Consider the following 288358-nt stretch of genomic DNA (forward strand, 5'->3'; position numbering starts at 1 on the left):
ATTATTTCACTTATGTGAAGAATGATAGGAACTAAAATGGTACACAATGATTTCACGTCCAGTGCAGACTAGAGCCATCAGCCTGTTTCTTCATAACTCTTCAGACCAGTTGATCATGCTGGGTCCAGACATCGGAATGCCCTGCAGTTATTGAAAGAAGGGCAGAAAATATCCGTAACAAAGGAAATTGCTACTGAAGGCAAAATGGCAGGAGACAAAAGCGGAAACAAAGCACCAAAGCACGTCACATTATGTAAGCAAAGCTACGCTGTCTTTGAATGATTCAGTGCATGGGATGGCCCTGAGCTGACAGGTAAGCATTTCCCAAAGTGCTGAAGCAAGGTAGACAGAAACAGCAAGAAACAACCAATGAGGAGATCAAAGACGCAGGAGTTCTCCGTTGTCTTTTAACAGAAAGTAGCTTGGGGTGGTGTGGAGCCCACTGAATCTCTCCCATCAGCTCTAAATCTCCTTCTGATCAATTGCAAAGCAGGAGCAGGTTCCTGGTTCTCTGACTCCTGCAAATAGTGTGAGATCCCAAACTGTGATGGCATGACAGGGAAGAGAGCCAAAGCATGACAGCCTCTATAAAACTGCACACTGAACTTCATTCTGTCTGCCATGCATGTGTGGCCATGCTATCCATTAGGAAATGAGATTTATGATTTATTTCAATAGTTCTCGCTTTGTTCCGTTCCTTACAACGGGGACTCAACATTTGCTGCAAGAGCCTCAGCAGCGCTTGCCTAACCATTACCTTTCATGAAGACCCTGCAGAAATGGGAGTGCTGGTAAGTGGCAAGCTGGAGACACGTAGAAGTGCTGTGTTATTTGCCACTGCCTCCCCCCAAGCTGGCCACAGTCTGCTGTACTCACTATCATGAGATCTTGGCCACGCTGCATGGAAACAGTGCTATCAAACTCCTGACGGAGGAGAGGCCAAGGGGCGATGCAGGCCGAGCTCTTGCTGCACGAAGCCTGTTGAACTAATGTGCAGCTGGAAAAGAATCCCTTGTGCTGGCCCACCACCCATTCCTGCGAGGCATGGCAATTAGCAGGCAGGGCAGGTTCCTGGTCACGGCAGGTCCAGCACAAGCCCCAGATCCTTGATTGTGTGGCATAGTGACAGATGGCAAGCGCTCAAGAACCAAGCTGAGTTACCAGAGGGATTAAAAAAGTAGAAAAAATCTCTTAGAACTTGTGGTTCCATTTATTGTCTATCATGTGATTCTTAGGGTAATCAGTTGCAGCAATGGTAACCATTCATAAAGCTTTATGTTCCAAACCTGCCAAACTTGTCAGAAGAGCAAGAAACACATTCAAGATGAGCTGTGAAAAGCCACGGGGAACACTGGCAAAGCTAAAGAGGGGAAGGAAGGAAGGGGAGTGGCGGGGGGGGGGGGGGGGTGTGTGAAGAATTCTTGAGGCCGATGTCAAATCTTTTAGCGTGGAACAAACGTGATGATTTTTGCTTTGCCATCGGCGCACGATTCCTGAGCAGGCAGCCAAGGAGAGCGGGCAGCCCGCGAGAAGAGCCGCCCTGTATCGCACTGCCATCTAGTGTTCTCTTCGCACACCTCCTCCAAAATTCACTCGAGCGATGGTATTCGCACGTTCAGGCTGACTGAGCACATCCCTCTTACATCTTCTACCCTTTAGTTGTGAATGGAATTCTGTCACATAGAGCTAGCAGCTCGATACAGAACTTTCAGAAGCGATTTTAAGTGCTTATCGCAGGAACATGCCCTTAATCTGGAATTAAAGAGTTAACGAGAATGAAACGACCCTTTATAAGACTGTGGAGAACCAAAGAGAAGAAAAGAAATGCTGCAGGACATCCAGTCCTTTCCCAGCAAGCTGCAGCAAACTTACTCCAGGTTTTCCTTTTGAAACACTGCGATGTCCTGCAGCCAAGAGCTCAAAAGCAGCCACTGGCACTACATTTAAGCACTGGCACTTGGACTTTATGCTTTTTTTGTTGTTGCTGCTTTTTCTCTATCTGACTATGTGGAAGAGAATTCTTGGAAAGATGGGAAGATTTATCTTCCATACTCAGTCCCTCTGCCCCTCCTCTTAGACCACAGTCCGTGGTATTTCACAGAGCTGAGATTACAGAGTCATTCCAGGCATTTAAAGCGATTCTTTCATTAACGGAGCACAAGGGGCTGGACTGGAAATGTGGCACTTATAGCACCAATGCCACGTAGAAGAAAAACAGATCAAACCTTCATTGGTGGCCAGACTGGGTAGAGAACATGATTTAATAGGCACCTTCATACTGGCCACGTCTTCCACCCATTCTGCACGAACTGGTCCGCCAGTACTAATTCTAAGCCATCTGTCCAAATGTATACCTTGATGTGCAGGGCACTGAGAATAAAACAATAAAACCACAGTCAGCAGCGGGCAAGGAGCCAGCACTGCTGCCCGGCCTGGCAAGCAGGTGTCCTGAGCAGGGACTCGTGCTCCTTCCCGCTAGTCTTGAAGCTAACTTCTGCTCCTCACTTCAACCAGTTTTAGACTGGTTCAGACTGTTCCAGTATAAACTAGTGCACATCAGAATAGTTGTGTCTTGGGTCAGGTAGGCAGGAGAGGTCTTCAAGCAAACTTAGTTCTCTTAATACAACACTGTAGGAACAAATGAAGTTTAAACCACATTTGAAAGGAGCCTAACCTGGGGCTAGTCAAATTTGTCTGCTTAAACTTGATACTCACATTCAGATAAGCATACCTATATTTAAAATGATTCGGATATTAATTAGAACCTTGATATGCTTTGACAGAAAATCTATGAACTTCAGTTAAAGACGACTGCTGCATCCTAGGAAGCTTGCACGAAATATCATGAAGTTACGCACATGACATGACTGCACCAAAGAATATATTCCTTTCCTGCACCTTCTCATCTTACACCGCTCCTTCTTTCTGTAATCTCACGTGCCTTTTCCTATCCCAATGGCTCATAAGCGCGTGAGCCGATCCCTTTAAGACAGAGAAGCACACACTATGCATTCTGTACTACCGGACTGCACTAATTTGCCAGCTGCTTTTTTGGAATTGAGCTGTTCCTAGGCTTTATGCCAAAAAATCCCTGCCCACAGCAGCTCCAGCTGCTCCAAGTTGCTCAAACAGTCCAACCTAATCCATCGCTGCCATTTTTTTTCCTAGCTGCCTCCATATTCTTGCATACCTCCCTCTCCTTCTCCTCACCCCCACAAATACACTTCAGCTCGCCCACAAAGAGGTATCTGGGACAGGACCAGTGGCTGCTTTTGCTGGTGTTCTTATGCCACTGTGAAAGCAACATCTCCTGTGCAACAGCACAGGTGGAAGCTGCCTGCAGAGGAGTGGGGGGGGCTCCTACAAATGATGCAGGGATGTAGGAAGAAATATTCATTGCTCCTTTGCTAGGCGATGCTCTGTCAGGTCTTCCCAGAAGAGTTCTGATCCACACAGACGCGATGAAGCAGCAAGAGCGACAAGTCACGCCACTCCTTAGGAAACAGGCTTTTAGATTACAACAAAGGGCTGAACTCACCTCAGAAAAGGAATCAGAAGAGATCGTGACAACAATGACTTTAAAGGCGATAAAATAAAGAAACAAAGAGAAGAAAAATGCTCATGTTCTTATCATTTCCACTACTCAAACAGCTCCTGAGACTGGATTAGAAAGACAGAACATGAACATCATCTTTAGCGCTCAGCCATCCTCTAGGCTCTAATCCCAGTTCTGCAGCGTGCTGCTGATAATGATGGGGTTGTAAACATCACCAAGATCTCAATTGATGTGCTGCTTCACCTCCTGCTCACCTGGGCAGCTGCCTCCTCCTCCCGCACCACAAAACTGACAGAACTGCACACCATTAGGAACCTGCCCAGTTCCCCGGACTGGTTTTGCAGATTAAAGCATTTGGAGACAGGAAAGAAAGAGCAACTCCCAACTTTTTGCCAGCAGGTCTGAAGCATGGCAAACCTCCGGCACGCGGGGCCGTGCCAGCAGTGCTAAGCTAACCAGCAGCAGCTGAGGCCACGCAGGTGACCCTCAGTGCCACCAGGCTCCTTGGCTCTGGCTGTTTCAGTCACACTTGAGCTCTCTGCTGTTTGATTCAAGTATTTGCACTAATCAAGAAGTTTCCCTAAGCATGAAAAGCATGCACAGGCTGGAGATAGCTGATAGCTAGGAATTCTGTCTCTATGGAGAGAGACAAAACCACAAGGAATTTGCCTTTACAAAACCTGATTTTTGAGAGCCATTTCTAAATACACTACACAAACACTAGCTAAAATAAATGAATTCTTTCCCCATCCTAATACGGCACAAGTTCAGGCTATTCTTCAGATATTTAAAACCACCTCCAGAAGCAACAGGTTCATGAGATTCTCCCTGAGAGAGACGCCTGTCTTCTGAAGGGAGAGACATTGCTACCCAGAGTCTGAGTTGGAACTGGATGGGCTTGAAGGCCCCTTCCAACCCCAGCCATTCTGTGGTTCTACGAATAAAGACTCATTGTTCATCTGGATACAACAGGAAGCTGATGTTCTGCTTCTGGATCAAATACTCTACTCTTTATCCCTTGGTAAAGCCTTGAGCTGCACTAATTGGAATTCTATGGTAGAAGCCATACAGGGAAAAGACCGATAACATGTGAGATTAGTAGAAGCTGCCTGCTTACTCAAGGTAATTCAGAAAAGGAAACAAACTGTCTTAGTCAGGAACAGTCTCCCCACTAGAGATTATTATAATGCATACATTTAACATAAGTATATATAGAACTCCCATTAAATACATATATAAGGTGTTAAGTACTCTTTACATTTTCAGGTTTTCTCCAGCATAATCAGAATTACAGTGCCCCAGCTTAGTGTTGCCTTTACATCAGAAGTAGTCTATTTTAATATCTATAACCAGATCCAGAACCTCTTCCTTAATTTTTTTTAAATCGTATTTATAATGGCTAAGTGTTGACATCTCACAGCCGCTTCACTTGACAGTTGTCAAATCCAGTGACTTACAAGAAGCGTGTCCCAACATCACTGGGCTGGATACGGTACAGCAAGGTGATGCAGATTCTGTGCACGAAGTCAGGTCTCAGATTACCTTGGAGATCCCACGTGTAGCACCTAAGGGAGAATAAGCCCACTCTGCAGCTGCGGGAATTCCTTTTGTGGGAATCTGCCTTTGCACTGAGAAGCAGCAATCCGTGTCCTCTACTGAAAGGACTGCAACCCTCTTGGAAAACTGAAAGGAATAAGGTGAAATCATCTTTTGGGTAGTTTGTACATGAGTGTTTTTCCCAACAACTACTAATGGACGTTTACTTGCTCAATACAGAACTCAGATTTACCAGATTTACTAGCTGCTCACAGAACAGACCTTCACAGGTTTCTGTTGTTTTCAATAGGTCCTTGGGCTGCAGAAGTACCTTTATCTGGGGCTGTACATCAATCTATATCATCAGCCTTTACAAACACAGGAATGTAAATATATATTTTTAAATGTAACTATTGTAAACGTTTGCAACCGAATTTTGTCATTTATCCAAGGGATCTCCAAAAGCACATACCTCAATTCGCCTTGCCCTTATCCCACAAAACGACGAACATGGCAACTTGCAGGCTTGCTTCTCTTTATCTTTCAGGAACCTAAGTACTTCTGAAAACCTGCCCTGCTCCTCCTCTGACACGTTGGTAGCTTTTTTCAAGCCTAGAAACAAGGGATCCTACAGAGTTACTGAATCCATGGCAAGCAAGGGTGTTACAATAGAGCTGGTAGATTCCTTTCCCCCAGACTAAATACAGCAGCACCTGTACTCTGGGATTTCCCTGGTGATCCAGCCTCCCAGCTCAGCGTAAGCAACATCCCCCTGCAGGCACTGAACTTCTTCTGCACAGAAAACAGTCAAAGAAATGGATGCTTTAATTTATAGCCATTCACCAAATGAGCTTTTAAGCTGAATATTCTACTTGCATTGTTTTATTCTCCTACGAAAGCGTTTTTCATTACACTGCCTTAGTACTTCAGCTGGTCTGTTCTTGTTCTTCTGTCACTTGCACGCGTATCTACTTATGTTTCTCCCTCAGATCAAACTGCAGATACAGCTCCCACTATAGCAAAAGCAAATCTACACAGCGAGGCCACACGTCCCAGCAAACACGCTCTGCTAGCGGAACGCACACAACTCAACGAGCTTTGTCCAGGCTTCGTTAGAAATTATGCCACTCTCGAGTAATACACCATGATGATCAGCTGGTGTAATAAACCTGATTGCTACCAGGTGCACAAATGGTGAGTAGAATAGTTGTAAGAATCCCACCTGGGGAAGTGAGAGTTAAATAGTATGATGTATGATTGGTATTCCTACCAGTCAGTATCAATTAATCGCTCCGGGTATATCCTTCTACAGACACAGCAAACCTCAGCCACTTCAAATATACTGCTTCCCAGTTTTTTTGTGGGTTTGTTTGGTAATTCTACTGGGTAAACATTTTCTGACTGTGTTTTGAAGAGCACACGAGCAATGAATGTGTCATCTCAGGACCAGGTGCCACCACAAGCATCGGCCTGACCATTCCCATGCAGGTGACGAGCCGCGTGCGAGCCCTTTCCTCTGCTGCTGCCCGTGTCTGCCCGCTGGCAGAGGAATGCATGAAACCCATCTCCCCCAGAACCAATCCAGGGAACACTCGTGGAGCTGCGCTGAGGACGATGCTCGCCAGGTGCGAGCACAAAGAATTCCTGTTCTGGTCTTGCAGCAAACGTAGCTGTAAGTTCTCTGTTTCTCTCAGATAAATGTATTCACTTAGTCCCACGGTGAAATAGCTTAGGAAAGCTGACAAATGAGCACGGTGCCTTCTTCAAAATACAAGAAAGCAAAAAGCACAAGCGGAAAACGTGATTCCTTTTCTCTTTTATTGATACTGCCAATGTGACTACCTTTACGCAGGCAGATTGCTTTCCTACATTAACACTTTTTGTATTAATTTGGAAGTAACATTTTGCCCTCTATGCCTCCTAAGGTTATCCAATTAACACACAATTATACTTTTAAGAATCAGTTCCCACGTTTGTCTCTTTAACAACCACTTTTTTCAGATCTGGGTAAAGGTTACTTGGCAAGAACACATGCATAGGACATTAAATGGAGACCAATCCACCACTAAAAGGTAATGCACATAGAACATAATACAGTACTTCGACATCATTTCAAATAAATACCCACATACAAATGTAGTAATTTTAAATGCAACGATATTTCTTATGAATCAATACTGTAACAGAAGATGGAAATATAAGTCCCCACATCTAGGAATAATAATGCTTTTTTTTTTTTTTTTTTTTTTTTTTACTTTTTCCAGCAAACAGAAATCTTTTCCCCACTGTCAACGTTATTTCAATTTGTACTTTTATTTTTTTTGAGGAGTGGGGGGGTTCCCCCCAGCAGGCACCAATTGAATCGTTTGCGTCAGCCTCAACAAACAGTACCAGAGAGGCAGGTACAGCTTGGTGATGCGCTTCTCTGTTTCTGTTTCCTGAAATTACAATGATTAGATATAACATGCAAGAGAAGATATTAATGTTCCGTCGTTCACATTTGCAAACAATACTATGGTTAACTGCATCCACCACCATACGAAGCTAACATAACGCCAATATTCCCGATACGTTCTCTGTACTGTTACCACAAATGTGTGAATACATCTTGCTCGTTTGTTCAGTAGGAGTCCGTTTGGTTCCCAAAGCGTATTCGGGTTTGTTTCAGTTTTGTTTCTTTTTTTTTTTTTCCTCTTCCCTCTATTCCCCTGAATTTGTAAGGATTTGCACGATGAAATATCATTGACTAACAGAATTTTTTACAATTCCTTGAATATATAATCTCTAGTATAGTAAGACTACCCATTAAAAATGTGCGAAAGGGGAGTTCACTTTGCACTTATTGCTCCACGTCTTCGCTGAATTCCAAAACAGCCATTCCATTTCTTCTTGTATAGACGAAGCTATTCTAAGATTCTCCCTTAAAATGATTAAAGGCACTACTGGCAATAATTAATGACAGAAAGGCGCTGATAGATAACACCCTATCATTGACAACTTTAGGATTTTTCTTTCTAAATGTACCATAATTTGGCACAATAAAAATGAAAAAGTAACAAAACAATTCCAATTTGGAATTTAACTGGTACAGTTGTATAAAATTCTGTTAATCAATAATACTTCAACTTCCTAAAACCCAGGAATTCTGGAATTTATAGGTAATACTACTTATTTTATATTTTTCAAGTGCCTATTACTGTTTTAACCAGAGCAAAGTCAAGTTTTCTTCTTGTTACATTGAACTATTCCTAAGAATAATAATACAATATGAAAAAAACCCCAGAATTTGAATACCCTGGATTTCTTAATGAACATGGCAGTTAAAAAAAAAAATCAGTAATTTAAACATATAAAGCTTAACATTTCATAATAATAAAAAGCTGCTGAAGCACAGCACACATATAGTTTAGCAGAGCTCCTGTTTTGTGTTGAAACTCTTTTCTAAACACATCTAGAGCCAAAAAAAAAAATCTCTGCCACATGCTGATGTAGAAATCAACCATCAGAAGTCGAAGTTGGAGAGGAACTATGAGCACAAACCACCGCATTTATATAAACTCTTCTACATAAGGAATTAAAGAAGCAAAAGAAAAATATCAAAATATCAAAAGTGCACAGGTTTAACGATCAGATGAAACATGAGCGACTGCAATGAAATAAGAAATTCCCCCATCCAAACATTTCTAGTAGATCATAAACTAATGTGGTGATCATACATTTGAAGTAGGTTTCTTCAGCACTTGTAAGTTTTCTTACTGCAGCAGCACTTACAGGTAAAGCTTGTTTGTTTTATAGCTTGAGACATAAAAGGAAAGTTTCAGGTAGTACACAGGGAAAGGTGTTTTCAAAGTTAGGGTCGGGGCAGTGGTTTGCATTCTTTGTGCAATGGGCTACCACTTTTAACCATAAGGAAAGAGGCTAAGAAATGCTGTTGCACTGTTGGAAAGGCCTTCTCCATGGACTATTCTACAGCTGAAAAATGGAAAAAAAATAAAATAGCATTAGAAAAAAAAAAATCAGTGTTTATTTCTCGAAGAACTGACAAGTTAATACAATGTGCTGCAAAGGATCCAGAGCAGGTTAGTTGTTGAGGGGTCTGTTAGCTTGCTGGGGTTGAAGCAGCAAATTTAGCTCAAAGATGCTTTCCAAGCTGATGAAACAGAGCTGAACGAGTTTAGCCTGGAAGCAATAGCTTTGCAGAAAGAAAGTTTCTTACAAGTACTGAATAAAGCTTTGCTGTTCAAGCACAAGTTAACAGCAATGAATGTGCAAGAAACATTTTCAGTGAAGCTTTAGGCTTTCCAGAAACATGCAGGTCAGTGTGTCATGCAGGCCAATGCAGAGAGCATCATTCAGAAGAGCCTGCTTGCAGAGGTAGGTGACGGCTTAAGAAATTTTTCATGCTTTAGCCCAACCCATTGGAAGTGATATGAAAGACTTACAGCAAACACACATTTTAAGAAATGGCTAATCAGGAATTACAAGCCTCAATCTTAAATATAATCATTATCTAAAAATACAAACAGCAGGATCAAGTCACCTTTACCACCATGGCTCATTTCTTTTTTTTTTTTTTTAATTATAATAGATGCCAGAAGACATTTAACCATGACTTTAACAAGCTCAAGTAGCAGTGAGGTTTGTCTTTTAATTTATAGATCCACAGAAATGAAAGAACGTAGGAATGATTACTAGGACTATTGCGCTGATAGCAAAATTGTTCATACTTGGAACTGCAAAGTGTGAGCCGAGACCAGTAGTAATAGTCACCATCTGACAGCATTGAAATCTTTCTAGGAAGTTGCAGTTAATTTGAAAAAGCCTAGCAATTAATTCGATTAGCTTCTCAAATTTACTTCTTTTGCCATCAGTATTTTGTGAAAATACTGCAATCAGAGACATGGACGCAGTGAGCAACGCGTTAAAGCTCCCTGCCACAGTGGGAGCAAACTTCTAACTGTTTCTATTGGAGTAGAGAAAGTTAGCACGCTAATGCCTGCTTGACCAAGTATTTTTAAATTACACTTAATGCAGGAATGAGAAGAATAAAGGCCTTTTGGAAGATTGTGCAGCAAAGAAGAGAAAAGCAGGATTGAAAATTGTTAAAAGATGCCTTGCTTCTAAAATATCAAACCTGCTACTTAGCACTATTAAAGCTCAAATTCAGGAGAATTCAGTGTTTTCCGAAAAAAAGTAACATCAGATGCACAGGGCCTATTTTCTAAGGCCAGAATTGCTATCTGTGTCAACTTCTCAAGCAGTGCTGTTTGAGCAACACATTAGAATTAACAACCTGGGTTTTTCCCACTTCTCAATTCTGGCAAATGCAATTCTGGCATTTGACTGAGGCACCCTTGCGTTTCTCAGCTTTATAGCAAGGCTTCCACAATTCCACTTGTTTGAAGTCTCATTGTATGAGTCTCAAGGTCTTTTAGTTTTTTTCCTTCTGATATCTGGGAAGCCAAAATCCCAAGTGGTTTGCCCTCGCTGGGAAAACAAGCTGTGCTCCTTATTACCTTATATTAGTACTGTGATATCTCCTGACTACTTATAGGCAGAGCGGCAATGCAGAGGAAGCAAGCTGCTGATCATCTATAAGAAATGGCAGTGAGATGAGGCAGTACCACACCGGGAATATCAGAATGGCTTTATCAAACAGGACTAGCGAGCAGACAACTGTGCAGTCTCGCGTTGCTTTTAAGTACTACTATAGGCATACAAAAGTATTTGAAAGAGTACAAAATGAACAGGGCTTTACATTAAAATGAAGTTTGAGGCTAGGCACTTGAAGACTGTTTTGAAGGGAAAAAAAGAAAGTGTGCCTTATTGTGCTCCACAGATTTTTCCACAATTTTAGAAACAACTTTTTCTTGATCTCCCATATAGGCACCAATTCTGAAGTACACTTTTGTATTTTCAAACATTTTTAAATTAAGTGGCTAAAAAGGCCTCTTAGAAGTTCAACAGCAGACAAAGGTTTGTTTGTTTTTAAAGATTAATATGTATACTAAGCTACTTCATAAATATTTATTAGAGGGTGATCTGCTTCAATTTCCTGTGCCTATAATGTAGAGCCCTGCGGAACATGTTCTTGCATAAGGAATGCAACATCTTTTGTGTATTTAAAAAATGATCAGAGCTCTGAAGCATTATCCTGTTTGGATTAATACTGAAAGCTGAGAAAAACAATACTAGACCATAGTCACATTAATTCTACACGGATACGTTGTGTGGCTACAGTAATATATAAAACAGATTCCTTCCCGAGTGTTATGCTGCAAGGAGCAACAGGACACTACGAAGATCCTTTCAGGACGTGGTACTTTTCCAGAGCATAACTTCCTCAAGTGGAACTGGCTACCAGGTAGGATCCCGATTCTCAAACTTTTAGTTTTTATACCAGATGGAGGTAAATATTGCATATTTTTAATATAAGTGTGCAAGTTTCTTCTGGTTAACCCTCTGAAGTGAGGGAAGCAGAGTGTAAATAACGTCTCCTACCATGTTATTCCTAGCTTTTATGGCCTATAAAAGCTTTCGGACATTGGTAAGTGGTGATAGAATTGCAAATTCTTAATATCTGCCGTAACAGGCAAATTAATTAATTTTGGTTCCTGTTTCAAAACGTTCTCTGTTTTCAAGACATAACTCTAATCTTAACACTTGCTTTTCACCACTTCTAGCCACAGCAGCAAGGGAGGTTTTCTGTTCATTTCTGTCTGTGAAAGCATGTACTGAAGTACGCTGCAACCCTGGAGAAAGGATCACACTTGTGCTATACAAACTACAGTTAGTAACACCAGACAGCATATATCAGGTGTACTCTTAACACTTACCATAAACAGCAAAACCCACACACGTTAATTGTGGAAAAAGCTACTTCCTTTCCACTATTAACTTGTTAATACCATCCCCATACTTATGAATTAGTTACAGTTAAGACCACCATAATACAATTTGTATTACCTGGTTTAACAACTTACTAGTACAAGTCAACTCACCGCGACATTAGATAGTGGGGATTTACGCTGACAATTACAGCATAAAATAAGGATGCATAATATGTTTTTTTTCTACACACCTCTCCTAGTCACAATAGATTTTATATTTTTCGCTACAAAACACCTGGTTATTAAGGACAGATCCTTCAGGCCTGTCTCCACAAGAGCGAATATGACTTACAGTAGGGTTACTGCTCTTGGCTTTGGAAGCAGATTTTGTGCGCACCCTTTTGGACTGCTCATGGTCTAGCTCCAGGTGCTCCAGGCGCTGGGTCAGTGCCAGTTTCTGCTGGATTGCCATCCGAAGCAACGAGTTCAGAGTCTTCTTCTCATCTTCAGCTGCTGCAAGCTGCCGCTGCATTTCATCCAGCTGTGTGACATACTCGTCACATCTGCAATGAAATATATCAATCTTTAGCAACCCCATTTCCATCTATAAAATATGAATCCCTCGTGCCCAGCAGGTATCAGCACAGTCTGATAATTTTCTGGTCGCCTGCACAGTTTTAAATAGGAACTTCAGTCAACGTGCAGAAATCACAACTACTTTCAGTGAGGTTCTTCCAGTCCCGTGCTCAGCACTTACATTCGTGCCTCTCAGTGTAGTATAACTAAGGACATCCCTGGGTAACTGAAGTATGGAGCCTGGTGTAAAAGTACTCCTATACAAGAAGAGTAGGGTGTTCAACAGCCGACCTGCCCAACACAGTGCGCAGACATTATGCAGTCAAATTACTTTTGTCTCCACTTACACAGAGACCACATCCATTCTAACTTTCAGGCTGCAAAGGGAGTCAGAGGGGAGCAGTAGGGGTGCTGTAATACGGCCATTACCAGAGTGGCTATTAATGGCGTTCATGGAGCTCCTGAACCGCATAGGCTGTTAAGTTACCCAGACAGTACACTAACCAATTTCCAGTGGAGACTGAACAGCGTGGTTATAAAGATGCATCTTCAATAATTTTAGTTTAATCTAGTCTGTCTCCTGATATTAAAAAAAAAAAGAAAAATCTATAATGACTGTTTTATTACCACTTTTTCAACAGCAAGTTGCTTTTATACGATAGTTTTCACCATCAAAATTAATTTTGACCCGATTAAACAATGAAACTGGGCGCTACTAGGAACCCCTCGGGGAGGCCATATGAATGCCTGCTTGGAAGCTACTTAGCTTGCATGGTGCACCACAAACAATTTCAAAAATGTCTATCTTTACATGTACATAAATGCGTATTTACTGAGCACAGAAGAGTTACAAATACGGGTAGAAAGATAATATTCATAGGTACCAGCTGGAATTTACAATGGCCACATCTGTAAAACACAACTACTTTATAAAAGCAAAAATATCTGCTCAGAAGATCCTTTTAATGTCAAATTAGAAATCCCCCGAGGTTATGGGACATTTACCATCACTAAGTAATATAAAGACTGGGAAAAAAAAACACGCATACTGAACAAAACCACATTCACATGCAGATTTGTCAGCTGTGCTTATACAATGAGGTCCCCCATTCTGTTCTCCTCGGCTTCAAGCAGCAGGATTAGGCCTTATCCTTAACTATTTTTGCTTGAGGAGAGAACAAGGGAAAGGAAAAAAACAGAATTTTATTGTGGAATACATATGGAGATTATACAGTAACCCAGAAACGTGTACATAAGATCTGTGTACTGCAATGTAGCTTAGCACAGCAGAAGGATTTGAGTTTAGGGCCACTGCGTGCAGGAACCTCCACACAAATCCCTGCATCCTGCTGAACCACAGTGGAAACCCTGCGCGAGGGTGTGAGTTCACCGCGAGTTCAGCAAAAAGAAAACAACAACAAAGCAGCAACAAAAAAACAGGAACCCTAAATGTAATACAATCCTATTGCTTGCTATTTTCTCTTCATTCTTAGAGGGACATCACAAGGCAAAACAAGTCCATGCACCTCTGTGAGTGGAAGCAGAGAGGAAGACGGGTGGGAATTGCCCTAGGAAGTCTGAGAAGAGGAAAATAAATCTTGCAGCCATAACAGTCCTGCCTGCTCTCTTACGGAAGGTGGCACCGGGCACCAGCTTCAAACGAGGACAGAGCTGCAGGAACACGTGGCTCATAGCATCGCTGCTCGCCCTGTGCCCTATTGCTCTAGATTGTTAGAAATGCATTTTCTTCATCTGCAGGTTGGAACAAAGTGCAGACTAAAGACGGGAGGCCGAGGGTTATTGGATTTCCCTCCAGTTTTTACATGCTCTTGTGACACTCAAGGTGAAAAGCGCCAAGCCTGGTCACTTGTGCCAAACCTGAAAGCTGAATGCTTGTCAGAGTCCAGAAGCCATAAAGTAGTTGGCGTGCGAGCTGAGCTATAATTAAAGCCACAAATTTGACTCCAGAAGGTTACTGTAGCAAGTCACTACCTCAACACACTTTCTGTAGAACAAAGGTGTAAAATATCCAATGATTGTTTTGAAAAATGAGGAATTCAGTACATTGAATGCCTCGGTTAACTTTTTCCATACAACTCTGTGAAGGCAGTTTTTCCTTTCTGTGCAACAAAAGGAAGTGTTATCAATAGCATACAAGCAGCTGCCATTTTTACTGTACCTGATCTTTTGTGTGCGAGAGGACATGGAAGAGGCAGGAACGCTAACTACCACAGCTGCACACCTCTGTGCATCCTGAATCTGTTTTCTTGGTCTTTAAGTGAAATGAAACGATACAGCCTCAAAAGCAAACCCTATCCTGCTGCAAGCGTGGTTGCCCTTGGTCAGGGGAACAACGCAGCAACAGCTCCTCTGAACCAAACAGGAGAGGACTGAAAAGCGGATGGAAGAGCTAGATGGGTGCAGACGCCGTTTGTGCAGGTGGACCAGGACCTGCCCTGCTCCTCCCCGTCCGGCTGCTCACCCACTTCCCACTTCATTCTCTCACACAAGACGCTAGCTGCCCCAGGCACTGCAGCACACCACAGCTCCAGCGCCGCTTTGCTCAGCACAGAGCTACGAGCCGCAGCAGCAGCCACAACAGCGGATCGCTGCGGTACGTGTAGCTGTATTTCTGCCGCTTTGCAGGTATAACAGTGAAATATCCTTCCTTTTCACGGTCCCACTTGCCTTACTTCCCAGCTGTGTACTCAATGCAAAATCATTAGAAGATCAGAACACGAAATACCTTTGTTTTAAAAACACTTCTGGAAATATAATTGAGCTCTCAACGCTTTAAAGGATATGAAATTAGCATCAGGCCATTGTGCATTCACACATCCACGTTTTTAAGTGGATATTGAACACAATCCTTTGATGCTGCCTATTTTCTTAGGACTGGTAATTAACAACAACAGAACAAAGAGCTTAAGGAAATCCCCACTAGATTCTAAAAAACACCACCAACAAAAACAAATATCTACACAGAAGAAATTAGAGTTTTGAACATTAAATATTATGATGGGAAAAAGCAAAATCTTTTTAATGTCAAATTTTTGCCAAATGTAATGAGTACTCTCTTTCTCAAAAGCTGCAAATCACTACTTCTGACAAGTGCCAGTTTTTCCTTATTTCTACATGTTATTTAAACTTCAGCATGGACCATACTTGGTACCATCTATAGCTAAACTCGCTACTGACTCAAGGTCTTTCTGCAAATAAGTGATGTGACCACAGGTACCTGGGTATAACTATACTTCTTCTCCCTCCTCTGCAATCAGTATGAGGCCCATAATGCAATTTCCAAGAAAGGAAGACAGAGGTGTGACTGAAGGAGGCTCCCTGAGCATCGGCTGCTCTCACTTCCACCTGGAGAGATTAAGCTGTCAGCCTACGTAAGGAATTAGGGCGTGGAGGATTTAAACTCACTATTTTTCATCCTCATTAAAAACTTGGTAATGTGTTAGTAGGGCAGCAGTTAAAATGAAATGGAAACAAACACTGAGTTCAGATGTAACAGATATTAGCCACCCGCTTCCAACTTGATTCTTTGTATTAGAAATTAATATTAAAGACAGAATTTTAACACCTTCTTCCCTTCACCTTCCCCCTCAAAAGCAGCCTTCTGCTCCATGTTGGTGGCAGATGCAGATGAGCCCCATGGATACTGCAAGGACCAGAAGGCACCACAGGGCATGCTTCTCAGCACGCAGGACAAGGCTTATGGTTTATACTATTCAGATTGTTACCTGGCAGGCCAAGGTTTAAACAAAGACTTGTCATGAGCTCGCCACAAAAAGACAGAAAACTGAGGGTTGCCATTACATCCTGACAGCAGAAACAGCCACACCTTAGCATCACAGAATCATTAAGGCTGGAAAAGACCACCTTGCATTAAAAACTCATCTGAGTTGTGCATTTGAAAAAAATAAATGCTATAGCCTTTATATGTGTACATCATTGACATTTGCACTATAAATGCAGTATAATTTATAACCAGCCATAGTTTTCTAAAATGTTTATAATCAGTCGTGTAGTCAATGTCCATTAGTAAAAGCTATGAAGGAAAGTAATCAGACCATAAATCTCTGATAATTTGAAACATGTGGGAAGGATTGTGTCCTGCACAGAGGGGGAACAGTCAGCCCCACACAGCTGGGTACTGCAGCTGCTCTGAACTTCCACTGATAAAAACTCCCAAGGACAGATCATTAACTTTTATGGCAAATTCCCTCTTCTAGAATTCAAAAGAAAACTTTTTTTTTAAAATGTATTTTAGGGGACAAAACTAATGATCCTATGCCACTAGGTTAGAAGCAATTTCTAAGCTATCACCCTGGCAGGGCATTTTTCCCAGGTCCTCACTGAAGGGGGTAGCAAGGGATGAAGACCTAATCCTGAACTCTCCATTCCTTTCAACACTATGCAAAAAAAAAAAAAAAAACCAAAAGATTGCATGGCCACCTAAAAGATTACAGATACAAATAACTGCTGCCGTGGTATTCTCCATATAAGGTATTTTCAAGTAACCCACTTTATAATTTGATTAAAAACAAAAGGGCACACAAGCTACTTGCCAAGAGCTGGCATCGTCTTTACTCTGAATATCTAAAGCACAGGGAGATCTCCTGTGTTCTACTCTCCTCAACATCTGGCATTACTGGACTTCAAACAGAGCACCAAGGCACCCAGGAACTAGTGGGGTGAACACAGTTACTTTGAAAGATATCTGAGAGAAGACTGTGAACTTATTGCTGCAACCCAGGTCCAGGGTCTATCTACAAGGAACACCTTCACCAAGGCTGAGTGCCAATATATCCAGTATTACTTGCATTAGGCATTTTAATTGTCATTCTATGCAGAGTCTAGAGTAGGCCCATTAGTGTTAAAATACAACTATTTAGAATAGTTCTGCTGGAAAGGACCTACAAGGATCATCCAGTCCAACCGCCTGACCACTTCAGAGCTAACCCAGGAGTTAAGTCACTCTATGAAAGGCATTATCCAAATGCCTTTGAAGACTGACAGGCAACCACTACAAGCAAGATATTACTCGTGTCTTCTTATGTAGGTAACACAGCTGAATGCTTCAGTCCTGCCCTGATGTCACAGCCCAGACTTTCCAGCCATCCTTCGTCACCTCTAGGTCTAGCAGCAGGAACAGGACACAAACTCTTACTCCTGCCTGGGAATCCCATTCTGGAAATTTTCAAAGTCACACTTTCTGTGTCTGGTTCCTCTGAGAATTTATCCTACAGGATATTTTTAGACAAGCTGAATGATTCTACTGTGTAGAGTCCAGCATGAAGCCCCTTAGCTATAACTCTCAATCCTGTGAGGACTGCACTGTTCTCTGCATGAAGTTAAACTCCTTTATATTCTGCAGGCCCTCGATGATCAAGAACACAAGAATACTTTCCCAAATACTTTGAATACTTGGAAAAAACAATCTGACATAGTTTATTCGTTTGAAAAACTCTCTCTCCAGTAATGAAGAGCAGCTAGTTTCTAGTAGCCATGGCTTTGCTTCTTCACCAAAGAAATTGTAAAATGTAATTTTCATCTCAGATTACATCCTGTCACTCTTTCCAGTAATTTCTAACATTTGCCACTTGTTCCTCATTGCTGACTTGTTGCCAAGCTTGTTTCTCCCTTTATTTGCTGTTTATGAAACAGTGGGGGGCATGGGGATAGCCATTAGTTACGTCTGGGCACATTTGTTCTCTGTTTGTAAAAGCCTTGGGCTTCTGCTGGATTTCTTAGTGTTTTATCTTTATTTTAGAGGAATGAGAAATGCCAGTTCTCTTATTGTCCTTGCTTGTTCTCAGGCTCTGGAAAAGAAACAGAAAACATGAACAGCAAACTGCAGAACCCTGTCTTTTTGTGAAGGGGTGAAGATCACAGGATCACAGGGGTTGGCAAAGACCTCTGGAGATCATCAAGTCCAACCTCCCTGCTGCAGCGGCTTCCCTGAGTAGGTTCAGTCAGAGTTCTCCCTTACTATCAAGGAATAGATCTAGGAACTTCAACAAAGACTCAGCCAATGCCCTCAGATGTTTATCCTACATTTTGATTAATGGTTCCTGACAAGCAGCACTCTCTGTCTGTTGACTTCATAGGGAACCTTGACCACTCACTTTGGTACAACGTAGTTTTTATATGATTAATAGTATTGAGATGAATCTCACCCTGAGAGGGATCAGAAAGATAGCCAGAAACCACAGCAGTTTATTTTGTATGATGAGTTTTAAGAAACATCACTTTGGGAAATATTCTTTCAAACAGCTGCTTCAGATAATGGGTAAAGTGCAGGAACCAGGTGGCATCCATGAAAGAGAAAGAAGTACCTATTCATATCTTGTAATGGAGCTGAAGGCCACATCCTAATGAACCCTTGCACCCTAACAAACATGCATCAGGCCTTGCTGCTCATTTACATTTTGCACCACCCAAGACGCCTGTAAGGAAGTGCAAACCTATTCGAGAAAGTAAAGCAAAAAAAGATGTTCAACATCTCTTTGAGAAGTGGTTGCATTTTTTTTTTTTCTCCTGGAGAATGTAATAACATAACACCAAAATATTTGATTGCAATACAGTGACTGCAATAGATGTTACAGTCTAATTAAGCAGGTAAACTCAATTTCCAGCTCTACTGGGCAGATTTTAACCCAGCCCTCAGTGCTTTCAGCCCATTTGTACATACAACAGGGAGAGGTGTGTTGATGAAGAAAATCTGGACTTCAACAGCACAGCTACCGAATGCACTTCCATAGTACATTACGCATATCTTGATTTATTCCTTTGTGTGACAGCTTAATTTTAGGCTTCCGGTGTTGTCTAGAATGCCCCAGCAGTCTCTCAATAGCTCCTTTAATGCTGGAAGCTATTCATCTGTGTTTTGCAACCTTCCTTTGTCTCCAGTCTCAGGTCTTACTGCATTTTCATTTCCTATTAAAAAATAGCTGGCACTATTGTCACATTAGTAGGATTACTCTAGTTTAAAAAGGAAATTAGGTCAGTTATTCTATTCATGCCCAACCTTCAACTCACATGTATTGTTACAATTCTCTTGCATCCCACAAAACGGTCGGTTTCCTGTGGAAAATACAGTAAGCAGCTGCCTGCTTCATCCGACAGTCAAACATAACACTGAAACGAGTATGGTGGGGTAAGGGACCCACCACTTGTTACACATCTCTGCTGATAGGAACCTCTTGACCAGAGCAGGATTGAGACTTATAGTGCTTAATAGATGCTCCATTAGCTGTTTGTAGTGGTGGGGAAATAAATTGTGCTGTAAATACTTCGATATTTAAAGAACGCCTAAAATCTAACTTCAAAAACTGTTCTGAAGTCATCTTTGCCCAAGCACCTAGGAATATCCCCCCTCCCTATCTTACCTGAGATGAAGACTTACATGAAGCAGCCGCTGCAGAGAAATGCATACTAACCCTCCCTGACCAGAGGTTGAGGAGGAAAGGGGTGACAGTGCCCTGTGTGCAGCAGTAAGTCTTGAGAGCTATTGTGGCATCTGAAACACTGTCACACAGCAAGCAAGATGCAGTTCTTCATGCTCTCTGCAACAGGGTAGAGGCAAAATACAAAGGCCCAGCTGCTTACCTGCCATGCAATGACTAGCAACACAAGTGCTCACAAGATGAACGGCTCAGTGGAAGAGGTCTCCACTCATTCCATCCTCAACTTTTCGAGTCCTCCTTTGCTCTTGGCCCTTTATTGTTTTCACTACAGTTACTAGGTAGAACAGAAGTTCAGAAATGCTAACTGTTCATTTAGGCAGGGGAGTCTGCTGTGCATTCCCAGACAGTGCCCGTTCCTGCCTTCAGTCGCACACAGCTCCCAGCAAGAACTGCAGGACAGAGCTCTTAAGTCTCTTGCTTTAACAAGAACTTCTATCCTGCTTTTCTCATGCCAAGGAATCCTTTCCAGTAAAAGGACAAAATCAACCTCTAGACGACAGCACACTGAAACAAGGCAGGGAAAGAACGATTCCTCTGGTATTTCTCTGACAATTCTTTCTCTCCAAACCACATTCACACTAACCCCCTGAAGCAGCAGAATTAACATGTAGGAAAACATATGGAGTTGCATGTAATTTAGACAGCTACCTGCATCTAGGAAAAATAACTGAAAGCCAATAGTGTATTTTCTCCTTTGCTCTCAGCTTCAAGCTATCTACAGCTAACAAAGAGATTGCAGTTTCTGCATATTAGATCACACTCCAGAAAAGGAGAGCAGGACAAATGCAGGCTGTGTGGGGCTCTGATTTCTCCAGCATAATGAGGTGCCACAACTCCATCTTCAGCTTCCTTAGTTTACATTTCTCCTTTCCATGCTTACTCATACCACAAAGATATTGCTGAGAAAGACTGAATCACCAGGAAGCCTGTGGTCACTCAAGGGACATTCATACTCTGCTGCAGAACCACCTCCACAGAGAAAGATACAGAAAAGCCTCAGGAATCGTTACAAACATCCTTGTGATTCCTTACCATGGTACGTCTTAGCAGATGACAGAAAGAAAACCTTCTATGTTTAAAAATGTATATATGCACACACACTAAGAGAATGCAGAGAAGCACACAGCATACAGCACATTTAGGCTGTCCCACTCCTCTGGGTTAGCTTAAAAGCAAGCACCTAGGTTCATAAACCAGCAGCCCTTACAGTCTCTCTTTTCTCCATCTCCTTCAGGCAGTGTTGTTATATACAGGCACAGGATCATTGTTAGGGATGTCCCCTGAATGTCGCCAAGCTGGGACAGGCAACTTTTAGATAAAGCTTTTTCTTTATTCCTCGTTGTTTGTTGTTGTTTTTGTTTGTTTGCTTTGGTTTGGTTCCCAGGATTATCCTCACACAGGAGGCAGCTGCACATTCCTTAGCTGTGAAGCAGAACTGGACTCTGTAATAAGAGTTTGCTACTTCAACACTTCTCAAAGAGAAATATGTCATTTTTTAAAGAAATCAATGGCAGCAGCAGTAAGCAACATGCAGATCAAAATGCATTTCTCACTTGTACAGCACATGATATGTCAGCAAGTACGTTTTGTCTGCTAACACCACAAAGCACAACCAAGGAGCAGAAGCAAGTTCTGACGACCCTGTAGAGTTCACAGCGGTAAATGACACGAGAGACGCCACCCGCAGAACAGACAACCTAAGAATGTACATTTGTGTTTGCCAGCATCTTTGGTTTTTTTTTTCTTGATTGCTACAGGCCAAGCAGAGTGACATCTTCATTGAATAAGAAGCACTTATTTGGCATTGATAAACGCCAGTCCTCAGGGTTAAGGACTTCAAGAACCAGGAATAATGGTCAATAGGGACAATAACCCAAATTACCTAAATAACCCCACGTCAAATTCCTGTTTTGTAGCAGCATACTATAATCCTAGCATTTCTCTTGTCGATAAGAACACATTGCAGACAAACACTGTAAGCAATGAACGTGGAAAAGGGCACCCCACCTGGCCACTTACTGCACGGGCAGCCTTGCTGCTTGTGGGCACGATGCTCAGCTGTTCCCCCACACAAGCAAGGACTGACATACTTTGTAGAGTTCAGATATCCTTTACCTTGTAGCAAACATTGCTCTCAGGGAAGAAAAGGTAGCAGCATCTTCTTTCAAAGCCTTCAGCTCATTTCGCAGCTTCATCATTGTCTCCGTAACCATAGCTTTCTCATTTTCATACTTGCTTTTTAAGTTGGCAAGGGCAACCTCCGCAGTCTATCGTTTACCAAGAAGAACAGAAACACAGCAGTTAATGGAACACTTCAAGTGGCTAGCTAAGAGACTTCTAATTGCTATTCACATAATTAAACATTTACTTAGTACTGGGATGTTAAACTTCTGGTCAACTTCTCTTGAACAGATTAAATAAAATTTCATCTTTGAGCACTGGAAACAGATGGGACATACGGGGCTCCTACTCCCACTAACATGCAGCAGCATCTAGGAAGTTATGGAGTACACATTTAGCAATGCCTATCTCTAGCTACTGAAAAAGAAAGTAGGCATTACATACTTCAACACAAAGAACAAAAATGTCTAGTTTGTCTGTATTTACACACATTCATCCATAACTTGCACTTAGAGCATTTTGCTTATCTTACGGTATGGGACAGGTTTATGTTAAAATACAGTGAAAAAGAAAGCTGAAAGTACACGTATATATTCTTAAACAATGCTATACCTGTATTACTTTAGAGAAGACAATGAAGCATGTCACAGAATCTTAGTGGTAGTTATTTTCACTGCTGTTGTGCTAACGTGCATGGCACAGTCCAACCACCAAAGACCGATTTTACCTTTCAACCTTGTTATTTTTACCATGTTCTCACATCACATGCTCATCTTGGAAAACTTAATTTAACTTTGCAATTTGAGAAAGGACATAAGCTTAAGAACTCTAGAATTCTTTCAAATAGAAAATAAGTTCTTTCTTCCTTTTAGGTTTCTTACATTAAACATAATCTGATGCGATTCAGATTAGGTAGCTTCAATCTATACCTAAATAAAAAACTCTCATGAGTATGTGACAGCCAAAAGCCAGTTACAGCTCCAGTGCTCAGCTTCACAGTAGTGTAGCTGTGCACCTCTCCTGAAACAGCCTGCCTCTTCTCAGCCTGGTTCCCTACAGATACCAGGAAGAAAATTTAAGAAATGGCAGTATGTCCTCAAAGATAAATTCTCCTGTGTTTATGACTTGACATTATAACCATCACGTCTGTAAGACCCACTGACCTGTTTGTTGGCCTTGAGCACAGTTCTCAGAGTTGCTATCTGCTCTCTCTTGGTGCTCAGCAAGGACTTCAACTTCAGGATTTCTTCCATGAGAGCTTCCTTGTCTTTGTCCACCACTGGCCCAAGTTCTTGAGTGGCAACACGCTGCCTGGACAACTCGGTGGTTCTGTCCACAGCAGCCTGTAGGTGTTTGATCTGATCACGGATTATAGCAATCAAGTTGTAAATGTTCATCGGTTCCTTCCGAGGATCTGACACAGGAGATGGCAGAGAAGACACTGGAGATGGGCTGCTGTCACCGCTTCCGTTCTCTGCCTTTCCTAGATCAATAGTTAACAGCCCTTTAGAGAGAAGAATAGGAGATCTCCTTCCCTTGGCCTCTGGACTACTGCGTCCTCCTTTGCCTTCCTTATAGTAATCCAGCATCACTCTGTTTGGAGTTTCATTGTTGCACATACAGACGTGGTGGTATAAATTGGCCAGCTCCTCACTGAAGGTGACCAGCTCATCTTGGGCCACACTGAGGCTGCCCTGTGTTTCTCCAGCAACGTCGCTGACTTTCTTCAGCTCCTTTTCCAGTCTGGCCACCTGCTCTCTATCATGCCTACTGGATTTTTCCAATGAGGCGATCTTTTCCGTGAGAGCTTGGCTCTCAGTCTCATATCTGCTCTTCTCTTCCTCATACTTAGACTCACATTCTTTGTACTTGGCCTTAAGATTTTTAAGTTCTTCTTTTAGGTCAGTAATCTCCGCCACAGCCACTTTGTATTTGCACTCCAGGATCTCTGGACCATTGATGTCAACTTCGTAATAATCTCCATCCTCATGGCTGTCTCGGTCCTTCTCATTGTCCAGAGCAGACTGACGCTCCTTGCTGACCTGGAGCTTCTTCATTGCGTTCAGATTTTCAGTAAGTCTGCCAACTTTCTCATGCTGCTCTGAGAGGGCCCCCCGTGTGTTTTCCAGCTGTTTCTGAGATTCCTGTAGCGTTGTTAACAAATTCATCTTTTCTCTTTCCATCTGAAACACATGAACAGAGACAACTACGTAAAGGAAACTATTTAACTTAAGTGGCTTTATTATAAGAGACAGCAACTTCGCCGAGGTCCATATGGTTACAGAAACCTGATCACTTGCACATTATTGAAAAGGCTGTTTCACGTACTTAAAAAAAAAAAAAAAAGAAAAAGAAAACAACAACAAAGAACTATGCCAAGCTGTGTTCCTCCCCAAACGTCTCATTTCCACTCTAAAATGGGCATTTTCTTTGTAAAAATATCCTCTCAGCTGAAGATAAGCTAAAATTTACTGTTATAATACAAATCATCATGTAAATATAACAAGCAGTTAGCCAAGAGTGGAAGCTCGGAGTTTCATTAAAATATTTTCTGAATTGGACTAAGTGAAAGTTATCACAAACACAGGACATTACAGAATGCAAAGCCTCAGAAAGACTGAAAGTTTTGAAGATTCTCCTCAGAAAGCTCTCATTCTGAAAGAAATCCATTTTTTTTTCCCCCCACAACAGCTTTTTCTTTTAGGGCTCTTTAAAAAAAAATTACAAAATGACCTTAAAACTTTTCTAGGCAACATAAATATGTACTTTGTTTCAAGCTCTGCAACCTCCCAAAAGGACATACAGAACACACAAAAGCTTGACACCAATTAAAAATCTGTAATTTTAGAGATAATTACAGAAAACAGTCATGGTTGCACAAAACTCCTTTTGATGAAGGTGACTGGAATAACTACCCATTTGTTAACAAAATACTTAAGCTATTAAGTTTCTTGCTACAAGTGACATAGAGGACACAGCATACATTGCATTCTAACATTCCTCCAAACAAAACATGACCAAATTTAGCTTTTTTCAATAATCATTAAAAAATACCAGCACATAGATTTTATGCTGCCAAACATTTAACATCCTGAAATTCTAAAGCATGTGTCCACGCAGCTATTTTTATGTTTTTGTTTCCCTCTTCTATGTTTTAATAAAAAAAAAAATTTAAAAAGAGGTTTTGTAACTTATATACATTAACTGTATTACGTATTTTACATGTAGCCCAAAACAATTCCCCTTCACCCAGAGTGGCCCAGGCAAGCCACAAGCTCAGTCACCCCGTTCTAAAGCAACCAGAGCTTTCAGAAATACAGTTCATTCTGTAAGGTCCCCCTGAAATGTTGAGAAGACTGAAATTCCAATCCGAATAAACTCTCACATTTCTTTGCAAGTACACAGTTGCTTAGAGAACACGTTTACCTGCACAAGCTGTTGTTTCAGCTTCTGGATTTCAGAAATGTTTAATTCACTGAGAAGATCTGAAACCAGACTTGGGGCTGGGGGGAAGCCTTCATTTTTCTTGGGGGTCGATGTATTGTTCTTGCCATTGCTGTGTTTGCTAAGGCAATTTTGTTCAAATCCATTCATGATTTCATCATTATTGGGCTCCGTGGCTTCATCGCTGAACTTCAGACCATCCAAAGAGATGTTCAGGTGACTGTTGTACATGGAGTCATTGATGTTCATGTAGTGAGACAGCTCCTTCCGAAGATTGTTCTTCTGCTCTCGCTCTGTCTTCAGAGTCTCCAAGGCCTCTTCGAGCTGACGTTCAGAGATCTCCTTCAGCCGTATGGCATCTTCCAGCTGGCTGTTGAGAAATTCTGTTTCCTCCTCAAGTCTTTTGATTTCATGTTTCAGACCCTCAAACTCCACCTGAAAATACACAAATGGGGGAAAAAGCTACCAATGAAAACGTCTGCCTGAAAAGCACCAAGTACTTCTACTTCTGAATATTTGATTTCACTGCATGTGGTGAGAAGGGAATAATTCTTTCCCTGAAGTCTTGTTGCTGCACTGTAACTGTAACCACCGCCTGCTTGCCTTCACAGACACCACAGAATAACATTTCTAAGCAAACTGTCAGCTGAGTTGATCAACTCCAACTTAATTAAGATAGCTGGAAGATGCAATGTGTGATACAGAGGCATCACAAAACAGGCTTTCCTAGCACATTATGCAAACTTTTCTCATGTTTCATTAACAGATTCCCTGATCAACCTTCCCACAAATTCTGTCTCAACATTTCTGAAACAGAGCCTCCCAAAGCTATGCTTCTGCTTCTCTGCTACATTGCTGTTAGTATAAGGCAATGGGCTTAAAACCGGTGGGATGGACCTAGCAATCAAACTCTGCTTTTATACGTTCAAATTACAACATTCTACTATTTCTGTTATCATTGTTTCAGCACATCGAGAGGGCTACAATTCAGACAGTTAAATGACATCTTATGGGATGCTGTAAGTTTTTACCTGTTAGACTGCATTTTTTTAAACCTCTCTTGCACTGAAATTATGAACACAAACATAAGTGTAAGCTCTTGAATCCCTCTTGAAAAAAAGATTAAAGAATATCCCTCCTTACCTTGTAAAAAGAAAACGTTAAATTATATGACTACTTTTTGCTAGCTATAAAAGGAACTTCAGAAGAAACATACACAAGTGCTGACACACAATTTAAAAAACAGGATCCAATCATACTAATTCAGTTTGGCAACTTAAGCCTGGGAAAACTTCACGGATTCTTCTAGTTATGTCAGTGGAATAATTAAGTTTAATAAAATTCATCAGGTAGGATAATGACAAGGTATAAAATAAATAATCCACTGCCACGTAAGAAAAATAGCTCTTGGTTCTAAATATGCCCAGTGAGCTCATATATCTAAGATTGCAGAATATTTTCAAAGGTTCCAGAATACCAAAAAGTAGTCAGTAATTACTAGCAACTGACAAGATAGCATCTGAGGTTAAATTTGGCTCAACCCAGAACGACAGCATTCTTGAATATCATTATTTTAGAATGAGAACACATTGCTGGGAACTTTCACCTTTCTCCTAAAGGGATGAATGAGACAAAAATAGTAAAAATAAAAAGTAGCCAGATGTATAGACCAGAATTTACCAGATCATTATCTCTTGCAGTCTGCATGCAGAGCATAACAGCTCCTTCATCTCTACCACAAGATGTGAAGGCACCCAGTCAGCTTAATTAGACCAAATATATGTAGGTGAGAACAGGCACAACCTGGAACCTTCTTCTGGGCACACTGAGGTCAAAGGGGTAAACACTGACAAAGGTTCACGTGGAAATGCATGAAGTACATTCAGCCTCACCTGGTAGAGCAGCTTTCAATCAGAACACAGGAGGAGAATTAATTAAAAAAAAAAAAAAAGCAAACCTAACAAGCTTTTACTAAATACTTACAGATTGTATTAAAACTACAGCTGTCCTCAAAATCTTTTCATTTCAGGAATATTATACCATTTTCTCAACTGAACATTGAATTTTGCTTATACAGTGAGATGAACAGGGACTTGAAGTATAAAAACAGAAAGACCTTGGGTGATAGCAGATGAACTGGGCCAAAGACCATGTTTAATTTAATTAGCTCCACAAACGATAACTCAGGGAAATTCCTGAGTTGTTCCAAAAATGCAGTTTTCTTTTTCAAGATCACGAAGATAGCCCAACTGCACAATTAAAGGCAGCTTTTCAGATGAAGTCTGATAGTACAGAGTAACTATATCTGTAATTCATATTTAGTGAAAGTAGCCAGAAGAGAGGAAGAAGGACAGAACTGGTCAGGCAACGCAAGCACTAAGCAGCAATTTAAATTTACGTTCAGAAATACATCCAGTTACGGACATGGCAGAGGAGAACGGGTAGTCAGTATTGAAAGAAAAGTGTAGAAAAAAGATTGAACCACGTAACAAAGCACAGTGGTATAAGCTCCACTTCCAACAAAGGGAAAGAAGGCCATGGAAGAACTTGGACCTCAAAATAGAAACAACACGCCCTCAAACTGCAGAAACAAAGTCAGAAAGGGCTTCAACATTGTTGGAACAACTATTTGTACTGAAATTTTGGAGTTTATAGTCTCAAAAGTAATATACATATGGAAAGAAAATGTCTGTTCCAACAAGGGGATGGAACTGGGCTGTGACGCAGGAATTAACTAGTGCTATGAGAGCAATGCTCACTATTTTGAAACACTTGCCTGATTTTGCTTCAGGACAGACACTTGTTTCTGGAGGCAGATGTTTTCTTCTTCAAGCTCAGTGTAGTCTTGCAGCAAACGGGCTTCTCGGAACTTATATTCCTTAATATCGTCTCGCAGGCGGGCCCTTTGGATCTCCACATTCTGATTGGCCTGGAAAAACAAACCCCAAAGTGAGGGTGTTTTGGTCTGCTACAATAACATTTCAAAATTCCACTCTTCCTTATGTGCACTAATCAATTAGATTCTATTCAAACAGAAACTCTTCCACCAGTAAATGAAATCATAGAAAATTCAGTCATATATACAACAGCTGGATTTTGTTTTCTTACCTCTCTTACACATTCTCACTCCACCTTTGACTTGAAAGTTAGTAAGCAAGCAGGTAAATCAGCATTCATACCTATGTTGTCTCACTGACTGTAAGCAACAGAAGAAAGTTTGCCAGATTGGAAGTCAATGCCTGCCTCCATCAACACTTAAATGAGAAGGGGTTTTTCACAGGAGAAGGAGATTCAGATGACTCCAGACAATTCGATTATTTAGGTTACAGTCCACATAAATTCAGATTCCCTTAGTGTTCTCTACATTGTTAGAAACAAGAAAGTCAGCAATAGTACCTACAAATGGATAAATTAAGGTCCAAGTCCCGCTGTGAATATGCAGCGGAACGCACAGAAATGAAAGAGTAGAGGTATCAGCTGGCACTTACAGAGAACTACGAGATAAAGGAAACGTTTGTGGTGGGAGCATATGCCAAGACTTGAATCTGGCACGTTCTGAACACAACCTCACTTACCTGCAGCTGTAAGACAAATTAATTTACAGTCGCCTCTCATGTCAGGTAGACATTAGACTGTATAAACTTGTCGGCTTATTTTTAGCAACCAAGAAAAGAGCGCTAATTCCCAGCACACTGAGAAGCAAAAATAAACATTAATCACTGAAAGGAGAACACTACGGTACAATAATGCAAGAGAAACGCTGCCAAGCGTGCATCACGTTTCTCTACTGATTCTCAACCACAGCAGTACCTAATCCAGACAGTTCCCCCTGCACAGATGTTTTTTGCATTGAGGTTAGAGAATGTGACTGCAAAACCAAGCCTAGGCTAAGACTCACCTTGTGACTCCACCCAGAAGCTTCCTGGCAGATTCACTCAGCTTCTAGCAAAAAAAAAAAAAGCTGGAGTCTAATAAAACCTTTACTGCATAGTCTAGGTTCAGAACCAAAGCTGCATAATTATTTACCCGGTTAAATGTTCCTGAAGTTTCCAAGTTTCTGTGAGCTGGTATTGGCTCTACCTTGGCACAAACTCAGAGCTACAGAGAACCACATCGTGGCAGCTGAAGGCTACAGACTGACGTGAATTCATGCCCTAAATTCCTCTTTGAGAGCTGAGACCTCTCACCTTTGGCAGAAAGAGCCTCCAGCCAGATAATCCCAACTGTTTAACAGCTAAGACTGCAAAAGGCCCTTGCATCAGTCCGAGTTTCACACAAATTAGGAGCTCTTCTCTGTAATTCTCCCCATTCCTGAGCAAGGGAAATGCAGTAGCAGACCTCCCACAGAGCTTCTCTCCCCAGCCACCATTCAGGTTGCTTTGCTTCTGTTTGTCCATGGATGACCTAATCTTTGTAGAGGTCAATGCCTGGAAAAATTATTGGAGCCATTCTTGTTTGGATAAAGAAGGGTTTCTGTCCAACCCTGTCTGTTTAATTCAGAGCAGCACTAAGAGCTCATTATTTAATGTGAAAGTATTGTCATGCTCTGTCTAGCACATGAAAAAAAAAATCACTCTGTTTCAGTGCATACAGGAAGGGCAGATTTAAAAATAGCTCCCTTGTTTCCTGAGCAGAGAAGGAAGATATAACCAAGATTTATTGTCTGTTTAGCTGACTGTACCTTCACTCTGCTCTTAGCGTTTTCTTGTCAGATAAATGTGCCTGCTTGCAAGCTGCAAGGTTAAATTGGTGCGACGCTATTTCACATAACTGACCAAATATCAGGATTTCTTTTCTGTGGAGAAGAAAAAGCTACCGCCTACTTCTTTAAACAGATTTTTAAGTCATCCATACGCCAAACAGTATTCACGTATCTAAAGACAGACAGGCATCCATTGCGCGTGTTCTCACAAAGCGTTGGTTTACATTCCTCAAGCACACAGAAAAGGTGAAATGACCTAGAGATGAGTTTAAACCAGAACCTTTCTGTGATTACAGTGTTTCCTGTTGCTTCAGTGCCTTGGTGGATCCATTCTTCCTCCAGTGCCCCAAACAACACAGGTTAGGAGAGAAGAGGGAGCTGGAAGACATAGGCTCTTGGCTATATAAGAAGTCACATCTCCACCCTAAGCAATTAATACAGCATTACAAAGCACCATTATCACTATGTGGGTGCTGATGGCCATACAACTCTGCTGAGTGTTTGCCCACCTGACGAAGCCCATTAACTAGTTAACCCAGAGAATATTCCCCATACACAAAAGCCTCCATCAACCTGCCCAGGAAAGCGTGGATCGCACAAACTAGATCCTGAAGTGACGACACCTAAGACCATACAGCACCCTGATCCTGCTAGAAAGTTTGGTTTTGGCATTTTCTTCTTCTCAGCTTTGACTCAGAGGAGTCCTCAATGGGGCCCTTTTAGCAGCACTGGTGCCAGAAATAGCAGGCCCTTGCCACAAATGAAGGACAGGTTTGATTAGGCCTTGCTTGTGTATCAAGCACACAACCACTCCCCTTCACCACTGCCAAAAGCATGCTCCTTGGCACCTAGTTTTCCAGTACACCCCAAAATATAAAGATACGCATAATCCAGGTATAAGAATTTAAGTAACTGAGAAAAACCTCACATAGATGGCTCTTCCCTTCATTACAGGCATTGCAAAGCTTTGGGCATTTGGGCTTTGGGGCTGATCTCGCAGGCAATGCTCTGGCACCAGCCCAGCTTCTCTCACACAATCCCACGAGCTCATAGCATCATGGATCAGCTCTAGTTCCCTGCTGCAGTAAACATGCTCACACCTAATTTGACATGCCATTGTTATCACAAGTCAAAACTTAGTTTACCAATAGCTAACGGTGGTGACTACATTGCAAAATGGTGTTTTGTGTGAGAATTTGCCCTTTCAAACAGTGTTACTGTGCTCTTCATATCTGTTGTAGTTTCCATAGAAATAAATAGGAGGCATTACTTTCAGAGTGACCTATGTATATTCTGTTATTGTGAGGAGAATAAATGAGTAATACACCATTTCTTAGCAATTTTATTACATTGCATCATAAAAATTGAGAATACTAATCCTCAGAAAGCTCTGGGATGTGAAATACTCCTGTAAGAGTCAAACTCAGTTTGCCCAATAAACCAAAAATCTTTTTCCCCTTGCTTTTGAATTGCGGGCTTTTAAATAACTTCCTTATATTATATACATAAAACCAAACGTTACTATTTGGGAGAAAAAAAAAATATGATGAGAAATTCCATCAGGTCCAAGTGTTTACAATGCATGAACAAAAGGGCTGGAAGCTGGGTACTCATTACAGCAAAGACTCCTTTATGACACGGCTGCTCACAGGCCGGGCACAGGGCCATCCCAGGCCTCCTCTCCCTGCTTTCTCACACGCTGGAGCTACAAGTGCATCTCCTTTTTAAAGTTTTGCCCGTTCTGTTCTCTAAAGCAGAATTATTAACTATGACTTGCAAGTACTCAAGTATTTATTTCCATTTTCTGAACAGCCTCACAATCACACCAGGCATCTCCTTGGACAAGGTGACACATCCAGCTTTGTACTGCATTTGTTCTGATGGCCACGTGACTCCCATGGCTGGCAGAAGCCAAAATGTTCTCAGGGCTGCTTAAATCTGGCAGGGCAAACTGCAGCCAGACCCAGTTCCTCCTCTCAGAGGCAGAGAAATGCCAAGGCTGCCTTGTCTGGCTTCGTGTTCTCTGCTGCCAACCACACATGCGACTCTGTTACCATATACTGCATGGATTCTGTAGCCAGAACTTGTGTCCTCTTCTTCAAACACCACCAGGAAAACTAAGATGTTCTCAGAAGTGTTTTACAACACAGACATGATTAAAAGAAGTATTGCGAAGAGACAGACCACGACCAGTACAGAAAGTCACTGTTCACATTAGTAGGACTGTATGTTTCCAAGAATCTACAGAAAATGTTTTTGCTGTCTCGTTTACAGAAGCCCACTGGAAAAAAAAACAGGTATTAGGCTAAACTTGCAGTTGAGACTCCTGTGCTCTTTTGATACAGTTCATAAGGTGACACAGTCTATCTGCTAAAAAGCTGCTAAACTTTGTAGGCCTTGGTGTGACCGCTGACAGAGGCTGATGCAAACAGGGAAAGGAAAGAGGAAGGCAGAGCACTGCAGTCCCTCAGAAGCAGAACGGTGTTTTGTGTGTTTTCGATAGTGAAGCCAAGCTTTAATCCCATTTCATAAAGAAAAAATTACTAAGCCAAGAAAAGCCCCAAGAGAGATGACTCATATCCCACTCAGAACCTCACTTCCCAGGTGCCTCTCTGAAATATCATTTCACTTTGGGAAGAGGAATAAAAAAATCCTGCAGTGGTAACTGCAGACAAGAGTACCCACGAAGCTCAAAGCCCATCAGGGCACCACTTGTCCCCAGTGCTCCCACAGGAATTTGAACTATGAACAGAGGCTGCTGAGGCAGCTCTGCCTGGCCACAGATCTCAGAAGCGTGACACAAGCCTCCTAAATACAGACTGCGAACACGTGTGTTGGCTTTTTGGGTTGGTCTGCAACTCATGGTAAGAGAGCTTACAACAGATGGATAAGTAGATAGATCTTCCCTCTTTTGAGGTTTACCTACACTTGGGCCAATTGTGCCCATCTTATGCATTAGCAGCCACTCCAGTGAGTGAAACTGATCTGGTTCCCCCCTCCAAGCAAAAGTTGCTGGCTTTTGTTTTATTTGGACTAGGAGACAAGCTCTGAAGAGCTCTAATTCACATGAGACACGCCCAGTCTTTTGAAGCACAGACAATCTCAACTGTGTGAAAGATATCCTGCAGGGAACAAAAATCATGAGTGGTAAGGAAGAATAGATGGAATAGGTGTAACTCACAACACATTTATCCTCCTATGGAAAGCAGAGAAATAAAGGACAGCAGCTGTCTAGCATATTTCCTTCTGAAGCGTTAATAGAAGACACACAGCTATACTGAAACTCTGGTGGCAAAAATGCACAAGTACCAAATTTGTCCTCTCATAACATCCCCACAATGAAGCATCTCAGTATGGGCACGTCTGAGACTTTCTTTAGCTGTGATTAGGAGGGTGGTGCCCCAGCACTAATGCACTCAGCTCAAGATTCATTCTTTTTTTTTTTTTTTTGCAAACCATTAAACAAAGTTTTGTAAAGTTGTGCCGTTAAGGATGGGTCTATTGCAACGCCAAGGAAATGCACTGCCATGGAACTTCTTTTCTGTACAATAACAGAGAAACCTGAGTTTAGTCTCCATTATCACAGCATATCCTGGAGCAGTCTGACTCTCCTAAGAGAGAGCTACTCAGTCAGCACCCAGCCTTGCTGCAGCATGCATGTCCTGTTAGCACGCAGTTTGCTACCAACATGTTCAAAGCACTGCACACGCTCCAAGCCCTGCCTGGCTAGGGAACAGGAGGGTTAATGTCTGCAGCCCAGGGCACCTCAGCTCTGGGCCCCAGCTCAGCATGGGAACCTGGCTGGAAAACACTGGCCCAAAGTTAATGATAGCATTATGAATGGCACTGTGTAACATTATTATTACAGTCTCCCCCTTCCTGCACTGGACTGCTTGCTAAGAGCAGTTAAACTCCAGCTGCTTTTCAAATCTCAAATCTAAATGTTTGGCAGCTTTCCATGTCCTTCACTGCCACAGAGAACACGTTTAACCCTTCAGAGGCCAGCAAACAGACTGGGGAGCTGTCACCTCTGCCCTGCAGAAGGGCTAGCAAGGCTTAGCTCTGAGGAAGAGCTGGAAAGCACAGACACCCAGAGCAGCCCACTGCTTGACACGGGCAGGACTGCCAGCATTCTGCTGTCCAGTGCAAAGCACAGAGGTCAGCTGGAGCCGGGCGTCATGGCGGCGCGAGGAGCCTGTGAGGAAGCCACTGGGACACTGACACCGGCCCAGAGCCCCTCACTGGGCCCTGAGGAATCTCTTGTTCCTCACCCAGTTCAAACACAGCTAGCAGCTTAGCATTTTCATAATCCACTTCAATCAAGTTGTTTCTGCTTTCAGATTTCAGCCTGCTGTTAATTATGATAATCGTGGGCCAACACTCCCGCTTCAGTGGCACCGGAGGGCTGCTCCACGCTATGCTCCGTGCCGCTCACAACTACAGCTCTACTCTGCTGCTGTGCCCCACTGCGCACCAGTGCTAAGCTGGCCTCGTCAGAAATGTCCACAAACCACATATTTTCAATAATCCAAAGCACAAGTTTCTCCTGCTAATTAAAGCCTTCCCTCCTCTGTTACAAGGTCTGTAGGAGGCTTGTTTATGTTCTTACTCATGACTCTTACTCTAGTATTAAAGGCCTGCCTTAGAGTTTCCATTAACTATTCCCCACAGTGACACTCTATCGGGCAGATTCCATACCAGCACCCTGTAGCATCATGCCAGAAGTCCATGCGGCTTAAGCACTGGATTCCACATATCTGTCAGACTTGAAACAATTCACAATTAAAATAAAATTAACAAAATGTTGAAGTTAATTCAGCTACAAAAGACTAGAGGATCCCTACTGTCTTAATTTGGCCATAGTTAATGTGTATGTAAAGTATGAGATAAAAGCTTTGGCTAAATTTACACTCCCGGTATTAGTGGCCTACTTTCACAAGGTACCACACCTCCTGGATGTGGAAAGTGCTTACTTCATGCTACCTAATCCCACTGAGGTACAATCACCTCAAAACCACCAGCTCAGAGCTCCATCCCTCCTTCAAACAGTTTTAATGAATTAAATCCCAAAGGAGTTATTTCTCTAAATTAATGATACCACTTTATAAGCAGCAAAGGTAACGCAAAGGATTTTACTCACTTGTGGATTATGGAAGTGGTACTTCTTTACACAAAACACAACAAAATAAAGGAAAATGTAGCAATATTATAAAATACCTATAGAGGCCTTAAGGACACTGGGTAAAATATACGGCTTATCACTTGCTCTTGAAAGCAGTAGGCTTCCTCCTGCTCTCTGGAGCATCAGAAACACTCAAGCATTCAGCAGCTTTAGGGAGACATTCCACTGATGGATACAGTAAGCTTTATACTGCAATTCTGGATGAAAGCATTTTCTTAACCCCTTTTTTTTTTCCTGTGCAGCATGTGCTAATGGCACAGTCCCACCAGGCTTCGGTCATGGTCTCCACCTGGCCGCATAATCATTCAGCATTTCCAGATTGAAGCGCTCAGGCACAAGGACTACATGAGTATCTCTAGTGCATTTTTTTTATTTCTTTTTTAAACCACAGGCAGAACTTCTGGCAAGAGAAGGACCAAATGAAGGCAGATGAAAAGCAAGGATGACACTGAGGGACATCAGCATACACATAACCTTCACTGCTGCTGCATCGCAGCCTGCGTGTTTGATTTCCAAGTGATGAGCTGTGAGTTAACAACAGCAGCAGAAGGACACAGGCAGCTCAGATATTCTTTCAGCGGTCTTGTTTACCACTTAGCAGGGCAGACTTTAATAGCATTCAGATGACTTAATACAATTACTTCACATGACTAAATTATGAAGTCTCCTTCCCTTTTCCCAGTTGAACTTCAAACAGTGTGTCACAGCTAGCTTGTATTTTACAGAAATAAACAGATGTGGGGACACAGCAATTGGATCTTCATCAAACAATGACTAAATGCTGCTTCCAGAGAGTTCCTTCGTCCCTCTCGGCTGCTATCTTACATCTAGCTATAGGAGGCACCAAAAAGCCCCAAACACTTCCAGGTCAATTGTTCTGAATGTATGTAAACCACAGCAGCCTCTTCCTTGCAGGGCACACTTTGGATGGATCAGCAGAATACAATATGCTGAAGTGATATCCCTGTAATTAGCAAGATACCGTTTGGCCTATAACCAACTCACAAACTGTGCGCTCTGTGAGTGTTATATGGTCATTGGCCTATAATCAATTTTTGACCACATAAGAGTGATACACTACCCTCTTTCTATAAAAAGGATTATTTTCTTAAGAAGTGTTTTGATAAATCACACTAAAACTATACTGCATAAAAATCTACACGTATGCAAACCATAAGAGTCCCTTTGCCATGAAGAAAGCTCTGCTCATTGACCCCATGCTGGTTTATTTTCCCACGAGAGCCTTTGTCCAAGAAGTAGAGGAACTCAAATGGCTGAGATCAAACAGCTCTATTAGAATAACCACCAAAAACATACTGTCGTAAGACACAAAAGGGGCACGTTTCCATTCTTCTTTTCTAGATTCTCTACCTAAAGGCTAAATACCATGACAGCAGAAGTGGGGGCACCCCATTCTTAGAAGCAGATGCCCGTGCTGACACTGCCACTGATATTGCTAGTAACTCGTAAACCGTCCCAACAAATCTTGCACCTGGAGCTACTGTCTGTTTTCACATTGGCCACATAACTGCAATGTTATGATCTTCCTTGCTATTCTCAAAAACTTGATCCAAACCACTTATTTAACATGTTGAAATTGGTCATTTTTTCAGTTCCTGCCGCTGGGATAACAGAAAACCAAGGATACCTCCCCTGCTTCCAGACCTAAGCTACCCACACACAGAAGCAGCTTGGATTTCAATGCTTGAGACTACTCAGTAGCTGGTAGTTCAGTTCAGTATTTTCCCTTCAGACATGGCTACATCAGAAACAGCTCAGATCAATAGAGTCTGACACACAGAGGGCAGGCAGCTTTGAGTCAGGGCCAATGCTAACTGCCCTGCGTTTCTCTCACTTGCACTTTCAGAACAGCAGAAGACAGCTCCCTGCAGGCACAAATGCTAACAAGAAGCAGGGGTTAATGAGGTAGCTACACCTACTAATGAAATGGAAGAAGAGAAAACTAGTCCATGCTGCTTAAAAATCTGTTCGTCCCCCCTTCATCTGCAAATGACCTAGTGGGCATTGATGAGGAGCTGGGAGGTATGTGTGATGTATCACCATCCTAAACGTATTTCACCTCAAAGAAAGGTCAAAAAGGAATACCAGTAAAGCCCATCCACACTAAACTTGAAAACCAAAACACAGGGTAAAAAAGGAACAGACACATTTGTCAGGGCAGCGGGAGTGCAGCAATGCTATTTATAATACTACAGGCACATTCCCTGGTCGGCGCTTTGTGCTTCTGCCTGAACCACGTTCTGTCACAAGCCATGTTCTTAAAACCAACTGTATGCAACTTGAAAATAAATCCTAACTCAATTCATCAGCTGCAAAACTACCAGATTAAACCAAGGATTTTTTTTACTCCAAGCATGCTGCAGTACTGCTTTGAGGTACAGTGTAATAAGAGCTCTTTCCTTTTTATTAAAAAAAGCCAATCTGACCCAAACAAATCTTGCTTGGAAATATTGCCAAGGGCCACCTACTTTAATGGAAGCAGTGCCAAGCACAGGCAAAACAAAGCAACCTCCCTGTTTCTGCATCCTAAAATTATGCTACCATCAAACCCCAGCGGAAATTTTCACTCTCCATGGAAAAAAGAACAAGCTTCTTTAATTAACGTTTTGTAAAGCAACTTCAAGCCATTGTTTCACTGATTAGAGCACTTCCAGCTACTCCTTTAATTGTGCTTATTGATTTTTGATCTGTTAGAAGATTACAGCTGTGTACACCAGACTTTTTCCCTCCACTGCTGCTGGCCTGAAGCCTGGGGCAGACCCAAGGTCGTAACGAAGGTCACCAGGAGCCACGACAACAGAGAAGGGCTCAGCCTGCTATTACTGCAGTGCTGATGGGCACACAGCAATTTAATTATAACACAACAATGAAGAGATCCCCGGCAAGCCTGCTACCAGGTTAATTCCCAAACAATAGACTATACTGGAATCTTAACTTCCAAATGAAACTGAAAGGCATATCTACACGGTATATAGTGTCAGAAGAACAAGAACCTATGAAAGGGTTTCTTTAAAATCTGAAGTCTGAAGATATACAGTGCTCAAATGGAGTCTTCCAACTCCCTGATTTTCAGCATCAATTCATTTCCGAGTCTCTAGGCAGCAGCCATTACAGCAAGAGAAACGCTGTTGTTAACATCCTTGCGCTGAATATATCAGTGGGCAACAACAATAGCGGAATCACGAGCAGATGCCTCCTTGAATACGTGCAAAGCACATCAACTGGATTTCCACGATTCCTCCTCTTTAGAATGGATTTTTATTCTGTTTCAAATGGATATAAAATGACACGCCTGACTACTTTTTTGTAAAAGATACTCAATTCTCATAATTATTTTTTAATAAAAGAGGAAGCTGTCAGTAAAAAAATCAACTTCAATGAAAATTAAAAGGTGGGCAGAGAACAGTGCTGTCTGAAGCCACACACAATGTGCTGGGCCAACGCGCAGCAGCGTGCCACTATCACGCTGCGAGCGCCGTGCTGAACCTTCTGCATGGGACAAAAGACAGGCAATGGCTGTGCCCACTTGCCCAGACACCCCTGCCTGGGCTTCAGCCACAGAAGAAAAAGGGTGGATGAAAACACAAGCCAAACAAATCACACTGTGACCCTCTGAATTCTTTCAGTACATTAGAGGACAAGAAATCCAGTATTGCCCACTACATTTCATACATTCATGTTCCTCCAAGGAAGCATCATCACTTCACTTCTAGAAATAGAGCTTCACCTATTTGCAAACAGCTACTTTTACAGTTGGTGCACGATCAGCTGATTTCCAGCCACACGTCTTGCTTCAGAGGTAACACTGTAGGTATGTTTTAGCATTATTTAAATGTGCATCTGTAGTCACAGCTCTAAAAAACAGCATCAAATGAAGGAATGTCATCTATATATATATACATATATATATATGTATACTTCTCTCTCTCTCTCTCTCTCTCTCTATATATATATTATTTAGAGCATTATATCTGGGCTCAGAAGGGACAAAAAACTCACAAGTGAGAAGTCAGCTCTGCAAGAGGGAGACAGCCCCATGTGCATAGCAGGGCCAGAGAACTGCATTGTCTAGATTATCCTTCAGTTTGACACACATTTTCTTGTCTTCAGCGTCAATTTCAGAAAAATTCTTTGTTTTATATCCTTGAAGGAATAAAATTCTACATACGCTGCTGAGAACTTGTATTTTTTTTAAGATGCTATTTAGCACATTGACATTACTTGTCACATCAGCTATCTTTCTTAACTAATGCAGAAAAATGCACACACAAAAAATGCATTTCCTTCTCCAGTTTACATAATCACAACACCTTTTGCTTCTATGGGAATAATTGCTCATTTATTTTTCATCTTCTGCATACTTGGGCATGGCTGCCTCACGATTTAACAACCAAATCAGTCAGCTATGAAATCTTTTTGGTGCCACTAAAATACAGGAGGCATGAAAGATCAAGAAAGCATGGCAATTAGCAATTGCTCAGAAGCAATTACTCCTTCCAGTGACTCTGCCAGGCCACAGGAGCTGCTGAGCTAGCTAATAACAGCAGCAGAACTCATCATCTGTAACCACCCTGCTGACCTGCCTCAACAGATCATTCATCAGAAAGTGTCAAAACCACTTGTGTCTGCTCCAGCAATTCCAGGTGTACCACACATCACTCCAAAACCAACTCGCTTTTTTGTGAGTGTCCTGAGAAGATGTGAAAGGAATGACAGTATCCCAAACGTACTTGCAACTGATCCAAGGTGACATCTGCTTTCATACCACACCACCACTACTGATGGAAGCAACTCAAGAGGAGCTGCTGCCTCGTTCATTTAACTATCTCCCTGTGAAAGACTAAAGAGATTTTTCCCCCAAAAGCTCCAACGACAATGAAATTCTATATATCCTGTCAGGTAGCTACATAAGAGCAGATAAAAACTTTTCTAACCTGCCTTTACTAGCAAGTATCTGTTAGAACTATAACTAAGATTCAGCACCATTAGTTTCCTGCCTTTTCTGCCCTCCCCTAGGTTTTTTTTTGAAAACAAACACACAAAAAAAACCAACAAAACACCTCTTCCTGCAGCCAGAAGACACATTATCAAGCATATTCCACATTCCTTGTCTGGATTAAATCCAGAACAGTTGCAATAGAAGTAAAGTTTCCTGTTCCCCCCAACATCTTGCAAGTCGGGTCTCTTGATAGGCAGTAATACAGGACTTCCAAAACACACATTATAAAGGACAGACCCAGCTATAAACAATCTCTACAAGATGGAGAAGAGCCACAGTTTTTCTTTCCTGAGTAGTCAGAAAAACTGAAGGAAGGAATTTCCACTACATCTCTGTGGTATAAAACAGTAGATCATATTCCCCTTTCAGCCCAACACTTTCTTGCTGTTGGACTACAAAAGCATTCTTCACAGCAGAAGATGCACAGAATTTCTTTGGACTAATGTCAACATGAAACTTAGCCAGAGATAAGCATGGCTACAGGGACTAGGGAAAACCAGAGTGTTCACCTTGCTCACTAGCTTAGAAGAGTCACGATGTTCTCCTCAATTTTTCCCACAGAATATTTCCACATTAGTTTGCTATTGCACTATAAATCATCACGAAAGGCTTGTGCATATCCTCAACAATACCAGTGGAACACAACTATTTGGACTTCTGTCACTTTTTGATGCACTGTACTGAAGAACAGCCACGTCCCTCAGGATTGTCATGCTGACTCAGCTTTCTTGCAGTACAAGAGAACCCTGGCACCTCTGTTCACACACCCTGTCTCATTGTTTAATACAAGTAATTAGAAGAAAACTCAAACCAACATGCAATGTACAAATAGGCGTCTTAAAAGGAAGAATCCCACAACACACACGGCCAGATGGCTCAGATGTTTTCATTTTCACACAAAAGTTTTCATGTTCTTTCTTTGGTCCTTCCCCCCTTTTCAACTCCACCACAATTTATTATCAACAGAATAAACAGCTAGGATTTAAAAAAGAGAAGGCAATATGAAAAAACATATTGAGGTGTCACTGGCTGTCAATGTTACCTGCAGAGAAACCCATAATTGCAAGGGTTATTTATCATATTAGGTTTTGATTATATATATTTTTTAATTTAAACCTTTTTTTTTAAACTGAGTCCAGTTTCAAACTTTAGAATCAGTCACAATGTTGATAGTCATCACCAATTTACATTCAAGTAACTAAATGCATCTTTCCCATTTCAGCAGAAGAGAGCCTAAAAAGTGTGTAATGTGTGAGTGCACAAGGCTGAGCGAGTGAGGTGGAACACAAAGCACAAGAAGGAACACTAAAACCAGCTCATCCAAGGGTTGCGTAAAGGAAAACGCAGTTCCAAGCAGATATGTCTGAGCAGCTGAAATATGACAGTACCCAGAAGGAAAATCAGCTTCAACTGCAGTGACTCACCGAGCTGGGTCGAGATCTGCCGATCAGCATGCTTGGAGCAGCACTCGGTATCCATTACGGACATAATGCCACCTCTGGGGTGGGGAGCTTTTAAGCTCTTCACGAAAGTTAGGAAAGAAAGACACGAGCTGTGTGTGCCTGCAGCAACTGGTTGCCTGCCTAAGCAGAGCACGTGGATTGATTCCAGTTCCATTATCCCACAGCCAGGACCCACAAAATTAAAGTAGAGCTAGACTAGCTTGTTTGAAGACCTATGATGCTCCCCCTCCAATTCTCCAACCCCCAGTCTACTTCTCTGTTGCATTCCAAAGTGAGGTACAACTGAACCCCACAAAAGAAACCTACACTTTCCAAAAGGACTCAGCATAAGACTTAATTTCCTCGTGAATTTCACCACCAAATATTATCCACGTATTTGTTACTATCCTCTGAAGAAGTAAAATCACTTTTAATTTTCAATTTCACCATGTGAAATACATCAAGATTAAGATATGGGCTCTTAGATAACTTTCTCTTCTGGCAGAAAAACCTATAGCTAATTGTCCCAGGGCCAGGAGAGACTAGCATGAAGCGCTTCAAAGGAAGGTACAAAGAAATCTGATGAGTAAGAACTGTGGATTGTTTACCACATCCATTTGTGGTTTGCAGTCTATGTAACACTCACTCATTCTACGTTTAAGCAATGATTTGAGCTCTTAAAACAATCTTTTCCTCTGTCAGTACCACTGACAGTCCTGTTGAGCTATAGATTTCATGAGCAATGTTGTTCAGTCAACATCTCAGTGATTATATCCCATCAGAAACAGGCTTCTACTCCTAAAGCAATAAAAAGTGAAAGATACCTTGAGAAAATAAGTTAATCAGCCTGTGAAAAAGTGAGAAACATCACTTTCGTGAGACAAAAAGTAATATAAAACTTTACCATTACTCCTACGGAGTTCAGCATTATGTTATGCTTCCACATCCTTCTAAGTTAGGTAGAAAAGCAATGGACAGGAAAAACTATGCTCCAAATGTTTTACTGCAAAAAATTCCATATGGAGATCTGGGCAGAAAAAGTACATGCCAAGTTTGTCTACGTTTGGCCTACACAGCTTCCTCTGCTTTCTAAGGCAGTAGCTCTCTGACTGAGGGTACCAGTGAGCAGGATGCAAAGTAATAAGGTGGCTGGGACACACAGCCACATTGCTGTCAAATGAACACAATCCAGAGCTTCTTGCAGAACTAGGAGTTATCTGAAGGAGGCAAAGGGAATTTGTACCGACTCAGAACCGCTGTGGCTGTGATGGGCTGGTTCAGAGGACAGCACCAGAAATCTGGATTTACCAGACTGCTGAATTAACAGCTTTGGCTGAAATCGGTGCCTTGCTGAGATCTCAGCGGAGACAATCCATTTTGTCAGTGTGAAGCAGGTACTGATCAACTCAACAATCCCCCTCATTTTGGTTACACAGCACAAGAAAACATAACCACAATACCAACTGTGGCGCACATCTTTCACCTTCACTTACCTCTTTCAGTTCCTGTGCAACAGAATTAAGGCGTTCATTTTCAGACTGGGTGTTGGCAAGGACGTTTCTGAGCTGCTTCAATTCTGTCTGCAGCTCCATAACCTTCTTCATGTAGTACTCTTCCTTGGTAGCCGATTCCTGAATCAAGGTCTCCTCTCTGCTCTCTCCATCTGCTGCTACCTTCTTGTGATTGGTATGGGCCTGCCCAAAAGCCTAGAATAGTAAGAAAAGTCTTCTGTTAGTAAACCTAGAACTTTGCATATATAGCTTCCATTTAAAATAGTTGTAATTATTTACCCCATGTTTCTCTGATATAAAACAACTTTTTCCCTCTGTTCTCCTCTTCTAGGATTAGACACTTCAATGCTATCAAGTGGCTAACACAGAGCTCTTGAAAGTAAAATGCAGCACCCAAACAGTGGTTTGTGATACAAAAGATTCTTAAGTAGAACTTCACAAAAACTCTTGTAGGAGGGAACAACCATCTATTGACTTAAGTCTGAGATTAAAGCAAGACTTTGGTTTTCAGCAAGACAATTGTGAGATGACCAAAAACTTCTGCATGCATGTATTCTGTAGAGTTGGGTCAGACTCACTTCTGCAAAGACCGAATCACTTACAACAGTCCATTCCTTTTCATAGGCAGGGAGCACATCTACCACTTCTGATGCAGCTACAGCAAAGAAACCTACCACCATCCTCAGCAGCTCACCACTGGAGATGACTGCCCCCTCAAACCTGCTAACACATCAACTTGAGTCAGAAGCGAGCCAGGCTAGCAGACTGCTCTGTAACCAGGGGAAGCTAACCTGGGTCAGCCTGGATGAAGTAGGTCAGCGTGTGCTCACCCCGCCAGCTCTGCTCACTGTGCTCAGAGCTTTTATCCCTAGCCGTGTGCCAGCGAAGGGACTTAGAGGCAGGTCAGAGACCTAACCTCTTCAGAAAAGCATGCATCCTTTCAGATCTGACTTGTTTTTTGTGCGTGTGTTTGGGGCTTTTTTTTGTTCTGTCTTTTTAAACTTGCTTGATTCTTGGGATTCATTTTGTTTGAAACTCTACCAGGCGATACTCCAACATCAGCACTGAATACACAAGCAAGCAGCTTGTACAGATGGACACCTTAGCCACTGGACTGCAGCATTTAAGAACTTAACATCAGTGGCTTTCACTAATAAACGTTATAAAGCAGAAGAGTTTAACATTTCAAGTAGTTATATATATGTAACAGTTTGCCTGGCAGACAGATCAAAGTCAATGAGACTAATGCACGGTATCTTAACGCTGCAGCACACGTGCGTACCACAAGCCAACCCAAGACGCATACGGAGCCTTCAGGCATCACAGCATCTTTCAGGATGCTACTGTCCATATGGGAGGTTTTCATGGCCACCATTAACAATGGGCATTAAGCCAGGTCAAGGACAGATCAGCATTTCATAAAACTCCTTGTTAGTCACGTGCTACATTTTCTGTTAATCATATTTTGCTAGCTCTTCAGAAATATACTGTCAACACAACTAAAAAATCTGCTTTGAACAGAAGCAGATTTCAGTACTTTATTACTTCCATGTATTAGACCAGATGCATTAATGGTTATTACTGAATATACCAAGGCTGAAACAGATGATCAAGTATGCTGGCTCTGCCCACAATTAGAGACACCTACATACTGCTCCTAAGAGATAGAATTTTATTTCAGGTAAGCAAATCAGAAACGGGAGACAAATATCCACTGAAGAAATTGTACAGTCAGATTCACTGAGATGACCCAAGGGAAATTAAAAAGCGTCACATTTCAGACAGAAAGTAAAGCGCCATCTGTGCAAGTCCTTGTCAAATGAGTTTCAGCAAAGCAGCTTAAAAAGCCTAATACCTAAGATCTCCATAAATGTTAAAGGGATAGCTAAAACATTCAAGCTTCTCCTCAAACATGCTATCATTTTTCCATAAAGAATTGATGTTCATTTTCTACAGACATACACTTATTTCAAACCTAGGAGACAGAGCGGGACTCTGGGCATCCATTTGCCTGATGAAGCGGTATCATTTCCTCGTGGGCGGAGTGCCACAGCAGAGCACACTGCAGGTTCAGGGTGCTCCAAGCCATGTCTGATCAGCCAGACGGCACAGACTCTGAGCATGATTCAATCAAGTAACTTTGCAATTCCTCTAGAGGAGACAAATTCTTTAGAATAATGACTAATTTACTCTTTTGATGCAGATGCTAAGCCTTGGGTCTCTCTAACAACTGAAGGGAATATCATTATGCAGAAGCCACCGCTGCCAGTGACTATTTGAACACAGAAACTGGCATAGCAGATGAGATTTTTTTTTAATCCAATATCCTGTCTCCTATAAAGGCTCGTGCCAGATGCTTCAGAGAAAGGTGCAAGAAACTCTGTAATCTCACGGAGTTGGAGACTGCCGTAAGCCTTGGAGCAGAAGGTTTAATGGAAGTTTGGTAGAACTATTAACATATAGTTATGTTTGTAAAACATGTTTTTGTGCATTGTTGGTCCCTAACATCCTACAGCAGTAAGCTCTGTATATTAAATCATACTCTTACAAGACAGGATTTTTTTTTTTTTTTTGGGGGGGGGGGTCATCAACGAGTTTGTCATGTTGCAGTAAAAAAGAACATCTTTTTGTAGCAGGACTTGAGGGTATGTTGTTGTTCTACGATGCTTCCACCTATTTCCCAGTGAAGCTGAGGTGAAGTTCAGTACGCTATCTTAACTTTTACATTTAAGAGATCTTCCATGCCAGTTGGACTCCCATTTTAGAAAGTGCCTTTTATTATGGCTTGTCCTGAAAGGCAAGATTATCTGAACCAAATGGGCACTAATGATGCCAGCTCACTCTGACCAACTGCAGAAATATGCCCAGTCGCTGACTGCTGTGGCGATGCTGCAGTGTAAGAGACAGATGAATATCAAATTCAGGCAAAAGGCTCAAGGATCACCCCTACCAAAGGACATCAGTATTCTTTGTGGGCCACAGTTATTCCTGCACAGCAGGTAGTTATTTGCTCTGATGCAGGAAGCCTGTACTGTCAGGCTGCAGAAGGTAGCAGGCACCTTTGTTACAGATGCAGCCAGCAGAGCAGGCAGCCTGGAACAACTCCATCTGAGTAGATTTATAAAGGAACAATTCAAAACCACCACCCCTTTAACCATGCCTCATTATCTCTCCTGTACCTACTTAGAAACAACCCAATGCATTCACGTTACCAGCTATTTTCATAATTGTAACGGCCTGTGCAGAACAGGAAATTTAACTTTAACAAAATTGTCCAAAATTACAGGGCAATGCAATTACCCCCATGGCCATAGTCCAGGTCTGTTTAAAATCAAGCTATTAAAAGGAAAACTGACATGCATGAAGCCTATAAACCTTCACATACCCAGAGGTCCTGCATCTGCCCAGCTCCTTTTGCTTTGTTTTAGGATGACAGAAAAAGAAATACAGGCTTTTGTAAGCCCTCTCTTACCAGAGAGAAATACCCCTCACTTCACAACCACGCCTTATTTGTGCCATCACTTTTTGGCAGTACAGACATTTGTCAACAACTATTTTGAAGGAGGAATTAAAATAGGTTTTATTGCTTTAATAGAATGTAATTAATGAGGGCTGCTCCAAAAGTAATGCCTTCTATTTTCTGATGTCAGTGGGATGACAGTAGAGGTTGAACCTTCCCACCAATACCGTAACATTTTGTTGCTGTGCAAGAGATGGCAGCAGAGGGGCAGTGTGACAGAATGGTGTCTGGCATGGAAATGTGCATGAAGCAAAGGGGAGTCACTGAGTTCCTCCATGTGGAAAAAAAGGCACTCATTGATATTTGTTGAGACTTACTGAACGTTTGTTGAGACCAGACAGCAGATGTGAGCACAGCAGTGATAACAGCGACAGTGGGTCACCTCTACTGGTACAGATTTTTACAAGCATGGCATGCAGGCTCTTATTCATTGCTGGAAAAAACGCACAGCTAATGGTGATGACTATGTGGAAAAGTAGTGTTTTGCAGCTGAGAATTTGTTCATCCAAACAGTGTTATCAAGCTCTTTGTATCTGTTGTCATTTCCATGAAAATAAACAGGAGGCATTACTTCTGGAGCGACCTATGTATGTGGCCCAAGACAATTCCTCTTGAATCAACATGGCACAGGCAAGCCAAAAGGTTGGACATCCATGCCTTAAGGTTTGTATTGCTACCCATCCCTGGATGAACAGAAGATACATCCCAGCTGAGGTGCTCCCAGTCACGCCCGCAGGGCAGCAAGGAGCACACACTGAGCCCTTAGAAAAGCACCAAATTATTCTGATGGGCAAAAATGGCAAAAACTCCTAATAATGCACTGCCAAAGCTGTGGATCAACAGAAATCCTGTCAATTTGTCCCTTGTGAAGCTGCCATGCCCCATCAGTCACATGCGTACACATGGTCCTTCAGCTTGCCTTCCCCAGGCACCCTAGGGAACGCTGCCTGAACGCTAATTAGGGCAGCACTGAAGCAACCGTTGAGTTTTACTATAATGAGCTGAGGAAGGTGTACCAAAATAACTACCATCGATTGAAATGCTATTAAATCAAATCTCATGTTTGTCAGCATTACTTACATCAGCAGACTCAAGGCAATTAGAAGACATTCACTACCACATTCTTACATAGTCTAGAAAATCTAATTGTTAAAAATTGAGGAGACTTCTGCAAATTTAATCTTCAGCTAACAATGTCTTTAATCTCAAGGACTCAAAACACTCCACAGTAATTATAAATGGGAAAAAGTATTTGGATAGCAAACAGATGAGGCAGACTCACCCCCAGAAAGTCAGATGTTACATAAAGTGATCCAACCCAGATCACTGCAAATGAAGCATTAGATCAAATTGCATTTAAACTGGGTTAAAGAACCAGTTCCAGAATAAACACAGTAAGAGATGAAGTTTCATCTAAATTTAATCATTACACGTTTGTCAGTATATTTTGTGGAAGCAGAGCTCTGAGAAGTATTTCCGATGCCTTGACGATTAGGAGTACTTGTGAAGGTATGAAGTACTTCTTAATAAGATGGGAAAGATTTTAAACCAAATCCTTTTAAAAAGTTTTCATGCAGAGATGTTCACTGACCGTACAAAACGTGAGGAATCTCTGACACAAACTACTCAGTTCCAAATGCTGTGCTCCCAACAGCCACTGTGATACAGGAGATACAAAACCTGGTCTCACCCATGCACAAAATCCAAGCAAAACTCTCGGTTTTGTGGAAATTCAGAAGTGTGCTGCTTTGTTTGCAGCTCAGAACTCTATGTAGCCAGAAACTGGCCCTAAAGATCTTTAAATTCAGCTAAAGTATGCTTCCCTATTTTCTGAGGCTTCCCAAACCACGCCACTGCAAACAAGATATTCACTGACTACTGGAGCCTGGCTAGTTTAGCATACCAAGTCTGAGGGCCAGAGCAAACCTATTATCACCTCAAATCCGCTACTGACTTCTGCTAAGAAGTACCGTCCGCAGAAGCCTGCCAAGTTCTGGCACTTCAGCAGCACAGTGACTGTTCCAGGCATTGGACACATCCATACCTCTGCAGGCACTGTGCTTCATCTGCACCCATCTTCATCTAGCGCACAAGTCCAGGCACATACTGAACAAGTACAGGAAAGACAAGAAAGCCTCAGAGCTGCTTAAAGCAGATGTACTGCCAAGGGAAGAGTCACTGAAAAACCCCTGGAGATGTTACAGGGGAACAAACAGCAGAAGCAGCACCTCCCTCAGTCAAAGCAATGGGGAGTTTCCTGCGTGCGAGTGAGCACTCAAGAAGACTGAAAAAACAACAGATATCACAGTGAAGGAGCTCTGGAAGATAAACTGCATGTATTTATGTGTCATCACCGGTGTACTGAAGTACACTGAAACATCAAGATAAAAAAAAATAAAAATAAAAAGGCTTATAAAGAATACATGATTTGAAGGATTAAGAAAAAAGGAGGAAAACATTAATGGGGCTCAGGGCTACATAATACAAATCGACATCTGGACAGTATGTGTCATCCTAGTAACACGTGCAATTTCACTTCTTCAGACAAAGAAGTCCTTCTTCACATTTGCAACAAGCCAAAGAACTTGAATAAACAATTAAATGCATAATGCATAAAATATATTTTGCTAGTATAATTCCTCAGTCTGAAACACAAGTCAAAATGACTTTTTCTTAATTTAAAGAGAAATTTACCTTTTTTCTTTGGTCAGAATATGTCCCATTCTTTGATGACTAGGACATAAATAGTTAAGAATTAACAAAAGGGAAAATGGGCATATTCAAAACATGGCAAACATCAGAAACAAGGGTCAGATCTTCAAAGAGATGCGAGTACTTGTTGAACCAGTCTATACGTAGCCTAGGGCCAAGTACAGTGCCTTGGTTATCATTTTGAGACAGCAACAGCAAGCTCACCAATACTCTTCATAGACAGGATGTTAAATGACCTTTCAGTCCTTTTTAGAACTGTCTGCTGTTCCATCACTCCAAAGCAGGCACACAGCTTATTCTTTGAGTACGTAGTTCTCAGTCTACAAAGGACTCCTAACAACATAGCACAAGAAACTCCACAAATAACAGTAAATTGCTTTTAACACTTTTGAACAAATGCTAGACAGAGATATTTTCACCCTCAAAGTGGCTTTGGCACTATGCTCAAGCTGCCTCAGTCCTGGGAGGGAGCTGGAGACATACTATCTCCTCTTGGGACATTAAGCCTGGAGCTCACGAGAGGAAGCTCTCAATTTTAATACACACTCCTTCTCTCCAACATCCTGGGAGGCTATCACACTTCTCTTTCTCAGCATCTTGGCAATGTCAAACTTTTATTCAATGAAACCAAGCTTTGAGGCTTTTATTCCAGAATTTTCCACAGGATGAGGAAGAACAGAAGGAGAGATGCCCTGGTGAACAGGACAGTAACATATCTTCCACTGAATGACACTTTTGCTATTAAATTTTCATACCACATACCAGTTCTGTTTCCTTTAATTAAAGCAATTAAAAGGGCAAAGAGGATGAGAGGGCAAAATACAGGTAAACCACTTCCCCACCCCACCCCCCCACCCAAGCACCTCTTAGTTTGCCGATTTCTAAGCTGGAAAACATGGCTGTTGAGCAGATGGCCTAAGCCACAGTGGGTTTATTTATTTATTTAGTATTACAATAATTATTAAAGTTTTAGGTGTTTCATATGCAATCAAAACACAGATTCAGTGTTGAGAAACAGGTCAAGAACATCAAAAAGAAAAAGCTGGCAATGTTGCTTCCTAGTTCAGCAGCAAGCAGAACTAGCACTTGATTCAGCTGGGATGTCCAAACCTCTGGCTCTAAAGGCAGAAAGAACTATGGGCGCCAAACTCCAGTTTCCAAGATAGAGGGCTGCATGCAAGCAAGGAGCCCTGCATCCAAGTGAGAGAAGTACATCAAATGGCAACAGCCAGTCTTTCTGGCACTGCTAAAATCAAGAATCCATGCAAGACCTTGGACTTCAGAAACCATCACTGTTTACAAAGATAAGTTTAAAGAAGGGTTTCGCTACAGAAAGCCTCCCAGTGAAAGGCTTTCCAAATACAACTCGAGGTTTGCCCCAAATGGTTATAAATTCTTACAAAAAAAAAAGTAAATATCAAAATCTCTCATAAGACCCTAGAACAAGACCAACGGGATAGAAAGACCCCAAATCTTGGAGAAATGCCTTCAGGTTTGACAATGTTACAGAGGGATACAAATCTGAATCCAGCTGTGAGGAGAACCTGGGGCTATTACGATTTCGCATACCACAGTGCAACAACGAGAGCAAGCAAGAAACAATATTGCACTACCAGAAGACTAACAACTGCCATCCAGCCCCTCTATCTGCCTACCCATCACAGACCTGGTTAGAACCTTGAAACCTTGCCTACAGCAACAAAGACATGTTTTTGCTGATCAACTTACCTCAAAAACAAATTTGAAAAAGAAGCAAAGACCCCAAATCATCTGACTGCTGAAGTAAACACAAGTTAAAGTTTCAAGACTTTTTGGAACTGACCAACTTTCACCCTGGGCTTTTACTGAGAGCCACAGCTTTCTGTGCCCGTTTACAGCACAGCTGCCATGGCAGCAAGACCACCCCAAGCCACACAGCCCAGGCACCCCACATGGATGGGTCGGGCACTGCCTGCTTCATTACTGGTTTTCAAAAGAAAAAAAAAATAAAAACCAAAACCATTACATAATGCACAGCATCTAGCACCCACAAGCTCCAGCTCGCTTCAGAGATGACAAAACTCTTTGAAAATGCTATTATTGCAGTTTTCAAAATTACATACTTTAGAGGCCAAGGCTTAATTTCCCCCACCACAGAGTAAATCCAGAGGTGCCCTACCTTTTTTGTTCCCTTAACTCCTCTGTACAGGCCTTCTTTTTTGTTCTGTTGGTTACTTTGCTACAGAGATCACATTGATTTACTCACATAAATACAGAGCTAGGACAGCAGACACAGTTGCACACTCTCTGATTATTGCAAGTTTCCAGCCAACATTAATGTTTGGTATACAAGCTCTAGGTAAGATCCACAGCATACACATTATAACTTTCTCACAGACATTCCCTGCTTTTCATATTGAATTTTGAGGATGTTTCTCCATAAACCTAGTATGATACCAAAGGCTGCCAAAGACCAGTTAAAGTCCTGTCAGTTATCTGTAACTGGAAAATGAAAATGGCAAAGGAAAAGAAATGGTAGCCTCAAGTGAATGTTTAACCATCAGCCTTTCAACTAAAGAGAATCAAGATGCTGGTAATGTATTTGTAGTAGAGAAATTTACATTTTATATCCAGTTTGGAATGAAAGTGATGCGCATTTCTCAAGTAACTACAAATCTGCTTTTTCAAAAGTCTAGCAGATAAATGAAAAACAAGTATCTCAAAAACATTAACAGTACGTTGTAGCACATTGTCATAGGGCATAGGATCTGGTCACCGAGGTGAAAATACCAACAAGACATTGGCCACTCTAGCACATAAAACACAGCAACAACTTGCAAGCATATAAGAAAAGATCAATATATTTTGGAAAAGTTATTGAAGTTCAGTCAATGTGGCTTAAGATGGCCTTTAAGCATTAGGGATTACCATACTGTGATGGTAACGTTATTCTGTACCTTCCTCATGCCTTTTTTTCAGCCACTGGCCATTGGCAGAAACACGCTGGGCTAAACAGAAGACAGATCTGATTCACTGGGGCAATGCTTTGTTAGACAGAAGGAACAGATGATCTTCCATGGCTCTGACACCACATACTACCGCTGCACAGCTAAATGTGAGAAACGCTTTAATCAAGCACCCACCGTGCCGTAACAGCCCTGTGACGACAAGAAAGGGCGCTGTCTGCACGGCAATCTCCTGCTCAGTTCCCTCTCTCCCCAGCCTCGCCCTAACTTTGGGCTTTGGGGGACTCTAACCTTTATGGCACAGCTCTGCCTTCTGAAGCCCAGACAGCAGCTTTTCTGAAGAGTTATGCACAAACCCACTTGCAATCTGAGTTCAAATCTGGCTCAGATTTATTCTGAAGAGCATTCCTCATCAGGAAAGCTGGCCAGGTCACAAACAAGCTAGAATTTCATTTGCAAGCAGTTTGCAAACGGCACCAACTAATACTGGTATTCGTCTCCCCCAAAGTGAAAATCCCATGTTTTCAAATTTTGCTCCCAGCAACTTCATTTTAATTACCAATATCTATCTCATCAACATTAAACTAATCAGGATATGTTAATATACATCAGAAGAATAATTAGCACTAAAAGCCACTCAAATTTTTGTTCATGTTTCTGCACTGTCAGCTTCTGGATTTAATTGCAAAATTTTAGCACCAATTCAGCATGTAATTTTTTCTGCTAATCAGATTCAAAATAAAACACGCTTTCACATGGCTTCAACGAGCACTACACATTTTTTGTAATAACAAATTCATTATAATCATAATGATCTGAAACAGGGATAGCAAAGTGTAAAAATAGTGCTCTAGAGAAGTTTAAGTGTCTTTGCAAGTAGCAAGTTTAATAAACGGAGATGTTATGCTCCTCTGGTGCAATGCATTCATATATTTTCATTTTAAATTTTCATGTAAGTGGTCATATATGCATGCTTTAGTTAATAGACCAGCACCAGACTAACAGCTCTAATGAATGCGCCAGATGAGTAACAGAAGCCAAAAGCTGCGGTGACACAAGCGCTTTCATGTGCTCCCATGCCATGAACACAGCCACGCTGGGAGTACGACCTAACCCTGTGCTCCCACTGACTCAGTCCCTCTTGGTGCCTTTCTTCTCCTCCTCCTCTCGCTGCCTCACCTGCACAAGTGCTGCATTCACCCTGCTGCACCAAGGTCCACAGCAGCAGCTCGCTTGCAGCAGCTGAGCCTCCTGCCATGGTGCGGCACGAGCACTGGCACGAGGGTGGCACAGCCACCACACGGCACCGCTTGCCCTCGTGCACCAGCCACCCGCAGCCCTTCCCCGGCACGATGGCATGTCTGACACTGTAGCAATGTCACAGTGCAAAACAAACCCTACTGAAGAAAGTAAAAGAAAGGAGGAGACAATGGAGCTCTTTCACCTGGCTGATGGCAGCACTGGCACAACAGAGGAAACAGATGCCCTCTGAGATGCATGGGCAGTACGGCAGAGGAGAAGTGGGCTGTACAGCATCCCTGTCCCAAACCCACAGTCAAGTAGTGCCAGAGGCCGGCCATTATGCAGCCAAGCAGCGGGCTCCTGCTCCTCCTGCCCGCTAAGCCAGCACGCAGCCCTCAGCCATCACTAGACACACACTAGATTTAACAAGGTTTCAGTTCAGCAGGAAGAAATGCAAATGCCTGAGAAGATCACAGTGTTCTCCTGCAAAGATTAGAGGGACATTCCATAGATGATTTAGAGGGATTTTTTTTTTTTTTTAATGGTAAAAACACACTTGAGTCTATATTTAGAATGCACTGCTTTGGTACGTTGCTGCTAGGATGAAAAGCGTTGATGATAAAAGCCTAATTTAGCCTGTCAGCTTAGTTAGCCAGACACTTGCAGAGTTCTGAGGGCTAAATGCAGTCATGTCTAAATCAATAGTTAAGCAGCAAATCTGCTGTACTAGACACAGCTGGGAAGGAGCTGTATAGCCACCTCATCACCCTCAGTAAATATTCCATTGATACGATCCACAAAATAAATAAATAAATAAGCAAGCAAGCTTGAAGGATAAAACATAAGCTCAGAAAAGGCAGTGGAAATCGCTCTAAGCAATTTAGGACACACTCCACTGAAAACCATTAGTATTTAACTTCTTTTGTTCAAACCTAAACGCTCTTTTGTGATTCAGTGCAGGATCCCCCTGGAGGTGCGAATCAAGGGGGCTAAGCATACCAAGGGAATTACTCAAGCAGAGTTTGGCTTCAGGTTTGGAAACTGCTGAAGCCGCTAAGATTCGGTTTGCTTCCAAAGTGAATTCATGTGAAAAGGTGTTACCGTAACATCCCTTGAGTCAGGAGATTTAGATGCGCTCACAAGACCCAGCATGAGGAGTATCAGCGGTATTAGTTCCTCCTGACAGCCCTCCTTGCCCTCCCTACCCTGCCCTCGCAGGTGGCAGCTCAGGTGTGGCAGGGAGCTGTTCCTCAGCCCGCTCCCCGTGGCAAGGCCTGCAGCCTCAGCAGACAGTCAGCCCAGGAATTCTTCTCTCCCATTTCAGTATTACCCTTCTGGTTCCTCACTCAGCAATAAGGCTTGGACCAGAATTCATGCCTAAACAATAAAATGTTAGAATCAGGTCCACCTTAATGAGTAAAGGCAAAAATCACACAGCAAGTGCAGGCATAAACAGAGAAGGCACGGTATTTTCATAAAGCATTCATTCCCAGTTACAGAAATTAGAGCTGACAGCTACCTGGAGAAAAACAAAACAAAACAAAAAACACAGCATGGGATTATACTAAAAAACAGTGTAATGACTGCAGGGGAAAAAAGCAAGGAAGAAAAGCATAACCTGGCTGATTTACAAAGCAAAAAGTGTAAGAGCCAGATACCTTAGGACTAAAAAATTGTGACTGATATTTGCTCCTAGAGAAAGGAATTTCTTTGGTCACTTGTAGCCATGCTCTTTTGGCACGGGTCTCAGACATTCAAACTACTTTAATTGTTAAAGTTTTCACGATATGGACGCCCATGTCAAACCCATCCAAAGATAAGGTATCAAATAGCAAGCACTTTCAGACACTTCGATCCAAGATGAAATTCTCTAGGTTCTCCCATCCTGCTATCCCACTGTTGAGTAAAAATTTGTGGTGGTTCCTGCCCTATTTATGCTGAACAGATAGAATATAGGACAATATGTTGCCCTGTTATTTCAACATCTCTTTAACTTGTCATGCCACAAAATAGTCTCAACTGTATTATAGGAATAGAGCAATGTTCTTGTTTGAGCAGAAAGCCAAAAATAACCATCAATTATTTTAGACTACCACTAGATTCACCAAGTTCCCTTCTGAAATGGTACCTGAGGACCTGTAGGCTATGCAAGTTGAACTTTTTAAAAACCTTTTCCCATCATTTCTTATCATAGGTAACAATAGGCAGACAAACCAAGCACGACCACCACTGCAAGCGCTGCTGCAGTCAGGAGGTTTCATCGCAAATGCAGTCCTGCAGACTGCATGTGACCTGTCTTGCACCACAAACAGATTTGCCTGCAAATGGGTCAGGCTGTCATGCATAATTCATAGTAGCTTCCCCATGACTTGTTTAGATTAAACCAGACATCGCTAACCAATCGCTCCACGCTATTAGAAAGCATTAAAAAATGGTCACTGATTAGTCACACTGTGTCTTTCTATGTCTTACATTCACCCAAGAGCTGCAACACATTGTATTAGCTATAGCACAACACTAAGGTGGTAAGTAATGAAACATGTTTTTCAGAAAAGGCTTTTGGATTTCATACAAAGTAAGAGATCTAAGGAGTGTTAAGTGTCTCTGACACAGCAGAGGGAAAAAATAACCACAGCTCATGTTAACAAATCCATGCTGGACTTCAGTAGCTCAGTTCTATTTCCTGAGTGAAGAGCTGCATGGCCAACACTTGGATGAGACTGCAGAAGATCCCCATTTAGTATGTTCATGTAACACCAGGTAATTCACACTGCATCTCAGACTGTTACGGCTCTCTGAAGATGACAGAGCAAGTGAAGTGATAGGCAATTTACCTCAACTTTCTATCTTATACATAACATTTTTATGATCTTTTACATCCTGGAAATCCTACTCTCACACAAAGAAACGAGTGTCACAGCCCATTTTTCATGAAGGAACGAGACACAAAGAGGTTAAAGAGCATGGTTATACAACCTTCAAAATCATTGCTATACCTCCCTGCTAGAAAACACCGACATTGAGAACTTATTCCAACTGCCACACCTTATCATACAATGTTATCTAAATGTCCGGCCACATTTGGTCACCACAATACCGAGCAGAGCACAGCACTCAAAAAAAGTGATATATAAGGTAACTGTGATGAAGTACCAAACAGCACTGCACAAAAGGAAATCAAAAACACTTCAAAAAGATCTTAGAAGAAAATACAGCAAAAGGATTCACTTGTGTACTTCCTGCTGGGTGTCATGTCTGAGCACATAAAAGAGCAAGTAAAGGGCAAGAGGAGGAGGATAAGAAGGGGAAGGGAAGGAAAAGATCTGAATATATTTAAAATATGTCGCTTAAAATTCAGGCTTGGGGGCTAGAGTGTCTGCACAGATACATATATATATATATAAGTAACAGTAACTGATCGTGCACATACATTCAAAGGTCAAAACAAGACAAGAAATTAATGGTTCACATAAATTCTAAGCCAAATCCTGGTTTCTTCCGAGTAAAACAATGTTACAGCTGTAGATGTGAAACAGTTTCTCAAGATCTGTCAATAAAACTATTAACATACAACATGTGGCAATCCACACTAGGACACAAGCCAGAAAAAAATCCCAAACTTGAAAGAATAAGAAATCCAGCAAAAAATATTTTTGTTAATAAAAAAGCACATACTCCCCTGCTATGCAACCTAATTCAATCTTACTGTTTGCTTTTTGCGTCTTTTTCACCTCACTTGTTCATCAAATCTTATGCTGAAGAATAGAGAATTATGTCAGGAGGATGGTATCTCTTTGGAGGCCAAAAGGCTGGGCAACAATACGACAACACCAACCTGCAAAAAGCCAGATCACCAACATAAGTCTAACCTCTACATTTGCACAGGTACTAAGACCTGTGCCAGAAAAGAGTGGGCCAAGAGGAACAACTAGAAAAACCCTCCTGAGCTGGACACTCTGTGCTCAGGCAGTGCCTTATCCCAACCTGGTCAGCCTGAGGCACAGAGCAGGCCCAAGAAGATCAGAATTTTCTGATCCTCACCTCAATTTCATCGTTCCCAAAGCTTAAAGGAAAACATCCATCCCACAAAACACCATTCCCACAAACAAGAACCAAAAACCCCTGCTCATAAAACTGCTTGCTGGTATCAGATGTAGAGTTCTTGGTTTTGTACTTCACTGGCGCACTTCTATTTCAGCTTTCCACAGACAATTACTTAAATAAAAAGTGATCTTCTCAAGTGCGAGAGGGTTCTGAAAACCATCATGAAAGCAGGACTGCTCCAGCCCCACAGAGCATGCTGGCAGCAGATCCCGCAGCTCCTGCCTGGCGCAGCAGGCTATGGCTGATCACCTCACACAGACGTGTGAGGGCCTTGCAAACAACCTGCGGCCTACGTGCCCAAGTGCGCGTTTTCCTCCTTTAACCTTTTCATAATAGGACACGAGTGCCTCTCATGCTCATTTCTGCTCAAGTGAAGCCCGTATAGGCCTGCGAGCCTCTCCTCAGGGTGCTGAGCCACCCCAGCCGTGCGTTTCTCCTCGATCCTGGGCCGCGCATCCAGCAATGCAGTGCCAAAGTGTCAGACAACAAGGGGCAGCCTTTAATAAATGCCACGCTGCCCTTTTTTCCGCAGTGACATGCTGCTAGATGAAGCTAATTGAACTCAAAAGATGAGCCAACATGAGGCATTAACCCTTGCCTTCGCTCTCTCAGATGTTCAGCACTGTGCACCACCGTCCCAGGCACACTGTGGAAGAGACAAGAAATGTGCACATGTACTCTTCTAAGGGACATATTAAAAAGAAGGGGAATTAGCTTAAAACTCATTGAAAAGCAGGAAAGCAGGCACAGATGGGAGAAAGGTGATCTAAGAGACAGCTTAGCTGGAAATAATCCCTTGCCTTTCTCAGCAGTTTGAAGAGCAGTGACGTGTGTGCATGCCATAGGAGAGCAGCATTACGTACAGACTGTCGCTAAGCACACCACAGGGATGCTTGGCTTGCAGCTTGAGAGCATTCTAGTGCATGTATTCCAGCTCTTTGTCTGATGTAAATCAAGGAGCATTTGCAGAAGCTCCTCTTTTAATGGAATATTATTAGATACTCCTTTATAAGGGTTTCATCTATCAAAAATTTTATAGAACCCAAGTCACCAATAAAAAAAAACCCAAACCAACACAGTTAATCAAGATGCTTGTCCTTAAATTTCTTTTCCCTCTTAAAAAGGATAAAAGTCATTAGACCAAAATCATCAAGGCATTTTTCCCTCAGTTGTTCTTTACAATATCTCAAAGAGACTCTAAAGAGTTCTGTATCAAACACACTAGGGAACAGCGCGTATCCCACTCTTCTATGCAAGCACTAAAACTTGTATATGGCCTCTCCCACTGGGGTCAGTGAGCCACCAGCCCTGCCCACACGCATTGCTGCTCTCTGACTTCCAAGAGGAGTGGCTGGAGAGCTGGGAGTTAAAAGCTAGGGGCTATGAGTCACAGGGCATTTCATTCATTACTGTGTCCTCCCGCAGGGAGGGAGGGACCCCACCACAGCACCCTGCCACGAAGATGTGAACAGCAAGTGAGTCTCATTACTCAGCTGGTGCTACAAATCAGCACATAGATCTTTCCAAAATCTCTGTTGCTCGTGCACACCCAATTACTGACATCAAAACACACTTACTGACAGTGTGGAACATTTCCTCAGCTCTGCTTCAGAGATGCATGTTCTCTCCTCCCTCTCTGGGGGGACCAGCAGGACAGCACTCCCACCACCAGAGCCACATCAGAACCTGCAGCTCCACCACCATTAAAGCCACCCAGCAAGTGGCCACCTCCAAAGCCTGCCCTCAGTAAGAAGCTAACCAGCAGTTGCTCTGTGCTTCTCAGCAACAGGATTGGGAACCTAGCCAAGATTCTTTTTTTTTTTTTTTTTTGAGAAAAATTACCATAACTGCAGTGGGGAAGGAAAATTAGAAGGTTCTAAATGCTTTTTGCTGAGCTTAAATTACAGGGCCACGGGGAGTGGGCATGCGCTTCCTTTTAAACAACGCAAAGGAGAGCATGGGGCAGGTAGAAGGGTGAAGGGCAGTATTACACAAGTCCACAGAGTCTTCCTTTCAGGAGGATTTCAGGTAGGCAAAGGGGAAAAAGAAAAAAAAAAAAAAAGCTCCACAACTCTACCACCTATAATGAAATAATGATGATTAAAAATACATACATATCAAAAAGGATCAGTGATCTGTACATACTACACTAGTTCTCTGTCACAAACTTTTAGCAGTAACTAAAGCCCTTCAGGAGTCCTGAGAAAATATGTGATGAATATTCAGAGTGTAATGTACAACAGAAATCTGAGGAAAAGCTTAGCCCTTCTTATAACATTGAGTTTTAAGTAAAAAGCTAACAAAATCATACTGAAATTACACACTTCATGAAGGTCAATGGAAGGCTTATAAACGCATGCCTGAGCCTTTGTTATAAACATACTGGGCAAATTCATGGAAGATACAACTCTCAATAACTGCTATTAAGCACAAGGATACCAATTGCTGTTCAGCAAGTACCTGATCAGCTAGGCCCTGGAAACTGAGTAAATATCTTATGGAGGTACCACTGCTCATGGTGTTGCATTCCTTTTCTTTACCTTCAGCCCACAAATACAGCTTGTCATGGAGATTAGTAGTAATTCAGTACCACTAGCAACAACATTTTTCTTCCTTGCACATACCTTTTCACTCTTATGTTTAGCCTGTTTCTCACCACTGTGAAAGCTCCACAAGTCTGGGAGCAGGCCTACTCTCCACACGCAAATATCCCCACGGGCCTAATGCAAACTTCAAGGAAGTCAACAGAAGGAGATTCACAAACACCAATTCACCATTGATCTGGTACCTGTGGGGAAGTCAGAACGCTTTTAAAAACAATTCATTTCCTATCACCCCCGACACGTGGTCACAAAACTCATCTTCCAAGAGATGATGCAAAGGTAAAGTTTTGGGTACGCTCCAGTAAGAAGAGTCCAATCTTTGACTTGGCTTCAATTTTGTTAAAATGTTTTACAGTTTCTTTGATTTAAGCTCAATAAATATACAAATAATTCCGGATTGTCTTTTTACGAAAGCTGTGTTTTGAGTTTGCAGACTTGAGAGCATGGAGAAGGTACAGTCCTTTTGGAGTATCACAGCAGTGTAAACCCACAGCAGAGCTCACTTCTTGTTAGGCATCTGTCACTGAAGATATTGTAACTGTAAGGAAATAAAGTGATACTGCAGAAATTCAGAGTATCTGACTCCTAAGCTACTCCCATAAATGCCTGCAGAATCCTTCAACGTGATGGATTTATGTAACAATAACATCTCATTCTTACACTGGAAAGATTATATATTAAGTATGAACACAACCTGCTTATGTAACCAGTGCTTAATTGCAGAGTACTACGAGGTCAATGAAGAATCCAAGTTGGCAGAGAGGGAACTGCTCCCCAGCTCAGCACCCTGTTCCAAGAAGTCAAACCAGACCTCTCACCTCCTCTGCCTCAACCCAGCACTCACAATTAGAGAAGTGAGAAGACTATTGTTTTAACAGAGATCAGGTTTGGGCATTTAAAGATGAGAAGATGAAGCTTTCACTCACTCTTTAATTATCGGCAACCCAAGTACTATTCACACGGACTGAGTTCAGAGCTAACACCTTGTTCCACTCCCTTCAGTACCAAAGTTTATACACACACACACACACACACACACACACACAAACTGCAGTTAATGTGAATTAGCATGTCATTGCATGAAAAATCCTCCTGACTAAACAGTGCCTTCCTGCTGAATGGGCACCACCCACTCAAGACACAACAAGAGGAAGTCAATCGCATCCTGCAAAGCATATATAATGTAAAGCATGTTACCCTGCTGCGTGTTGAATTGGCTGGTGGCTTCTTCTGGTGTGGCAATAAGAGCTGTCTTGGTGAACAAACCTTGGCCCACAAGGTGTCAGAAACAGGTACCTGTGGGCTGTTAGCACCAGAATGAACCATGGAGTGCTTTGAGGGGGGGAGGGGGAAAAAAGTCTCAGATGAACTACATAAAATTCTTAGGCACACCTCTTAGGCACACTTTTCATCATCAAAGCAACAAAAGAGAGACCAGTAGCTACAGTAAGTGCAAATGTTAAAATTACCTGTGCTCGTGTGAACTTGGCTGCCTATTTACCTTGCATACAAAGAGCTTTTTAAAAAGCCAACCTACTGCACAGCTTTTTAGTGGTCTTCAATCATTCTGACACACAGAAGACAGCTCAGGGCATATATTCAGATCTACCTTTAGTAGCTATTGCTGCACTACAGAAGTGGATTTGCTATTTTAGTGGTCTTTTTATTAAAAACTGCTCACATCTGAATTACAAGTATCTACTTAGAATCTGACAAAGGCCCAGAGAATTTCATCCAACTACAGCTACAACATCTTTTGTGCCCAGCTAGTGTAATAATTAAAGCAGACTCCCAGTGAGTCTCTTAGGCTGCAATGCACAATTTTTGCTTGCAGCCTATCTCCAGGCTTCACACCAAGCTCCAGCATACCATTTACCATTGCTCATTATGGTTGTGTATTGTTTAAAAATAAAAAAATAAAAGGTAGACAAAAGCACATTTAGGTCTTTATTTTAAGTTTCAAAATAAAAAGTAAGAAGGAAAACGAACAGCCTCTTTCTCCTAATGCAACTTCCATCATCAGGCAGTAGAGAGCAACTGCGTGATGGAGACAGCACACATGGCCAGGTCACTGGTGCACACCATTTCATCCGAAGCGCTCAGCTTGCCCCGTGCTCCATGCAGCTCCAGGGATGGCTGCCAGGGCACTTGACACAGTGCTCTGATGTCAAGCTGCTACTGATAGCAGTGCCAGAAATTGCAAGCTTTTTCTATAATTAAAACAAGGGAGAGCATACGTATTTTAGTCTGCACACCTCCACAAGATGTAACAAACAGGAGGATTAGGAAAGGGGAACTACAAAGTTCGGAAGGAAGCAAAGCACCAGCGCACTACTTACAAACACAAGCAAACAGGAAGCAAAGGCTTCCTTTGCAGCTCCGTGCCACCAGGCAGCCATGCAGGCGGGGAGGAAGCGGCAGCATCACATGACATCCCGCTATCTTTGCACAGCCCAGCCACTGCTACAGCACTCACTGCAGATTTAAGCACAGAATGCCTGTCAAAGAAGTAACACACGCCTGGAGACAGAAAGAGCACGAGATTTTGCTAAAACGCTGTAGCACAGAGACACACTGCACACAACACACACACACTGCAGTGATTATAGATGCAGCCCCTCCATGCAGACCTGCTCCAAGCTCTGTTCCAGGTACCCAAAGAGTCTGCACCCCGGCACAGCTATCCTGTGACACATTATTGCTCTGCAGCCATTCCACAGTGCCCAAATCACCAAGTTCTTATCACACCATCAGCAATAATGCAAACGCCTCTTCTTTCTCTTCAAAGAGAGCTTCTCATGATTTACATTCATTTTTTATTTCCACCTTCTGAGCAGACCCAGAACCTCCACAGCCAGACATGACCGTGCCATGAGCCGCCCTGGCACCTCTTATGTAGACTGTTTCACACGCCATGTTGCTTTAATAATTAGAGATTGTCTGCAATTACTATCATCAGAAAGTTTCCTGCTAGCTTTTTATTTCTTGGGAATAGCTAAAAGTAAAAACTTAACCTACAGGGTCAATTAAACAACTTCATTGTAACAGTTTCACATTCATTCTCCTCATTTGTGTAAATCCCTGTACTTCCAGATACCCATCTTGCAATGGAGGAATGATCATCAGGCACCCACCCACCGCGTGCAGGCCTCAGACTGTCATCCAGGAGGAATCCCTGATAAAGATCCAACGCTCTGCACCGACTGAGGAGGCTACTCAATTCCTGTTGTCACGCAGGGAGCCACAACCAACCAACCACACCTTACAGCACTGAGCTTTGCTGATTAGCATTGGGTTCTTGAGGTATTACAAACAACTGCAGTACTCCGAGATTCTGAAGAAAAGAAGTAAGATATTAACATACGTTAACATTGAGAAAAGCCATAAGCCCGCTCTTATTTCCCTACCATCAAGGCTTCAGCGCCTTGACATGTCAGAGCATCAAAAGGGAATACTAAATTCAACACGAAGCCAAAACAAAAGGCGTCCATAACATTAACCACCTTAACTTTTACAAACAAAACTTGATGTCATTTTAAAAGCATGGGTAGTCTGCTTTCATTCTTTGTGAAGGCTTAATGGATGTCAAAGCCACACATTAACCAGCTGTGCCACAGTATGAGAGAAAGGCATTTTTCCTTCGCTTACAGAGTAACTCCAGAATGTCTCTGAAGCAATTTAAAGACCTTTGTAGTTAACTATTGACAAACTCCATTCTAGCCAACTCAGCAATAATTGCTTGCTCAAAAACACAACTTAAGAACACAATCTTTCTTGTTCCCACTATCTGCCCTAAATTTTGCATTGAAGGCCTACGTTCTGCTTTCATTTACAGAAACATAAGTGGAAGAGACTCAAGTTTAGACCAATAAATGTAAGCATAGAGTAAACAGTATCAGAAGAGATACCTAGTGTCCAGGCACATGAAATACAGGCAGATTCTATTTGTAGCATAGAAACAAACAAGTACTCAGCACTTCTGAAATCCTTCCCAGATTTGCAAATGTGCCATTCTGGCAGTGACTTCTTGCCCCTTCTTTGTGCCATTGCTAGTTTCAGTAAAATAACTTAAATACATCCAGGAAGCTTCACTCAATACAAATGCTAATGTTTTTTTTCCATGGTCAGTCCTAAAAACCAATATTCATTAAATGTATTCTTCGTTCTTCAGCTCTTAATGATTTTAATAAACTTCATGTGCTTTTTTTTTTTTTTTTAAATAAAAAATTACCACTTGCAGGCTACAAAGGCAGAGTCCTGGGGCTAGGAATTACATATCTCCATTAGAAGTATTAATTCTTCAGTGTTTACCACTCTTCTACCTGTGTTTAAAATATCGAGCATACATTAGGACTCTCCAAGTGTCTTAAATCATGTTGCTGTGCAGAACCCTGAGGCTCCTTTGGCCAGTAATTTTTCTTAAGTCTACATTTAACACGGTCTTGGGAACGTTAATGCATCTATTATGCCTAACATGCACAGCTTTTCCTGACAAAGCTTTATTCTAACACGCACACACAAAAACTTCGCCATTGGAAATACAAAGGAATCTTCGCTAGCACAAAGCTGGCAGCAAAAGCAAAGCTGAGGCAATGTGAAGTCATCTGCCACAGACAATGTCCAGCTTGTGCTCTGCACGCAGGAAGCCTGTGACAGGAGTCTGCATTGACCACAATGAGATCAGTAGCCAAACATAGCTGAGAAGACAGCCTCCCACTTCTGTACGTCCTCCTGCCTGACAATACAACAAAATGGCATAGACCCAAATGGATTACATTGAGGAATTGCAGCTCACTGTTATCTTATGTATCCTGCCGGAGCTACAAGGTAACAGCTGCTGGAAAGAAACAGGTCAGAGTAAGAATAACACAGGTGAGCAGTCAGAGAAGCTATAAGCTAGACCGCAAAACACAACGACCTGCAGACAGGTGCAGCATGCACGAAACAAAAGATTTTATTAGCTGGTATTTATGAAAATAACTGCAGCAGACCTTATCTCCTGCAATGGCAATCACAAACACACAAAGCCTTTCCACATCAGTCCTCCAGTCTTCTTAAGCTTCTACTAGAGAGCAGAAAGAAAAGGTGACAGACAAGTTAGCTTGGAAACAAGAAGAAAGTAAATTAAAAGCAATTAACTCACTGAAATTCCATGACAGAGGCCACACAGTCTTCATTATAGGGGGAATGAAATAGTGCATGCCATTACAAAGTTGACCAGTGCTACAATTATTCTTGGCAACCACTTTCTGGAGTGCCTTTTCCCCATATTTGCAGAGGAGGGCACGTCTCCTTTAGGTTCAGTCCCATAAATACAAAGAGTAAATAATAGAATTGACTTCTGACACTTTGGCTGGAAATAATGGTCTTTGCTCATTTTGTACTGAATGCCATAACTACAACTGATGAGAAAAAATAGATCCCATTTCTCAGAACAACTGGTCTATTTCTCAACCAAATAAGAGAAGGTAGCATAGCAGAATTACTTTTTTTTTTTTAGGTACTTCACCCTTCTCATGCAAGATGTCAATGGAAAAAATCCATCTTCTCAATGACTTCAAGTTTCCATATTTGTTTTTAAATAAAATACAGAGCACTGACATGTCACGGTGTTAGCACTGCTCATGCATTACATTGAAGTCCCACGGTTTACTCACCATGTTTTCTCCATAAGGATGCAACTCCACACAGGACACACTGCAGATTTGTCCTCATGCAAGTAAACACCAAATCATACTTTTAAGATGGAGCACATCTTCCATCCAATGGGCTTCTACGTCAAACAAATGCCACCGGGATTGGAAAGGATGACATTGCTGTTTCCACTCTTGGCAAAACAGTGCCACTTTCATTGCTCAAAGCTGACAGCAGCTAGCCATGAGAATGTGATTTAAGGACAGACGTGAATTCACGTGCTCCAGTCCACACATGCCAATGCCCAGAATTACGGCCTGGTTTCAGCAGTTTGTGGAAGAAAGGGAAGAGGACTGAATAATAAACCTCCCTTATAACAAACGAGGCACAGCCTAAGCTTCCACCTGAGAGCAATTGCTGTTCTAAGGAAACTGAAACCTACTCAGGTACTTCACAGTTTTCGAAAAGAGCAGTTTCAAATACAAAGTTTTCATGCAGAACTGTCTCAGTTCCACCACAACTGATCTAAGCTTTGCCCAGATAAGGGGAAGTAAATGAGTCTCGTGACTTGCGCGGCAGACCTGCTAAGAGAAAGCAGAGGCTCCTTGACGAGCCATTGTAACACAGCAGGGCCCAGCATCTGCAATCAGCATATACACAGAAGTATTATATGGAAGTAACGGGAGAAACCCAAACACAACCTTGCTAACGTGCTCTATTCCTGACTTCAGGACAAAACTTAAGAGGAATAGTTACTTAAAAACAAACCAAAAACTTTTCAGGAAGAGAGCCAGTAGCCTGCCCTTGTTGATGATTCAGCAACAAGCAGCAACAGTGTCAAAACAGCTTTCCTCCAGACCACAGCTTAGTTGTGCACAGTCTCAGGCTACTGAAGATTGACCATAACTATCTGAAACAAATGATTTGAATGAGGACAGGACAAAAAGCTGGAATCGCCAAACCCTTCAAAAACTGTTCAGGATACATACAATACATGCAAAGAGCAATTTAACTACAGTTAGAAATAAACATATAGATCACTACAGCAAGTTCCAGAAGAGTGTTTTGACAATCTTTGCCTTGGAAATCCTAAGCCCAGCTCTGAAACCTGAAATGACACCGGTACCAAAGAATGCAAGAAGTAAGAGAGATGCTGAAACAGCAAGATGGATTTACACACATCAAACTGAAATGAAACAACAACCACAAACAACCCTGCACAGGAAAGAAGGGGATCAAGCTTTTGCAATCTGTTCAAGAGTATCAAAGATGAAGAAAGTTCCATAACCTACATTGCTGTTTTATTCCAAAGGTCCAGATATTCAGAAATTTTAAAAAGGTGAATTAAGTCCATAAGTTTTGGAGTCTTTGAAAGAAAATCACAGGCCCAGCTCCTGAAATAGCTGGCAGAATGCATCTATTTATAGCTAAATCCAAACAAAAACATAATTTATATTCCATGAAAGAATTAATTTCCAGCTAAGGAGACCAAGAATTCACACATACATTTAGTGAACTGATTTCCCACACACCCTCCCCTCCCAACAAATTCAAAAATAATTATACGTGTTCCATCAGTTTAGGAGATGAGAATCCCATTTTTGCTGCCCTGCTCCATGGGTAACGGTTTCCAACCATACACTTAGGGTTGGAAGTGCTACTCATGCAGATTCAGTGTGATTATACAACCCCGTTATAAAGGTGTGCAGAACTCTGTGGTTTGCATGGCAGAAAGGAAGCACAGCCAAAATGATAAACAACAAAATCCTGACCACAAATAGCAGATCCCAAATTGCTTGTTAAACAATATAAACCAGAACTGTATGCACAAAAACTCCAAAAAAATAGAAAGAGCTACATTCAGACTCTCTCTTTTTAAACAGCTGTAAAGAAAGGATGGTGAAATATTGTTTAAAAATAAGAAGGGAGCATTTTCCTTCCTCCGAATGAATCCTATTTCAGTTTCTTGCGCTCTGAGTTCATCAGACCCCTGATTTCAGCAGGACAGGAGACTGCAGGGTTGCAGAGCAGGAAGCATGGAGGGATGTTTACATTCCTAAGCAGTGCTCTCACTGACTTCCATATCCACTAAGAAGAAGCAAATGTCATTATCAACTTCTAAAAAACGCATACAACTTCATTTTGGGTTTCGGACATGTTAGGAAACTTCAATTTTTAACTGCTGCAAGGACCCATTCAAAGGCCACTCCTCATCAGCACGGTTCAACCAGCTCTCTCCCAGTTCTGCTGGTGTTTTTGTTTTCCAAGACAAGGGATGTCTGCCGAAAGATTTTTAACATATCTTCAGCCAGAGGCTGTCCATGTGGATGCAGTCTGCTTTTGAATGCTTGCTACAGATGGTCACCACCAACTGAAAACTTACTGTAGTTTAATTCACCCAGATCTTCTGCAAACACTTTTTAACTGAAGTTCTGAACTCACTTTTAGAAAGAATATAATGCAGGATTTGTAGCCATTAATTATCATCCCAACATCTCTATAAAGGCTCAGCTGCCCAAAGAGATGACACATTTGAACCCATCTGCCAGCATCACAGCAAGAACCAGTCCTACACTGGTGAGACCTGACTATTTAAGGAGTTACCTGGTCGTGGAACTTGTATGTACACAGAGCCAAAACACAGGTTTGATATTTATAGCAGTATTACAGACATTTGTACATCTAGTCATAAGCAGACAGGAGAAAAACATCCTTTATGCGGCACTGCAGAATATTACAGAATTTCAGTTCCTACTGCTGGAATTCTCCCACTGAAATTCTCCAGATTTTGTCCCTAAGGAATTTCTGTCTTAAAACATGAAATAAAAACTGTCTGGAAGTGTGCTTTTACAAGAGCACACTCAGTGATGGAGTTGGGCCCCCATTTGTCCCACCATTCTTGCACTCTCCCTCCTTACTGTTCAACTGCATTTGCTTCTCTCTAAACCTTTCAAAAGCAAAACCACACATCTACGTGCAAACAAACTTTTGATTGCATCTCGCTCTACTGACAAAACAGTTTGCCTGAAGAGACACAGAAAAGCCTAGCGCTAACCAGTGATCAGAAGGCAGCCTCCTCCTTCCCTGAGGGTGAAATTGGTTGCATATCATGTTTATTAATCCAGATCAGCAAAGCCAAAAGAGAGGTCAAAAGTTAACCCCCTGCTCACTGCTTTACGTTGCAGCGGCTGTGTCCTGTCAAGTAGCAGTAACTTAAGCAACACTTTGATGCAGTTGTCCTGATTTAAAATAAACAAAAAACCCAATCATGCTGCCAGGACTGTTTTCTTCACCATATGCTTATGCTGTGCACACAATTGCAGGAAAAGTCTTTTCCCAGACGTCCCACGACGGGAGCACAGATAACAGACCGCAGTGAGCAAAAACTTTTTGCAAGTTTCAAACTGAGAGCCTGACAAGGAGTTTGTAAATAATTCAGCTACCTCTCCACGTGCTCCATAGGAGATTTCTGAGTAGGACCTACACAGACAGATGGACTGAAAAGTTTCTGAGTTCCCTCAGTGGACACGTTACCCAGCCCATTGTTACACTGCTGGTTGGACAGCAGCCCAAACAATAAGCTGTTTTTAGAAAACTGGGGATTCATCCTCTTATGTGGCATGAGGGAGGGATTTAGCCTTAATTTAGCACCATTTAGAAAAGATTACCCTTTAATTACAATAGGAGTTGGCAGCCATGGGCAGCCATGAAGAGCCCTGATCCCGCAGTGCTTTGGGTGCGCAGCTGCAGTGGGGCGGAAGCGCCACGTCCCCCCGCCCCGCCACCATGTGCCCCTGCCGCTGCTGCCTGCTCCACGGCCAGCGGAGGGCAAGGAAAGACACAAACCTTGCATTCATTGGCACGCAAATCAGGAAGAGCCTGTGGTGTTGAGGGGCAGAGAAGCTGCTACAATGCACAGGGAGGAGCCACGGCCCTGCGAGGGGCTCAGATGTAAAGAAATCTGTGGGCTGAGACCAGTGCTGGCTCAGTGCAGAGCCCTTATTAGTAGGGGAGAGATCACAGGTAGGAGATGCTGATTTCTTCCACCTTGGTGTCAGTCTCAACAGGTAAGCAGGAATCAGCTCTCCATGCTATTCCCTGGGGACAGGAGCGAGCATCAGGCTTTGGGCCGTGTTCTTGGGCAGTTGCACAGCATGCCAGAAGTGCAGGATTGCCAGATCTCTGCCAAGATCCAGTAGCTGAGAGCCACTCAGGAGCCTGTTGCAAATACCACCTACACTGGAGCAAACCTAGAGTTCTCTTCCAGAACAGAGTCCAGGAAAATTTAGTTCGTGCCCAAGCAGATTTTGCTGCAGCAGTGAGGCCTGGCTTACATCTGTGCCCAAACAATGAACTGGAACAACCCCAGTTTAGGCTGGCATAAGGCATCCCAGAGCCTACTGCAGAGTTTAATTCAACCCATTTTTGCTTTTTAAAAGCTCAATGAGAAGTGGTAATTTCTGTGTGCAGACAAGGCTTTAAGCCAAGGCTCAGCCTTCCTCCCTTCCCCTTCTCCCACAGCCTTCCATTCCCAGCAGCCTCAGGGCTGAAAGGTGATGCCACTGCCACACTGCCTGAGCCACTAGAACACGCTAGGAACCAGGGAAATGCTGCTAAGCAAGGAGGCTGGGGGCTGGAGAAGGAAGCTGGTCTGGAAGGGCTGCTGAGGAGCCACAAGAACTACTGGCACTAAGGGAGAAAGCAAATCTTTTGAAGAGGCAAAGCACACGTGTCCACTGGGAAAAATAAGAGAAGGAAGTCAAGACACCGAGATAGAGTAACTGCAGCACCTGGTAGATCAACGGAACCAGCATGGCAGAGACTGCAACCCAGCCAAGGAAATACAACAAGATGTGGAGAGGAACAACATCAAGGGCATGAAGAAACTGATGAAAAGACAGGAGCCATTAGCTACTAGTATGCATTGGCCTTCAGGTATGAACTGGCAGTCAACAGTCCTCACCCTCTTTGTGCGGTAATTGCTTTCAACATCTCAGCTTGCACTGGTCTCCAAGGTAAAGATTAAAAAGTGTAGCCTCCAGCAGACCTGCAGTAACAGTCCTTAAGAATATCACACATTAACCAAATCTAACCAGCAACTGTCAGAAACACAAAACTATTCAAGACTTAAGTCTTTACAGAGGACAGAGAAGTCACCCTAGCGGGGACGAGAAACAGTGAAGTCTTGAACTCAGCAGCATGTGAAAACTAGACAAGAGCAGTTCTAACACGCACAAGCAGGCCATTTCTCACCTTTCAGCTGCAGCAGTTGCTACAGAAGAACAAATGGATGACCAAACTCAAGTTTCAGAAAACAAGCACATACTAGCTTGAAATATCCTGGGTTATTTGAAAACAATATCCAACTTGAAAAATTGTCATTTAGCCAGGGCATTCTTCCCTAAAGAATTAACTTCCATTTAACATGAAGTAGCCTGGAATCACACTGAACCCTCAAAATACCTAAAACGATACCTTGGAGGAACAACTGTGGGATTTTGACTTGGCCAGTTTTTTTTTTTTTTTTTTTTTTTTTTTTTTTTTTTTAATGTGGAATACATTTTGCAGTTACATATTCTGAGTATTTGTGTAATATTATCTAGCTGAACACACCACTGCAAAGTACCACATTCCTGGCATGCTGATAAAGTTTATCACTCTATCACAAACAAGAAGCAGTTCCTTACACTCTGGGGCAATGGCCTGGATGCCAAATTGCTGCCAACAGTTGAATGAAAGCATCTAGCAGCATTTAAGATGTAACGTGCTAAGAGACATGTTATGTGCAGATGGAGAGTGGGCCTGGAAGGAAACCAGACCCCAGATATTCCATACATATTTAATGCAGCCCCACACCAGAGACACAGAAGACACTGAGACATTTACAGTGCCATGCGGTGCATTAAAGCTACACCTCTGTGTTCAGCTTCATGTCTTGTTGTAGCAAACCTCTGTACACATGTGCCCTACTCTGGTCACAGAGTAGTGCAATTATTCTAAAGAATACATTCCCAATTTTAGGAAAGCAAGCAAGAGCTGGTAATAAAGGGCACATCAGGACTGAAGAAAGTTTTAAGCTATGTTCTTCAGCCACTGCTTTTTGTTTCTCCTTCCGCCTTTCACAAACAAACATATGGCTCTTCCTAAGGGCACAATAAATAAATAGCATGCTACTTACCCTATCTATTCTTTGCATATTATTACTCTTCTGTGCATTCACCGCCACTACTGCTCTGCTCTTTATTCTCAAATGCAACATCAGGTATGTCTTTACAGGACCAATGTGTTAAGCACAATTAATTCAAAAACAAATTACCATCTAAACACAGTATCAGGAGAAGAAGAGAGCCTTATTTTGTGCCCAGGGACATACTGGGGCAGATCAGTTTTACATTTTAAGACTACAAGGAGGAATTCTCTGCCTATCCATCCAAGAGCTTATTTCACATTCATAGCTGTAAGTTGAAAAGGAATGTTCTATTTGCTGTGTTAGAAATGAAAACTGGTTTCAGGCACATAAAGATCTCAAAGACAAAGAGGCCAAGAAAGGGAGTAATAGGTATTCTACCTGTCCCCAAAGATGTTATTCCTCAAATGTAACTTTCCTATTATTATTGCTTTCTGCACTCTGGGAATTTCAGATCACTGGATCAGTAAACCTAAAGGGAAGCCATTATAGTTGCACTCTGCTGCAACACAAGTTTCCAAGGCAGAATCAAGACTGATCTTAAAGAGTTAATCCAATACTGTACACTGGAGAACACCCATGTGTTCACAAACTCCAAAAACTGGTCTGTTCTTGACAGCTCCAGCCATCTCTTAGAAGTAAAAGCTAGAGTTAGAGCCTTACTGGGCTAACACATAAGGGAACAAAGCTCAGATCTGGACAAGCTCCACATCTTCTGGAGGCTGTACTTCCTTGTACATCGCCTACTGAAGATTAAGGCCACATTCTTCATACAAAGCCTAATACTGTGCGCAGCAGCACAAAGCTAACACATGACTAACACAGCATGGCACTATGTAACAAATAAAGAAACCCAGGGCAGGAGAAATACTTCCATCAAATTCATCATTTTCTATGGAGATGACCCTGTCACAAATGAGAACAATGGCAGTAGGACAAGAAAATACATTCCTTATGAAGCACACATAGAGATACAGTGTCAACCTTCATACTATTTCGGGCCTATTGAGTGTAAATACAGGACAGGCCTGTTCTGACAGTAAGGGTACACAGCTCCCCTGATGAAGATGAGGCACAGCAGATGACAGGGCTGATAAACACTCTTTGAGGCTGGTTCTCAATTCCCAGAGCAAAAACCTTAAAGCCAAACAGATGCCTCACAGGGGCTTTGCTGCCCCAAAAGCCTCCCCAGATGAGCTGAACTCCAAGAGACGTTCCCCAGCTGCAGTCCCACACACCAGGGGTATGAGAGGAATGAATGCCTTACTATGTTCACTGCAAAGGGGAACAATGGGAAGGTCAGAGGGAACACCAGACCAATTTTGACATTAACAGGCTTTGTGTCACACTAAAGAGGTCCTTCTGCTTCAGTCCCAACAACTCCTTTATATTTCATGGCAGTCGGCCACACAGGCTAGACTAGAACCACCAGCTACAAACCAGTACAGTAGCTAAAGTAAATCCAAACAGCTTTCACTCAAAGCAGATGTACCTGCAGAAATGTAACCATAGGAGAGAATTGCTAATATCTTATTGTACTCCTGTCCTTTGGTTTGTACTTGTTTTCCAAGTCAAACAAATAGGAACCTTTACAAAGAGACTTCTTTTCATTACCTCCTTCCATAGAGAGGCTACGATCAGCTTGATTTATTAGGAAGTCCTAGAGTAGGAGTCTCAAACATGAAACTGTCTGGAAACCTATGATCTATCGACCCCAGCACATATCCATGGATAGAACGTAGAACACCTTAACAGCAAAGATTTCCTCTAAATTGCTAGGACATGCTTATGTTCAAGTCTTCTGTCCCAGCAGCCCCTATGCACAGCTCACCCCATCCCTCAGAGGCACTCGTACCTTCCTGAAAACTCAAAGGAGGAGTCACAAGCCAAGGTTCATACTTCAAGCCTGATTCTAGTGGACATGGACAGTCCTGGGCACACATTTTCTCTCCAAGTCACCACAGTGCTCTCCTCCACCGGATACCCAGGAGGGCAGGAACATATGATTACACATGGTCAAAATTAATCCAGAAATACAACAGCAAAACACATTTTCTCCTACTCCAGAACTCCACAGGAGTTACTGAACTCTCATTAAGGGTGACCATAATTCATGCAAATCATTCACAGATTTTACCAGCAGTGTGCAAAGGTAGAGGGTAAAACAATGCAGAATACTCACAAGATACGGACTTCAAAACTCCTGAAAATAAGAGTGATTAGCAGGATTACTGAAAAAGGGGAAAAAAAAGTGCAGGAATAAACACACAAAGCCTGTTAAAGGCCAGACACCGACAGAAGACGACCCATCTCTGCATTCCTTTCCTAAGAGGTAATGCTGCAAGTGTCACAGCAGCCAGCATTCCTTCAGTCCTCTCAAAACCCAGTCGAACAACTAACATTGCTCACATGCTCCATTTGCTAAAATCTAGGTTCAGCTTCTTAATCCTTCAGCACTGCCTAAAAATAAAAAGGAGGAGGGGTATCATAAAAATGAATTCAGTTTTCAGAACTGTATCCCAAACTATGGGACATATTATTAAGCACAATATGTAAAACAAACTAACAAACAGAAAGTAGTATAGGAAGCAGAATAACAGAATCACAGAATAGTTGAGACCGGAAGGGAAGTCTGGAGATCATCTATTCCAACCCCAGATCACAGCATAGCCAACAACAGCAGGTTGCTGAGGACGCTGTCCAGTTCAGCTTTAAATGCTCCAAAGATGGAGACTCCATCACCACCTCTAAGCAAAGAAAAGAAAATTAGAAAATAAGTTAAGCATGGCATGTTGGACTTGTGGTTAATTACGCGCTATGCTTCAGTCTTCAGTTTTTATGGACTGTTCTGTAGCAACACAAATACACTACAGGCTGGAGCTAAACAACTCCATAGCTGGAATTGTTCCAAGTGACTCAAATGTGCTCTTAAAATATTTCTGTGATTACTGAAGGATCTTAGAACAAGACTCCATTGTAACCAGGCTGGGGAGGAGGGGGGAAAGTTTAAAACACCCGCACTCCCCAAACACCATTCTAATTTAGCCAGTTAATTGCAAGCCATCTCATTTCCCAGGGATTAGTTTGGATATTTTGGCTTCAGCCCACCTTTAAATAACTTCCTGAAGTGGACTCACAGTAGAGAACATTGGCTGCACTCGTTCAAAAAAGGTATTAATTGCCTTTAAAAAAAAAAGAAACGACAAAAATAGCTGCCTTCTATTTCGCCTGTTGTGTCTGAGTCCAACATAGCTGAAACGAAGCCACTCCCAAAGCTATAGGTAGAAGCCAGCAGATGTCATGCTCAAAACCGTCAAATCACAAGAGCCAAGAAGAGTCACACGCATGTGCACACTCCTACCAAACTCTACCCCTAGGCCGCACATCCTGAGGCCTTCCCACCCACCCCAGCTTGACACCACTGTGAGGCAAATCTTGCCTATTCCCTCACACTGGAAGTACTACATGCTTACTGCAGCTTCGGCCAGCTACATGCCGCTGCATGGCAGCTACCCTGCAGAATATCCCCCCAGCACTGCTGCCACGTGCCATACAACACCCAGCACATCACAGCACCCAGCACGAGTCACCCCACATAAACCACCACTTGATCAAGAAAGGTATGCACAAACATTGAGCGGTTTATCAGCTGCAAGGTCAGTATCATCTCTCCATCGCTGACAAACTGAGTCTGTCTTGTGCAGATAAACTTCCATGTGAAGTTGGCTAGTAGGGAGAGCTGCAAGACAATGGAATCACAGGATGTCCCGAGTTGGAAGGGACCCATAAGGATCACCAAGTCCAACTCCTGGCTCCAGGAGAAATGGAAGAGCTCTGTAGTCTGGATGTGACTTACCCCCGGGCAGAACACCTTCCTGGTAGCACTGTGCCTCAGAGCAGCCCGGGCCTCAGCTCAGCATTTCCTTTCTAAGCCAACTGTGTATACGCTTGTACATGTGGCATCACTGCAATGCTGGCGCAGTAAATACAGACATTACAGTAATTGTTTACATACATACAGAGATATATATACACACATATATGGGTTCTCCTATTCCAGAGAGAAGGAGGAATATACACACATACACAGGCACACACACCAAAAAATGACCTACACACACAGATGAAAGCAACAGTTACACTCAACTCCTAAACTTTTAAGAAAGATAAGACAGGCTTGTACCAGAATAGTAACATTAAATTTCAGATAAACCTCCCAGTATTTCATATTTTATTCTAAGCTTCCACTTTTGAAGATCTTTCTGTACAAATCTTTGATGAGTAAAGAGAAACTTTATGAAGGTTATATAAAGTACTCCGCTCTCCAACTTCAGTGATTTCACAATCAACAATAATAAAAAACAAATCCAAACCCCCATGGGTTTAGAAAGGAACATATGACCTAAGATGAAGGCAGCTGGAGCAGGCTGAAGCCTTAAATCAAGCAACTGCAGCTTCTCCTTGTTACGGGTGGGAGTGAGGAGCAGGGACAGAGCCGCCTGCCACCCACACAGCGTCCAGCTCAGATCATCCCTTCGCCGTTCCAAGTCAAGTAAGAGCACAGCACTTTCATACACAATCTGCACAGCGAAAGGCCAGAGGGTGAGAGGCAAAACATTAGTTGAGGGAAAAATTGCAAAAAAATAGTGTTATGTTTATGTATTTCATTCTATCTTCTGAACATAAAGAAACTTTAAAACTGAATTACCAAAAGGATGGATATTAAGTTAAGATATTGAATTTAACAACCGTAATCAGAGGGGATCTGAATGCAAGGGGCAAACCTTAATGAAATGGCAAGCGTGCAATGACAGGCAGACATGGAGAGAGGCAGCTCCAGAACCACCCAGCTCACTTAGGGAAAGACGCCTTCAAAAACCATTTCACAGATGCAGTCAATCTCTCCCAGGAAAGTTTATTCAGAAAGCACGAACGAGATCTGTATAAACATCCTTTTCAACATTTTCAAAGAGGAAAAAGAGAAAGCAAAAGTTATCAAAGAAGGGTGAAACATCCCCCACCATCACGGCTCCAGGAAGGAGGCTGCTGTGGAACGCAGTGGTGGGGAACGCTCTCACCTCACCACCAACAGCGACTTAAAGGTAAAAGCCCAGTCCCTAGCTCAACTCTCATTTTGCCCTTCTGACCCTTTTCCTCACACTCAACCAGCAACGGCCAAGATCTACGTAAGAAACTGATTTACACATCCTTTCATTGTGCATAAAGAAGTCAATGATCACAGCCATCCCCCAAAACACATTCTCGAAATTAGAAAAGCATCACATTGAAGGTCTTTTCTTCTCATATTTAGCTATTGTATGCAAAAAAGAAAGACCATCTCCTCCACTTTACACAGTGCTGGAATTCACCAGATTTCACTGGACGTATGCAGTCCAGTTATTTTTGTAAGTAACAAAAATAGAAGTCTGCCTCCCACCACAGGGTACTCAAGGTACACCTATGCTTTATGAACTTCCCATATACAACAAAAATCTATGTTGTGCTAGTTGTCTGCCATGGGAAATTTGTGCTCACAAGGATTAGGTCTGATGTGTTCCAAGAGAATGTCTTAACACAATTCAACAAGACTGTGTCACATGAGCCAGGTCTATCAGTTCTGTGCTTAATGGCCTGCGCTGTACTGCCAAGGTACTCATCATGTGGACTGTACTTAAGGTCTTTTTTATCCAGAATTAAGTATGCTAAGTTTTACTTAGAAATAGATTTTTGGAATTTCAGGGGGCACTTCCTTTCTCACGAGGGTAAAAAGAATTAGGAATTCAATCTCTAAACAGAATTAAACAAGGAATGAATTTTAATCCAAGATTAAACTCCAGTAGTAGAGCATAAAATCTGAAATCCCTTCCCTTCAGCTTACTTTCTTGCAAATTTAATGAGGAAAACATTTTTAACAGACTCATTGACACAGTAAGGAAACTTGTGATGCTGTAAACTGATGCAAGACGACGGTTTAAAAATGAAGTTTGCTGTTTCAAAAAGCAAATAACCTATTCCTGTGCCAGGAGGCTTTTGGCCGTTTCCAAAAGGAGAGAGTTCAACACTCTTCCACTGGTTTAAATTTATTTAAAACAGCTGTGTTCTCAGAACAGCCATTCCCACTTCCTGCCCATTAAAACATTCCCAACCCATTTAAAATAAAGGAGGGAGAAAAACAAGACAAAAACCTGATGCTGCAATGGCAGAACAAAATCCAAGTATTCCTGAGGGTGTCTCACTGAGCTTCCACGCTGCAGCACTGCTCTCCCACCAAACACCAAGGCTCAACTCCAAGGAAATGCTCACACATCATTTCCCTATTGTCCGGGTAGCAAGGTCACTGCCGTCCTGGTCATTAGACTGCCATGTCCGTCTGCATTCCCATTAAATCTCCCATGCTGTAAGGAATTAGACCACAACACAGCCTATACTTTTTTGCTGTTTTCAGAAACGTTGCAACAAAGCCTCTTTGAAAGCACAGGCCTTCACTCACGTTAAACTCAAAGCAGCTACAGAGCTGAGGGCACGACGCTGCGTACGTGCTTGTTTATGTTAGGGGTTTAAGATTAGAAACATCTGTACAAGGTTAGATGCTCAGTTCACACTTCATACATGCAAACACAGAACTATATTAGCAGTATCAGAGGTTTTAAACTATCTGGCATTTACAAGCCAGCTACTGGAGTCGTGGAATTTTTCCTATTCCAGATAAAAGGAGAAAATGCTGGGGCAGCTCAGGGACTTTCTAGCCTTTGTAGCTGTGCAAAGAAACAAACCAAGCAAATTCTTGATTTCTCCTCCCTCTACCCTGAGCTCCAAAAAGACTACAGGCATAATTCTTTTTTATAGGCACAATTCCTGATATTTTGGCATTTAACTCTGGCAATACTGCCAATATATATTCAGCACACAAAGATGAGATTTTGCCTATGGGAAACAGTTTCCAAACTACACCAGGAGCTCTCTCTCTCCTGAACAGGTTTCCTACACAAGCAAGGACACGGACCTGCTCTACACATCCAGTAGAAGCCCAGCACATGGCAGAAAAGAGGTCTTCCACATGTTAATTCCCTCTCACTTCAGTCAGCTCTTCTGGCAACGCTGTCTTAACTCACCTATGAGCCAGTCCTACTGGGGTGGTCTCTAATCTCACTGAAGCCCCAGAGGACTTTGTCACAACGGTATAATCAGACGTTGGAGAGATCTTACTAATAATTAGGAAAAATGAGTTACAACTGGGCTCTCGTTGGCTCAGTGTGATCTTTGCAGTTCACACGAGGGCAGAGATGAGTGCCTTTGTGCCCACCTGAAACAGCTTCCATCACAGAAATGCCAGGGGGAGAACAACCACTATATCCTAGCACAAGCAGACTAGAAAAAAAACATCGTTTGCCAAAAGTGATTATGGATTCAACCAACGAAACAAAAATCCAATAAGTGTGGATTCAAAACAAAATTCTTATTCAAAATATGGAAAGAAATGGTGTCACATAACTAAAAACAAATGCAGTGTAATACTCCAAGCCGCAATCTCCTTTATCTTATTTTTTTCCCCATCAGAAAAAGAAAAGCTCCACACAAATACTCAAGCAATGCTAAATAAACCTAGCTTAGCAAGGGGATATCCCAATTTAACAAAACGTTCTGCTTAACTTGAAGTTAATTCATTTGCACTATTTAGATGTCAATTAAACGTAGCTATACAGTATGCTAAAGATCCCACTTTGGCACCAGGCTTACTTGTCATGTACACAGGAGACAGACTTTTACATGACAGGATCTCATTCATCTCAGAAGCCAACCAGCCATTCAGATTTTAAAACAACCATCCATATTGTTAGGAGGGAGCAGAAAGCTGGCTGACAAAGGCTAGAGCGCTCAGATTTATTTAAGATTACAAAGCTTATCATGCCATTGTCACTGGGAGAAAAGAAAACCAGGGTATTTTTCTGGAGGACAAGGCCAGGTCAAAGCCTTCTTAAAGCACTGACGCTTCAGAGGGTGGACAAAGGTTTCCATTTTCTTACACATTTCGTCACACTAAAAATGTTGCTGTATTCAAAATGCAAATTCTGTTTTTAAGGCCCTGTGCTACCAGCGCAGCTGTAAGATGCGGGAGAATATCCCCGTCCTGTTGAGTGACAGAATGAAAATCAGTACCAAATGTGTGAGGTGGATTTCTGCAATGAGAAATGTCAAAGACTGAACCACAGATGTTTGGAGGAAAAAAAGAGAATCACGTGGAAAAAAAAAATGGTATTTAAGGAGGGGGAAAAAATTACACCTCTCATTATATCGCTGTTATTGACATGACATGTATTATGTACCAGGCTACAAATCTGAGGGAGGTAAGAAAATCTGAGCTGGAAACAAAGAAATCAATCGCCATTCCTCACTTCCAGAGAGTTGATTTATGTTAAAAATGATTGCCAGATAAACAACGGCTGTTTGGTTTTAACCCTTTCTTGGTTACAAACGAATGCTTCATGACAGTGTCACCAAAGCAAGCTGAGTGGAAACGCTGACAGGAAAACTGCCCTGGGACGAAGCTGTGCAGTCTCCCTCCTTCATGCAACAGGACAACGCTCCAAACAAACATCCTCTCCTGAGCACTGACCTCAAACAAGGACCAAAAATCAATGCAACAAGATCTCTATGCATAGGTAGCAATAAAACCTGGCTGGTGTGGGCAGGTGAGAGGGCAGTTCAAATGTCTGTTTAGTTTGTATCTATATTGGAAATAAGCTTATCCATCCATCAAGTCAATACACTTTCTTGCCTAGAAACTGGAGCTAACCCACATGGCCAACTGCGCTCAGCACCGCATGGCAGGACATGCAGACAGACTCTGAATGAATTTCCTGCAACAATGCTTCATTGCCCACAGCGCAGCGCTCGGCTGCACTGCTTCACAAGCGCGCTACGATGCAAGCTGCACGCTGGCAGCAATTAAAGGGTAAAAACAAAGATTACAGAGACAAAGCACTGCAGCGCACCACAGGGCCGCGCAGCACACCACAAGACACACTGCTCGCTTCTGCACAAGCTGGGTAGGCCCTAATATGGCACGGCTGCTCCCGAGCGCCAAATACGGCACGGGCTGAGGAGAAGCCCAATCCAGCCCAGCACCCGGCTCCAGCTGGGATAGCGTCAAAATTCCCAGTTCAGCTCACAGGCAGGCACTCCGTGCCCAGAGCCAAGCAATTTTCTCTGTAAATGACCTGGACTCCAGTTTCCTCCTCCTCCTGAGCTCCAGCAATGAGCCTGCCTGCTCCAGGGCAGGGCAGGGGACAGCTCTGGGTGCCAGCTGCCCCTTGCACCCATCCTGGAAAGGGTGCAGGGCAGCACCTGCACAGTGTGTCCCAGCAGGCAGGGCAGGCGATGGGGGAGAGCAGAGTGGAGGAAAACATGAGATGGAAGGGGGGAAGGAAAGGGCTGGAATGAGAGGAAAAAAGTCCAGTTCTCAGCTATTACACCTAAACCCAGCTATTCTCCAAAATGGAGGCTCCTGCATTCATTCAGATGGCAACATTTATTTATGTCATTTCCCCCCTGCTAAGGTTTTGTGGATCATCTTTCAAACCCATGCTATATTCCGCTGTTGCTCAGTTACAGATCTGAACAAACCATTCCCTGCAGTCTGCCAAACGCAGAGGAAGAGAGCAAATGAATGCCTGGAGGATGAATCACCCTCTGGAAGTCATCTTACGGCCCCACACTGCTACAGATTAGTCACAACCTCACATACAGTAGAGTGAAAGAGGAAATGGTGAATCCATTAACTCTGCGGCAGCGCACAGCCCTGTAACTGCTGCTCCCACCCCTTGCCCCCCTCCTAGGGAAAACAGGCAATTTTCCAAATCATTAGAATTTTCTTTCAGATTATAAGAAATATGTTCTTCAACTCAAAGGGATAAATTAGGTATTAACACCCCTGAAACTAGTGAGTTTATTCCAGCAGGGTTTGAAACGGCAAGCAGGAGCTGCAGTTTGAAACGAGCCAACTGCAGGGATCGCCGCAGCAGCTTCAAGAAAACCGCTACAAAACAAAACGCTGGGACTGGGTCGGAGGCTCCCAGCAGCAGGCAGGAGGTCTGACACAGCGGGGATGAGCAAACTTCCGCTGGTACAAAGGGGACGGCGAAACACACAGCCCCGCTCAGGCTGTGGTGCCCATCGGAACCCCTTTGGGTTCATCCAAGCCTTAGCAAAACCACTCGGCAGCCCTGACCCCGGCCCACGGCCCCAAATCTGCAGAGCCCCAGCTGTGACGTGCCTCAGTGCCCGAGCGCAGTTCCCCACATGCCCTCCACCAGCACGGCTAATGCCAAATGTTGCTGCGCTTCCAGGGAAAAAACAGCAGATGGGACCACTGCTGCCAAGCTTTTGTCTCGTGAAACCTTGAATTTCATCGATTGTAGAAAATGCAAAATAAACGAATGTTTGCTGGCTGGTCAGGGCCAGCCCTCATTCTTGGCCAAGGCACAGACAAGCATCACAAACAAAAATAAAACATCAGTTTCACAGTTCAAGGCCCAGCTCTCAGCTGAGCCTACAGGAACTTAAGGAAAGCCACCACTTCTGTAGCAAGCTTTTTTGAATTTAATTTCATCCAGTGTTCTTAACTATTCACCCAAACATTTGTTGATGTTCTGTTTAAAGTAGCATGCCCTGTATTTTACAGCAGAAAGCACAAGAAGGAGGTTGAGCATTCTCATGAGGAAATCACTTCAAGAACAGTATTTCCAGCTTTCACCAAGATCAAATCAAGCAGCATTGGCAAAGAAAAAGCAGCTGAAAAAGCGAAGCCTTGCAGGTTACTCATTTCTAGTATAGCAGGAAAAACTGGAATGTTTAACTTTTCAGGCTTTGTTTTCTCAAAAATACAGGTATGTAAGAAGGGTACCTTTTCCAAAACACAGCAGCAAGTGCCCACAGTGCTCCAGACATCAGAATTAAATTACAGATGGCTGTATTCTTAATGTAAACCAATTATCACCAATCAAAATATAAGGAGTTTGGTTTCCATGGGAATACCTTGCTTACCCCAACCACAGGTTTGTCCAGCTTCACACCAGAGACAGCGACTCCGGTCTTCCCTTCCATTCCAAGTGAGTTAGAGTCTGTCCGAGTAATAATCGCCACAGAACCCACAAGTTCACTGATGTGTCATGTATTTTCCATCAGTGTGTTCAAAACTGATGGCAAGTTCCCTAACAATTTGTAGCTGTACTTTATTGTACATTTACATACAGGCAGGTAGAATTATGCCCAGCCTAACAGGGTTCAACAAAGATCAATATAACCACTGAGTACTTGTCAGGAGGAGGCTGCAGAGGCGTGCCCAAGGCCATAGAAGTTTTGCTGCTGACCATCATCATCTACCATGGAAAGACCTGGTCAAGCAGGCGTTGCACTATGGGCACAGAAGACTGAATCCCAGCCTACTACTGGCTTGTTACCACTTGAACCTCACCATTTCTTTCCTTCGTCCCTGTTTGTATGCAGTGAATGAGCATAGCAATACAGAAGCACAATAGGTAAAATGAAGTCAGTAAACCTGGTAACTATCATATATGTCTGCCTGTAAGGTATGCTGCATTTTTTCCAACGGGAAATGGAATTATTTCTCCTTCACTTTTGAATATATGCAGTTAAAATGTTAAACCAGTATGGATCAAGTATCCCATTAACTGTTACATATGTAAGTGAATAACCAAAGCAGAACCACCCTGGGTGACCGCAGACACTGCACACTCCACTTGAGCAATACATTCAAATAAGCAGCACAAATATTACAGCCTGGGCACGTATCGCCTCCACTGCAGAATACGTCCCACTTCATCTTAATGAGAAACGAGGCAGCTCAAGATTTCATTTGCATGTTTCTTTCGGAGACAGCTTCTAAGCCTACCCAGGAGCCCTCTACAGAGTTTGTATCATAGAACAAAGTCAATACATGATTCTTAAAGGCAAAAAACAGAAACAAGAGCTACTGACACCCTACAGAGAAACGAACAGTCACGTACAGCTCACTGCTTTCTCTCCAGGCATTCCTTTGCCATCTCCAAAGAATATTTTATGTTAACCAAAGATTTGGTTAACATGTTTCCTTTGTCTTCCTCTCCCTATAAAAACAAAACTCTATTTGCAATGCTCTTCTGAGGTGTTTAACATTCACAGTACCTTTGCATTGGCTTGCTTATCACAGTACACTTGCACATTCTGACAGCTATATAACACTCCTACCATGCATCTGCTTTTGTTAGGAGGTACATTTGATGCTTTCTGAAGAGCACAACTTCAAGTCATCACACGCAACAGCAATATTTTGATGAAGCCCAAGCAGTATGAGAGGAAAAAACTAGGACACCAGTCGTATTGGTGCTCTTATCTGCCTTTGTAAGCTTTCCACCCACCCCCTCTCCCTTAAAACATACCCAACAAAGAAGGCCTTGGCATTAACTGTGATGTACTGACACACGCTTTTAGAATTTCAGGACAGCCACAGTCTACTTGCACACTTTTACATTATTACAGAAATAAATAATTCATAACATAATCATGCCCGTGCTTTCGGAGGGATTTAAATGCAAGTCTACCATCACCAATACTGCATAACCATCTAATTTGAAAGTAGCTTTGGACAGCAGCCAGTTTCATATCTAACCAAATAGCTATAAATCTAACTGGCATCTCAAAAGCAAGTCAAAAGTACTAAGCAAAGCAGATAAGCCCTTTTTCAAGCTAACCTTCCAAGCCACGTTGTCCTAGAAATCATCAGGATGCCAATAAGTGAATTCCCATCACTTCCGTGAGCTTGAGCACACAAAGAGCTGATCCTGCGGACCTTCCCCGTGAGTACAGAAACCTCAGCTCAGGCAGGTAGGCAGCCCTGTAATTTACACAATTAGCATCCTCGCAGACAAAGGATCAGAGGATGATTTCTTAGCTGAACACAGCCTACAGAAACAACTCTTTATTGCTTCAACTCCTAGAGGGGACAAATAACAATCAAAACCATAGACACACAATGTGATATAGTATTTCACCAAGAGCCAGAATCTGATTTCTCTAAACTGGTGAAAGAAGCATGTATTTCTAAACCATAAAGTGTAGTAAGGTTTGAAATCAATTTCATTTCACAAAAGTAAGGCTGGGACTGAAATAACTAGTAAGTTTACCTGAGAAGACAGTTTCTACTTCAGTCTAGGAATCTCAAATGAAAGCAATAGAAGAAATGTGGCACAATTACCCTGAGAGGCACAAGATGTAAGCCAGAACATGGACAGATAGAAGGACAAATTTGAGGAAAAGTCTGTAATTTTCCAAGGACTCTGGCTAAAGAGAGTTTGGTGAGGTGGAGAGCCTCAGTGCGAGGACGGGACAGCTCCCCACTGTCACCAGGATGATCTGAATGGCAAATATTGTGTGTACGCAGGTGGCTTTGCAAAATGGGGTCCAGCTCTAAGGATGGCATGTACACTCACCAAAGGGATAAAACTGTGGAGGTTACAGCTAGGAAATGCTGCTATAATCACAGATAAGGGAGCATAAGGGAGAAGCTGGCCGGAAAGTTGTGCAAGATCTGACAGCTGCAGCAGAAAAGCCTGTACTTTCAGCAGCCTCTATTAGAAAGTTCCCACGCTCAGAGCCCATTTACCTATGGTATGAGCAGGGCCGCGATATGGGATGCTTCATAACAGTAAACAAAGCATATCCAAATTTATAACACCAAGCAAGACAGGAAATTTTGCTGCGTGTCTGTGCATAACATGGCTTTATGCTATTGATGTTTCTAGATGTAGCGGAGAGGAACAGAACAAGATGTAAGGAGACTGCAATGTCTGCATTTTAAAAGGCTGCATGAAGTCCCAGTTAAGAAGTAAGAGACAGAAAGCACCCCTCTTCAGACAGCAATTCCCCTGCCTTCCCCAGGAGCAACCTCAGGTAACCCAAAGTGCAATCCTTTTAAATTGGAGCTTGCTATATGACAAGTCCTGTGTGCAAAGTGCCTCTCAGTGTGCCTGGGAAAAGCAAGAAGTTACACAAACAGCAAAGATAAACTCCTCCTTTGACAACACGCCTCATGCATCTGCTGAAGGTTTACAAGTTCTAATGAAGACCAGATTCTTCCCCAGCATCACAAGAAAGCAAGAGGAGCAATGTTTTGCCCTGTGTAGTATGACTAGCGGAGTCCTCAGATTGTTCCCAGAATTGTTTGCCTCCCAGGTTTTGACTTAATTACAACAGGACATGCACACACAAAGCAAATTCTCCAGAATATTAAAAGCAAAAAGGATGAATCATTGCTCATCCTCCCATTTTCCTTTATTTTTTTTTGTTCTTCTCAAATCTCTTCAAGCCTCTGAAATGTTGTAACTCTAAAAGAACAAGAAGCAGCTGCCTTCCAGCCATTTCCCACCTGAAGGACTAAACTCATGAGGTCCACAGCCAGCCCAGGTAGTGAGGTGCCAGCTGTGACAGACACCCTAGCATCACCCCACATTCAGGCTCCAGCTCAGTGAGGTCATACCAGCCTCCTCACCTCCCCCAGTGCCATGTTTCCCCATCCCACCTACCAATGGGTTCACTAATTTTCCTCTCCCTTTAGCACAACTCTATCACCTCTCCTTTTCAAGACTGCTTCTGACTCCCTTGTTTTTCACATAGGGCCTCCACTCCCAAGGGCTGATGTTGCCAACACATTTGTCCCCCCGATATTCGTACTGCTGGAACCAGGTGAGTTCCAAGTGGCATTAGTTATAGAACCATAGAATCATTTGACTTGCAAGGGACCTCTAAAGGTCATCTGATCCAACTCCCCAGCAACAAATAGGGAGGTTCAGCCTACATTTGGTTAGTAAGAGTACAGACATTTAACTCAAAATAATTAACCTTCACTGCTTACACTTATTTTGCTTTTATTATGTTAAACAAAGTCCATCAGACACACAGGATGCAGGAAGTGAGGGTGTTCACAGGTTCAGCTGAATTGGTACAAATCCATTTGTACTTACTTTCTCTTTGACACGGCATATTTTGATGTCACTTCAAATCCACTTCCAACCGACATGAGCTACACCAAAGACTAACAGCGCACGGTTCACATTGGCCAAGCACAACCACACGTGTTCACATTTTAGGCGGTATCAGATCTTTTACAAACAAGGCAAGGCCTCCATCAGCTCAAAAGCAGCGGCATGGTTTGCCTGCATAGAAACAGTCACCAAAATAACCAGAGCAGAGGCAGCCAAGCGAGTCCCATGGGATGCGCTGCACGGAGCGGCCCCTCACAGGGAGCACCAAGCAGGTGTCTGCGGGCCCGGGCACGTCAGAGCCACCTCGGGCATGGGCTCTCCCTAAGGCAGCGAAGATCTTGTGTAAGAGAAACGCGTGCGTCAGGAGACCTGACAAAACATAGCACCTCCACCGCCAGCGAGACAACAACCAGCCAACACGGCGTCGCGCTGAAGGTGCGCGAACTAAAAGCCCACTGTATTTTCGCGGTGGCACGAATTAAGTCGCTCTCCCCTCAGCCGGCTCCGGGCGAAAGGCAGCAGCGGACACCAGCCCCGCCGCGCCCGTTCAGGAGGCAGCCGGCCCGCGCCGAGCCCTGACCCCTCGGCCGCTCGCAGCCGGACCCGCAGCAGCCCGGCACCGAGCCGCGAGCCGCCCGGAGCCCGAGGGGCACGGCCCGCACCGGGTCCCTCCCGCAGCCCCCGTCAGAGGCGGGCAGCCCTCCTTCCCCACCGGCCTTCAGGTGAAGGCCCCCGTCCCCGAGCGGCCGCCGGGCTCGGGCCCCGTCCGCCCCGCCGGCCTCACCTCCTTCAGCTGCTCCATCTCGGCGCGGATGGTCTCGTACTCCAGCTCCAGCTCCTCGTACTGCTGCTTCAGCTGCTGCTTCTCCTCCAGCACGGCCAGCCCGTACTCCGCCGCCTGGATCTTCTCGCGGGTGGTCTCGCCCAGCTCCTGGAAGAGCCGCTTGATCTCGCTCCGCAGCCACTCGGGCTCCGACTCCATCACCAGCCGGGCGTACTCCTCCTCCTCCATGCCCAGCGACATGTCGGCGGCGGGGGCACCGCAGCCGGCGGGCGGAAAGGCGAACGCGCGGCCCGTCCCCCGCTCCTAGCAGCGCCGCGGCCCGCGGCCGGCCACGGCCCCCCCTCCGCCGGCAGAGCCCGCTCGGGCGGCCATCCACGGGCGCAGCGCTGCGCTGCGGAGCGCCCCTCGCACCGCGCCGCCGCCGCCGCGAAACTCGCCCCGAGCGCCGACCGCAGTGAAATCATTCAAAGGGAACGGCCGGCCCGGCGCCGCGCGGCGCGCTGGGGGATGGAGTCCACGCGCGGTGCCGCCCCGCGGGGAGCGCCGCCCGCAGGACTACGGCTCCCACAGTGCAACGCGGAGGGAACGCCTGCGGGGAGGGGAGGGGCGGCGGAGCGCAGCGGAGCGGAGCAGAGCGGCCCTCTGCCGGGCTGGGGGGGCCGCGCCCCGCTGGGCGTAGGTTGCGGGGTGAGGAGCGAGGGCCGGGATTGAGGTAAGTGACGGGAAACCGAGCGACAAAAACAGAAGGTCTCGGCGGCGTGCGATGGAGAGCCGGGCCGGCCCTCCGTCCGGGAAGGCGTTGAGGCACAGCCGCGCTAAGCGCAGCGCGGAGCGCGTGTCGCGGAGCTGCGGGGCGGCCGCGGGGCCGCTGCCAGGGAGAGCACCCCGCGCCGAGCCGCCCCCGGGGCGGCAGTGCCGGCAGCGGGCGTGCAGGACGGCAGAGCCGGGCCTGGCCTTCGTACGCTTCCGTGTCAGACCCCGCTTTGTCAGACTGCTCCTCTGCTGCCATCTGTCACACGGCAACGTGTCCTGGAATACTGGTGGGAAGGTTCAACCTCTGCTGCCATCCCACCAACATCCACCTATGATACCGTGGGCCAGCATCATAAAATAAGAGGTGTTACCATCAGAGCAGCCCTCATGTTTTAGGGTTCTATAAAAGATCAGTAGTTAATGGTTGCTTCACAGTTGCAGCAACCACACATGAAACCTAATCAGTACAAGCACAGTTGTAGCACAAAATTCACCACCACGTGTATGTCCCTGGCGTCTGACTCCTCGCTTGCAAGGTGGATGGAGGTCAGGATGCTTCAAAAGCAGTTGAAAATAAAAAGATGGTTCCTTCTCAAAGGAGATCCAGTGGCAGGCAGTGCAGGGACAGTATCACAGATACCATGGCATGGGTTCCGGCTTGCCAGAAAGAAGGTACAGTGGGCAACACGCAGCATCAAAAGAATGCAGGGTGAGCAAGAAAAATGCTGATGCCTGACATGGACAGATGACTTACACATATCTTGTTCGTTTACAGGGTTTCACATCTCCAGAGCAGCTGGTCCATCAGGGAGTTCTCTATCCACCAACAGGAGAAAAAAGCACCGTGCTCCCCGGCACTACAAAGAGCTTGGCCAGTGGGGTGAGGGAGGTGATTCTGCCCCTTTGCTTTGCCCCAGTGAGGCCCCATCTGGAGTAGAGAGTCCAGTTCTGGGTTCCCTGGGACAAGAAAGACAGGAAACTGCTGAGAGAGCCCAGAGGAGGGCCACAGAGATGATGAGGGACCTGGAGCATCTCCCATATGAGGAAAAGCTGAGAGACCTGGGGCTGTTCAGCCTGGAGAAGGCAGGAGGATCTTGTCAATGATTATAAGTGTCTAATGGGCAGGAGTCAAGTGGATGGGGCCAGATTCTTTTTGGTGGTGCCCAGCAACAGGACAAGGGGCAATGGGCACAAACTGGAACACAGAAAGTTCCATACAAACATGAGGAAAAAAATTCACTTGGAGAATGACAGAGCACTGGCACAGGCTGCCCAGAGAGGTTGTGCAGTCTCCTCTGGAGATACTCAAAACCTGACTGGATGCTTTCCTGTGTGACCTACGGTAGGGAGCTGCTGGAGCAGGGGGTTGGCCTAAATGCCCTCCAGAGATCTTTTCCAACCTCTGCAATTCTGTGATCACTCTGAGCAGAGCGCATCCGAGGGGCAAGATGCTGATGCAGCACAGAACTAGTTGGCAGAAGTAGCAAGAAGTATTGCAACAAGTTCAGCTGGCACAAATAGGTGTGAGGCAGTAACGCTTGGGCAACTGTTCGAAAAAGGAGTTGCCAAACTGGTAGGAAAAAGCCACCAGCTGCTGCTGCAGGTTATACCACTGCACAAGTACAGGGGCGAAGGCAAAGTAGGTAGGCACAGTAACTGCAATCCTCATTCCTCAGCCATGGGCAAAACTAATTTCAAAAGCGTGCTGAAGGCAGAACTGAGCCAAACACCTCTCTCAGTGGAACCACTGTACGTCAGAGCAGCCCCCCAACGACAGTGTGAATGACCCCACTTTATGCCCAGGCGAGGAGTTGGCTGCTTCACCTGGCTCCCCTGCTGCTTCACCCCCTTCAGCACAATTCAGAGTTTCTTCCAGTGTCAAAAATAATCGGTAATGAACTGGCAGGCAAATGCCAAACACAATAATAACAATTACATGCATGAGCACTGCACAAGGTCTAGCACACAAAGCATCACCTTTGCTCGTAGCTGCAGGGTTTTTTCAACGCGCTTTCAACTTCTGTCTGTGCTCATCATGCTCTGTCCTGGTACACATGAGCCCTTATCCCTTTAATGATCTGCTCCGTGGCTGAATTTTGCTTCTGAGCCATGTGACTGTCTCAGTCTATTTCTCATCATGGCTGTGGCAGCACCTGGAGCTCCTGGTGCCTCATGTGCAGGGATGTGTTTGTCCCAGGAGCACTGATGCTACATTTAAATGGTTTCCTGGATCTAAGTAGCAGTTTGATGTTCTCAGCCCGTGGCATGTGTTTGAAATTCCTTCGCCTGTTGATCTTCACAATCCCTTGGGAAAGGTGTTATTTTTGTTGTTGTTGTTGTTGTTTGCTTTTTTTTTAATGGCAGGTAAGTGTCTAGTTGGCCTACACAGCCCCATTCCGTGTGATGCTGTTGTCATGCTCTCTCCTGTCATCTCCTGGGAGTGGTGGCACAGCTGCAGCCCCAGTAGCAGTCCTGGCCCTGTGGTGGGCTGGCTGGTGGGCACACTGCCTCCAGGATCTGTCTCACCTCACGCCCCTGCTTTCCATCTTCCACTGAAACCCGAGAACCTGAGACTTTTTTTCTTTTTCTTCTTTTTTTTTTTTTTTCCAAAAGGAATGTGCTATGTTGGCAAATTCTAGTATTACACCCCAAAGGGATCCATTAACATCGAGGTAGTTACTCCATAACGAACTTTGCAGATTTGGATGCATAGAGGTGCCTCTGACAGGTGTTGTCAGTGGGAGAAAAAAATGATGAAAAAAAGGAGGCAGAGGGGTGAAGTGTCACTGAGGTTCTTGTCAAGTTGGTAACGTTTCCTCAAAGTTACTTTTAATCCCTCTATTTGGGTGTCCCCAGGAGTTAAGGGGCTGTAGCCTACACCCTGAGAAGCTTAAAAATAGGAGAAGTAAATTAACGAAATCTTCTTCTTCCAAATCAATCATAGAACATTTTTCCCACGTGAGAAAAATAGAAGCATTGTGTCTTGGATTCTCTTCCTCACTACATATTTAAGAATTAGGATGTCTTTTCAAATCTGTGGCATTTTATGATTTTTCTTTTGTCTTCCCCTAATCAGTAGCGATGGTAATCTCATGCATTCACGAATTATTAGTCCACATTTATAATAATAAATACTGAGTTTTCTTCTGCCTCATACATTCTGAGCCCTCACTGTGCTCAGATCTTACCTGGTAAGTCTGGACTCAAACTAGCCCTCGGTTTTGCGCAGCTCCTCTCCAGAAGCTGAAATCTGCTTGTAATGTCTTGCTCGTAGGACACAGGGCTTCAGTTCATATCCTGAAAATTGCTGGGCTTACAATTAAATGGTGAGACCTAGCCAGTTTTTTAGATTAATAGAGATAATAGCTCAAGCAATGTCACCCCATAATTATTTATTTCCTTAGTCATTCTTAATCCCAAGATTTTTTAGTAGGTTTCATGCTTTGTTGTTGTGCTAAACTGCCAAGATGTGAAGGAAAATGTCCAGTAGTATGTGTATGGACAAGTAACAAATTACCATTGTCTCCTACTTACTCTCATTTTCTATTTAAGAAGAAAATAAAATGACTTCAGTGAAAAAAATGCTTTGGGACAGGGTCGATGTTTGGGTGAGGTACAGTAATGACCTTTCTTAACCAAAAGACATTTCAAAATAAGAACCTGAAAGGCTCAGGTGGCTTGGGAACGTTCATGCTAGTGACTGAAAACTGCAGATATTCACTGGTAGCTGATAAGCTGGGGAGAAGCAGGTGAGCTGCTGGCAGAAAGCTGCCAGAGGGAATGTCTGCGTGCAAGGAACAAGCAGAGGAGTTACAGATGCTTATCGCAAAATGGAATTCTTAGGATGTCTAAGCATCAGGAGAAAAAATGTAGCTTAACTTTCAATGTTTGACAGAATGCCTTGGCTGGATGTGGGGAGCACATGACACACACACACACACACACAGCCTGCTCCCTGCCCCAAGTGCTGACGTGCCCAGGCCGATCAGCGCTGGCCTCCTGCCAGGAGCTGCAGGGGAGGGATGGCTGGGGGTCCAAGCGACAGCGTGTCTGGCACATATCTGCCAGGTGTAGCACGGACCAGATGCTCAAGTTACTTCCTTACTGTGCCATAATGGAACAAGCTGGAGAGGAAGGGAGATTTTTTTCCCCAAACATTTCCCTTTTTCCTCCTTTACTGCAAGCCTGAACCGCCCCTCACAGCCACCTCCAGCTTCTCGTGACCCTGAGGCACACCTCTTACTTCTCAGCACTTCCCTTCTCTGGTCTCATTCAGTGAGAAAGCCTCTTCCAGTGCACAAAGATGTGCTTAGGTAAACCAGAGCCAAAGACCCTCCAAGACCACAGCTCTTTGGCTTTTGGTCTGCATGAAGTGCTGGGAAGTGCTGTGCCTCCAGGGCTGGCCAGGGGCTCATGGCCTGGCTGCCATGCAGAGCGTGTGGAGCTGGTGCTGTGCCAGCACTGCAGGCCTGCCTGCCAAGGCAGCAGTCTGACATGGCTTCACCGGACCTGTAGGTCTGTGCAAAGGGCCAGGTCAGCCCAAACAGCAACACTACCTCTTCCCAGCTCACCCGTGGGAAAGGATCACGTTTATGCTTCACCCCATTGCCTGTTTGGAGGAAAACGTTCCCTTTTAAATCATGTCCATATGCCTGATTGACAAGCAGTAAATGAGCTGCCATTGCTCAGTCTCTTTTGATGAGGTAAACACATCTGTGTTTGGATTTAAGCCAAACCTGTTTCATTTTACATAAATCATTTAGGCACATGTTTAAACTGAAGCAAAACAAGAATCCACACAGCAATGTACCAGTATAACAAAAAAAGACCTCTGAAATACTATTTCTCCTTTTTTTTCCCCCCTCCATCTTCCTATTGTAACTTGAAAGGGTCTCAAGTTCTAGAGGTCACTCCCAGAGGAGTAATACTGTATGCAGTACGGACTTGGCTGGTACAGATTTGCTTTCCTCTGCATAAGAAATATTTGTACTTACTTCCACCAATGTGAGAAAAGGCATTCACTTATTTCTCATAAGCTCTGAAATGAGACAAGCATAGCTAGAGCTTGCTTTTGGCAGCAGGAACTTCATCGCAGTTAGTTGTTACACCAAATTTGTGTGACATGGGTAAAATCTGTGTGGCCCCAGAGTAGATGCAGTGATAACATCAATGGGTCACAGCAGATTTGGCGCTGCTGAAGAACACCTAGGCCACCCCTGTTTCATGCTAGAGCCCCAGCTCTGGTAGAGGCACTTCCTGCTCCATCATTTTTCCTGAAGAGCTAATCTAGAAAAAACAGCTAGGAAGCATTTCTGCAATCGAGTGATTTCTCCACTGCTAGAATACCTTCCTGGCAATGCCAGTTTTCCTAACACAGAGCAAGTCTCAGATTGCTGTCCCAGAGCCTAAGGACTGCATCAGATCTGCCTTCAGTTCAACACAAGGCTCACGTGAAAGTCACTTTCAACTGCTTCTGTCTACTTCTAAGTGAGCACACTTCTGTGCACCTCGGGTCTCTGCCAGAATTCAATCTATTGTGAATGACTTAGTGTCATTCAGTGACAGATACATTTTAAAGCAGAGCATTTTCCCCTGTTATCAAAGCTGTACTGTAAGTCACATCCCCTGCTGAGACATGTGCCCACTGCACTGCTAGGTAGATAACCAAGGTGCAAAATGACTGCAGGTCCTTCTCTACTCATTTTGCTTTTTTTCTAAACACAGAGTTCTTTGAAACTAAATATCCAGATTAGATAAAGGAAAAAATCTGTGGAGTTAATTGCATTAATAAAAAAGCTCATCAACTAAATAATTCACAGGAAGTCTGAGCTCATTATCATTTTCTTCTGAGTATGTTGTATAAATGTCAATTACAAGAACATCAAGCTTAAATAAAAATCAGAAGCAAAGCTATTTCATTTTGGACAGAGGAAACAGCTTCTTGGTAGAGGCAGACAGAGGGATCACAGCATGCGTGGAAAGAGCTGCGGCACAGGCAGCTCACTGACAGCAGCAGCACAAAGGAAGCAGGGTGTGATCCAGCACACATTAATCAGTGCTTTCAGCACAGAGCTAAGAGTTATGGAACAGGCAGGTAGGTGCTTGGGTTATTTTTTTAATGTTGTTTCCATTTATGTATTTTAGGAAATCACTGACATCTGCTATATATATATATATTTTTGCATTAATTTCTAATAGCTGGAATTCCAATAGAGCTATTTTAAGTATAACTATCATGTTTTATCCAAGCAACATGTATTATTATGGTCAATTTCTGCACCTGCTAATTGAAGCAGGGTTCAAATTTTTGGAAATATTATTATGTGGATTGGAGATTGTAATAATAGGTTCCTATTTTATACATATGGTTAGAAATAAATAGATTTGTACCTTAGTCTTTGTTCTTTTATGTCTATATTGCTGTGCTCCAGCCTTCAGATAATGCTGCCTTTCTGGATCTGATTAAAAACACCTGCTATCAAAAGAAAAAAGCAACAATCAGATAAAACCTCAAATTAAAAGAAGAAAAAAAGGCAGCCCCGGGCAAGTAAAAAACATCAGACATTTTAAAAAAATAATAAAGATAACTGTAAAGGGTTGATATGGGCAGCACTGAAATGCCTCACTGCTCTGTTTAGAGCCCCCATGGGTGAGTCCAGGGAAACGGGGACAGAGTGCACCAAATTAGTTGCACCTTGCTAAATGCAACCACATAAACAACTAGACCTTAATGGGATACTTTCTGTAGCCATCGCAGATTTATGTATCTGAATTAGAAACTGACTTCTGTGTATCTGCAGAACAGAGGCAGGGGTGTGTTCCTGCCGGGTGTGCACACACAGGCTAGAAGGGGGCTGGGTCTGCCTTTGTTCACATTAGTTGTACATGTGAATACAGGGCTGTTCTGCACTCACTGGAGATGCTCCTGGCTGACACCAAGACTCAGTTCCCTTTTTCAGAAAAATACTGCTTTTAAACAGCAAGCATCAACCTGCTTACAAGCATGAACCAATTTATGCTGATGTAAAAAAAAAATAGAGGTGCATGGAAGTATATCCTTACGTCCAGCAAATTCTTTGCCACTATAAGCATAATTAATTCCACAGAAAGATGAAAGCAGGTATGCCACAGACTTTCATTGGAGTCTTTGTGGGATCAGACAGCTGCGTTCATAGGAGCAGCCCCCAGGCTGGCGCTGCTACAGTACAGTCTCCATTTCTGGCAGCTGATTAGGGCTCCCCATGCGATGCTGAGCTGTCAGTAATACATAAAAAGAGGAAACCATTGACAATGCAGCCTGCATTCATTTGTAGTGAAAGACTTTTTTCTGAGCAAGCTGTCTTGCAAAGAGCACGAGTGTGAGAGGGAAAGAAGAATAGCAAGGAAATAAAACAGGAAGACAAGAAACAAATCAGAGCGGGAGAGCTGGGTCCAAATATTCTGCTGCACTACTCATTTGTTCCCTCTTCTTTTTGCATCTTTCCCTGGCTTGGGGCTGCCATTCTTTCACTCACATGAGACTGAGTCATTAGGGGAGCCACCAGCATCAGAGAAAGCAGGCACAGGTATGTAGGTGTGCACTCCTCATTTATATCCAGCCTGGTAGTCTTCTATAAAAGGATTAAAATGGAGCATACCTAGGTCAAAAGGTAACCAAAAAAGAGAATCGGACTCTTGCTTTCTTCCTCTGTCAGGAAAGACTGTGGGCTGGCCAAAGTATTAAGTCACGTCTTTCACCATATCTATCTGGAAGAAGGCTTGTAGCTGGAGGGGGAGAGCTGGAAGCCAGAGGCAGCCTAATGGGAAACCACAACCAAAGAACCACGACCCTCTATCACCTTGTCATGAAGCAAACTCACAGTATTGTACTGGTAATGTCACTCAATATGTAGCACAAATAGAAGAAATGCTAATGGTCCTACAGTTGGACAGAATAGCAGCTGTTCTTATAGGTGGTAAAGAATTCAAATGGTGATCATAGCCCATCATTACAATGAAGTCCACTAGCAAAGTGTAAATGACAATCCACATCACATCCCATGCCCAGAATATAATGAGCATCCTCCTGATTGCATCTGAGCCTTCCTACCACATAAATATCCCATGTGTGTTCCAGATCTGCCAATAATTATACTTGAAAAAAGATGCACCGTATTAGTTCAGGGAAACTAGCTGTATTGTGCTCTTGAAGTCGCTGTGGCTGTTAGCTTTTAAGAGCATGTCATTTATCAGTATTTCATTGATATATTTTGCTCTTGCAGCTTCTGTTTCTTTCCAGTCTCCCTGAGCTCGCCTTGCTTTCCCAGCCTCCCCTGCTCAGCTCAGCACAAGGGGATCAGGCTGCAGTAGTCACCAGGAAAGAGCATCTTTATCTCTGGCACAGCACAGTGCCACTCTCAGCACTTCCACATCCACCAGCCTTGTCTTCATCTGTTAGCAACAAATACTGAACTCCTGCTCCCGTAGACCTTTCTAAGATGCGCAAGTAATTGCACATTTCTTCCTGAAAATGTTCTTATGGAGAGAAGAATAATCCAAATGTTTTCCTCAGCCAGCTGATTGTGTACTGCTCTGTAACATTGTTAAAACAGCCATACATTCTAGAGTATAATTCAATGCAAGGGAAATGAACATGTAGAAAAATAAATAAACTAATGGGAATTATCAAGTCAGGCTTTGAACATGTCTTTATGAGCAAGGTGAAGTCAGAAATTAGGCCCAAGTTCAGACCAAGGGAAGTGGGGTTTTGACCAGCAACGTCTGTCTCAGACTCCATGCACTCCCTGAGAAAACCACAGGCCAATTCCTGCAGTCATACGTTTGCATCACTTCAAAGATCTTATTCACATGAGTAAAATTCCTTACCTAAGTTGTTTGCAGGATCATGCTTCATGACAGGAGCCAGTGTGGCTGGAGAAGTGTTTTATATTGCTTTAATATTTTTAGTCCAGTAAAGATGGGGATGCTCTCTCCCAGTGCAACATAACCAGATACAATCATATTAACTTGACTTCATCATGGCATATAACCTACAACTGGTCTAGCCTAAAGGAAACTGTATAAACCTGGTATACATTCTTCTATTACATAGCACAGGCAGATGAAGTGTCACTGCTGGACTGACTTTTCATTGTTTGGGTGCTGACTCTGTGCTCTTCAGAGCACTTCCTGTCCATTTTGGGTTTTTTGTATGATACATATTCATAGGGATTATACTTCTCTAAGAGCATGGAAGAATCCCTCTAGCCATATAGGAAATTTGTTTTTGAGAGTGGCCAGAAAGTAGATTTTGTCTATTGTGGAAAATGTGAGTCAGACCCATGTAAAAAAGCAGAGAAAACAAACAGCCTGTTGAAAGGAATGCTTGACGTTTGTGTAACAGCCTTCAGATAAGGTTCACAAAACTACATGATGATTATCTGAATATTTGATGTAGATAACTACTATTTATATAGCTTGATATCTCTGTGGTAGCCATGTAACGAAGTATAACACTTTTTACATAGAAGTATACATTAATTTCTGGAGTTGGCTCTGTATGCTGGGTGCTTTATGTATCGAATTTCCACCCTAGCACTGGATGTCCAGTCAATGGCAGCCACCAATCTAGAGTAAATCCAGCAAATATAGACACACGCACCTATAATGTACTCAGTATGAAGAATGCACTTGGAGGTTGGCAGGTTAGTCACAACGGATGCAGCTAGAGGAGGTCCAAAAATCACAATTTCCTCTCCTAATCTCTACAGTACACTTACTTGCTTCAGAGATGAGAATTAAATTTTGTTTTGTTGAACCTCTCACACAATACATCCTCTGTTCTCTGCACTAGTTGGATGACTGTTCCCAGGAGAAGAACAAATACCTCCTTTCCCTTCCGTACAGCGTAGCACGCTCCCCAGGGGAAAAGTTTTGCACCCATCGTGTATTTGGTCTGGCTTCAGCAACCAAGTAGTAACTCAAGGTGTTGCCAACCAACAACTCACTTGTTCGGACATTGCAACCTGGTTATCTGAGGGGAAAGCTGGTCAAAGGCACAGCCCTGCTATGATTTGTGCTGGGTGCCCGGAGCCTGTACAGAAAGAAAGATTTCTAAAGGACAGGGAGAAATCAGACCTCACGCAGTACCTTTGAAAATCTCTCCCTAAAGGCATAACTCAAAAAGCCATTAACGGGGCAGAGAGTTTTCATTATTTGAAGCATGTTTATTGCATCTCTTTCCCCCGAGGAAAATAGAGCCCGCTGTGAAATGGAAGGCAGTTAATGGATTGCAGCAGCAGGAACTAAATATATTTCCTTCTCTTCCATAAGTAGCAAAGAAAGAAGAAAAGGGCCAGCACAGGCATTGCCCACAGAGGCAAACTGCTGCTCCAATTCCTTGGACAATGCATCAGTTTTACAGCTTCTAACAGAGCTTTGCTTGCAGCCAAATGCAGATGCTGTGCCCCGAGAGAATTATTCCTTCCTGAGTAATGCTGGCCAAAAGATAACACCAAACTGCTGCATACGAGGATGTCTAAATAGACCAGAGAAGCCTTAACGGTGCAGGGGTCAAGGGCTTTGATGGGCGGAGGCTCCTGGGGGCACAGGCTGCCCCTCCAGCCTCTCCCACAGGTACAAGGGGCAGGGTAGGGCAAGTTGGAAGGGTACACCTGCAGGGACCATGTCCAGCATCCCACTGGAAGCAAAGCTGTTCCTACCACAAGGTCAGGTCTTCCATAGCTCAGTCCACCTTCCCCACGCCTCTCTGGGCCGTACTTCCCACAATAGCCTCTCTATTTGTTGCTATACCATGATATCAGAGCATCTGCACCCCTGCTAAAAGCACCCTCAGACAGTATGTTTCACGTCTTCCCCTTGCACTGTGCAGAAAGCTGCCAGCCCACCACTCCAGGCTGGCCCCTAAGGTAAGCAAACCCCACAGCCGTGCGCAGCAGTCGAGCTCTACCCATTAACAAAGAGGCACTCTGAGCTGGAGGCTCACAACTAGCTTTGCTTCAACAGCTCTTGCTAGCCAGCTCCACTGCCTATTGACCTAAGAGAAAAGAGCAAACAAGAAATTTTTCTGAGCCTGGCTCTCTCCTATTGCTCCCTCCTCAAAGCCTCAGAGATGTTGCACAGTGCACTCAGCTTTCCTTTTGCTGGCTCCGCTTCCATCTGAAGGAGGAAAAGACAAAGGAAAAGTCTGCCCTTCTATTATCAAGTTCCTAGCTTTCTAAGTTGTTCTTCTTTCTTTGTTTGTTTGTTTTCCTTGGTATTCTATTAGTATTTTCCTTATCTCCTCCTCAGGTCTGAGGAAATGAAGATTTGGTAACTTAGCTGGGATCAGCCAGGATGAATAGCCCAGTCCTTAATTCTCCAGGCTCTTCCCAGGGCCTGGTGTTACCAGTTCTTTGCCTTCTCTGCTGTTCCTGTACAGTCTCCCTTGAAAAAAGGCAAGCAGTGTAAATAGAATCAGGTATGTAAAACAAGGCCCTATTTCAATATCTTGCTTTCCACAACCTCTTTCCAGCAGAAGAAAGCCAGGATATCCCCTAACAGAGCTGCACAGCTGTGTTATTATCCTGACACCGCGACATAAGCAAAGCAAACAAAAGTAATGCTCAAGTGGCAATGTGAGAAAAAAAAATAGACTGGATTCTTCACCACAGCCACTGGGGGGTAAGGCAAAGCCGGGAGGATTCCTACTTTTGGAACGTTCATATAATTTTTTAGCAAACTAGTACCTGTAAGAACTGAAATTAGGTAACCTGAATTCCTGTGCAGACATCAGGATAATGACCAATATGCAGGGAGAGACACTTGCATTTATTGCCTTTGGAAAAGAGCTGAAACTGAATCATGAACATCTTCAGCCTTGAAACCAATGCTGCTTTCAAGGAAACACTGAGGGGTGGGGTAGAAGGAGTCATTTCACAGACACCTTGATTAAAAATATAAATCTCACACCTTTCATATGTAGCATTAGAATAAAATACAAAATTGGGAACATAAACTGTATTTATGATGTAGCCCTAACACTTCTCGTGTGCCCTTATTCTCCATGCACGTAAGGCATTGGTAGGGTGGATTGAGGAGTGGTTTGGGTGCTTCTGACGTCTCTAAGCTCCCCACAGTATCTATGGATCACTATGTCTGACATCACCTTCACAGATAATTCTGTGCCAGCTCGGATAGAACTGAAACTTCCACATTTCCCCAAATATTGATAAAATAAAGAGTGAAAGAATGAAAATATTTTCCATGGCTTTTCCTCCCAGTTCTGCAGCAGGCTCTAGTTAAAGCATGATTTCCCGATGAGAACTGAGGCAAGAAATTAAGAAAGTCAATTAAAAAACAGAGATTTCTGAGGTACCTTGGAGCAATCCTAATGACACTTGGTGCCTTAGCCTCCTCTTGCCCTGGCTTCAAGAGCCCCCACTCTACTAAATTATTTACGGCTTATGTAAACTAGGAATGAGTGGAACCTGAGTGTTTTGAGAAACAGATGCTGAGGTTGCCCTTTCCTCCCTCTCCGCTCCTGGCAGATATATTACGTTCACAGCAAGGCGGTGATCCTGCGCAACTATACTTGTGGGGTTGAATTTCTCTCCTGTTCAGCTTTCTTCTGCCATTCCCTCACACTGTTTGCTTTTCCTTCCTCTTCTGTGAGCACCATCCAGTAAACCTCGAACAGGCCCTGCCCTACCTGGAGATCAAACGCTAGCAGCTGACCACAGCCTCCTTCCTTGGAGCTTTGTCATCAGAGCTCTTCGTTCAACTCCTGCCCTCATTCTTTCTCTGGCATGTTTACATTCCTCATGTTCCCACTTCAAGCGCTTCACCGCATGACCCCTGCTTTGTGACCATGCCTAGGCTACACAAATATCTCAGAGCACACCTTCTTTGCAGGTTTTCTGTCTCCCTGTCACTGGTTCAGCAGGAGCAGTTGGGCGAGCAGTGCTACACACCCCAGCATGCCTTCCTGCTGGATCAGCACAGCACCATAAGATGGTAGAAGCAATCCTCAGTGCTTCACTCAGGAAGCACGGTGGAGCTGTGCCATAAGCAGTTGGACCTTTCACACTGTGCGTATGAATGAGGTCATGTTTTCAAGGCTTCTGCACTCCTGGGAGGTGGCTGTCCCTCCCCTGACACAGCAGTTGCTTCCCACCGTTCACTCTGTCTTCTCTTTTCATTACAGAAGGGGGAGAGGGAGGGGAAGAGAGAGAGAAGACAATTGTTTGGTGTGCAAACTGGGGCTGAGGAACTTGAGCAACTATCAGGAAATCTACAAAACGCAGCAGCTGGTGATGGGATCTTATCTATTTCCCTTTTCAACTGGGTAACTTACACACGCTCCTGAACCCTTTATTTTGTTGCTAACGTTCCTGTTGCCAATGCCAGAGTCACTTATTTCACCACTATTCCAGCTAAACCCCACTCACCCACCGTGTTGCACTTGATGTCGTAGAGATGCTCATAGAGCAACTGCAGTTTCTGTCTCTCCCAAATCTGTCAGCCTCTGGGTCGTGCAAAATATGGGAACATGTGAAAACAAAAGTCCAAGAGGGCACATCATGGCATTGCACACTCAGACAGGGAAGCCGCTGTAGCACAGGGAGAGCCAGCACCACCAAGGAAATGCAGGTGAAAAGATGGAGACAAAGCAAGATGGAAGTGGGAGGACATGAGCAGTGAGCAACAGCTGCTTTGGAACAGAGATGCCTCCACACCTACTCTGTTGAAAGCAAGTAAGCCTTGTGTCACAGCAAATGGGTTTAATCATATGCTAAAGTGCCAAATGATTCCTCCAAGTATTTAGCTCTTAAAAAAAAAAAACAATCTGAGAAAAAGTAGATGTTTGCAAGTGCAGGATACTTCACAGCAAAATTGATGTTAATCCCCAGCAGCTGTGATGAGGACCAGCCTTTTTTCCCAGTACACAGTTAGACTTCAAAGTGTTTTGCTAATGTTTTTGACTTATTGCTTAATGCTCCTCTCTCAGACTGCATCTGTCCTGCTGATAACTATGGAAATAGTAGCTTAGAACAAGAGCTGCCTTAGATTGACGATGATGATGTCAATTGTATGTGGGTATGACTCTTGATCCTATCATTTTTTTCTAGCCACGCCACCTAAATTTTACTATTTCAAGCGCAGTTCTAGCAGTACATGGTGTGCTGTGGTAAAGAATCTGAGGCAGCAGCTTGCCACAAACAGAGGACTTTTTCTTGAATAAAGGCAGCATAAGATTATAAGTGGCTTATCTGGGTTTTGGACAAAAAGTTAGCTTTATTTAACACTGATTTCTTGAAGCCAAAAACATTGTATAATAATTCTTCCTTTTCCATAGAACATCATTGATACAATACATATTCACTTGGCTTCTTAAAAATGTTATTAACTGTAATTTCTACAGAATGAGATTTAATCATCCCTTTCATAACCTCACATACTCCCTAGCCTCAGGGCACTTCCAATTGGATGTAAACATGATGGGACCTGAGACAAGAGCACAGGAGAAAAGAGGGTGTGGAGGTTATTAACGAGGAGACAAAGGTAAAAGCAATTGCTGAAAGAGCCAGGCTTATCTGGAAGGATTATCAAAACCAAAAAATAATGGAAGTGTGGGAACGCAGAACATGCCAGCAGAGCACAGGGCAGTCATACCAGGTCCAACTGCACAGAACCTTGGAAAGGTCCGAAGCCCCATACTGGAAGCAGTCAGTAATGCACATCAGTCCCCCTGCGTGCTCCTGTGCTGAGAAGCTACATGCTGCTAACCACCACACTGCTGCACAGACACTGTGCCAGGCACACTTACGTAGTTCAGTGTGTTAGGTGCTTTCTGCCCGTGCTCCCTGAGCTCACGGTTTCTCACCATGTCTGGAAGCACTGCAGCAATGCTGCTCTTTCTGGTCATCCTGACGAGCACTTTTCCCTGGGAACTAGTTTGCCGGCTCAGTAGATTGATACCAGTGGAAGGAAGCATTGATAGGAAAGATAATGGAGAAAGTGTTTATATAGAACTTGATCTTTTGAATTACAAGAAAAAAAAAAAAAGAAGGAAGGAATAAAGGAATAACTGGGGAGAAGATGGCAGAAACAGACAAAAGGGAAATAAGGTTCTCTTAGAGTCCAGGCAGTGACAGGAGCTGCAGAAGCTGAACTAAATCACAGCACGGCCTGGGTTGGAAGGGACCTCAGAGATCATCAAGCTCCAACTCCTGCATGGACAGGGTTGCCAGCCATTAGATCAAGTACTAGATCAGATTGCCCAGGGCCACGTCCAGCCTGGCCTTGAACACCTCCATGCACAGGGCGCCCACAGCTCTCTGGGCAGCCTGTTCCAGCACCTCACCACTCTTTCAGTGAAAAATTTCCTCCTGACATCCAACCTGAATCTCCCCTCTATTAGTTTAAAGCCACTCCCCATTGTCCTACCACTATCTGCTGGATTTTCACTGGTGTTTCTATTCCCTGCCCTCACTGTTCATGCAGCACTACCTGAGTGTCTGTGCAGTTTTTGTAACACAGCATTAGAACAAAAACATCCACAGTGCACTGCAGCGTGCCACATGCTAATGTGTTCCTCGAATGCTGCATTGCTCCATTTACTGTGCTCCTCCGTTCAGGTGGACCCGAACGCGCTGGTGGCAGGAAGGCAGGCAAAGGCACTGGGGAAGGATCTGTGGGCTCCCAGGTCTGAGCGACGTTTCTGTCCCCGCTGCGATGGACGATGGGTGCATCCGCCACCAGGACCGGGTAACACTTCCACCTAGTGGACAGCCTGACACATCAGTGCTAGTCTGTACCAGGCGCGGCTCGCAGGCTTTGTCTTCTTACTAATTTAGAAAAAGCTTAAAATGGTGGTATCCAATTCTACACGGGTATGGTGAAGAGTTCATCTGGAGAAAAGTGCTCAGATTTCTATCTGGGCTGGTATCCAAGTTTAAAACAGATCGATTTGATCTGATGTGATGTCGTGGAACTTTCCAGGCAGAGACTTCATCCAGGAATCCCAGGGTGAGGTTTAGATAGGCCTGATAGGTCTGAATATGTTTTAAACTTATGCCAGATCATTTCAGAGCCTAATTCCACCTCTGCTGAAGCTAATTCAAGGCTTAGATCAACAACTAGACTCAGGAAAATGAGTGAAAAACACAAAACAAAATCACCAATCAAACAACAAACCCACTACATCAAACAACAAGTACCTCAATCCCAGTCACAGAAGGAAACCAAATACCTAAGTCCCAGCCCCTGAGGAGAACAAGTGTCCCCATCCTCTGCTCTCCAAGCAGCACGTTGTCAGAGTGAGTCTGACAGTTGACTCAAGGTGACCTCTGTCATCCGCAGGAGCACTCCTGCACAGACAGCAGAATCACCTGATGAGTTGGCACAAATGATCAGATTGCTCTGGTGATGGAGAGAGAAATCTTCAGGCTTCAGCTTGACTTCATTATGCAAATACATCCGTGCAGCACTCAAAATTAAATCAAAAGAGCTGCTATCCTCTTTCATTTTGATCTCTGATATTTCAAATGCCTGTTTTAAAGGTGACATTATAAACAGGGAAACATCCCAAGCAAGCTGGTGGAGCCATGCTCACGGGTCTGAGCTGGTGGCAGATGACATGATGCGCAGGGCTGATTCCGAAAGCTAAAATAACTGTACCACCATTTCAGGCTGGTGGGCTGGTACAAGCTAGGGAATCAAACCATAAAAATACGATAAATGGAGGCAAATAGCAATAGGAAAGGATTAATTGGTTCCCTGGGGATTTCTGAGCTTTCTTTGGTATGTGCAAATTCTGTCCTGCAAGTCCCTGCAGGTTTGAGTACAGAGTTTAGGAGCTTCTTATTGTACCTTTGAAACATACCAGGAAAGCCTGAGGACATTTAGGGATCATACTATCCTTGGGCTGCAGCTAGAATAACTTTTCTGTATGTTTTGAGCTAGCTTACCCCCAGTTTCCATACCAGCGAGAAAAACAGAAACTGCATATAGATGCCATATCTCTGAGAGATCATCTCTCTTTAAATTTTGAGATGGTTATTATGAAGTGAAAGCTGTTTACAAAGCAAAAAAAATCAGAAACTAGTCATTTTAAAGCATGATCGTAACCTCTCCTGACTCCTCCTGCAGCACATCAGCTCCCAGGCCCTGCCCACACAGGGTCAAGGCGCACTGGTGCAGACAGCCCACGCAAGCAAGGAACAATCCCCCTTAGATTTCAAGAGGACTAAGAAATAACGAAATAGAGATGACAATAAAGCCAAGCACACTTCAGGTCTTCTGCACAGGCTCATAAAAAAAAAAAAAAAAGGAGGGGTGATTGAGTGGGAAGTGGAGACAAACAGCACTTCACACTCTGACAGTCACGGTCAGCATGGGAGGAAGGCTGATGACAGGGTAGGTGTGGCTGAAGAGATGCTAGAGGAGCTGTCTGAGGCGGCAAAGCTAACAGAAGGGTCTGGGGTAGCTGGCATCAGGTGAAATCTCAATAGGTTTTTTTGGATGCATGGAGTGTTCACCTTCCTCCTAAGAGGACGGTGGGAGGAATAGCTACATCCCAACACATGTTCTGAGAACTCTGGTCAAAGGAGGCTTAACCTTGGCATCCCAGATAAGGGTGAATTAAAATGTCCCTCTTTGCTCTAGCTCCTTCTTTCTTAATAACCCTCCTCTTCATGGGGCTGAGAATAAGATGCAAAGCACCAAAGCATCAGAAGGATTTGGTAGTTCTCAGTCATCACGAATGCAGGAGGTAAGGGTTGTGAAGAAAAATAGTTACGCATTTAGTCACAGAAGCTTGTTGCTGCTCCAGGAATCCTGGAAAGACACACTACACAATGCACAGAAGTTGAGGGGCATTCTGAGAAGGAACGTTGTGCAAGAGAAGATACTAAAGCTGACACACATCCTCTGCATTATTGCTTCTGAAGGAGCATTGTACACAGCAGTCCAGAACATATCTACAATCCTGGGAGAAGCAGGTTCTTTTTAACAGCTAATGCATTTCCTTCAGCTACATGGAGTGTCTTGTGATATTTATGCTGCACAGGGATCTTTTCTTCAGCAATCCAGATGGAACTGATAGGTTACAGGCTGTTGTGCCTCCTGGAAAGCATATACTTTTATCAAAAATCATCGAGGTCTTCTATACAGTTAGCTGGGCTAGAGGAAACGAAACCTGCAGCTGTAGCAGAGCTGTTGCTATTATGGGGTTAATTAGGCATTAGCAACTGAGGTACAGCACACATTTTTCTGAGGATTAGTGACCATCTGGAAGAAACTGATGGCCTAGGAAACCCTGATCATCAGTGTTTAGGGCTTGTCCTTTCTCAAGGTCATTAGTAGAGCCAGTGGGTAAGGCTGGACCAGGGTCCAAACACCAGTTTCATCCACTCCATCAGGCCCCATAGAAGTTTGCACCTAGCTTTGGGGTTTCCAGACACCTTCTGATAAACTGTTACTGGTGAGAAGGTGATGTCAGAATGGTGTCTGAATAATGAATAAAACTTTCACAGATCGGGTAGGCTTTAATCTACTCAGTTTATCATACCCACCAGGTACATTGTTTTGCAAACAAAGGTTCTCCCCTGGAGCTCCTAAGCAGCTGCTGTGCTGATCTTAGTCCCCAGACACGCCACCACCACAGCGTGGCTCAGAGTTCTGCCTGCCACATCCACCAGCAAGAGATGTTTTAAAAAAAGAAGTGGAAATTACAGGATAACCCATCCAAATAGAGATATTGTCCTGTCTGTTCCATTGGAATTAAGCTGGAAGGTTTACATCATCAAGATTTTAATACATATATGAGAATGCACACGCTGGTCTCATTATCCAAGGAGCTGCGGATGTTTTGTATATCCCGAAGTGGTCGGATTATCATGTAGCTATAGTTTCCCAAGACAAGTGATACAGTGTGGCTCTGGGTGGTTTTCAATAGGCTTTACAGTTATAACCATCTTCTCTCTGCTTCTTTGCCCTACCTTGAATTCTGATCAAACACAAAATCCCTCCACCTCCTTTTTGAAGTCAGAATTACTTCTCAGTTCTTTTGATGCATGTATTTCTAAACCTACCCAGAAATCATTTTTCTACTCCATCTCCGAAGCTGTTCTATACGTTTGGTACTGAGAAACGAAAGTTTCCATGGGGCTACCTACCCAGGCTGAAGTACAAGCCTTTTTCCACGTGCCTGCTCACATAGAGACTCCCATCACGTGCAACCTACACTAAGAAGCATTCACCAGGTAGAAGTCATCTGCCACTGAGTACCCAGATAGCTGTTTATCTTTTCCTTTCTTCTCTAATCTAGAGCTCATTTCAGTTTTATGCACTTCTGTATCTACATCCTCAGCTGTGACTGACTGGTGTTAGAGGGCCTCTGCTTTGGCACACAAATGTGTGGTACAAAGCTGCTGACTCTTTCCCTTTGGTCCTGAGCTCCTCTACTTCATTAGGATCCCCTAAATAAGTTCTGGAATTGCTTAGAGGGACAGATGAGTTTCCTCAGCTGCCCTTCCTGTCCTGCTGCAGATTAGGCCTCTTCTTCTCCTTTCTATAATAGAATTAGCTGGAATGAATACACTCTGGCTTTTCAGCTGCCTCAGTTCATTGCCTGCTGTATTAACCAAGTCTCTGATTTAGTTCATCCCAGCAGGACTCTCCAGAGATAACCTGAAATTGCTTTTTACTTGATTACTTCATGTCCCTTGGTTGCTTCCAGCAAGGCAATTTTGCAAGTTTTTCTATTTTGAAAAATCAGAATAAATGGTTTTCTATTTTGTCATTCAGAGATTTATTGAATAAGTGTTTCTCTCTGCCCTCCCCACAGCCAGAGCTGTTATTGGGCACTGTGGCTCTGCACATAGGAGCTCTGAAGCTGATCAGTGAAAGCCACTCAACAAATCTGCTGTTGGCCAAGTCCAGCTAGGGAAGGTTCAGCTCAGAACGGTCTGCTTCTTTCCCTCCTGCCCTCTGGGTAGGGAAAAAAAAAATTAAAATGAAGCATGGTGAATTATTTGAAGAACTGAAAATCAAAATAGTTGCAAAACACACTGAGGACAACACAAGATTTTCCCATGAGTATTCTGTGGATGAAGTTTGTCCAGTCAGACTAAAGGGAACTGCCCTGTGTACTGCAGCAATGGCACCTCACCCTGCAGAAAGCTGCAGGAACAGGCACAAAGGCAGCGATGTCTGCAGCTGGGGTACAAAGCCAGGGACCAACAGGGTTCTCAGCATCCCCACTAACTCCTGTCTCCTAGCTCCTGCCAAAAACTGCATGTGGAAATTGAACAAACCCATTTTCCATCGCAGTGAAGAAAGCACAGCAGAGCAACATGAGCAATAAAAACTCTCCCCAACATCTTTAAACTCACTTTTGCTCAAGTTATGAGCAGCTGGGAAGTGTGACATTTTCACAGTCCATTTCTGCCTGATCAGAAGCAATAGTCATTTGACAAAACAAGTTGCTGTGATGATCGTTAATTACACTGAAAGCAAATCCTCTAAAACCAAGCTAGATTTTGTTTTTTCTTTTTCTCCCAGCAGAGGTGGTCAGATGTGTTTTAAATAGATCCAAACTTTAGTAAAATGTCTTTTTGTTCTTTGTTTGCCTTCAGCCTCTGCTACAGAGGAGTCTAGCCTAAAGTCAACACATCACATCCAATGATCACTGTTCTCCACCTGCATGTGCAGGCTGTGCCCAGGAGGAGCGGACCAGCACTTCTCACACCAGAGCATTTATCGGCACTGCAGGGCAGCAAGGAAATCCCAGAAACTCTCTCAACAAAGTTGCCCTTCATCTTTCCAAATAACCTTTCCCTTTCTTCTACTCAGCTCTGACCAGCACAAGGCCAAGCCCACAAGCAGCTCTTCCAGGAACAGCTATCCCAGACATGAACTGCCAATCCATAGCTCTCAAGTGATTACAGCACACAGGAAAGAAAAACAAGGAAAAGCTCCTCTCAAAGTGTCAATACATAAATAAATGCAGTATTATTGCTTTCCTGTTGCCAGCTCTCTTGGGAAGTGTTATTTCCATATGTAAAGCAGGTTTATTTCCAATAGGGCTGAGTATCTCCAATTCCTAATTGTTCCAGTTCCCCAGGAAATCCCATGGCCCATGCTCTTAAGAGTTTTTGTTCTCAGATAATCTGGATGTTTGGCATATGTCCATAGGGCCACTTAAGTATTGTCTCCTTTGACGCATGGTGTACGTTCTAAAACCCTTAAAGGCTTAACCAAAACCCCTTGTTGTTATGCTCTATTTCTCCAAGTATTCTCACTGAACACAAGTAGCATTGTTTTGTTATCAGTTATAAATCTGTCGATCCAAATAATGCTGTCAATAACACAAGTGTGTATTTCCATCCCTTTAAACAGTAAGCCATGCTCTTAGGCAAGTGTCATGAACATTTTAGTCTTTCTGAGTACTGTGTTTGACTCAATAAAATACAACAACACATGGGGGAAGGGAGACAGAGGAGAGTGCAAAACTGGAAACAGAGGAATGGTGGGTGGGATTCTCATTAGCCTGGGGCTAACCATGAGGCAAGTCACATTTCACAGGACAGACAATGCCATCACTTCTTCAGGAAACGGAAGATGCTGCCATTATTACTCACCAGACTCTCTTCTTCACTAGCCAAGGCTGCTAAATGGCTGCAAGCCATCCCATTATCTGCACTGTTAGCTTGCTGACCCAGTCCACTGTACTGCAAGGTAGCAAAGCTGTGAGGCATGAACACTTTTAAGCTGATGTAGTGCCTAATCTTGCAGTTCAGCTCTGTGGGCTTTTTTGGGGAGCAGTACTACTATCTTTCTACACTTACAGCCTTCACATGTCTATTTAGCTGGACAACGCTTAATATAATATTTGATTATACATACATGAAAATGATGGCTTCCAATCTTTAATTAATTAAAGTTTTTCCTCATCTTTGATTGTTTTGCAAAGGTCTTTAGAAGTAAAAGCAGAAAAGAGGAGAAAGGGGGAAAATCACAATACAAGAACCCTAAACATCCCCCCATTCCTCCTCCCCAAGGAGACAGCCTGGCCCCATTGGAACACATCAAGAATTCCCATTGTTTCAAATGGATGCCTTTTCAGCACTGCTCTTTATAGGCTGAACCAAACTGTAAGGACTCAGCCAAGCACAGAAAATTGCAGCAAATTCAGACATCTTTCTTCATTCTGGTTTAAGGACACAAAGCTAACATATTTAACACATTTTTTGGATTTCAGAAGGAAAGAGATTTTGTATCTTGCCTCTTGCATCTTGACCTCTATGCCTTGGTCATCTCTTTCAACCAGAGGGCCCCATTTACTGGCAACAACCTAAATGGCACCAAGAATGTTTTTAGAGCAATAAAATCAATTTGTGACAAATGCTCCAAGTGAGAAAATGTTCTGGAGCTAACATTTTATTCTTACATTGAGCACACTCAAATAATGGTAAAAGCATTGGTTTTGTGTTATTGCCTTTGTGTTGTTTAACATATGTAAGAATACTAGATAAGCTCTTCCCCTCTATTCTTGCTCTCTGTATGTGGTCTAAGAATCTAATTACAGGCACGGACAACAAAACATACAGTAACTCGCATATGGTTCTGTGGTTGACTGGAGTGAGTAGGAAAAGGGCTGCACTAACACTAAAAGATCTCAGCATTCACTGCAGAGCAGACACAACATTATGAAGGGCACAGAATTAAGCAGTTCAAGCCCAACTTAGTTAGTTATTCTGAAAATTTTAAAGATATAATTGAAGTCTTTCTAAACAGGAGATCTTAAGATGGCAGTTCTGGATGACCCTCGTATTAACTCAGCCCTTACCCATTGCTTGAATTAACACAATTAGCCGCCACAGACTGAATATAAATAACATAAAATACCCCTTTTCTAGGATATGCAAAGCTGATCTTTAAATACTGAAGCTGCTGCTCCTCTGCAAGGTTATTTGTGAGTTTTATAGAGTCTGTGACTCACAAAAGGGAACAGTGTTTTATAATGCACACATGCCCTTCAACAAGCTTATTCTGTGGCTATTGTGTTCTAATTAGATCTTGTTGAAGTTAGTAATCTAGAAACTCAGGTCAAAAGGAAGGATCGGTGATATAACTATGTCTTGCATAAGATATTGTTTTTTAATCATCACATGGTATATTCCTTTATCCAGCTAGATATAGGCTCTGTTCAGAGACCTACATGCAGATTGATTGCAAAATAGTTAGCATTTTATTAGTAAAATAATACTATCAATTAAGTTAAATTTGCTGTGTTTATATCAAAGATTTTATATGTTAAGAGAGAAAATCTTATCTACAACAGGTAAATAAGGAATTGGAACACCTAGAAGATAGGTCTGATGTTACTTATTCCAACAAAATCACCACTTCAGCAAAACTGGCTGGTGCCTATCCAGCAGCACTCCAACTACGGCCCTTCGTTCATTCCTCATGTAACATACATCTTTGTCTTATGTATGAAATTATTGCACAGGAAGAGATCAGAACTCAGCCCTAGCCCAGGAGCGTGTCACCTCAACTCTCTTAAAGCCCATGTATCTCCTGATTCTGTTGAAATTTCATCAATTTGATCTTTTTCTGCCATAAAATGCAGTGGTGAACAAAAGCAAACAAATAAACCAGCAAAAAAAAAAAAAAAAACCCAACAACCAACCACTGGAATTCATAGACAAAAAAAAAAAAAAAGAAAAAATTAGAAAAAGGAATAGATTACCTGGGTTTCTATTTCAATCTCAGTGATTTGCATTACAGTATTCAGAAATAAGTGTTTTGAAGCAAAAGTAGCTTTCTACAGCCCTTTTATCATGTGATTTTTAATAAAGCACCTCAGATGTTTGCATAAGGATTCACAGGTGTGTGCAGCACTTGGGAGTAGTCCCAGGCTCTGCTGTGAGCTCTTTGCTGGCACCACTAACATCTGTGGTTTGCCTGCAGTCAGGTTACAGCCTTGTTGTTGCTTTGTTTCTCTCTTCACTAAGTGCACAGATAAGGTGATCTGTACACCTAAAAACTGTCATTAGTTAATAACAACTCAAACTACCGGGACAATGCATCATAAAGATTAATTACTGGTTAAGCCAGAAAGAATATGAGACTTACTTGCAGAACTGCAAAGTCAGAAGGTGTTAGAGCACCTCACTAAGTCACAGGATCTCTATTAAATCAAGTCATACCAGTCCCATTCAGCAATCTGTTAAACCCAACAGGAAGCATTTAAAAGGAGCGGAAACTGTGAGTGCTGCTTTCCAGCTCTAACGCATTAATCTCACAGAATGTTTTGTTGAGCATTAGCTGACAGACAAACCACTGCATGCAGATGAATGAATGGCAACGCACAAAAATCTCTTGCATGTATTACCTGCAAGAGCTCTCCAAATCTTGGTGCTTTGTGTACACTGTTGATACTGACACAGCTTTGAGAGAAGGAGGGATAAAAGACAGTGGATAATCAGGAATCATACTTGCTTTCTACCAATCATTAAAGGCTTGCTGCGATTTACTGTGGCACAGACAAATCCTGGCAGCGGGACCCCTGAGCTGGCTGGGCAGACTGCACACACGATGTTGTTTTGGGGGCTGCGAGGCAGATGACCCAGCCTGGCAACTCCTCTGTATAAAAATATAAAAGTAACTCAACTGAGACGAAGCTTTGATACCAGACCTGAGCCATTCATGATGAAATACAGACCATACAAAGTATTTAAGGGCCGCAAAACTTTGTTGCTTCACTACAGTGCACTTGGGACCCACAGAATTAGAAAGTGGTGCAAAGAAGCCTTGGTAGATCACAATTTCATTCACATCTGCAGCTCTTGCGTACATACAAAGTAAGAGCCCAAAGACATTCACTGTAAAAGATTCTTATCGAAGTCCTGTATTTCTGACTGAAGAATTCCTGAGAGATAGAAAACTACCCAAGAAAGGAATGCTTTATCAGGTCCCCCTTTGAGCACACCCAGCCCACACAGGGCTTCCAAACAAGCCTTGATTAATGCAGCACATCCCACTTCCTTCTTACGGATGCAAAAAAATAAGAGGCTTATTTTTATTTTTAGTCAGTGACTCATTGTTACCTTGCATCTATTTAGAAATGGGGAAAGAAACAACGGCTCAGATGTCTTTCACAGGATTTGAAAAACAGAAATAAAAGATACTGAATCATCATACTGATCTGTACTTCTTGCTCTAATTTATTTTTGCTGAAATGGATCCTCAAGTACATCTCAAATACCCTGAGAGCATCTCTGCCCTTTCCTTTTTTCTTTTGAGTTTGCCTTGCTAATTTCTCAGGAAATAATCCAAATCCCAGAGCAATGCACTGCAACTCCTGTACCACGCTGTATTTGGTAACTGGGACCTGTGCTGCTTCTCTCCCGCCCTAAGTGTTGGTATGTGGTGGAGGCACAGCTCCAGCTCCTGCAACATCCCAGTAAATCCATCTCATCGAGCAAGACACAGTCAGCCCAAAGCAGAAGTGGACTCCTTCCATGGATAAAACAGAACAGCAGGAATTTTATCCCTGTAAGAATGTCTCATTCTTGTGTGAAATTAGCACCATCTGCTTCATCTTCACTGCACTTCTCCTTAGAAGTTCCTGCCTTGTTGCAGAATAAGTGCAAACACCAGGGCAAGGAGGGCAGGGGCAAACAGTCACTGGGATTTTTAACACCACATTGGCCACTTCTCCATCCAGAAGGGCTGCCCACACAATTGAGTAACACCTTTACCTGAATATTCCCTGCCTTGACCCTGGTGATACACCTGGGACAATGGTACTCCCCAGACAAGCATTATGGCCTTCCTAAAGATGGAAACACTGCAAAGAGAAAAGAGGGCCTGGGTTTCACAGTGTTCCAGTGAGGCTGTCTGAAACTTTGGGGTACTTTGTAGTGAACCTGTGCTCTGAGGAGAAGTCTCCATCTTCACCGTTGTTAAATTAACAGCCCTTGTTAGCACGCTGAATTTTTAGTGTCTGCTTTAATCATAACTGCTTTTGGGCCCTTTAGGGCAGAGTTTCAGACAAGCTTCAGCGCTTGCCTGCTACTTAGAACAAATAGAATCTGACTAAGGGATGTAAATGGTCATAAAAGCCAATTTGGCTTAAAGTGGCTTTCCGGATTCACACTGTGAACTTCACAGTTCTGTTCCTCCTGTGTGGAGCACACATACTGCAAAGACACTGCTGTGTCCATTCACAAGCAGCTGAAAGGCTGTTAGGCTTTTGCTCCAGGAGTTGGTCTATCAGGAACTATTAAGTACGAAACTGCCTCTGGCTCAAGCAATCAGAGCTGTAGATCTCAGAGGCAAGAGAGGACACACACAGGAATTATCACACACTTCCCTTGCTCTTCAATGCAATCCTGGACATCCCCTCCCATTCGTCATGGATTTGTTGCTAGCATGCAGGTGATCTAACTTTAAACATGTGAGCTGCAGGGTTTCAGTGCTTGCGTGCCTGCTGGTAGCCTCATCCACAAGGCATTGCTCGTGCCCTAAGACAGCACCATGAGCATTCACTGAGTACAAGGGAGGGGACAAAATAACTGTGCTGAACGTAGATAGCTGCCCTGTAGGTGTCTAATGTCCAATCACATGAATCCTGGGCATTGTACAATCATCTCTTTGTATCTACTCTCAATTATATGAGTAACAAATCCCCACTGTGATGCTTACATAAATTTAATTTGAGAAAAAATGAGATTGCAAATTAAAGGAAATACAGAAGTGCACATAGTGCAATCTCTCTTCAGAGCTCAAACCCACCAGCAGCCTCCACTGCTTCATTAGGCATGTGGAACAGCACTTCTGTAATTATTGGATGCCCCTGAGACCACAGCTGCTAAATCTGGCCTCTGACAAATTTCTTCACTTGAAAAGTAGGAAGAAAGCATTATCAAAACAGGTGGTTTATTAGTGGCAAGCCTCAAGATCCAGGCTCATGATGTGTAGCAAGGCAGCTGGCTAGTGCCTCGCTGCCTGACAGCACTGCAGTATGCTTCCTCTGCTCTCACCTTTTTTCTGCTAAATCTCAGCTACAGCAACTATTAATATAAATATGTAAAGATTGTTAAACATCAGAGCATGCCAGACATTTCATAACCACCCCAGAAATGCTGCATCAGTACAAGCTCTATATTTAGTGATGACTACAGGAACTGGGTTGGAATAATTCAGTTCTCCTCTTTTCAGTCTACATTATTTGCATCCACCCATCAGCTACAAGCTCTTAAGGTGTGGATCATTAAGTCTCAGTGCCCGTGCCTCTGTGGGAATGAAGATTACGTACTGTGTGCCTTTGAGTGCTACGTATGCCTTTAAACATCATTTAATTTTTTCACTGTCAGGGAAAAGAAAAGTTAAATGGTGCACAAATCTGCTTTGCTACAGCAGTTACTCTTTTCCTGTATGACCACAAAGCAAGAACTACCATGTCTCCTGATTCAGAACCCCAAACAAACCCCAAGCACAAAACGGCAGGTAATTTTTTTTTTTTTTTTTTTTTAAATGGAGGCCAACAAAGGAAATAGCTCATTATGCAGGAGCTAGAACTAGGTCCTTTTTCCTTCCTTTCCAGATCAGACAAGGTTTACAGTTCAGGAAAAAATGCTTCAACTCTAAGAGAAGCAGAAACTCAAACATAACAGCAACTGCTTTGGTCATCTGGGGCTTGCAGCCTGGAGAGCTGTGCTTCTGCAGGGACAGTGGCTGAGGTTGGTGTCTCTGGTTCCTGTCTCTGGGCTTTAGGAGACACTGGCATCAAAGCTGCATTTCCACAGGAAGTCCAAACTGCATAAGGACATTTTTGCTTTGCAGGACACTAGTCTGAAACTGGCTTTCTGCTCTGTTTTATTCCCACCACGTACAGAAAAGCCAGAGCACCTCGGTTTGTAACCCAGCAACTGCAGGGCCCAGCTTGGCAGGCGTGGGCTCGCTCTGGCCTGCTGCAGCCCCAGCCCCTGCGGCTGAGACACCCAGCAGAGACAAAATGGAAAAGTATCCCTGGAAATGAGTAAGGAAAACAACGGGGGAGCAAGGCTGCTGGCAAGGGCCTCCATCCCCACGGGTGGGGACTAGGCCACACGATGGCAGCCTCTGTGCACAAATAGTCAGCACACAGCAGCCACAGAGCAGCAGGGCCAATACCTGCTGCAGAAGGGGATCAGCAGGGCTGTAGGGCTGCCAACCAGTTCCTCCCACTTCTGGCCGCAGAAGACAGTAGATGTTAAAATGTTAAGCACTACTAAAGAGAAAAATAAATCCCTTCTGGGGAGTTAAAGAAACTCAGAGCACTTTGCCAAGCTTGGATATGTTTACAAGAGCAGCCACACAAAATATCAGTGGCCATGTCTGTATGCCCATCACACATACGCATCACTCACCGTGATGTAAATATGTTGGCTGCACGGTTCTGGACCAGCTGTAGCAGAATCTGATGCTCATTCATTTCAAGGTGTGTAAACATCCAGCTAGCCAGCAGGGGTGGAGGACAGCTGCTTGGAGCATCTCCATCGTACCTGGCCAAAAGGATAAGAGCTGTGACTCAAGAATCCACACAGCAGCCTGTAATTAGCAATATCGTCATTGGTAATAATGAGAAACAGCAAAGAACAGGAAACGAGCATTTCTATGGAGCCTGCCAATAGGGTCTGCAATACGTGCAGGTTTTGTCTTGTACTTCTTCAACCTCTATAACCACTGATTTGGTAGCAATTAGAAATTACAGACTTTTGTTGTAAGAAAGTAAATTTTACTGTAAGGAAATAACAAAAGCATGCTGATCCACTTTCAACAGCACATGATTTAGAAAGCCTATAATGAAATTGAAGAAAGTATAATTTTGATTAGATATGACAGTTTAAGGAAAGAAATTGAGGAAAAATAGTCACGGAGGTCACCAGAGTGTTCTGCTTGGTTCTCACTGTGATTGAGGTGCTAAAGGAACTGTAGCAAACTAGAAACTCCTGCTTCTAGATCAAAAGTAGATAAAATTAGGCCTAATCTTTACATTTCAACAGGCTTTAGCACAACCTTTACTGCTTTAATTTAAACCGTTGCTATTAGGAATTAATAATCACGGTAAATACTTTCATAGGAGGGTACAGAACAAGAAAAGTCTCAGACAAGACTCAGGGAGGTACAGCGTGATCCGCTCTCATATGATCCTGCAAAACCTTCCCTGGCTGAACCTCAGACCTCCTGCCACCCACCCCAAAGGAAGACATTCCTGCCTCCTATCACCCGGCATAAGAGCATCTCCTTGGGTGAGCGATGGCCTGGCAGTTTAGAGAAGTGGGCTGTACTTGTTACTTTCTTTTCTCTCTGCTTCTCAAAAGTGTTCCCAGTTGAGAATCAGGAAGGTATTTCTGGAGCAGCTATGCCCTGCGAAATGCAGCTGACATGGAAAAGTAATTCTCCCTCACTTACAAGTACTTTTCAGTCCCACAATTGCTTAAGCAGATTTTCTTTGAAGAAAATAAGTAGCAGCTAGGTAAACACGAGAGGCCAATTTATTCTATCCTGACATATCCAAAGAGTTGGTTGAGAGGTGTTACAGGAGTGTTTTAATCCATCAAAAACGCAATGACTAAATAAGTAATTACTGCTCTGAATGAGTACCATCAAGTCCTCCTGCACTCACTTAAGAGAATATTTCTACATTTGTCTTGCAACCTGGCCACGTGACAGACCTGCGTGCACACGGTACCCAATTAGTGTCAAGTCTAAGAGCTCCTCATCATGCAGCTCATGTCTATGAACCTCTCCTGGAAGCAATTTTCCCAGCTTGCAAAGAGCAAATCACCTTCCCCCATCTCAGGGGGATTCTCCAAATAGGGGGAAAACAAACACATGTAACACAGGATAAAGAATTAATTAGATAATATCCTCTCAGTGCTTTGTAGATGCAGAGTGTTATCTACTCTAAGTGCTAAACATTACATGCAATTAGATGGCAGGCAGGTCAGACTCTGGCACTTGAAGAGGGCAAATGACTGTGGAAAACTAATGGCGCAACCTGTTTCTATCTCAGCATGCTCTGGGGAAAAGGGATTTTGTTCTGTTTAGAAGATCTGGTCTCAAAGTCTCTCTAACTGTTTAATTCAGCTCCCACTCACAGCAACAGAAGAATTGCCACTGGCTTGGTTGAGAGCAGGTTCAGATTCCAAACAGCAGCGTGAAGTAGTGGTATGTTGCATCTGTTACTCGAGCTGAGAGAAGCCTCAGATCACTCCCACAGGGCGGGCTCTCGGCACAAAGGGCGGTGAGCACGCTTCCTAAAGGTGCTCAGAGCCTTTCCTGTGCAGGAGATGTAAGCGAGGGTGGGGTGCGGTGCTGAGCCCACCTGGGAACATGCAGCTCGCACTGAGCCTGCCACAGTCCCTGCAGGGAGCCCTGCCTCTGACGGCTCCAGCTGGCAGGTGGCTGCTTTCCTTGCACGTGTGGGAGAAGTTCATAGTTTCTTGGATTCAGCCAACAGGCTTGTTACTCACTCACATACTTCATTTGCAATCAGAGACTAAAGCTGGTAAGTATTCAAATCTGGTAAAAGAAATAATTATGGCAGATTATGGTATAGTTAGATTAAACACACACAAGAAAATCTTGTTCCAGAGTTACCTGCAATTAGTTTTTTCTCTTTAAGTTGAAGTTACAAGTTCTCCAAGATTCCTCGTACATCACATACGTGATGTGAACGCAGGTAGTTGCAACACTTTGGCTCGTGTTTCTGGAAGCCTGAGCACTAAGAGGTGTTCTACTTAGATACACTTACCTGGCTCGGGAAACTCCCCTTTGTTTTGCATTCCCAGTCTTTGATTTTCTCTTGCTAACTGCATTACGAATTATTCTTAACATGAAATTTCTGACAGATAGAAAGGATCCATAAATTTTAATTTTAGAATTATTTCTGTTCATTTTAACCTTTCTCTCACGTTTCATTTCTAATGTGGAGTTGAGTCTTCTCCTGACCAAAGTTTGCTCCCTAGAGACTGTGACACAGACACAGCCATGCCTCTGCAATCCTACATGACATCGCTTACGAGCAGACAGCATGTCCTGTTTCCTCACGTGTAGATACCACAGGTAAGCTCACGAGCTGAGGCTTGACTAGTCTGTCATAACTATCTGAGAGCACTGCCAGCAGCTGTGTTAGGAAGCCAGCATAGCTTTCCAAAGGCAGCTAGGGCTGCACGTAGATGCTTGGCTCAGACCTCCCTAAGCACTGCTCTCTAACCTTCTCTCCCTGTTTTGGAATCCAAAACAGTAAGAAAAATAACATGTCAAGTCTTTTCTGTGTTTCAGTCTCTCCAGAAACACAAATACACAAAGAGAAGAGCAGAGGATACATAACCTGCTCCGCACACCCCATCATCTAGCAGCAATTGTATCAGGACAAAACTGTTAGCTTAATTTGACAAGTGAGTTAACATGACCACACCTGGCATGACAAATAGACACACTACACTGCTGGAATGTCTCTAGCAGTCACCTATTACACCAGCAATCAACCTTTACTCAACACACAAACATTTTCAAGTGAGCAAATGTGATTCGCCTGCAACACCTTCTGAGGAAAAGAAATATTTACACCGAGACTCTAACAAGAACCTTACTGCAATTAAATCAAACTCAAAAGAATATTTCAGTCCAGAAATAGTACATTACCTCTACTCACACACATAGGAGTAGACCAGGAGACCATGGGAGCCAGAGCACTTCCTCAGTAAGAATGCTAAAGGCCAAAGGCAAACCTAAGAAAGGCATAATTATATAGTTAATTATTTACCTGGGGACAGCTGTAGTGGAAAACATCAAGATGAAAACGTTTGTTTGAGCGCAGCTGGTATATAGTGGGTGCTGGGTATCCTTTGCTCTCACGGTCAGGAGAGATGTTCCCTCCTTCCCACCATCCTATTGTCTTCTACTGAACACTGGCTGGGCAGAAGCCATCTTCTGCTAGAGGAGACACAGCTCTCGTAAGCTGAAAAAACTCTAGGATGAGTTTAATGGTGTGCTGAAGATATTATATGCATCAGGGGTAAACAAGAAAGGCTCTGAGGGAGCACTGATGAGGTGTATTGCAGGTGTAGCATAAGAAAAGCGAATCGGAAGGATGCTTTGCTTCAGGTTATTCTAAAGGAGGCCGTGCAAACTACAAAGAAACAATTTGCATCTCTTCCTTCTGCAGAAGACAGAGCATTAAACCCATAATCAATGTTAATAGGTACTCAGAGTGGCTGGGTCTCGGTACCAGTGTATGCAGAGCAAGAGGGGCACAGCTCACAGGTGCTGCACAACCGCTCATTGAGGACAAGCATGCAGTAACTACCATAAGGGAAGCTGCCTATGAGCAACTCCAGGATCTCCACACCTTTGTCTTTCAGGGCTGTCCATTCTGATCTCTAACACTGGCTCTTATCAGATCTCAAGGAACCACTAATAGAGTGACTGGCAACAAACAAATTGCTGAAAAGAGCAAAGAGAAACTCCCCTGCTTACCTCAGGCCCATCAAAGACTGGCAGCTGGATCCAGCTTGGGCTGCTCCCTGGAGCAAGTAGACAACGTAGAGTGAATGACACTTAACCTTACAGCAAATGGAGGACTTAAATCCATTCACTGAAATTATATGCCTTCCTAGAAAAGCACATCTCATGTGATTAAAAATCTAACTTCCAGCTATGAAATTCTGAGAACTTTTGTGCCAGGCAAAGATTTACACAAAAATCTATTTCAGAGTGCATGAAGAGACCTGAGAGACCTATTTGTCACAGTGAAAATGAATGTCAGGCTGGGGAGGAAATACAAACATTTTACTTGCTTCAGCTGATTCAGGTGTTCAGATTGCTGTCAGATTAGCAGATAAGCTCCGTGAGGGTTACTGGGGAGCTGATCATGGCTGAGGGCAGGCAGGGAGCAAACACCCTGCAAGGCTCCTGTTTCTCTGACTGGCTCCTGGCAATGTAATCAGCACAGCCTGCTTTACTTCATTCAGATCCCAAGCACCTGCAAACACAGCCAGGTCCTTGGCGTGAGATTGTTTTCAAGCTTGTTACCTGGGAAGGGTGGTGTAAAGTCCTTTGCCCCAGAGGCCTCTTTGTCTTTGACCTATGCACGAGCCCTCAGTGACTTAGGGTACAGAGCAGAAAGCGAAGGAAGGTTCTGGATGCAGCTCAGGCTGTGGGTCCAAAGCCCAGCGGTGGCTCCAGCTGTGTCTGAGGGCCCTCACTCTGGTTGCCAGAGGCAGGAGTGATGATGGAAGGCATGTTTCTCTTCCCTGCCAGCATTCCAGTGACGATGCCAGGGCCCAGAATGGACCCGGAAGTCTGGACCTGACCTCCACACTAGCGGTGTCCTGCTCCTAAGGAGAGCACAGTACAAAATACACAAGCATTTTCTTCCCATGCTTCCTTCCATGAGCCCCAGGAAAGCAGCAGGCAGGAGGGCAGCATGCCGTTATATCCATACAGCAAGCATGGCACCCCAACATGGCCTTACAGGATCCTGGGCTCTTCCCCTCGGAGATGGACCCCACACCCCCAGCCTGCACATGGTGTCCCACCGGGCCTCCAGCCCGAGGACGGCTGTGGATGAGGTGGCTGTGGGTTCCAGTCAGGCAGGGCCGTGGCAGCCCACCTGCCTTCCCCACAGCTCCTTCCCGCCATCCCTGTGGGGCTCTGCTGCCATGAGTCAGCGCAGCCACGTGAGGCGGCAGTTGACACCTTCCCGCCCGCCCGTCACCGCGTGCCAGGGCCGGCACCGCGCACACCCTGCGGGATCCTCCCGCTGAGGCAGGTAAGTGCCGGGATGGGCGTGACTTGACTCGGAGGACAACTTCAGAAGAAGAACTCGGAGGAGTTCTTTCAGCTTCTGCCGAGTTCACTTCCTCTCCTCAGAGCAGCCCAGCAGCCAAGCACAAGGAGAAGCACGCACCGGGTAAGTTCAAACTGCACCGTGGACGCGTCGGGAAGCGTTGCCATTGCCAGCAGCCCACAGCCAGCCACCCTGCTCAGCAAGCGCCGTGCCCAGGCTCGCCGTGAGAGCCGGGCAGGAAGGACGTGCCGTGGCATGGCGTGCGAGGCTCCCGCTCACCCACAGCACAGGGATATGCTCTCGGTGGGGCTGCGTGCCAATCTGAGCTCTGCTGCTCCTCTGTCATATTGCATCTGTAGGTGAGGACAGGAAGGCAAGCGGGTGACCCGCACCATCGTGTCGCTGGTGGCGTTGACAGGAATAGCTTCAAACAGAGGGGCCGGCGAGTTTGTTTTCTCGCTGAAGGAAACCACCGGCTTCCACCACTGCCACAGCCTGCCAGGAGAGCTCCCCGAGGAGCAGCCAGGAGCAGCCTGAGGCGTGCAGGTGTGCTTCGTGCTTTTTGCCCAGAGAGCTGCGGGTGCCCCATCCCTGGAGCTGCCCAAGGCCAGGTGGGATGGGTGGGGCTGGGTGGGCTTCGAGGTCCCTTCCAACCCAAGGCATTCTGTGAGTCTGTGATGATTCCATGTAATAGAATCTAAACAGAATCTTTCTAAAGAACTGCATGTCTGATGCTGCACACAACCGTCAGGTGCTAGGAAGACCTCGCTGCAGTGAGGGCTGGTTGTTGCTGAGGAAAGCAAGATGAGTTCTGTGGTTCGTGCCAGTCCCAGTGAGCTCACGGCTGGGCTGAAAAGCCAGCGTAGCATCACCTTTCCTTTGTTAGAAGGTATAATCAACTAAATCACTTTTAAAACATACAATAATTAAGTGCCAGCGCTTATCCTTTGTTTAGATCTGATTTTCTTTCCAGAAGAGCCACAGGGGAATTAATTGCGCATAATCTAACTGAAGTGAGGTGCCCGACTTCCTTACTCAGAGCGGTGTGCTGGCTGGCGGGCTCGGCACTGCTGCAGGCACTGAACGGAGCTCGGTGCTCAGCGTCCTGGTGCTGCCTGCTGGGCAGCCAAGCAGTTAGGTCAGTCGGGTTAGCAAGCAAATGGTTTTAAGGTCCATCAGTCTGACAGCAAAGGAGGCCTTCAGTGGTGTATCTGCTCTCCCTGTGTGTGCAGAAGGGCAGGTCTGAGCCCCAGTGTCAGCCCCCCAATTTTGTGGATCTTTAGAAACATGACATGCAAATAATAATTCAGAATGGCAGTGTTCATGTTTAAGGCAATTTTGTTCCTTCTGGATCAGGTTTTCAACCCTGCAGCCCACAGACAAGTCTGATTGATTTAACTTATAAATGCAAACACTGTTGGAGCATTGAAACTGCGTAAATAGGAAGCCAAAAAGATACTGAAAAAGGCTGAAAACCATTGCTGGATATATATATAACTGCACAGAAATTATGTTCCTCACCATGTGGCCAAAAACGGGTTTGTCCAGGGTGTGGTGTGCTGGTTCCTGTGTTTCAGCATCAGCGGTTGCTTAACCGGGCAGCGAGGACAGATGCACTTCCTGCATTCCCTATCGGCTGCTCACAGCCACCCAGGGACTGTCACACACACTGCGCTGCTGCCACAGCGTGGGCAGCAAAGGCTGCAAGGTAGCAAGGTTTGTGGGAGAGGTAATAACTTTTATTGGAGTAATGGATGGAGTTCAAAGCTCGTTTGTCCAAAAACGTGCTTGTTTTTCCAGGTGCATCAGGTGGTTTAATAAAAGGTATTATCTGCCCATGTTAGTGCTGTCTTGAGTAGAGTTATTGTTAGTAATAGTTTCGCAGTGTTGTTAAAATGTTAAATGTTTGTTTTCTCACAATACACCTGGCAGGTAGGTAAGTAGTTTTTGGGCTTAGCCTTTAAAAGTGATTGAGAGGTTATGTAATTTCCTCATAGACAAACAGCAAGCCAGTGGCGAAACAGAGTTTCAAACTGAGGACCTCTTCACTTGAGGAACATTTGCAGTCTAGGAAAACAGAAAGCCCTCAGAGTCACCAACATACCGAAATTGGGGGACCCTGACCTTGCTTCTAAAGAGGGAAGGGCTTCACTTTACTTTGGAATCTGACTTCCTCTAAGATTTGAGGCACTAAAACGCTGTTCCGTTACTGAAGTTGAGATGTTTGTGCACATGCAGCATGCCATCCTTCTGCAGATATTAACTGAACCTGTTGTAGATTTTGTACTGGAATATTTTTCTGACTGATGGTGGTCATTGAAACTGCCCATGGGAAACCAACATTTTTCCATCTGGAAAATTTGAAGGAAGAAATTCTCTTTTAAGGTGCTTGACTAAAAGTCCATTGTTGAATGGACACAACATCTATGTTGTAAGAAGATGCTTGGGCGTCTAAATTATGTTTTCCTATTGTGCCTTGCATAGGAGAAACTGTGCTTTAGGGCCTTGGAAAGTCTTCTTCTGCATCTCTCAGTATAACAGTGTTAAATGAAATGCTTCACAAGGGGGATGGTGTGAGTGCAAGGTGCCTGGACCACAGTAGGTGGAGGCAACTGTGTTCAGAACCCTAAGCATGACAAAAAATTCTTCGTCAGAGTAAAACAGCTTCAATAAGTAAATGGATAACTATATTAGGTGAGTTCAGCAAACGGAAAGGAAATACTGCATGCTGGGGATGTCAGAATACTTTGTTTCCACGTTATTGGATAACAGGAAGAAACATTCTGGGATTGACACATGAAAATTTTCAATTCATACATCTAAACTAGCAGAAGCATCCTTTTGGTGACAACTGGGAAGAAAAGAATGAAGTGTCAGAGACTTCTGCCAGACATGATTTCCAAATCTTGCTGGGCTCTCATCTGAACTGTTTCTACTACGTTCCCTGATGGGTGTATTTTAAATGTGAGGATGTCAAAGGTAACAAATAATTGATCTGTTTTGTGAATGGAACTGTACCCATTAAGTTACTCACATCTCTGGATGATCGAGTCAGACTTCTTTTGGTTTTACTCACAATGATGACACTTTTGTTCTTTCCTAACCAAAGGCCAGCCCAACCAGACTCACTTGGAGGAGCTGAGAATGGGTCTGGAAGGGTAAATGAATAATGATATGAAACTCCCATTGCAACAGAGAGGTGATTTCAAAACTGAAGTGATAAGAGGGAGATGCCATGTCTGCAGGAGAGAAAGAGTAAGGCAGAAGAATAGAGAAAATCAAACTGATCTGTTTCTAAATAATATCTGCTTTTTCTCCCCTTTCAAACAGATACAGCAATGGAGAACCTCAATGTCCCATCCCCAGATCTCAGTGAAGAACAGCAAGGTAGGGGTCATACACAAAGGTCAGAGCTTCTGCTCATTCATACTACACAACAGTTTTTGCTGGACTGACCATGAGTCAGTGAGACTTGTTTCCTCTGAAAAGATGCTCCATCCCCATTCTTGCTTGTAAACAGACCAGCAGTCAGTTCCCTGCCCTTCCACAGGTTTCTCATTTGGCCTTGGCACATCTTTGTGGGAATTTAGATGCAGGAAGGGTTTTTTTCTGTGCACTAAATGCCTAACAATTTTCAGAAAACAGCAGCTTGTAGGTATCCCAATACTTTGGAATCTAGTTCTGTATGTCTTTATAGCATGATCCAAATAAGTGTCTGCTAAATAGCTAGAAATACTTCCCTTGCTGCTTTTCCTGAAACAGCAGCACCCAAAGACACCCCCCTATCAGCCTTTTTTCCACTGGTTCCTGGTAGACTGAGTTGCTTTATACGATACCACACTACTCTCTTTCCTATAAGCCAACATGCTGCAGTCTGATGTCTATCACCACACCCACACCGAGCACGACAGCAAAACTCTCACACAGCCCACCTCTACTTCTGTGCAGTGATGTACTTGTTTTTCCGCCCAGACATTTTCCAGAGGGCTTTTATTGCTGATGACAATTACTTGGAGAATCACGAGAAAATGAACCAGTCCTTCTGCGAAACACTTGTAAAAAGTTTAGCCACCACTGACCCACCGATCCTGACTACTGAAGAGAAGAACAATGTAAGTTGCTAAAGAAACAGATGTCCTTCACCATTCTACAGGCACTTTAGTACTTCTCTGATAGACTTTTGGGAGAGAGACCATACAGCCTGGTTATCTGAGCTTCTTAACTTTTAAAAAAAATCTCTGAATTACACTAAATGGTGTAAAAGGGCACTTACCTAAAGGAAATCTGGGCCCGTTTTTCACTTCACTGTTTTCCACATGAAAAGAAAAATCAAAAACTTCCCAGCAGAACTGGCTTTGTATTTATTGCTCAGGACCTGCTCAGCTCCCCTTTTTCTAGATAAGCCTATTGCTAGAGACATATTTCTGTATGATACCACAAGGAGTGCATGCCCATTTCAGGCCCTATATTGTGTTTCTCCAGTTCTTCAAAGTCAGCTATTGCTCACCACAGTTTTTTTTCCAGTTGACACACTGCTTTAAGTTGCTGAATAAAGTTTACATTTTCTTCACATTTTTAGCATTCCTCTTTGCCCCTGAATTTCCCTTCGTATAGCAGGAGCAGTGGATTACGTTCCTCGCAGGTGGAGTGAGATGCATTCACTTCTATTTCATGATGTGCTCACACATGCTGTGATTTACTGGAAGGATTATTTTCTGTTTATTCATCTTTCAGCTCCTCAACAGATGCAGCGTCCTGCCTGGGGGCTGCACAGCCTGCCTGAAAGCCATAGAGACGAAAGGTGCCAGGGCACTGGCAATTCTTTACCTTTTGTTGAAGAGTTCCAACCCATCTGTGTATCGGCAGCTGCCCAGTTCCAAGGGAAAGGGTGAGCCCTACCTGGCATCGCTTCACCACTTTTGTTAAATTTACCATGTTGCTCATGGGAAGACTCTGATAAAGCTTGGCAGTGATTATTAGTGAGCAATTAAAGGGCCTAGAAACACTGCTTGGAAAACTCAGGGATAATGGGAGCTACAGATAGATGGCATTTTATTTTAATCTGAGTTAGCTTCTTCAGGGAAAAAATACAACCTTGTTCACTTAGGGGGAGAGGATGAAGCCCAGGAACTTGTGAGACTTAAAGTCATCCTTCAATTTTTCCTAACTGGATTCATGGCTGCCAGGACACTGCTTTGCATGGACAGTTCCCCAGCCAGTTTGGGCCTCTCTGAGCTTCCACAGTGGTATGAAATCAGAGTTGAGTTGCTGTAAATATTTTTGAAAATTTCCCTAGTCAGATGTGCAGCGCCGCACTAACCAAAACCAGCGGGTAGAAGATGCTATTCAGGCTGCTGAGCCTGGCAACAAGACTCAGATTCCACTGCACTTCTCTTCTGCCACGTTGTGTGATAAATAAGTACATACAATTCCACAGGGTCCACAGAGTTGTTAGCTGCCTTTAATACACCACAAGGACACACTCACTTAAGATGACCCTGAATTTAACTGGACTCAGCAGCCTACGCGTTTTTTGGCTCAGCTGACATTGAGAGTTCTGCTTTAATGCCACCAGAGGGTGCTGGCACTGAGGCACAGCCTCAGGAACCCGGCAGAAATCGGAGCAGGGAAGGGAGAAGAAGCCGAGGAGCTGGTAAGCAGCTGTTCTCCATCTAAATTCACCTTTCAGCTGCAGATGCTGCTGCTTTAGGCAGTGGAAAAAGTCACAGGGATAGCATTATGGGTACATTAAAGGCTAGAATATGAGACCTAAGCGTCTACTCCAGCCATTTAAGAAAGTCTAAACAGGAGTGTGAAGCTTCTGTTGTAATGCTTTGCACTGCTGCTAGACTACAGATAGCACAGCTGAAAGACCTGCCTCTGATTTCTTGTCAGCCTTTAAATACAACATTATAAGACATTGTTAATCTATCACCGTAAAAAAGAGAAAATGTAAATAATTTTCCAATTTTTTTTGTCCATATATCACAACAGATGAAAAATTAAAACTCCTGAAGAGATTGGAGAGGAATCTCATGCTTTTGCAAGAGGATAAAAGGGCTGAAAACTCATCCCAGGAATCTATGGAGGAAGATACACAAGGTAAAAAAAATCATTTTATCTTTCCCTGACACATAATTTAGTCTGATTACGTCTTCTAAGGAGAGTGACACCAGAGACTTGCAGCAATTCAGGAGCCATTTGGTATAACCCCAAAGAAACAAACCGTGCAAAAGATGACAAAGAAAATAATCACTATCTCTAGATTTATTTATTGCTAACAAAATAATGGTTGCCTCCTGCTGTTGTGGAAATTGGAGGACCAAGAAGTGCTGAAAGCTGCTGCAAAATTCCTTTGTAAATACAAGACTGTAATTCTTACGGTCTAGATGAAGCCTGTGCTACAGCAGGAAGCGATCAGTCACCGTGTGGCAGTAGCTGGCAATGCTGCAGTACTTCCTAGCAATCATCAGTGCTGTATCAAAAGTCACTTCGGTTGCCCTCAAGGCATTTCCCTTCATGGAAAACCAGAGAGGCTATAAAACAACAGACAACGTGGAAGTGACAATTTGTTGATATTGGCTTATTCTGTCACAGAAAGCTGTAAACTAATTAGCATTAAATTAATTGTATTTAGAAATAAAATTTTAAAACCAGTTAGCAGTGCTGATGATGTATTTGTATACAAAATAACAAATTTCTTGCTTATACCCCTTTATATTATTTATTCCATCATCAGATTTTGCAGCTTTTCTTCAATTCAGCCAGCTTTAATGAGAGCACTGAGGCAAAAGCAGCTAATAATGATGTTTGCACTTCCAAATCTTCATTTTTACTTATATATCCCATGGCCATTATTACATTGCAAGCAAAAAGATACAGTACTGTTGTTTCTGCTATTATTGATACATTTTTTTGCTTACTATCTCCACAATAATCTACCTTCCATGAGCTGTTTACGCTTTCTGAAACCTAGAGAGACAATTTTTTGCCTGTCCTGCTTTGGATGCAGTACAAATTGGTGGCAATCTCTACATCAGGCTTGTGCCTTATACCAACCCCTCTTATCACAGCAGGCTGTTTGCTCATACTTTCCTGTGCAACCTTCTCTGCGGGACCTGCTTTAGCAGTGGCTTGGACTAGATGTTCTCTAGAGGTCTCTTCCAATGCCTATGATTCTGTGATTCTGTGTATGACTTTTCTTTAATTTAATCATTTTATCTATCCAGACAGTGATGAAGAAGGTTTAGGAAGACGGAAGACTGAAGGCCGACTGCTTGGAGGTGGGACAAAGCATCAACAGCATTGCTCATTTTTCTTAGAGAAAACAAATATAAAATGGAAAACAATTTCTGGTATTCTTTGGTTTGACTTTGGAACAGTGGTAGATGAACACTCTACAGACAGCATGAGGCGTAGGAAAAAGACCAGACAGATTCTGGCTGTAGGAAAGGCATTTCTTACAAGATGAAACTGGTAGTAATGCTTAGCCATGTCCTGTGGTTAGAACTGAACTCTGAGAACAAAAACATCTACCACTGTGGGAGAGCTCCTGCTGCCTGGGTCTGCACAGTTGCCATTGAAATGCAGCAAAAGAGTTTTGAAAGCATCTATCACAGCCGCTACTTACAGGGTTTGCTTTCCACCCTCAGCACAGACCAGAGGTCATCAGCAAGGACCACACTTTGGATCTTGGTCCTCAGGCTCTTCCTCTCTTTCCAAAGGATAAACTGGAAAAGAAGTGCAGTGCAGAAAAGATGTTGTGTCAACACAGCTATCAGCTTCTAGTATAAAAATAATAATGTTAAATATATATATGTATATTCAGGTCTTTCATCATTTAATTTATATCTTAAATTGATTCCACCCCAGATGTGAAAGCAGCTCATTTAAATTGGCAGCAGATCTAATTCGTCCCACACAAATATGATTGCGCCTGACTCTAGCAATTGTTTGATATGAAATAGGTGGGGTTAATACTCCATTCATATTTCCTTTAGATCTGCATAACCCACCACAACAAAGCTGGCCCCTCTAAAGAGCAGGAGTTGCTATTTGCCTGCTCACATTTGCACTACCACACTTATTTCAGTACAGCGGCATGGGCTAGGGCTGGCAGCAAGGTATATTTATTATAGATATTAATCTACACCCTCTGTATATAATATTTCAGGTATACCAGCTGACGTTGTTCCCTATGGAGATTCAAGTAGGTGTTCCCAGATAACAACCTCATCCTGCAGGAAGGAAAACTTTGTTAATGTCGTTTTGTCTTTTTTATTTTTATTGTTTTTAATATAGAATAACTTCCTGGCTGTAAATCCATTGTGTTCCCGTTAGCCTGGCGTTGGTCCTGGGCAAAATAACCCATTTTTTGGTAAAGCTGCCAGCGACATAAGGATCAGCTCACAGCAGCTGCCATCCTTTCTAGTGAAAGTCCCAGCAACGCTGGGCAGCCTGGGAACCTGGTTTGTGCCAGCTGGCGATACTCAGTTCTGAGTGCCTAACTCACTTAGCTGAGAGCATTCTCCAAAACAAGATGCTAACAGAAAGCCAAATGGTAGGCAACACAAACAGTACCAGCTGAGAGCTTGAACAGGGGGTTGCACTCCAAAGGTGTATTTCCTTTTATTAGGGACTGCGAGCAGCAGCAGAACTGACGTAAGAAGACCATGACAGAAAATTTTCAATGGCTTGATCACATTATCAGCATCATCCCTCTCATTCCCAGGTCAATTCCACATTGATTAGCTACGTGAGGCAGAGAACCAAGCAGGCTGGCCCTTCTGAGAGGACACCTGTTCAACCATTTCTCTCCTGTGAAATGGAGAAGAGTTGCTGTAACTCAGACTCTTTCCGCTGAGGAAAGAGTTGAGAAGAGAGTGTAAACAGGAGAATAATCCTTAGGGGAGAATTCAGAGTTACCCATCACTGAGAAGCTATATAAAACTCAAGAGCAGAGGAGTGTACCCCCACCTTGCTGGTGCAGAAAGGAATGCAGCATTCTCCACTTGGCATTTGTCCCTGATGAGTCACCTCCCTCTGCAGCCTTTGTTACTTCAGTTCTAGATTAGTTCAGTACACTAGACCAAGCCACTGAAAATATTTAGCTAGTACAGGACACCCTGCCTACCGCATTTGGAAGGTTCATGTGATCTGTGGACACAACTCATTGCTGGCTCAGCCTGGTTCCAGCTTCAGTTCTAGCAACCAAATATTAACAGGGACACCATCAATCATCTACTGCCCAGCTATTCCAAAGCCACCTGGGATCACTGCAAATAAGTGGTATTTGTATTATCTTATCTTGGGGTTCTTTTTAATTTCATCAATTTTATGGCAGTTTCTAGTGCTGTTTTACCTATACTGAGTCCTAAAATGAAATATTCATCCTGCTTGCCAGTACTGCTGCTGATGCAGAACAGTACACGACTGTTTATACCATCAGAAATAATACAATTATGTTGCTTTTCAGAAATTACCAGAAGAGAAGATTCAATTGCAGATGGTAAATACTAACAAGCAAACAAGTTTTTCTTGTGAATGCGGTCTTTCAGCGTTCAGTTTTACTTACTGGTGATAGCTAAACCTGCTCCTTGGTGCTTAGGTATTTTGTAAGTAAAAAGGAGAAGCTATATGAATAATTATTAAAATGCATTATAATGCTTTGATAAGGAGAAATACTGTGCAAAACATGATGTGATGCAAAGTTACAACTGTACTATTGCATTCAGGAGGCAGAGTAACAGGACACATAACACATACGAATTAACATTCAGATAAATTCTGTGACTAATGATCTTCACATAGACAACCATGCAGAGGAACACTACTTTAAGTTAAAGTCGTGCCATACTATGTTAACGTTAATAATCAAATGACTGAGCTTGCCCCCAGACCAGAATTGGATAAATTCAGAATCCTCAGAGAATCAAAAAGTTAAATGAATCTGGTATCAGGTGACCCAGGACAGATTTTTTCTGCAAAGTTACATTGCTACATGGTTCAAAAAGGACAACAGCAGAAATCTGTGATTTGAGTTTTAGGGATTTCTTCAGTTCTTTCCTGTTTCATCTTTAGACAGAATTAAATTTACTGCCAGACAGTGGCTGCCTGGATGCACAGCCCAATGTAAGTGAGATCAGCACCTAAAGCTTGTGATGAATCAACTCCCAGTGGCTTATACGCAGCAGACTGCCTAGAGATCTTCTCAGGCAGCCAACAAAGAAAAAAAGTCCCTCTGCTTTGAACATGTCATTGGAGTTCTCAGCTCTGATTTACAATGTGAAAATTGGAGAAAACAGAATATGGTAGTTCTGCTCACATCTAGAATAGAACAAAAGAGACTTACATTTAAACCTTTAAAAATACCCAGCCTTTTCTTATGTTCTTCTTCCTCTGTATAGATACCCATAAGAGTAATTGTCAGCAACTACAGTGCTTAATTTGGGAGATGCAGAAATACTATAATGTTAGACTTAAGTAGAGAGACTGACAATACTGATATCGATAGTAACAAAGATTGTTATACCATTAAGTGACATCACAAACCATACTGAAGCTCCCTTGTACTACTGCTTTACTTGCCCACTGTAATTCTGAGGCCATGATTGCCCCAGACTGAACAGAAAAGACCTAGAGTGCTTTAAAAGCAATTTGCTATTCTAAATTCAATAATGCTATTTTTACAATTGCTACAGACTATTTGGAAAGTAGTTAGGGGGGCAATTTTAGAACCGCTAATTTGATCTTCCTGAAAAATTTGCAGCTCTTTCTTCTGAGCAAACTTTTGTTTTAAAATATATTCTGCTCAGATTTTCAGCTACAAAGAGGGAAAGAAACTTAAACTCCCTGAATTTCATAGTTTCATGGCAATAAAAGACATCTCTTTCTCGCAGCATGTGAGAGCAAGAACATTCACCCTCAATGGTGGGCAGTTCGGTGGATGGGCATACGGAAGGACGGTAATTTTTTTTTTTTTTTTTAATTAACTGATGTCAAACCCATTGAAAGTTAGACCAAGAAAAAGATCTCGAGCTCAAAAAAACTTGTTCTCAACATGAATAGTTTGTTGAAGTTCATCAAGACTTCTTGAGCAAGGCCATCAAAGCTTCTCACATGACCACCTGTGTTTTGCAGTTGAGCTTAGTGCATGAGACCTCTCATGGAAGCACACTTTATTCCCTGAGTGATACACTAGAACTTCACGTGTATTCCTAAGGGAACCATGCCAACAGTTGTAACCTAATTTCCTCTCTCTATTTCAGATGAATTCTTTCATTTTGTTATTCTTTGCTTTGCAATTGGAGCTTTACTAGTTTGCTACTACTACTACAAAGGTAAGGCAAGACTTCAACGGAAGGGTAAACTGCTGTACTCCAGGAAGTGAACAAAACCAAACACCTATTTTGTTGTCTTAGATTGGACAATTTCTCTTGGAATTGGTTTGATCACCTTTGCTTCCCTGGAAACCACTGGGATTTACTTTGGTCTAGGTAAGTATCTACCGCAGCCAGTTCTGTACCAGCACTATGGATACAAGGGCACACAGTCGCTTAACTAGGCTAGAAAATGGCTCATGCTGTGATTCTTTAAATCATCACTTAACCATCCTGTCTCATTCACAATTACACAATGTGGCTGAAAACAAACATGCCTCTGTGACGCTGAAGGCAGATGTGGTTCTCACTGGTCACAAGACCCTGAGTCACCTCTTTCTGTAGCAATGGCAGAATGCTACGTTGCCATGACAACGTATAATTTTAGCAGCAAGGCAGCTTTTGCAGATATGTTCTTTAAGGTGCTGTGCACTTGAGCTGTCATCATTCCTCCAGGACTGAGGCTGCTGAACACCCCAAGGACCAAATTCCAACAGAACCTGGATGATGGCAGTTACTAAGAATTTTATATAAAAAAAAAACAAACAGAAAAAAGATTCTTGGCTATCCCCAGGGATCTCAAAGATGCAGCTAGCAGCAAGTCACTGCTTTCAAACTGAGAACAAGTCTCTAAGTTTATGGTACCGCATTTGGCAGGTTGTGGATGGTTCCGTTTGGAATTACGCTTGTCACTACTTTGCTAGTAATGATTTCACAGAAGCACTTGCTTAAACAGTGATCTCAGGTTTGTTAATAGTACAATTGTTATTTGTTTGGCTTTTGCTGTTCCTCAGTGTTCTGTGGTTTATGTTTATATCTGGTGTATCTTGAAAAAAATGTGTTTTCACAATTAGTGTATCGAATCCGGAGCGTGCTCGACAGCTTTGTTCCTCTGATCGAGAAGTTCAGGCCAACAGGTAACTAACTGATCTTCTTACTGACTGCATACATAATTCTCTAGGCCTCCCTAGTTAGGGAATGAGTTAAATCATTTTGGTTAACTCTTAAGACCAATGTCTCAAAATTACAATTACGTCATCTTAAAAAAATGAAATATTACAGTCCACTATAGATGCTGGAGTTTGGAAATTAATTATTCTCTACTCTTTCCACGTGGCAGAGCATTTTCACATTTTTAATACTCTGCTCCGTTGGGGGCATTAAATACTTCCTCAAAATGTCTGAATTCAAAGTCTATGGCTCCATTTAAAATTGAGTGAAAGGGGGAGGTTTCTTTTTGCTGATTTTTCAAACAGGCTCCAGGCTCACGTCTGTCTGAGTTCATGAACACAAGAAATGAGGAACACTGAGAAGTTGCAACATGGGCTTGCAGTCAATACATGACACCTAATTTTAAACACAGTAGTCCTGATGGTCTTTTTTTTTTTTTTTTTTTTTTTTAAATCACCATGCAGGTATGAGGAAAGCTGCCTAGGAGTATTTCAGAAGAATTCGACAAAACTCTGCTGTTTGGATTTACAGTACTGAAGGAACTGCTTTATAAGGCAGCCATAAAATCATAACAGCTAATACAAAACACTGAAGTGTTAAACAACAGAAATACATTCAGTCCACTCAAAAATGAAGTTAAAACGGAAGAGATTTGTAGCTCAGCAGAGCTCGTAAGATTATTTAGATCCAAGTTTATATTTCATTCCATTAAATATAAGCACCTTCTCCATCCCCCCCGCATTTCCTCACATTAAGTCTAGCCATAGTGTATCAAAATCAACAAGACCACCAGAGCTATCCTCAGCTGCTTATGGATGTTTCAGTAGGAATCTTGGCACCAGAAAGCCACCTCCTCTTTGCCCTTCTGATGCTGCAAGTCAGGCAAACACCAGCTGCTTGCTTACACAGTTGAGCCCCAGCAGTGCGATAGCACTGAAGCAGACTAATTGATTGTGGCAGAACTCAATATAGTGGGCATATAATAATTTCACCCAGTGAAAGCTGGGCAAGATTTTACATGCAGTGACATAATGGTGCATTAATGAGATTGTTAACAGCAGCAAGTTTCCTCTTGGAGGAGGAGAGAAATAAAATGCTCGGTTTGACCCATCCCCTTCTTTTTTCCTTCTGATAAAATAAAATATATATTTTTCAAGCTTGTAGGGACACATTACGTAAGCATTATGTAAAATACACTATAATATTTTAATTATTCTCTTCAATTTTTAATCAATTATATGCATATGTAGGACTAACACAAACAAAACAAAGCAAAAAAAAAAAAACCAAGCAGGTTATCTTCACACTTGTAGTAAAAACATAAGGTCTTCAAAACCACAGGGGAAGGCATCAAATCAGACAGCACCATAAAACGTGAAATTGTAAGAAAAGGCAGACCTAAAAAGCCATTAGCCCTAACGGCCCACTTTTAGTTCAGCGAAACATTTTCAAGCCTTCCTCAGAAAATTAAAAAGCTTAATTTTAGGAGTAGTACTTAACTTTAAGCACCAGTATCTATCATTCTGGTCTATTGCAGTTCCATTTGCACACTCAAACAATCATGTGCAGGCCTGTACCAACACAGCACAGCAGTTACCTAGCATGTCAGGGATTAAATTAAGCAATAAAGATAAATACAAGTTATTTTGTAATATTTATATTCTCGTTTACATGTACTTTTTATATATTTAAATACTTTCTCATATCAAATTATTGATTGTTGTTTTCCGTCTGCAAATAAAGTCTTGTTGAGACCAGTGTAGGACTGTTTGTGTACAATATTTTCTGAGTGAACTGAAAACTATGTATACTGTTATCCTGCTCTCATTATTGCAGGCTCTTTTTCTTTTCAGATGCCTCTTGTGCTGTGGCATAGTCAGAATGAGAAACATATCTTTGTATGAAATTTTTCAGATGGGGTACTCTGCAGTCAAGAGAATGAAAACAACCAGAAGCTTTTAAGGGTAAAATAAAAGTGGAAAAAAAATTTTAAATTACATAGTAGAACTTATCACAGGGGATGAACAACTACATCCAACATAGAGCAGATCACACGAGAAGAACTGGTTCCATGGAAAAAGCAACTTACCTTTTCAGCTGCATCCTCCTGGGTACCCTAGGCATTTCCTGATGTTCTTTCAGATCCTTCTCGAGGCCATCTTGGCATTTTAAATATTTCTGCCTCTTGCTCAAAGACAACATTGTCATTCTGGTTTCATGCATCACCCTTGCTGCAGCACTGCCAAACACTCAAAAATATGATACAAGTTCCTATGAAGAGTTTAAAACTCTTTAGAAGAGCTTGTACTCGTGTCAGCCACCACTCTCCAAGTCCAGCAAGTCCTTCCTGAGCTCTCAGTTCACCAGTCCTTTCTAGAGCTCTGCTGAGTATCCACATCCCTCTATTGGTTTCCCCAGACCAGGTACATTTCCCTCCACTATGCTCACATTATCCAGCACTTCAGGTTCTCCCTTTATCCTCTTTTGTTGGATAAAGGATGTGAGGCAATGCAGAGGAGGAACTGAATAATGCACTAGCCACTGTCCTCCTGCAATACACATTCCTGTTTTCATTACCCAACAAGTAACATTTCTGTCCAGAAGAGCTGGTGAATTCTTCCAACAGCAAGGGAACAATTCTGGTTTTTGTCCAAATCCCTTCGAGACAAGATTTTAAATATTTAACAGCAAATTCAAGTTAACATTAAAAAAAAAAGTTACTTGATTCACTCTAGGTTTCTATGCCCACTACCCAATTTCCTTGCTGAAGCTCAGTCCACTTAGAGATTCAGTGAACTCACAACCATTCCCCACCCTAGAGCTTGCAACAGGAAATGTTAGTTGTGAAGTAAAAAACACTGCTGCTACAGTAGGTACACAGGACTGCTGCCAACCAACGATTAAAGAACTTAAAAGTTTCAGTGACTGAAAATATTCAGGTGTTACCACAGTATAAAAACCCACAGAAGAAAAAAAATATGTAATACAGAAGGTTTTTTAAGCTGGTATTTTTATTAGAACTCTACATAAAGCACCTTTGCCTGCCTTAAACTTTACAGTACTTCTCCGAACACTGTTTTTCTGCAACACAGCACAAGATGCTTCAAACTACTCTGCATTTCTTGATTTGGACACTGCCACCTTAACAGCTTGCACAATGGCATCTTTGTCAATACCAAACATCTTCAGCAGCTCAGCTGACTTCCCGCTTCGTGGTACATGAGATACAGCCAAGCGACTGACAGTGACACCGGGCTCACCCACTACTGCAGCACACACCGCTTCTCCAATGCCACCTATGAAAAGAGATCAAACAGGGCACAGATCTGTACGCTTTGACATGCAAAATACAGATTGCTTTATCAAAACAGGAAAGTGAAAGACTTCAGGAGATCAGAGAGATCACTTTCTCCCCTTCTCCCTCCAATCCTTCCTCCTCCATTTATAGACTCAGTGTTGCAATTGATCTCTGAAGGGCAAACTGGTACTAAGAGACCATCTGGAAAGGAGAAATGGGGCTAGGATACCTGTCAGTGAATCAGAGAAGAAAGTTCAATATCCTTCTCTAAAATGCACTTTCTTTTCTGCCCATGGTCAAGTAAATAAAATTTTAAAGACATTAAAAAATTTAAATATGATCAGAAGGTCTAAGCGAGTTAAATCCCCAACTCACATGCTTACAGGAAACATCTGTTGGAATACACATCCAAGTGCCCCATTTATGAAATGAAAAACAATTCCATATTTTGAAGATGTTCTGAGGACCTTCAGCCTAACATTTCTGAAGTTCTTACAAATGGACAGTAAGAAACACAACCCTTAAAGGGGCAGAGAACTGCCAGGAAGCCCTCACTACTTCAGCAACTGCCAACTGAGGGCCAGGTTTTAAAATACATTTAGACTGAGTATTTACAAGTGTACTTAATGCTCTGAAAATCTTAATTCCTACCAGCTCAAAAGCATTTACATGCTCTATCTTTCTACAGCGCCTGTAGTACATGCCACCAGAGAGCTCTCTGACTTGTGGAATACATTCACAACCTTTGCTTAGAGTTCAGCTCAGACTGAATTACTGTCAGTCACAAGGACAATGGGTGCAACAGGGAACTGTGTGGCAGCAGGAGAGATACTAGAAGCAGGAATACTAGTAAAGAAAGCACAGGACTGGTGTCAGCAGCATGTGTTCTGAGACTTGGCAGGAGAGACACCTTGGTGCTGGTGCATCCAGGATTGCACAAGGCTTTTCCCAGCTCAGGGCATACTGTGATTTAACCAGACAATCTTAACCTCTAGCCAGAGGCACCTATGGTTGCTAAGATCAGTCTGATGTGGTTTTGCAATTTATTCAGGCTTGTGATGCATGTACTCTTGACCTTTCTTGATTGCATCGTGCACAGAAGGCTCCATCAGTATAAATCACAGGTTCATCATCACAGTGTGATGCCTCTGCCATTTTGCAAATACGCAGTAAAATATTTGTTAAGAGTTGAAAGATAAACTAAGAAATTATGAGGCTCAGTGACACTATTACCATCCATAATCTGGACCAAAAGAACTTATGGTAATACCAGCTCACTTCAGGATAGCATTCTGCTAATATCTATAAATACCTGTTAGTAAATATCTACAGTATCTACAGACGCCATAGTTCACAGTTGCCTCTTTACTAATTTCTTCATCTTCCTCAATAGCAGCAAGCCTGACACACTATTCACAGCAGCTGTTCACTGTTTGCATATGGGCTCACCCTCACAGGACATGTTAGCACAGGCAAGCCCTTGAAAAACCTGAGCAAAAAAGACATGTTAAACAGCAAGAGGCAGCAGAATAGCTGAGCAGATGATCAGCTCCTAAACTAAGGTCCTGCAGAATCGTGCCAGAGATCACCAGAAATTCTGGTGCAGAAGCTGAGGGAATTTTATGGAAACTACTCTGCTTCTCCCAAGCAGCATTTTATCTCAAGATTTATTTGGGAATCATCTTAGAAATTCCTTCTTGTATGTACACGTACACACACTTCTTACTGTCAGGTTAAGAACACTATCACATGCCAGCAACATATTCTGAACTGGCCTGTAAGCAGGTTGTAATGAAGGAACAAAACAAATCCAGTGAGGAGACATAATGGTGTGGGGCTCTACACAGGCTCTAATTCATTCTTTTACAGTTGTGGAGGAGCAAGAGAAAGAAATTTTTCCAGAATGATTGCTGAAACTGTCAAACCTAACTGATTTCAAGCAACCTGGAATCAAGCTTTTGGACACACTGAAAGCTCAAACGGTCTCTCTTGCAACTTGTAATGTATTGCAGACCAGTTGCTGTAAAGCCTTACTGGGAACAAAGGAATCAAGACTTCACTTGCACCATGCATACAGAAGGGCACACAAGACTAAGTAAACCATAAACGCAATTCTAATTAACCCATTACCTCAGGAAACTTTCAGCCTTGTCACCTCACAATCATAACAGCAGTGAAAAAATGCTAAAGCCTGTCTTTTGTTTTAACTGAAGCATCAGCATCAGGCCTCATACTTCTCTCTTTTGTTGTTCACAGGAGAAGCTGCAAGCATCAAACCCTGGGGGTCTGCTCTGTACACTTTGACCCCCTGGTGTCAGCTTACCTTCATGGTAATGGTCCTCAACAGTGATGATTCTGCCTTTGGTTGCTCTTGCATTTTCAAGTATTGTCTTCTTATCCAGGGGCTTTATAGTGAAAGGATCAATCACACGGATGAAGATTTTCTCTGCAGAAATAGAATGATGTTATTTGCAACTTGGTCTTGGAGAATGTAACATGACAAAAGCAGTACAGGCAGTCCCTGTGATTTTCTAGAGCTACTATGAAAACTGTCTAGGTATCTGCACTAATGGCTTGCCTAACACAGAATCTAATCAACTCTAATCTATACAGATTCAGAGTGTAATCTTGTGTGTATTCTCTCTTCGTGCTCCTTGTGGGATAGTAATATCCAACCACTTCATGGAATAAACTGAGACAGAAAAGCCTTGGATAAGTGACTCGAGGTGATCATGAGTGCCTGTTTGTAAAGAAGTAACTTGAGTGGCCTTCCCATGGGCAAGAGCAGAATCCAGCCACCATGAAATCCTTCTTCCTCAGACTGTCAAGCCACTTTCACTTTTTTCCTCCCCCCAGACCTTTCTTTTACCTTTAACTTTGCTGTCAAGTCAAACACAATTTCTTCCTGCTTCTTCATCTGTAAGCATTCCGAATTCTTCATTGCAGGCTGACTACCTATCAGGTATGTTTATCTGAACTGCCCCAGCCTCAATCATGGTGTCCTTAGAACTGGCATAAAAATCAGCATTAGCCCTGCTGTGACAGGCAAGCCCACATTACTCATTAAAGATACGTACGAAATGGCATTTTTTTAAGGAGTAGCAAATTACTAGAGCTTTGATCTGATCTTGGGCAGCAGAATACTGAATCAATCTTTATTAACGTTAAGAAGTCTGAGGCCGATTTCATGCTATTTAGCAAGCACTCCAAGAAGATACTTCAACATCTAAGAATTATTGTAGAACAGGGAATCCCCCTATTACATTACAGTGACAGTTTTGTGACCAAAGGCTCTCTTGTGGCCACTATGTTTTAGGTATTAGACACTGTCTCTACAATAAAGGAGTATCTCTCCATCATTTGTTCTTCAAAATTCAAGATCAGCAGTGCATTGCAAAGCATGGTGAGTGCAGAAAAATAACAACAGCTCTAAAACACAACTTTCATAATGTCCTAACTCTGACAGTTCAAGGTCATGATAGAGAATCAGTCCACCTAGATAAAGCAAGCAAAGCTACCCCTAAGCTAAAGGCAGCATTAATTGTATTACCTCTTACTATTTGTAATCTCTTCCTGGGTGTAGGCCACTGACTCACAGATGGATTTTAATGGTTTCTTTCTCTTCTTATTTCACTTAAGGATTTTTATTTTTTCTGTGAGATAATGTCAGTGTATTTGAGCACTATCATTGGACCATTACCTCCCACTCATGATAGAAGTTGATACATTCATTCAAAAAGATCAGGTTAGCAGTGAATCATATCTACACACTGGCAGTTCACATCAGCAGCATTGTGTAAGGGCACACACCGTTACTGCAGCTCATTTGACAAGCTGTACTTTGTTAATCAGCCCCAACCTGATTTGATTCTGTTGTGTGAGTACACTAGTTCAAGCGGACAATGAACCAGGGGAAGGTCACTCCCGCTTCTTAAGTGCTCCCTCTAAAATTCTGCCTACAGAGCACGTTCAGGCAGGATAGCAGTTTCATGGAGACCTTTGATCTGACCAGTTTGGTAACTTTCATGGCTACTAAGGCTGCTAAACTAACTGAAATCTACTCAAGTAGGCAAGATCATCATATATATAGCATATCATATTGTATTGGGCTAGCTGGTGACCAGCTGTCTGCAATATCTTAATTAGTTAATGCTTAAGGTTAAGCAGCTAGGTTAACTAGTAATAATTTCTCTGCTGTGGTAAAAAAAAAATAAGGAAACAAAATCTGATCACCTTTTCTCAGCTGCTCTGCTGCAGCCAGAGCCTCATGCAGGGTGACTCCTGCTCCTATCACAGTCACTTGGTCATCCTTACTCTTCAGAATCACCTGCAAGAAAATGTTTCCACATATTTTTCATAATGAATCTCAGTGTTTCTAACCTTTCTGGGGATTTTATTAAAAAAAGCTTATCAAATCTTCGGCACTGGAATTTTTTAGCGGGAAAGGGATTTTTTTTTTTTTACAGGAAAAACTTGGCATATTTTTTCTGATTCTCATGGCAATACTTACCTTTGCCTGTCCAATATGGAAGTCCTCATTGTTGTTGTAAATGACAGGATTTTCAGGACGACTAGTTCTTATGAAACAAATGCCCTGTTCCCACAGAAAATATGAGTTATAAAAAGAAAAGAGCACTGACATTCTAATTTGTTCTCTTGATTAAAAAAAACAGCCAAATTACTTTTTCTAATTGTGTTTTTAACTCTTCAGTTTTACCTCACTTTTTCCTAGAACATGACGGTAACTACTGCTTTCTAATTCAAAGATCTTAACTTCTTTTCTGTTCTCTTGAGGAAATGCAGAATCCTATTTGAGTTAATTAGGACCTTAGAACTTCGCTATACGTGTGCAAGTTTTACTTAATCAGCTTCAAAGCAAAAGAAACACTCAGATGAAAGCAAGAAAACATGCTTTCTACAAGTTAACGTTCAGATGTCCTTTCAAAAGGAAGCACAAACTATACTTAACTCTCTCCTTCATACTACACATTCCTTTCTCTTTTTTCTTCTCTCCTCCCCACAGACCAGACAACACGTTTGTTATGTATTAAACTTCTACAACTAGCACAACTGGATTTTTTCAGATTATTTGCTCCTTGTTCAAAGTAAGTTCCCATGGAAGCCAAGAGAAATACCAATCAAGAAGATTTGACCCAGGTACTACCAAGGACATTTGACTATTATTATGACAAATTAGCTGAAATTAAATGACAGAAATCGGAGTCATATATCCAGCTTGTCTTGATGCCACAGATATTACAGTAAGAGTGTACATTCATTAAATTAGCTAAGGACCAGCAGTAAGATTTACATTTCACTCATTTCTGAGCCAATCTGATCCACACTGCAGTCACTGTGTAATCATCTACATTTTTCCAATTCTGGCCCACACCATTCCACACTGTGCATTCAGCATGAGCCTGGACATAACGCTTGCTGCTTTCCGTGCAAGAACAACATCATGCTGCCATGCTGAAGCCTTCAAACCAATTTAGGTTGATAGAGACATGCAAAAAAAACCATGCCACCAGCAACAAGACAAATAAAACATTCCCTGATTCAAATACTGTGATGCAAACCTTAGTGTTGGCAGCTATTTCCACTGCTTTTTCAGTGGCTACAGCATCGCTGGGGTAAAAGACCGTGGCATTGGGAATAGCTCGGAACATGCACAGGTCCTCCAGTCCCATCTGAGATGGCCCATCCTCACCTAAAAAAATTAAACCAAGGTTACAAAATTAAGTGCACGCTCTGACAGTCACTCAATACGAGGTTAATGAAAATCAGAAAAAAAATCAGGCACACACAGGACATGCAAGTCTACCTGCTTGAGAAAAGAATCATCTTCTCCTTAAACTTGGAACCATCTAAACAGTAAATAAAGACAGAAAGAGACTAAAAAGAAAGAGAATTGGGGTTATAAATAAAAAATGGAAAATAAAGTGCAACAATAAAACACCACAAAAGGCAAATAACCAAAATAAAAAGGGTACAGGTACAGAAAGGGAGTCACAATATATCTACATATCTTTAGACTGATATGAATGCTTTACAAGCAGCATTTGTAACTGTCAGTGATATTACTCTAGATTTAAGGTGCTGGAAATGCGAAAGGAGAATTGCATGTGTTCCATCTGAAACGGAGAGTACAATTTGTACAACTACTCTCAAATTCTTACGCTCCCTACAAAACTAATGAAGGTACATATATTTAAATAGTACTGAACGTCTCCTAGAAGGGGCATATCTGTGTTATTCGTTTAACTACTCAAGCACCTTACGGCTCAAACTGCTGATTAACGACAAGAACTGTTTGCCAGAACATGTATTGCATGCTATGAATTTTCTTAGTTAAAGAAACAGCCACCACAACTCCCTCCCAACGACCTTATGTAAGGTGCTTTGGGAATGGCACTACTCCAAAGTAACCATGCAAGAAGTTCTGAATCCAGTCATGTCACAGCCTGCAAAGTAGGAGCAGGGCAATAAGCCCTCCCACCTGCACCCACTACCTGTTACTCAAGAAGGACGAGTGCACAAGGAAAGAGGACAGAATTTTCATAAGAGCAGCACAAAGCTCTAAAGAACTTTAAACACGTTAAAGAAAGCAATCATGGAACTCCCATCAACTTTGAGCCAAGAATAAAAAAGATTCTCAAATGTCAGTCATGAAAGAAAGATTCTCAATGTCAGTTTCTGTATGCACTCCGAATGAGTGGGTTCTCAGGAGGATTTTTCTTTCCCAAAATGCACCCAAGCAAAGCATACATCGAGAAAAAGAGAAATTACAAAGAACAAAACAGTTACCCAAACTAGAACCTACCCAAGGTAAGGAGAGTACTCTACTCACGTTTGTCCCTTGAGTTTTGCTAATACAGTGCCAATAAAAACAGCACAGTTCATACTAGTAATTTACAAAGTAGCACTGAGTTCTGGCCCAAGTGCATCTTGACAAAAATTTCAATTTAATGTTTTTTTGAGTAACACACATCAAAAAAGATGAATTTTCAGTTATATCTTCAAGACCTACGTTTACAGTTTAAGCAAAATTGAGTGCTTAATATGAACAGGATCAAATTACTAGAATGAGAAAGCAGCCATCTAAATGGCAGGAATTTCTATTTTATTACACTTACACACTGGGATTTTTTCCCCTTTACATTCAGTTTGGAAAACACAGATTCCATTTTTTCCTCTTATAACCTTGAAAACTTAGTGCTTCATTAGAAATTTTGGTTTGTCAGCAACTACTAGTCTAGGAGTGAAATCAGTACAAGTTCAAAAGGTCATTGTGAGAGTTTCTTGAGTCCAAATTTCAATTCAGTAAAAGCCCAGGCCTACCTAGAACTGTATACATACAATTTCAGTTTTCAACAAAGATCCAGTTGGGATTCTGGAATCCATGGAGGCCTGAAGTTGTAATAGGAAGTACACTTAACTCACACTCTTCCATTTAAAACTCAGTTTTCTAAGAGCTAAAAGGATTTTTCTGAAGTGTTGTCTCTTACAATTCTGTTGCAAAACTCTCGAGTTTTTGAAAAATGGAGTCTAAGCCTGAATGAGACTCAAAACTCAAATGGCTTTATATTTATAAGTATGCACCTTCCAATCCCCCCAAAAAACATTTCAACCATTTTTCAGCGTTCACTTGGAAGTGTAAGCCTAAGAGACAATCCAGGTAACCTAAAGGAATTTCACCTTCTTAAACAAGCAAAGACCAAAGCTAATTAGCTTTTGCACCAACACCCTTTGCTGCTGGCTGAAAGACTTAATCTGGATTGAACTAGACTATGAAGAGGTGGGAGGACTGATTTTAAAAAGAAAAGAGGCTTGTAACAGAATCCCTCCCTTAATGACATACACAAGCCACAATCTGATATACTCTACTTACAGCTTCCTCGACTAAAGCATACTCTACACCACCGCAAATTAAGCTTGAGGTTCTGGATGAGACTACACACATTAATAGCATCTTTAAATCTGTATAGCTTTACCAATGTTACAAGTCAGATTAGTTAGCCTGCTTCAAACAAACAAACAAAAAAACCCCAAACCTCTCCTGCAAACCATACTGCTAGATGAAACCATTAAATCTGCATAAATCAGTTTTGCAGCTAAGGATCTTAATTCATCATCCTCGTCAGCTCTTCACCTCATTCTATTGACTCACAAATACCTAGTAATTTTTCAAGCATTAATGTTCATTGGCATTTTCCTTCTTGGTATGCAAGTCTGCTCCTGTTTTCAAGGATGATTTTCATAAGTTTCAATTAAAACAGATTTTTTTTAAAAAGCTCAAAAAACCCAACTCCCTTCATCAAACTAGAAGCTCATCCAATATGATCTGATGTGTATTAAACAGTTATGATGGGAAGGCAAAGATCAGAGAAGGTATCACCAATTTCCTGAATTACATAACAGATTCACAGTTCCTGTTTTATTAGCATTTTAAGGTTTTTTTTTTTTTTTTTTTAAATACACACATTAAATATTCCAGTATTAAGGAATACTGAGACAGATTGAAGTGCTTATTTAAAAGTGGTGATCTTAAAAGGCAGAATAAAGCAAAAATATTTATTTTTCGTAATGCATTTTTGAGATCTGAACAAAAGCATCTGAGTGAGAACAAGCGTGATGATTAGTTTCTCATTTTAGGAACTGGGAAAGAGGTACAATAAGCACATGACTACCCTCATCACAGAGGAATTCAACCATAAAGATGGAAAGGAAATGAAGCTCCTCACTTTCAATCCAACTCCTTTACATCACTCCACACTTAAGGCTAGTATGGAAAAGCCCTACTTTTACCAAGCCAAGCTGATGAAGGCTTGAAATCTCTCTTATTCTTTCCAAATGCAGTAATGTGTTTGATAAAAAAAAAAATCAATTACTAGCATGACTTCTTCATATAAAGACCTGCACTGCTATACCATCACAATTTCACTCCTATACTATCACAACTTTATGACTGATCACCTCCAAAAAGCTTTATCAGTCAGCTTTGTCTGCCAGACACACCATTAAATAACAGAGAACCACTAGCAAGTAACTCCATGCTGCCCTTACCAATAGAAACACCACAGTGTGACCCACAGAGATTGATGTTACTCTCAGAGATTGCAGCCATACGGATCTGGTCAAATGCCCGTGTGAAGAAGGTAGCAAAGGTGCTGGCAAAAGCAACAGTTCTGTCACGAGTGGCACAACCAACTGCAACGCTCACCTGAAAAGAGGGAGATTATACAGGAACCATTAATTTCTCATTTATCAACTGTTTCCAAGAGATCATGTGTGTAATTTTAGCAAACTCAAAATCTCTCCCCATTCCTGCTCCTAATTGCTGGCCTTTCCAAGAAAGGAAACAGAAGCCACTCACGCTCCTAGTATCTATCCTCCAGCATCCCTGCTCCCTGCCACAACTACCTGCTATTGTTGATCCATACTGGCAGCAGCTTCTTTTCTTTATCTGCACCAAGCAGCATTCCAGTTTTAAGCCTTATCCACTACCCTATTCCCTGTTCTCCTGGAAGAAAGACTTACACTTTCAGTCCAAAGTACATGGTATTCATTATCTGCAGCAGACAAAAAATATGATTATTAAATGGAAATGGATTTATCTGTTTTCTTTAGACTGGTATTTACTAAAAGGGTCCTTCTTCAGCAGGATGGAAAAGTAGAACAAGATCCTTAAATTATTTATTGCTACAATTATCCCCAAGCATTTATTTCACACATTACACATTTTACACATGTTCCTCATGGCCAAACTTTTCCCAGCTTGATGTAAGTCCAAAATACCTGACTCAAGCTCATGAAACATGCCCTTTCATAAAATCTGCAGGAAATAGTCCATGGGTTCTTTATTATTAATCATTAAAGATGGCAACCAATTTCTACCTGAATATGCCTTTATATGCTTCATTTGCCACAGTGAACTCAACTAGAATCAGCTGAAGACTCAGTCCAACAGATGACTTATCAAATTATTTCAGTCTTTTCTGTACAAATGCCACAAGGCTAACTTTTATTAACTATTTCTCTGTCCTCACCTTTATACCCCAGTCTAGCATAGAGCTCACTGTCATGTTGTGTAGTGGTATTCCATTTCCTGTGAAGAAAAAAAGCCTAAAAAGTCTTCAGAATTGACTCTTTACAATCACACTGTTTACATGTTGCCATATCCACACATTCTGCTGAAATGCAGTGTCATAATAAAAATAAGAAAGAGAAGGACATTTACAGACCCTCTGATTAGAAGCAATTCTGCTGTATTATATTTGTAAGTTCTACCACAGCCTTAAGTTTTCCACAAGCATTAAGCAAAATTTAACATCCAAGAACACACATGTGAAAAGAAAATACTAAAACCCTACTTTCTGAAGAATCAGACTGGATGATTCCACATCTTACGGTGTAATACCAGTACTTCATGAAACCAAGAGACAAGAGAACAGTTACCATGTTCTGTTCAGCAATGTAGCATTCAATGTAGCGACCAGGATGATCTTTCTTGAAAAGCTCTGAGAAAGTAGAGTTCTTTGTGTCTCCATCCAAAGCTATCACTCGATCATTTGCATGGCCCAGTTTTGCAAGTGCAACACCATAAGCTTTGCGGGTAGCCCACTAGGAAAAGAAAGGTATAGCAGTACTGTTACAAGTTTCTGCTTCTGGAAGCTTCTTACCGCTTTTCTTTATCTCTCCTCAAATGTGTGCACATAACATTTAGAAAGAAACTAAAAACCACCATCACATTGTAAACATAAACACTGTCAAAAATACGTGTGAAAAGAGTGCCATGCAGGGGAGTAAACAAAAATATGAAAATAATGAAGCCTTATGAAGCACATCTGTGTTGAAACAAGCAACTCCCTGCCAGCCCAGCTAGAACATTTTGAAAACCTTACTCAAATAGGCCTCTACCAATCAGGTCTCGAAAAAAATTAACAAGTCAATTTTTTCACTCCCACTTTCCAACCATGGAAATTAAAGGAACCTCACAGAGCTTCTTTAATTTTAAATGCATATAAAATAGTTTGGATAATTGACAATGATAAAAAATTTAAGGAGAGCTATCTGAATCTTTCTATGTTAATATATTCTTTCAATACTCAGTTAAGTTGAACGTCTGTACATCACACCATAGTGATGGATGTTTACCAGGATACTAAGAACAGGAGGGAACAGGTGATGAGTAGTTGAAATCATGGTAAGGGAAACTATGGTAGATAAATCCTCCTGACTTGCACAAAACAGTCTTATACTTCAAACACATCTGATAAACTTTTGAGAAGGGAAGGCAGTACCTTTTCTCCCACTTTGTAACTTGGTGGAGATGGCATCTTAATGTTTCTAATATTTACTATAGGAGCATCTTCTTCAGGGAGGGCAGGAGAAAGCTTTTTCTTATTTTGGATTTTCTCATCTATTTCCTGAATTACTTGCTCAGCCATGTTTTTTGGAAGTGGTTTTCCATGCCAGCTTTCCTTATCTTCAACACCTACATGTTGAAAATTACATTAGAAATAAGAAAAAATATTTAAGCTTTTGGCTGCAGATTTTACCAAGTGCAGTGGATTATGACAGCCTAGTATTGTTTTCCAAGGAAGAACCTCAGTAATTATTCCCACTATGAGCAGTTACAATAGTATTCAATTGCATTAATAAAGACATGTCTAAATGCATAAGAGAGAGAGTCAAATTCCAAACGTTTCAAACTAGTCACCATTCAAGACTACAAACTTTCAGTGTCTCAGTACCAAAATTGTTTTTAAATTGGCACAAAAAAAAGCATCAAGGAGTAAACACTAAATCAATGTGAACAATTAACATGAAATTTCAACAGTTAGATCAAAATAAATAAACTCAGCTAAGTCTCAAACAACTGTTAACCAAGCTGTCTAATTCAAACAAGCCCTAAAGTTTTACAGCTTTATTTTAATAGCTTCTGATGACTCTTATGTTTGTGCATTTGGCCCTAACAGCTTCTCTGGCTGATACGCTTTTCAGAGAGTAAGTGATTTGGAATAACAAATTCTGTTTTCTTATGTAACGCAAAGGATCAAATAAATTCACTCTTGTTATTAATAATTCTTAACTGATCAGAAAGAGGAATTCACAATGAACTGTAAAAAAAAGTTAAGTGTAAGAAGTTTGAAACATTTTTTGCACACTGCTGCTCAAATGCATAGGTAAACATTTTCCATTAGACAATGACACTTGTAGCCAGACAGACTACAGAACTGATTGTCCCCCTGTACCCTGCCCTGATGAGGCCACGCCTCGAGTACCGTGCTCAATTTTGGGCTCCTCACTACAATAAGGATGTCGAGGTGCTGGAGCATGCACAGAGAATGGCTGTGAAGTCGTGAAAGGCCCTGGAGCGCAAGTCCTCTGAGAAGCAGCTGAGAGATCTGGGATTGTTAAGTCTGGAGAAAAGGAGGCTCAGGGGAGAACTTATTGCTCCCTACAACTGCCCGGAAGGAGGTTATGGTGAGGTGGGGGTTAGTATGTTCTCCCAGGTAACAGTGATAGATCAAGAGGGAATGGACTCAAGGTGCACCTGGGGAGGTTCAGGTTGGGTATTAGGAAAAAATTATTCTCTGAGAGAGTGGTCGGGTAGTGGAATGGGCTGCCCAGGGAAGTGGTGGAGACACCGTTTCTGGAAGTGTTCAAGAAATGCGAAGATGTGGTACTTAGGGACATGATTTAGTGGGCAATATTGGTAGTAGGTGGACAGTTGGACTAGATGATCTTAGACATCTTCCCAGCCTTAATAATTCTATGATTTTACAATTTAGTTAAGCTTCAAACCACATGAAAACTAGAAAAGAATCTTACAGGAACCACAAACTCCAAACTCATGAAATTATTTCTTTGAAATGGTCTTTCCTGTATCTCAAAGTTATGCATCAGATCATATGATATAACCTGTAATATGACAAGGTATCTTATGTTCCCCGTGTCTCATGCAGCTTTGTCATTCCCCGTGCATTTTACACCACCTGGCTAGTAACTAGCAGACCCAGTTATCTGCAACACCAGGAGCACAGAGCTTCTATGACAAAATTACTACCTTCTCCACCTCAGAGAAGTCTCTGCATACAAATGCAAGAGACTGGTTAAGAGGAAATCCTCTTAACCAGGGATCTAAAAATGCCCAGTTATCACAGAAGTGCACCTGGCTGTCTGATGTTAAGTTCTCAGAGCCACATCTTCTCTTGCTTCCAATGAAGGGCCAATATAACATGCTTGTTAAAAATAAGCTACAGAGAAAACAGCAATAGGGTGAGTCTTAGGAGTAATCAAGTGAAAACGCTGATGGGATACCAACCCTTTTCAATATTTTTTTTAATGCTTTTACCTTTATTGCAACCTTCTATACATATATTGTACACAGGTGGACACAAAACAGTGGATGTTTTATTACCTGATATGCCTTTGCCTTTAAAGGTCTTTGCAATGATAGCTGTTGGCTGATGTTTGGCCTGACCAAAGGCTTTGCAAAGTTCCTCCACACTGTGACCATCAACGATGATAGCATGCCAGCTAAAAACACAAACAGATCAACTATTTCTAAAGGGAGTTAGCATATGACATCCTCTGCTACCTAGCAATAATAACAATTACTAACTTTGTTCCAGTGCAGTGTCTTTTTAAGAGACCCAAGGTATGCCAGAAACATGTACTAGCATTCATTTAAGACCACAAAACATTATAGTCCTTTTCTCATAAAGCAGAATTAATCACCAATTAACAGCTACTAGCAAAATTCATTAAGTTATCCTACCTTTTTTCAGACATAACAGCAATTTTTAATCACAAGAGCAAATTATACATCTAGAAATCAATTTAAAAACAATGAATATTGATTAAATTCTTTATAATGCTCCATCATAATTTGCATGGCTGATATTGTATCCAATAGTTTTGTTTCACTGATTTTTCCATCTACATAAAAATATACAATTCTAAATGAAAAGAAAGCCAACACAAATAATTTATCTCAAAAGTAACGTTATTCATGTCCTCTTTTTCCTGATTTACTTGCTATAACAGTACCTGTGGTCACAACCCCATGCTACAAGAAAGAAATCGAGGCCCTGGAGTGTGCTCAGACAAGGGCAACAAAGTTGGTGAAGGCCCTAGAGCACTAGTCCCATAAGAAGCAGCAGAGAGAACTGGGATTGTTCAGTTCGGAGAAGATGGGGCTCAGGGGAGACCTCATCACTCCCCACAACTGCCTGAAAGGAGGCTGTGGTGAAGAGGAGATCAGTCTGTTCTCCAGGGTAATAGCAATAGGACGAGAGGGAACGGCATTAAGTTGCACCAGGGGAGGTTCAAGTTGGATATCAGGAAAAATTTATTCTCTGGAAGAGCAGTCGGGCACTGGAACAGGCTGCCCAGAGGTGGTGGAGTCACTGTCCCTGGAGGTGTTCAAGAAACTTGTAGATGTGCTACTTAGGGACACGGTTGAGTGGGCAATATTGGGGTAGATGAACAGTTCAATCTTAGAGGTCTTTTTCCAACCTTAATGATTCTATGAAAACCTGTATTCAATATGATAAAAACTAGATTGTCTCATCAATGTATCTCAATAAGCAGTCCTTGGTGCTGGTTTCCTTTGGAGTTGAAAACACATTTGAAGAATTCTATAAAAGGCAAATAAAAAATACAGTTTCAAATGGAGGAACATACTGAACTTTTTCCAATCACATACCCAAAGGCTTCACAACGTTTCTGGTAGATCTCAACATGATGCTGCAGAGGTGCAGGGTCACTTTGTCCAAGACGGTTAACATCAAATATAGCAACAAGATTATCAAGCTTGTAAAACCCAGCAAAGGCCATTGCCTCCCAAACAGAGCCTTCAGATAACTCTCCATCTCCAAGCAGACAATATACACGATAGCTAGAAAAAGATTAAAATAAGTAAATAAAAATTGGCTTGACATTTAAGCAGAGCTAAATAAAAAGCAAAATTCCCCTAGCAAATCACAGTGAGAGCTTTTTTTTCCCCCAAACGTTGGTCAAATCATTCACCTCAGACAACCTTACATAAACTTAGACAAATTAAAATACTTTTAAGCTGTTGCACATGAAAAAAATATTTAAGTTGAAAGACACTGTACTCCTTTTCAAGCCCTTGTCTCTAAGAAAATCAGGTTTTAATCCTCCTAATACAAGGTTTGAATGAAAAGGCCTGTTACACACTGTCACTGTGACTCAGCAAGAACACTGACAATGCATGAAAGATTACCGTCTGCTTCCTCATTCCTAGTGTATACTCCCTTCCCTGGAAGGCCAACCAGTAATTTCAGGAAAATATAAACTGGGAATGAACATAGCTACACATGAATGTCTGTTGCATAACCAAAATTCAAAAACCATAATGATATAATTTTGTAGACTACTCGTGCATGCACTGAAGCTTTGTATTGAGGCAGAACTGCAGGAGCATTGCCTGATCTATTCTACGCGATTCAGCCTCTGGGTTTTTCTTCAGTTACCGCTTGTGTTTTTGGATGACAAAATTTATTACCTATTAAAATGAAAAAGGAGTAGTATGTAAGCTTTCAAATATATAGTTTAAAAATCAAATAACCAAGATAGCCATTAGTGATTTATTTATTTTTACTAGACATTAAAATATTAGAGATTTTTGATCTAAATCCCACCTGCCTTTAGCTAAATCTGAACTCCGTCCATACAAGCTGCTCCTCAGTACTGCATGTAAGACCACCTTTTTCCTCTGTCAAGTAACCACTGGTTAGATTTTTTCCACACGTAGCATCTGCTAAACTCAATTAAAATCAGCAAGTCATCTTTCACAGAAATGATTTCAAGCTAGTGAAGTGTAGGGCACATTAACTGGGCAGCCTGCGTTTGAATGTACTAGAACTGTCACATAAAATACATCAACTACATCAGGCTACTTTCCTCCTCATACAGATTTGCCTTTAGACATCTACTTTTCTTCTGCACAAAAGAAATGGCAGAAGCAGTCTTTTTTTTTTCTCCCTTTCTGTGGAGTCAAGTGGTTTCCAGGTAACATTTTCAAGTCCTATTTTATGATTCAATAATGCTATTATTGACCACAACAGCTCCTCATCCAGTGTTCATGTTCTCCATTATTTGTCATCTGACTTTGAACAGACACATCCCTAGTTTGCTTCTTCCCTCTAGGAGCACATATCAGCCTGAAAATTGCTATCAATTATTCTCTGGAAGTTAGAAGCTGCTCCAATAACAAAACCTCTGTGCAGAAAAATCATTTTGCAATGTTGTCAGATTACAAAAGGAACAAGCAAATGCACTGATTCTTGCTAATTTGATTTCTTCGTAGTTCCACTGGCAATCACTTTGTAATTATCAGGGTAATGTTTCTATGATTTAAAATCTGAATTTAAAGTTAAGATTTCGGAATGGAGAAAAACAGAATAAAGGATTACTTTTTTTTTAATGATTGAGGTAAAAAAATAATTTATTTTCACAAAACACTCCTACTGAATGTCCATAATCACAAAATATGAAGATGGAATTACCTGGCTCTGTCAAAGAATTTGCCAGTATATGCCATTCCACATGCAGCCCCAAGACCCTGACCAAGGGACCCAGTAGCCACATCAGTGAATGCTTGTCTCTGAAAAGAAAAAGATAACAATTATTTTACATACAAGAAACAAAAGAAGTAAACTCCAGTGTCAGGAGATGGTTCAACATACATCAGAACCTCAGCCATGACAGTACAGAGCAAGTCTCTCCATAACTAACCCCTGCTCCCCTTCTTTCACAGCTACACATATACCTTGATGATCAATATCACAGGCTAACTAGGTTCTCTGAGGACTGTTACCTGCATCTCAGTAATTTCTAAACTATGCCTTGGATGGCAACAGTTAAGAACTGATGATTTTGTATAAAAAGTTTTAATTGAAAGAATTGATTTGGACCTTTAAGTCCAATGAGGTGAGCAGATGGGATACAAACTCTTGAAATACCTCAAAGTATCTTAGAGGGCAAAAAAAGCTATTCTTTATATAAGACTTTTGAAACAGAAAATATTGAGATACGAATCTGTAGGGGATCTTTGCACACTCATTAAAACCTGGACACTGATTCACTTGTGAAGCTACAATACCCTCACTGTCCTTCATGTAAGCCTTTATCTTTCCTGCACCACAGCTGGCAACCAAGAGTTGTAGCAAAATGCATACTAAGGCTTTACAGAAAACAACACCCTGTATCAAAGGCAATGAGCACTCACTGGTACTGGATGTCCTTCTAAGACAGAATCAATTTTCCTCAAGTTCAGTAATTCTGCTTCTTGTAGAAAACCAGCCTCTGCCCAAGCAGAATATAAAATTGGTGCAGCATGACCCTAGAGAGAAACATAGATTTTAAGTAAAAAAAAAAAAAAAAAGAAACCACAAAGTTTTACAACATTCTACTATCAAGACAAACTCCACAAAGCTGAGTAACAGTCATCTTTAACCACAGAGTCATTAGTAGTCAAACAAGCATGCATAGGTTTGAAGCCATTTAGTAACTCTGGGTAGAAACCCTCATTAATTCGAGAGGGGTAAAGCAAATATGAAGCAACCTTGTCTTATTTCTTTACCACCTCAGCACTAGCTTCTTGCTTCTCATCCAGTTCCTTCATTTGAAAAGGCAATCAGAAGTGGCAACTGTTATATCCGATGCAACAGATATACACCACCAGTTACACAGCATCATTGTAAGCTGCCACGTGAGGAATTCTGGCTGAGACATGGAATCTGCTACACCAGAGTACATCATCTGCTGTTCCTGACACATTGTTATCTCTTCTGAATGCCCCTCAAAAGCCATTAAGTCATATGTGTGTGCAAGGGCACAAAGCAAAAGGCAATTCGAAACACTAACGGCCAGTCAGCATTGTGGTTTTATGCCTTTTCTGAACTTTAGTGTTCCAGAAGTAATATTGACTTAAATATCATACTGGCATAGCAGGAGCACAAGCTACTCACTAACCTATCCTTATTTCCTCTAGTGCTCCCTGAAGAGCTGACAGTAATTAGTACACATCGTGGCATAACAGCATGGCTGCACCTAACAAGCAGAACACAAATCTAACCGTGACTTTAGTTAGAAAATTAGTTATGCAAAAATAAGACAGACTTTAATTTCCTGATAGAATTTATAGACGATATAATAACATTTATTGTTTAATATCAGAACAGCTTAAAATAGTGAAATTATGGCACGTCAAGACACATTATAGAGATTGTTTTAGATTTGCGATACAACTTAACCAGCTTTCATTTGTATCTCTGTAGCAGAAAAACTTGAGCTCTCAAGTAACTGCAATAGATTTCTCTTGGACAAGTAAGCCAAGGAAGACAGCTCACTGATACACAGACACCATGCTACTAGCAGACTGCAACCATACAGCATAACAGTTTTTACCTTTGAGAGAACAAAACGGTCGTTGCTGGCGTTTCTGGGATCCTGCACCTTATACCTCATGGTATGGAAAAACAGCACAGACATAATCTCTGCTGCACTGCAACATGATGTAGGGTGGCTACAATCAAGACAGACTCAAGATTACCACTTCTGAATACTGATTGCTTAGGACCACATTTTTAAAACATCACTTCACCAGTTCTCTACCTTCTTGCATTAAAACACACAGTCATAAGCACTTCTGATAACCCATCCAATCTACCATTATTCCAATGCCAACTGATTGCACCTTGAGCCAAAGGCAGCTCTGTTAACCAGTTAAAATGGATGTTCAAGGTAGACCCCGGTGACAGATCAAGGATGTATCTTTCAGAACACCGTTCTTTGTGCCGATGAATGTCACCATACACAGTGTCTGAGGCACAGGAAGCAGTATGCACTCTGTGCCTGAAATCAGACTTCACTGCCTTATCTGAAGGCACAAACTCACACTGTTGCAGAGGAAACGTCAGCTTTCCACAGTACTTTGGCCACTTGCTCAAGGAAGAAGTTAAAAGCATTGTGACTTGTTGAGACCCCACTGCACAGATGGGAGTTGGTAATGTAAGATTAACTTTTATAGAACATTCTGGAATTTCTTTTTTTTTTTTTTAAACAATATAACATTTTTTTTTTAAACTAGTCATTACTTTACCACTACTGTTAGAACCAGAATTTTAACTTCTAAAGAAGGCTTTAAATAATTCAGCTCTCACATTTCATTTCCTATTGAAACTGAACACAGAAATTTGTGTCCGGTTTATTTTTAAAATAATAAATATCCAGAGGAACATGGTAAAATACTGATTTGTTTAATCTTTGGCTTAAAGAGGGACAGCATTTTCCACTTTTACATCTAAATTGGTTTAAAAATAAAAATATCAAACTAGCTGGTTTAACAAAGATTCAGAACTAGCTGAATAGTCTCTCTCCCACTGACATACACGGGGCAACTTCTGCAACAGCTTTCAAGAGCAGCACAAAAGAATACATTAACAGTAAGCCCTAGGAGTAGACAGGCCCATTTCAGAAGCAATTTTGTCATAAAGCAGCAACAAATGTAAAGTTACACACAAAGAGTTATTTTCAGTTGGCAAATAATGAGTTACTCCAACACAAGGTACATATTTTATTTAAAGTGTAGCAGAAGGGCATACAATTATTGTTATTTATATCATTACTGCAAATTAAATAATGACTTTTTCAGTTCTTTTGTGCCTTGAAGAGATAGCTCTACCTGAAAAGTTTACGTATCAGACTTGGGGTTTCTCTCACTTTCAATAAAGCTCAAAATCTGCATGGAGTTTGTTTGCTTTAAATCCTTATCGAATGTGAAAAGCAGATTTCAGATTGTACTGGTGTAGTCTCTAGACCACTGCTGAAGTACCGGAAAGTAAGTGATGAACAGTAGGAGGGTTATGGCTCCAGAAATTGGCCCCAGCTTTGGGAGGAAAACAGCCTCACCTCACTTCCTCTTCTACCAACATTTGTTTTTAATCTTCAATCTGATCCTCTTAAAACATTTGACACTTTTTGTACATCAGGACAATTTAACTTGGAAGCATATTTCCTTTTGCTTTACACATGTACATCTACCATGCGTGTTAGGATTAGACAACACTTTCACTGGAACTTCAAACAGAATATTCTCTTCTGGTAGCAACAAACCTTCCCTCCCAACATCCCCAACAGTACTGTAATAACAGGATAAAATCATGCAAAACACTAGCAAAACAAGAATCATGGTTAGTGTCCATCCCTTGGTAAGTACTCACACACAGGATACCAAGAATTAGCTTTAAACCATGGTTCAAACATATTAGTAAATATTTATGTATTTGAGTTAATCAATAAGCCTTACATGCTTGTTTAAAGCTTTCATTCCTTTAATTTTATTAACTTTATACTTAACCATACTTCTATGAACTCCCGGTCTCGGTAAAAAAAGTTTTAAACAACCTAAAATGGTAGCATATGAAAATAAATCAAAAGGTAGAAAATTCAATAAATGACCTGAAAATTGAAAAAAAAAAAAAGTTAAAAGTACTAATTAAGTTACTTCCCATTAACAGTTGTTAACCAAAATTTAACTGCAAAATGGACATCAGAAATCCTTCTAAAACCAGCTGCAGAATTTTGCTAACTAAAGCCATCTTAACTAGGTCAGCCAGTCTAATGTTAATTCATGCTTTCCTAATAAATTCTATTACAAATTCTTGTTAAACCTAAGCATATTTGGAGTACTCATACAAGTCATCACTGCTGTTCTCACGCAATCTTTCATGTTTTGTTCTCGACCAATGCACAGTCCAGAACTCTGCGGTGCTCCCATGAACATTTCCATGCCAGAAAACTTCTACAGTAGAACTGCCTTAACTTTGAAATGCAGCCCTTCATTAGGAAACCAAAGTACATACAAACCCTGAAAACAGTTCTTTGTCCAACTGACACCAATTTTGATTACCTCCATCTACACGTGCCTACGCGCTTCATCTGAAAAAACAGTGGTGGAATCTTAAAATGGAATACTGAGTGAAAGACAAAGCTAAAAAATTGAAGAAATTCATTTGCGGCAAGAGATCATATCACATGTTATGAAATTTAACTGCTGCTGGAGAAACTCTGAGAACTTCCACTTTCAAGAACATAACCACCTAATTCTAGGAAGCTGGACACTGTTTCAAAACTGCAGAAATGTATCACTAGTTACAAAAGTGACTCGATCAGTTTTGACCAAAATGTCTGCGCTGCTCATCTAAAGGGAAAGGCACCAACACACCCCAAACTAAGTACATTCAATCTTTGCAACCAACTTAATCAAGTTTCTCCCCATCTAAGGCATTTTAGGCTTTTTTTTTTTTTAAGCATTTTACTGATTTTTTTTCAACTCCAGCTGATAGGACTCATCAGATCAAAATTATCTATTTGAGCACCTTAAGGACCAGATTACCTGATCTTTTATCCCTCGTCCGGACAAAGGCTGTGTTTTCTTTAATAAAAGTACAAGTAAAGAATGCAAGAACTAGCGTGTCAGACCAACCACTGAACCACTTTTCTTGCAACACATGCCAGTTACAGAATTTACTTCCTTGAAAGAAGCAGGCAGGCTCTGGTTTGTTAGAAGTGCTTTTATTGCAAGCGCTTCCTTCACTTTTACAAACACCTTTAACAAATACTAGCTTCCTTGGCAAAGTCAATGCAAGCATGACACATTCTTTTTTCCCCTTTTTTAACTGTAAGCTTGTTTAAATTTAACTTTCATTCTAACCTTTATCTACCTTCTTACATCATACCAGCACTTTAAGTAAAGCTTAGTGTCTCATTCAGATTTTTTAGAAAATACATCCCTAACGTTGGTTTTAGAAATTAGTCATTTGTCTAATATTGCAACATTCTTAGCTTCTTTTTCTTTTATACACGTTACTACACCACTACCCTCTTGCTAACCGAATCCTACGTTAAGAAAATATATGATTTGACAGCATAATCCTCCCTCCAGAGCACATCTTTCATAATCTAACAATTATCATGTTGTGTAATAATTTCAGGCCCTGTGCAACTCCATGTAGTGCTAGAATAAGCACTAGTGATTAATGAAATATCTCTGCACAAGAAGCACTCAGTATTGTAGTACACACAAATAAAAAGATAAACTAAAGCTATTTTTGCTACTTCTTTATCAGTATGGGGAGAACACTGTTACTACTAAGTGTTTGAATTTTGTGAACTAAAGAAGAAAAGCAGAGGCTGTAGCAAGATCTCTGCTCTTGAATGGCACAAAGCAGAGATGGTTTGACCTGTAGACAACTGGCACTGCACACTTCTACAACCAGCCTAAAATACACAGCAGAGCTGCAAGACTGAAATCTCAGTTGCATTAAGCAGCCTGGACCGACCAAGCTTTGCTCAGTACAGCCCCACAGCTGCAGCAGAGGCTGTGACCCAGCGCCTCGTTCCATGGATGGAAGCAGAGCAAGGTTTTTGCTTGCTGCATGCAGAAGGCGCGAGTAAAGTTCAGTTTCTGTGTGCGTTGAGAAACCACGTGAGGCAGCCCGCGCCACAGCCAGGGCGGGAGCTGTAAGGCAGTTCCAAGAGAAACCTTTGAAATGTTTTACAGATTGCCTTTCTCCACTCAAACCTCAGCGTCCAAAGGATTCCTTCAACTAAAACAAAAACCGAAAAAAAAAAAAAAAAAAAAAGAGAAACCGACACAGCAATAAAATCACCCTACACTACTGCCAGTTTCAAAGAGGCCCAAAGGGAGAAAATTGCCACAGGATGGGAAATAAAAGGCTGCATTCTACGTGGAAGCACTCAAATGTATTATTCAAGCAGAAAAAATGAATTTAATTTTACATGAGTAAGAGCGGATTGTTTGCGGAGATTTTTTTCCATAGGTAAAGCACGATCAAAGGAAGGATAACCCTGGAATCTGCAGACATCAGAGCCTCGACTAAATCCTGTCCAGAGGCCTGAATAAACCGCCCGTCCGAGACTGCAGGCATTTCACAGATAATCCCACTTGGGCTCACTTGAAATTCTGTGGAGAATTAGTTCCAACTGACGGGCACGAAATGAAAAAGAAACCGCTTGCGCCTCGGGCATGAATTCTTTGGGTTTCAGCCCTGCATCAACTCGGCATTCCCGGCCGCTGCCCGCAGTCACAACACCCTCCGGGTCCGGGGACCGACGTGTCCCGCGGCTGCCGCCCCCGGGCGGGGCCGAGCGGTGCCGTGGGCCGCAGGAGCCCCGCACCTCGCCCGCGGCCGCCATTTCCCGCCGGAGCATCCCCACGGCGCGGCACGGCGCTCCGGCACCGGGGCACGTGGCTGTGGCCGCCCGCTGCACAGGGTCCCCCGCGCTGTGCCATCCTCGCCTTCGCCCTCCCCCGGCGCCGCCCCAGCCCTCCCGCCGACCCGGAGGGAAACCCCCCGCCCGCTCGAGCTCTGCGAACGGGGCACAGAAAAACCGAGGGAAGAAAAAGGGGGCGGCTGGTCCCGGGAGGCAGCCTCCGGCCACACTCACCCCGAGCCGGCCGCGGTCGTGGCCTTGATGGAGCCGATGCGCAGCCGGTTGGCTGTGTCCTTCAGGGCCTGCAAGGTCTGCTGGTCGGGCTTGTGGTAGTCCTCCATAGGGCCGAATAAAAGACGGCGGAGCTCGCGCGGCAGTAGCAGCTGAGGCCGGGCAGGGACGGCGGCGCTCCGGGAGGACTGTGAGCAGCGCGCCTCAGCGGAGCCGTGGGTGAGGGTGGGGAGAAAGAGAGGGCGGGGCCGGGCGAGGCCGCCCCGCCTCCCTGCGCCGGCACAGCGCCCCCTGCCGGCAGGAGGTGGCGCCGGGCGGCTGTGCGCAGGCGCAGTGGAAACCAATTCTCACTCCCGTCTGTGAGAAGGCGGGAAGCAGCAGTTCCCCACAGCCGCGCGCGGTAAGGCGGGAGGCGGCGTGGCCTCTCAGCGCTCGGAGGGACCAGCTCAAGCGTTTCCATCGTTCAGTCCCTGTTAGACAAGGTTATTCCAAAGGCTGCTCTTACCTCGGAAAGCAGGTCACTGCATCGAGTGTGATCTTCTACAGTCAGGAGAAACTGTATTACAGAAGAGAAATTGCTGTATGCCATTTCTTTTCAAGAAAAAATTCACAGTTCTGTAATATGCATCCAAAAATCAGAGCCCTCCACGTTTGAGAAATACGGAGACTTCAGCTTAAAATACTGACTTCACCAGCCATCAGTCAGAAAACACTTTGTCTCTAGCCCTTCTGAACATGAGGATGCTAAAATAATTAAAGCTACAGCCTTAACTGAGCGCATTAAATATTTCATACTTGTTCTAGAAAGCTCTGGAAGCATTAGAAGTCACAGTCTGAGAAAAAAAAAAAAGTTAAATCCACAGAAAACAAAACAAAAAAATCAAGTACTCCATGCTCAAGAAATCTGTACTTGTCCACTGCATTCACCGAGGGTTTCAGTGCTGCCCTCAGTGGTAGTTTGTCTCAGAAACTGTATTACATTGTTTTAAAAAGTGATATATTTTAAACCATGCTTTAAATACAAACTATTACACTGTGGATATAATGTTGCTATCTCCGTTTGGAGGACACGCCCGATGCATACTATTTAAGAAAACTGCACGGTTATTTTCAAGACTCTGAAGACTCCATGTTTCAGCAACAAGGAAACCATCTGTATTTGTAATGTAGCCATGCTCCTCTGGCAAATGCCAGCTGGTAAGTAACGCCTGAAAATGACCAAGGGAAGGTAAAATATTCTTCCCTAAATGAAGCAGTTTATTGTTGTAATTTTTTTGTGTTGCTATTTTAACTGTTATAAATGAGAAAAAAGACACCTTGGAATAAATACTAAATTATAAACAGGTTATGTGCCAGGAAGAAGGAAGAAATGGAGCCATATCTGGCAGTAACAAAGTGCGGAGTTCATTTTAGACAGCACAAGGTAAAGGTTAGCTGGTGTGACTGCCACTTGCTTTGTTCCAATCTATATTCTACTTCAAAATATATTGCTTCATTTTCTTCTTGTGGAACCAGCTATCGAAATCTCTTACTTCCAGTAAGATACTTTGAAGTGATATAGACAAAAAGCTGGCATGTGGAAGCACCTGATGAGAATCACACACAGCTTGATTTAAATTTAAGAACTCTGAAAATGTGGTCTGCATTGCCAAGAGTTTCCAACAACAGAGCAATAGCCCATTAGAGTAGAACACTATGAACTTAATTCATTAATGCATTTCAGGAGTCACTGTGCAAGCCTGCTCTTGTCTCAAGGTACAGAAATTCATATCATACACCCTGTAACATGCCACATCTGAACTGCACTCTGGAAATTAAACAATACTTGGTAGCTAATTGCTATCGCATATGAAACCATAGCAAAGAAATGCTAGCTGAGAAAACACAGAAGAATGACTGCCAAACATGGTGGAGGCAAACAACAACCATTCTTAATAGTAATTTTCCTCACAATATTCCTGCTGAAATCTACTATGGTTCAGCAATAGACTTCTGTCCTCCTGGAGTTATGGAGCCCAAAGGAACAGGGTCAGTAGGGGGACCACCAAAGCTCTGAAGCATTAGAGTAGCATCTACAAAATAATTTCTGGTTTAGGGCTCTTTCTTTTCAGATTATAAATCCTACCTTAACTATTGGAAAAGTGACTGTAAGTTCAAACCTTGAGTTCCTGATAGCATATAAAGCTCCATTAGAGAGCCTTAATCAAATGTTTTACTTGCTATATATACCAGCAAGTATCTTGCTAGTGATCCGCCTGTGCCTTAGGCTCCAGCAGGCCTGAAATTAGCCTAATTTTGTTGTAGAGCAAGGATCACCAAACTCTGAGCAAGTTACACAGCTTTCCTCCTTCTCCTATACACTTCCTTGCACTCTCTCCACTAACTCTTTCTCAAAGCAGCACCACTACTAACTGTCTCCAGCCATACAGTCCAAAGATAAGTCTAAATTCACTTGAGCCAGTACACTCCTGCATTTGAACTCGATTCCTTTCAAATAAAGTGAAATAGAAGATTTAGTCTGAGAAAGCAGCTAGTACACCTAGATCATTAATGAGTAATCTGTCCAACAAGGCAGACAAGAGCTAGTCTAGAGCAGAACTCAAAAACACACATTATAGATGTTGAGTCCTCAGCTCTGTCTTGTGCCTTATAGACCTGCTACACTGGAATCTCCTCCTACCTACTAATATAGATGAAAACACAGCGCCAATTTACTAGCACTAGCAGCAGTTATTAGCTTGAACTCTGCACCATATTTATTAATTAAGGCTAATTAAAATACTGGCTGTCCTATGGAGGCAAATGTCAAATTTTCTGTCCCATCTGCTATTCAACACTGTTCTTCAGACAGATGTTGACATCCAACTCAACCAGTTTCTCAGTGACATGGATAATTTTGTGTCAGTTGAGCAGGCATGGGCAGTGTAGCTTGGTGTAGGGGTTAGAAGCAGTGCATGAAGTAAATTCTTTAAAAGAGGCTGAGCATAACTGAAACAATAGCTATGATGCAAAACTCCAATATATTAAGAGTTGACTGAAGATGATTAAGAAAATATGGATGTACATACTTCCAATTTCAGCTGCAGATATTAAGTTTCCAAAAGTAAACCCATATGTTCTATGATTCTATGATTCTTTGTTTCTATGATTCTATGTTTGTACTATAAAACAAACAAACAAGCTTATTTTAGATATACATGTACTTCATCCTTCTAGATGGCTATTAGAAAATTACCATAATGGAAGCAGGTAGCATGAGAACAATGAAGCCACTTCTACGCTATGTTTTTGTTTCTAATGAGTTCATTTACTCCATGTTTTATGTATAGGCAGAGTAACTAAACTGTGAAGAGTTCCAAGCTTTTAACTTGTTTCTTTCTACGCACATCTTTGGTTGTGACAAAGTGAGACAATGCTCAGCTGGAATAGGGTTGTCACTCCCTCCTCCTTTGTCTATCTGCTGTGTTTTTCTTCTCAGTTCTATGAAGAACACACTGACTAGATTACAACCTCAAATTTGGCTTTATTGGCCCAGGCTGATTTTATTCTCTGGCAGAGGAGTAAGCCCTGCAGTCAAGACTCTGCTTAAAGTGAAAATGTCCTCTAGAATCTTTACTGCAAATAAGTCTACCAAACTGGCTCCTAAGCGTGCTGCGGCAAAAACAATCTTAACAGCCTTGGCAGGCTGGACATGTGGTGCTTCGTTTTTTGACTCCAGTAAGAAACTAAGGGGGATGATCTGGATAAGACTAGTATTACTATGGCTCACAGCTCGGTTTCCTCCATAGTTATGAAGGCTTTAAGATAGACTTAGCTTAGATAATGTCATAGGCAGATTACTGCCTGCAACTCACCCTTCTTTTCCTGAATCCTCATGCTGCACTGAGCGCTTATTTATGACATTGCGTTGTTAAAACAGCAGCTCAGGCATACACAGGATGAAATGCCACCTTGTGTCAATGCCTCCACTTTGAACTACTGAAGTGCATGTATTTCTGCAACTTTGATCCAGTGTGATGGACTGTAAAGCAACAGCTAAAGTCATGGTATACACTGTGTACAACAGTCAACATTTCTTCCACATTCTTGCATTTGCCCCTGAGACCATGTACAGTACAGTTAAAATAGGGATGCAAATGTACGAACAGTCTTGCTTCAGTATATACAATCACATCTCGTTAGCTTCAGCATAAACTACTGGACAGTAGTTTATGTAGTAAATACATACACAGAACAATTGGATTTTTCCATCCCCTCCTCCACATATTTCACAGTCAGGGCATTATGTGCACTAGAAACAGGCAAGCCAAGCTATGGCTGTCATTTGCTGAGATACTGCAAAAATGCATTGCTGACATAAGTCGATGCGACTCCGTTTACCAGAGCAGGAGTTGTGTGTACTCAGCACCACAGAAATTCAGGGCATTTAGGTACTATGGAACTGTGCTCCCAGTTTTACCTTAAAAACAGTTCTCAGAAGAAATTTCCAAATCCAAGTCTATTAGAGTGCTGAATGGTTAGCTAGCTTTGTAGTCTACAAAATCCAATCAATAGTAAGCAAAGGAAATGAGTGAAGGCACAGAAGGAGACTGATGGCCTGCACAACTGCTGCACTGCACAGCTTCCAGACCGTACCATAATCTGCCCATCACTACTGGTATGGACTGTCATCTGGCTAGCCTTGAACATCTGTATAGTATATACGGTTTAATTTCATTTGCAGGCTACCTACAGAAAAAAAAAAAAAAAGCCACGCAAAAAAAACCAAGTTACGTAGGTGGAATTCCAGTCATTGTAGTTCAGTGCATGGCAGATACAGTATATTTCCAGACCAAATTTGGTGCTGCACCTTTTCTGGAGATTCAATTCATTTTGAGTAAGGTATGAGGGCACAAATACTTTTTTTTTTTTTTTTTTGTCAGTGGTAGTGAGGGATTTAGTTCAGCCCAAGTGCATGCTCAAGTAAATACCCTGTGAGAAGAATATTCAGCAGGCTGTGAAATAATCATCAGCTCTGCAATTCTCATTGGAGCATGTGAAACACTTTAAACATCCTTTAGTATCTATAGCAATTGTCCTGCTACACAAGCTACAAGCAGCAAACTGGAAAATACAAAGTTCTCATGCAGCACCTGATCCAGAAGTGCCCAGACAGGAAAATCAATTCACCCTTGATGTCTGAACGAGCAAACTCAAGCAAAAGATACGTGCATGTAGAATATATATAATTATCTGAAAAAAGAAAAAAAGGTCAAGTGTCATAAAGACCCAACAGCAAATCCCATAAAATTTGTAGAATTACCTCTATCTAGTATGTAACCTATCAGAGAAAAAAAATCATTATGCATCTTATGTAGTTAAAAGGAATTCATTGTGACTTGTTTTGGTAATGGCTCTGCTGTTTCAGGCTTTTTAGGGAAGTATTTCTGCTATCAATGCAGGAAAAATACAAGATTTAAATTGTAGTGTGTAATGCTAATGCAGCAAGGTTTGGAGCTACTTGAATTAGTTTAATCTAAACAACTGCTAGTAACGTTACCTGCGCTTTTTAAAATTTGCAATCAAAATGAGTTTTCTCATTCCAATTTCTTCATATTAATCTGTTAACATAAACATGAGTATAGGAGGAGTTTGAGGCATTTGCTTGTGTCTGTGCTTAGAAGATCTTGAATATGTAAATACTCCACAGATGTTCCTTTACATTTGCTTTCCCTATTTGATTCTTCATAACTCAGCTTATCTAAAACACACTCTTCAAAGAAGCTCGGAATTTGCTTCACCAGTTTAGGCCCTGTTTAAAGGCTCAGGAATATCTATATGCAACGAAGTTCAATACAGATAGACTAAAGTTACCATCAATAACTTACACTAAAAGAAATTTCAAAGAGCAGCACTTTCATAAATTGTGTAAATTTAGAATAAAGAGATTGTTATAATGACCAAATGAAGCAGGATTTGTTTGTTCGTCAGACACATGGGAAGGAGACTGAAAGAATTTTTCTTCAGCTTGTCCTCTGCAACACTACATGTTTTGACCATTCTCGCCCTTCCAAAGAACAGCTGCATTAGAAACTCTTCAAAAAGGGAACTGTTGAAGAACGAATGAGAAGGATTTATACCAAAGAGTTATTTAATTACGCATACCATTATGCATCCCTTCACATGTGCAAAAATACAGTGACTTTACTTGTACAAAGAAGACATTGTTCAGTTAGACTTCAGTAATAACATTATTTAGCTGCTAATGAATTTGAAAAAATGTGTTAAAAAATCCAATTTTTGTGCAACACAGCATCAAGAGTAGCAAGAAATGATACAATCTGCATGGAAACAGCTGTAGTCCAAGTCACTACAATAAAACTACACATGAAGCTATACCTTGTGCCCAGGCTCAGTCACCATGCAACATGCAATCTTCACAACTTTCATGTCTTGTATTACCAGATTTGTTCAGACAGCTGCATATCTGCAGAATACTGACCTATATTTATTTCTAACTCCTTAATAAAAGTTCTGCATGAGTTTTTAACCAGGACTTTTAGTGTTCTCTAAGGGTTTCTACTGTGGCAGGTTTTCCTTCTCTACTTAGAACAGACACCTCTTGCCTTTCATTTTGAAGATCCAGGAGCAGGGCTTGCTGTAAACACCCCCAAATTCTATATACATCTGAACCCTGTAAGCTTTACCTTCTAATTCAACTCCCGTGGTAAATTTCGAATACAGGAGTATTCCTTTGCAGCACTTGCTGCGTGGAAAAACTGCACCTCTAGAGAGCAGAAGCTAACTTGATGCTTACAAAGTAGAGAAGACAATTAGCATTACCCATAAATCTCAGTCTGCATGAAAAAGCCAGGTGGATAACCTGCTAAGCCTTTCCCATCCCTCTTACGAACCGCAAGTAGTAAAGCAGGATGTGCAAGCCATATGCTCTCTAAATTAAGACCATGTAGAGCTCTGCATACATAAGGCAGTCTGGGAGATCTTTACTCTGTTGTTACTCTCAAAGCTTCTTGACTTATTTATGAGGAGAAAAGAAACGAACTCGTGCATGTACATCACATACCCGCACTTCTGAGCGAGGCCCAAGGGCAAGTGCTTTCATTTCAGTCTGCATATAAAGGAAGCTTACTCCTTTGTGGTTATATTTCCCAAAGTTTATTTTGAAAATGGTGCTTCTTGAATTTTAAAGAATAGCTTATGGAAGAAATATTTTTAAAGGTTTATTTGAACTAACTGAAGAAGAGCAGCTAGGTATGAACAGTCATGGTCTAAGCAGCAGATTTTGAGATGTTATTTGAGGACAGAAAGCAAAAACACAAACTACCTTCTGTTATGAATCAGGCAACTCCATTACGCTGCTTCAAGGTACCTAAAGATTAAAAATCACAGATGTAGCAAATCACGTATTGCTACACCAAGAATTAGAGTAGTCTGTTTATGAATACATCCTAAAATATTTGTGATTCTTATAGGCGAGCCTCCTTTGAGTTTTGGAAATACCTTAAGATATCAAAGAGCAGTACCTATACAAAACTGTAAATAAATTCTTCTGTGCTTTAGGAAATACCTTCACAGGCTGTACTTGTCTCTCTACAATATTTCATTTCATATTTACATGCATGCTTTTGCTGTTCCTTTCCTCATTCACTTCTCAGGAATCTCTTACTTGCTGGTTCTCTTTTTACTGCAAGCAGTCTTTCAGAAATGCAGTAACTGCTCTCTTTTTTAATGCTTTTTAAGCCTATTTAGAAGTATTCTGAGTCTTTTTTTTTTAAGTTGCCTGAAAAGGATAAACTTTACATTTAATAGCCATGTTTCAGTTACCTATCACTGTGGTTTAACTGTCTGAAATTAGTACATTTGCTAAACTGAAGTTCAATCCTCAAAAAGTTGATTAAAGTGAATAAAAGTGAAAAGATCTGATTCTCATTTCAGGTTGGGTGAAAATAGGGGAAATAAAATGTTTAACACACCAGCTGAACTGTTACACTTCCTAATCTTTTGAACTTCAGATTAAGTTGTTAAAGTTTACAGAGAAAAGCATCTCCACTGTGCTAAAAACTGTATTTAGTGGCTTGACTGCATCCTGTTCATAAACATGGAAGTTGTATGAATGATGACAGGCTTCCTATTCTCTAAAAATGATTTGTTGGTAAACCCACTCTGGTATTTAATACATTGAGAATGAAGTAGAGCTGAATCCTTACCAAAAATGTGACTCCAATTAATTTGGCCCATGAACATGAGCTAGTCAGTTTATCTGTAGTCACACAAAGCAAACCAGAGGTATTACCTTTATCTCCTAAACCAAAGGGGAGCACATCAGAGGAATAACAATAACCAGTAGCACCTAGATCCAGAGAAGACAAAGTTTAACAGCACCACCACCACCACAAACTATTTCAACGCTGACCAAACAGACACAGTATCTAACAGAAGTTAATGCTGGATTTCAGGCTGTTTCCACTTTTTCCTCAATTACCTTAAAGAAAATACATGACTTCTGTACTTGTTGTTATGGTGCTTCTGTTTGGAGCACAGAAGCCACTTCAGCATGAACCAGCAGAGCAACAAACACTGCTCCTCAGTAACCTCTCCCAACATGGGGTATGCCTCACAGTCTCCAGTTATTTTGGGTAGTTAAAATGGATGCAAGCACCTAGTTATGAGAATTTGCTGTAAGGTTTTGTTTCATTTCACAACCTTTTCAACAGAACCTCTGCTATATTTTTTCTCTCCTTATCAGCCTCTCTGTTTTACTTTGTGAAATTTGGGTATAACAGTTACATGACAGCAATCAGATAAGATGACAACTAACTTCAGTTTCCCAAGTCTATGATTAAACTGAGATTAGCTAAAAGATTAGCACTGGATTCATTGAGTTTCATGTGCTATGTCTCTAAGGATGGGGGGAGAGGGTAGTATATAAAAAACAACGTAACAAGAAAGCGGTAAGGCACTAAAACCACTTGGAGCTGTACTTACGGAACAGTGAACCTGCAGCTGCATTGCTTAATGGAAAGGAAATTGGTCAGCTTATCAGATTCCAAATGCAAGCAATACAGAGGAAGGCCAGAAGCTATTGCAAGTGACAGATGTTATTCTCAACCGTCCTTCTAGCAGGACATTTCTTTCACGAAAAAGTGGCATTGTTTTTGCCCCCAGTATGAACTGACGTTTGAATTACCTGTCTGGAAAACACTAACCCTGAGCTCTAGAAATAAAATGAAACACTACACAATTTTAGGAGGTGCTGAAACATTTGTTTTGAGGTTTTATTACAAAAATATATTTGCAAACATACAAAATTTTGGATGAAAAATGTTCATTCTTAAACATTTATGCAATAACTTAATAACTGCAAACATACATAGGTGCTATAAAATCCATACCATACTAAAAATGTTAATGAAGCAGTATCTACATTTACTGACTTAAAATTACTCTCACCCCCAGTTTCCAGAAATTTTTCCTGAAGCCCTCCTTCCCCGTGGTCTTCATACTCAAAGAACATGCAGATGGGTTCAGAACCGGTGCACACACTAAAGTGGTAAAACTCAGGAATTGCTAAAAGCACATAATGCACATTAAACAAACAAAAAAACCCCAAAACAACAAACCAAACAACCATATGCCCATACACTGACTAGATAAATATAAATAGACAACCAAATTAAAGATACTGCAGTTTCTCCAACTTGGAAGATATTCCATCTTAACAGTTCTGTAACATTGCCAGACAAAACTGAGGTGATACATATTGCACACATTCCTCCTGTTAAGATATGCTGTTCAAAGCAACACAAATAGCTGGCAAAAAGGTGGGTATGTGTTTGCAATACTCATAAAAACAAGAAGGCCCAAATTAACATTTGCTTCTAAAAATATTTTAGAGAGTGTATCAGTGACTATACATGGCATAAAGGGTTTCAGAAATACACCAAAATGAAGCAATTAGAAATGCAAGCAAAAAACGAGATACAACCAGAAGCAGATGTTAAATATTTATGCACAAAGCTAAACATATATAAGAAACCAAAACAAACAACTTAGTTTTTTTTTAAAATGTTATTCAATCATTCTCCAAATCTTGTTAAATTTGGAAAGATACACTGCTTCTAAGTTACAGATGTTAGGCACCTTTCATATAAACTTAGCATTATTAAATAACAGCAGATAAAGTCTAACTACAAAACTGAGAATTTTGATTTTCCTGAATAAATCAGCAGCTGCATATTTTTAGAACTGTTTTTGATTAGGCTTAACTTTTAGTTTTGAATTAAAGTGACTTAACACTAGCCACAGAAGACATGCTTAGACAATGCAATTCATGTGAGGAGTAAAGTCTAAGCAAACCTTCTCGTTCTCAGAACTAATAGGTATAATCCCATTAAGCCAATAGATCCAAAAACTCTACACTTGAAAATGGTGAAAATTTGCTGTGATGACCCCATGGTAACTTCTATATGCCCTAGTTATCGCTACATGTGGCTAACACAAATCAAGTATGTTGACAAGCTGGTAATTTTAGGTTTACGCAAAAAATTAAGATAATCAGGAAATTAAAGTATTTAACTAACACAGTCTGCATTAAAAATAAATTCAAGTTTTACACTGTAGTTAAGCTTGTGTTTTACACTAACTTCTCACTGAAGAGATTTATCTCATTACTCCTAAATGACAGACTAACTCTGCAGTGTACTGGAGGACACCTAGCTTAGTCCCAGTGCCTGCCAGCTATAGGTAGAGGCCAGACCAAACATGCATGCAGGTGTTCAAGATGAGCAAGTTTTCTTGTAGTAAAAGTGATTTTATTGTTTCTCTTCCAATTCATTTTTATAGCTGGGGGAACTGATAACTTATTGCTATTAGTGCACAACAAAAAACAAGTCAAGGATATTCAGCTGTCAGAGCAGAGTCAAACTCTCATAATAGCATTGCTGCTCTAAGCAGTATTTTTCTCAACTCTATATCACTTAAGAACTCAAAATACAACTCTATTGTTTCTACAGATCTTTGGATATGACCGTATTTAACAACAAATATCATTAATTATTTCTATTCTTAGAAACTCATATCAAATCTTCCTTCAAAGAAACTGGGAATTGTCTGTAAAAACCAGGGAGTTACGAACTTCATCTTTGAAAAAGTAGCTCTGTATTTGGCTTAGGCTATGCATCCTTTTCCCCCATGGGAACTGCACATTGGTTTGTTCCTTTTAATAGAAGTTTCTCTGGAAGAGCCACTAAATTAACTGAGACTTTAGACCTAATTTGAGTCTCACTGTTTATGTCCATGTACAGTATCATAACTCTAGAATTTGTGTAGGAAGTTCCCATCTTCCTTAGCAAGGCGCAGAGTCCATATTGCTGAATTCAAATGCTACAATTAAATTAAAGCCAATAAATTTCTTGATGAATGTGCATGACATTAGCCTAATTCCCTGAATCCTGCACATTTTCTAACAAAAATACTATATATTTTAACCGGAAACCCTGAACTCAAAGGCTGCAAAGAACTTTTCAGAAGGCAGGTAGTGCTAAACAAAAATATATTTTTCCACTAAAAACCTATGAAAAAACTTAAAATAGATCAAATACATAAAAACGTAAGTATCTGTTTATCTAAAACATACCAATCTGTGAAAAGTTACAATTAAAGCTCAGTTGCTAGTTTGCAACAAAATGACTGTATACCTTGACTATGTTAACCTCTACTAATCCTTAGGGTACATGCACATACATGTTTTTTTCTTTCTTAAGGAACTAAGTTTTCTTCTTCAATTTCAATAGTGCTTGAGGGAGGGGGCAAAAAGCAGTGCATCATAACTCACTACAGACTAGCTTTTTACTCAATAAACCAAAACTTTTTTTTTCAACTGCAAAAGCATCCTTTAAAACTAGTATTGCTGGACGAAGTTCAGACCTGAAGTCTTGTTAATGACTTTTGTGTAACTCCAATAAATAAATACAAGCCATGGGTACACCAATACAGCAGCATAAGAAAATATAGTTAGAAACCTTTCTGATTTCAAATAGGAAAGTATGATATTAAATTCTTACAATACTGAACTACAAAATAATACATAAAAAGCAGTAACATGTTAACTAGATATATTTCAGAGCACAAAGTATGGACATATAATTTGGAGAGAGGCCAAGAGAAGAGCATGCATTTGTTCCCTGTCTGCTAGTTTTCAACACCGCAGTTACAATACAACTGAGGAATGAAATCCAAATAAGATATGGTCCATCCTTAAGAGGGAAACAAAGTATTTCAGTCATATCATACACTACTGAACAGGACAGTGGTCTTCCAGTGGTGGTCTCCTACCTACGCTTACACTGAAAGAACTTCAACTTAGAACAGAACTATTCTGTTGCTTAAAAATAATACAATCACTGAAGATTTTGTGTATTTCCAATTACACCTTTTTAGAGAAAATGGCCTTACTCACTTGGATATCTGCCTGATGTCAGACATGGAGAAGCGGTAAGATTAATGGAATATTTAAAAGATGAGGTGATGTGCATTAGCTAGAGACTGTTAATGTACTGAGCAAATCACATTTTTAAACCTTTTGTTAAAAGATTTAGCTGCAAAGGCCTGGCTTCTAAATCCCTCTCTTCCCCACAACTGCCACCTTAGTCACAAGGCATTCAGCTCTCACCTTAGAACTGGAACTAGGTTCCCACAACCGAGTCTTGTTCCGGCGTGGTGTAGTGTACTGTACTACGTATTGGCTCGGTAAGTTGTACGTAGTCTGTAACCCCTGAAAGGCGAATACAGCTAGGAACAAAAGCCGGAGCAAATATCTGCATGATCACTAATGCTAATGAAAGCTCATATGCAAATTAAGTCCCCCTCTCCCCCAATAAAAAGAAAGGTCTGCTGGTGATGATCACAGTGAAAACCTAAATCACTTCTGAGAACATTACTTTTTAAAAGTATTCAAGGAATAGTCTTTCCTAACAGGTTCAAATTCAAGACATTGAAAACTAAATATTCTTTTAAAAAAATATTAGTTTTATAGATGAGGCATAATTATTTCTAGAGTGGTAATATTCTAAGTAGATTTAGCTTCGATTATAGCTTAATGTTGTCTGTATTCTTGGTTACGACTTGCAAGTAGACTTCATGAATAGTGCTGAGAAAACGGGAATCATTCTGCAGGAAAAAAACATCAGAAACATTAGTGAAAAGATGAAAAAAAAGTAAAATTTAACACAGTTTAAGTTGTGCATAAAGATTCTTAACATACTGCTATCTATTTGAGGGTTGAGGTAAGGGAATTAGCTGCCTACCTGTACGAAAGGCAGCACTGTATGGACAACACACAGATTTTGAACCATGAAACTGCGAAGGCAGCTAAAGTGATTACTAAGCACACTGGAAACTCAGATGAAAAAAACAGCAGCCACAAGGTCAGCCCTGGCTACAGAATTTCACTTTCTTCCATGAAGTGCACTTTCTTTGAGAAGAGTACAAAAAACTTAAGACACAGTAAATTCCATCCAGTATACAGACATCCAAATAAAGTCTGTAGAACTGTCACAAATTACATGAGTTAGTTCTGCCTGCAAAATCAGCCTGAAAAGGATTGCAGTGTATTATATAAAAATTCCTGCGTCAAAGAATTACTGGGAAGTGAAATTGTTTAGTCTTCAGACAGCATTTAGAGATATTTCCTGAGTCGCACTCCTTCAGATGGTATGTAATTATCTAGGCTGAAGATGTAGTACCCTTTTTTACAAAAATCTACACAGTGAATATATATGTTCTGCTTGGAGCTCTCTGCAAGTACTCCTGTGCTGTGGGGGTACACTGACTGTTGCCAATATACAGCTCTCTATGTATGTAAAGAAGAGACAAGTATTCCAGTCAGCTCTCTGAAGTCACCACAGCGACATTCTTCAGACCATTAAGGTGAGAATCAGCACGGAGAAAGCTAGAGAATCCTGAACTAACACAGAATGGCTGTCATCCACGGCAACTTCTGTTTGTTACCTGTAACACCACTGATTTCACTGTACAGCTACTCCCGTTACAGATTTAATTCAACTGAACTTTTTAGTCAGTAGGAATGGCACAACTAGAACTTTTTGTAACTTCCATTTCAAATATACGCACTCATGTTAAAGATTAGGAACAGTTCAAAGTAACTGGCAACAGGAAAGCTTTCCCCAGGAAAGCAGAAACGCTTAAGAGAAACCCAACCCTCACCCCTCATACTAGTGCTTCTACAACACGTAACTCTTTCCTCCAGTGTTAACAAATTTATGTGTGTGTGAAAGGAGATGTCAAGCAGAACTCTGTCCTTGCCAGTCTCCCATTTCACAACCGAAGTCTTAGTACTGGCTACTGTACTTGGAACCCCACCCCTCAGATATTGAGTTTTCTACAGACAGGACCTTTATCAGATGTATCAGTGCTTCCTGAAGCTGAGACCTACTGAGAACAGTAAGAGGTACTGTTTGAATTTCTGTTGTTCCAAGAGTTAAAGGTGACGAAGAATTGGCTTTATTTTCCACTTCAGTAGGTTTTGTAGCTGACTGCTGAAAAACACTAGGAGACAAGAGGATTGAAGGAGTTACTGTAGTTGTGGCCGTAACAAACTGTGGAGGCGCAACCTGCAGAAGGAAAAGAAAGTTAATAAGCACCGTGTCCAGAAGGAGTGAATGCTGTTATTAAGAAAAACAGATGAAATTCGCATAGACAAATTTAAAAATGTAGCCACTGTTATAGGAAATCAGAAAAGCATTACGGAATAGCTACTCACAATGAAAAGTGATTTACCAAGTAATTCAATGTGAACAGTAATTCTTATTTTAGAAGCTGACAGCCTTCAGTATTTTTACATGTAGCCCCTTTCCCATGCAGTTGCTACTTCCCAGTTGTTTTTTTTTTTTTTTAAACATATCACAGAAAATGAGCTTTTCCACCTATGTAATGAAAGGACTGTGGGGTTTATGCTGTTCTGTTGTTTGTTTTTCAAATTATTTTCTTCCTTAGGAGTTTACAGAAAGTCTAACCTTAGCATGGTTTTTTTGTTTTGTTTTTGTACTTCCATGGTCTCCAACTACATTTACAATTTGGAGTAAAATATCTGAGCATTTCAAAGATATTTTGAAGATATTTTAAGATGACTGAAGAAATACAATTAAAATATTCAAGTACACAACTTCTTTCATTTTAAAACAACGGGACAGAAGAGAGAGAAAACGGGAATATTTTGACAATCACCTTCCCCATCTCATTCTTCTACAGGTCTGTGGACATTTTATTACAGAAACCAACTCTGAGGTGCATAAGGCTAATACATCCCACAACAATGTTCTAGCAACAGTACTTAAAAAGAGCAAATGAAAAAACCCAGTTCGAATGGTACTGCAGTATAGCAGACCCAAAAATGTATTGTCCTTTCTGCACTAGCACCAACCATAAAATGGTTGTACTGTACAGGAGGAAAGTGCACTCACTCATAGCAGTCTACAGAAATACTTCCTTGACTCAGTACAGCTTGTATTGTAGCCCAATAGAAGCACTTCAGATATCGTCAGAATAAGGAATACGACTATTTGAGAAAGCAATTATTACCAGAGTTTTAAAATTTGCCTTTTATTTTACAAGTAAACGGAGTGTGTTGAAGTGTTTATTCACCTACCTGACCTGCTTTAGGTAAAGTCTTGGACTGTGGAAATACTTCTGGTTCTTTGTTTTGTTGTACAGTCTAATTTGAAAAGAAAGCATAATTCACAAGTTAGATATAGCAGTAAGTAGTTTTGTTTGGTAGTTTTTATTCTTCCATTATCACTGTACTCAGATGCAAAACAGATCAAACCTTGGCTTAGTCTACATGATTGCAACTAAAAGAGGCAACCAAGTTTGGATAACCTCCAAAAAAGGCACTATAGAGAGTTATTCCCTTTGGAGGAAAAAAAAACACACAACAATCATCTAAAAGTAACATCTTTACTACTGAGGTAGCAAATAATAAAGCAGAGCAACACTAACTGGCAGAAAGGTTACAATGCAAAGCCATAGATTGGCCTGCAAGAAACAAAAAGTTTAGAAGGTCCTTTAAAAGTGATTCTAGGATAAAAGAAACCAAGGTTGTCAATTAGACATAGTAAATCAGTTTATGATCCATTTTGCTAAATAAATAACAATATCTCAGTGTAGCCCACAGGAATTTCCAACAGAAGTGGTCAATACTGAAATGGTATAAAACATCCACGGCAAAATTATCCAAAACAGGAGAAACTGTTAATTTTGTACTTTAAAGAAGGCACAGGCTATAATCCCACAGTACTAACTCTCATAGCACCAATTAATCTGTAATCTGAGAAGAGACTGACGGTTACATTTTAGCTGCATTTTTCTGACACGAGTACAGGCAAATTCCTTAGAATGTATTCATCTAATAACAGCAGCAGCCTGAAAAAACCCTTCCTTTATATATATAAGTCTGTCACTGTTAGCAGATACTAACGACAAGAATTAGATTTTAAGGTTTGCAATCCGATCAGTCACACATGAGAATCCCTTATTTTTAAAAAGCTGATATATAAAAGCATATTTTCAAATGGAAAAATATTTGTAGCCTATACAGCTTAAATCTGTGCAGATATAAAAACCCAAAGAATACCTGCAGGGAAGGTATTTTCTTGCTGCTTAAGGTTGATGATTTACTGTGCGATTCTTTGAAGCTTTCTGGTGTTGCAAGCTGGCCAACCGAGGCAGAGATGTTTGGTGTTAAGGAAGTCTTAGTGAGAGACTGCTGTTGCATTTGGTCATGCTGTGGGGTCAACCTGAGTTTCTGGAGAAGATCAACGCTTGTATGGGATGTACTTGAGACAGTTCCTGTATTTGCTGATGTTAAGGGTGCTATAAGCTGGCTCTGGCCAGCCATTAGATTCTGAGGAGCATGGTTCACTTCAGAAGGCTGATTCACTAGTGGGGTTATCTGCTTGGCAGCTTGCTGCATAACTTGCATTATACTGTTGTTTTGTTTTAGGCCAGGAAGCATTTGAGCAGGGGCAGCATCCATTGCTGAGGTTGAATTAAGAATAGGGCTTAAACGAACTGAATAGCTTGAAACATCAGGCTGGGAAACTGAAGCTGGAGGTATAAGCATAGGTGTTAAACATTCCTGTTGATTCAAAGGATTGGCACTAGTTTTAATGTTTGGACTTTCCGATTTCCCTTGTGGTGGTTGTATTACTGCTGTCTGGTCAAAGGAAAAAGGCAAAAGCAAGCTTTGCTGCTCCCTGGCAGAGGCGTCAGTCTGCAGCTTCTCCATTCTCTCTGTATTGGGATATGGAGGTAAAGGCTGTTCCTTTGGTACAGAGGTTCCAAACAGTTCTTCTAAAGTCAGATGCTTCGGCCTTGACTGAAATGACTAGAAAGAACAGAGAAGGAAGTTTATAGAGTCAATCTGGAAATAAAGATAACTGTGCCTCTCACACAGTCAGTATTACAATTCCAAGAAAACTGTGGAGAACAGCTAGGTCAGAAGTATTTAAAATACAGTTTGGAAATCAACTGTCCTCTGTTTAGAGAAATTTTAAAGTCCATTTCATTTACAAGGAACATCCAGTCTATGTAAACTAATCGCATCCTGCCACTCCCCCCGACTCAAAGGATTTAGGACATAAACATTATAAATGTACGTTGGATAACTGACAGCAGCAGTCATCTAAATCTGATAGGATTCAAGCCAAGTCAATTGTTCCAAAAGTGAACAAATGATAATATACTAGTAACTACACGCAACCATGCAGACTACCACTTTTACTTCAGTAAGTTGAACTGTAGGTTCAGTTATGGATCTTTACTGAAGCACTGGACATTGGTAATTTCACAAGTTTCAAGAAGGGTAATTCCAGCAAGCCTTCGCTTTGGAGAAACATCTTGAGCCACTTGAGGATTGTAATGTAATAGCTACATTGTTCTGCTGAAAGTGTAATAAAACATTAAGCTGAAATTGGTTTTGTCACTAAATTCTGTACTCACAGTAATGGAAACATGCTTGAAAGTCTATCTTATATAAAATTACCTGGAAGAGAAATTTAAACAGCATTCCCTACGTTAAAAAACAATACAAGGTCAGCAAAGAGGAATAGCTGTCTGCTAAGAACTTGTGTATTATTGTTATTTTTTCCTCCTTCAAAAACAAGTTATGTTGCGGAACAACGCACTCCTAACAAATCATATGTTGGCTAAAAAAAATAGAAAAAACGCTTCTTTCCTTATTTTAGGAGTGAATGCATTTTTCTACAGAGAAAAGAAGCAGCTACTAACAACATTATCTCAAACTGTTCCTGCTTTTTTTAGGTTGCACAGGACCAGAAGTTATGTAAAACAGCTGGACTAAAATACAACCTTCTGTTCAGAAGACTGAATGGCCTGCAGCATAACTCCAGCGTGTTCTTATGGTACGTCAAAACAAAGACAGTGTTTTACAGTGACAACTACTACATCACAACACTGCTATGCTTGTTCTAATTTTACTAACACCGATATCAGCAACGGACATATGGCAGTACAGGTAACATGCAAGCAGCCTAGCACAAAGCCTTGAGCTTGAAATCTTACTGACTTCTGCCCAGGTTACTTACTTGTGCTGCCACTGCCGTTATTTATTATTAGCTGGCTTAATGTCAGACACTCATCTTGCAGTTAAAACATTCTATTGTTTGCAAACCTTGTTAACTCCTATGCTAGGAATTCTTCCTATGAAGCTGTTTTTAAATTCTCTCCACTAATCTTATAATTCTGGAGATCCAGTCTTCAAGGATAAAAATTTTGTTAAGAGAAAAAATGACTATTCCATCTGAAATTCTGCTTTTCACCTCAGTATGATGAATTGACTAGCTTCCCTTTATTAACTCACTGCTGATTACCATGCTCTGATCCCAGTCAGATTAGCCTCTTACATGGATACAGTCACAAGCATCAAGTTAATTCCCATCCTGAGGTACGGAACACATTCCTTTGCTTGACTCATCTCTGGCTGAGGTGTATTTTAAGTGTGACATCAACTTGCTGTGTTATGGAGAGCCTTCTCTGCAGGGGCTTGCAAAGAGGGCAACACGATCATTCTACTTGATAGGAACAGAGTGTTGCCCAGAGGGTTTCTCTAGAAATCATTTCAGATACATTGAGACATGTGAATTAGCAGTCAGAGCTGGCACTAAGAAATTTAATTTCAGTGTTCTAGTTCAGTTTTGCTGATCACTGGTGCAAAAACATTTCATGATACAACCGATTCTCTTTTTGAACTGCCAGGATACATAACTTGAACTGCAAAATATCACAGAACAGACATTGATTTTTCATTCCCAAATCTGTGACATCCTTAGCATGAAATCAACATACAAATGCGACATTCTGGGAGGGCTTTCAGGATCTCACAGTACTTATATGTACAGTAGTTTTTAAATTTTACTGGTCATCTGCTTTAATTGGATGAAAATGTATTCTTACCATTGAAATAGTGTTTTTTCATTCTTCTTCCAGTAGTCCACATTATTAAACATGAAATTAAGAGCAAACATCTTTGTACTGTATTTGAACCCATCCATCTTTACAGAAGCATCATGTACAGTAACCATTTTTTTCCAGTATCTTTGCAGCTCGTTTTAAATTGCTCATCAGAAAAGGCATTACAGCAAGCCACTGTTCTGTAAATTTGTTAATTGCTTCATAGCAATTTACTAGAATCTTATCCTTCTGATTTTTTCCTTTGTTACTTATTACTGGTTGGCAAGTTCATCAATTTCAGATAATTATGTACACAGTGTGGCCAAAAAGAAAATGTCTTCTTTTAAAAGCAAGCCTCAGGCAGCCCCGCTGCCAGGCCTCGAGCACAAGCATGCAGCAACCAGAACTGGCTGCCAGGGGTCAGTCTATCACTTGTGCTGGTTCTAAATCAGGAGTGCTGTTGAGAGGGTGGAGGGCACTGTGACAGCCAATAATCCCAGGAAGCTTTCCATTGCCTCCTGTTTTAGCCCAGCCACTTAAACAGATTTTTGCTACTCATATTCTAACCTGAACTAGAGATTATTTATTTTCACTACAAATTAAGTATTTTGTTTACAAGCATTACATGAAAGGTTGCACATGTTTTCCTCAGGTATTTCCTTTTTCAGACATGGTGGTTTACTCCATTCAAAGCAGTAATAGTAAAGCTACAGGAAGGACCTGGAGGCAGACGCTGCCAGATCACCTCAATGGGGTGTTTTCTGCAGAGAACTGCTCCTGATCTTTCTGTCCCCGCTGGGTGGCACTGTAAGCAGGTACAAGTTGATATCTAGAGAATTTAGCTGTTGCACAAATTATCATTTTAAAACAAATTTCTAAAAAGTATTGCATGAAGCGACCGGTCCCTTGTTCGTAAATGCTTACCAGAAAAAGAAGTCAATTCAAGTCAATTAATGAGCTACTGATGCCTAATTTGAACCAGTCCACTATTTTACAACAGGTTTCCCACGGTTCAAAGACACTTAAATGAAACACAGCTTATTGTCACTAGCTTTTTTTCTTTCTTCTTCTTCTTTTTTTTTTAAACTGTGGCTTTGTCTTTAGTTACAGGGGTAACACTAGGCCTTAGAATCTGTAGGTATCTAGACAGATGCTTACTGAACATTTATCTAACGTTTATCTGAAACAGATCTAAGCACTGCACATGCAATAGAATTACCAGAAATTTGAGCAACATCCTTTACCAACATCATTGAAAAATTTTTGGAAGTTATCCCTTACTGCCAAGGAAGGAATGCAAAGCTGAAATCTAAAATAAAATCAGAAAATCCAGCAATTCACTGATGATTTCAGTTACTAGGAGTGTAGCTACAGGTTTGGAGGCAGCACAAACAAACCTTAAGTACAAGTCTCAGACATGGGAAAGCAAGAGCTTGAGTTTCTGTTTGGAGGCCTGCAGAACAGCGTACAACTGACTGATGTCATATTCACTCTGTCACTGTGACAGAGGTAATTTTTGTCTGCTTCCTCACTCTGCAGTCATCTTGCACAGACCTCTACACTATCATGGACTGACAGCGTACAGTCCATGATAGTTGAGAATCTAAGTTAACCCATTTATTTAAACACACTTGGATATTCACAGCAGCGTGGACACCATCTTATATTTTTAAGCATTAAGGCAAAAAATGGAATTTAGGCTCCCAAGAGTCTTAAAACCCACTAGTTTACCTAAATGGGGGTGGAGGTGGTGAATCATACCAGCTGATCTCAGACAAGCACAGTCAGGAGATGAGAATAGATACTAAAATCCATTCTTAAACTGAATTTACGTTTCCAAGTATATTTATTTTGAAGTTGAAGCACAATACATTCAGCAAGACAATACTGCAGGCATTTCTGGTACCAAAACGAAGTATTAAATGAACAAGTAGCACCTTATATATGTTTGAATTAAACTTACTTGATCTTTCACTTGTAATGAAGTGTTTTGTTCTGACGTCTCTGTGCTTTCTGGCTTTGTGGGATTCGCATGTTGTTGCACACCAGAACTTGATATGGCGCTTAACTCATTGATCTGATTCTGGGGGAAAAGTACAGACACGCTTCGGTCAAAAAACTTATTTTTGACAGACGCTGTAGAATTCCCAAGTTTCAGGAAATAAAATCATACCAAGATATACACTATCTGGCATGTGTTCACAATGCTTTTCTTTTCAAAGGAGTAGATAAAACAAAGAAAATAAAGACAGGCTTTTCACATTCTTTTCCCGCATTAGCTGCTAATGAGGACACTAAATCAAGAACTTATACTAAAAGCAACTTAGAAAAAAAATTCTGTCAGAAATCATTCTAAAGTGATTGGATAAAGAGCTCGTCACTGACTTATTTCCACTGGATTTTAATAACATGCAAGTATTTTCAGAAGATGTTGACCGAATTTTAGGTGAATAAGGCCAAAAGGACAAGAAAGTCAAAGTCATAGACAGTAAGTTTACAGATTGTTTGCAGATTGTGTTGACTTTCATGTTTAACAAATACATAAACAACATTTATTACAGTTTAAAGCACTAGTGGAAAAGCAACTGTAGAACCAACAGTCTAGCATTCAGTAGATGAACTATACCTTATGCTTATGATACGGCCGAACATCAGCACAACATACAATTTCTTTTGTCACTTACCCGTTACAGCAACAAAATATTGGTTAAACCTTTCAGCAAGAAGTTAGAAAGGATCTCAGCTTTACTGTTTTCTAAATCTATTTGAAAGCGATAAATACAAAATCAAAACTATCCATGGACAGAGAGAAACAACTCCTGTCTACGACTTTTAGCCATTAACTTGAAAGGTTAGCGGGCCTCTCTTTGGGCCTGAAATGGTGGACTGCCTTACAGTTACAGAAATTGAACAAAGCACAGTGTTTCCCTTTACTAGAGGATAATCTGCAATGTTTCCATTCCCGGAATGAAATACACACACACAAAAACACTATAAAAAGCATCCATTCACTTCATTAAAAAAATGTCTCGGAATTCATTCATTTTCACATATGGCCTCGATGGAGCAAGTACTTGAAGGATTAAGCTGATTTGGAATCCTAGATTAAATCACTCAGACCTTCATAAATCTCTTTTTCACTCTCTCTGCCCCCTTCTCATGCTGACACTCCGCCAATCTCATGTGGGCCGCACACAAGGATTACTGTATGATCCATCTGGAATGTACCATGCAGATAAGTACTTTCTGCTCCTAAATACAAATTCAAGTGTAATTACTGATTGCCATAAAATAATTTTTAAAAATGTAGACAGGAAGGGTATCTCAAGAAGCCATCTTCAAGTTCTTTACTTAATTGTACTAACATTGATGTACGCTAGTTACAAGGAGATCCAAAATAAACATGCCTGAGGCTTGGTGCTAAAGCTGAAGTGGTCAGTAAAACATTCTCTAAGAAGTGTGTTCGATTCTGTTTATCTACCAACTTGTACAGAGCGATGGTCATAGCAGGTTAAGGGATTAACTTTGGTAGATTCAGTTTACAGCTCATACACATAAAGTGAAATTTTTCTGATTACTCAGGTGCTCTAAAAGCATCAGGCAGCAAAATCAAGATTGAGATGCAAAAAAGTCAGATACGTAGTACATCCGTGTATTTCCATACTGCATGACACCTGCCGCAGTCTATTTATCAGTATTTTACTTGTCCACAGAGCTTCATCCATGATGCTTAGGAATTCTGTTACTAGTGAAAAGCTTCCAACACTCTCATATGAAAAATACCAGAAAATAAAGAAAAGAGAGCTGTGGTGGCCTTCACTACAAAATATCCTGATTTTTTTTTTAAGTAAGAAAAAAGCCTTCGATTTCTTCAAATCTGTCTCAATTGATACAACACTGAAAAAATGAGTCATTCAGCTTTTGATGCTCCCTTCTGTGCTCTCACAAAAACTGCCACTTTCACAATGTTGGCTTTCATACAAAGACATTCTCCTCAAACAGGATTAATGCATTAAGCATTAGAAGCAGGATTTTTTTTTTTTGTATTTATATTAAAACATTCTGAAAACATTGATTTTCAAGAACTAGTATCTAGTCCAGGTCAGCTACAGTGCATGGTCTGTCACATTCATCTATCTTCACTCTACATGAGAAACTGACTAGAAGTTGGCTTGTACATGGCTTAGCCCACGTTCTTTCTTTCCTACTCATTCCACAATGTGTTGTAGCAACTAGAATCCTATAAAGATCTTGCGTTTACTCAGAAGGAACTCTGAAGTGTCCCACTGCACAAGAAGAAATGAAGCACTCAAATGCTTCCTTCTGTCACCAATAGAGCTAAAAGAACCCATACCATATCTCTGCAACATTATACCTATACATTACCATTGTGTATTCTTGTATTATTATGCTTAGAAAGAGACGCTTTCAGAATTTCAAGGGCAATTTGTGTGAAACCCAGAAAAAGCAACATTTGTCTTCCATGTATGAATTTGTTTCTCAGGTTGGTTCACAAATTAATTCCTTCCCAAGAGAACTAATATTCTCCATCATTATGTAAACTTGTGAATTTAATACTGACAAAAGACATAGGTCCTACCATTCTGAGATCAATTTACTAAAAGGATAGAGACACAGTAGGCAGGATTAAGTAGTACACTAGGGAACAGCAGGAAAATGTTATATCTGGTCTGCAGCAATTAGAATATGCTTTATAGAATGTAAATGTGCGCTGACCAAATCTCAACCCTTTTTCATGACAATTTATTTTTCTTATGACTAAGAAAATACTGATATCATTAGGTACATTTTTTTTTTTTTTTGCTATGCCTAGAGACAATTTTCTCACAGCATCAGAAATTTTTGTAGAAGGGGTCTATCAAGTTACATTTTCAAGTTGCATAACAGAATCAATGAGACTTTCCTAGTATAGTGAGGAAGGGAACAAGGCAGCAGTCTGACAACAAGGCTACTGGAACAATGGCAGAGAATGCTTGCTCTTCAAACCAAACACAGTTGGATATGTTACATAAAGTAGTTTTTAAGTTTTCCTACTAACAAAAAAATGATACAAAATTGGCTAAGTTGCCTACCTAAGCTAAGAATTTTTCCCCATATAACCCCATCCCTGTAGGTCACTGTACATCTCTGCTTGTATCACAGACATAGGATAGTGCAGTTTTGGGGCTTTTTTTTTCCTTATTTAAGGCCAAAGCAATTTGGTGTGTAACTCAATGAATGCTGTTGATTATAGCATGAATAATAGCAAGCCTCCAGTGATTTTCAGTACAGAGGAAAAAAATGAAAAATGCAACTGTCAGCTACTGTTAAGGAATAGTCACAGAAGGGAGCTTCGGGATCACAAAAACAGACACAGTCATCTACTCCTCTGCAGTGCTACATATATGTTCACATTTTCTTTGTGACTGATCTCAAGACATGACAGTAGATGAACACTGATTCTATGGAGCCTCTGTATCTATTTTAGAAGAAAAAAATATATATATTTGTTGCATTTGCTTCCCCAGGTATCTGCTTTTAAAACAGTGTTTTATCTCCAGGAGGCAGCAATTCAAATATTCAAAATTACAGGCCCAATAAATTATGGATTACATGTGCTACTTCGCAATCTTCGGTGAGAACATGCTACACAGTACAATTTAGTATACAAGACTTCTCTACCATTGCTCTCTCAGAGGTCACAAGGGATGCATTTCAGCAGACACCAACCTTCTTACTCAGAAGGGGAAGCAGTGTTTTTATTAGTTCATAATGCAAGAAAATAAATACATTTTCTTACTCGTTCATATTCAACCTTGGCTTTACTAAGCATTTCCAGGATGTCAATAGGCCTGTTTTCACTGCAGCCATTTGTTCTGCTGGGACTTTTTCTGTCCTGGGAAACTTGCTGTGATCTCTGAGCTTCTTGTTCCACCACTCTGTAACAGGAAAGGAGAAATGGGTTTTCACAATTTTATCTTGAACAAACATCTTGTAGAAAACAGTGAAGAAAACCATAACTCACAGCATATAAACACACTTCGTTCTGCGTAAATGAAAACCTAACATGTAGTTGGCCGAAGTTACAAACACAGCACTGGTCTATAAGTCAACATCTGCCTGCAGTAAATACTGCTTCTGTAAAACTGTCATGTTTAGACATTTTAACAATAAAATAGGAGGACATCAAATGTTGTACAAAGAGCACATGTATTATAACAAACTGAGTAAAACAGATTTTTTATTCCTTACTTCTAACATGCAGCGTTTCCATGTTCAGCCATACCAAGTCACGTTATTCAACAAAATCAATTACAAGCCAGTTCTAATTTAGGACAAGGCCTACCATTAGAAAACAAAACATTCAGGCAAAGAAGAGAGCTGGCTCTCATCAGATGCCTCTGGAGTCAGTCTGGAAAGAGGCTTAGAGCAAGCAGCCCCTTCCTCCCCCACTAAGAGCTTTGGAAAGAAGAGCAAACCATTTTCTTCTCCAGCTGTCTAGCAGTAAATCCAGTTACCTGTAAGCTTACAACAATACACTTCCTCTGGTCTTTGATGCCTACGGTTCATTCACCACTTCTTCACTACCCCTACTGCCTTAAGACTAAGAAAACTTGTTAAAAGATGGTTAAGATACACACGGGATGTATACCTCATGCATTTCATTAATGAAAGTAAAGGCAACATACATTTCTACTCCTAATCCATACGCAGTTCACAAGATACACATGTCTGTGCAATGCACTAATGCTTATCATCTTGAAATAAACACACACCAGCCTGTAATCCCCTCTTTTTTTTTTTTTAAGCCTGCATTAATCAAATACGTTAAGAAAAAAAAACAAGCACTGAAAGCAGGGCAGAGCTCTGGAGCTGGCACATCACTTAAACTCTCATGCTGTGGAGCTGATGGGGGAGCCGAGAGGTGCCATCACAGCAATCACAGAAAGTGTCAGTCATTCCAGCCTCCGGTTTCTTCTGGTCAGCTAGGATTCGGGAGTAACTCTGCAATGTATAGACTGTTGAGTAAATAGATATTTGTATGTACCTCCATGCTACCATTCCTAAGGAAAAAAATAGCACAAGTCTGCAATTCCTCCCAGTTTTCTAACAGCTGAAAGCCTTTACTTCAGTAGAGTTCAGCTGTGTTTATTTGAAGAAAGATTAGATTTAAAAAAAGGCAACATACTTAATTTAGTATTGCCCAGGAAAATTAGTTGCAAAACTTCTAATCATAGAAGCTGCTTATTTAACCAGATTTTCATTATTCAGTACAGCTTTCTCTATTTGCATGCAAGCATTAACCTGCAAACCTAACTCAGAACCTGGGGGCCAATCTACTGTCAGACAGTTTCTAAGAACTGCAGCATGTGCCGGTTTGGCTGAAGCAGCTCAATACTGCACGAACGTTTCTATGGTGACACGATCAGAGTACATTTTGTTCCAGCACCCCACATGGTCATACAGTCCTGACTTGGGACTTGTCTAAGCGTAAATCCAAAACTAGGGATGAGAAAAGGCAAGATGAAGCAGAACACTTCGCTGAGATTTAAGTGTCAGCGTGGCTGCATCAGGAAGAATAAATACTGCAGTTAAAGGGCAAATTCTGCACAGCTGAAGTCATGCGTGTTCTGCCTTGTAGGTGAAATGAAGGCTTGCGGCTTCAGACTCTTTTTTCCTTACTAGTTGGTCCAGAAGCTTTCAACAAAACATCTCCCTGTTGAAATAGTACCAGCTGCTATAAAAGCAAAAAAATTTCAACAAGTATTTCAATTTTACAGAAGCATTTCAGAAATATTTCCACAAAGCATTTTACAATTGTTTTCTTCTGTCCATTACGAGGTGTTACTTGCCTTTTTCAAACTTTTTTTTTTTTTTTAAAGAGAATCACAGAAATTATCTTCTCATGTAGATGAGCATAAATAGCTCTTCTCCAATTCTTGCCTTGTGCAGGTTACATTCAGATGGTGGGGGGGGGTAAATGTGGACTAGTGTACCCCCCAAAACTCTGAGATACAAGCAACAAGCTAAAAGTGGAAGAGTATCTCAGAAAACAGCTTAGGTCAGATGGCTGAGGTAGGATAAATCAAGCCTAACCTCAATATAAAAATATTACAATTTACATATCAGAATGCAATAAAGTTTCACAAATACTTGAATTCTGGCAAATTTGAAGAAAAACTCTGCTTTATGCCTATGCCTTTTAGACAGCTTATCCTTCACTAACAACTATTTCAACTTGACCCAAATTAATTCCTTCTGAAGTGGTTTGAACACTCCTATAAACTTCTTCCACTCTAAGAAGTATTCTAGAATTTTCTGAAGAAGAAAAATTCAGAAATACCTTTGCTAGGGAAAAACATCAAAAGAAAAAGCTTCCACTAATGCTAGTCTGTACACCGAGTATGCTCTGTATGCAATCAGGATTAAGACTTCTTTAAGCAAGGCCTGCTGTTTCTTTCCATTATATCAGATAGTGGAAGAGGCACACATTCCTTCAGGGACACAGCAGTGGTTGTGACAGTTTGCTCAAGAATATCTGCAGTTATAGCACTGAAATACCTGGCACAACCTCACAGAAGAGAATGGATGGAAGACAAGAAGAGAGAGAGAGAGAGAGAGAGAGAGAGAGAGAGAGGGAGAGAGAGAGAGAGAATGTGAGAAGTGAATTTCTGTGATTACAAAGCCTATGAAGAATAATTTACTTTTCTTTAGAAAGATAAGCCACCAAAATATAAATGGAAGGCTGGCAATCTTGTTAACTCAATCTGGCACAATAAGGTCAACTAACACAGCAGAAAAGAGAATGCAAGTCTTCTGGAAACCTTTTATGGTTATGTTTTTGAATCTCCAAAGTGCTCAGAAGTCAGTACATTTTCTGATAAGTGATACAACAAATCCCACCTAAACCAACTGGTGGTAACAGTCACAATCCAAAATTCCGCTGCTTATTACGAAAACAGTGAAACAAAATTAATATTTTTGGAAGACAGTTTCTCAAAAATACACCAAACTAAGTATGGTGGGGCCTGCTACCATGCAGGGAAATGCTAAATACTTCTCTCAATATACAAAAATGGCTTCCTCAAATTCTTTTGTTACTCCTAAAGCAATACACAGGAGTATTTAGACATTCTATATACTAATAATGCAGAAAAACTGAATTAAAAAAAATCACTTAGGTAATGAAGGACTTACTACTACCAGTACATCAGCTAGCACAGACCACTTACACCTTCTTTGACCAGATTAATGCCTCCTATTTATTTCCATGGAAACTACAACAGATACAAAGAGCACAATAACACTATTTGATAGTGTTTTGTAGCTGAGAATTTGTTCTGTCTTTCAACTGTCACCACCACTAGCTGTGCATTTTTGACAGCAACGAACAAGAGCCTGCATGCCGCACTAGTAAAGTCTGTACCAGCAGAAATACCCCACTGTCACCACTACTGAAACGCAACACCTACCACCTCGCTGTGCTCACACCTAGTGTTTGGTCTCCATAAACATCCAGCAAGGACCAATGAATATCAGTGGATGCCATTTCTATCACATAGAGGAATTCAATCGCATCCCCTTGCTTCAGACACGCATCCATGTCAGATGCCATTCTGTCAGACTGCCCGTCTGCTGCTGTCACACAGCAACATGTCATGGAATACTGCCATACCACCAACATTCACCTCTGACGTCATGGGCCAACTAACAAAATAAAAAGCATTACTTTCAGAGCAGTCCTTGTAGTAGCAATAGAAGAAAATCATACTGACATGAGGATCTACACTGGTTCAGAAAAATTTAACTAACTGCATTCTGTAAAGTATTCAATCAACAAATTTTTCTAACTACTATACTTCATTTCTCTAGTTTCAGTTACTTCAAGTTTGAAGTAACAATGGTCAGGACAGGCATCAAACATTTTCAGGAACATTAACTCTACTTTCAGTTTCTAAGATGCTTACAATCCACAATCACTCCAACACCAAAAATCAGCAGTTCATCTTGGAAAAATGTTCACACTACATCTACTTATATATTATGTTTGCTTGTCTTTAAAGATGTCATGACCTGCAAGACATTTATGTTGATTAAGGCATTCAATAGAAAAGAAAATTCAGAAAGTAGTAATGGTGAAGAAAAGCAAAGCAGAGTACAAAGGAAGAGAAAATACTCCGTGGAATACATTTGCATTTTGCAATACTGCATTTTTGCTAGGGTAACTATCCCATCACGCCCATTAAACTCTTTCCCTTCACAAGGATATTGCAGATGCACTTCAGCCAATTCTCATCCTTTTCTATAAACCAGGCTTAATCAGCAACACAACACACCTGAAGGAAGAAAAAACAGAAGACTCTCTACCTTCCAGTCACAACATTAAGCCATACCATATTGCAAACTCAACCAGTTTCAGCTTCCCTTGGCCTCTCCTGTTCATTCAGACTTCCACACTCCAAAGTCCTTCTCAGCAGTGTGCCAGTGCAACCATCTACAGTATAGATGCAGTAACTGTACAGCTACAAGGTCAGCAGCTTGAACAAACTAACAATACCATGTTCCTACAAACACAACTTTTTACGGTTTCTTTAAAATGAGACCATTTCAGAAATTCTCCTGCTGCATGGCCTCTGAAGAGACTTCAGGAGTCCCAGAAGCTATAAAATAAGAGTGGACATGGCAGCATTATAAACAATCCTTTATCTCCGGAAAAAGAAGAAAAAAATGAAATCAACGCTGAATAATAATCCAGCAGTTTGGCAACAACAAGCTTTTTTATTTCACTATTCAGCCAACACTCCTCATGTAATTTTTAGTTCTGCAAGATTTCACCCGCTTCTCCCACTTTTCTTCTATTTCTTGCTTTGATCAGGAATAATGATCAAGTCTTTAAAATATGAAGCAAACAGCCCAAACAGCAAACAAACCACACAAAAAAAGTAGCCATTATTTGTTGACACTTTCTGCCTCAGAGGATTTTTTTTTGCCAGTGCTATTCTTTTAAGCCTCTCTATGCAAAACGAAAGTACAAGATAATACAGTTTGTATTACGTAAGAGAATTACAGAATAACAAGACAGTAGTACTTACTTAGCCATGAGTTTTGCTATTCGATGACAGTCATTCTTGTTGTAAAACCAGATACTGTAAATTGACACTTGAAAACAAGAAAAAAGGCAGTGTAAGACAACAGTTTTTAAATAAATAGATCAGTAGGAAGGAAGCAAAAAAAACAGCCTGTTGACTCTGCAATGTATGAATTAACATCAATATCAGCTCAAATGCCCTCTGCATGATCAAGTACCATTTAAAAAGTGATTATAAGTAGCATGTAAGCAAACACACATACAACGTAAATCAGATTAAATGTATGCATTACAAAATGTTGATGTCTGATCACAAATAAAAATGTCAAGAAAATGACATACCAGATGCCCTCTTACTACAGGGGCAACCTTCTATTTAGAATGACAGACTTTACCACTAACCTAGGCTAAAGAACATCCATGTTTTTTTTTTTTTTTTTTAACACTCATTTTCACATTTGTCATTTTTTGAAGTTCAACGAACATGTTCAAGTTTGAGCTACAGTACAATAATTCAGTCAGAGGCTGTCTGGAAGGTGCCCTCTCCAAATTCTTCTCTAAGGACTAACAGTATAGGAAGGAAGTGGTAGCAAAGCTCCAATCCTACTTTCACATTCATGGAGCAGCTGAAAACTAGATGCATATTGAATTCTACTCGTTGAAGGCAGCAATGACAAAACAGTGAGGGCAAGAAGATTTCTAGCTCAGCAAGGTACCAAGCTCAACCTGGCTTTCAGGATAAGGAAAACTCCCTGGAAGTTGGCCATGCTAGGTCCTGACCATTCAGCTGAATGGCACATCAGAGTGAGAAATACGGTCAGCAGTGACACATGCTATATATCTCTTCATCAGCAACCGCATCGTAAAGATGTCATTTTTGCCCTCACACATCCTCATCTCTTCATTGTCCCCATGGCTGGGCCAACACAACAAATCTGCAGAACTGTATTCAATTCAATTCTCAAAGCTAGTTATTTCAAATCCTGCATCACCTATGAAATTTACCAATGCAGAGTGTGCTAATATCTCAAAAGGCAATTAGACACTTTACATGTTGCCACTGGAGTATTTTCACACCTTGGAAAACGCTAAAAATATTTTTATAAGTCATCTTTGTATTGCAGTTCATGCCAATACTTTTATTACATTGAAATCTGTAAAGAGAAGGAGTGAGCTAAAAATAAACGTACTGCTTTTTGTAACCAGATGTAAATGGCATCTCAGCATTTCAAGACTTTAATTTTTTAAAGACAACTCCCTCCCCCCCCAACACAAGTCTCAACCAAAGCCCACTCAAAATTTCTTCAAGTCACAGCAAAAATGGTGATTATTTACCAAAAATTCCAGAACTACCGGTAATCCTAGCCTTACTGTATCAGACCAAAACAGCTGTGCCCACATCATCTTTCTATAACATCCTAAGACAAACTAAAGTTCTACTTTATCTTCTCATTGTTCTTCTGAACAACTATATTCATCTAAGAGTTTGTTTCCTTAGAAGTTACAAAATAAGTAATAACCAATAAAGCTCTTCTAGTCACAAGCAAATAAATCAATACAGCACAATTTAAAGCAGTCTATTCTAGAAAACCACAGAAGTCAATTAAAAAGCATTTCATACATGTAGACAACGTTTATGAAACATTTATGAAAACTGACTAATACAACTGGTTCCCTACTGCATTGAAACCCAGAAGCATTTCAGTTTGAGCTATTTCTTTAGCCATATTAATGCTAAAGAAAAGCTCTTTCCCTTCCCTGACTCCATTACCAGACAAACTACTAAAAGAAGAAAGCTTCTCCAAGAGCATACTTGCTGAAGAAATAAAGATAAGGAACCTATAATGATATCTTAATGGGACAAATGATAAGAGTGGCACACTGTTCTGAAGTAGACTCAAATATAGGCTCTGTCTACAGAGTATCATTCCCGTCTCCCCAGACGCTTTGTAGTACTGGCAAATAATCTCAAGGACTTACCACAGAACACTAACAATATCACAAAGATCTAAAGCAGATTATGAACAAATGAACTTGGGCATTAAGTTAGAGTCCAACAGACTCAAACATTTACCTTCCTCCTTTAAAAAGAGGTCTCATTTGTACCATCAGTTCAGTTCTCTTGCTCCGGATATTCCTCAGCTCTCTGCCACAATTGCTTGCTATACTTGATGCAACTTTAGCTACGAGCATCCTTGCATTAGATTCAGTGCTTACCAATACTTCTCCAATCTGGACTAGATCCAGCATAAACATTAGCTGAATGTTCAATGTCTCATGGCACATCCGTCTACTACAGCTCTTTACCAGTTTCATCCAACAGAAAGCTTTACATTGACTCATCTTTCCATCTACTTCAACACTTCTACTCTGACTTTTCTACACTCACTGCTAGGCAGCATCTTCAGTAATCAAGTAGAGACAATCTGTAATCACCATCATCAATATCTTTCAGTTGGATTCACATTACATTAACCCACGTGAAGTCATGAATAACTCATATGAAAGCCAAACCAGACAATAGTATTACTGGAAAATTGTTTATCCAAATTATTCTCAGATATTAGTTATCTGGGCAAGTTCATTATGCCATTTTTATTAATAATAGCAACTCATAATAACTTAATAATATAACAATAATATAATATAATGATTATATAACTTAATAATACTTATTATCTACACATGTAATATCCAACTTCTTATGCTGACCTCTTCTATATCGGGCTCCTGTTGCTTCATGGAGCAGACTGTTGTTCCAATTCTGTCCAGCTACTAGATCCAACTCAGAGCAGGGACAGCAGAATGCCACAGCAAGACAGGCCATACTCTCTTTGGCAACATAACTAAGGCTTCATCCCACACCTACAGGTTTCATTTTGAATTAGTGGAAAGAGAGTGCTACCACTCACACTATCACAACTTTGCCATTACTCATTCCACCTCAATCCACCCTCTCCCTTATGTCAGTTGGGTACACTTTCATCCAGACCAGTTCCTTGATATTGTTTGCACATGAGCTTGACAGCCACACCATCTGGCACAAGAGAGAACAGAAACAAGATGCTCAGGGCTGCACAGGAAGGCAAAATTGTTGAAACGTTCATGAGAATGTTGCCTGAGAATACTATGTCAAAAGAGAACTATGCAGAGTACATTAGGAGTGCCAGTTTGAGGGATTGCAGACACTACCACTCACTTGCCTTAGATGGGTTAGCCATTTGTGCAGATACAGCTTCATCTCATCCAAAAAGACAATACACTTTTAAAAGTTACCATAACTAGTTGGAAAAGCTGATGGGAAGAGAGAAAAATTATTTTACAGTTCCATTTTATATACTATACAATGACTGAAGCAGAAATAGTCAAACTCTGCAAAAAAAGGATCATATTTTGAAATGCATCCTAAAGTATAATAATGGAAATAACTCGATCCCATCTCACTCTCGTAGAAAAAGCTGATATAGGCATCATTTTACACTTCAAATAGAGTTAAAGACAAATGCACATAATTAATCTCTCTCCAAGCTCGCACTTCTTTCAGTAGCAGGATTAGCTGAAATGTCAAGTCCCCTCAGACACTGCTCTAATCTCTTCCTCACTGACATTCCTCATTCACTACCTTTATTTTCCTTCATGTTAATGTTACCCTTTCACGTACATTTATAAATCAGCAGAAATCATTTTTTAAAAGTCCCTCTCATTCTTATTGTTCTGAATATCTAAGGACATCTCACAAATGCAGTTCACAGCACAACCCCACAATCAGCTCTGCTGGGATAATTCAGCAGGTGGCAAACAACATCCAGGATCTGGAAACTGCAATCTGACAAAGCATAGCATGGACTTAGAAGGACTACCAATTTGGGACGCTGAGCTACAGCAGCAAACCCTTTCCAGTTAAAATGCCATCTTTCAGGTCAAATGGAATATTTTTAGCACTGCTTAACAGCTTTCAATGTTTTTTTTCCCCCTCCCCCTGCTTGCATTGCTTCTTCTGCTGTAAAGGTATCAAGAACAGGCTCCTTTCTTATCTCTGACTAAACCTCTGAGCTAATGCACTTGCTGGAGAGCCATTCAGCTTTGCTAGTCAGAGATATGTTACATGCTACATACTGCCAGCTGGAGAAGGGGGAGGAGATAATGAGACTTTCCTTAATAGTAAAGATTCCCTGTTTTGAAACCTATCAGCTCTTTCAAGGAATTTTAAAAGCCATTTGTAAGAAAGCAACTCATTTTGGTTTCTCTGTTCTAAAAACAAGTTTAATTAATGACAACACAAGAGGCCCGGAGGGCAGTCCTTTGTACCTACATTGTACAGTTACAAGTATAAATCTCACAACATCCATTACTTTTGTTTCACTAACCACTACTCCATTGGACAAGGAGTAAGATTCAAGAAAAGAAAAACAATCCATCAAACAATAACCATTTATTTTAATACTTAAGTTTTATGCTCGGCATCTGCCTTTTCAGGAGCATGGAAATAAATCCACTCGACCTTCCAAGAGAACTGCCGTGGATTAAGCAGCCTTTTAATCAAGATCAACACCAGCAAAACAGAGGGAAAGTTATAAACGAGAAGGACTTAGAAGAATACTTCTTGCAGAAATTTAGAGGTAAGTTGGTCACTACCTAAAACTTTTACTAACTTTATTATTTAACAAACTATTTACTTGCAAAAAATATTGCTACACAGTAGCGACCACGCTCCAAATTCTCACATTACAGATTAAAAGAAAATACAAGACTTTCAGATTGGGCTATTACTATTTTAACTGGCAGAACCATACGCATTTTTTAGTCCAGAGTTGAATATACTTTTTCACAAAATACCAGCAAGAGAAACAAGTTTAGGTTGGTGAAAAAATAAATCACTGGGATTCAGTGCTTTATGAACATACACTCTGAACACCCTGAAGAATGTACACGCGTCCAGAAAGCTGGACAAGGTTCAAATGTACACAGCAATACACTGCAGATTAAACAAAAATAAATAACACATTAAGTAGGAAGCAAACTAAAGAGGTCTAACTTCTGAGAAGAATTCTAAATGCAAACATCTGTTATATCACCAAAAAAAAATTTAACTGCATTTCTTATTTGATTCATTCTTATTAGGAGATATTAGTTTTCTTATTCTGTCTAACAATGAGAAGTAGAATACTTTCTTTTACCACTCCAACTGGTATAATGATTAACAGCTTCTTATTCACCACATTGTTTTCTTTTTGCTTTACGATGTGATAGCAATGAATAAAAAGCACAAATGTAAAAGGTGTTTATAATGCTGCTTGAAAAGTACACATTACCTCTCTCAAGATTTTAGGTTTACATATTGTTTTTAGGCTTACACTGTTAGAATAATTTTCAGCTGGGAAGGATTTCTCAGTTAATTGCAAAAATATTAACAAAGTATTGTTTTCTGAGGGAAAAGAAAAAGAATCTCTCAGATCTAGCCAAAGTAATAAATAGTGACATGGGAAACATTAGGCTTCAAGTATTAAGTGAACCCAACAGACAGCAGGTATAAGAAATATAAACTATCACTTGATCTATTTTGGTAGTAGCATAGCCATGAAAAACTCTTCATCCCAACCTGCAAAAACAGGAAAAAAAACCCAACCAAAGAGAAGACAGGCCTCCTTTCCACTGGAATAATACAGTTCCCTCAATTGTTCTTAGAATATTTTAATAACTTGAACAATCCTTTGCATAATTAGATAAAGAATCTCAAGTTTCAGCTTAGCAAAGTTTAGTTTTATTATACAGCAATCTAAAAAACCCATTGTATATACAAGACATAATTTGAACAAATCCAACTATAAAACAATGGTAAAACCACAAACACTATCATCTAGCATGACAGGCAGATCATTCCTACAGCCTCCAGCCAAATAAAAATAATGGTCATGTTCGGTTTGCAAAATTTCTCTTAAAACTTCTTAGCGGCTCTGCATAGACTGCTGGATGTCACCCAGCATCCTCAGGACAGCTCTCATGCCACTTCAGAAGTGCCAGAGGCCTGAACATAAGATAATAATGGCAAAGTCTGTTAAGGCAAAATCCCAGAGCCAATGAAACTGTGAAGTTTAGAAAACAGTCGCATCATCATCACTTATAAACATTGTTGACATAGAACCTCTCTTAAATATGTGGAGGCACAATGTTCCTTTGATCATCTTTTATTTCTACCATGCCCCAGGGAAGCATAAAGCATGATTTGTCACTGATCCCGTTACAACCTAAATATACTGCTGTTTGGCAGAGACAAACATCAGTATGAACTAACATGATTTTGCAGATGTAAATCAGGTAGTCTGAACTGGCAAGGTAAGGAAACAATCGTCAGTTCAATAATTCCGCAATTTTAACAGGACAAGTTAGAGTCTTCCTCAAGAAGGACAGAGAAACTAGCCTATGAGAAATGAGATTATTGCCTCTAAGGGGTATTTTTATCTTGTCCAACCTAGTAGTCCATCCTCTCCATCACTAAAATATCTTACAAGAACTTCACATTAAATTCTTACCCATTGTATTAGAATTTCTATTTGAATTAGTCAAAAAATGTAGATGTTTTTCATGCCAGCGGGCAGCTGAGAAGCAGACAGTTTACTGCAAGAAGAGATCTTCAGCAGCAATTGGCTCACCTACCCATACAACTAGAACATACACGTGTTGAAGTTTGTAAATACAAATCAGTCCCGGAGGTGGTATTTTTGTTCACTTTATGTTTCTGGAATACTATACAGATAGAAGCAAATGTATCGAACACCTAACATTTCCATTATATATACACACTTTTTCCCTAACTAATTCAATGGATGGAGGTCAAGGAACCGGGGAAATTGCATTCAGGGAGGAAAATTTCAAACCCAGCAACTAAATGCAGAATATAATAGAGTTAGCAGCACTGAAATAATAAGGAATAAAAAGTTTAGATATAGTTTTCTGTACTTTTTCAAGTTTGCTCTTGAACAAACCAAACACTAACACAGCACACAAATAATTAGCTGCCCACTGTACTACTCAGGGAAATAACTAACAAAATACTAACTACATTAACATTTTCTACTTGCAATCAGCATAGACCGGTTCTAGACACAGCTACATTCCTTCTGGGAGACAGAACAGCGATGAAATAACAGATCGTTTCTGACTAATGTCTTTCAGTCAGAGTAACAGCAACAATGGCAAAAATAAGGGGAATAAAGATACCCTCTAAAATACAATTATTTCCACTATGAAGTCTGTCATTCTCCTTGCACACCTTTGCCTAAATTCCTTCCTTCTTTATATGATCTAGGCAATGATATCATCTTTATCCTAACTCCTATGAGCCTCTCACAGATCTTACACAATAGTGTCCCATAGGAAAATGAGGGCTCTTCACAATGACAGAAAAGAACATAATTAGCTTTAGGGACTTCTAACAAACTCACACAGAGCCTACCTTCTCTGACTGCTCTCATCAAGCGATCCTGTTACTCCCAATAGCATACAACATGGTAATTCCACAGCAGTTCCAACCACCAAATGAATCAGCAACTTCCTACCTCCCGCATGTCATCAATCTCGTATTTGCAATTATTTCCTCTGCTTTTTCCTCTCTGAGGCTTACAGGAGAAGGATTGCTAAATCTATTAAAAACAGAGACGTCCTATCTTAATCTGTTATCCGGTATCATAACAGAATCTATTCTACTTCTCATAGATCCTATGTGCTTTCCAAAAGGGGGTGGTGCGGAGGAGAAGAACAAGATGAGATTAACACTGACTCTTATTAGGTACACTGAAGCACAGCCAAAAGAGCGTTCCTATTTGTCATTCAAGGGGACATTAGATGATAAGCAGTAGAGATTGTGTTAAGGAAGAAATTTATCCAGACAGTATACAGGTTCTCCAAGTAATTTAGTAAGAACCTGTCATCAGACAGCAAACTAGTATGAAGAACTTAACCTAAATCAAGGATACAAAACGATATAAAATATCACGAGTGCTCTCTGCTCTGTAGGATATCTTTTATTTCACCAACCTTCAATAGAGCTTCATACACACATACAATCCTTCATTTCCTCTCTAAAAGCAACCTAAATTCTAGATTGAGCTTTTTGGAGTAATAGGATTTTTACTGTGTGCCTAACTGGAACACAGAACACAGGAACTCTTAACCGATAACCCAGTGCCAACACTAGAAATCAAAAAACAGCAAGAAGATATGACTTCTTTTTTACCATACATCTCCCAGTGCTCACGATTTGCTGGAGTCTAGATTTGAAGAAATTTAGCAGACGTCTGTCTCCAGAGTCCACACAGTATTCTGGAGAAAGAAACTATCAACCAGAGCTGCACAATTCTCTCAATCCCTTCAAACAACCACTGATGAATATTCAAGTTTTCCTCTTTCAAAAAAAGAACATTAAAGAAAGTCTCAGTCTTGGCTTTTGAAGCCCTCAGTACTATCTGATAACACTCATCACCAAGAAAATTATCAATCTTCAGTGTTCTTTAATAATGCCATAGCACTGTGCATGTTTAGATTAAACCAATGAGACCTTTAATTAAAAATACAACAATAACAATATTGAACTTTGATAGTCTAACCCGTTTTTATTGAAAGCAGGTGATCATCATAATGCATTGCACTGCTACTTACGTAAGTCTAGCACTGCAGACAGAAAACATCACATTCCATTGGAACCTGGACTGTTACATTATGCTTGAAACACATCACAATAACAGAAAGTAGTCTAGGTTATAAAACAGAATATCAAGTCCATACGGATTAAAGAAAGTTATACTCACAGCTAGCATTTCTGTAGAGAAGAAAAGGTTCATGAAGCTGAAACTCCAAGTCTTTATTCACTGGTTCAACTAGGTTGTGCATGTTCAGTCGATTCACTATTGTAAAAACATGGTAAGGAGAAGCAGACCTATTGTTTCAATTAAAATGAAAGCAAGGATTAAAATCTTGGACAACATACACAATTTTCTGAAACAGAATTATGAATTAATCCTCAGAACTATATTATTTTATGAACCAAAGCTTGAGTAGTCCTGAATATCCGGTACTTGTTCTTCCATGCCATTTCTCAGCAAGCCAACTAATCACAGTCTAAAACCATGCTTAACTCAACTATGATTAGAATTAACAGTTCTGAACTGCTGAATCAAAGATATGCTTAAAAAAAGAAAATACTTTTCAAAAACAAACCAAAATCTCACCACAAACTAGGCCAGGATTAAAGTTCAAGTGTATTCAATACATTTCATAATATGGCTTTAAGGCTTTTTAATCTTTAGAGGAGAAAAACAGTAAATCACACTACTCAGTAACTTCTGCCTTACTGTAAATAGGTATGACAATAAAAAAGTCGTTAGTTTAAATAACAGGAAATTTACACAGAGAAGAACTAGAAGTAAAAAATCTCTTCCTAAAGGGAGACACTGAAAATAAAGACTTCACCTACCGTCTTCAAAGCAGTCACTAAAATAATTACAATTGTATTACTTCATGAAACAATTTTTAGAATCTGCATTTTTGCTAGACGTTGGGTAGAAAAAGAAAACATTGAGCAAGCAAGCAATTGGAGTTCAAAACAGTTTTGTTTTAGGTCTGTGTTCTCATACTCAGCTGTGCCCATAAGCAGCCACATAATGAACACAGCAGCATGATGAAGGGCTTTGGGGAAGAAGTTCGTTTTAGGTCACTCATGTCTAATGAAAATAACTAGCTAAGAAAACAAAAGATACTATGGTAAAAATCAGACGTAATTAGGTATTAAGTATAAAGATTTTTTATAGTAACAAGGCCATGTTTACTGAATGACCAACAACAAAATCTGCCAAGAGCTGCTATGGAGGAAGCAAACAGTCCTTACCATCACAAGGTTCTCTTTAACGCTCCTAAGAGAGCTTTTGTGAAATAATCAGCTAGTCACAGGAAAACTTTCCCTTTAGTTTTTAGTTCGATTGTTTTTCTTACACTGTTGCCAAGCTTGGAACTCAAGCAGAGTTAAGAGCACTAGGTTATTTCCATCCCTTTACAGTGCCAAGATAAAATAATCGGAACAACCTAGTTTATGACAGTCTGCTTTTGGGACAGGTTGATTATGTCTGCATTATTCATATCTTACACACAGCAGACTTTATTTCATTGTTAGGTTTCTGATTTGTAATTTAAAACGTAAATCCACTATAAGTTTCAATGCAATGCTTCCGGAAAAAATAATTCCCGTCCACTCCTTTTCTTCATCCCAAGTAATTAGGAATTTCTGTCTGTTCTGATAAGGAAATCAAGAGACCCCCAAGTGACTTAACTAATATTATCTATTTACAGAACTAGACAGTACATGAAAGAGATACAGTGATGAGAGATTAAATAATCTGTCATCTATATTGTTTTCATTATCAACTTCACGTGTTAGAAAACCAAAGATTTCTCAGCATTTAACAAACTCATTACCAAATGCTACTGCATTAACAAATGAAGACTGATAAAACTAGGTTTTTGTGTGGATACGTATGAAGCATTTATTAAGTATGACGATGAGCAGTAATTTTAACAGGGTTATTTGCCTTTGCACAGAGTTCAGCCATCTCAAAATACACATACGTATGTTAATAGCTGGACAAACATGTTATTGTATGCAACAAATCTACTATGCAGCCACCTGAGGCTTGTTTTCTTCTTAGAGCAGAAAAGAAGATGTCAAAACAACCCTTACCTTTTGTACACAAACAAGGTACCTTCTATGTCAGTCTTCTCCTACAAAAAACAGTACGTACGCTTAGGGAATATTTTTGCTAGCTTCTGTACAACATTTTAATTACAGATATCATCTACAGCGTCCTTATCTTGCCACAAAAGTTTGCCATCCCTCCTTTTCAGCAATGACTTGCTTTTTCCCTAGTAAAACTAAGGAAATTAAATCCACTTCCAGAAGATTTACTTCATGCTGTTAACTTACTTATGTGACATATAGTATTCTACAGCTTCCTTCTACCCAGCCTGACCAGTCAGAGCTGAACACCTTGCTCACAGCTCCTTATTTTCAAACGCCGGCTGCTATCTGCACACCGCAGACAGGTTGTTTTTCCACATCTGTTACTTAAATGACTACCGTACCAGCACAGACAACGACAGAACAAAACAGCTGTGTACCGCAGCTGCTTCATACTTTAAATTTCCACCACATGCATGCAGGTCCCTAGCGCTGAGAGCCACACACAGCCGCAGGGCTGTGCACAACAGGGTGAACTTCCACATATTTACGTCTCCTGAGCTTTGTGATGAAAAGGCCGGTCAGGGAAAGCCGGGGGGGCACACTACAGCTATGCTCTGACCCTGGGTCGGGCTTCTGTCTTAAGCAAAATCTCCAAAGGTGCCTCTTCCTTGCTGTACGGGCACCCAGACGCAAACCAGAAAGGAAAAACAGCTCAGGCCAAAGCTATGCTTTAACGCAATGACGAATGCTACTTCTCAAACCCCGCCGTTCCTGAAATAGGGCTGTGAGCAACAAATGACGGTGAGCACCCACCGAAACGCCCGCCCAGCGGCAGCAACCCCCGCCCCGCCGCCGCTCAGCACGGACCGGGACGCGCACAGCTCCCCTCCCGCAAAAACGCCTCCCGAGCCGAAACCTCCCGGGGGAAGGCCCTACACCCCAAATTGGGCAGCTGTGGAGTTGCGGGCACGGCCACCGGGAGCTCCGGCCCCATCTCGTCCCGCTGCCGGGAGAGCCCCTCCCCACTTACCCACTCGTTGGCCTTCGGGCTGAAACTGTAGAGAGCTACCTGCCCGGTCACATCGGCGATGCTGGTAATGTACGGGTCGTGCTGCTTGAGGGCCGCCAAGCTGATCTCCTGCCCCGCTCTGCTCGCCGCCTCCATCTTGACTCCCGGCAGCCACCCGCGGGGGCGGGCGAGAAGCAGCCACGCGGTGTCACTGCGCGCTCGGCCCCGCCGCCGGCCGGAACGCTGAGCTCCGCGCCTGACGTTCCGCCCGCGGCTTGGGCCCCAGCCGGCCCCGGCCTTGCAGCCCGCTGCTCAGGACGCGGTGGTGCGCGGGGCTGGCTGCGCAGCCCCCGGCTGCTGGGCGTAACTGGGCATCCCCTTACTCAGAACAAAACACAAACAAAATAAACGTTCCCTTTTACCTTGTTACGTGACCGCCCCCCTGGTTTTTAATGGATCCGGTGTGGTCATTTGATGAAATTGCCATCAGTGGAAGGATAAAGGCAGCACTAGCCACGCTGCCATGAGATGAAAAGACACGGCCTGTGTAAAAAAGTGAAGAGATTGAAAATTCATGTTCACGTGACACTATATGTTACAAGGGAGTATCCTGCAGTACTCCTACACACCTGTACAAAGACACCCAGGGTGAACTACATCAGATGAGATGTTCTGTTTACTGCAGAGTTGTCTCCCCACATCTGGGCATGCTGGGAGGAGAAATAGCATGAGCAGTACAAAAGCTTCAAAGCTCACTGTTGCCTGGGACATTGGGAAGAGTGTGTGTTCCCTCCCATGCTGCAGCCATAGGAGTTTCCTGTGCTGCAGGAGGAGCTGCAGAACATGGTGCAAGTCAGTGCTACAGGCTCAGTGGTTCTAATCTACTGTCCAATTATTCCACCATCTAAAGTAGGATATGGAAAAATGAAAACCCTTTTGAGAACGTAGGGAACTTCTTATAAGCTCTCCCTTACCACAGGTGATGTTCTTTACTCCAGATGGATAGAATTCTGACTTTAACACAGTTAGCTTTGCAGTTCAATCCTGCAGTGGAATTGCCAGGTCACAGCTGGAACCAATGGTTGAGCACCAGGTGTGGCTAACCCCGGGGAACTCAGGCACAAGCATCGCACCTGAGTGACCAGAAGGGGTGGAGCTTCAATCCACCCCTCTTCTCTCTCATTTAAGGGTTAGCAGCTGAGAGAGCTTTATCTCTCTGGGAGGACTGCTCTCCTTTTGAGTTGTTGCTGGTTATTGGAAGGGGTGAGTAGTTTTTTTTTTTTTTAATCATTGTGTTCTATATTGTTTGTGTCCTAGGAAAAAAGCTCTGTTATTGTCTCTGCTCCATGAGTCTTCTTCCACAAAGGCAGATGTTTAAGGTAGAAGCGTAAGCAAGGGTCTGGCTGTTGCGTGGCTCCATTAAAAAGTCTTTTTTTTTCAAAAAGTAGAAAGGGCTAGTTCTAGAAGGATGCTAACTTATTTATTTTTGGAGTAAAGTTTTTTGAGTGAGTACTAATTTACTTGCTTTGATGTCAAACAGTTCTAGTACAAAGTAAAAAGTCTTTTTTAAAACAAGTAATCTAGACAAAAATTTCCCTTGTTTTTCTTTCCAGCAAGTCATCACCAAATCCCGAGACCTTATCACCAGTTTAAACACAAATAAACAGACAAAAAAAAAAAAAACAACCCACAATATATGTACTATAGAGAATCTTCCATGGAGGAAGACCCAGAACTTTTCCATCCCCTCTTTCCCTTGAGAAGGCCTGATCTAATCTAGAAAACCTAGATTTTCCCTGGTTCTCTTAATAAAGTGCATAAAACCAATTCCATTAAAAGGCTCTAAGAGATTATTCTTTTCTGCCCCTTAGCCTCAAAGCTTGCTGAGGAAAACAGATTGACCAGGACTTGTCTAAGTTGAAAAAATCTTTTGTCTGAAAATCTGCAGGCCAGGGGCAAGGAGAGAGAGTAATTGATAATAATTGCTGGTCTTCCTTTCCCCATCTCCCTGATTGCTTGGGATTTGTAATAAACTGGTCGGACCAACATCTGAACCATTGTTTCTTAATCTCATGTCATGTATACGTATATCAAGAACCTTCTCTCGCTCTGATAATTGGAGCAAGACAAGGACAAAGAATCATGCTTGATATGATGTCAAAGAAAACTTGTGAAATGTCTGGTTATCATTTAGTAACACTTCAAGTTTGGTAATGATAGTATGAAGAAGTTCAATTCTAAAAGCAAACTCTTGTAAAGAAGACATTCAACATTCAAAAGGCTTAAATGATGAAAACTTTTTAATGGTTTTAAATGGCATCTGAAACACCAATCTATTTCTTTCTACAAGGTTACTATAAGGCAAAGGTATCCTAAAACAAAAAACTTGACAAAGGATGGCTTTCTGCTGTGCCACGCCTTCTCAACTGTGAAAACTCCTTGGCTGTATCTTGAATTAAAAGCGAAATGTGAGGAGCAGTGTTTTCCAGTTATGGAATTGTTAAGGATTGTTTTTCTCCTTCATCTGTTAATTCTGGTTCTGTGTTTGAGAGATTTATTCTCTCTGCCCTTCTTCACTGTTGTTGCCTTGCAAGAATATATTTTATATCAGAAATGAGTCATATGACCTGCCATCTGCTTCCTCAACCTTGAAGGACACTGAAGTGTACGGTATACTTAGATTCAAGCTGTGACCTCTGCGATCTGAAATGCTTGTTGTCTCCATTCAGGCTTGTTCTGATTATTGTATATTGCAAATTTCTTTGTCCTCCTCTGAAGATGTGCAGCAGTTACTGCTGGGAAAAATTCATCCATTTCTCTCTATCTGATTCTTGTTCTGCACCAGACAGAAGTGGCATGATGTATGTAATGCCCTTTTGATGTTTTCTCTGTGAGTAGGACAGATTCCATTTGTGTTTCAACAAATGAAGAGAACATTATGTTCTGTGTTTCAGTTATTTAGCGGATGTTTTATAGGACGGAACATGTTTATTTATTACCCTATGTACTTATATCTACTTGATATATGTTAATATTAAGATAGGTGAATTAGTAAAAACCCTCCTATACCCCTTCAGTTGCTTGTGACAGCATGACTGGGTCTCTCCACTGATGGCTGCTCTGCTCTTTGCAGTTGTACAGATTCTTTTTCTCTGTCACCCCCCAGCTCCCCCTTCCACCGCCCCCCCCACAAGTAATTACTTGTGTTTCCAAAGCTTATTTGGGCTTCTTTCAGACTTCAGGGAAAAAGAGTTCTCCTGTTGGCAATCCCTTTGTTTTTCTCCTGTTAACTGAATGTTGCCAGCAAAGAATATATTGCTGCTGTTAAGATGATGGAGCAGTACAGTAAGCATTCCCAATCAGTGCCTTTTCTGATATTACTACAAGTTGAATCATGGTCCAGTGGAGTCCAGCAAACCCAAGTGACTCACAGAGCTGCTATTCTGTAACCATCACTGTTTTCCACTTGAAACAAATTTCAGAGGTTTCTGATATCATGAGATATTTTGCAGAACACAGGCTTTTTATTGGTTTGCTTACTAATTTCCTTGACTTATAAATAAAACAAGAGTTGCCTACTATTACTAGTAATTGTATTGGTATTTATACCTTACATTTCATTGGTAATGGCTGTAATTCTACAGAATTTGTTTATTTGGGATTAGTTCTAGTTAGGGCAAATTGTCCTGATGAAGACTTCTCTAATCAATAACTTAACAGACTTTTATTTTATGTTTGAATTCCTTGGGCAACCCTGCAAATGTTTTTAATGCCCTTCTTGTTTAAGATGGCAGTTTCTAGGTGCTATTTAAAGAGGTTAAAGCAGTAAAGGGGGAGGATGCTAGAATTTTGCTGTGGATGCTGTTTTGTTTGAAAAATCATTTTATTCTCAAGAAATGTTACTTGAGCGTTTTTATTTGCTTATTTATTACAGTGCTTACTTCACTTGTGTTCTTTGCTCTACTTTTAAGGCACACTGCTCTTAGCCATTGGTGAGGCTGTCGGTTCCTAATATTCAGACTCCTTACTATACTTCACTGTACAAATAATTCTTCATGTGATGATTCTCTGGTGTTATCCTGATGTAGGATAACTGAACACTACTGCATTTGGAGATAAAGATCTATCTCTTTGTGAATGACATCTGTAAAACTCATGCTTTTTGAGAATTAGCACAGAAACAGGCATCTTGAAAATTTATGGTAAGGGATGTTTATTCTTAGTTGTGAAAAATCTTCTTCCAACCTTAGAGGAAAGTTTTCTAAATGATTGCACATTACGGAGTTATAGAGTAGCAGCATTTCTTTGCCTACAAACTGCAGAATCTCTTGGTCACCAAATCAGTTTCCTTTTGTTCTTCTTCCCTTGGTTACAACACTAAACTTGTAAAAACACTTGCTGATTGTCATCCAGATAAAATACCACAGAAGTACAGCTTATGTATTTTCCTTGAATTCTTAGTAACTAATTTTTTGATGAAGCTGTCAGTTCATTATATTCTGAATTTTAAAAAAAAAAAAGCCCAGAAGAATAGCAAAAGACTTGGAGAACATGCCTGGTGAGAGGAACAAAAGAATTCTGTTATGTTTCTGGATCACAAGAAAGAGAAAATTAAAGGAGTATGGCAGTCATTTGATGTATAAAAGATCTTTACAGAAGTCAGTTCTCCACAGCTACTGGCTGAAGGACAGAATCAAATCTGGTTATAGTGCAGCAGAAATAATTTGAGTAATAAGGTTGAGTTCCTTACAGTTCTAATCAGTAGGAATTAAGTGATATGATATGTTAACGAAGGTTGTTGTTTCTTTTTAAAGATCAGATGCTTACAATATCGATCAGAAATGATCTTTGCACAATCCTTACATCTGTGCAGTGCCTTGTGGTTAAATATTCCTGTTTGCTATTGTATCATTTGTCTCCCACATTTCTCAGGAGATTTGTATCCCTTCCCCTCTGCCAATCAACTGCTTATGTCAGTTCAATGAAATAAGCTGCCCAAATATATCTACAATTCTCCATGCCAAAAAAGGCAGTTTTTGGCCTGGGATTTGTCAACAGGACTCTCTGTTTGTGACTACATCTGTAGTACAGTATGAATGGATACAGGACAGTGATAATCTAAACAATTAAAATCTACTTATCTATTGCTTGATGAGTAAATCTACTCCTGTTTTTGGACTGTTGTCACTTTAAAGAGGCAAGGTGCGGGAGAATAGCTCTGGAACTGCAGACTTATCCAGCTGTAGTTTTAGTTGCTTTATGCTGTACCTTAAACAGGGATAATATGAAACAATTTTATGAAGTGTCTGAGTTTCTCAGATCTTGCAGTACTGAAATCTGATTTTAACTATGAATTACTTTAGCTTCATTTTGTCATGTGATAGCTGCAGTCATGATTCTGTGACAGAAATGGATGACGCTTTCTTTTTTCCTTTCTTCCTTCTCGAACCATTGGCAAAATGTTCTAAAAAATCTGAAGCAGGAATCATGAAAAACAACCCTGAAGTATCAAAATAATAAAGCACAAGTGGAAAAAGAAAAGTAATCAGTGAGTTCACTGCCATTTTGGACATGATGATCACTAACTGTCTTGGTCTTTATGACAGATGCTAAAATACTGCAAGGCATACAGAAGCCATTTATTACACTTAAAATTCAATAAAATTAAGAGAATGAAAATAGTTTTGTTTTTTTTACAGTGAAACTGTTCCTACAACAACAGTATAACAGGTTGAAATAGGTCACAGGCAGCCCTCCTTACATTGCTCAAGAACATTAGAAGGATTAATCATTTATGGATTATCTCCTAGAAACAATGATCTGGTGCAGACAGGTAATCCAATCTCCTCTATCTTTCTAGCCTGGTTTGCCATTTCACAGGGGATTGTTCAAGGGTGGCAATTTTTTTCTAGGAAGACGCTGTCTGCCTGCCAGCTTGAAACATGTAAATTGCTGGAATTTGCATCAAAAATGTGACAGCTCCTCTCTGACAAAGGTAGGTATTGAGATTAGGTGGCTAAAACTCTTTTTTTTAACTAGAGCATGGAGTCTTGGCTCAGAAAACTTATCACTTTCACCTTTAGTTGTAATCTGTCAGTGAACAGAGTAAAAGGAAAATTTTGTCATTGACACAAATCAGAACTAGAGAGAAAATGTTATTCCTGGTACTCTTTACTTCACATTAATATCTAGTAATCTCTTCCTCCAGGCTAAATTTGTCCAAAAACTTAAACACATTTTACATTTGAATACCAACCTTTCAGCAATCACAGTGTATGTTAGTACATTCAAAGTGGGTATACAGTCTTTTTTTATAGATTTATATGCTCAATATAATATATAGGGCTTTGAACATGCGTCTTAAGCCAGTTTTGTCATATTTTATGCAACAGGAGATGCAGAGCTTGCTGCTGAATGTATTAGAACTGTACTAATTTCATTAATGAATATGAACTCTATTGCAAATCCCCACGGGGGCAAATTAGCAATTGGACTAAGATATTGCAGAAGCAAAGGTGCACCATCAGGGAATCTCAATTGCTCATTTCATTTTACATGCAGTTTCTGTTCTATTGATATAATAACATTATGGAAAACAATATGCAATTACTTTTAGAAGGCTCAGAGTAGCCTCTTCTCCTTAGTTTTCTTGCACACATCACAGACTGCGCAGATCAAAAACTGACAATTAGTTTGGCAAGATTCTGCTTTGTGTGGGACTGAGAAATACAGCAAGAATAATTGTACATCAGTAGTAGATGTCTTAAGCCTTGAGCAAAATACTTTAGTCGAACAATGTCAGTTGTTAAACTCTATTTAACATTTTTATTTATTGAGCAATTGACTCTAATTATGCTCTGTCTGTTTTATGGCATTTTTATGTGCTTATATTTTTATTTTCTTTTAAATATCCTTTTGTATTTTTCAAGGTTTCCGAACCACTTTGAATATCTTTGTGTCTAGCCCTTTCAAAACTGAGATTATCACACAGATCTTAAAGTGTGGGTTTACATTCTTTTCAATCTCAGAAGCATTGCTGTAAAATAGCATATCTGAAGTTCTTTCTCAACATTCTTTTATCTGGTCATCTTACAAAGTATGCACATATCAGAGTCATTGGCTTTCAAATTGGTTAGATAATTTTTTTATAAGCAAAGGCTATTTATCAATAGGTTTTTCTTGATGTGGTACAGTACTAGTAAAGAATATGCAGTATAACAGCTGTTAGAGCTCTTCAGGTGAGACTGTTTTATTTTATAAAACAGCCTGGTGATTTTTGGCTTGTTTTGATGCAAGTTAGATTGTCCGGTGTCAGAGGAATGGGAATCCCCTAACCTGTGTTTGGGGAACAGTAGTGTCATTTTGTACATTATTAAACCAATTCAGCTCTTGGTGCTTTAGTTTTCTCAACAGAGAATGAGTATAATGACTTTATCCATCGCTATGTATTTCACTGAACTACTTTTTTTGAAGAGTAATGTGAACTGTAGGTGTTAGGGAGATGTTTCCTTCATTCAGGGAAGGGCTGGTGCGTTCCTGGTGTATCCCAAGGCCTAGTGTGAAGGTGAGAACAGCAGCTGCTGACCTGCTGTGATCCTAATGCTGTGGCAGGACCAAAGGAGTGATTTCAGTGCTTTCAGTCACTTTGCTCCAGGGTGGGTTTCCTCAGTGCCCCACTGCCCTGTAACACCCAGCACTGTGGGAAGTAGCAACCCAGTCCTGGCACAGAGCTTTGGGCATGAAACTAAGGCCTGTAGAGGGAGTGCAATTGCAGCCTTTAGGCTTGGGGCCACATATCCCTTGGCTCTGGCATTATAAAATGAGTGATCAGATAGTAGTGAATTATTTAAGAACAGAAGCAGTAACAACTTCTTCAGTTTCAAGTGGAATGTGTGCAGTTACGTGTGTGTAAAAGTGGCAGTCAACTAGTAAAATACTGCTTACAAAATGCTGGGTACAGATTTACTGAGTTTTCATTTTGAAAATGATCGTAGCTTTAGAAATTAGTCAAATTAGATTGCTTACTTTGGTACATTTTCTAAGGAAAAAGAACGAACACATTGTGCGTTGAAGCCATCCGCTGCATTCATGCAGTAATTTTTCCCCAGCAGTATTTCACAGAAAAAATTACTTTTATTTTGTGAATTTAGTGTACTGAAATGATGAATCCAGTGAGCTTGCGTAGGGGTGATGCATTTTGTAAGGCAAGTGATTGAAGAGCTGATAAGCATCTCTTCAATAAATTGTAATAATCACCAGCAGTTATTTAAACACCTCCAGAGTACCAGTATATATGACAGGCTCTAACTGGCTCTTTCAATATTCTCACTGTTAACTATGATTACTTTTCATTTTCAAAATCGTTGTCTCTTCCAAAGTCTGTATTAGTTACATGTTTTTGAAACAAATTTAACAGACTTGAATAGTTGCAGTGTAAATAATGCACACATGTAAAAATAGCCAAGAGCCCTCTGTCTCTTGCTTTCTGGCACTGGTACATCCCAGAGCTGGCCAGTCCAGCCCAGCTTGGCAGTTCTGGGGATCTGAACCCAGTGCTTGCAGCACCACCCAGCCCCTCTGCCCATCAGTGGAATCTGGCTGGTGGCAGCTGGGTAGGTCAGGCTTACTGTGCTTTCCTGTACTGCTGTGTGCTTGTGCGTGAGATGTTGGTCAGGCAGGGATGGGGTGTTTTCAGGAAGGCTTGCACCAGTATTACAAAAGAGGCCTGCCAACTGAGAGAAATGAATTCCAGCAGTGCTGAACAGCAATGGAATGACCATAGTCTGCTACTTATTTTTTGTTCTACATTTTGCAAGTTACATTTACCTCCATAAAATGTTTCCACTCTGATAAAACTAGCATACAGGGTATATTTGATTTTTTTCCAGATTCAGAAAAATTCCAATCAGCTCCGTTTTCATGATGGGCTTGTCATCTGAATAATTCATGACTGGTTTTGTCTAGGAGGTAAGCTGAAGCAGGAGTGGAGAGCTGCTGATGTACCTGTGGCACGTGGCGGGCAGCATGGGACCAGCCAGAGGGCAAGGCAGGCTGCTTCATCTGACATTTGTTTTAATTCTCATTAGCAAGAGTGTCTGCATGAGAGTAGCAGGGACAGTCAGGCTGCTGGAGGATATCTTAGCTTATGAATACAGCAGTGTTTTTAGAATGTATTTGTCAGAGAAGGGGCATATTTGACTTAGATAATACCTTGGGCATCTATTTTTTATAAAATCTTCCCATTAGAGTCTGTTTTGGTTATTTTTCTTGGGCTTTTTTGGACTCAGATGTAAATTCTAGGTGTAATGGGGAGCTGGCCAAGCATGCTGTGCAAACCTTTGAGATTTAGCCCTTGAAGGCCACTGAGTGAGTCATGAGCTTCTGCGACATGAGGGTTAGCCAGCGCTGTTGGCTTACAAGCAGTCGTGGGAAATGCTTAACAGCCATGATCTTGCTTCTTCAGAAAATCTCCCAAATATTACTGTGTAATATCAGGTTTTGTACTTATGTTCTACTTCAGATATTTGTTTCTGTGGCCCTAGCCTACATTGTGGTGCTTGTTTAATGGTCACAGCTCCGCAAAGTGCTCTCTCCCCACAGCTTAGTGGCACCATGCCAAGTTCTGAGGCATTTAAGGGTAGGAATTCTTTCGTTTTCAAACAAGGAGGTGCCTATTAAGTGAAATTTGCTGCACGTGAAAGCTGGTAGCTGAAACACTGACTTTACCGGGTGGGTTTGGCTGCCAGTGTGAGGGCACTTTGTCAAACAAATGAAGAGGGAAAAAAAGTATAAGGTAACTGTATTAAAGTATTTCATCTATTACCATAGTGTCAGCAGAGGCACTTATTAAACTTACTCCAATTCCCTTTCGTTCTCTATACCCTCAAGGAAAAAATCAGAAAGCAAGAAAAAAATATTCTACCTCCTTAAGTTGATTTTTTTATTTGCATTTCTATTCAGAATTTAATATTAGTGTTTGCAAAAAATATCCTAGTCTATGGGCTATTTGCAAACTGTTTACTGAGACTGTTATTTGAAAAATCTCTTAATTGTAGTTTTCAATTACTTAAGCAATATCGTAGCAGTTCTTGAAAAGCTCCCAAAGCTGTCAAGTGTTCTCCAGAGGATATACTAATGATGCATGTAATGGGACATCAAGACACATCGATGGTTTTAATTTATATGTAAAAAGGCTGATTTTGATTTTTTTGTTTCTCATTGAAAAGCAATCTGGTACAAGAAAAGGTTAACCCTGTGAAATTATCAAAAGAGAATATCTTGCTGATTTGTACTTAGTCTAAGGATGACAGTGGCAGCAGGGCTTGTGTATACATGTATTTTATCTTTGGTAAAGAGGTAATAGAGGAAAAAGACAACTCAAGGTCTTCTGTTAGCTCATGAATTTGTGAGGCTTTTCTTTGTGGCCCGAGTTTTTCTCATTTCCTTTGGGAATGCCTTTTTCTTCCATTTCCACCAAGCTTGCAGGAAGAAAGGAACTTCACATAATATCCATAACTGATTTGTCCAGCAAGAGCTCAGCTGGCCTTTGTGTGGCAGTGAGGCTTCCCTGGACCTCTGTACCCAGGCAGCTTCTCCCAGCCCGGCTCTACTTCCCAATGGCCTAGCCTAGCTCCATGGGGCTGCTGGATGCTGCAGCTGGCCTCTGTGGGCATGCTGTGAGTGATCACTGGTAGCAGCAGTAAGGGAGCTTTGAAATGTGTTTTCTGCCTTGTCAGTAGCTGAGGTGTGTGGCTTTCTGAAAAGGCTCTTTTTGTGGCCATCAGCTTGCATCCAGGGCCTATTTCAGTCCTAACCTTTGACTTGTATCTTGATTTCTAGCTCATGCTCTTGACCTTTGGCATTTAGCCTGATTGCTGCTGGTCTTTGGGTGCCAAACTGTTTCTTGTTCAAGGACTGTATTCTGGTTTCAGATATTAGCTGTAGCTGCTTATTGCAGCCTGGCGCTTAAATCTTATTTGTGCTTTTGAAGTTTTCCCTTAGTCACCAATTGTACCTCTTCTTTTTTGACCTTTGTATGTGAGTCAAAACTCTTGCAAACAGAGCAGCTCTGTGTTGAGCATTTCTAAATGTGTTGTTTCTCTATGGGTCACTCAAGTGAGGATGGTGAGCTGATGGGGCTGATGATGGGACACTCTTTCCCTTTGATTCATACTCAACACAGAGTCCCTGGGCCACCTTTACATTCCCTTCATCTTTTAGGATGCCTCCTGGTCTTTGTGCAGGAGACTGGGAGCCCCTCAGCCCCAGATGGCTGCTGGATGTCTGCTGTGTGGCCGGATGGTCCAAAACAAACGTGCCAGCAGCCTGTTTGCTAGAAACCCATTGCTGAAACACCAACCTGTAAGCTGGCTCAGAAAGAATGTCTCAGGAAGAAAACTCCATGAATTAAAAATGAAACCAGTTAGTTTAGTCCTATGGAAATTGATATGAAATGACAGTGAGATCAAATTTATGAAGAATAAAAGCAACCCCCAACACCTCTGTAGTATTTTCCATAAAACTACTGATAAATTCTGTTGGTTTTGAAGGTCAGATGGAGGGCTTCATGCTCACAGTTGTGACTACACGCTCACATGAATTTGTTTCCCTGGCTTTGCTGCAAGTGTTTGTGTGAATAACTACTCCTGCAGAGTGAATAAAGGCATTGACAATCTGGTCCCAGTTGGAAACTTATGTCTGAAGCCAGTTCACCCCTTCATAAAACACAGATTCTTTACCCTGTTTAGCATTTACTTCATATAATTTGAGATCTTTGGGTTAACTGCTCCTCCATTCTAAATCATTTTCTAGTGGAAGAGATGTGTGTTTCAGAGCTCTCAATTCTCTTTGGGTATGTATTTGGAATAGATGTTTTTTTTGTTTGGGAGGAGAAGGATAATTGCTGCCTGTGTGGGTATTGTTTAATTAGCAGTCTCCTCACCAGTGGATTCCTGGCTAAATTCACTCCTCTGCTGAGTAATTTATTAAATAACTACAAGCCCATTCAGGCAGTCCCAGTAGTATTTCATAGGAAAGTGCTAATTACTTTGTATAGTTAGTGGGGGAAAAAGAGATGTAAGGAAATGCAAGTCACATATTTTCAATTGCTTTACCAAGCTTTTTGTCGCACCTTTCTCCTGGATCTAGTTCTTCCTCAAGTGAGGATGAGGTGTTCAGAGCAGATTGATTACCCTTTTCTTCTGCAGTTAATGCCTTCTTGGCCTGCTCAGAAACGCAGCATAACATTTCAAGTAGGAATTACCATCACAGCCTTGGTGAGGCTGTTCAGATAGGAGAATCAGCCTGCTAAGTGCTGATGTTTACGGAGTGGCACAGAGGAAATCTTGATAAACCTCATGCTCGCCTCCCCTGTCACATCTTTTGCGGTGTGGCTGTCCATTAACATGCCATAGGCTCAGCCAGGGTGCTGGGCTCTGCCCAGATCACTTGGTAGCTGTCAGGTGGATAAGACAAGCTTTCTGGGAAATGCACAAAGATAAGGTGAAGTTAAACCACATGCATGTGCTTGGCCGTGTGCTCGGAGCAGAGGAGGCTTTATTCTGCTGTGTGGGAACCAGATGGACTCAATAGCTGTTCTTTCATTTTCTGGGGGAGAATTCAGTACATATGGTCTGGAATCAGCACATTGTTCTGTGAGCATGAGTCGCAGCATCCTGCTCCCATCCCCCACAATTCCCTTTTTTTGTTTTATTAACAGAAAATCCACTGGTGAGTGCAAGGAGGTGTGTGTTACAGCAGCATTTGAAGTGTGTCAGCTCTTTATCTCTTTGCCGAACACCTTGGAATCCAGAAGCCCAAGCTCCTTTCTCTTTCCTGCAGGGTAGAGACAGATGCTTTTTTGAAAAGAGAGGCTGTGTGCCACAGTCGTTCTTCTCAGCAATTCAAAAAACACAAATGCTGTTACTCTGCAGATGATTTGCTGTTTATAATGCAGTGTACAGTTGATATAATGTACAGCTGGACAAATTGTGCAAATGAAAGGTCAGTTGATTCAGTGGTTAGATCCAACTCGGTTCTTCTAGGAGCACCAATCCTTGCAGCATAACTGAGGTATGTTAGTGTGAAAAGGTAAGCACAGGTATTTCCTTAATGTCTTAATGAGTAATGCCAATGGTCGGTTTTAATGCTGGGATAACGCTAACTGGTTCCTGTAAAACTGACCTGTCAGTGCTAAAATGTTATTCTGCACAGCATTGTAGTTCCTCTGTTGCAGTTCAGTCTTTCTGCAGGAAAAATAAGGATTAACTCCATAGCTCTGCATGCTGAGTAATTTTATATGGTGCAGAAGACAAATTTGAAGAGCCACTTTTGCAAAGTAGTGAGCAAACAACTGAAAAATAAAACTGGGAAGCTAGCTTGGTAACTCTAGTTTAAATATATATTATTGTAATTCCTGCTATGGGACATAGAAGAATAAAAGCCTCCACTCTTGTTAAAATGATTTACATTTTCATTTCTCAATGCTCTGAGAGGAGAATTTTCTCCTAACATCTAACCTAAATGTCCCCTCTCTTAGTTTAAAGCCATTCCATCTTGTCCTATCGCTATCAGATTGTGTAAAAATTCATTTCCACTCCTGCTTGTAAGCTCCCCTCATGTACTGGAAGGCCTCAATGAGATCTCCCTGGAGCATTCTCTTCTCCAAGCTAAACAAGAACAACTCTCTCAACCTTTCTTCTCAGGGGAGGTGCTCCAGCCCTTCGATTGTCTTCGTGGCCCTCCTCTGGATCCTCTTCAAGAAGTCCATGTCCTTCTTGTGTTTGGGGCCTCAGAACCCCCAGGTTTCAGTATTTTTTTACGCACTTGGGATGAAATTTCAAAATGTCAGAATTTCCATAGGAGGGGTAACTTATTCCTCTAACCACACAGGGTTTTGCCACAGATTTCTCTAGAGCAGGACCTGTATCTTTACTACCGTGAGTAGAGTGTTTCCTTTTTTGGTCTTCTCTATTATAGAATGAGAGCTGTCAGCTGAGAAAAAATGTGTAGTTCACAAGTACTCTCTATCAGTAACACCTTGTTTAAAATCAAGGGAAATTGAGACCAGAAAGTCACATTTCTTCTCACCTTAATGTTAATTAACCTTCTGAGACACATCAAAAACTAATGGTTGTTCTGGAATTTTTACTGGTGGAAAGCCCTTGTTCTCCTAATGCATTGCACAGAACTCTTCTTACAGTTCGAAGGGATTATTTAAAGAAAAAAAGTTGCATCAAGATTTTCAGTCTCACTGAAGTCCACGAGCATTGGATTAGGTCCTTAGAGCCGGTTATGTAAACACTTCTGTAACATTTTTAGACTGTAATGTTTGGGCTGTTACTACAGATCACTACAGTGCTTTTCATAGCTCAGTGTTTTAATGCCTACTCTTGAAGAGCTTATAATTTGTTTTCCACCTGATTCATCCTCTTCCTATGTTAACATATACATTGATATTTAAGAGTACCATGCTTTCCTTTCTCTACTGCCTGAGGTCTGACAAAACGTAAGAGTGCTGCTGAGCCTCAGTGGTCCTTAACTTATATGACAGCAGAAGACACCCTTTGCATTTTATCTTGCAGCTATTTCCTTTTTTCTTGTGGGTAAGGTTTTTTACTCTTTTTTGCTCCTCATGCCTATTCAGTGGATAAATGTGGTCACCCATGTAAATGTTGCTTAGAAGGCTTTCGATTTTGACCCATTTTCTCTTTTTCTTACACTTTATTAAGTTAGATTTATCCTTGTATAAGAAATCAGCGCAAAGTCGAAGAATGCTAAATCCCACTTAACCTTGCTTCTCCTGTTAGCTGTGGCTTCAGCAACACAGAAAGATTGGGCTAGGCTTGGCAGAGAACCAGGAAACATTTGCTTTTGATTCAGGAGGTGGTGTGGATATACAAGATAAAGACAACACTCAGCATTCTGGGGTCCCGTTAGATTCAAATGAGAACCTCAGATTTAGGAAAACCAGGCCGCTCCCCTGTTAATTCTGCATAATGCTTTGACTTACTATCTTTTATTAATCCCAGGAGTGTAGCTCATTATTAACTAGGTAATGTTAAACAAAAGCAGCAGATTAATCAAAAGGACTAAATAATGTCTTGCGTCAGAACTGCTGACAGATAGCACACTGGCAAAGTGAAACTCAGTCCTCCCTGCAATGTTCATTCATTCTATGTGCTGGTGACATCTGTTATGCTAGCACAGTAACACTAAATCAGTGCATCTCAAATACATCTGTATTTGCACAAAAGAAGCAGACTGGGTGTCAGGAAAATGGTTTTGAATATGTGACCTATATCTTACGTAAACAGCATGCCCTTCCCTGACAACACAGGCAAGCAAGGAAGTGGACTTCCACCTCTTATCTGTGTTAAATTTCACTGAATTATGTAAGAGCATCAATGTGAATGTATGTCCTAATAAATTTGGCAGAGCTGTGGTTCATAAACAACAGAATTGCAAACTCCTCTGCTAATAAGTTAAACTGCTGTTGTTTTAATATTGCTTTTGATTTCTTGTCTCTTACAACCATCAGAATTCTCAGATGATATGCCAAATTTAATTTTTCCTTATTCAGTTGTTGGATTGCTTTAAGTATGATGAGGTAGACTTTCTCACACAAACAAACATTATGAAAGATACAGAGCTGCCCATCTTCGAGAGCTTCACAAACCTGCACTCGTTTCTGAAGTCAAGGAAAAAGCTAGTCTAACAAAATCAATGGGTCCAGGTGACCTAAATAATTGTTATCTTAAGGTCTTTTTTGTAGCTAATTCTGATTTGACTTACTGGAAGTCCTCAAACTCATAAAATTTTACTGAGATAGTAATAGCAATCTTATGTTTCATAGATACCATTGTTCATCTCTAAGTGCTTTTTAAAAATAAGAATCATTTTCATTGATGCTGAAGCAGAATTAAATGACTTGTGCTGAGTCCTGCAGCACTGACTGACAAAGTTTTAGAGTAAGTAATCCTTCTGATGCACCACGTCTGTGTTGCAATAACTGCTTCTTTGCTATCCTTACTGTTTTCTGTGTAAGAAACCAAATTTGTTAAAATCTTAAAATAAATTTAAAAAATAACTAGGACTGTGGTTCTACACACACTTCAACCTAGCATTAGTGAGTTTTGTAACTACAAGAAGTGGTCCTTACCTTCTGTGACCTTGTCACCACCTGATACATGGGAGCAGAATCTTGGGTTGGAAGCAGATGCAGGAGGTCACCTGGCCCAGCCTCCCACCCGAGGCGACACCAAGACTGCTCTCAGATTAGCTTGTTATGGCATTTTCCAAGTCAAAACTAATACACCAATGCTACTTAATTTTAGTCTAGTTCAGTTCCTCCTGTGTATCACAGTTGTAATATTTGCCTGTGGTCTGCCTCCTTTTCAAGCTTATTTCTGTTGTACTGTAGCACAGATTTAACTTAAATTTCCATATTAACACTTAGCCTTCTGGATCTGCTAAGCCCTTCATAGTAGATTCATAACAATACATCTCACTGAGTTTTCAGTGCCATTCCCTCTCTGTGACACCATCTTAATGAGAGAAGATATCGTTCTCCCAACTTAACTTCTTGAATCATCGAATCATCCTTTGTAAGATGCTGTTTGCTCTTGACATGTGAGGTATCTGTGGATGCTGTCCTTGAAGCCTTTGCTTTCCTTTTCACTGCGTTCTTATTGTGTCTGTCTGTGCTCTAAGATTTATGCTCTGCCAAATTTTAGCCTGGAGTGACAGCAGAGGAATAAGCATTATAATGAAAGTGCTGACAAACCCTTAGCTGTAATGACGTGAATGGTACAGCTATCATTTGAGTTTGCTGTATTCTTTACTTTAAATCTTTAATGCTATTTTCTCTTTTTATCCTGTGCTGAGCAGTGGGATTAGTCAAGTGGTTTATGACTTAGAAGTTGTGCAGTGAAGTGAGTTGTTTGGTGGGGTGGAAGGGCTCCTCACTGGAGGATACCTGCTTCATTTTAGATGTGAACAAAACTTCAAGGATTGTGGAGGAAAAATACCATTAGCAAGGTGTTCGATGCTGCAGTGTCACTGCAGCACTGCTGCTGGCTTTGTACCCTGTGAGCAGCCATATGACACTTTATATATGACACCTTATTTTCTATGTGTCTGGCTGAGATAAGGTCGGTATTCACTAAGGTGGAAGAAATATGGCAATCTGTATTGCAAGGGGGGAGAGAGAAGCATGAAGTGTGAGTAATGTAGCTCATATTGAGAAAATATTTGTTGATTAACATTTAAGACTTGAGGCAGGAAGTCTGCAGCCCTCTGTGTATGGGTGCCGACCAATACAAATCATGCATGCACTGGAGATGAATCAGTGCTGAATGCCTACTCTCTGTCAGCGTGCAGCTGACATTGCAGCAATGAAAGTAACGATCCCATGGAGTTTCCCATTGATTCCACTGAATGCAGAGCCAAGTTTTAAAGAGGCCTTTCAGATTAAATCTAAAATGACAGAAGGCCTTTCATCTTGAATATATCCTGTTTATTTATACTGGGCTTGGATTTGGCCTCTGAGAAGTCACTTGGACAATGTCTGCCTGGTTTCAGCTGGATGCAATTACTGTATGGATGTGAGCGTGTGACACTTACTCTACCATGTGATCAGGAATTGTTAAGGAAGGGGTGAGCTGTAATCCCTTTAGCTCCATCGTATACCTCCCCATTCTAGATAAGATTTATGCTGTATTAATTTGAACATGATAAATATGATAGGTATACGTTAGAAAAGGTAAAACAAGGTGTATGTGCAGAGGGATGCTAAAAGCATGGACATGGACTGACTTGTTTCCTGTGCAACATACTATAGGGAACCTGCTTTAGCACGGGGTTGGACTTGACAATCCCCAGAGGTCCCTTTCAAACTTTAATTTGATCTCTTGTGCTTCTGTATCACCATAAGATTTGTATTTCTCTCATTCTCTCTTATGATTATCAAATAAGAATCCTTATTCCTCAAGAATTCAGCTGCTTACTCAGAAATCATCCAATTTTCCTTTGCTTTACCATCTGGAAATTATGTTGATTCTTGGAGAAGAGATTACTGCCCACCATCCCTACGTTTGTCTCATTTCCTTTTCTGCGTTCCACACGTGACAGTACTGTGCACCCACCTCTCACATCCTTGGGGTATGACTTGGAGAATCCCTTGAGCTGTGGCATTCTCATGTGCTGCCCCAGAAAGCGGCTGCCTGCCGTGAGATACTGCCCAGATTCTTTAGACCACTGTGTCTCTTTTATTTTCCTTGGTCTGCCAAGATTTTGCTGCCTGCAGAAGGTGCACATCCACATTGTCTATGTGCCTGGGTCTAACACCAGTTCTCCTGAGCTGACAGCTAGCACCATTTCATCGTTAATAGTCTTTTGAGAGACAATCTCTATAAGAACAGTAGTGCAAGTATTTCTTTAAGTCAGGTTTAATTAAAGAAGGTAGATGGTCATCAGAAGAAGCTTCTGAGTACCAGAACTGCAAAATAGGTGATAACAGCATTTTCTGGATCAAGTCTGATTTTGACTGAAGGACGATCTGGACTGGATGACCTTCAAAGATCCCTTCCAACTCAAATGATTCCATGATTCTTTTGTTTTTCAGGAATGTTTGTTGGCAACATTCTTCTGGTCAAAAAGCAGAAAGCCACAAGAAAATTTATGGAGGAAGATCTAAGTAAACTTGTTGCTTTATTTTGCTTTATCATCGTTATATTCCAGAGCAGATAATGGCAGATGGAGGAAAGTCAGAATATTAACTGAGACTTCACTCATTTCATCTCTTATTGCCTCACCCTACCTCCGCATAAAATTGGGATTTTTGACTTACACTGAAAAGGAGGAATAGAGACTTAATCCATTCAACCTTGTAAAATATTTTGAAATACTTAGAGAATGACGTATAAGACCAAAATTTTGCTGGTGAGGAGAGGCTGTGCTGGGTCACAGTGGTAATAAAATCTAGGTATGTTATTTTGTGAATGCTTTTCTGAACTCTTATTTTGCAGTGTGGCAGAGAGTTACTAAAGGGACCTTTTTCAGAAAATGCAGATACTCGACACCTCCAAAACTGACACACACTGATCTGTACAGCAGAAGTTATGCTATAATTAGTTAGACTGGAATATTATGCAGTTTCTGATTTTATTTTTCTTTCCTCTGCAACTTGTTCTAGGGAATAGGTTTTTGCAAGGGTGTAGGACTAGATGACCTCCAGAGGTCTCCTCCAACACCTGCAGTTCTGATTCTGTGATTGTGGTTCTTCTTTGAGTCACAAATATGAGCTGACATAAAAAAAATACTGGTTTGCCAAGTGTCTAGTAAACTTCAAGAAAACTTTTGAAAACGCTGGCATAAATGAGTGTGATAAACTCTAGGATCTTTATCCTTTGCCCCACTTTTCTGAATACCTTATGGGTAATTCAATATGTCACATCAAAATAAGAACTTTCAAAAACCAAATTCATATATATATTCTGCCCAAGAAGTCACGCATTCTTTCATTTCTGAAGACAGAGGCAATATTTGGGATCAGGACATTCCAGCATTACGTATGGTAGCCTGTAAACCCATGTTGGTTCATACAGACATATGTGGCTTATGTGGAGAGCCATGCAAAGAGCCACCCTGAAGACAGACAGGTGTGTGGGTATGCTCTCCACCACCTCTGCTCAACTAGGCTGTAGCTTTTTCTGACAGCATCCTTTTTGCTGGATGCTGAGAGAAAACTGGAATTTTCACTTCAGAGTGACCGTGGCAGAGGCCTTGGGGGACAAAAGACCCTTTGACTGCCTCCCTATCTTGGGGCTCACTCATCAACTTCGAGAAATGCTGCTAAATCTTGTCCTGACCAGTTTAAGTGGGGAAAAAGGAAACAAGCTAAATACATTACATCATCAGCAAGTCTGCGTGCTGTTCTGAGAATTACTTTCCTGTGGATTTCCCTATGGAGAGCTAGAGTCTATCTTGCGGGGAGAAAAAGTGTGTGGATGTCTGACACATTACATTTTCTTCTATATTTGCCCTTCGTTTATGTACAGCAAGAGGCTAAAAATTGTCAAGGATATTTGTTACTTGTCACTCTTATTTGTACATGAACATACACGTAGAGCCTTATGCAGAGACATGGAAACTTGGAATTTTAAAACAGTACAAAAAGGTTTTATATCCTGTTTATCCTCCAGGCACTGTGTTCTCACTTCTCTTTTGATGCTGATGGGAAAGAGGCTTGTTAATGCGCTTGTTCAATGGATCTATTAAAAGATTTTCTTCATAACAAAGGATATAAAGAAAAAAATTAACAGTAAGTGTAATGAAGAACTGTCACAAGTTGCCCAGAGAGGTGGTGGGTACCCTGTCCCTGGAGACACCCGAAGTCAGGCTGGACAGGCTCTGAGCTCCTAAGGGAGCTGCAGGTGACCCTGTTCGTTGCAGGGGAGTTGGACCAGATGGCCTTTAAAGATCCCTTCCAATTCAGTAATTTTATGATAAGAAAACTGTATGTGTGAACTACGAGGCAAAGAGAGAAGCAAGAAAGATGTCCTTGTGAAGGCATGGAGGAAAATAGTGCCACTAAGTTTCCAGCTGATTCTTCTCGTATAGGGGGAACTGGGACAATCTCATTGAGATCCTCTTTTTCATCTCCCCGAAGGATTTGAGATTATTTTTCTGTATCTTCAGGGAATACCCTTCTAATTAGAAGTATTTGTTCTAAGAAAGAGCAACCTTTTTTCCTACAGATTTCAGTGCAGAAAGACAGGAAAGGGATTTCTATTGCTTAGAATATTTAATTTCACTAAATATAAATACATTTGGTATGTGAAAGACAAGCTACTATTTGTTCTGTGCCTTGAGATGAAATAGATGAATGTTAACCCAAATGTTCTGAAGTTAAATAAGTTTGTTTGGGAATTTTGGTTTTCAAGATCTTTTTCTGGTTCATGAGAATCAGTCTCCCTTAAATTCTATTTACTTTGGTTTTAAACCCAAGCTTCCTTACATTTTTTCTGCACGAAGCCTTGGGGCATCGTGACAGCTACACATGCAGCAGACACATACTCTTCCAGAAGATGTAGTCAGCTGAAAGTAATGTGAGTTGAGGATGGATCTTGTAGAAGTAAATCTTCACACAATAATTTGTCATCTAATTTCTGTTATAGAGTCCACTGTAGCCTTCTCTCTAGTTTTCATGTTTAGAATGTCATTTTATAAATTATTTGTTGATCTTCCCTGTTCTTAACAACCCTTAGATCCATTTTTGTACTACTCCCTATATGCACTGTGCAAAAGTCTTTGGGACAACGTATTGTGTCCACACAAATAATGTATTAGCTTGGTTTCAGGAATAAACCACCCAAGATATATACCTAGTCAATTTACAAATAATTGTTGATCTGCAGAGGTTTCATTTCTCTTTGGGATTTTGCTTTACTAATCCATGCTAATAGGCGGGCAGATAAACGTATTCCGTAAATAGAATTTTGTGAAAAAAAAAAAAATATTTTAAACACACTTATTTCTTACATCCAATTGACTTTTTGTATCATGGTTTACAGTGTGGCCACTGTACTACTAAAGTGAGAGAGTCAGTCTCCTGGGAGGTACAATTCCTTATGGGTCTAGCATATGCTTGGTTATGAACAATTCCTTTATTCAGCTCAGGCAATAATTTCATCAAACAACATCTCGCTGAGTGTTTTGAGACCCTTCTCTATGGCAGTTAAGCCTTATTCTTGTGGCTGCTGCACAGTTTTGTACACTGTTTCTATTTGGGATAAATCTTCAGGGCTAGCCAGAAACCAAATAGCTGGTAAGATTTTAAGCCTAGTTCTTAACCCAGTTTGGAGTAAGGATAAACAAAAACAACCAATTCAGCTGGCTTCACTGGTGTCATACTGTGAGTTTCTGCACGAGCTAGAGAGTGTGCTAAAGGAGAACACCTAGTTTCTTCAATAAACCCTTTCTTTCTGGGCATGATGCAGTGTTCATGGAACCAAATGGAAAAAGTAATTTCCTTTTGATAACTGAGCGTCAGTCACATGCACTGAAATGCAAATTGTACCTGCTGTTGTGAATGCAATTTGAGGAATGACTTAGCAAAGAGCTGCTGTGACTGGAGACGATGTGAGGGGCAGGAAGAATACAGAAATAGTTATGTAATGACTCCGAGACTATTTCATTGCTAACAAAAGTTCATTCATCCATGTGTCTTTAGCTGGGAGACATTTTTCTGCTGAGATTTGCCTACATAAAATTCAGTGTACCTCCCTCATTGTCCTTTGCGCTCAGTAGCATTGAATATGTATAGGCTGAATGAAAACCTTGTTTAGCTTGAGAAATGGTAGAAGCAGAGGAGGGAAAACACGTAGTGTCAGCTTTAGTAATACTCTCAAATTATTACATGTGATAATAATTAACAGCTGATGGGAATTTTAAACCCTGCAAATTTGAGTTACTTCTCAGGTTTAAAGATCTGCAGTCAATGGGAAACAACTGGTGAAGTATCCAGATTGCAGAGATTGCTTGGTGGAACTTTCCTGTGTTTGAAAAAAGTGAAAAATGCCACCATGATTCAGAATGTAAAGGGTTAACGGACTGATTAGCCCTCTTTTGGCATGTGCTTCATTAACCCCTATTCACTGTGAGAATCCTTCACACAAATAAAATGGCTTCCTGGGGAAAGGAGAATTTGTTGTGAGTAAAATTGCCAGAAAGAGAACCAAAGGAATAATTAAGTGAAATTACATTCTTTATGTACATATTTAATTGCTTTCTGTCTAAGCCTATTTCTAACTTTTTATTACTTCTGTTAAAATTTACGAGGAAATGATGAAAAATTCAAATAGTTGTTTTTCTAGATTTTTAATACATTTGTGCAGGGAGAAACCTTTTCTGAAAGATGTCTTCAGGGAAATGTGAAGCAAGCATATGAGAAGTGTTCTGAAAGTAATGCCTCCTATTTCTGTGCGGTTGGCTCACAACATCAGTGATGGATGTTGGTGGTGTGGCACTAGACGTGGAACCTTCCCATCAATTTCCATTACATTTTGTTGCCGTGTGACAGATGGCAGCAGAGGGACAGTGACAAAATGACATCTGACATGGAACTGTGAATGAAGCAAAGAGATGTCATTGAATTCCTCCATGGAAAATGGCACCCACTTACATTCATTGATGCTCACTGAATGGAGATCAAGCAGTGGATGTGGCTAATGGTGACTATGTTGAAAAATAGTGTTTTGTAGCTGAGAATTTGCTCTATCAAATAGTGTTATTGCACTCTTTGCATTTGTTGTGGATTCCATGAAAATAAATAGAAGGCATTACCTTTGGAGTGACTTAAGTATATTGCTCTGACCCATAACATGCGAGTTTGGAAATGACAGTGGACAGTAGCAGATGAGATATAATTACTGTTGTTTTGGGAACTTGGGAACAGATTCTGTGATCAAAATTCCCTGCTTTAGTCACTGTATTTTCCTGGCTGCAATAGTTTCTAGAGTAAAGAGAATTGAAATTATGTCATGGTTATATATGAAGAAGCTGTTTCTAGTCAGTTTTGCACTTCATGTGTTATAAATTTGATAACAGTTATATTTGAATATAATTTAAAAATGATATATATATTGTGTGGTCTATTAAAAATCAGTCTACTTCAGCTCATCATGGATGCACACAGCTGCATTAGTTTGTATCTACAACACTGAGTAAAGTGGCTAATTTAAGCATGAATTAAATGATGTCTGTCTGAGACCTGTGCTTTGTGTGCTTCCTTGAGCGGTGAGCTCCTACAGATGTGTTTAAAGTCCTTTGAGTAGTTTCTTATGCTGTCACACGTGGTTGGCTTTCTTAACAGGTAGCTATTCTACCCAAGGCTCTCAGTCTGAGACAAATATTTGAGTGCTTAGCTGGAATGAAGCAATTAAATGTAAAGGTGAAAACTTCTATTGCAGCTTTCTAGGAGGAGCTCAGGTCAAGAGCTGACTTCCTTGTTTCCCTAGGAGCTTTTCATAAAGCATTACAGAATCCGGGATTTGTGCTTTCTGGAAGGCATACATTTCTGCTTGTTATGAAACACAACAATTTTGTTGAGATACTGATGCATTAGTATCAGGTAAAGCAAGGTCTATAGGGCTACCAGATATTTATTTTATTTCCTAGACTTATCAATTAAAAACTAACCTGATCTTCCTGAAAGAATTCATGAGATTTCTGAGTTTATTTGTCTTTTAGAACTGCAAACACAAATCAAAGGAGCTCATGCTCAGTTTAAAAAAGAAATTTCAGCATCTTATGAAAATCCACCATCCCATCAACCCACTAGAACCATTCCCCACTTTCAGAAATAGCATTTGAACATATGGAGATATATGAACCTTTAATTTGTGTTTTGGAAAGATGTTGAAAGTATGAACTCCATTTACCAGTAATTCTACATGACAGTATATAAAATATAGACCTGTAGATTTGAAAATGGTAAGAGATCACTGTGACCATTTCCATCTATGTAATTTTATGAATCACTGTATTACATCCAACAGTTATAGCTGAAAGAGAACCGGACTTTCAGAAAGTTATCCAACTTTGGTTTAAAGATTTTCTGTGACTGAAAGTCCTTTGTAGGGCTAAGAAATACACCTTCACAATAAAGTACATCAGCCAATTTTTGTGCGTTGTATAATACACTGATGTTATCATCCTGTTTTATTAATAAAAAGGACAAGTCAAATACCATAGGGAAGTCTTAATGTATTACATTAATGAAGTTATTCTATCACAACTTCTCTTAGTCTTGACAGAAAAATAGTAACAAGGTGGTCTAAAAGATTTATTTTCCATTGCACTGTTCCGACTGGCATGAATTATGTTACCTTCCTTTAATTCTTTGTTGCTTAAAAATTCCAGTGCTGGTGTTTCTGCTATTTTCCCAGGATCCCTATCAGATTGACAGGCCTGTAATTACCTTGGTCTTTCCATTTACTCTGTTTAAATTTGGCATGATTTAGCTTTTTTTTTTCTGTCAAGCTGTATTTCAGTATTGAATTCTCCTTCCAAGTTAGGAAATTGTCCTTGGAATTTTTAAAAATAATAACTGACATAGTATTATTTACATCATGAGAACACCAGTATCTGTCCATTGTTTTCTAAATAGCTAAGGATTATGTCTCAGAAGAAAACCTCTGGAAGTGGAGGACAACTCAATTAAAGAAAAAACACAAAACTTTGTTAGAGTAATGACTTGAATATTCTCTCAAAGTTTTTAATTCAGTGGCCACAGAGCAAATGATTACTTTGCAACAGTGGTGTTCCTGCACACAGTCGTGCAAGTTGGGGTGATGGGTTGTGTTGCCATTTGTCATGGTTTTATGATTTTTGGTTATTGGTACTCCGCATCATAACATCATGTAATGAATGTACCTGGTTCTCAGAAGAGAAGGACTACTACATTCCCCGTGGTACTTTGCTCCTCTGTTACCATTTTCCAGTTGGAGAGAAAAGATAAAAGCTCGCAGTATAAAAACTTACAGATCACGAGACCTCGTTCCATTTTCCGCCGTCTCCCGTCTTGGCAGCACCTCACTCTCCAGTCGTCTTATCGTTGGTAGTAGAGTAAGGCCTACCTTGATTTTGGGACATTCTCTCCCTCTCTGTATTGGATTTATCAGCTTAAATTGTAATTATATTGTATTATAGTGTGTTGTTTTGCATTCTGATATCTTATTTAGTAAATTAGTTTGTTTCTCCTCAGATTGTTGCTGCTGTTCTTTGCTCTCAGGGCCATCTCCTTACCCTTTTCCCTTTTTCCCTTTTCCCGGGACGTGGGCCCGTGGATCCCCCGTCCCCTTCGTCACGGAACCGGGCCGAACGCCTGTAAACCGTTGACACCATTTAAGCATTTATGATAGTTTATTTAGAGGTCAAATGCTGACAAGTTAAAACAGAGAAGAACCATCTTGCTAGCTGTTAAGTAATTTGCAAGAGCAAATTAATCTGCAGGAGAACTCAGAACCATCACGGACTGATTAAGAATTCAGTGTGCATGTCCTTCAAGAGAGCATTCCTGTTTACCAAAGTACTGAACTACACTTTTAAACATCAAAGAAGTCAAAGAGTCTTAAAGGCTTTTCTGAGATAACCACATTCATTCTTTCTTTGTTGCAGAAGCACAAACAAAAGAGGAGTTACTTTTAGTAGTGCTTGGGATGTCTGCTTTATCATGGATAGTGACTAAAATCTTTGCTTTACAGTGGCTCTGTAAAGGAAAAAGGAAAAAATTTAGGAAACTTTAAAAAATTAATATGCTAGTAGGTTAAGATTCTCTATAGACTGGGATTTACTTCTTTAATACTTTATTCCCTGTACGGAGTAGTAGGGGTTGTTTAAAACTACACTATAATGTTTCTCCTGAGTGCAACTTTTTTGCAAAAATATCCCAATTTGGAGGCTGTTTTCCATTAAAAAGTATTAGTCTATTCAGTACAATGTACTTTCCTGAAGATTTGCTGTTTTATCTTTACAAATTTGATTCTATATACATCCATCCTGCTTCAGCACCCACTTTAGGGGCTTTAAATTATTCTAAGTTACTTAGTATTACATAATTCTTTACATTTTTTGTCCTGTTATAGAGGTATTTAAGTTTTTCCTTCTATTTTTTATAAAAGATAGCCTAATATTAAATTGTCCCATTTTCAGTTCCTTAAATAATAAATTTTACCACAGCTTATTTTATTTACAATTATTTTTTAAGTAGTGATTCTATTGCAACCATGGAATCAATGTATGTTTTATAGTATAGAGAATCTACTGTGACAAATTAAATGTAGTGAGTTCTTTGCTATAAATGTTAGAAATACAGGTCTGATTTCTGCCTGCTCATGTACTGACCTGACTGCATTGACATTGGTTTGCTATCTATGTTACCTGCACAGTTTCTGCAGCAGAAATTTAAGCCCTGGTGTTGCTGAAATGAACAGTAGAGCTCTATTACTCCATGATTTCATCTGAAATTAATGATCTTTTCTGATATTGATAAAATCAATGAAGCCTTCTGTATTGGGGTGCCCATGAATCATCAGAATCGTAACTAAAACTCAGTCTAATATTGGCAATTAGTGTTGTGCTTGTGCAGGATGCAAGCCTCCTGAAATCTTATTCTTTGGTTTCATAACCACATTCACAAGCCTTGGCACTGACTGTCATTGCCTGATGGAATGGATGTCTTCAGTGGCATTTGGTCTGCTTGTTCCAGCAATACATTTGGCTCCAAGTTCTGTGTTGTCTGTGATTGCTCTGTAAAGCAATTAGCTAACTAGCCTTGTTCTTAGGGCTGTGCTGACATCAGCAATGAAGGTGGTGGCCAAAGAGTTTCAGCATGAATCTCTTTAATGTAATGTCATCAAGAAGAGCATCCATAGTATTTACAGTACAGCTATTAGGGAAAGTCAGTAAGTAGGAAAGAAGCATATCGACAGACATTTAAACTAAGCAGTATTCAACGACATGAAGTCTGCATGTGATTCAGAAAGGCAGACATCTGCAGAGAATAGGAAATAGTAATTTTCCAGTGGTGAGTTTATCTAGTGTGCAAAATCTGAGCAGTATTCTGAATCCGATGAAGGAATAGCTGGATGAAATCTGTCTTGACACCTACTTCTGCAGTTCTTACTAAGATTCAAATGTCACTTCAATAACCCTTCCATGGCATGAAATGTATTAATTAATAAAAGAGAGCAGACGGTGTTACTGCGTACTGGGATGTAGAGAAGCCAAGAAGGCAGTAGCTCCCTTCTTTTTCTGTGGTTAAAAGACGACTAAGTGACTTGATGCAACAGGTTGTAACAAACTTGAAATTACAACAAAATGTTTAGTTCTTTACTTCTGTCTGGTAATGTCATTTGAATATAAGAGGGTCAGAGAGTTCCTTCCTTCATATTGTTAAATACAAAGCGAGTGATTTGAGGCAGGATGGGTTTGCTGCCCTTTTATACAAAGAGCTAGTAATAATATACACGTGCTCGCTCTGGTGTGATGGTCTTCCAGCTTTAGGGTTATTTTACAGGGCTGAAATACCACTCATGGCCAACCCTGGGATACCCCTTCTTTCAGAGCTGCCATCGGATTTTAATAGACTCAGCCTTGAGATTTCCCTGCCATTGTGAATATGGTTGCTGCTGCTCGTCAGTGGTTCTGCCTAAGTAGCAAGCCGCTGGTTTCTGTGAGAAATCAAAGATAGAAATTGAGAAGATAGAAATTTTTGCAGCCCATCATCTCAGATTGACTTCACTTCAGAGTAATGGCAAAAGCTGCAAATGTTGCTCATTTGCAAAGGTGATCCCATTGTGGATTGACATGGAATGCTTTGTACTTCTTCCTAAAGCCGTACATGGTTCCTGGCCTCATGCTTTCATATTGGTCGGATCGCTCTGGCCTCTCAGTTCATAATGAGTCATCTCTGGTTTCCTAGCTCTTTCCAATTCGATTTGTGCAGCCTAGAGTAACATTTGCTTGCTTTTGTGTTCGTCTTGAACTTTTTCTGCAAAACCATCTTTAAGGTTTGAAACTTTCTTTCAAGTACATTTGCCACAAATAATCTAGCCTCCTGTGTTCTGTGTCACTAGTTATTCTAAATTGCAAAAAGATTGGTTCTTTATTGTACTGCAAATTGTGTTCTCTTTTCTAGCATTTTGTCTTCTTTACTGCATGGATATTGAATAGAAGCGCACATTCACATTTCTAGCTGTGTGGTTTTGCTAAGTCCTCTCATGCACAGGTTCTGTTAGCAGCTCAGTAGCTAATTCCGTGTTGATCTTCACATCACTTAAACATTTTGAGATCCTGTATTGTTTTTCTTCCCTTCCTGAGCAATCTTCTTGCTATGCCAATTCTCACAGCATTAAACAGCGCTGTTTTGGGTTTGGGTATTTTTTTTAGTCTTTCTGTCTCACTTCATAATTCTCTTAATCCTTTCCAGATTTCATGTTCTTATATATGTCATATAACATCTATTTTTCCTCAAGAGCTCTTCTGACATTCTTAGTCATCCACATCAGTCTTATCCTTTCTTTATGACTAGAAGAGCCGATATTCACACTCTCACAATCCACTGACCCCCCTCCCTTGCCCAGCTCCTGCTCAGTTCATTATTTAGCCCTGGATGTGGCTGGATTGAAAGAAATAGAGATCTTATGAAGTCAATGATATTGAAGTGTCTGCCTATTTAGGAGAAGCATTAATGTTTAGCTTCAGTGGTTTTGAGTCAGCCTTTGCCCCCGGGCTGGTGCCGCATTGCTGGCTCATTTGAGCAGCAGAGAAGGTGGTACTTGGTGATGCAACAGGCATGGACTGAGCAGGCACAGATTTGGCTTGCCAAAAGGCAAAGCTGTGTAAGAAGCATGGTTAGGCAGAGTGAAAAAAAACAACCTTCAGAAGACGAATTACCATGTGCATTGTGCTAAATTTCTAGGAAGACAAGAAAAGTCCTAGAATGAACTTGCTTTCCCTTCCCTGAAGGGCATATCAGCTACCACACCGTGCGTATGTGGCAGCCAGTGTTACTGTGGGCACCTGTGAATCAGGCATTAGATCAGACGTGTTTTCCATACACATGCTACATCTCCAACCCTTCATATTGGAATATAATTTGTGTTTCTGGTGAAGTTATAGCACTGAAATATTGTTTTAAAAGCAGAACTAGAATTGAAAGATGGAGAAGAAGAATATTTCACATGGGTTTAAAGTGAATATTTGACAAAAATCCAGCCTACTGGAGAAGCACTCCTGTCTATTTTTATATAGCTTGATTCCTGAAGTTTTCTAAGTGGTTTAACAGCTTATTATGCTAAAATACGGTTTCACAGCTAATCTTTTTAAAAGCCCCTATTGCAGTTGCTCTCTTCATAGCTCTGAAGCAGCAGCTCTCATGTATCTCAGCACCATGCCTCTCTCCCCTCGCTGAGGAACATTTTACACTTCATTATTATAAGCTACTTCCTAACTAGGGTGAGTGTTCATGTGAGAGCATATGTATGCTCTGTGTACCTCATTACTTGCCTATAACTCATTTCCAGATGAAATCTGTGGCAACACAGCATGGAATTCAACATTAGCCTTCTCCTTTTCTTGTGTCAGACATGAAAATTAATAAAAGACTTGCAGTCTCTTATTTTGATCAACACTTCCTGAAATATTTGAGCACTTCTTTCTCCTTTCCAGTGAAAGAAGACATTCCACTATGGCTTGTTCCCCAATAAGAACAGCTCAGTGGAGAGATGGCACTGATGGAAAGAGGTACTTGGCAGATGTCTTCCCATTCTGGCAACCCAGAACTACAGCTAGGGTCTAGTCTAATACCTAACATACATTAATGTAAATTAATTTACATTAATTAAAACTTACAGACTCTTAATATATGCTTGACTGCAAGATGCTATGAAACTGTGTCATTAGCCTGGGATCTCCTTGGCAAAGGTCACAATCAATTGTATTTCCATTGAGAACATCTTGTACTGAGTGCTATAGCAGTTGTCTGGTTACTCTGAGACATCAAAACTTTAAAAATAGTGATGGTTGAGACAAAGCTTTTGCTGGGAGTTTTTAATAATAGTGTATGGGATCTTTCAACTTTGTTTAAACCTTGAGTTTGTTATCAAAATTAAGCTAGAATTTCTGAGAACCTGTGTAACATACCAGGTGCAGCTGTAACATAGGTAGCTACTTGGTATGACTTTAGAATATGATTTTGTATGCATAGGGCACTCAGACATGATTCATATTGCTAGGTGCTCATATTACCCCTCAGGGGGCACACTAAATGTTTCTCTCTCATCAAGCATTGTTTTATCCATTCTATAGAACACAAAGCATGTCCAAATGTGCTATGGCTAAGCAGAGCCCTTAAACCTAAATCAACATAATCTAAATTGAACTTCTGAGTGAAATTCAGTGTTTGGTTTATTTACTATTTTCTAAATTTAGTATGAGGCAAGAGGAAGCAATCTGTATATTTAATTACAGTATGCCCATAAATAAGTTTGATCACTGGCCTTTCTGCAGAACAAAACAAAAAACCCATATACTAAACTGTCTAGAGGATAAAAATAAATTTTGAGATTGTACTCTATATCATTGTCTGGTTTTTTGTTTGTTTGTTTTGTTTTAGTTTTTAAACTGTGTATTTTTATGGAACAGCAAACACAGATTATGCCTTAGTAATTTTCATGTCTTCGGCATCTGTCCCTTTGCTTTTATTCACATATTTTCATAGCCATAAACTCCAGTTTCTTGTTTGATGATGCAAACCTTTCAGATGCAGAAATGGATAAAAACCCTGCTGAGTTTAGTGAGAGTCATTTTCAGGAATAATCCTTTTATTTGACAGGAAAGAATGACCCCAGGCAAAAAAGCAGCATGAATATTAAATGACTGAAGATATTAGTGTCCAATGTTTTCATTGCTAGCTTTCTGCATAAAGAAGTGCTTGGAGAATTACTCTACAAGAGCAAACTAGAGAAGCCCCAAGACATAATCCACTTGAGCCTAAGTTTTATTTTGCATGCATAATAGAGCTTTATTTTGTTTGAAATCGCAAAGAATGTTGACAGGTCTGTCAGCTATTTCAAGCAGACATCCATAATGGGAGACACTCCCTCCAAAGGGAGCTGGCACCCTACAATGAGATGCCGCTTCCATGGTCATTAAGAGGAGACGTACACATATGTTCAAAGCTATAACTGAACTGCGTCAGCATGCCAGCCGTGTGAGTCAGGTGATTATTTTATTTCAGTATTACGGAATACTGGGATTTGGCTGCACTGGCTGATTTTCAGTTGGTTTCAAGGGCATCACAAGGAAGCAAAAGGGTGACAGAATTTGCTAGCTATTTTAGAAATACTAACGTGATGCAAAACTGAAATGTTTCCATTAACTTAAACACGGCATAGCACATTCTCATTTGACATGCTTGGGCAGTGCTGTCTCCGATGAAAGCAGAACAATCCAAAAAACCCTCTAGGAACCAAACCTTAATCCATAAACACCTTTTGATAATTTCACCCGCTAACTGAAAAACATAAAAATAGTCCACTGTGTCCTAAAGCAAGTTCATTTGCAGATACTCTGACTGAAAGCTACTGTGCAATCTTGTCTACTACTGGCGTGATCCCTTCGTGCTTTCCTATAGGGATTTGCTTCCCTAGTCTATTAATCTTCTCTTTGTGCTGTCAAGAGTTATGCACTGAGGTCTTATGATGAGAAAGGGTATTTACTCTACTTCCCTAGTTATACTTTTGTCCTTTCAAACTCTTTGAATGCCAGTGAAAGCACAGTTGTCAGGTTTGACCTAACATGGTTCTCTATTTTGTTGAATGTAATCATAAAGCCAAAGGAGAAAGATTTTTTCAGTGGGATACCAATCTTGATATCCTACAGCATTCAGAGAAATAAGGAATACAACTGGTAGATGTACCTAGGTACCAATAAAAACAAAGACCGAACATACATATGAGACATTACTGTTAAAGCCAAATATGGGGTATTTGCATGAGAGTCTCCATCCTACCTAGTGAGGCACTTAAAAGTAATTCCCATACTGTTGAGAATACACCACGCTTTCTAAAACATTTAACAGCAGTAATTTTCTTCTTCCATGAGTAACACAGCTCATTGGACCTAATTGTAAGTGTCAAATTATTAAAAAAAACAAAGCACCTTAAATCCTTTCTCCAGATCTGAAAATCTAGACTTGCTTTTCACTTCACTTTTTTTTTTTTCTTCCAGATGCAATTACTGTGACTCCTCCTTCATTTTACAGAGCTGTGATTTTCTTATTATCCACGGTTCCTCTTTCAATGTGGGGTGCCAACACCAACAAAGTGATAGGGCTACATTTTGTCCAGTAGGTACCAATTAGCACAGACAGAAAGCTATCTTCGTACAGGTGTTAGCTCCTGTTTACTGAAAATCCTCTGCTTGTGCTAACTTCTAGCCCTACTTACTGCAAAACATGTACAGGTAAATCTGGTGTGTTTTGTTGCAGTAGAATTGTGTCTTCTAACAAAATAAGTTTGGAATACCTTTTGTGTTTTATCCATTGATTAATAAATAAACAATCTGATTAAAAGATAAACTTATTTACCCTCACTTTAGTTCTGTAAGTGCAGGCTGTCTCACGCACTACATGGTGCATATTTCTGTAAAAGGAAGAAGTGATCATGTGAAACTGTGTCATGATGCAGCCCCAGAATGAAGTAGGACATCTCTTGACCTTGGTGTGCTCAACCGTGCAGCTGTTGCATTCTTCAAGAGCTGCTTTTTGCAGGGAATGTTTTTGAAAGTCATTTTAAAAATCTGTTTGGGAAAAATTCTGCAGAGAATTTTGCTGCGTTCTTTATTCCTGTATCTGGCAAGACGGAAGCATTTTTTGAACCCCAGGCAATGTGTTGTGTTTAGTATGTGGAGCAGAGACTGGAAAATCTGAAAATTTGATTTCACTCTGTACTCCGCTGTGTATTAAGAAACATGAATTTTCCCTTCACCCCGACCTCTGTAAATGTCACCTTATTAATATTTAATTCAGAGCTAATAAATCTTACTTTTATTGGCAAAAATACTTTCAGATACCACTGTAGGTAAAGTTTAAAAGTAAAAGATAGTTTATGTCTGAAAAGATGTATTTGTTCTGTCATAGCGAGAAAGCAAGAGGACAGTATGGAGAGCAAGGACCCATGCCTGAAAGTACATCTTCACCTGGTTGGGCTTGGGGTGGGAGTGCCCTGGGGCTGTGCCTTGGGTGGCTCCTCTGGGCACTGAGGTGAGGCTGCAGAGTATGGGCTGCCCACTGAGGCTGACACAGCCACCTGAAATGCTGCTCCTCCCCTGCTCCTAGCTGTTGTCACCTGCAGCCGCCATGGGAGAGCCCCTCCTCAGACGTGTTTTCTTCTGTCTAAACCCTGTGCAGTTTTTAGCAGTCTTGCAGTCCCCAGAGTGGAGTTTTGAAGCTCCATCACAAGCCACCATCAGAAGCTTCAGCATGTCTTGTATTTATCAAAGTTATTTGTTTGCATGAGGCACATGTGCTGATACTGTGAGTCATCCGTCCATTTCACTGTGACATTTTCAAGCACAATTATGTGTAGTGGAATTTTTTTGGTAGCTGGCTATGTTGCCCATCTGTGAAATCATCATTTTACTGAGCACTAAAAATAGAGATGAAACTCTTCTGAGAAAATTCTGAATCTACTTAAATGACAGCTTGAAATGTGTTCATGCAGTCAACAGTTTAAATATTTTCTACCCTAAATATGGATACTCTAAATTTAAGGTGATGTAGTCCTGCTGTCACCACTTCAGTTCACCTTGCTAGCATAGTGATATAGTTGGAAACAGTTTCTGACTAGGAATCCAGTCCACTGCCCACCACAGCCAATTTACTCAGGCCTGAGATGACCAGGACTGGGATAGGAATGTGAGCATTCGGGAAGGTGGATAACACACAAGGTGGGAAGCATTAATAATGGGGAATCACCAGAGAAAAATGACATGACGGTAGAACAGAAGAGGAAAAGAGAAGTTGAGAAAGAAGGCTAGCAGGAAATGAAGCTTTCGGACAAGGAGTAAGAGAAAAGCCAATACTTCAAAGTGGCTCTATTCCTGGCCAAATATTCAAAGCAGTTAATGAAAAGATGCGGTAAACTGTAAAAATAGTGAAGAGCTAGAGGTAAGGGAGAGAACTGCTGGAAGAACATAAACTCTGTTGAGTAATTGCATCCTAACTGAAGCCAAGGAATCTAATTAGTCAGGAAAACACATTTCATTACATTCTTAGTAATTTGTTTTGGAAAAAACAGCTGAAGTTTAAATTGAACAGATTCTCGGTGTGTTCAAGAGCATATTAGACCTTATTCCTGTGTAGACTGAAAAGGAAAAATACAGTTTCAGAGATGTATACAATAGAGCATTTAATTCAGAATTGTTTGCAGTTGGACCCTAGTGTCTGGGTACCATTATATAAAGTTCTGCTGAGAGGATGGGAAAAATAAATCAGGACTTTTGTTGAGTTGATGAACTTCAATGGAAACCTTTGGCCTTTTCTTTAGCCTGCAGGCAACGAGACACACTTGGAGTTGTTACTCAGCCAAACAAATGAAAAGAGTCTGTGCAACCCCTGGCTTCCTTCCTCCCCTTCTTCCCTCCTTCTCTGCTTCTGTACAAGTTTTCATAATTATATATGCATACATTTTTTTTCACAAAATGTTCAGCTAGATCTCCTGCTAGACTGCTTAGTGTAACTCACTTCATTTACATTTAGCTTTCCAAAATTTGTATTTTTGGGGAGTTTATATGCAAATGATAAGGCTTCACTGCAGTAGGTTTCTTGTCTTCTGATTTTTTTTTTCTCAAATTCTAAATAAGACAAAAAAAATCAGCATTATATTTTTTATTGGGATACTCTGCTCACCCAAACTAATACAAAAAAGGAGTATGCAAAAACATAAAAGACTGTTTTGTAGAAGGCAATTCAAAATTTGGTGTTATTTCCTCTTGGAAGATATTTTACATATTAAATCTTGAGTATGGATAAGGTAAATAAAATGGACATTTAAGCCATTCTCTCAACATTACTATGTAGTGGATTCCTGTATTTTAAAATCTGTACACGTACATGTTATCTATTTTTGAGATCCCAGTCAGTAGGCTTTTAGAAGCATATGCTTTCTATAGTTTTCCACATAAACTACACTCATAATAACAAAGTGCTATTTTAAGTTCTTTAGAGCTTGTTACTTGTACTGACATCAGAAAGATGATATTCACTGAGCTGACAGACAATTTATAGATACACTTAAGTTTCATTATGAACTTTTTTAGAAAACAATCTGAAAAACATCTTTAGACCCAAACTGTGGCTCTACTGTGTTTCAGGGGAGCAGAATGAAAAGAGAAGTTTTAGGCAAAAAGTAAAAGAGGCTGCACCTGAAAGGATGGGGCCTTGGGCAGCCTGATCTGGTGGGGGCAACCAGCCACAGCAGAGCTTGGAGCTGGATGGGATTTAGGGGCCCTGCCAACCCAAGGCATTCTGTGATTCAATGGCAGTGCGTGCGAAGTTATATGGAAAAACCTAATGTGGATAAGAATGAATTCTGCAACTGCTAGTTCTCAACATGGCCGTCTTCCACTTAAATATTCCTCCCATGTGTGAGGATAGTAATAGGTCAGTATGTGTCAGTATGCTAATAACTTCAGCAGAATTATTATGATTACTAATGGATTAATGCACGTGAGTTGCCTGCTTGTTACAGGGCTAGACTAGCTCTGTTGCTTCACGTAGTATACAGTTCTGCATTTGTTACATAACTTCTTCCCACTATGGCAATTTTATTGTGCTCGGACCTGTCCTTTCCTGCAGTGAGCTGCTGCTCCACCAGCTCATGGGCTGAGGTTCTGGTTAAGTAGGACTAGCCACGTGTGCTCCTAAATTCTGAATGGGCTTCTGCTCCTAAAATGTCCATAACGCACTGCTTCTTGGCTCATGTGCTTCTCTTACATAGAACAAGTCCCTGAAAGCAATAAATGTTATCAAGGGGCAAACAATAATAATTGAGTGGCAAATCTGCAACAAATACATGATAATAGCAAATATATTTGCTTCCTGCCCTGCCATTCTTTGACTTGTACAGGAAATACACTGATAAGGGTACAGTACTGAGCAGATGGCAGTCAAAGATGTTCTAAAACATTAACATATTTCCAACCATTTCATTCAGGAATGAGTAAATAATATCCATGTGACATCAAAGTGAAGCAGCGTTAGTGAAATAATCAAATATTAGTTTCCAGAAGAAGAGGGCAAACAGCTGTGTAGAGAATTAATGGCTTCAGTAATTAGCACTTTTGTGATTAAACAGTATCAGTGTTCTTACGTACTTTATCAAAACTCACTAAAAGGACTTTCATTTTCATAATTATTATTTTGAAAATGTAGTAGATAATTTGATTATCTACTTATCTACTTTGATTATCTACTTATCTACTACGTCTATTGATTGTCTAGGGCTAGATAGCTTTTGAAATAACCAAAACTACATGCTTGCAGTTACAGACCAAATGTGTAAAAGCATCTCTCTTTTGTGGTTTTACTGGGAGTCTTTGGAGAGTATTTGTAGCTTCTGCTACATAATGCTGTTTTCCTTTGTAACGACAAGGGATTGGAAATCAGGCACTGGTGAGGCCAGAACCCTAGGGTTTGATGGACTTCTGCAAGGGAGGCAGCCTTTTTCTTTGGGATGCTTTTGCTTGTTTTAGATCCAGACCTTATTAGTTATCAGTTTGCTGATAGCATCCCAGTGTTGCACTTCATAAGTCTCTTTCAAAACAACAATTGAGGGACCCGAGTCTAGATCTGAAAGGGTCCTGGTGGCCAAGCAGAGTGCTGGCTAGGCAGCTCCACTTGATCCAGATACATCTGACAATGCACCGTGCATTTTCGACACCTAAATATCTGACTTTCAAGAGCAGAAGTCTTCTTGCCTTTCATGGATGTCTAAGGCAGGTACTTAAGAACAGAGACTATTATGTTTTCATTGGGAAAAACATGCTGTAAACCTCTGACCTGTGTGTGGAGCCTTCCTGATTAAACCAGCCCCCAGCAGCAGGTGGCTGATGGCCACAACAGCTGAATCCACTCAAAAGGTTGGAGAAAAGCAAGTCCCCAGAGCAAGGCCAAGAAGTGGCATGGAGATAGGAGTTTTCTCTCCCTGGAGGGTACCAAAAGTGATGATTTCCACCTAACAGAGCTTCTTATAAAACTAGAGGATATCAGCAGTATTGAGGTTTTATTTCTTTTTTTTTTTTTTTTCTCTAACTCTGGTCTGGCATTGTTATTTATTGTTAATTAGATAAGTTAATTGTGGGTGAAGGATTGCTTGAAGGTACGATAGAGACATGGATAAGGAAGTGATGAAAGAGAGGGCTCGTAGCAGTTCTGCTGAATAGTTTCTTAACAAAATAGCGCCTTTATCAAAGGGTCACGCACGCTGTTTTAACAATGGTTTCTTCAGAACAAATATCCTGAAAATACTCTCAAAAAATAAATCAGGAGGCAGTAATTTCAGAGAAAGCCCTCTGGAACTTTGAAGCGTTAATTCCGTTTTGAATTTGTGTAATTCTTACTTGGTTTCATTATGTACTTCTCTCAACGGCTGCTATATTGCCACAGGGAAAAGTATCACGGTAATTGGAAGCGCTGCCCTCGCTGCTCCCAGTTCCCAGCACATCCCATGGCTACTCCAGTCATGTGCATCAGCACACGTGACTGCTGCTTCGAGACCGATGAAGCAAAAATCAAACTGAAATGAAAGGTTTTGGCTTCCGTTGTGAAGTGGAACTCTGAAAATGAAAAATACTGGAAAGATAATTAATTGAATGATTTCTTTTTATTTTCATGAAGTGCTAAAAATGTTGGGGTTGGCTTAGGATGGGAATGGAGCCATTGCAACAGGTCGAGGCGCTGGAGGTTTGAGGAACGGAGTGTTCTCCGTGCGCACGTGGGCACAAGAACCGGGCGCGGAGCTGTCCAGAGAGAGGGACGCGTTCACCGCAACGCGTGGAAGGGGCTGCCCCGATCCCACTCTCGTTTCCACTCCACTCTCCGGGCGTGGAGAGCCGAGCTGGCGGCCGTGGGGCGGCGGTGTGCGGGGGCGCGCCGAGAGGAGGGCTCCGGGCCGGCGGCGGAGGGGTTAAGGCGGCGGCGGTTCTATTTGCGGCCGCCGAGAGCTCCGGGCGATTAGCGAGCGGCTCCGCGCCCCCGCCCGGCCCGGCCGCAGGAGCGCGGCAGCAGCAGGTGGCGGCGGCGGCAGCGAGGAGGGAGTTAAGCTCGCGGCGGCGGCGAGCGGCAGCGGCAGGAGGGGGCTGAGGAGGAGCGGCACCGGGAGGAGGGGGCTCGCGGAGCAGGCAGCGGCAGGAGGGGGGGGACCGACGAGCTGGCAGCGGCAGCCGGGTTGCTAGGGATGGAGAGATCCCGTGTCACCCGGATGTGAGTGTCATGTTGGCCCAAACTCGGAGGGAATTGGCAGCGGCGAAGCAGCGGCAGCAGCGGCAGGAGGAGGAGGAGGAGCGGGAGCAGCCCCTCGCGCGTCGCTAGTCGCTACCATGGGGGTCGGGTAGCGGAGCGCAGGGCAGCGCGCACCTGGCTCGGGGCGGCGGGGCCGGCTCGGCCCTGGGGTTTTTTCTTTTTCCTCTCGCGCGCCGGAGAAAGTGGGAATCATGCACCACCACCACCAGCAGCAGCAGCCCGAGCAGCACCCAGAAGGTAAGAGCGGAGCGGGCGGCAAGGGCAGCGGCGTGCCCGGGGCTGAGGGAGGGGGCGCGGGGGAGGATTTGCGAGGGATTTGGGAGACGGATTAGGGAGGGAGGGAAAGCGTTGGGGCCGGGGTGGGTTTGGGGTGAGGAGGGGGCGAGCGGCCGGGCCGGGCTCGGGGAAGGGGCCGGGAAGGGCACGGGGTGAGGATCGGCGGGAAGCGGGATGCTGCGCGGGGCCGGAGCTGAGGGCGGGCGGGGGACGCGGCTCCGCGCGCGCCGCTCCGAACCGCGTGCGGGGGCACAGCGCCGGCGGCCGCGGCTGGGGGCGGGCGGCTGAGGGGGCGCCGCGGGGCTGCGCCGGTCCCGTGCCGGCTCCGCGCGTCCTCCTCTGCCGCGTTCAAACGAATCCCCTCCCACCCCCCCTATGTGAACCGTGAATCTGTGGCTGCGTGCCCGCCGGGGGCAGAGGTTTCCCGGGGAGCACGGCGCTCGGGCTTTGTTTCGCTCGCCAGCACTGATGAGGAGGATGACAGCTAGATGCGTCGATCGGCGGCTGGTTTGCGCCGAACCACGTTGCACGGCATCCCAGCGGGCAGGCGGAAGGCGGGGGAGATACTGTCAAATTGCTTGAGAAAATTAAAAAAAAAAAAAAAAAAAAAGGTGTGTGGGGGGGCAGGAATCCTTTGCAAAACGTCGACATCGGCACCGCCGCCCCCGAGCATCCTTCCCCCGAGGCCCAGCGGTGAGGGCTGCCCGGCTCCCCCCCCACACCCGGTGCCGGCCGCGGCCCCGCGCTGACCCCGCCGCCCCGGGAGCCATCTTAGAGCCCCCGCGGCCGCCCCTCACGCAGGCACAGAGCGGCGAAGCCGGGTTCGCACGCGTCGACGCATGTTCAGGGCTCTTGCGTCGCTGCCGTTATCTCCGCTCCCACCGTCTGGAAAGGGAGGGCTGTACTCCCCTCTTCGACGAACAGCGGTCGCTGGGGAGTTATCTTCCCCTTCTGCCTGGGTAGATCCGTTCCGCTTACCAGCCTTGATTCCCTGCGCGTGGATTTGCCATCATTCCTCCATGTTCTGCCCGCCCAGGCGTCTTCAAGTTCTGAATTTCACTTAGGAGCTGCTCCTTCCTACAGGTGCATGTAGGAGTCGGCTCTGCTGCTCCAGCCGGGAGCCGAGTTCTGCGCGAGGAGGTGGCGTTGTGCCTTCCTTGCTGCCATCTAAATAAAAAGAGAGCTCAGAAACGTTGTTTAGAAGGTACAATTTACGTAGTGAAACCTCGTGAAGCAGCAGAAAGAAGCATTCCTTTACAGTGGTTTCACGGGTGTAGCTCCACCTCATCAACATATTACATACCATGCAATATGGGATTTTCACTTGTGGGAGGCATCCCTGCATTCTGCTGTGAGAATGCAGAACGAGGTGAGATTCAACTTGCTTACAGGACTTCTTTTAAGCTTTTTGTTTGTTTGTTTGGGAAGTTAGCATCGGTTGTTTTCCAGTGAAAAACACATGTAAATAACTGGTTTTCTGCTGAACGCTAAGGTACCGCAGCAGAGTTGGTCATTAGGAGGGGTATGCTTCTTTGGATAAACATGGTGACAGGAAAGCTGCCATCGAGTCTGTAAGAAATGTAGTAAGTGGAAGACTCAAAATGCAAAATGTTGGTGAAGCACTTGACTTGATGCTTCGATTCAACTTGAAGTTATAATGCTGACTCCTGAGCCTTTTTGGCTACTGTTCAATCGCAAATATATATATATATATATGTATATATATGAATATATATGTTCAATCATGTGTACATATATTTATTTGCCTACAGTCACATATAAATACTGCAGAGCATGAGTGTATGCACATATATAGGCATCACACCATCAAGAGGTCTTAAAATAATCTTTTCATCAAAAACATGGTGACACATTGTAGCATAAAAAGTTATAAACAAGTTCTTTTTTTTTTTCCTTTTCTCTCACAGAGGCGAACTATGCAAGTAGCACCAGAATTCCTCTCCCTGGTGACGGACCAACTACTCAGTCCAACAGTTCAGCACCATCCAAGCAAACTGTTCTGTCTTGGCAAGCTGCAATTGATGCTGCTAGACAAGCAAAGGCTGCCCAAAATATGAATACCACCACAGCCCAGCCTGTAGGATCTCTGTCCCAAAGAAAACGCCAGCAATATGCCAAGAGCAAAAAACAGGGTAATACATCTAATAGTCGGCCACCCCGTGCCCTTTTCTGTTTATCCCTCAACAACCCAATACGAAGAGCCTGCATTAGTCTAGTAGAATGGAAGTATCCTTTGATGCAGTTTCTTGTTATCTGTTTCTTGAGTTTTTTAGATGTATCAAGACTGTCTTGCAATGTCTCTGATAGCATCACAGCTAACACCTTACTTCACTTACCTGTATGTGTGTAACACTCATTAACATTAGTGGCAGCTAGTTTTGCATAATGGCTCTTGATTAATGTCATAATAACAGAATGTTGTTTCACTGAAGTAACTAACTCAAATCAGAGGAGAGCTCATAGCTGTTCCTTTTTTTTTCTTAGGGGAGAAAGAGAACACATTTATAATTTAACTTTCTGAATTTATAAGCTTGCATTATATTCCGTCTAATCTCTATATTCTGTTCATTACCCTTCCAAATAAGGCTGAATGCTTAAGAGTGTATCTAGCAGTGCTTACTGGGAGATGGCCTAAGATGTCAAACCCTTATCTTCCATCTTCTGCTCAGATGTATTACTACTAGGGCCAATGGGTCAGATGTAGAAATCATTTAAAAATTATGTTTTCCATCTGTTGAAAGTGAGGTTTTCTTAGGTAAGTTAAGGATTCACTGTTGGTACATACAGATGCCTGAACTATGTTCATCTTTCAAACTTTTACAGCAAGTCTGCCATCAAATATTTAGAAGTGTGTATGGCTGTAGATAGGAGACCAGATACACCAGCTTCTCCTCAGGGTGCTGTGCGTGCTGGGAAGGATTGCTTTATCTTTGTCTCAGTGGCTGTGATTTGGAAGTCTGTGCATTTCTTTGAAAGAAATAACAGCGTGCAGATATGATATATTGTTTAATTCTCAAGAAAAAAGTTTGAAGTAGAAGATAAAGGTTTGTTGAGGTACAAGGAGAAACATGTTTGCCTGTTAGCCATGGCAACATTCCTGTAGCAGGAAATAGTTGTTAAAGAGAATACATTACCAAAGTAAAGCTCATTTTCTTACTTTAAGCAGAACACCCATCCTGGCAGTAAGAAATGTTCCTCATTTATAGGGCTTGTTTTTTCAATTCTTTGAACATAATTAAAGATAGTGAAACAGATTCTACTTTCATTTTAAACTGGTAGAAGTCCAACTAATTTCAGTAAATTGGCCTCTCCTTGGCTAAGGTCAGTTAAATGAAATTGCTATGAATCTGAAGTGGAATAACTCAGGGCCGAGTTGGTCCCAGTAGCACTATATCATAAAACAAGCTTGTAAAGCTGATGTGGTTTGTTCATTTATGTCTGGAGAATGCTGCATATTAAGATGGGCATTCTTTGTTTTGTATACAACGTAATGGTTATTGATATTCATAGGCTTTTGTGGACTTAAAAACAACCCTGGAGGTGACAAACTTTGTGTTGCTGACAAACAAAATTTAAAAGGACTTAATGGGCTTAATAGGCCATTTACAAATCTATTGTAAATTGACAAAAATATTCTTTTGAGGAAACTAAGATTTTATTTGGTACTCTTCCCTCAGTCTTTTATGGGAATTTTATGAACATAAACAAAGAAGCTGTGGATTAAGATGACAGGAAAAATGGCAAAAATCATAGCTAAGGTTCAAAGTATTGCCTTTCTGAACTTCTACAAGTAGTCTCATCTGGGTAATTCCATCTTTTTTTAGTTACGAGGAAATAATGCAATATTTTTCAGGGAAAGGCAAGTTGATGATAAGCTGAAGGATGAACTTTGTAAGTATGAATTTAAGGAAATTTATTTTTTTTTACCTGAAGGAAACGTATCTCCAGGGTTCTACTGCTGTTATCCAGATGCGTTGCTAAAACTGTAGCTGTGCTTCATGTCACCCTGTGCGAAAGCCTCTTGGTCTGTATGGCTGCCAAGCCAATAATGGTATTCTGTTAGCCATTCTACTTACCTGAACTTTCATCTGCTTTGGCCAAAGCAAAATTGCTGAGGAGTTCCTCTGTCAGAAACATGGAGAGTTCTCTGGCAGCAAGAGTGATAGTTTTCTTGCTTTTGCAAAGAGAAGGGGACATCGAGATGTTGTTGTGATGGAAGATAATGTTATATAGCCAGTGGTGATTAGATGTTTGTTCCATTTAACAGTCTAAAGATTGCCTTAAAAGAAGAACTGTTTATGAGTGTTGAAATGGAAAGGAGAACTAGGCTTAAAAGTTTGTAGATACTCAGAATCCATTAATTCCTTAACAGGATTCTCCAGACCATTTGACATATTTATATTACTGTCTATTTTTGCCAATTGTGTGGCCTTAGCTGTTTACATCCCATTCCCAGAAGATGATTCTAATTCAACTAATCATAATTTGGTAAGTACTCTTGAGTTTTTGTTTTATATTGGTCTTTAAGTTTTATCTTGGTGGTCAAGATTACCTGCTAGTGTTTAAGACTGTATTAAGTATAATAATTTTAGTGAAAAATTGGTATACAGTGGTACTTTCAACTAAAATGTTAGAATATGGAATTGCTTTGTTTTATTGCCAGTTTTAATATGTACTCTCTAATGTCATATTTTAAAATAATGTTTTCAGTGGTGAAATTCTTTGGAAGAGAATGTACCTTAATGTTATGCTCTGCGTGTGTATATATTTGTGAGGCGTAATAACTTGTATTTGAATTCCTGTTGTTTTTGAGATGTCTGTTTCAATCTCTGTGAAGTTTTACTGCCTCTTCTAATATTCTTGTCTCATCTATTTTCAATTTTTAATGCTGCTGTTCAGCTGTCTATGTTTTTAGCTGTTATTTTAGCATTTATTAAAAGAGAATGGTGGAAAACTTTGCAGCAAAGTGGTAAGAATATCGACGTGAATTCTAGAAGCACTTACTGCTGTTATAAGTTGTTTTGAAAAGAGATGATTCCACAATGGATACTTCATTTGTAGAGCTGTACTTCTTCAGCTGAAAATACAACACCAGTGTTGTACTTGAAAATATAGTTTGTTGCTAATGTTACTTGCTAGTCTCCAAATCTTACAGATACTGTTATACTCGAGGGTGATTTGAAATGCATTATAATGGTTTTGTTAGTTCTAAACAGCCTTTTGAAATAGCAGAGCTCTGTGGTTCTACGAGTTCTGAAAATCTGTGATTTGTGTTTTGGAGTGGTGGTGGGGATGGGGAAGGATGCCAAATCAGTAAGCACAGAATTGCTTTGGAAAGGAGATTTTAGGTTGATATGAGGTTTTCTATTTATGAAGATGTGTGTGTATTTTGTGCATGTAAGCATGTTTATTTTCCTACAAGTAATTGTAGTCATATGACCCATTTTATATACATTTTGTTTATCAAGTTTAAGCAAATATGGACAACAAAAAATGCTGGCGAAAGGTAGAATAATTCAGGTCAATGTAAAGAATGCATCGTGCAGCTGTTTCTCTAGCCAACCAATAGTCTTTATTTCTTCATTTTATCCTCCATGAGAAATTCAGGGCACAAATCTCTGTAGCTGTCAGTCCACCAAGAGGTCTGCTAATAACTGCTTTTATAAAGCATTGCGCAGAAAGGACAAAACAGCTACTTGTGTCAGAAGCTAATAAGTTTGAAATCAATGTATTTAGCATTTGTTTTGTTAGACTAGTATTTGACCTAATGGACATTTATGTACCTGATGTTTTTATTAACATGGATACATGGACAGGTTGGTCTGAACAAAAACACGTTATGCTTTTTTAGTAAGAGATCTTTGTTCTTTCTAAATAGAAGGGGTCTTGAGCACCCTCAACCGTATGTATAATTGGATAATTTTGCCATTTAAATTTGCAACTTGTTTATACTGAGGTTAATTATGAGTAATTTCACTATGTTTGCTCAAGTACTGCCATGTGCCGGGGCAGACTCAACCCAGGTAATGGAATGTATATGTCCATCCTGTCTCATTGATCTAATAACATAAATTGTTCTGGAATAGGCAGTATTGGCTTTTTTTTTTTTTAGAGCAAGAGTTCTAAATCATAAAATACACGAACCATTGCTCTGAGTCCGTGTAACCTTCTCTGGGATTTTGTTACCATTTTTTTTCTAGTTTAGCCCAACTTTCTTTGTTAAACCCATGGTGAGGATTCAAGTATAATGTGAAGCAGTACTGTATTTGAGCTGATTTAGAAATTGTCAGGCTTAATTGGGAACTCGTCTCAGCACGTATTTCCTGATTCTTGTGGTGTACATATAAACACATGTTTGGGGCAGAAGGTGTCAGTTGTTATAATACTGTTGAGTAATGTTCAAATCTTTTCTGTTACTGGTTTAAAAACCACACCAAATCTTACAAATTGCTATTAAACTTATGAATATGGCAGGATTGTAGCCACTGATACATGGATGTGTTTCTCTTCCATAAGCTCTACGTTGCCAGTTTGATCTCGCTTTAATTCAAACTCAAATGCTTATTATTTGCATCACTGCTGTCTGTGGGGAGAGACTGGAGTGAAGAACAGGAGCACAGTCTGCTTGCAGTGCCTTCCTTTCCTCATTATGTAAACCCCAAAAGCTCAGCTTTATAAATTTGAGTTTGTGTATGGATATTACGTTTAGGGCTTGATTCTCAGGGGGTGGGTGTATCAATGTTGCTTCATTGAGTTGAATAGGTTAACTGTTTTCTATGAGCTAGCTGAACTGGCTTGTATGTTTCTTAATTTGCAATAAAACCCCAGAACCCCAGACACATTAATATTTCATTTTTATATTTAGAGGTGAACAAAGGTAAAATATGTATAGTCTGTGTTCAGCCACGGTAAGAGGGAGCAACGGTGCAAGAGGGCAGAAAACAGTGGAGCATGGATAAGTGGGAACTAAAAGAGGAACTTGTTCTGTTCTGCCTTTTTGCCATTCTCTGGGAGTAGAGGGTGCACTATAACTTTTGTCTTGCACAGTGAACTCACAGTCGTCCTTATTCCCACTTAAGAATGGCGTGTTAGTACTGGGTGGCACAAAACAATGCTTTTCAAACAAATCGGGAGTGCAGAGTTAAATTCAGAATGGACTGAGCTTGGCCACTAACCAGTGTTACAGTCCTGTGTTCTGTGGGAAAGTGCATCCAGAAAACGCCTTGACATGTTTTTGGTGCATGCTAGGAGAGGCAAGAGGAAGGGATCTTCTCTTCCTTGAGTGGAGCAGTTCTGTCATGCTTGTCTATTCTGCATAAAGCACAGTACAGTCTGATGAACTTTAAAAAGCTATTCAGCTAGATTCCAAATTCTACTTAATTGTTTAGTCCTTAATCAGTTAGTATTTTCACAAGTGGGCAGAGTTCTTCTGAAGATAGATTTTTTTTTTTTTTTTTTTTTTTTTGGCCTGCATCTGGAGAACAGGGTCAGTATACTCCTTACTGAAATTCTCATAACCTCACCACTTCATTCAGGTTTTAATTTGTTTTGTTCATTTGTTTTCAGAAGTTTCAGGTGATCTGAACTTTCTGTGCTCGATTCAGCTGTTCTTTTGGCAGCGTCTCTTGTTTGTTTGACTTTGATAAGAAGCTGTTTTTTGGACGATGAGTTTCCTGTATATATATTTACTCTATTTCTGCCTTTTCTGCTTTTTATCCACATCCGTGTTGTGTTATTTTCCCTCATGTCTTTTGTCTTCATTAACTTCCCACTCATTTCTTATCTTTTACTTTGCCCTCTGGCTTCCCTCTGTGTTTACTCGTTTGTCCTCTTATGCACCATGCTTTGCTCTACCTTATTCTCCCACCCCAATTTTTCTTTCTTGTATCATCCTGCTGTACCGTGTTCCATTCTCCCTTTCTTGTGCTTTGCCTCCTACTTACTTTACTTTGAGTAGCACCTGGCTTCTTCACATAATGCAGGCAGACTGGTGTAATATGGGCCTGCCCTTCTGTTGCGATCAAGACATTTTTCTTCTTTTAATAACTAAACATGAACAGTAAGAAGGGATCCATGCTGAATCTATGAAAACCTGATCCCTGAAGTTTGAGTTGAGCCTGCTTTGGGTGTATTGCATCTCTTGTGACAAGACTCCACAGGTTTTCACTGGTGAGGTTGTTCTGCTTAAGAGATTGAAAGCCCCCATTTTGGGGGATTTGCATCAAGAGCAGGAGACTGGCAAGTGCAAAGTCACAAGCACAAAGGGCTCGAGTCTTCTGATAATTGCAAACTCTATGCCCCCAATAACAGGATTCTTCAGCTTTGTTTCTGACTATGATTGTCAATGGGAACTCTCTCAAAGGTTGAGGTTCTGCATCCAAAAGTCTCCCAGCTGTGCCTACGGAACTCGTGAGCTGGATACCTCATGTATTTCAAGTTTTCCCAGGCAGCTGGGACTGGGAGAGCTAAAGTGAGGGATACTGCTACAGAAAGGTACTGTTTGTGTTTTCTTTCAGGCAAAGATGTTCTCTTTTAGTAGATTTAGGTGTTGCCCCTGAACTGTTAGTTGTGCCTTCAATCTAGGTCACAGCAGCAGAGTACTCACCCACTTGAACTCCTGACTTAAGGTGTCTGTCTTCCTATCCTTATCTCATTAGCAATCCCATGACTCATTCAGTCCTATGGCCACATGATTAATTAATCCACCCATTGAAAAGATTTTTGGATTTTACCTTGCACTTGGCTATGCTATACATAGCTTATCTGAAAACATATTTTGTATAATGCTATGGGTTTTAATTAAAAAATGGGAATTAGTTGAATTGCTGCATGTTCTGTGGTGTATTTTAGATAGGATTGTACTTGTACGTGCTGTATTTGCCATGTTTACTCTTCCAGCTAAGGGTGCTTTGGAGCCTGAGTCTCTTCTTCTGTGCATTGATTACTCTGATGTCTATTTTTCTCATTATAAAAACAAGAAGCAACTGTTGAACTGTAGCAGCCTGACTTAATTTGCTAAAAATTAGCAATGTAGCTGTTTGATGGTTACTAGGTAAGGCAGTGTGCATCACCAAATAACCTTTGGACAGCTGCAAGAATTCCTTAACAGGTGACCCTTCTGGAAGAGGTTTATTCAAAAATATTAAGTTTTACTAAGCCCTATCTTCATATTTGATTTTTTATTTTCTGCCAGCCCCGAATTTCCTATATATTGCATTAGCAAACCGTTATGGAATGGTTTGACTTTTATTAGTGCTGATCATAGTTTGAAGAAGACTTTTCTTTTGTGTTGCAATGCTCACTTCTTCAAAATAAAATGAAAGTTCTGGATTGCTAGCACATTACATCCGCTTTGTCCTGCAGTAGGCCTGTCTTAGGCCAACTCTGTCTGCTCTGCACTATGCTAGTAGATCTGGTCCTTAATTCTTTTTTCTTGATAAAGAGAATTGCTATATGTCAAGTCCATCTTTAGTGGTGAATGAAAGAGAAATTTTGCTTCTTTCTCTGGCTGAGGAAAAGGGATGTTCCCAGAAGAAAGATGTAAGCAAGATTTAACTGGCAATTTCCAACTGCTAGAAGGGTTGCTCAGGCCTGTGGTGGTTTGGGAATAACACAGACTTATTCTTGTTTCTCTTTTATTCTTGTGTGCCCCAGTATAACTGAAGACCTGGCTACTTCAGTGCAGATTAAAACAAGACTTACAAGTTGTAGTTAATGACAGTGGAAAAATAATTTCCCATCTTTAAATGTAGGAGATAGCTATTCAGTTATCCAAACCAGGAGGCCCCACAGAAAGATGTACTTAATCATTGCTGTTAGGAAGGAAATGTTTTTTCCACTTTCAAAGTTGCATGCTTGTTCCTATGGGGAATTCCTACTAAGGGCTTGTCTATCCTTAAAAAGATTTGCTGGTAGTGCTTTGCTGGCAAAATGCCTGGGGAGATGCAGTGTATACCAGAAAGCATTGGAAGAGTTCTTTTTTGTATTGTAGCCTGAAGACAGACTCCCAAACTGAATAGTGCCACATTTTTAGAAGGTGGATTTGTTAGTTTAATTGTGCTGGGAAACGCTGTGGGGCTTTATTCCTTCTCCTTTTGCCTTTCCTGTCTGCTTAATAAAGGTATGCCTGTAAAATGTTGAAGTGTAAGGGGCTCTCAGTAACATTGTGCCCTTCCAAATATACCAAATAGTCTTATTAGTTACTGTGACAGCTGAACGGTCAGTGGGAAAGCAGTTAGTGCTGGCATTAATATTGTTGTCAGTCAAGATTCAGGAGTTTAAGATGAGTGGGAGACGTTGGTACTTTTAATACAAACTATTGAAATATTGAGAGTACAAGCTGTTTCATAAATGCTCTGAAAGAAATATGAACAAACCAGTTTGCTTTGTCAATCATGTGAATTACTTACTTGATGTTGCAACAAATTAGTAAATTTTGTGAAATTCTATTATGTTGTTATATTCTTTGATGATAGCTGTTATGCTAAAGGAAACCTTGACAATTACAATTCTGAAACTTACTCAAGGAATGAATACATTCAATTGTGAATCTTTACATGTTGCCAGGTACCAGTGCCATGCCAGAAGTAGGTCGCCGTAAATCTTATTTATTTATTGGCATAAATATTATTTGCTTTACAAGGCTTTAAAAACACAACCAACAACAAACAAGCTGTGCAGAGCAGGGGCATTAACTTAAACAGCTTCTCACCAGAAGCATGTCCCACGCTGAGACCTGCCTGTGCAGGCCAGGCTGGATGGGGCTGAGAGCAGCCCGGTCTGGTGGGAGGAGTCCCTGCCTATAGAGAGGGGGTGGGACTGGGTGATCTTAAAGGTCCCTTCCAACCCAACCCACTCTATGATTGTTTCTGTATTTTTGTCTGTGTGATGAGTGTGGTGTCTTGAAGTACGAGAGTCTGGATCCATGCTGGAAGTGTTGCTCACAGGCGTGTTCTCTTGTTTCATTTGAGCAGGAATGGAGGAGTTCTGGGTGCGTTCGGAAGCCACTCTGTGCTTGCTTCAAAAGACCCATGTACCTTTCTAAGATCTACTAAAATGTATTTACTAATCTGCTGAGGTTTAATAAAGAACTATTTCAGTGATGGTTAATTGGATATGTGATTTGATTTACCATTTGATGCTGTTAAGCACCAAAACCTTTCACTTCTGCTGGGCCATCTGGAAGGACAGGACCATGAAATAAGGTTAAGTGAATTATAGATAGTGGGAGAATGTTAATTAAGGTGCATTTGCTTTTCAGTGCTAGTGTTTTTTGGTTATTGTGTAATTCTTTGCAATAAAATACTCATTTAATGAATTACAACTAGAATTCCCTCCCTCCTTCCCTCCTTCCTTTCAGCAAATATTGAAAGCACGATCTTATCCTCACTTGTGTACAACTGATTCGGTAGCAGTGATTTTGTAGCTTAATGTTCATGTTTTTTCATGTTTATTTTCATGAAGAAAAGTACTTTTAAAAGTTCCATCCTCCTTGAAGAATCCCTTGTTTGAACAGTGTGTTTCTTATCAGAAATCCTGGTCCTTGCTTTTGGCATTTGAAGTCAAGCTTTATTGAAAGATTTGAGATAGATGCTCAAAACTTAACTCTGAAAATAACATTTTCAATGAAATCAACACAGTTGACCAGGATACATCATCTGATTATGCAGTGTTAGTAGCTGGTATCATTTTAGAATAATTCTATAGTCATTGATAATATAAAACTTTGAAATGATGAGCAAATTAAACAGACTGATTTCTTTGCAAGTTTTATTTACGTAGCTATGAAATATTTTTTTTTCTCTTAATATTGAAAGGTATTATGCCATAATCTTTTCACTGTTGCTGCATAACTGAAAGTTCAGCCAGTGTTCAACTTGATTGCCATTCATTGTGTTCATCGTGGTCAGTATTCATGTGAATAGAGAGCTGCTTACATTTCTGAAGTCTTGTAGGGTTATAGATTTTGACAATGTCATCAAAGGTCTGAATCCTGATATTTTAGTGTAGTAAATAGCACATAATATTGTTGGTTGGTATTCCAGAAAGGATGATGCTAGACAAAGAACTTGCAGAATACCAGCGTTAAATCTTTCCACCCTTTTTATTGCATATTTTCTAAGAATAATTCTTGTCTTAACAGAGGATAGAAGTTCAGCCCAAAGATTCACCTGACAAGTTGTTTTAGTTATGCCCTCTTCATACGTGATGCAAAAGAGGATGTGCCTGACAGCCTAAGTATATGATACTGAAATATCATTTTGTGCTTCAGTAAACATTTTGCAGATCAAGTACCACAAAGGAGCAGACAGAGCCAGTTACACTTAATTGGTGTAGGGAGCAGAAAGCTGTAATGTAAGAACATAAAAATAAGTGTTCATTAAGAAGGTTCCGTAGTTCAGTATTTATCCTTCTTCTGGATTGGCCTACAGTGGCTAGAGCTGCTCTCCAGCAGTGCAGCAGCCTCCAGCAAGGCTGTGTCCTATGCCACTCAGCTAATCAGGAGAATGCAGTCCTTCCTAGGAGGTGAGCAGCAAGTACTCCAAAGCTGTATTATGTTTATTAGAGGTTGGCTAGTCCATTTTTCACTCTGATGGATTTATTACAATGCCACCACTTATTTTTTTTTCCCCAAATATTGATTCATACTCCTTTAAAACACATATGGATGAAGTGTGGCATAAGTTCTTCACTGGGGTTTGATATTGAAATAGTTATACACTTATCATCATCCCAAGAACTAGTAGTTGTGAATTCAGGTAGCTTTTCTTTCAATTTATTTCTTGCTGTATCAAAGGAAGAAGCCGAAGAAAACAGCCTATGGAATTATTTATGTCTTGTATAGTTCTTTTAAATAAGGTCTCAGTCTCTTGGTGCCACTGACTTAAGGAACAAAAAGAAAAAAAATCAATAAAAAGTACCTTGTATCTAAAAGTATAAAATGATGCTTGCTACAGTTTGTGTTCTGAGGAAAAGGTGAGTACTTCAGGATGCAAAGTCTCTGTGACAGACGTGCTTAGTGCAATGCAGCAGACTGTCTCCTGCAAAACAGTTTCTCTATGCTCGATATGATACTTGAATGATACTTGAAAATTTTCAGATTTTGTCTTAATTATCACGAGACAGTGTCAAATTGAATTGAAATGCCCTAGAGCATGGTTTCAGCAGAGGCCATGCTATTTTGGTGGCTTGTGATTCAGTTTTGACTGCACTGTCGTGGATATTTTCGCATTACTCCATCTTAAGACAAGAAATGCCTGCCATCTCATCTGTATTCCTAATAAAATAAGAAGACATTTCCCTGAACTTTGAAACTCAGCGGATGCTTTGCAAGTGTAACACTCCCGTAGCCGATGCAGATTGAGCATAGGTAGGCTGAGCACCCGCAGACCGTCTGTCAGCACTTGAGTTTTTAAGGACCTTGTACTCTGTGGTAGAGACTGTCAGCTGCTTCTCACAGCTGTGTTTTCCCTAAGCACCGCATAGCTGTGAGGGTGTTCCTGCGGGTGAAAGGTAGTTGGATCTAAGCTGTGGTGTAGCTAAGGCTGACCTCACAGGATCTTCCTGTTAAGAAAAAGAGCCAGAAAGAGGAAAAAAGCTCTTGAAGTCCCATGTTAAATGTATCATATATAACAGAGCTCTTTGAAACTTCAGGGGGAATGTGATGTCAATCAAATGCAGCAGAAACCTAGATACCAAAGTTTTCTCAACTCTGCGCCCCTCCCACCTTTTTTTTTTTTTTAAAGCAGGAGAGGAATCAGTGTTCCCTCTTTCCCAAAGCCAGGAGGACATGTGTCAGCCAATGCCAGGTGGTAGGACAAGACTTCATTAATTTTCATGCTAACAGAGCTGCTTATCTCTAACAGGAATACTGAATTATTCCGGCTAAGGAAACAAAATGGTTTGGAGCCAGCAGAGACAGGAAAGAGAAGGGAGTAAGAAATTCAGGAGTTAATTTTCTTTTAAGTTTGCTCCCAACTTCCTGTGTGTCCTTTGACAGGCTATTTGTATTTTTAGTGTTTTAGTTTCTTTACGCTTTGAAAGGACATCAAAAGGAAGAGTAAGTTTGGGGCTGTGAAATGTTCAGATACGGTGACGGGGTTTGTATAAACACTAAAATGAGATTTTGGGAGTTCTCTTAAAAACATTCCTTATTTTCTTCTTAATTGGAAACGATTTGGCTGGCTTGCTGGTGAGCACCAGAAACTCAACAGTAGTTTTGTTGTCAGAGGCTGTATTTCAGGGTTGAACTTAGAATATTTTGGCAGCAAGTTTTGGTGAAGAGAAAGTGATTGGTGGCGGCAGTGTAGGAACAGAAGGAACTGCCACTGTTCCCATAGTGATACAGCAAAAGCAGTGACATTTAGGTAAACAGCAGTAGGAAAGGAAATTTGGGGGAGTTAATATTAGATGTCTCAGAAGATACAGCAAGCTTCCATGTGGTGGTTCATGTGTATCTAAAAATGTTAATGTTAGTTTTTGGCTTGTATTAGTAGCACAAGCACCCCAAGCTTTGGTGCGAAGTTCAGTGACTTCCTCAAACAACTGATCTGTGAATGAAGCTAAGGCAGGCAGCATTCCATTCAGCAAAAGAAAGCAAGGTATACTGAGTGATCACAAATGTGCTTATACAAACTGTCCAGTTGGTGTGAATGGTGCCACAGAAGGTGCTTTTAGCATGGTCCTGATGCGTGTTAAAAGAGGGCATTTTCAGAAACCCTTGCGGTGATATTGCTATTGATCTAAATATTACATACATATTAGCTCCAAACAAGTTTTTTTTTTTTAATTTATGTATGAAAGCTCAAACGCAGGACTGTAGCATTCAGTTTCATTCAATAAGTGCTAAGGCTGAGGCACTGGATGATGTTGCATGTACCCTGCTTATTAGTCAGTACAAATTCTGGAATCGTGTACGGAATTCTGATTAAGAACCTAGCAAATAAAATGGAAGATAACTTTTTTTTTTTTTTTTTTGAAATCAAGTTGTATGAAATAAGAAGAGTACAGCATTAAGTATAGGATAGGAAACTAATTTCAGGTATAGGTGAAACAGGATTAATGAGATTTATATATGTATATATTTTTGGTGGAAACTTTGAGTCAAGTTAGCACATCAGCTAAAGCATGGATTAGGTAAACTCTTTTCAAGTAATATAATGTAAGTGGGGAGAAAAAAAAGGGCACTGACTGTTGGATTCAGTGACTACACAGAAGCTTAGTGTAGGGATTTATCTTATGTGAGCTGATGAGTAACCTTAACAGCTATCAATGAACTTAAAATTTGGGGTGTTTCTTTGTAGTCATCGCTTGCACACTCATAGTTTGCATCATTTGAGTATAGTGCTGATGCCTGCCTTTCACTAAATTATTAGAGAGGTCACTGAGAATCAAGACACTTCGGTTTCTGTGGGAGAAGGCGCACATGTGGGCTCACATTTATCCAGAGGAGGCATTACCTTGACTGATGAGCAGCATTCAGTGTACCAGGTTCCACAATACAGGGTGACACTTGGTGTATAAGACAATCTTGAAGCATTTGCTTTATCTGTTATCATTTTTCTGGATGTGAAGGAAAAAGAGGGAACCCTTAGCACATGAGCCTGGGTTTTCCTGTCCTTCCTCCTCCAAGCATACATCAGTACACTTCACAGAATCACAGAATTGTAGGGGTTGGAAGAGATCTCCAGAGATCATAAAGTACAAGCCCCTACTAAAAAGCAGGTTCTCTACACAGGTTGCACAGGTCAGCATCCAGGTGGGTCTTGAATATCTCCAGAGGAGACTCCACAACCTCTCTGGGCAGCCTGCTCCTGTGCTCTGTCACCTTGACAGTGAAGAAGTTCTTCCTTGTGTTAGTATGGAACTTCCTGTGTTCCAGTTTGTGCCCATTGCCCCTTGTTCTACTGTAGCTCACCACTAGAAGTAGTCTGCCCCATCAACTTGATTCCCACACTTTAGATGCTTATAAACAGTGATGAGATCCCCTCTCAGTCTTCTCTTCTTCAGACTGGAGTCCCAGGTGTCTCAGCCTTTCCTCAGAGATGCCCTAGGACCTTAATGATCTTTGTCATCCTCTGCTGGATTCCTCCTAAGAGATCCCTGTCTTTTTTGAACTGGGGAGCCCAGGTCTGGGACACAGAATTCCAGATGTGGCCTCTCTGGGATGGAGTAGAGGGAGAGGATCACTTCCCTCAACCTGCTGGCCACGCTCTTTTTAATGCATTCCAAGGGTACCATTGGTCTTCTTGGCCACCAGGGCACACTGCTGGCTCATGGCAAACCTGTTGTCCACCAGGACCCCCAGGTCCTTCTCTGCAGAGCTCTTCTCCAGCAGGTCAGCCCCTACCCTGTACTGATGCATGTCGTTATTATTCCCCAGATGCGAGACTCTACACTTGCTTTTGTTAAACGTCATCAGGTTCCTCCCTGCATCCTTGCAGGCCCTGACAGTGTTCCTATATTCTTCCCAAGTGGACAGACCCTTTTCTTGTATTTCATGGACCTCCTCCTTCCCTTTGAGTTCATCCATACTTATTAATGGTCCCTCCACAGTTGTTTAACACAGTTTCAAGTTGGGAAACTCAACGAATTTTCTATGGGCAATTTAGAGTTCTATATTGAGAATGAAAAACTACTGAAAATAGTTTTTCCTCACTTATCTCTTACAGATTTGATAGGTATAGGCTATAGACTACTACAGACTACTACAGGTCTGTGGCTATAAGCTGAGTAATCTGTATGTACTGCTGGTAATGAATAAGAAATTACTGCTTTAGTGCAAAATACTAAAGGCTGCTATCTGCAGTAGGCTGCAGAATTCATTGACCTTTGAAAGTGTATAGACAAGTATATGTTAGAGCAAAATTACGGAAAAGGCAGGGGAAAAATCTGAGTTGATTAGTTTTTGATAAATGTTGTGGCTTCATGGTGGAATATACTGTCATTAACTATGTTAGGGAGGTAAAAACTGAGAAATGATTCCACAATTGGTAAGTTTTGCATTTCATGTATATTAAACTCTATGAAAATAATTGGAATCAGAGACGTTTTATTATACAGTTTTTCCTAACGCAATTTTTCTTCCCATACTGATAAGTTTTTATAAATAGTAAGATATCAGTAATGAAAATAACATTTCAAAGTAGGTTAATATCAGCAAATGGTTTCCCTCTATTTCAGCAATAGCTAGGTTTAGTGTTGTATTTGCCATTAATGTATGGTGGTGTTTTGATGATTACTTAGGAATTTGGTATTGCATCTATTCAAATGTGCCATATTTAAGGAAAAAAACGTCAAGCTTATATTTGCTAGCTGTAATTTTGCATAAATGGTAACAAGCAGTGAAATGTTCACTACATGGCTTGCAGTGATCTTCATTGCTGGGAATAATGGAAAGAAAAAGCAAAGACATGCTTAGAAATTCTTTGTTTGGAGGGCTAAATCTGGCCTCCGTTCTGCTGTCCTAATTGTGCATAGTGTCTGTGGAGACCTTTTCAGCTTGGACAGAAACAAATCTTCCAAAGGGCAGAATCAAATACTCCATTTTGTTTTTATTTTAACATACAGTGTATATAAAATCAGCCTAAAATAGAGCAATGTTTTTATACTGAGCTTGACTTCTAGTCTGCATATATGATTTTCATGTAAATCTGAAAAATGTTCGTGCCTCTGAAAAGGACACAAAGGTTATTTTTATTAATAATTTAAGCATTGCAATTAGTTGAAGAAGTTAAATGTCAGGATTTTTCTTTCTGTTTGGATGTGCCCAAAAATGAACTTGGTCATGCCAGAAACAACTCTACTTCTTTTTCCTTACTGTAGGAACAACACACTGCAACAGCTGTACTGGGTTACAGCATCAACCCTCAAATCCTAGCTCTAGCACTGATCCGTGGGGGATGTTTAGGGAATGAAATAAATAGGTGGTACTGCCTCCACAGTCTTCATCTCAGTAAGTTCTTGAGCAAGAAGTAGGGACTTTGTATTTAATAGTTTCAACTTAGGCAGTATGCATACAGTAAATAGCTCAACAGTTTCAAGCTATATTTTCTTCTGAAGTTTTGAGAAAAAATCATTTGGTTATGCTGCTTTCTTACTTATTTGTGACATTTTTTTTCTAATGATGTTTCAGATGAGACAAATTTTCTGACATGTTACCCATAAAGAAAATGTCCATTGTGAAGCAGTCTTCTACTCACTGGCAAATTTTTTAAATTTTTTTCATTATTTCCTTAACAAAATATTTTTTATTCTTTTTTTCACTGTAATAGACTTTTTAACTAATAAGTGAGTTACTTTCCTATGTACTGCTACTATCCTCCCTGCATCAATGTCTGATTTTCTGTATTTCTGTACTGTGTGTTCTTTCTTGTGTAATGGAAAGTAGAGTAAGGAAAAATTGTCTTGATCAAGTAACAGCCTTATATTATATCTTTCTTCTATATCACAAGTAAACAGAATACCCATATGGAATTTACTACAATGCTTAAAGCTGTCAGCCGTGACTTTTCAGCAGACTTCACACTGCCACAATTTTCTTGTTTTAAATGCATAATTTCACTATAGTACTACTGTAGCCAGTAAGTCCTGGACAAATTCTCTCTGGGAGAGAATACCTAAGCTATATTTTCCCCTCTTTTAAAGTCATTCCCCCTCGTCCTATCATTATCAGATCATGTAAAAAGTCACTCTTCCTCCTGCTTATATGCTCCCTTCAAGTACAGGTCTCCCTGAAGCCTTCTCTTCTCCAAGCTAAACAAGCCCAACTCCCTCAGCCTTTCTTCATAGGAGAGACACTCCAGCCCTTTCATCATCCTCATGGCCCTCCTCTGGACCCATTCCAACATCTCTGCATCCTTCTCATGCTGGGGGGTGTAGGCATGGACATAGTACTCCAGATAGGGCCTCATGAGTAGAAGGCGACAATAACCTTCCTTGCCCTAATGGCCACCTCTCTGTTGATGTAGCCCGGGATACTGTTGGCAGTTGTCCTTCTGGACATCTGAATCTTTGAATCAAAATAATGTTATGATTTAAGAACTATTTCTTGCTTTATTGTCTTGTCCAACAAATCAGTCTAATTTGGCTTTTTTTATTATTACTGATCAGTATATGGTTTTCTTCTCTTGAATGAAATCATCTTTCTGTTTCCAAATTACCAAGTTAATTTATATGTACTACAAGCCAATAGCATATGTCAGTCTAAAATTATGCTGAAAGAAGGTGATGATTCCTGCTGAAGGTGGAGGAAGACACAAGTGGACTGAAATTGGTCAATAGTAGGCAGCAGCTGTTAAAAGTGTTCTGTTGTTTTCAACATTACTTGATGAATGGTAAATTACTTCAGTAGTCAGTATGGATATGTCTCTTTGCTCCCTGAAAATAGACTCTTGTAGAAGAATTGAAGTCCTGTAGGACAGTGCTCCAGTGTTCACAAGCCTGTCTTTCTGCTAGTCCTGAAGGTGAGATGATGGCAATCCTGTCACTTCCTTGTTTTCCACTGGGATTGACTCAAGCCTCTGTCTCAGGCCAAGATTGGTAGAATCTTCCTAATTATTCATGGAACAAACCTCGAAATCTTGTTTGGGCGTACTTTTCCTGACTGGTGCTAAATTTGCTACTAGAGACACTGCTCAGGAAGGTGGAAAGGGAATGCTTCTAAGTAGCAAACTTTGTTATCTGGTCCTTGTTTGGTCTGCAGATCAAATATTGTTTGTCTTCAGTGTTGCTGTGGTTCCAAACAATGCCTGGCCAGGAGGTGGAAAAATGTATTACCCTCTTAGTGAGTACATACTATTCTTTTCTCAGCTTGTCAAGCAGTTGGTGTTACCTGTCGTGTATCCTGCCCTTCACTAAGTGAGGCAGTAAGGAAGAGTGGACTGCGCATTTGTTTTTCCAGAGCTTTCTTTGTTACGCAGAATCTTTGTACGATCTGAGTGGGAAAGGAAGCTACAACAAAGCAGAACTGCTGAACAACAAAGCAATCCAATGATCCCAGAGAACGTGCCTCATTTATAAAATTGCTAACTTCAAAGTCTTTCAAGCTTGAAAAGTTAAACCGGGGATTTTGTTTGGCACTCGGTGTGCCGGCTTCATGCCTGTGTCGTTACTGCCATCACTGACAAAATTATTCCTACATCTCCTTTTCTTTGCCACTTTTTTTCTTTCTTTCTTTTTTTTTTTTTGTCAAGTGTTTGATCAATGAGATACATTTTTAAAAATCACTTGAAATTTATGTAGATTATGGCAGCTTCTTTGACTTTAATTAACATAACGCGGTTTGGAAAGTTTCCAGAATAAAGTAAACATTTTCCACTTATATAGAGATGTGGCACTGTAATTTCATTGCAGTTTAGGTTAGATGAAAAATTTTTGTACTTCTTAAAAAAAAAAAAAAAAAAAGCTGGGTAAACAAACTCAGAAGAATCTCTTTGTTTTTTAGTATCATTAAAGAAAATTTCACATCTAAATTTTTTTCACTTCTAAATTCTTTTTTTTGCCAGGAGCGTCTCTGGTTGTTTGGAGATAAAATAAACGTATCTTACTTTATGTTCGGTGGTTTGTAACTCAAGATAATGCGTAGAAAGCCCTCAGTGGATACGATCTTTGGAACAACTGCTTTGGAAATCTGCCACTTTTATTCAGGAAGTGGTTACCAGTGAGCCTGGTACTTTTTCACTAGAATATCTGTGTATGTGTGCATGCATACATAACTGTATATATACTCTGTAAGTTTCTGTGAAAATATACAGATGATCCCGTATCAGTCCAGAATGATTCCTCTAAGAGAACAGAGCAGTGGAAACATTTTTTAATGCAACTAGATGAGTCAAAATGCTCTTGCGTTGTTCTAATTTATTTTCAGACTGGTAGACCTGCTGGTAGAATAGCCAGATTTTCTTTCCCATCACTTCTTGTCTCTTTCTGTTGCCTTAATTGTTGAACATAGCTCAAATCTGTTGGGAAATAGTTCTATTTTCTTGAAAAGATCTTATTTTAGCAGCTGTTGCTGAAGTGTTTTAGTAATCAGTACAGTAGTGATAAAATGTTACAGAAATTTCTTTTTCCATTGAGAAGTTTTTGGATCGCTGATAACAGCTTTTATGAGTTGTTAAAGGAGACCTTGGCTCTAGGTGGTACACGTTACCAACGCGGGAGCCATCTCAGAAGAAGTCACATTCGTTGCCTAAGGCCTGCAGATTCAGTGAGCAATCTTGGTTATTATTTCTTCTAGCTGTGCCTTGTGCCTTTGTCTGTAAATTTACATCTTGTAGGAAACTGGACCAGGAATCAGTGAGCTAACTGGGTTGCTTTTGTATACCCATATTATTTCATTACAGGACATTATTAATTTTGGCATGGCGCAGTTGAAAATAAAATTTGTGTATGGGATGCCCACAAATTTCAGTCATCCTTGCAGCACACAGGGTTGGAGTGTCAAGGAAAACCTCCATGCTGATCTGCTCATAGCATGTGGGAGCAGCTGCTTGCTGTCTTCCCACACTTCTGGAATGGCCACAGACATGTGCTGGGAACGAGCTGGGGAAGTGGGAGCCTGATGATGAATTTATCAGCACTGTATTCCGTCCTCATAATGTGGGGACAAAACAAAACTGGATTCAGGTGCTAAACAGTGTTGTTATGTTCCTGCTGGCAGCAGTATATACTGTTAATGATCTCTCATTCTCTCCTTCAGAAATTACAAAGCTACTTGAAAAAAGGAAAATGCAGTATAGAATGCATGCATTTTCCTCCACTCCTTATAAATTAGCGCTCTATAGTACTCATGTATTTGTATTCTGTATTTTTGCTTTGTTTTCCCTCAAAATGCAGGCTAGTTCATCTTTTGATATTGTCACCGTAATTTTTTTTACAGTACAACCTTCTGTTTAAAAGAAATGAGACAATTATTTTGTGCTGAATGTTGATGCCTGTAAAAGTTGTGATTTTGAGAAGAACACTTTCATTTGGCTCATCACTCAGTTGTAACTTTCATTTTTATCTTCCAAAGTAGATAGCAGCTGAGAGAGAAGTGCTCTGGGTTACTTTCATTGCTGATAAATACTTCAAAAATCATTACAGAGAAGTCTTTTTCATGCTGAGGAGAATTCCTGCTTTGTAGTCTATCCTTTCATGAAAATATAGACAGTTCTGTGTGTCTCGTTAGCATTAATGTTATCTGTTACAAATCTGCCAACGACTTCTAGAAGAATAAGCTTGCAGTTTGCAATTTTCAAGTGTTTTTCTCAGCTGTCATAATTTTTTTTATTATTATTCCACATCAGCATCTTGCATAGAGTGTCTTTGCATATAGCGAGCTTGTAACTCTAACTCTATTCTAATTTTGGTTTGGGGGTAAGGGGAAGGAAGAAATAACAAATTCCTTACCGGACCCTTTGAATGGAATTAGGGTTAGGGTCAGTGAGAAATGTAGCGGATATAGAATTCAGTTATGTGAAATCACACTATAGAAGCTTTTTGTTTTGGGCTAGAACTTCTTTGTAATTTTAGTCTGTGTCAAAACTTCAGGCCATAGGTGGGTTTTCTAGATAGCTTGTAAGCAAATGTCATGTTTCTATAGCCAGGTGCCTCTTTTGTAGTGTCAAAACCAATTAAATGTCAAGTTGTGCAAGTTAAGATGCTTACATAACCTGTGATTCTGTCTTTGGGTCTCTCCTAAAATGAGAATCTTTTTGATAATTCTACATTTAATTGATATTAGCATTAGTTTTCTTGTTTCATCTGTTTCTTTATGGGAAGTTCAGGTCGGATATTCGGAAAATTTTCTTCTCCAAAAGAATGGTCAGGCACTGACACAGGCTGCCCAGGGAGGTGGTGGGAGTCAGCATCCCTGGAGGTGCTCAAAAAACATGTAGATATGGCACTGAGGGACACGGTTCAGTGGGCAATATTGGTGGTAGGTGGACAGTTGGACTAGATGATCTTGGAGGTCTTTTACAACCTTAATGACTAAAAGAAGGGGAAAAAATCCCACAACCAAACGTGCAAGGAATAGTAGAAACCATACAGAGAAAGCCTAGGTGCTATAGTCAGTTATGCAGGCTGAATCTTCTCTATTGTAGCACTAATTTTTCTTCTTTAAATGTAAGTCTCTCGCATGTCTGAAATCAAACTGATATTGAACATGCTTTAATGTTTCTTGAAAATCCCAGAATTTATTCTTTTTGTGATTTTTTGTGTAGTTCATTCATTATGAGATTTCAAGAAAAAATAAACGCTAAGAATTCTAAGAAGAAATGGCTCAAAGTAGCAAAAGAAATCTTCACACTTTTGTTCTGCATGGTTGATGCCTATTGAAAGAATTGGTTCATTTCTTCACCTCCTCTTAAGCTTCAACTTCTCATTTAGTTTTCTCAATATCTTTCAAAGCAGTGAAATTTAGGAGAGAGAGCTTGTGAAGTTATTTCCTATACACTCATTGTGAGACTTTGGCAAAACCCCTGAGTTCTCTTAGCCAAATTCTTAGCAAATTCTGCCCTGGTTCCTGAGTATATGATCTTATGTGCTAATTTTCCAGCTTAACCTATTGATTTCAATGATTGCTTCGGTAACTGTTCATAGTATAAGTTAGAGGATTCTAATCTGGCTACAGATATCAAATGTTAATTAAAAATTACTAACTTGAAGATATAATTTATTCATTTTCTGTATTGCTCTGTACTGGACCCCATTTAAAAAAGATTTTATTAAACAAATATTTAAATTCTTCCCTGACATTGATTATCGTTCTTTAATCTTAATTCCTTGCTTATTTATGTTTAGTTTGTCTTCTCATTTATTTTTCTTACACTCTTCCTTTCTATTCCCACTTTTAAATTGTGTGTGTTGAGTCGAAGTAACAATAATAAAAAGAATACATTTGGTAGGTACCAGACTTGATTTTTGCATTCTGTTGTGCATACTTGTGAACTCTGAAAATGTTTTTCATCCTGATTAGTGGCTGCTTGATCTATGTAGAACATGCATAAGGAAAAAAAAATGCCTTATATCACGTGTGTAGAAGACATGGCCTGTTTCCTTGCTTTACATTATCCTGAAGGAAAATCTTGGTACAGCCCACCAGCATTTCCTGTCTGACACTTGGTGGATTGTCTGACGTTTCATTTTATTTCAAGTTCCCAGTTTCTCATTTTCTCGTTTCTCATTTTCTCATTTTGATTTCAGCAAGCTAAATATTCCCAGCTTAATTAATTCAGCTGCTTTTTTTTTTTTTTTGAAGTGAGGAGTGAGATGGAAGGAAGGAAAGAGGAAGGCAAGGAAAACTATTAAATCTTAGGAAATTGTAGACACTTCCAAAACATTCAGAACTGTCAAAAAGGCAAGACGACTCTGAATCATCAGCAGTGTGAATTCAAAGATTATGTAAAGTGTTTATGATTCCCTATTCAGAAGGTTCATCTTCTTTCTAAAATCCAAATGCTTTTAATATTGGCAAAGGTGGGATAAATGTTTTGTGTGCACTCGTGGATGGGTTTTAGAAACCTGTAAAAATTGTGTTAAGACTGATTTTCTAATTTAAAGTCAAGTTGGTTTAGACATCTAAATGGTGTTACAAACCACTTTTATAGTGTGATGTAATACACTGGAACCCACATTCACCACTGGTTCCCATCTCTGCTAGAGGAAACCTTTGCCTCATATCTGCCAGCTGAACTGTTGCAGTGGCTGTTCCCTACCCTATTGTTTCACTCAATGATTTAACTGAAACAGTTTTATACAATAAGGCTTGCTTTCCTTTCCAAACTAAGCAGTGATAAGCAGCTAAGAATAGACTGAGTGGAGTTCTCCTTTCTGCTCTACAGCTGGATCCAGAAGAGGATGTCTGCCCACAGTGTCATTTGCAAGTTTGACACGTAGTCTTTAATTGACGAGGTTTCCTCTCTGTGAGGTTTGCAACTAGAATTTCCTTCCCTTGAAAAAAATTTTTTGAAATGTGGGAGGTGACAGAGGTTGGGAGCTCTCTGGTGTTACACTGCAGCAATCACTGGAGGAAGCAAGAAGTGCTTGAGCCAGGTGCTTTCATGAAATTGTCTGTGATGGATTGCAGCTTTTTTTTTTTTTTTTTAGTTTGCGGCAGGCTTTGAATGCTGTGAGGCATCCTTTGCCTTTATGGAAGGATGCAATTCTCAGCATCAGTGAAGAAAAAGAACTGAAGTTCTGGGAATGGAAAGCTGGATATTTTCTTGTTTGCTTCTTTGCCCTCTTTTGACGGTTTCTCTTTTGCAGGTAACTGCTACTTACATTAGCACGTGGCTAAGATGTTAATTGTACTAGTTCAGGTAGTTCAGAATTAATGTCTTTTTTTTTAAGCTTCAGTGCACATGCAGAGGAGAAGCTTCAATACATACATGAGTGTGAAACATCTGGTAATGAGACGTTATCATCACTTGAAGCACACAGATGGCACCTTTAGTGCTATGCAAGGCATGAAGAGACATGTTGCCAAGTTCTTGTAGTTACAAACAACATCAGTTTAGTGCTGCTGTTCTAGAGTTCCACCTGGTTATAGTCCTGGCTCTGGGGAAAGAGCCCAAAACATTATATGAGAAAATTATTACAGTTCTTTTTTAGGTATCATCACAAACAGATGACTTAATTATTGCATTTAACTCATTCTGTAGTGAGAAATAGTGATGCGTGCCTGCAATGAAGTGAGTTCAGGTTTAATTATTTTTCTTGATTTCTGCTTTATTAAATATGTACAGTTTTCAGGAGCAGCTTCTCTATTTTCATATTTTTTAAGGTAATATGACAAATGCCTATGGCAGTCTAGATACTTATACAGTAAATGTGTTGATATCATTTAAAACATGCTGTGTTGGGCTGCCATTACCTTAAGGAACAGTGTTTTCCCAGTAATGTGTTATAGCATCTGCTCTTTGTTGACATTGTCAGAGATCAGTAACGGTATTATGGGCTGCTGTGTACCTAGCAAAGACCAGGGTAAAGCTTTTCTGTTTCTCACATGTTTTGCAACCTGTGCTTGCTTCTACCATCATAGATCAGATTGATTATAAAAACAGTACTGTTTGTAGTTTCCTTACATGTGCTTGCGTGTTGATTTTACAATGCTTTTGGAGATGTGAGAAGCTGCAAGTATTCTGACCTGACTATAAAATATGTATGTAAAAAAAAACGTCATCAGAAGCACACTTCTTCTGAATTCCATGTCTTTGATCATGAGGATGATATCCTCAGCTATGTAACACATTTTATGGAACTTGAAATATTGGACTGAACATAACAGTATAAGATTATATCACATAAAAGCTGGCAGCGTTGGATGTTGCTGAGGAGCGATTATAAGGGCTTAGATGGCATCAGTGAGAGCTATTAAGGCTAACGGGTAGGAAAGGGGGTGTTCATCAGTAGGTGATCTGAATACAGCCCCTTGTGTCACCAGAGACAGCAGAGAAAGGATACGTGACCAACAGTTGCTGTTACTGTATTTTTAGTGACATTCTGCTGACATTGGCAAAGCTGTGGCCATAGCAAATCATACAGCAGAAATGTATTTTCCTGGGCACTTTTTGCTGATGCACCTGGAGGAAAAGGCACCTGAAAGGTGTTTATGTACCAGTGAAAACACTGTTAGTAATTCTACCAGAACTTAATGTAGTATGTATCTTTTTTTTTTCCTCTACTGTGAAATTGTCACCAGAGTCTGTTTTTGCCTCCAGTATAATGGATTTGTACACGGCTCAATACTAAGCCTTAATAAGGAGTAAACAGTAAACCTAAAAAAATAAATTTATTCATTGTTCTGATGTTATTTCAGGTTTTTTCCTCATTAAATGTTTACTAAATATAAGCACCAGGTCTTTATTTATAATTTAAATGCTTATTTATAATTACGGGAGGCACGTGTGACCTTAAATTGCTGTGTAATAAACACTTTCTTGTCAGGTCTTCTAAATGGTAAAACAGCTTCAGCATTTACTGTAAGACTGCTTTTAGTGATCCAATGCAACTCTAGTACAACATAGTACTCTCCAGTTGGTGATATGTTATATACCGAGTTTGTTTTTAAACTTACTATGGCTGTTCTTCATTTGGAAGTAAAGAGCAAACTTTCTGTAACACTACCAAAAGCTGTGTTCCTGAAAGCTGATCTAAGCACATCAACCTTTATCCCTATATACAAAATTATTACTTTTGCTGGTGTGTTACAGTGATACCAAGAAAATGGAGAACCATGTTCAGACAATGTGGTTTCAGTCTCACTTAGACATTGAAGGTATCTGAAGTTAGAATAGTGCTACAAGAATTCCTCTAAAAATGTTGTGTAATTGAAAGTTGTTGATAATTCTTCCTGTCTCTGTACTTGATAATTAGTTTATTCTATTTGAAACGTGCATACTGACCTAGCATGGAAGATCAGCTTTATGCACTACCTTACAGGTGCATTATAGAATGGTTGAGGTTGGAAGGGACCTCTGGAAGCCATCTGGTCCAGTGCCCCTGTTCAAGTACTGTCCAGGTTCATGTCCAGGTGTCTTTTGAAGATCTCCAGGGATGGAGAATCTGCACCCTCTTTGGGCAACTGTGCATGGTAAAGAAGTACTTCCTGATCTTAGGTGGAACCTCTTGGGTTCCGGTTTATGCCCATTGCCTCTTGTTCTGGCATTGGGAACCACTGAAAAGATTTCCACTCCCTCCTCTTTGCACCCTCCCTTCAGATATTTATACACTTTGTTAAGATTCCTCTGAGCCTCCTTTTCTCCATGCTGGACAGTCCCAAAAATATACTCCTGAAGCTTTTGCTGCCTGAAAACGCAATGACAATTGTCCGCTATGACTGTAGTGGGTAAGACTACGTAGGGAACAAAACTGTGGCCTTGGAAAAGTGATATTGGAAGGGAAGTGGTCTAGATACAGTCAGTTTTGCTCAAAATTCTGTATTATGTTATTATATGTGTATTTCATTGTGGTGTGAACCTTTGATTTTGTTTGCAGTTTGTCTTCAGATTTCAGTCCTACATTGCTTGAAAACTCACTTTTTGGTGAAAAATTAAGGACCATTTTTTTTTCACTAAAACTAATTTATACTGCAAAATTAATTCTTTAAGATTGTTTTGACCTTGAAGCACAGAATCATGGAATTGTAGGGATTGGAAGGGACCTCTAGAGATCATTGAGTCCTACCCCAATGTTGTATTGACTTTGTTGACCAACCAAAACAAACAAAAAATAAAAATCCCATCTGTTTTTAGTTATAAAGACATCGAAAACAATTTTTCTAATTTCAGAAACAAACAGAGGATGTAGAACATTTAGGCTCTCTGGAGGGAATTTTGAGTAGAAATGAAATTGTTTCAGAAGGAAAATAAAAAGAGTAACGTTTTAGTAATGTTCTGTAACATTCAGTTATATGCTGAAGGCAAGCATAAGTAGAGAGTAATTTACTTGATCAATGACTGTAATCTGTTGTTTTAATCAGTTGGAAGACCTGTGAAATTTGAAATTGCACAGAGGATACGCATTGGTACAAGCTACAGAACACCTCTAAACACAGCTGGTCTCATAAGAGTGGGAATTGAGCTGGATCATAATGGTTGTTCCAAAGATGTATGTTGCAGAAGATAATGCCATCAGTCGTTCTTTTACTGCATTCTCTTTCCTTGGATTTGTAGGTGCATCCTTGTGGTGTCCATGCTTTTAGAACTATCTCTGAGGGAGATACTATCAAGCACTGCAGTAACAATGCAATGATAAAACTGTTTTCTTGTCGACTGATCCATTTAAATGTTAACCTGGAACAAACTAGTAAGGTTCAGTGAAACCATACTTATCCACACTACCTTTTCTCACTTACAAGATTTTAGAGTAAGAAGTGATGCTGTTAGCGGAAGGCTGAGAGGTGGTGCAGCTGTCTGTCATGGCTGATTTAAGGCAATAACCTTGACTTTTTTTTACTTCAGAGAAATCCTGAGAGAAATCCCAAGAATAATGCAATATTTACTCTGTTTAGTCTTAGATCTTGAGCTCAGATTCCTTATTTGAACACACAGTTAACAATTTCAAAGCAGTAGAATTACTATACTTTCCCGGAGGCACTGCAGTATTGTTCTAAATTAAAGTTGGGAACAGTCATAATTGTTTAATGTGAGGATAATAAAATAAACAGATTGCTCATTTTAAAAAGGAACTGAAATGTACATAAGATGATAAGGAAAGACAATTTCAGTGTCTGCTGCTGCTTGTGGGATTAGTTTCTCAGACTAACAAAAGATAGAGAACAAATTAAGGTGAGAAATAAACCACAGTTCTTATATGCAGTTACATTTTATTCATCAGATTCTGCTTGCTTTCTTTTTCTTGTGTTGAAATTTTGAATGGACAGAGAACAGAAGAACTTATTACAATTGGAATTTCTGTATCGGGAGGAGGAATGCATCATTACACATTCCAGTAATATGATCACCTCTACAATTTTTGCTGTGTACAAAGAAAGCCATGTTCAAGTGGTCATGATTTACATCATTTTAAGTGCTGTGTCTTGCCAGGAGATGGAAGTTGTGGTTTTGAGTACTAGGTACAGAGACCACATAAAAAGTTCTGTTCCATTACAAAAATCACAGTGTTAAAAATATGAGTAGTCAGGAAGAAAAGAACATTTTCCCAGGCTAATATGGAGACAGAGCAGCTGAAAACATTTTTTTCCTGGAAGTTAATTTCTTCTTTTTTGATGTTTTAGTCAAGTTAACTTTCTGAGGAGCTAAATTTTATTTTGGTAAGTTCATAAAAAGCACAAAACAATGAAATTCACTCCTTCAATTTACTAATCTTGAGTATGAGCATAATTAATTGCAATATATGGCTGTGAACTCAAAATAAATGTAGATTGCAACTTGAAATGCAAGTTCTATCTTCTTACCTAATACAATTAAAATTCCCTCTGCAGTGGCTTTTGAGTATGTTGTCTGAAAGTACAAAATTCTGAATTCTGTTCCAGGTACACGGGAGAAAACAGATTTTTGTGTTAAACAGAAGTAATAATTCCATCTAGGGCTTAAGGCATCTCGTAGGCTTCTGGTAAGGTGAGCACAATGCAAGTGCAAACTGTTAATAATCATTCATCTGAGAGAAAGGGTGTTAGGCTGCTATCCTAGATGAAAGACTATTCATAATGTATGCCTCTTTCTAGTTATGGAACAGTATTTTCCTAACTTCTATATGCTTTTGAAAAACTAGTTTTTGGATCTCTTGCAGTTCAATGTTTCTGTGTATTTTAAAATGGGTAGTTAAGAAGTTGACTGAACACCACGTAGGACTTTTAGAAAGAGGTGGCTAAAATTGTTTTTACCTGCTTATACTGTGAATCAAAGCTAATTGAAACATATTCTGGTCTGAGTTATTTGCATTTCTCCTTCAGTAGTTACTTTGTTAGTTTTCCTTGCAGATATGTAAAGGACAACAAATGCTGTAGTCACATGCCCTGGAAACTTGTTAGCTTTACTACAATCTTGTAATCAGAGCTCCATATAGAGAAATCTTCCTTTTGTGAAGGTACTTATCTAGAAAGTAGGCCTGTCTTCATTTTGTAATGGGGGTTGCTCTAGTTGCAATTTCTAAATTTTTACTTTGTTGCAGGTGACTGTAACATTACAGATGACTCTTTACCCTTGAACTAACACTGCATTTAATGATATGCTGATGAATTAAGTCGTTGGTGAAATCTAGGTAACATATCTTGTTTTCTTATAGCAGCAGAATGACTTATCATATAAACTCAAATTGTTTGTATGTTAGTCCAGCCCAGGCCAGTTTTTTAAAGTTAGATTTACACTTTCACATTTGCATAAAAAATTAGGATTGTAGTCAACTAAGTAGAACATTTGGACCAAACGATGAAGCTTGTTAAGGTAAAGAAATTCTATGGAAAGTACAAATATATGGGTTGTATTTTTCTGTGAAATAGGCACATCATGTATTTAATGAAATCCTTATTAATTTCATAATAGTGTGATCTATATGTAATTGGAAATTTATTTTTATTTCCTCTTTTGGATAAGTGTTTTTTTTTTTTAACTATCATTGCACAAATTTAAATTGAGAGAAGATACCCATAAAAAGTAACATACATAAAATATTCTTTCAAGTATTGTGTTAACCAAATTCACTATCAGATTTTTACAAGAAAAGTAACTTTCAACTTCAGTGATCAAGCATGTTTATTTAGCCTTATTTAACTCCTTCACGTTTTATTTTGTAGGCAGCAGTATAGGTATATTTTCACTAGCTGAGCTGAGAAAATTTTGTTCCTGGGTTAGCAATTTTTAGTACTGTAGCTTTGACTCTTTTCCCTTGCATAAAACAGCTAAAGCAAGGGTAAGGCTATTCTTGCCGGAGGAGAACTTTAAATATTAGCTATCTGTGCTATCTGTCAAGTCAAGCTGGTATAGGAACATGGTCTCAGGTTTTATCTTGACTTATTTTATGAGCAATATCATAAATTACATACGTAGAGAATAACAAATATTCATCATTAAAATTAGAACTGCTTTGATTTAATAACATAGCTTCTGTAGGAATTTACTTAAGTATCAGGATAGAAATTCAAATGTCAGTGTGTACAAACATACAGTGTATGAATACATACTGATGCGAGAATGAAGTTTGGCTAATTTACATTAAATATTCACTTGACTAGTGGTGCAGAGCCATATTGTAATAAATCAATCTTCCCTGAAGCTAATGAGCACACAACCCACAGCCCTAGTCAGTGACAAACAAACTGTGCAACTGTACAGCCTTCTATTTTTCTCCTATTTGTTCTGAATCTTAACATGAGGTTGCCGAGAACTTTGTTGACATGAATAACGAAAGAAAATTATGACCTGCAGAAAATATGATAACCATTAATCATACCAAGTTCACAGCAACAGGATTGGATCTGGACAGTTTTTCATTGCAATTGAATGATTTAAAAATATTTTGCAGTATAGATACTACGGTTTAATGAGTTATTTACTATGCTTAAAATTTTTGACATATCTTTTCTCATTTTCATGATCTATAGATACTTATTTTGCTGATTTTATGTATTGTGAATAACAGAAAATATCTGGGAAGCCATTTATATTTCCATTTAGCCCCATGTAAATATCCCTTGTGTGTCTGCTTTGTTTCAAATAAGGAAGTGTTTCATCTGAGGAAACTCACTTGAGATAATTTTATAGTAGAATTTATAGTTTGATTCCCTCTTGGAAATTTTGGTAAGACTTTGATGATCGTTTTGTTCCTCAACAGAACTGCCATGCTGGAGGAGCTCCTCCAAAATGAAGCATCTTGGTTTGCAAGACCCTCAGTAGTGGTTTGGTTGTGGGACTCATTAAGAACTTTTCATGCAGCATTCTAAAATTATGTTTTTGTGTAGATGTGTTTCTTGAAGCACACGTGTAATTTGTTTATAAGCCATAGAAGCAAGCAGTATTTCCATGAAGAAAACTTTTGTCCAAAAGTGTTGGTTGCTTTTTAGTGTTTGAAATAGAAGAGCTACAAATTCAACATAATCTTTTGAAAATGTGCCTGGAAATAGAAATGTTATTCATTAGATTAGCTGCACTGAGTTCTTTTCAGACAATAAATAATAAAAAAAATCAATATTTGCTTGCCAGGCTTGTGGCAGAATAAAAGGCAAATAGAGTCACCTTATAGATATTCTTCTCTATCTGTCCTTGTGGTTCCCAAAAGTTATGGTTTAGTCTTCTTCTGTTTGACCAGACAGTTAACTAACTAACTAACTAACAGTCTTCCTTTAGAGGAGATATGCAGTGTCAGTCCCTCCCTACCTCCAGCAGACAGCGTCTAACGAGTTTCTTGGGGCACATGGTATTAAGCGGAGAGATTTATGATTTGGAATAATTCTGCTGGCATGTTTATTCCTGAACCTTAAACACGAAATATCTTCCTAACTAGCCTAAGCCAAGGTCAAAAGCAAATAATTCTGCCAAGAACTGACCATTGCTCACCAAACTGCTTCTGCCAAGTTTTTTTCAGTTTGTAATGCATTGCAAGTGACTTGTGATGAGTGGGTTCTTCAGCAAAATTTCATTAAGTTAATGTTCCACACACATTTCTCATTTACTTCCAAAAGAGAAAGCCATTATTTCATACCTTGTTATCATGCATAACTCATTATAAGCAGGGAAATTATTTAAGTATGCAGTGAGACCTTTTAAAATATAGGGCATGATTCAGCCATTCTTGCATTAGAAGGATAGTACTTACTCATCCTGTAATTGTTTGTTTGATTAGCTTTGTATTGATTATTAGCTGGTTATTGTAATACTTGATCAGAATGACTCGACTTTTAATTAGCCTCCAAGGACATGATGTGACTCATCTTCATGCTGAACTATTTTTAGTAAATATTTATATTCTTACGCAGTACTGGAAGGAAATTCATCCCTGCATGTTGACAGAGGAAACAGTAAGGCCCTACTCTGGAGGTGTTATAAAGTGTAGACTAAATAGTGTTCCCACATGATGGGCCTCTGTGAAATGAATAGGATCTTCTAGGTCAAATTATTACTAAGCGTGATCAAGGACAGGAGAGTCAAACATAAGGAATGAAATCTTAAGACATTTCAAATCACTGTCTGGTTTCAGGTGCCCATGTACCTTCTGTACTTTCTTGGTATGACCACTGTCATTGTTTGTGAGATGTACCAGGTATACATGCAGAAATGAAATATTAGTTCAAGTCTATCTACTTCTCTGCACTACCATGACCCTGAGTGCATAGGCTTTGGGTGCTTTTTCACAGCTTGGTCTAACACTAACTTCTAACATTATTCAGAAGGTGAAGCTTTTACTTCATATTTGTCATCATACTGTGAATTAAAGGTTGTATCCTTAAAAAGTAGTGAAAGAATATTCAACATTTACCTGCTGACTTCCATTCCACTCAATTTATGAGCTTTTTTTTCCTGTTTAAGATTTTGATCTTGGTATTCCCAAATAAGGTAGTAGCATTTGGAAATTGGAAGGAAGTCATACTGTAAAACATGCTCACAGAAATAGTAAAGTTGTCAGCAGCAGCAGCTTCTAAAATACATTCTTGTTAAATATTTTAGGATTCCATCATGTTCTCAATCATTTCCTTAGAAGGGACTGTGATCACAGTGGAAAATGTGTTACTTTTCTTTGAGCAAGCTGAAGTCTGTAGTCAACAATAAATAGGTTGAGGATGGTGACCCTTTAAAATCCCAGAATGGAGGTCTGTGGGGGCAGAAGGGGCTTTACGTGTACCATGTACTTTACCAAGCTGTTAGTCTGCTGCTTATCTTAAAAAGTAACAAGTTTTAAAAAATGATAATTTCTGGAGACAGGTAATTTCCATATTTTTCTACAGACCCCACTGTTGGGCAAAGCCTCCAGTGACTTTTATTGTTTCCTTCCACCAAGCTGTCAGGTGTTCTGATCACGCACGGGAACAGATCTTTCTGGTTATTTGTGCTTTGGCACGTGGAGAAGAAAATAAATATTAGAAACGTGATATTGTAGTGGTGTGGGGGTATGAACTGATGTGAGTCTGTACGTTTTGAATTTAATATTTATATTTTCACATCTTTGATATGTTGTCATCTGTTTTAGTGAAAATCACTGCATTAAAGGTTGTATTAGTTGTTTTTTAAAGTGGATATAGCAAGAAGAACTTCATGAAACTGTAGTAAAGATGAATATAATCAAATTCACTAGCCAAAGCATTTCAAGTGTTCTAAATCATGCTAACTACTATACAAAAGCTGTACTTTCATCCATTTTACATGAATATTGATACACCAGTATATGCACTTAAAATTAATTTGGTTTTGTGTTCTTAAACTCCCTTTTTCAGTCTTCTTGGCATGAATCTCATAGTTGTTCGTGGAGATGTTGCTCAGCTTAAAGAAATTCAGTAAATTCAACTAAGCTGGAAGTTATTTTTCAGTGCACTAGAAATGTGTGATTATTTCATCTGTTCTAGAGTTTATTACAGCAATATACTCGTGCAGAATTTGTTCGGAATGAGATCGTGCATCATGTGACACTTTATTTTTTAATAACTTTAGTGCAGTTGTAATTAATCTAGTGCAATTTTAATGAGTGTTAAACAAAGAGCTCTGTGTTTGGGGAAAGTGGAGCTTTTGCTCAGCTCTATCTGGCACCAGAAAATTGAATAAGATTGTTTTCACTAGCGACAGATATACCTGTAGGAGCAAAGACAGCCTGAAGCAGTTTTGAAGAGGAAAAAAGGAAAGACAGTTTATTGAAAAAAAAAACTTGGTCAAAATCTTGTTTTATCTATTTTTTTTTTTTTTTGCTTTCCCAGGCTATAAAAATGTTCTCTTAAAAACACTGTTAAAAGACTTCCTAAAAATACTGTTCTCTTTCCATCATCCAAAGTAGATTTTTTTAAATGTAAAACTGCTGATAATTCACTTCCCCTTCAGTTACTGAAACAAGCTGGATTCCTCTCTGAAGTCCCAAGGCAAATCTTAATCTATGATGGCAATTTAGAAGTCTTTTTTTTTTTTTTTTTTTCCTCTGAGCAATTGGCATTTCATTGCTAGACAGTTGGTGCTAATCCAGTTTGTTCCCATTATGCATTAGATCACATCACTTTGCCTAGTGTGAATTACTGTCTGTGAAATCATGGTAGACTTGCTCAGTTTTTCCAAACTTCATTTTGTGTAGGCTGACATAGTTGTTAACTGTGTTCATTCTTTACATTTTGTTTTGCAAGTCATTAGAATCACAGGATCATAGAATTGCTCAGGTTGGAAAAGACCTTCAAGATCATCAAGTCCAATCTCAACCCAACCATAATGTCCTAACTGTAAGACCCCACTGCTAAATCATGTCCCTGATTACCACATCCAAAAGGATTTTAAACACATTCAGGGATGGTGACTCAGCCACCTCCTGAGGAGCCTGTTCCAGTGCTTAACAACCCTTTCTATAAAGAAGTTTTTCCTGACATCCAACCTAAACCTCTCCTGGCACAACTTGAGGCCATTTCCCCTTGTCCTGTCACCTGTCACCAGTGAGAAGAAACCAGTCCCGCTCTCACTGCAATCACCTTTCAGGTATTTGAGGAAAGCAGTAAGGTCTCCCCTCAGCCTTTTCTTCCCCAGACTAAACAGCCCCAGTTCCTTTAGTCCGTCTTCGTAGGCCATATTCTCCAAGCCCTTCACAAGCGTTGTTGCCCTTCTTTGGACCTGCTCCAGCACCTCAATGTCCTTTCTGTACTGAGGCACCCAAAACTGAACACAGTACTCGATGTGGTGCCTCACCAATGCTGAGTACAGGGGCAGGATGACTTCCCTAGTCCTGCTCTCCACACCATTCCTGATCCAAGCCAGGATGTCATCGGCCTTCTTGGCCACCTGGGCACACTGCTGGCTCATATTCAGCCGAATGTTCATCAGTACACCAATTATTATATCCTCGCTTGAATCTTCTGTCTTCATGCATCACCCTCGCTTTAACATTCAACCATATGCTAATCTCGTACGTGTCATTCATTCCGTTTTTAACAATGGTTTATTATATATTGTTTATTTTAAGAATAATCTGGTTTAAAAGATTTGAGGACATCTTGCTTCAGAACCTATGAATAATAGGACTGAAGGAGTTCTGAATAGGCCTTGTGGCTCTTGGACTGTATTATTTTATTTTCTGTTCCAAATCTTAAACCTCTCTGATGCATTGATGCTACTCGTCTTAATGCTGGAAACTTAAGCTATGTATATAAATTCTGACAAGATGTAAGGAGAAAGTTTTAAACAAGTAGTATGGAAAAGCACTGTCAGACTGTTGCAGTGCTACAGTAGACACCCCACATGCTCTGTACTGACCATTCTAGAAACACAGATGGGATGCCCTTTGTCCGCTATCCCACTTGCTCAGGGCCAAGGTAAATGGACATTTTAAAATCCTATATGAAATTCTTTTAGAGACCAGTCAGAGCTTCTCACCCTGCTCTTCCATGAATGACAGGAAGGCTTGAGTATTCACTACAAATGCTTACATGCTGTTTCACGTGTTCTGGTTTTCTTCCGACAAGTTTAGTTAGGATCTCAGCCAAGGAAGGACAGAGAACATCAGAGATATTTTGAAGGCAGATTGGAGTTAGCTAAAATTTGTTAAAGGGGATGTCTTTATTCATAGGTGAATTTCTTTCCTCTGCATTGATTGAATGGCGCTGCTTTTCATCCTGAAGGAAAGTGGAAGCTTTTATTCACTGAGCTGAGTAAATCTGTTTGGTAGCCATAAAGTCAGATTAAAATCCTCTCTGAGCTGCTGGCAGTCATTGTTTCAGTCTACCCAGAGGCAAAGCCAGTCTACGCTTTTGTCATATGATGAATCAGGTAACAATGATTTCTGCTTGGTTTTAAAGTTTTATTGCTTGTACTGGTAACTTCTGTGGTCCCTTCTTCAAGTTCTTGCAAGAATAAATCTGGTATCATGCTACCTTTGCTTTCTTATCTACCTCTGCTGAAGCTACTGGAAGGCTCTGACTCTTGATACCATAAGAATTTTCCTGCTAGATGATAAATCTTCATTTAGCTTCCCGTGCCACTTTATTACTTTTATTTAGACTCTTCTAAAACCTGCACTTTTTTTTTGAAAGGTATAACATGTAAGGTTTTAACTTGATGAACACTTTTCAGTTCCACTGTTTGCTTGAGCATTGCCTTCACCCTTCAATGCATGTTTCTGCTTCTTTGATTGCACTGGTTTAACTGAATACAGCTGTGTTGTGAGACAGATCAATGAACTGATTTGTGTTAAAACTGTCCCTCTGCACAATTTTTTATCAACTTTTTTTAATTAACTGCAGCAATGCATACCCAATAGTTGTCCTCACATAGGTGAAATGGTTTTGCCTTCATAAGCTTATATATTGGGGGAAAAAATGGCTCATCAGTGTCCTTCCCTGCATGCCTTATACTGCAGAGAGGTTGCAGAACGGGCCTAAAACCACAGCAGTATTTAGAATGAGGAACTGTGGGAAACCTAGCCTTTGAGGTCAAACTTCATTAAAACTAAACTGTTCAGTCTGGCTTAGAGGCTGGAAGTACTAATACAAATGCCATAGGCACATGGTGTAGCATTCTGAACTCACGTAAATCCACTTAGCTGTTTCAAGTTTGCTAAATCTGTTTTCAGCAGATCAGCTTTTCATTGACAGACTGCCTGCAGTGCAGGTGTGGTCTCTTTGGCCTATTAGGTCTTATACTGGATTAAGGATCTTCTGACCTACTACAGCTGTCAAAAACTTTTACAAACTCTACATTATGTGCTGTGAATAATTGAAGAAATATGTTATCATGGACACGTCTGATATGAACCATAACTTCTACTGCAGGATAAACTAATACAGACATGCTGTGACCCTACAGTCTCAGCCTTCAGACTTGTCACAGTGTTGAATTCTTTGAGCAGAAATTTAGGAGAAGAATAGAATCATAGAATTGTAGAATTGTTTGAGTTGGAAGAAACCCTTAAAGATCATCTAGTCCAGTTCCCCTGTAATGAACAGGGGCACCTACAGCTCCATCTGGTTCTCAGAACCTGCTCCAGCCTGACCTCAAATGTCTCCAGGGACGGGGCACCACCACCTCTCTGAGAAACCTGTGCCAGCGCCTCAGTGCCCTTACTGTAAAAAACTTCTTCCTTATCTCCAGCCTTAATCTCCTCTCTTTTAGTTTGAAACCATTTCCTCTTATCCTATTACAACAGATCCTGCTAAAGAGTCTGTCCCCTTCCTTCTTACAGCCCCCTTTTAGATACTGAAAGTCCACTCTCAGGTCTCCCTAGAGCCTTCTCCAAGTTGAACAGCCCCAACTCTCTCAGCCGGTCCTTGCAGGAGAGGTATTCTATCTCTGGGATCATTTTTGTGGCCCTCCTCTGGACACGCTCCAACAGGTCCTTGTCTCTCTTGTACTGAGGACTCCACATCTGGACACAGTACTCCAGATGAGGTCTCACCAGCACAGAGCAGAGGGGCAGGATCACCTTCCTTGCCCTGCTGGCCACACTTCTCTTGAAGCTCATGTCCAGCTGCCATTCACCAGTACCCCCAGGTCCTTTTCAGCAGGGCTGTGCTCCATCCTTATACCGCCAGCTTGTACTGATAATGGAGTTTGCCACAACCCAGGTGCCAGACCTCACACTTGGCTTTGCTGAGCCTCAAAAGGTTCTCCTTGACTCACTGCTAGAGCCTATCTAGGTCCCTCTGGATGGCATCCCATCCCTTGGGCGTGTCAGCAGCACCCCACAGCTTGATGGTCATCTACAAACTGCTGAGGGTGGACTCGATCTCCCTGTTGATGTCATTATGGAAGATATTGAAGAGCACTGGTCTCAGTACTGACCCCTGAGGGACACCACTCATCACTGACCTCCATCCAGGCATTGAGCCATTGACCACCACCCTCTGGATATGATCTTGTAACCAGTTCCTCATCCATCGAACAGCTCACCCATCAAAACCGTATCTTTCCAATTTGGAGAGAAGAATGTTGTGGGATTCTGTGTCAAAGGCCTTAATGATGTCCAGATAAATGACATCAGTGGCTCTTCCCTTGTCCATTGGTGCAGATATGCCATCATAGAAGGCCGCAAGGTTGGTCAGGCAAATATATTTTAGCAAACTATGAGACTTCTCGACTCAGACCTTCTAGTTGGAGCTTTCTGAGATCTGAATAAATACATGATAAATGATAGGAAAATAGTCTCGAGCATGATATGTTAAAGTGTGTTTAAAAGAGCCACAACATCTTAAAGCATATTTCTGAAGTATTCCTAATGGTTCAATAAATTAGTGAATTAATACATCCTTTTCAATCCTCTTCCCTGAAACCCTGCTGTAAAACTCATTTTTTCTTCTGCATCTTTGAGTCTTGGAGGGAAATGATTTTCCATTTGGATTTTGGTGTTGGGCAGTTTGATTAGCAATGAATTACTGTGGTTTTGCTTTTAAGGTATTGCTTCTGTCAGTAAAAGAAGTATAACATTAAGTGCAGTCCTCAAGTGGCTCAAAATACTGAGGCACCTATAGAAGTTAGCTGCAGGGCATACAGCATTTTGGTAGTTGTAATGCTGTACTTGGGAGATAGATATGAATATGCTGAGGAAAACAAGTAGTGGTTTCACAGGTTGTGGTGGTTTTTTTTTTCTTTAATTTTTGTTTTGTGTAATTTTAGAGTGGATGTAGCAAAGAAATTTGAGGACTTGGTCTTCTCAGTATGTTTTTTCTGTGTAGCTGACCTTTGGCTGTTGTGGGACGAAGTCTTAACACGTGCATTTTTAAATGTTGGCATGGTTTCATGGCTGATTATTGTTAGTGCACTGGTGTTGCTAAATTGAGGTGAGCTGGCACAAAAACGTAAGAGCACAGTAAAATATTTGTCATATGATGTCAAACTGATAGATATTCTCTTGCAAATTAAATGCTAAATGTAATTCATATCAGATGAATGCAATAGCTGCGTGCTTACATCTTACATGTGAAGTTTGTACAACATTTATCACACTGGTATCTAACCATCTGCATTCTTTATAGAAAGTGAAGTTATTGTTCAGGCAGACTGCACTTTATCTGCAAAAAGATGCTATCCTGGCAGGCTTCATGGAAGTTGTCAGATGTTTCATTGTGAACCTCAAGTACTTCATTTGCTCTATTTAGAACTTAATCTGTTTGGGCAAGCAATTAAAGATGGGTATGAGAATAAAGTCTAAAGAACTTGAACTAATTTTCATAAAATTGATACACTAACATTTTTCAAGTAGGCACAGTATAAGGACTATAACGTTCCTGCCATATAATCTATAATTCAGGGCAGACTTTGCTCTATACATTTTAATACATATTATAATATGTAAATATTACTAATATTTGCTAACTAGAAAATAACATATACAGTTCAGTCAAGGGAAAAGTTAGTGTGTATTAGCTTTTTTGGTATTGAAGCTAAGCAGTTTATCTAGCTATTTATGATGTGGCCACACACATGCTAGGAACTGCTGCGAGTGAACTAGTTCATTGTATTGTAGGCAACAGAAGAATATTCCAAGAATCCACTTTAAATCACTATGAACCTAAACAATTTGAACAAGTGATTGGTGCATGAAAGTTTATATCCTGTTATGACTTGCTTTTCAGTTTTGTTTTAAAGTTTATCAGTCCTCTGCTAATCTTTTCTTACACAAACTTTGTTTGTGTAGGCTAGATTCTTGCTTTTAATTTGCAATGCTTAGTTTCATCGCTGCTCTCTATATGCTAGTGGTAGGTGGAGAGTGCGTATTCTCCACATGATTCTTAGATGCTGGAATAGAGACCCTAAACAGCCAGTAAGCTGTAATTTATCAGGCTACTTTATTTTGAGCCAGTATGAGGTTTTACGGTGCTATCAAACTGTCTAACCGGTACGCAGTGCAGTCAGAGGTTTAATTAGAGAATACAAAGAGTAGATGTAATGCTAGCTAGTTTGGGAACAAGGAATGTTTCTAGAGACCGAACAGTGGATGCAGGCACAGTGAGGCAGTGGGTAGTGCATTTCAGCAGTGGCAACAGTGACAGTGGGTCACCTTTGCTGGTGCAGATGTTTACAAGCACGGTGACTGTTGGAAAGCAGTGTTTTGTAGCTGAGATTTTGCTCTATCAAATAATGTTATTGTGCTTTTTGTGTCTGTTGTAATTTCCGTGGAAATAAATAGTAGGCATTACTTGCAGAGCAACCTACATATGATCAAAGTTTAGCAGTAGTTTAGAAGTAGAATATCTGTTGTGCTAGCCAATCTGAAATAATAAAGAGCAAAGTGAATGTAAAGTCTGTCCTTTCTAGTTGAGAGCAAACGCAGTCAGTAATGTTAGAAAGGTGGGAGAATGCAAGGTGTATGAGTAAGTATGGTGTATTTTCTTTCCTTGCTGCACTTACAGCTTACTTTCCATGGATTTTTTTGTCGAATTTGTGAATTTCACACGCAGGGTGGTAAGCAAGCTTGGTATCAGTTGCTGTCTTGAAGACAGCACAGCATGTCTAATGAATTTCAGTGCTAATGTTGTGCCATCGCTGTAGTAGTGTTTTGCTGCCTGACTTCAGGCTTTACCTGACTTGCACTTTCTCAGCTCTTCTAACAAAGTGTTCTACACAGCCAGCAGCTGGCGTGAGGCTGCAGGTTTTGGTCTGGAAAATGCTCCGGGTTACCTGGCAGCTCAGCTGTGTTATCCTAGGTTGGTCTTTTCTTGAGATCCGTATGCTTTTCTGGAGGGGAGAATGGATGGCATCTGAACGCTGCTCTTCGGAAGTTAATCCTGTCATTTGATAATGTTTGTACTGCACTTGCTTATGTAATGAACTGAAACCTGAGGCATAAAACATTGAGTCCTGCAGTGCTCTCAGTTGTTAGAGGTGAGGTAATATTTTCAATACCCTATTATCTAATTTTCAAATTATCTTCTCTTGGTTTGGCTAAGTAGTATCAGCATGGCTCTGTCTGTAGTGCTTTTATAATCTTTTGGGAAAGCAAGCTATAATAAAAGGATACACTCATTCAATAGATAGAAAAACCACAAGTGAGAGCATTTAGAATGTCTGTATCAGTATCCAGTACAGAAAACTTAGTATGAAAATAGGCAGATAGCATAGTCCCTTAAAATCCTACTTCTGGCTGATGGCAAATGAAGGCAAAATCATTCTGCCTTTTTACAGAAATGTGGAATTTTTCAATAATCCTAGGGGCTGATTGCCTGGCTAACTTCTTTGTGCTTTTCTTATTGCTGTCACGGACTCTAACTGACAAGCGTGTTGCCAGAATATCTGATCTAACCATATTTTGCAACAGCAGTAAAAAGGCTTTACATTTGTCCAACATCTCTCATCCAAACAAAGCATTATTACTACCAAGTGTCACTGGATGCTTTCCAAGTTCTGGAGTCAATCCTGTTCCTTTTGACTTAAAAGAGGCTGTTGACTAACTCCAGACGTGATGACTACACAACAGTGCAGACATCATCAAGGCTTATGTAACACGGGAAAAGACAGCTTCAGGCAAAGTGAACAGAATAATCCTTTCCTAAGAAAATTCACATACGTTTTAAGGACACCCACACGAGGACTCCCACAGGTGAAGTGTTGTGAAGCTCTGTATGTTTGTATAGAGAGGAAAAACAGTTAAGGTGCTCTAGCAGAAATGTAAACCTGTTGTTTCACAAATAACAGGGTAAGAAATATAGATCAAATGTGATTGAAAATAACTAGTGCTGATTCTTTGCTGGAGTTCAAGCGAGGACAATTTCAGCCGTAAAGCAAGGATTTGAAGACAGGCAGCTTAGAGGTATTCACTGAAATAGAGACGTGTAAATAAATGTATGTTTTTAAATTACATAACAGGTTTATGTGCATACTCTGAACTCTCAAAATTGCTTTCTAATAGAGGGTAAATTCATCCTCCTCTTGTGGATCAATTAATTCCAATAAGTAGGTGCAGAGAAAAGATAATAGGATGATTTTGGAAGGAAGAGTGAACAGCTTGACATTTTTCAGTTGGGAAAATTGAAGAACGAGAGAGAATTTCATTGGGGGAATAGGAAGGAGAGAGGAAAAGCTTCTTAAGCTAAACTATAACGTTGGCTCAAGAACTGCTGGTGATCTACTGGCTGTGAGTAAAGTTATATTAGAGAGTAGAGAGCTTTCTAAACGCTAGTGGGGTGAGTTACAGGAATTAACTTCCAGTAGGAATGAAGAGGACTTTCACCTCTGGAGGTCTGGGCCCCCAAACTGGGATAACTTAACATATCTAAATGCTGCCAGCCGTGCTGGGAGAGAGTGCAGTGAAGGATCAAGAAATAAAACAGGAGACAGACAAATCTGATGAGTTTACCGACATGTTAATAAAATATCTCTTGATCCACCCTAAAATCTAATAAAGTACCAGGCTACTTACTTCTTTTTTACTATTATTGTACAAAAATAAGCTTTTGAACATCTGCAAATAGCTGAAATACTGAGCTTATTCAGGGTTGTAAACTGGTGATGACTTTGCTTCTCAGCAAAGCCTTTGGAATTGGTGAATACTGTTGAATTAACCAGAGTACTAAGCTACTAAATCACTTGGTTCAAATAGGTGTAGTCTTTTCAGTAATACAAAGCTTTTTATTGTCCAAATGTATTTTTAACTTCTTGGCTTATATTTAATAAAACAATAAGGATGGTCTTTGTAAAGTAAAAATCACATTAGTTAGTATTTAATTACATATATTTTATATAATAATGAGACAGTAATAGCAATGATGATTTGTTGGAATATACAGAGGTCTCTCCAAAAGTAATGCCTTCTATTGATTTCCACAGCTGATACAAAGAGCACAATAACACTATTTGATAGAGCAAATTCACAGTTACAAAACACTATTTTTCAATATAGTCACCACTGTTAGCTGTGCATTTTCATCAGTGGTGAACAAGAGCCTGCTGATAAACATCTGCACCAACAGAGGTGACCCACTGTTGCTGCTGCTGCAGTGCACCACTCCCTCCTCACTGTGCTCTCATCCACTGTTGTGTCTCCATACGTGTTCAGCATGTGTTGATGAATGTTAATGGCTTCCATTTTTTTCAGCGTGGAGGAATAGTAAACGTAATAAATTAGGAAGTATTACTTTCAGAGCAGCCCGCTTCATTTCACTGTAGTTCTTGACCTCTTTTCCCAACGGACAATATCTTGGCAATAAAGACAAAGGCAACCTGTGAAATTAGGAATTCAGT

General features: G+C 40.9%; 5 protein-coding genes and 2 long non-coding RNA genes across 20 annotated transcripts in view; 3 read left to right on the forward strand and 4 right to left on the reverse strand.

Annotated features, from left to right (window-relative positions):
* Nucleotides 6897–88404, reverse strand: BICD2 (BICD cargo adaptor 2). Of its 4 annotated transcripts, XM_021409341.1 has the most exons (8): nucleotides 88165–88404; nucleotides 43378–43590; nucleotides 28315–28467; nucleotides 25521–25973; nucleotides 23258–24277; nucleotides 22089–22240; nucleotides 12275–12485; nucleotides 6897–9064 (listed from the first exon to the last, which is right to left on the reverse strand). In XM_021409341.1, the coding sequence occupies exons 1-8, from the start codon at nucleotides 88402–88404 to the stop codon at nucleotides 9059–9061; spliced, it is 2448 nt and encodes an 815-aa protein (XP_021265016.1). In that variant the 3' UTR covers nucleotides 6897–9058. The 4 variants fall into 4 exon arrangements, with proteins under 4 accessions (XP_021265016.1, XP_021265015.1, XP_021265018.1 ...); XM_021409340.1 differs by lacking the exon at nucleotides 6897–9064 and having other exon boundaries at nucleotides 9641–12485; XM_021409343.1 differs by lacking the exons at nucleotides 6897–9064; nucleotides 88165–88404 and adding an exon at nucleotides 66179–66466 and having other exon boundaries at nucleotides 9641–12485.
* LOC110404688 lies at nucleotides 108709–120691 on the reverse strand. Its single transcript, XR_002442457.1, has 3 exons — nucleotides 120604–120691; nucleotides 117321–117455; nucleotides 108709–108888 (listed from the first exon to the last, which is right to left on the reverse strand). It is a non-coding gene; the product is annotated as an uncharacterized LOC110404688 (long non-coding RNA).
* Nucleotides 122706–136840, forward strand: TMEM40 (transmembrane protein 40). 4 transcript variants are annotated; one of them, XM_021409207.1, is made up of 15 exons: nucleotides 122706–122872; nucleotides 123109–123295; nucleotides 123501–123638; nucleotides 126080–126136; nucleotides 126722–126861; nucleotides 127484–127637; nucleotides 128744–128851; nucleotides 129979–130032; nucleotides 130923–130958; nucleotides 132225–132257; nucleotides 133648–133713; nucleotides 134017–134088; nucleotides 134170–134244; nucleotides 134982–135044; nucleotides 135543–136840. In XM_021409207.1, the coding sequence occupies exons 3-15, from the start codon at nucleotides 123554–123556 to the stop codon at nucleotides 135560–135562; spliced, it is 963 nt and encodes a 320-aa protein (XP_021264882.1). In that variant the 5' UTR covers nucleotides 122706–122872; nucleotides 123109–123295; nucleotides 123501–123553; the 3' UTR covers nucleotides 135563–136840. The 4 variants fall into 4 exon arrangements, with proteins under 4 accessions (XP_021264882.1, XP_021264884.1, XP_021264883.1 ...); XM_021409209.1 differs by lacking the exon at nucleotides 123501–123638 and having other exon boundaries at nucleotides 122712–122872; XM_021409208.1 differs by lacking the exons at nucleotides 123109–123295; nucleotides 123501–123638 and having other exon boundaries at nucleotides 122717–122872.
* On the reverse strand, nucleotides 138071–162126 carry TKT (transketolase). The gene is made up of 14 exons (XM_021409204.1): nucleotides 161885–162126; nucleotides 156821–156938; nucleotides 155640–155753; nucleotides 154918–155015; nucleotides 153093–153284; nucleotides 151803–151921; nucleotides 149680–149873; nucleotides 148835–148999; nucleotides 147443–147599; nucleotides 143956–144086; nucleotides 142887–142970; nucleotides 142610–142703; nucleotides 140700–140822; nucleotides 138071–138374 (listed from the first exon to the last, which is right to left on the reverse strand). The coding sequence occupies exons 1-14, from the start codon at nucleotides 161989–161991 to the stop codon at nucleotides 138187–138189; spliced, it is 1884 nt and encodes a 627-aa protein (XP_021264879.1). The 5' UTR covers nucleotides 161992–162126; the 3' UTR covers nucleotides 138071–138186.
* DCP1A (decapping mRNA 1A) lies at nucleotides 171123–204405 on the reverse strand. Of its 2 annotated transcripts, none has more exons than XM_021409206.1 (10): nucleotides 204212–204405; nucleotides 203182–203222; nucleotides 201260–201387; nucleotides 192460–192526; nucleotides 187167–187305; nucleotides 183330–183449; nucleotides 178530–179282; nucleotides 177546–177611; nucleotides 176334–176511; nucleotides 171123–175048 (listed from the first exon to the last, which is right to left on the reverse strand). In XM_021409206.1, exons 1-10 carry the CDS (start codon nucleotides 204344–204346, stop codon nucleotides 175044–175046), a joined length of 1632 nt encoding a protein of 543 aa, XP_021264881.1. In that variant the 5' UTR covers nucleotides 204347–204405; the 3' UTR covers nucleotides 171123–175043. The 2 variants fall into 2 exon arrangements, with proteins under 2 accessions (XP_021264881.1, XP_021264880.1); XM_021409205.1 differs by having other exon boundaries at nucleotides 176293–176511.
* On the forward strand, nucleotides 205282–223185 carry LOC110404962. Of its 2 annotated transcripts, XR_002442610.1 has the most exons (5): nucleotides 205282–205453; nucleotides 209890–210023; nucleotides 210103–210185; nucleotides 213079–213157; nucleotides 216909–217625. It is a non-coding gene; the product is annotated as an uncharacterized LOC110404962 (long non-coding RNA). The 2 variants fall into 2 exon arrangements; XR_002442609.1 differs by lacking the exons at nucleotides 213079–213157; nucleotides 216909–217625 and adding an exon at nucleotides 222813–223185 and having other exon boundaries at nucleotides 205304–205453.
* CACNA1D (calcium voltage-gated channel subunit alpha1 D) overlaps nucleotides 242658–288358 on the forward strand; it is a 168918-nt gene continuing 123217 nt past the window's right edge. For 4 of the 6 annotated variants that reach the window (XM_021409350.1, XM_021409355.1, XM_021409349.1 and 1 more), the window contains exons 1-3: nucleotides 244662–244920; nucleotides 245480–245798; nucleotides 247955–248060. In XM_021409350.1, coding sequence (XP_021265025.1) covers nucleotides 244863–244920; nucleotides 245480–245798; nucleotides 247955–248060 — 483 coding nt within the window. In that variant the 5' untranslated portion in view covers nucleotides 244662–244862. Of the gene's footprint in view, nucleotides 243513–244661; nucleotides 244921–245479; nucleotides 245799–247954; nucleotides 248061–288358 lie in introns of those variants that run through there. The other 2 variants (XM_021409351.1, XM_021409354.1) reach the window with 2 other exon arrangements.

This window comes from Numida meleagris, chromosome 11, assembly GCF_002078875.1.
Source record: "Numida meleagris isolate 19003 breed g44 Domestic line chromosome 11, NumMel1.0, whole genome shotgun sequence".
Classification (NCBI taxonomy): Eukaryota; Metazoa; Chordata; class Aves; order Galliformes; family Numididae; genus Numida; species Numida meleagris.

Bases quoted from the DNA above. Each gene is read 5' to 3' on its own strand.
- BICD2 (XM_021409340.1), bottom strand. From the start codon at position 88,404: ATGTCGCTGGGCATGGAGGAGGAGGAGTACGCCCGGCTGGTGATGGAG. The intron at 28,468-43,377 runs GTAAGTGAAGGT...TTGTTTTTCCAG, and splicing joins TTGCACAGGAACTGAAAGAG to GCCAATCAGAATGTGGAGAT. The intron at 12,486-22,088 runs GTAAAGGATATC...ATTTCATTGCAG, and splicing joins AGAGCAATGTTTGCTACAAG to ATGTGACGAGTATGTCACAC.
- TMEM40 (XM_021409207.1), top strand. From the start codon at position 123,554: ATGAGTTCTGTGGTTCGTGCCAGTCCCAGTGAGCTCACGGCTGGGCTG. The intron at 126,862-127,483 runs GTAAGTTGCTAA...TTCATCTTTCAG, and splicing joins CTACTGAAGAGAAGAACAAT to CTCCTCAACAGATGCAGCGT. The intron at 130,959-132,224 runs GTAGGTGTTCCC...GTTGCTTTTCAG, and splicing joins TGTTCCCTATGGAGATTCAA to AAATTACCAGAAGAGAAGAT.
- TKT (XM_021409204.1), bottom strand. From the start codon at position 161,991: ATGGAGGACTACCACAAGCCCGACCAGCAGACCTTGCAGGCCCTGAAG. The intron at 149,874-151,802 runs GTAATAAAACAT...TTCAACATGTAG, and splicing joins TAAAGGCAAAGGCATATCAG to GTGTTGAAGATAAGGAAAGC. The intron at 140,823-142,609 runs GTGATCAGATTT...CTATTTCTGCAG, and splicing joins AGCAGAGCAGCTGAGAAAAG to AGAAAATCTTCATCCGTGTG.
- DCP1A (XM_021409205.1), bottom strand. From the start codon at position 204,346: ATGGAGGCGGCGAGCAGAGCGGGGCAGGAGATCAGCTTGGCGGCCCTC. The intron at 192,527-201,259 runs GTGAGTATAACT...CTTGTTTTCAAG, and splicing joins TCTCTACAGAAATGCTAGCT to TGTCAATTTACAGTATCTGG. The intron at 175,049-176,292 runs GTCCTGTCTGTA...TTTTTCCTGCAG, and splicing joins CACTGATACATCTGATAAAG to AATGATTCCCGTTTTCTCAG.